The sequence below is a fragment of the Oncorhynchus masou genome, chromosome 5 (assembly GCF_036934945.1).
Source record: "Oncorhynchus masou masou isolate Uvic2021 chromosome 5, UVic_Omas_1.1, whole genome shotgun sequence".
In the NCBI taxonomy this organism is placed as follows: Eukaryota; Metazoa; Chordata; class Actinopteri; order Salmoniformes; family Salmonidae; genus Oncorhynchus; species Oncorhynchus masou.
In genome coordinates this window covers 48021448-48291496 of record NC_088216.1, presented here as the reverse complement: position 1 = coordinate 48291496, position 270049 = coordinate 48021448, and the positions used below count along the sequence as shown (strand labels likewise).

Genomic DNA, 270049 nt, shown 5'->3' with positions numbered 1-270049 from the left:
GTTACTGTGGAGGAGGAATTGGAGTTGTGTTTTTAATTGATGTGTAACTGTGGTTTTGTATAAGTATTTATTGTGTGGTGGGCCCCCAGACCCAATAAAGATTAATTAAAACTCAAAAACTCTCTCTCTCTTTCTCGCTCTCTCTTTCTCTCTCTCTCTCTCTGGGTATCTCTCTCTCTCTCTCTCTCTCTCTCTCTCTCTGTGGGTATCTCTCTCTATCTCTCTTTCTCTCTCTCTCTGTGGGTATCTCTCTCTTTCTCTCTGTGGGTATCTCTCTCTCTCCCTCTGTCTCTGTGGGTATCTCTGTCTCTGTCTGTGTCTGCCTGTCTGTGGGTGTGGCTGTGTGTGTTATCCTTTACTGTACTTATCTGTCAGCGCCCCTCGACTCTAATGTCATTAGTGGGTGTGTGTTTGTTTGTGTGAGAGATATATGGTATATGTAATGTAATTAAGGATAGTGAACAAGGCTTCATTCATAGACATACTACCTATAGACAGTCTTTCTAGATCTGTACGTCTCTACGTGTGTGTGTGTGTGTTACATGTGAATGTAATTTGTCTGATGGATACCGGGCAGTGAGGATTAAAAGGTTAAGCCGCTCATCCTTCACCTTTCCCTGAAACCCCCAGCTGTTACCATAGCAACCCCTCAAGTAAGTGAAGCCAGGCAACCCCTCCATTCTGGGAGAGGAAGGGAGGACAAAGGAGAGAGTGAAGAGAGAGAGGGGGAAAGTGTCCTGACAGAGGGAATGGGGGAGGGTGCGAGGGGAGGGTGCGAGGGGAGGGTGCGAGGGGAGGGTGCGAGGGGCAAAAATACAAATGAGAAAGGAAGATATCCCAAGTAGGGGGAAGATGGATAAAGAGTTAGATGAAGGACGGTTTCCATACAGGGGGAGATAAAGCAAGAGAGAGAGAGGGAGAGAGGTATTGATAATGCTCTGTGCAATGTTCACCCTTTCCTCTGTCCTTGACTTGCACCTTGTTTAAGCTCCCCTCCCCCATACATTCTACTGATAGAAATGGGACCCTCTCAATGCACTGTGTGTGTGTGTGTGTGTCTTTGTTAGTACTGTATGTGTATCCATGTCTTTGTCTGCTCTGCTCCTCCTCCCATGTGGCGTGTGTTTGTGTGTCTGTGTTATTCATTCTGGGACTCTGTGTGTGTGTGTGTGTGTGTATGTGTGTGTGTGTGTGTGTGTGTGTGTGTGTGTGTGTGTGTGTGTGAGAGAGAGAGAGAGAGAGAGAGAGAGGCTGTGCCGGGACGGGACAGCAACATGCCCTCACAGTCTGACTTCAGAATCCGACGTTGGTACGTAACTTTTCAAAGAATAATTAATTAGAGTAAGGGTAAGGTTTGGGATAGAGATAAAACAAAAACAACTCCACTGTTAAGTTTTGGCATTAATTCCAAATGGTTAAGGTAAGAGTTAAGGTTTGGGATAGGGTTAAAACAACAACATTTAAATGAATGCGGAGCTTGTAGGAACAATTTGTTACATTCCCTATAAACAAACCTAGAAGTCGTCGCTCTACAGAAAAGGGAACTAACAAAGGATTCACTTTGACAACCAAACCAAAACACAAGACGGTTTCAAATGTGTTCTGAAAGACACCCATGGGGTAGCCCACTGAAAGTTGGGTCCTAAAAGATACCTATCATGGATAGCCACTAGATTTGCCTCAGAAAAGGGAAACTAAAGGAAAAAACCTACACAAACGTAGGATAGGGAGTTACAAAGAATATTGACCAAACTCCACGCACTCAGAGCTGGAGCTCACGGTATACGCCCATCCCCCATCCCCGCCCACAACCGCTGAGCAAATCCCAAGCCTACATCATGGTAATAGTGCTCACCATTGCCCCTAGTGGCCAGTTTTTTAATCATCTCCCGACGTCCTGGGTAAATGGATGGACGTCGAATTTCCACTTGGATCTTGAGCCACCTGGCTGGGGACAGAGGAGCAGGTGGTGTATCAGGTCGTGTATTAGGTGGGGAATCAGGTGGTGAGTCAGGTGGCGTGTCAGGTGGTGTATCAGGTGGTGAACCAGGTGGTGTATCAGTTGGTGTATCAGTTGGTGTTTCAGGTGGTGAATCCGTTGGTGTAGCAGGTGGTGTATCAGGTGGTGTTTCAGGTGGTGTTTCAGGTGGTGTATCAGGTGGTGTATCAGGTGGTGTAGCAGGTGGTGTATCAGGTGGTGAATCAGGTGGTGTAGCAGGTAGTGTATCCTGCCAAGAGCCAGGCAGGCTGCATACAGAGTGTGTGTGTGTGTGTGTGTTTGTTTGCGTATGTGCCTCTCGCTCCTTCCTGTCTCGCTCACAGGCAGCAGTTGAAGGATATCCACCTCTAAAATAGGATTACAGTAAAATACCACCTAGGATACATTTCAATAGTCTAAAGTGTCACCTTGTCTTCCTTCCTTCATCTGCACTGGTATGGGAGAACTGAAAGCACATTAACAATACACAACCACTGTTTCGGCGAACACCTCTTCTATATAGATGAAGGAGAGCAGATGAAGGGAGGAGTTAGTGTGTGTGCACGCACTTGCCTATATGCTGGTGTGCATGCGTGTGTGAGGGATGTGAGATGACAGTTGAGAAATGATTTCTGATTGCAGACTCGTTACAGGAGACAATCTGTTGGGAAACAGCGGGAGGTCACACACGCACATGCGCACACGCACACACAGTCTCTCTCTCTCTCTCTCACACTCACTCACTCACTCACTCACTCTCTCTCTGTTTGCTCTGCCCCCCCCCCCCCCCCGACGACTGTAGCAGTTTAATGACTGTAGCAGTAATGCTGTGTCATTTCTGGGGAGGGTTTAAAAGCCACATCAGCGGGTGCTGAGGTTCTGAGCCCAGTATAATCCTCCCAGAGGCCCTGACTCTAGCAGATATGCTCATCATGGGGGTCGGATATGCTGCTTTCTGCTGCAGTGGAAAATACCCATCCCTTTGATGTGGAAGCCATATTATACTCAGATCAGCATTCTGAGCTCAATCTGGCCCAACACACACACACACACACACACACACACACACACACACACACACACACACACACACACTATTATTCTTGCCGTTAGTTTGTCCGATCCGTCACATGGCTCGACCCAGAAAGCCCCATAGAGTCACAGTCAGTAGACTCCCCAGAGGTCAGACTCCCTAGTCTCTCCTGTGTTCTCCTGAGGCTTCAGGGTTAATCTAATCAGAGCTAGTCCAGGACAGACTTGAGGTAAGACATGGTCAGATGTAGCATAGGCACCATGCCAGGAGACTGTCCCTGCCCCTGTCCCTCTCTCCTCTCTCACCACTTCTCTACCTCTTTTCCCTGTTTCTCTCTCCCTCTCCGCCTGACTCTTTTTCATCCTACCCCTCTGTCCCCTGCTATCTTCCTTTCCCCCTCAATGGCTACCCCCCCCCCCCCCTTACCATCAATCTCCCCCCTCCCTCTCTCCTGTCCAAGGCCTCATTAATAGTCCTTTCTCCCTCTGCTCCTCCCCTGCATGTAGATGACAGTCAGTTCACCCTGGACCAGGTCGAAGCCCAGTCAGAAAGAACCCAATGTCTGGCCTCATCTCAATGTGCTGTTCTGTACCATAGATGGATTCTTTAAGTCTCACACTGTATATACACTGTTATGTTAAGTATATCAATTCACACTTTATTCATTGCTGTATAAGAGGAGTTGGTGCCACCAGAGGGCGTCGTGTTTCTAAATACTCACAAGTCTTTCATTTGATGACGGGACATAACAAGACACTTCTACCGTACCATTAGTGGCCATTTTGAGTCAGCAAAGACTCGCCACTGGGGACCTGGGGTTGAGGAAGGCTTGATTGGTTAGTTAAACATTGAGTTAGGCTAGATTGGACATTCATGCATACCCCACAAGACATGCCACCAGAGGTCTCTTCACAGTCCCCAAGTCCAGAACATTCTATGGGAGGCTCAGAGTACTACATAGATCCATGACTACATCGGGTAACTGATGCAAGCAGTAAAATTAGATTTTTTTTAAGTGATAAAAGTACACCTTATGGAACAGCGGGGAGAGAAAGGGATGGGGACTGTGAAGCAACACAAACATGAGCACAGACACATGTATGCACACACATGATAACATACTCACTACACACACACACGTACACATGGATTTTGTGTTGTAGATATGTGGTAATGGAGTAGGGTCCTGAGGGCACACACTTAGAGTGTAGTGAAATCTGTTGTGAATGTATTGCCATTTTCTTTGAATTGTATAACTGCCTTAATTTTGCTGGGCCCGAGGAAGAGTAGAATAGTAGAATCCATAATAAATATATATACAAATATAAATTAATTAGTGAAACATTGAGTTAGGCTTGATTGGTTAGTTAAACATTGAGGTAGGCTTGATCGGTTAATTAAACATTGAGTTCGGCTTGATTGGTTAGTTAAACGTTGAGTTATGCTTGATTGGTTAGTTAAATGTTGAGTAAGGCTTAATTGGTTAGTTAAATGTGTGTAATGCCACTAATTGAACAGGCAAATATAAATACGAACATGCACGCCTAGGAACACACACACAGCTGGGTGTGTGAGGGACTGGGACAGATTTGGAGAAAAGAAAGCTCAGAAATCGGTTATGTCCATGTGAGATGCCCCTTGACCTTAAGGAGGTTTCCTAAAACCGAGATATAATTCAGACTAAAACGATCCATTAACACCACACTGCCTTGCCTTGCCCTGCACCATCTGCCCTGCCCTGCCCTGCACCACCTGCCCTGCCCTGCACCACCTGCCCTGCCCTGCACCACCTGCCCTGCCCTGCACCACCTGCCCTGCCCTGCCCTGCACCACCTGCCCTGCACCACCTGCCCTGCCCTGCCCTGCCCTGCACCACCTGCCCTGCCCTGCCCTGCACCACCTGCCCTGCCCTGCCCTGCACCACCTGCCCTGCCCTGCCCTGCCCTGCACCACCTGCCCTGCCCTGCACTACCTGCACCACCTGCCCTGCCCTGCCCTGCACCACCTGCCCTGCACCACCTGCCCTGCCCTGCACTACCTGCACCACCTGCCCTGCCCTGCACCTCCTGCCCTGCACCACCTGCCCTGCCCTGCACCACCTGCTGCCATACTGTCCATAATCTCCAGCGGCATAAAATAATCCCTGTGTTGTTATTCTCTCCATCTCAGGAGTTATGACCCACATCACAGACATAATACACAGACCTAATATTATTCTCCTCCACCATTAACCTGAGCAGAGAGCACACAGGAAATATAAACTCCTGCTTTATAATGTCAACCCTGCATTTTGCCCCTACTTTCATCATTGTTGTGAGGGGACAGCAGGGGCGGACTGGTGGATGGATGGCTTCCTTTCCTCTCAAAACCACATCCAACTGTTCTCCACTGTTTCTACATGCCTATATTACGTCAATATCTGCTTTTTACTTTCCACTGACTGTGTGTGTGTGTGTGTGTGTGTGTGTGTGTGTGTGTGTGTGCTACTCCATAGAATCCCAATCTGTTTTGTGAATGTAGCTGTCGCACTCTGTTTTTGTATCCTTGGGCCGCCGTCTACATGCCCCAGCTCTGTCCCTGAATAACATGTTTTGAAGGAGAAAATAAGAGAGGGAGAGAAAAGGAGTGCAGGAAGAGAATATATAACAGCCTGGTGTGTGCGGCTGACTCATAGCGGATGTGCCAGTTCGCACATCATGTCCTAACACATTGATAACACATCCACAACACCCTCACAACGCACTCAGACCACACATACAGTAGCCTACACAATTATTAATTCAGGCAAATGCCAGATGGGCTGGTGGATTTTTAGCTCAGAGGGCCTGTCTAACTTAAGTATTTAGTTTTAAATGATCATTATCTGGCTAATAATGGGGCCTCAAGGGGGAAAAAAACATACCTGTTTGGGGGCCTCAAGGAAAGAATATGGTTGTGTTAGAAATGCCAGGGCTGCTTTCTGGTCCCTGTCCTATCCTGGGGGACAATTGTAGGTGCAATGGCGACCCTTCATTCAGGGCATTGAGCATCACACTGTTAGGTAAAATAATGTTTTGGGCATTAATATCAGTTTGCAAAACAATGTCATTGAGTTAATAAAGCCACATACAAACATGGTCTCTTTTTTGCTTTCTTGAGTAAGGCAGCTCCAACATGCAGGTGTTTCAGCCCAGCTCAGTGCTTTCAGTGGTGGTGGGGCTAGCCAGCAGAAATTTGCTTTGCGCCTGATTGGCTCAGTTTTCTGTCACTCATGGGACAGTAAGTCATCACCAATTCTACGGTTAGAGCTCGAAAATGTATGCCCCTTGTGTTCTGCCATAGAGTTATATTAGAATTGCCCATCCAAGAAGGCTCAAGGTCATTGGCCACAGATATAATTACATCAAATCACGTTATATCTACAGTAGCTTTGTGTAACGGTATTCCTCATCTGAAGAAGAGGAAGAGGAATCATTGGACCAAAGCGCAGTGTGGTAAGTGTTCATGCCTTTTATTGGAACTGAACACTATAACAAAAATAACAGAGAATAACCAAAACAGTCATGTAAGGTGCAAAACACTAAACAGAAATGAACTACCCACAAAAACCTTGTGGGAAAAAGCTACTTAAGTATGGTCCCCAATCAGAGACATCGATAGACAGCTGTCCCTGATTGAGAACCATACCCGGCCAAAAACAAAGAAATACAAAACATAGAAAAAATAACAGAATGCCCACCCAAATCACACCCTGACCAAACCACAATAGAAACATAAAAAGCTCTAAGGTCAGTGCATGACACTTTGGACTCAACATCTTACTTTCGAAGTCTTAGCTAGCAGTCATTTTGAGTTGTCATCAAGTCGACAATCTACTGGCAAATCCTTTTTAATCCTTGTCATATGAAGAGAAAAAATGAAGAGGAATTATAGATAAAACATATCGGTGCTCATCGGCCATTGTACATAAAGATTACACAACAAGTTGGAAATGGCAAATTCAACAATGAGTTGTTTGAAAGGAATCACTGGATAACTGCAAGCGTTCGCCTGCTATTCAATGGCTGTGTGTTTTTTCCCCCCGAGTTCCCACCATAAATCCACAGAATGCCAGACTTTGATGACAAAGTTTGATGAGAAAATTGGTCCAAAAATGTCCTGTATGCTTCTACATAAATTATGTATTATGCAAGGGAGAAATGTACACTGTACAGTAGCTAAGAAAGTAATACTAAGTGTATGTTGTGTAAGCTTTTAGTAGCCCATGTGCCTCACCCTAATAATTTGGTTTATTTTCACCAACGCGGTATTGTAAACACATTGTTCGTGGCCCGGTGTGTGCATGTTTGGCTCCTTTTTTTGTACAGCTTTGACAGTGCTACTGATAGTAGTGGTGGTGCTTGGCTTGACGTGAAAATTTATAATCATTCTATATTGGAATTGTGTTATTTGACGTGTCAAATTAAAGGCTTATTTAATGCGTCAAATAGTGTTATATATATATGACACGCAAAGACCCAAATGGCGTTCAGTGTGCCTCACCCTAATAATTTGGTCTATTTTCACCTCTTAATTTCACCTACTGCTCCGATTTGGTGTTGCACAAATAGCCTATAACCTGTTTTAAATAAATGTAATAATTGAATATTGTAAGAGCTTTCATTGTCTGCTTATATGCTCCCTTTCTGTATCCTACAGTTCTGACTTGGTGTACAGGGAGAGCACTGTAAGAACGACCCATATTCTGAATTCTGTCGCTGTACATTTCAAAAGTGCTGAACAAATAGTTATATTGACTACGTCCTTCGTCGCTTCCTCATTAATGTCTTCATTGAAATTACGGATGGCCTCTTATCCACTTGTCATCGTCCCCTAATGCCATAGTTTGTACATCTTAATTGTCAGTAGAAACCACATTTGTTTAAGCAAGTCAGCCATATCAGCTGTGATTTTATGTGTAGTGGCTTTGCTGGCAGGCATCCCACTTTGTTTTGCTCCACTGAGATTTACATGCTAATATCGCCACTGTGTAGTTGGCAGGCGTAGTAGATTCCTTTTGAAGAATGGATTGAGAGACAGAGGAAGAGAGAGACAGAATATTTCCGAGTATTAGAGGGAAGCAAAATAGATTAGTAAATATGAGAGGGAGAAAGAGAGAGAAAGAGAGACAGACGAGTGCTCCATCTGCAAAGTTAGTCTAAATCTCTCTGTGATGACCTCATCTATTCATCCAGCGAGAAACACTTCTAAAGACCTCCCCTAACACACAGCCTTTGACTGATAAAATACAATACCCCCCCCCCCCCTTCATATGGACTAATCCGAATACCCAAGATCTACATGGACACAACTCAAACCACAAGACCCAAAGAGGGGTGGGAGGATTACCGCGACAAGAAAGATATGAGAATAGGGCAGAACTCCTGTTCTGTCCCTTTCTGTCTCTCTCTCTCATTATCTCCAACTCTCGCTCTTTCTAACAACCTTTCTTTACCTCTTTTCTCCATCTCCCTTTCTCTACTCTCCCTGTATTCTCTCTTTCTTCCAACCCCTCTTTGTTCTTCTTCCTATCTCTCTCTTTGCCTGAGATCATTCATTTTAATCCAAGATGCCATGGTTGGCCATGTGGAAAATAAGGTACAGTATGTACGATATGGTCAACGGGACAGTGAACCCAAATCTGCTCCTTGAAGACCACTATTTTAGGTCTGTGTATGTTCAGATGTGAAACGGGCCACTAATGGCCCACCGGCAGTAGTAGCCTACCCTACATACCTTCCCTGTGGTGGAAGTTTATATCCTTATGGGTCGTGTGTTAGTGCTCTCTCTCTCTCTCAAACTCTGACGCCCTCTGGTGGCATTTTCTAAACAAAGCATAATATTGTATACTACCCTCATAAAGTACATTTCAGTGTCATAACTATAGCTCCATATAGCTTCAGTTGCATAACTACAGACACATGCTTTTTTTTTGTGATTTTTTTTACCCCTTTTTCCTCCCCAATTTCGTGGTATCCAATTTGTTGTAGTAGCTACTATCTTGTCTCATCGCTACAACTCCCGTACGGGCTCGGGAGAGACGAAGGTTGAAAGTCATGCGTCCTCCGATACACAACCCAACCAGCCGCACTGCTTCTTAACACAGCGCACATCCAACCCGGAAGTCAGCCGCACCAATGTGCCAGAGGAAACACTGTGTACCTGGCAACCTTGGTTAGCGTGCACTGCGCCCGTCCCGCCACAGGAGTCGCTGGTGCGCGATGAGACAAGGACATCCCTACCGACCAAGCCCTCCCTAACCCGGACGACGCTAGGCCAATTGTGCGTCGCCCCACAGACCTCTCGGTCGCGGCCGGTTACGACAGAGCCTGGGCGCGAACCCAGAGTCTCTGATGGCACAGCTGGCGCTGCAGTACAGCGCCCTTAACCACTGCGCCAGCCGGGAGGCCGCAGACACATGCTGAGTACTTTTATGAATGATAAGAACTGTGGAATGCTGATAAAGGTGTAAGAAGCAATATGACTACCACAGAGCCCATGTTCTAAGAGATTTAAAAGTCTAGGTTTGATATCAAACACGTCACCAATTACGGTTCCAAAATTATACTTTTTTTTTAAGAAAGAAAATGGTCAGATCCCTCACCTAATTCTGGCTTTCTTAACATGTGCAAATTCCTATAGGGACACAGCCATAAAAGCGCAGGGCTTGTGCAACGTGCCATGTGTTAATTTCTCGAGCACTAGTAGCCTCCAAAGTCTGTGGCCCCTGCACTGGGTCCACAACAACAACTCTGAGTTTAACAGACTAGTTTAACAGATTAGCCTTCTGTGTTTTATGAAGTTGTTGCTGTTCATTGCTGTAGAGGAAGTGTTGTGAATGTGTTGCATAATTGTTTCAACTAATTATTATTAAGTTACTGGTTCCACAGGTTATTTTTAGTTTACTCAACTTTTCGGCCGGTACCGGAATTTAAAATGTTTAGTTCTCCCAAACTTAGCCCCAAGTTGAGAAAAGTTCAGACAACATAAAATAGAGTGTTTGCTCGTCTTCTCATATTCAACTCGAAATTATTATTTTTGACATGGTGGCGAAACAGAAAGATCGGTATGCTGTGAACCAAGAGATTGTGAGTTCAAGTCCCAGTTGAGGACATGTTGAATAATAATTACAATTAGTAATCATGCATGTAAATGTGTGTCAATTATGTAAGTTGGAAACATTGAATGTTAAAAGCACTGTTTGTGTGTGTGCAATGACTTCCTTTTGTAGATGCCCAACATTGTGTCATGAACGTGTCAGGGATGGCCGCCCCGTGTTCGTTGTTAGTGCCGGGGACATGATGTATGAACTCACACATTCCCACTATGAGTCAGCCTCACACACCAGGGTATTATATCTTCTCTTCTCTTCCTGCACTCATTTTCTCTCCCTCGCTTTTCTTCTCCTTGAAAACATGTTTTTCAGGGACAGAGCTGGGACATGTAGACGGAGGCCCTTGCATAACAAGCGGTGTGACACGCACGCACACGCACACTACACGCACACACGCACACACAGACGCACACGCACACGCACACTACACGCACGCACGCACACACACACACACACACACACACACACACACACACACACACACACACACACACACACACACACACACACGCACACTACACGCACGCACACGCACACTACACGCACGCACGCACGCGCACACACACACAGACACACGCAGTCAGTGGAAAGTTGAAAGCAGATATTGATTTTATATAGGCATGTAGAAACAGTGGAGATCCGTAGATGTGGGTTCTGAGAGGAATGGAAGGCATCCATCGGGCCTGGAGAGAAGGTGTGGCAACTAAGGTATGGCTAGAAGTGTTAGCTAAGGTGTGGTTGTCTACCTCTGTGGTAAACATAGATGCACATTGCTGTAATAACTAATATTAAGGGCGGGATGAACCGGTGTGGCGACACCCACCCACGCTTCATTCCTGAAGCAAGCAGGTGCGAGCTCTGAGTGTCTTCAAGTTGGGACACGCTATGGCTTATGCCTCGCAGAAGTCAAAGCCAAATGCTAACAGTGTACTGCTAACAGACAGGTACATTTAACGTTAATGCAAACGGCCACTAATGCTAGAAGCTAACGCTAATAGCTCCTGTTAGCAATGTGGGTACTATCGCTAGTCTGGACTGGTTGCAGCTGATTCATTACATCTGAAGCCAGGAAGAGATCCATCTTTATTGAACAGGGACTCTTCACTTCCTGTGTGAAACATGACAGGACAGGACAGATCACTCCTAAAGGTATGAGAAGAGAGGAGGGGAGAGGCTTGATGGGAGGTGGGAGTTAGTTTTGCTGACTTGGTCAGAGGTTTCAACAAATACTGTAGAGCTTCCAATGATTCTCGGAGAGCCTGTCAAATATGGATGTTGCACTCACATCAGCCTATCTGCTTTATAAGTCATCTGAAGTAAAGATGGAGGAGATGGAGAGTGAGAAAGGTGGAAACGAGAGCGTCACCTAAGAGAGAGTAGTGAGATAAGTTGAGATAGAACCACTGAGATACCAGACAACAGGAGACGAGTTGGCTGTTTTATGGTGTTCCCCTCACTAAATCCAGATGCGTCTGCCATAGATTGAACTGACAAGGCGTGTGCGCGCGCGCATGTGTGTGTGTTAGTCAATGTTTGTGTGTGTTATGATGGGATGAGAGACGGGCTGAATTAGCGAGGCGGTTAAGTCTACAGTACAGTATGTGTCTTTGTTCTCCCTCTCTGTTTGCCTCTGTCTACTACCTCTCAATATCCCCATTCCATCTTTCTCTTCCCCTTTCTCCTCCCTCTCTTCTAAGTCTCCATCGCTCAGTCTCTCTATGAGTGTTTGTGTGTGGTATACTATATAGTGATATCTAGTATAGTGTGTGTCTGTGAGTGTACAGCGTGTGATTCCATGTGTGTGTGAGAGAGTGACGGTTCAGATCACAGCCCAGTTAGATAGCAATCTTACTGAGGCACCTGCCCTCTCTCCACACACACACACACACACACACCACATCACCTGTCCCGTTTGTCTCAGTCTCTCTCACTGTGCCAACCCCTCTCCACCCATACGCCACATGGCTAACACTTGCATAACAGATCTCTCTCCATCTTCTCCTTTCTCTGATGTCCACCCATTCATTCACTTATCTAGTCTCTCCATTCTCCCTGCTACTCCGCCATGACTGACACACAATGGCTGACACGGACGCACAATGGAGAGGGGGAATGTAGGCTTCTGGAGAGCCTGAATGAGGAAATAGACACGTGCCTGCAGCAGGGAGAAGAGAGCTGAAGGCCGAGGGGACACTCGTTCGCTCCATCTCCTCTATAAGATCCTCTTGGCTCGGTTCTCCCATGCTCCTCTTCTCTTACCGGTTAGGCCAGAAAAGTAGCATTCACTTCTCTGTATTCCTTTCATGTGAAATCAAATCTGGGGTAAGTAACTAAGAAAGCATGTCCATTATATGATGGATTGGAAAGGCATTGCAACTACTCAGCCTTGAATTGGGCTTAGAAGGCATCCAAGTAATTGGCCATGATTGCATGGAACTCCCTTCCATCTCAGACTGCATGGAACTCCCTTCCATCTCAGAATGCATGGAACTCCCTTCCATCTCAGACTGCATGGAACTCCCTTCCATCTCAGACTGCATGGAACTCCCTTCCATCTCAGATTGCATGGAACTCCCTTCCATCTCAGATTGCATGGAACTCCCTTCCCTCTCAGATTGCATGGAACTCCCTTCCATCTCAGATTGCATGGAACTCCCTTCCATCTCAGACTGCATGGAACTCCCTTCCATCTCAGACTGCATGGAACTCCCTTCCATCTCAGATTGCATGGAACTCCCTTCCATCTCAGATTGCATGGAACTCCCTTCCATCTCAGACTGCATGGAACTCCCTTCCATCTCAGATTGCATGGAACTCCCTTCCATCTCAGACTGCATGGAACTCCCTTCCATCTCAGACTGCATGGAACTCCCTTCCATCTCAGACTCCCTTCCATCTCATAGACGTGAACAGAGAACTTGGTTTCAAAAACCAGATGCAAAGCAACACCACACAGCAGAATGCCTGATACATGTATGTAGTCTTTGCCGTTTAAATGTACAGAGTTCTGTCACTTGATGTTCTGGATTATTATTTTATTCAGAATGTTCAGTGGGTGCCACAGCACCCTCAATCAATCAGTCAAATGTATTTATAAAGCCCTTTTTTTCCATCAGCCAATCTCACAAAGTGCTGTACAGAAACCCAGCAAAAGCCCAAACAGCAAACAATGATATATGCACATGAAGTGGCTAAGAAAAACTCCCTAGAAAGGCAAGGCTCTGAGGGGTGGCCAGTCCTCTTCTGGCTGTGCCGGGTGGAGATTATAACAGAACATGGCCAAGATGTTCAAATGTTCATAGATGACCAGCAGGGTCATATAATAATAATCACAGTGGTTGTAAAGGGTGCAACAGGTCAGCACCTCAGGAGTAAATGTGAGTAAATGTGAGTTGGCTTTTCATAGTTGATCATTCAGAGTTAGAGAAGCAGCGGTAGAGAGGAGAGTCCAAAACAGGTCCGGGACAAGGTAGCACGTCCAGTGAACAGGTCAGGGTCCGCAGGCAGAACAGTTGAAACAAGAGCAGCAGCATGGCCAGGTGGACTGGGGACAGCAAGGAGTTATCAGGCCAGGTAGTCCTGAGGCATGGTCCTAGGGCTCAGGTCCTGTAGGTTAGAGCATAGTAAAATTGAAATCAGGACACTAGATAAGACAGGAGAAATACTTCAGATATAACAGACTGACCCTAGCCCACTGACACATAAACTATTGCAGCATAAATACTGGGGTTCTGAGACAGGAGGGATCTGGAGACACTGTGGCCCAGTCCTAACATAACCCCGGACAGTGCCAAACAGGCAGGATATAACCCCACCCACTTTGCCAAAGCACAGCCCCCACATCACAAAGGGATATCTTCAACCACCAACCTACTACCCTGAGACAAGGCCGGTATAAAAGATCTCCCCCACGGCAAAACCCGATATGGCGCCAACCCGGACAGAAAGATCACGTCAGTGTACTGCAGTAAGCCAGTGACTCTGCTCCTGTAATAGGTTTAGAGGCAGAGAATCCCAGTGGAGAGAGGGGAACCGGCCAAGCAGAGACAGCAAGGGTGGTTTCATCGCTCCAGTGCCTTTCTGTTCACCTTCACACCCCTGGGCCAGACTTCACTCAATCATAGGACCTACTGAAGAGATGAGTCTTCAATAAAGACATAGGCAGACCATTCCCTAAAAACTGAGCTGTATAGGAGAAAGCCCTGCCGCTAGCTGTTTGCTTAGATATTATAGGAACAGTAAGGAGGCCTGCGTCTTGTGACCGTAGTGTACGTGTAGGAGCAAGCCCATGTAATGCTTTGTAGGTTAGCAGTAAAACCTTGAAATCAGCCCTAGACTAAACAGGAAGCTAGTGTAGAGTGGCTAGCACTAGAGTAATATGATACAATTTTGGGGTTCTAGTCAAGATTCTAGCAGCCGTGTTTAGCACTAACATAAGTTTATTTTGTGCTTTATCCGGGTAGCCAGAAAATAGAGCATTGCAATAGTCTAATCTACTGACAAAAGCATAGTTTTTGGTCAGAACGTTTCTGATTTTTTGCAATGTTACAAAGACGGAAAAAAGCTGTCCTTGAAATATTCTTGATATGTTTGTTAAAAAAGAGATCAGGGTCCAGAGTAACGCAGAGGTCCTCCATAGTTTCATTTGAGACAACTGTACAACCATCAATATTAATTGTCAGATCCAACAGAAGATCTCTTTATTTCTTGGAACCTAGAACTAGCATCTCTGTTTTGTCCAAGTTTAAAAGTAAAACATTTGCCGCCATCCACTTCCTAATGTCTGAAATACAGGCTTCCAGGGAGGGCAATTTTGGGGCTTCACCATGTTTCATCGAAATGTACAGCTGTGTATCGTCCGCATAGCAGTGAAAATTAACATTATGTTTCCAAATGATATCACCAAGATGTAAAATATATAGTGAAAACAATAGTGGTCCTAAAACGGAACCTCGAGGAACACCGAAATGTACAGTTGATTTGTCAGAAAACAAACCATCCACAGAGACAAACTGATTTCTTTCCGACGGAGAAGATCTAAACCAAGCCAGAACTTGTCCGTGTAGACCAATTTGGGTTTCCAATTTGGGTTTCTTCCCTCGGCTATGATTGCAGGCTTATGCATTGACAGTGGCTGTGATATAGGGTTCAGCCAGGAGTTGATGGACAGATGGAAGAGCGAAAGAAATGGTAGGAGGGACGACCCAGCTTCAAGTGGTTTCATATTTCACATCATACGTCACACAGGCTCAGTGTCGGTGGAAACCAGGGCTATTGCTCAATGCAAGCCACTTCGATTAACGGTGTCCACAGATCGATTTATAAGTGAAAATGTCATTCGGAACTGGTACCAGAACCACGAATGTCCCATAAACAGGGGACTTTACATCTAAGAGGTTTTAACCCTGTATGTCTGTTTGTCACTCTGGTTTTAACCCTGTATGCCTGTATGTCACTCTGGTTTTAACCCTGTATGTCTGTATGTCACTCTGGTTTTAACCCTGTATGCCTGTATGTCACTCTGGTTTTAACCCTGTATGCCTGTATGTCACTCTGGTTTTAACCCTGTATGTCTGTATGTCACTCTGGTTTTAACCCTGTATGCCTGTATGTCACTCTGGTTTTAACCCTGTATGCCTGTATGTCACTCTGGATAAGAGCGTCTGCACATTTATTATTATTATTATTTATGTAATGGGGTTCCTAATAATATACCAAATATCAACTACTGTAATCCTACTGTGGGAAGTGGTCAGATACTGAACATTATGGTTTGCGTGGTCACATCGAATCCGTTTCCACAACAAATTCATTGTAATTAATTGAAATCAAATCAGATATTTCTGGACCCTATCAGTCCCGACTTTCAGTGCTGACTGTGATTGTCTGCTTCCCGATACCGTCTGGATTGTGTAACTTACTTCAGCTGATAGCGATGATGATGGGTTAACGTGACCAATCCTGAGTCTTCCTGTTAGAACACGGTTTAGGAGGACAAGCCCTGATCAGTGGGTTTGTTATTAAGGAGAGTCTCTGAGATATGTATTTGTTGTTTAGCCTCAGGCCTTATAAAGGGTTTAATTGGCATGCAAAGGAATTCAACACACACACACACACACACACACACACACACACACACACACACACACACACACACACACACACACACACACACACACACACACACACACACACACACTGTTTGAATGCAGTGGATTGTGAAATCTGATACTGCCCTTGCGTCTGTTTTCATTCCCTGCGCTCCACATTATGTGACCCAGGCCTCTCCCTCCTTGACCCTGCGTCTCCACTCATCAGGGGTCTTGTGTTTGGGCTCTGTTGTGGTGCGATCCCCTTTCACTGTATCTGTACCCAGTCTGTTGATTTCTTTGCTCCGCTGTGTGAGAGTTTAGGCACGGTGGTCCATTAGGTGTAGTGTAGGTGCAGGGTATCCAATTGCCTTCCCATCATGACTGTTTCATGTGAGACATCTGCCCGTGTGGGAGATCGAATCGTTATCTTTAGTTTGAGATGCATCATTCAGTCTTTCATTTTAAACTGAAATATGTTTGTTTGTTCAACAGGGTCATCTAGGAACTCATCCCACCTTTCCCTCCACACACATACACACCACACACACACACTTGCTTAGGGAGTGAAGCAGTGAGACCCAGCTTACTGACATTTGATTAGTAGTTTCTAGTTTCAAGTTTTAATGCCACATGCACAAGTACAGTGAAATGCCTTTCTTGCAAGTTCCAGACCCTGCAATGCAGTAATCAATGTAAATGTAGTACTAAAAAAAACAACATGAGGCAGAACCCCACCCTACAGTTTTTTTACAATCACTTTGGCATTAATTGTAACAGATTTCCTCTTCCTCTTCTGAGGAGGAGTAGGAGAGATCGGACCAATGTGCAGCGTGGTACGTATCCATAATGTCTTTTAATGAGAATGAATGCAAAATGCAAAAAGAACAAGAGAATCAAAATGAAAACCGAAACAGTCCCGAATGGTGCAAACACTGAAACTGAACATATTCACCCACAAAACACAGGTGGGAAAAGGCTTCCTAAGTATGATTCTCAATCAGAGACAACGAACGACACCTGCCTCTGATTGAGAACCATACCAGGCCAAACACATAAACACAACCTAGAAAAACGAACATAGACTGCCCACCCCAACTCACGCCCTGACCATACTAACACAAAGACAAAGTAAAGGAACTAGGGTCAGAACTTGACACTAATTTCGGGACTCTTGACACAAAACTCACAATCATTGATCAAAATGCACATTTTTCAAAAGTCTAACACTTTTTCCAATTGCTTGGATACAATACACATAAAGATAAGACCATTTGTTCATTGAACTTAAATCACCTATTCAAAATGACACAGTGAAACATCAAAGTATTACCATTTCAAAATGCAATTCACGCATTAAATCTGAGTTGACTGTCTATTCCTTTCATTACAATGATCTAACTATCAATTGATACAACTGCTCAAAATGATAAATGACTTTTGCATTACTCTTAATGCATAGTTTTATGGAAACTGACTAACAATATTCCATGTTTAGATCATGAAAGTTTCGGGATAACGAGATCCATTGACACCAATTACCGTGGAACATGAACCAATTGGACAACATTATCTATGGATGTAATATTTCATCATCATTCTTTATCAGACACTGTTTCTATGGTCACATGTACCACTTTTCCAGACCATGTTTTCAGATTTGACATTACTGTACACTCACCGGCCACTTTATTAGGTACATATATCTAGTACTGGGTAGGACCCCCTTTTGCCTCCACAACAGCCTGAATTATTTACGGTGTTGTACGTTAAGAGATGCCATTCTGTACACCACTGTTTTAAACAGCTGTTATTTGAGCATTTGTGGCCTTTCTGTTAGCTTGAGTGCGTCTGGATATTCTCCTCTATCCTCTCTCTCTCACGGAATGTGTTTTATTTATCGGACCATTCTCTATCAACTCTAGAGACGGTAGTGTGTAAAAATCCCAGGAAGGCAGCTGTTTCTGAGATGCTGGAATCACCATGTGTGGCATCAACAATCATACCACTGTCAAAGTTGCTTAGATTACGCATCTTGCCCATTCTAATGTTTGGTCGAACAACATCTAAAGCTCTCTACTCTATATACTCTACATACTGAGTTGCAGGCAGCCACATGATTCGCTGTTCGAATGTCACCTTCCTTGATGAGCTAAATCAGGTCTGTAGAGCTGATGGCGTGACCTATGTCATTGTGTGGGATAATGTCAGGTTTCACCATGCTCAAACGGTGCAAGCATGGTTTCAGGCCCATCCACAATTTACCACCCTGTACTTACCCCCATACTCTCCTTTCCTAAAAACCTGAGGAATGTTTCTCCACATGGAGGTGGGGTATATGATCCCTCACGAACAAGCCGTCCTTCTCCAGGCCATGGATGACACATGCAATGACATCACAGCAGACCAGTGTCAGGCCTGGATTTGCCCGAAGATTCTTCCCAAGATGTTTGGCTAATGAAAACATCCATTGTGATGTGGATGAGAACTTGTGGCCAAATCCACAAGACAGGGTTGATGGAAATATAGACGTACAGTAATCAATCTTTAGTTTTTTACAGTAAGCCAGGTGAGGAACACTGCAGTGATGTTTTACAGTAAGCCAGGTGAGGAACACTGCAGTTGATGTTTTACTGTAGTTTTTTTTTAAATTTTGTAGTTAATTATTTTGGCTTTGATTCAAAGAAACCTATGTTGTGGTTTTATTGTATTTCATCAATAAATTTCAGCTTTTGTTCAATGATTCCACTATGACTGTAGTATTCTACAGTCTTTAACGATTTTCCGGGCCTGCCTTTCACACCGCCTGATATAGAAGTCCTGGATGGCAGGGAGCTCGGGCCTAGTGATGTACTGGGCTGTTCGCACCACCCTCTGTAGCGCCATGCATTCAAGGACAGTGCTATTGCCATACCCAGCAGTGATGCAGCCAGTCAAGACGCTCTCAGTGTTACAAACATAGCACTTTTTGAGGATTTGAAGGCCCACGGCAAACCTTTTCAACCTCCTGAGGGGGAAGAGGAACTGTCGCGCATCTTCATAACTGTGTGGACCATTTTACGTCCTTAGTGATTTGAAAACCGAGGAACTTGAAGCTCTTGACCTGCTCCATTTCTGCCAAGGAGCTGATTGTTTCCTGTAGTCCACAATCATCCTCATCATCGCAGGTGATCAGGCCTACCACTGTTGCATCTTCAGTAAACTTGATGATGGTGTTGGAGTCGTGCGTGGCCACGCAGTCGTGGGGGAACAGGGAGTACAGGATGGGACTAAGCACACACCCCGGTGGGGCCCCCGTGTTGAGGGTCAGCGTGGCAGAGGTGATGTTGCCTACCATCTCCACCTGGGGTCGAGCAATTAACCGAAATGTTGGTTATTTTTAGTTATTTAACAACTTATTGACCGACGTCGTTAAATTATTTGCATTTCATTTAATTTCTTCTGTGAGCTCAATGCTCATATTGCGCTGTATTTCTCTAGAGATAAATCGATAACACTTTACTTGACACCCAGCGACCATGTCAAAACGTGTTATGATACTGGGTGTCAAGTAAAGTCCTACTGATAAATCAGATCATGCCCGAACTGTGCGATGTAGTAGGGAGTTGTAGTTTCCAACAGGCCAATGTTCTACATAGTTTAGTGCAGAAAACATGATCATTAACCACAATGACCATAATCCATTGGGTGGCTACTTGTCCAGTCTGTGTTTATTTTATGACTGCTACATAAGAGAAAAAAATTATGAGGGATCAAGAGGGGACACATCGAGAGCAGTTGCATCGCAAGGTATTGGTATTCAGGAGTCATAAAAGTATGTCTTATTTACATAACTACTAACATAGTCATTTTGTCAGACAGCACAAGAAGCAGCTCTATAGAGATGAGATGATGACTTATTAAATAGTAAAGCAAATGTAATATACACAGCAACTGAAATATTTGATTAAAGTCAAGTTATGTGAATAACTGAGCAGTACTTGGGCAGTCACTGCCATCATGGGACTTTTAATAATTGTTTTATTCTGTGTTGTTACAGCATTCAACCCACATTATGCGTGGCGCATTTAACGTTAAAACAAATAACAGATAGCCCAAATCAAAAGAACTCGTCCTCAAAGTAACACTAAGCGCTCAGCACTGTCAGTCCTAGGGTCCTAAGCTTGGTGACAAACTTGGAGGGGACTATGGTGTTGAACGCTGAGCTGCAGTCGATGAACAGCATTCTCACATAGGTGTTCCTCTTATCGAAGTGAGTGAGGGCCGTGTGGAGTGTAGTTGAGATTGTGTCGTCTATGGATCTGTTGGGGCCATATGCAAAGTGAGGTGTCTGGGATGATGGAGTTGATGTGGGCCATAACCAGCCTCTCAAAGCACTTCATGATTACATATGTGAGTGCTACAGTCATTAGCTATAAGGCCCGAGGGGCTGTGGTATATATCCAATATATCATGGCAAAGGGCTGTACTTAGGCAAGACACAATGCAGAGTTATTTTGGCCATGTACCAAACCCCCCCCCAAGGTGCCTTATTGCTATTATAAACTGGTTACCCAATGTAATTAGAGCAGTAAAATGTTTTGTCATACCTGTGCTATACGGTCTGATTTACCACGGCTGTCAGCCAATCAACATTCAGGGCTCGAACCCCCCAGGTTATAATGTGGCATGAAGCCTTAGAGTTACTGGGAATAGGAATGATGGTGGTCATCTTAAAATCATGTGGGAATTACAGGCTGGGACAAGGAGAGGTTGAAAATGACTATGAATATGCCTCCCAGCTGTTCTGCGCGTGCTCTTAGAAAGCGCCCTGGAATACCATCGGGGGTGCCTTGCGAGGGTTGACCTGATTAAAGACCTTACTCATGGTCGGTCTTGGAGAGAGAGATCACCTCGTCCTCTTGGTCGGTGGCGGCCCTCACACCAGTCGCGATTTTGTGACTGTCAAAGCGTGCATTAAAATGCATTGAGTTAATCTGGTAACTCATTGGGCAGATCATGGCTGGCGGAGGAGAGAAAGATAGGGAGAGATCGAGATCGAAGGGAGAGTAAAACAGCACTGCCGACTTGGCAATAACATTTAATCATCCCCCTCTCATCCTGCCTAAATCCTCTGCTCTACTTCCACACCTGCTCAGTCCCTTCTATCTTCCTTTTTCACTCTATGCTGTCCTCTCCTCTTCTTGTTACTAGGCAGAAAGGAAGACTGTGTAATGTCTATGTAATAACACGTGTGTAAAGTTTGGGGCCAGTCAGTCAGCAGCCTTAGAGGGGTTTATATCTATGAGGGGTTTATATCTTATATCATGCCCTTAATCCATCTTTCTCTCCCAATCTCTCTCTCCTCTCTCTCTCTCGCTCTCCTTCTCTCTCTCCTCTCTCTCCTTTTCTCTCCCAATCTCTCTCCTCGCTCTCCTTCTCTCTCTCTCCTCTCTCTCTCCTTCTCTCTCCCCCCTTCTCTCTCCCTTGCTGGCCTACTGTGATTGCGTGCCCAGTGCAGTAATCGCTTCAGAGGAGCTGCCATGACGGAGGACTCAGGGTCTGGTTGACTGGGAGGCAGGGATCCTTCTGAATGGATGCTGATCAAGCCTGCAAATGCCAACCCTTTAACTCCAATGAAGTGACAGGATTAAAGTTGAAAGTCATGACTGAAGAATGATAGCCCTGTGGCTGTGTGTGTGTGCGCGTTTTGGAGTCTTATATCCTGCAGTTCTGTGTAGTTCTGGAGGGGGGGAGAGGACTGGGAAGTGTAGTTTCTTGAGGGGATTGCGGGCTTGTAAATAGCATCGCTCATTACCCTACAGCCCCCAGTGAGGCTAAGAGATGGAGAGAGAAAAGATGGAGTAGAGGATAGAGGAAAAGGGGAGATGGTTCCATAGAAACTGAGTAGGGAACAGAGGGATACAAAGAGTAACACATTGGGAGAGAGGCATACAGAGAGACAGGGAAAGACAGATGGAGGAGGAGAGAGCAAGAGAGAGACAGGGAAAGGGAGGTGGATAGAGAGAGAGCCAGAGAGAAAGAGAGAGGAACGTGAGAGAGGGAGAGAGAAGGAAAGAGCGAGTGATAGAGGGCGAGGGAGAGGGTAACGGCACTATTAATAGGATGGGAACTGTTGGCAATGTGTCTCTCAGGACATGACGGTGCTGCCAAACATCTTCCCAGAAGAGCTTTCTCTGCAGGGTTGCTGGGGTCAGCACGGCATAACCGCCAGAGGACCGCCCTGTCCTGTCTCACCCTCTCTCCTGCCATGCTAGATACTCTCTTTCACCTCCCCCACTATCTGTCTCCCTCTTTTCTTTCTCTTACGTTTTTCCCTCCCTCTCTCTCCATCGTTTCTATTTCTTTCCCTATTCTGTTCTCTTCCCCTTTCCATGTATTCATCTCTCTTCCTCTCCCATCTCCTCAGTCCCTCTCATTCTTTCCCTTCTGTCTTTCACTCTCCCTTGTCACCCTCTCTCCGTCACTCTCTTACCCTCACTCTCTTTAAACCTCCTGTTTAATCCAGTTGTATCCAGTCCATCCTGCCTCAGTGTTGTGGGAAAGGCAGGGAGGCAGTTTAGCCTTTCCTTCCCCGTGTTTGAGGCCGTATCTGTCCCCCTATGTAAATGTCAATCCAGAAATACACATCAAACATGGGCTTGCCTCACTTAGGGATGGAGAGATGTAGGGATGGAGAGATGGAGGGATGGAAAGATGCAGGGATGGAGAGATGGAAAGATGGAGGGATGTTGAGATGGAGGGATGTTGAGATGTAGGGATGGTGAGATGGTGAGATGTAGGGATGGTGAGATGGAGGAATGGAGAGATGGAGGGATGGTGAGATGGAGAGATGGAGGGATGGAGAGATGAAGGGATGGAGAGATGTAGGGATGGTAAGATGAGGGATGGAGAGATGTAGGGATGGTGAGATGGAGTGATGGTGAGATGGAGGGATGGTGAGATGTAGGGATGGTGAGATGGAGGGATGGAGAGATGGATGGAAAGATGATGGGATGGTGAGATGTAGGGATGGTGAGATGGAGGGATGGAGAGATGGAGGGATGGAAAGATGGAGGGATGGAGAGATGGAGAGATGGATGGAAAGATGTAGGGATGGTTAGATGGAGGGATGGTGAGATGGAGGGATGGAAAGATGTAGGGATGTTGAGATGGATGGATGTAGAGATGGAGGGATGGTGAGATGGAGGGATGGAAAGATGTAGGGATGGTGAAATGGAGGGATGTAGAGATGGTGAGATGGAGGGATGGAAAGATGGAGGGATGGTGAGATGGAGAGATGTAGGGATGGTGAGATGGGGGGATGGAGAGATGGAGAGATGTAGGGATGGTGAGATGTAGGGATGGTGAGATGGAGGGATGGAGAGATGGAGGGATGTTGAGATGGAGGGATGGTGAGATGGAGGGATGGTGAGATGGAGGGATGGTGAGATGGAGGGATGTTGAGATGTAGGGATGGAAAGATGTAGGGATGGAAAGATGTAGGGATGGAGAGATGGTGAGATAGATGTGTGGAGTCGTTTCAGCTGTCAGCGTTGTGTGATTGGCTCGTGAGACTCCCAGAGGAGCAAGTGAAAATAACCCAATCACACACACACACATGCACATCACACGTCTGTCCCTGACAGCTGGACGCCCATATGGACATAAACATGGATGAGTGAACACACACACACACACACAGACACACACACACACACACACACACCAGGGAGGGCAGTGTCAACACAATACCTATCAACGGGTGTGGTCTCTCCAGGGTGACGTCTGTTGCTTGGTAACTACACCCTGCTCATTAATATGTAGATTTATACACATCCCTCTGTGGCACTTTTGGCAAACACACACGTCAAAGTATTGCGTAACAAAACCTTTTGTGAAGCATGTTTTCAGAATAGCCTGCAGTAGACTTTGAACCAGGAAGATCAGAAACATTTCCATCTGAGTCTGGACCCTTTTTACATCAGCAGTTGTCACAAAGTGCTTTACAGTTACCCGGTGTACAGTCCAAAGAGCAAGCCAAGCAGGAGCTAAAGCACAGCTGCCAGGACTAACTCCCTAGAACAAAGTAACCTAGGATGAAAACCAGAGAGGAACCCGGCTCAGAGAAGTGGCTCTATTACACTACAGCAGAGGTACAGCAGTAGTACAGCAGTAGTGTAGCAGTAGTACAGCAGAGGTACAGCAGTAGTACAGCAGTAGTGTAGCAGTAGGGATGTTGAGATGTAGGGATGGAAACATGTACAGGGATACAGATGTAGGGATGGAGCAGTAGTGAGATAGATGTGTGGAGCAGTTTCAGTACAGCAGTTGTGTAGCAGTAGACTCCCAGAGTAGCAAAGAAAATAACCCAATCAGTACAGCAGTAGTGCACAGTAGTGTCCCTGCAGCTGGACGCCCATATGGACATAAACATGGATGAGTACAACAGTAGTACACACAGACAGTACACACACAGTACACACCAGGGAGGGCAGTGTAACACAATACCTATCAACGGGTGTGGTCTCTCCAGGGTGAGTACAGCAGTAGTAACTACACCCTGCTCATTAATATGTAGATTTATACACATCCCTCTGTGGCACTTTTGGCAAACACACACGTCAAAGTAGTTGCAGTAACAAAACCTTTTGTGAAGCATGTTTTCAGAATAGCCTGCAGTAGACAACCAGGAAGATCAGTACAGCATGTGAGTCTGGACCAGTAGTACAACAGTAGTTGTACAACAGTAGTTTACAGTTACAGCAGTGTACAGCCAAAGAGCAAGCCAAGCAGGAGTACAGCACAGTGCCAGGACTAACTCCCTAGAACAAAGTAACCTAGGATGAAAACCAGAGAGGAACCCGGCTCAGAGAAGTGGCTCTATTACACTACAGCAGAGGTACAGCAGTAGTACAGCAGTAGTGTAGCAGTAGTACAGCAGAGGTACAGCAGTAGTACAGCAGTAGTGTAGCAGTAGTGTCGCAGTAGTACAACAGTAGTACAGCAGTAGTGTAGTACAGCAGTAGTGCAGCAGTAGTGTACAGCAGTAGTGTACAGCAGTAGTACAGCAGTAGTACAGCAGTAGTGTAGCAGTAGTACAGCAGTAGTACAGCAGTAGTGTAGCAGTAGTACAGCAGTAGTGCAGCAGTAGTACAGCAGTAGTGCAGCAGTAGTACAGCAGTAGTGTAGCAGTAGTACAGCAGTAGTACAGCAGTAGTGTAGCAGTAGTACAGCAGTAGTACAACAGTAGTACAGCAGTAGTAGCAGTAGTGTAGCAGTAGTGTAGCAGTAGTACAGCAGTAGTACAGCAGTAGTGTAGCAGTAGTACAGCAGTAGTACAACAGTAGTACAGCAGTAGTACAGCAGTAGTGTAGCAGTAGTACAGCAGTAGTGCAGCAGTAGTACAGCAGTAGTACAGCAGTAGTACAGCAGTAGTGCAGCAGTAGTACAGCAGTAGTGTAGCAGTAGTACAGCAGTAGTGTAGCAGTAGTGTAGCAGTAGTGTAGCAGTAGTACAACAGTAGTACAGCAGTAGTACAGCAGTAGGTTAGCAGTAGTACAGCAGTAGTACAACAGCAAGGTAGCAGTAGTACAGCAGTAGTGTAGCAGTAGTACAGCAGTAGTGTAGCAGTAGTACAGCAGTAGTGTAGCAGTAGTGCAGCAGTAGTGCAGCAGTAGTGTAGCAGTAGTACAACAGTAGTGCAGCAGTAGTACAGCAGTAGTACAGCAGTGGTGCAGCAGAAGTACAGCAGTAGTGCAGCAGTAGTACAGCAGTAGTGTAGCAGTAGTACAGCAGTAGTGTAGCAGTAGTGTAGCAGTAGTACAGCAGTAGTACAACAGTAGTGTAGTAGTAGTACAGCAGTAGTACATCAGTAGGGTAGCATTAGTACAGCAGTAGTGTAGCAGTAGTACAGCAGTAGTACAGCAGTAGTACAACAGTAGTACAGCAGTAGGTTAGCAGTAGTACAGCAGTAGTACAACACTAGGGTAGCAGTAGTACAGCAGTAGTGCAGCAGTAGTACAGCAGTAGTGTAGCAGTAGTACTGCAGTAGTACAGCAGTAGTACAGGAGTAGTGTAGCAGTAGTACAGCAGTAGTACAGCAGTAGTGTACAGCAGTAGTGTAGCAGTAGTACAGCAGTAGTACAACAGTAGTAGCAGTAGTACAGCAGTAGTGCAGCAGTAGTACAACAGTAGGTTAGCAGTAGTACAGCAGTAGTACAACAGTAGTAGTACAGCAGTAGTACAACAGTAGTACAGCAGTAGTGTAGCAGTAGTACAACAGTAGTACAGCAGTAGTGTAGCAGTAGTACAGCAGTAGTGCAGCAGTAGTACAGCAGTAGTACAACAGTAGGGTAGCAGTAGTATATCAGTAGTGTAGCAGTAGTACAGCAGTAGTACAACAGTAGTACAGCAGTAGTACAGCAGTAGTACAACAGTAGTACAGCAGTAGTGTAGCAGTAGTACAACATTGGTGTAGCAGTAGTATACAGTAGTACAGCAGTAGTACAGCAGTAGTACAACAGTAGTAGTACAGCAGTAGTGCAGCAGTAGTACAGCAGTAGTGTAGCAGTAGTACAGCAGTAGTGTAGCAGTAGTGTAGCAGTAGTACAGCAGTAGTACAACAGTAGTACAGCAGTAGTACAGCAGTAGTACAACAGTAGTACAGCAGTAGTGTAGCAGTAGTACAGCAGTAGTGTAGCAGTAGTGCAGCAGTAGTACTGTAGTAGTACAGCAGTAGTACAGCAGTAATCCTCAGCAAAGCATCATCCTGCTCTCCCTCTGGGATCAGTCACTGTCTCAGACCACCTGAGACTGATCTACCCAGTATACTCTAGGGTTAGCTCAGGTTATCACACTGTCTATATCAATTTACATCCTCTCCAATGAAGGTGCTTGAGCTGCAGGGATGGACGGGTATGTAAGGAGACAGGTTTGGACTGTTGTTGGGACTCAGAATCTGCCATAACTTGTCTTGTGGGAAGGGTGCGGTGGTATGGTTGTGAAATATGCTGTCCCCTATCAGAAGCCTGATAGCTAGGCTTATAGCTCCCTTTGCCCTTGAATGCATCCCAAATGGCACCCTATTTTCTATATAGTACACTACATTTGACCAGGGCCTATAGGGCTCTCCTCAAAAGTAGTGCACAGGTCTTTGTCATGAGGTATCAGGATTAAACCACACTAATGACTCTCACACACAGTCGTGCAATCCTTCAACTGTTCAGTGCCCACATCTACCCATCCGTAAAGAAAGAGAACAAGAGTGCTTTGAAAACAGACAAACAAACACATATGAATAAAAGAGGATCAAGATCATTCGTTATTGGTCCTCTTTCACTCGTTCCCTTCCCAGAACGGCACGTGTCTCTCAGCTGTTCTTCTAATCCTAAAACTAGGGTATAATTGTTTTGTGTCTCCTTAAGCTCTACTAACTGTCCCACGCAGCCCTCTCTCCACCCCAATCCATCGAGTCAGAGGTGAAAAAGTTATGTGACTTTTAAAAAAAATTCTGAGTCTCTCTCTTCGGAGGACAACTTGATTTGTGTTTGAATAGACGGCTTAGCCTCCTCCGTAGCTGGGGGATAGAGGCCGAAGCTCTGTCATGGAGCTGAATAACAGATACAGTGTATTTGCTGTGGCTGATGACAGGGTGTGTTTTGTTGTGTGTATGTTACTGCCTGAAACAGCAGTGTGTGTGTGTGTGTGTGTGTGTGTGTGTGTTTTGAAAACCTTCCCCGTATTCAACGTGATGTATGGCTCCTGGCTATGCCCAAGGCCAGAACGCACCATCCTCTGTACAGTGTGGTTAATGACATAATACTGTGTAAATATGTGGCGCAAGTGTGAACTGGGAGTGTGTGTATGTAAACATGTGTGTGTGTGTATATGTCTGCGCGCTGACACACACACATGCACACATACACGCACACACGCACACACACACACACACACACACACACACACACACACACACACACACACACACACACACACACACACACACACACACACACACACACACACACACACACACACACACACACACATCAAACAAGCTGATTTGAAATGTTTGAATAGGTTAATTATAGCACGGGGGCCTATCTTGAGATTTGATACGTCAAGATGGAATCCACCTTACGGGAAACAGCGCCACTGTCTGCCCGTCGGCCATTGTTTTTGCTTTGTTGAAGGAGCAGAGGTGAGGAGCGCACAGCAAGGTGGTAAATCAATGAATCAAGGAATGCAGCACACGTCCTGCCGTTCTATCGCGCGCAATGTTGCCGGAGGGTGAGAAAACTGTGTTCGACTTCTTTGTTGTTGTAATATTGCAAACGGACACGGCCGTTTCACCACTAAAGATTCTAGCTGTAACCTGTTCAGTTCTCTCAGACCAGGAGAGGACACAGTGGGAGTCAACAACCATCAAATATTGAGACACACCCGATGGCAGTGATTATGGTCTAACCACAGCCTGATGTTAGCAGGTTAGCATTTTCCGTCTTGTTCGGGAGGCAGCTCTTAACCCTAATCTTAACCACACTGCTATCCCTAACCCTAAACTTAAATTAAGACCAAAAAGCAAAAAAAATATGTTTTCATTTTTGACTTTGCAGCTGGCCCATCTAGCGGAAATGTCTCAGTGCTGCCTCCAGGACAAGACTCATCCCAATAAACTTCAACCTGCGAAGAATGGAGTCTTTATAGCCTCACTAGAGTCAACCACAGTCAGGTAGGACAGGCAGAGGAAGAGGAGAGGGGGAGGAGGGGGAGGGGGAGACAGAGGCAGCAATTCTGCTGACAAGCCTTTGACAGACAGTGGAGAGAGAGAGAGAGAGGGAGAGAGGGGGAAGGAAGAGAGAGAGAGAGAGAGAAGAGAGAGAGAGAGAGAGAAGAGAGAGAGGGAGTGAGGGAGTGGGTGAGTGGGGATCAATAGACCTGTTCAACCAGATCAAAGGACATGTTGAGTTTGTTAACTTCAGGTCTGCTGCATGTGCAGTTTGCGTGTATGTGCGTGAATGCGTGTGCGTACGAAACCACTGGTGGGAGACTTAGTGTTCTACACCGTGCACCTCCAGCTGTGCATTGATAGTATTCGAGCTGGAGCTCCAAGCTGCTCACCAACATCATCATCTAGTAATAAAACACTCTCATGTCTACGACACTGACAAACATTTATATACAGCTCACATATTTCATTTACACGTGAACTCTCTGACTGAACTATTTCAACAGGAAATGTATTTTCTGCGTGACGGACAAAGTGTGCGAGTGTATGTGAGACGAGCGCGCGCGCGCGTGTATGTGCGGTTTATGTGCGCACGTGCATGTGATGTGAGGGCACTAGGTCCTGTTTTTCGGCTGCAGTGTGTTTTCATTAAAGGGTCTGTCATCACTTAACCCCTGAACCGTAAGCCTCTCAGGGTCACTGGCCTGCAGGCTAGAGAAAGGAGCAGGTCATAGTCACACTGTTTCTCTCTGTGTGGTTATGATGTTGTATAGGTGTGCAATGTGGGTGATGTGGTTGTGTTGCGTCTATTCAGCTTGGCGTGTTTCTCAGAGTAAACAGCAACGTGGGAACACAAGCCTATGCGGCTACAGACAGACGTTTGTCGTGCCTCACCACACACACGTGTGACTACATAGCTGTGTGAAGTGGACTTGTTACGTAGACATTTGTGGAGTCATCAGTTTGACTGTTGGCCGTCAGTGATGAGAGAGAGTAGATATACACGGAGGCTATTTCTGAGAACACACACACACAAACACACACGCACGCACGCGCACACACTTGCCCCAGAACATGATGATTTACTGCAGAAATAGTAGGCCGACAACAGTAGAGCTTTCATGTAGTGAAAAACAACTGTGATGTGAGAACATGTTCTGTTCCATCTTTAATGACTGTTATACATTGTTCTCTTTTATGACATTGCATGGCATGCACGTGTGTGTGTGTGTGTGTGTGCGTGGGTGTGTTTTGCTAACAAAAGACATCTTGGGAAACTGTCCCATCTCCCTGCGAGTGAAACTGGATGAAGATTGGATTTTATTGAAAACAATTCTCATCACTTCAGAAGAGCAGCCCAGTCCAACACAAACACAACTCAAGCCATTTGTTCCAACACAAACACAACTCAAGCCATTTGTAATATCTCTCTCTCCCTCTCTCTCTCTCTCTCTCTCTCTCTCTCCACACCAACACGCCTTGATTGAGTTTGTATTGCATAACGAGACACCTATGCTGAGTGTATGTGTGTGTGACTTTGTGTTAAAGTTCACACTGTACCCTTTTCTGTATTCTGTTTGTGGGTGTGTGTGTGTGGGTGTGTGTGAGCCTGTCTGTATGGGAATGTGTCAGAGATTGAGAGAGATGAGTAATCTCACTCAGTGATAACCCCTCAAGGATGTGCTATCCTCACCTCACCTCATCTCTCCTGTCCTGTCCTGTCCTGTCCACTCTCTCTCTCTCTCTCTCTCTCTCTCTCTCTCTCTCTCTTTCTCTTTCTCCTCAGCACACCTGTGTCTGGAACCAGCCTCCTCTAATTAACACCGACTCACCTTACAGTTTTTTACATTCACTTTGGCACTAATTTCGAAACCTTGATGTAATTTTTCCCAAACTCTAGACACAAAACTCACAACCAATGATCAAAATGCACATTTTTCAAAACTCTTTGCTTGGATACAATACACATAAGGCTAAGATCATATGTTCATTGAACTAAAATCACCTGTTCAAAATGACACAACTTAACATCAAAGTATTACCATTTCAAAATGAAATTCACACATTACATCTGTCTATTCATTTTGTTACAATGATCTAACTATCAATTGATACAACTGCTCATCATCAAATTGCATCATCATTCTTTATCAGACACTATTTCTATGGTCCTATGTACCACTTTTCCAGACCATGTTTTCAGATTTGACATTACTGTACACTCACCGGCCACTTTATTAGGTACACCTATCTAGTACTGGGTAGGACATCCTTTTGCCTCCACAACAGCCTGAATTATTTACGGTGTTGTACATTAAGAGATGCTATTCTGTACCATTGAACCTGTGGCCAAATCCACAAAACAGAGTTGATTGAAATATAGGACAGTAATCAATCTTTTGTTTTGTTTTTTACAGTAAGCCAGGCGAGGAACACTGCAGTGATGTTTTACAGTAAGCCAGGTGAGGAACACTGCAGTGATGTTTTACAGTAAGCCAGGTGAGGAACACTGCAGTGATGTTTTACAGTAAGCCAGGTGAGGAACACTGCAGTGATGTTTTACAGTAAGCCAGGTGAGGAACACTGCAGTGATGTTTTACAGTAAGCCAGGTGAGGAACACTACAGTGATGTTTTACTGTAGTTTTTTTCTTTTTTTTTAGCTAATTATTTTTGCATTGATTCAAAGAAACCTATGTTGTGATTTTATTGTATTTCATCAATACATTTCATATTTTGTTCAATAATTCCACTGTGTCTGTAGTATTCTCTCTACTAGTCCTTTTACAGTGATGTATTTACGTGTAGTTGCATAATGAAACATGCATCACATATTTTGTACTACAATTATTTAATGATTGTACGAACAACTACACAGTGAAACTATCGGTATCTTGTGTGTGGGTGATCGAAATGAATGTTCCTATGGTATTTCATGATAAATGAGTTATTTGAACCAATGATTCTGCAAGTGCAAGGTTTCTTTAAAGATATGAATGCACAATGCAATGTTTTGATCATTGGACAGCCTGTGTTACAAGTGATGACCGTTTTGACTTTTGTGTCTAGAGTTTTGAAAAATGACCACAAGGTTCTGAAATTAGTGCCAAAGTGATTGTTAAAAACTGTAACACCTCAGGTTTTACAGTTCCGACTACAACACACACACACACACACACACACGCACACTCGCACGCACACACGCACACTCGCACGCACGCACACACACACGCACACACGCACGCACGCACACACACACACACACACACACACACACACACACACACACACACACACACACACACACACACACACACACTGACTCCCTGGTCGTGAAATATGGAGTTTGGTTTTAACTCACCAGGAACCTACATTGGTGCTGATGTTTTGACAGGCTCCAGGGAGGGTGCGGAGCTCTATTAAAGTCTATGAATTGTTCTTGGTAAAACTGTGGGAAGAAGAACCTTTTCTCTTTCCACGCCCTCAGACCAAGGGTGGGGTTTGCTTTCAAAAGAGGGAAGACAGGGAAAGAGCCAGATGGAGAGAAGGAGGGGGGGGGGGAGAGAAAGGTGATCGGTTGGCGTAATGAAGATGAAAGGAAAAGACAAGAATAAAGAGAGACAGGTAGGAGAGATGGGGATGTGAAGGATAGGAAAGGAGAATGAGGGGAGAGAAGAGTGTGAGAGAAGAAGAGAGAGAAGAGGGGGAGAGAATAAAGAGAAGAGAGGGAGAAAAGAAGAGCGAGAAAATAGGGAGAAAAGAAGAGAGGGAGAGAAGAAGAGAGATGAAGAGAAGAGAGAGAAGAGAGGGAGAGAAGAAGAGAGAAGAGAGAGAAGAGAGGGAGAGAAGAAGGGCAGAGAGAATGGTAAGTGAGAGGCAAACATGAGTTACAATGAATGATCGGATAAAGAGTTGGAGGGAAGAGAAAGGGGGAAAAGGAAGTGTAGAACGTGGGGGAAAGCGGGAGAGTGGAGAGAGTGAGCGAGCGGGAGGGGTAAAAGGGAGGGAACGGGAAAAGAGAGGGAGGGAGAGATGATTGTTTCAGGACCACTGGTGGTTTCATGTTTCTCCTCTGCCCTGCAGCTTTCCATTCTCCTGCTTTTGTGCCGACTGACTGACTCCCTCTCCCTCCCTCCCTCCCTCCCTCCCTCCCTCCCTCTCTCTCTCTCTCTCTCTCTCTCTCTCTCTCTCTCTCTCTCTCTCTCTCTCTCTCCCGCCCACTTGCAGCCAAGCCTCTCCACGCTGTAGGAGATTACTAAGAGGAAGACTTCAGACTCACTGAGGAGAACACAAAGAGAAGGAGGGATACAGACAGAGAAGAAAGAAAGAAACTCTGCAAGGTATGTAGAGCTCCACACATACATTATTTTTTTCCTCTCAGTCGGATAGAAGGGCAGGAAGAAAAGAGAAGGTTTCTGAGTCCGCTGTTGCTCTGGGATTCTCTGTTCCGTTGTTTCCCTATTGGCTGATGTTGTCGTGCTCTCTGATCTCTATTCTGTGTTTTCTCTCTGTGTGTGTGTGTGTGTGTGTGTGTGTGTGTGTGTGTGTGTGTGTGTGTGTGTGTGTGTGTGTGTGTGTGTGTGTGTGTGTGTGTGTGTGTGTGTGTGTATGTGTGTGTTCTGTGTACCATGTTTAGTCAGAGTGCTGCTGATGTGAAGGGAGGAATTAAACCATGCCGGTAGGGTGTGAATAGTGATGTTATGTGTATGAGTGAATGCGTGTGTGTACACATTCAGATGTTATGCATGTGTGTTGCATGTGTGGGAGTGTAAGTGGGGGTTGATGTGTATATGAATGTGAGTTGGGGGTGTAACAGTAGGTGTGATTGCAGATGTCAGTTGTCTAGACAGTGAGGTAGGCACTAGTCATCTTATTGATGTATGGAGGCAGGTCTGTCTGCCAGGGGATCAACAACCCTGCCTAAACATCCATTGACTAAATAGAGGATACATTATGCTTCATAGGACATACATAGTGGACATACTACGCACATACAAGAATACACAGTTTTAGGTTAAAAAAAAAACTTTTCACCAGTTTCCTGGAGAATTCAAGAACCTCATTATTCATTTCCTGCATGAACAAATATTGTATACATGATATTGCATTCATTCACTAAACCAAACAGAAAGAACTTTGGTTGCAGAAAGCGTATACACCCATATCAATATCCACTAATAAATTGTTAGCCAACGCACTGTGTGCGTATGATTTTAGTCCTATGCCGGAGGCTTGGTTAGTAATTACTATTGAATAGGGCCCAGCCAGTGTGCAGGTGTGGAGTATAGTACCAGGTTTCCCTCTCATTTGTCTGCTGCTGGCTACATCCCAAATGGCACTATGGACTCTGGCCAAAGGTATGCCATTATGTAGGGAATAGGAAGCCATTTGGGACACAGATTTTACTGTGGTGTTCACCCTGACTCGGGACCTATAACCATCAGGCTTTAAACAACCATGGTCTGCTCTCTCCTCTCACATTACCAGGTGGCTGGGTTGCTTGCTAGGCTGTTTTTAGCCTAGCTTTTTTACTGCAATCAAGCCTTGAGTTCAGCATGTGGTTTTGGTTTAGAAGTTCTGTGTCTGTGTGTGTGTTAGAGTGTGTGTGTGTGTATATATATGTGTGTGTGTGTATATGTGTGTGTGTGTATATGTGTGTGTGTATATGTGTGTGTGTGCGTGTATATGTGTGTGTGTGTGTGTGCGTGTGTGTGTACACGTGTGTATGTGTGTGTGTATGTGTGTCTGTGTGTGTGTGTGTGTGTGTGTGTGTGTGTGTGTGTGTGTGTGTGTGTGTGTGTGTGTGTGTGTGTGTGTGTGTGTGTGTGTGTGTGTGTGTGTGTGTGTGTGTGTGTGTGTGTGTGTGTGTGTGTGCTTATGTTCATTCCAATCTGGCTCTCACTGTAGCAGTAGCACAACAACTCCATCGCTCAAGTCCTCCTTGATGATGATGTTCATTTTTATTAGCGTCCGTGGCTAACCCACAGCCCACATGCTGTCCTCTTTCGTTTGGATGCTAGCGAGGCAGCTAATTGCACATCCAAATGCTATCCCCTCAAATTAGCATTTGGTTGCTAGTTTGTAATTACCACGTGCACCAATAAAGGCCCTCAGCCTCCCTGTCAGCAATCATCATTATATAGGGCAAACATGTGCTTGGCTGTTCTCAGAAAACGTTAATGTATTGCTCTCTCTCTTTCTCTCTCCTCCTCCCTCCCTCAAGGACTTCCTCTGCCTCTATCTTGGCGTTAGGTTTAGCATGCTAATTGCTCAGGTATATATAGGCTTAGAGGAAATGCCAAGGTGCTTATTAGGTTTGGGCAGCTAGCCATGAGCCACCATTATCCTTAGCAGTGTGAGCGAGAGAGAGAGAGAGAGAGAGAGAGAGAGAGAGAGAGAGAGAGAGAGAGAGAGAGAGAGAGAGAGAAAGACAGGGACAGAGAGAAAGAGAGAGAGAGAGAGAGAGAGAGAGAGAGAGAGAGAGAGAGAGTTAGAGAGAGAGAGAAAGACAGGGACAGAGAGAAAGAGAGGGGGGAGGTGGGGTGTCACTAATGACAAGCCTCAGATCAGCCCTGGCAGTGCCACTGTCTAATTATACCTCATAGCCTTAACCACCACGCAGAGAACAGAGGACCACAAACTAACCACAGGCAGCAGATCACTGGTCTGGCACTGGCCTGTTGGGAGCGTTATCAGTGTCATAGCTAGAGTGTACTGTAATTGCAGTGGTTGTTCTACTGGTCCAAACTGGTCTTTTTTTATGGCTACATTTAAACTTCTGAAAGTGGAAATGTTGTCTGAACTGTTACGCAATATCCTGAGATTTTTGTTTCCCTTTATGGTTGGGTTAGTGGCTAGTTTGTATGGACTGATGATGATGATTCAAATCCCATTTGTAGGTAGAAAGTGCCATACTGCCATCCGTTCTAGCATGGTCATAGAGTGAGAAGTGATTTGGTGGACGTCTGGCGCAGGCCTGGCAGAGCTCCATGGTTAGGCTGCTATCGGACTCGACCATGCCCACCAAGGTGATCTTAGCGCTGGGTAAAGATTGCCCAGGCATCAGCATAGCCTGGTGGTCTGAGTTTGCCACCACTGTCCAGGTTAGGACAGACAGACAAAGTCCTAGGACCTGGTAGGTGATGGATGACAGAGAGGAGAAGAATACTGCTCTTGTACCCAATGAATAGAGGCCTTCTCTCGGTGTGTCTGTGTACGTGTGTGTGTTTTTATGGGCATGTGTGCATTTCTGTGTGTGTGTCTGTGCTTGTGTGTGTGTGTGTGTGTGTGTGTGTGTGTGTGTGTGTGTGTGTGTGTGTGTGTGTGTGTGTGTGTGTGTGTGTGTGTGTGTGTGTGTGTGTGTGTGTGTGTGTGTGTGTGTGTGTGTGTGTGTGTGTGTGTGTGTGTGTGTGAGAGAGAATGCCCGCCATGAGGGCACCATTTCCTGTTCCACTGCCAGCTCCTGAAAGACCAATTTATACCGTGATTTTCGGGAAGAATCTTCTGCTGCTCAGGCAGATTTCCAGATTATTTGGAGAGGGGAACAGGCAACAACCCCCCACTGTGGCCAGACCCTGTCTTTCTTTAGATAGAACCACTTTACTTATTGCTGTGTTTATCCAACCAGCTCTCACAGTCTCACATCATGTTTCTCAAAGTTGTTGCAAACGTCAAATTTAGAAGCATTTAAGGTTAAGTTTAGGCATTAACTCTGAATTTGAAGGTTAGTCATTAACTTCAAATGGTTAAGGTAATGGGAAATGCTTGCCATAACTGAACTAAAACAACTTTCTATCGCTGGATTAGAATTTGCAACCTTTGGAATCAGAGGCAGATGCTGACTCCTGTCCAAAGTCCCCGTCCACAACGCCAAAAAGAAACCTACTTGAAGGTAACACTGTTGCCCCTAGTGGCCGGTTCCCACCTCAACGGGAACGTCCTCAGACATGCATGGACGTTGAATGCTGACGTGTATCACGGGTGACCTGGCTGGTTTATCACCATAAAAAGAGCTCTTGGCATCATGTGCTGCCCGTGTTTTCATCCAAAGCCCTGGTGGTTCAGCCCATAGTGATTGAGTGGTCGAACCAAACAAAGAAAGCAGTGCGGTAGAGAGAATGGGCCCTGGTAGAGCGAATCGGGTACCTTTTACATTTACATTTAGTCATTTAGCAGACGCTCTCATCCAGAATGACTTACATTCATCTTAAGATAGCGAGGTGGGACAAACACATATCACAGGCGTATAAAGTACATGGAAAGAAAGTAAAGTGTTTTATATTTGAGATTCTTCAAAGTAGCCACCCTTTGACTTGATGACAGCTTTGCACACTCTTGGCATTCTCTCAACCAGCTTCATGAGGTCGTCATCTGGAATGTACTTTAATTAACAGGTGTGCTTTGTTAAAAGTGAATCTGTGGAATTTCTTTCTTTCTTAATGCGTTGGAGCCAATCATTTGTGTTGTGATAAGGTAGGGGTGGTATACAGAAGATAGCCCTATTTGGTAAAATACCAAGTCCATCTTATGCCAAAAACAGCTCATATAAGCAAAGAGAAACAACAGTCCATCATTACATTAAGACATGAAGGTCAGTCAATCTGTAAAATGTCACAAACTTTGACGTGCAGTCGCAAAGACCCTCAAGCGTTATGATGAAACTGGCTCTCATAAGAACCATCACAGGAAAGGAAGACCCAGAGTTACCTCTGCTGCAGAGGATAAGTTCATGGGAGTTACCAGCCTCATAAATTGCAGTCCAAATAAATGCTTCACAGAGTTCAAGTAACAGACACATCTCAGCATCAACTGTTCAGAGGAGACTGTGTGAATCAGGCCTTCATGGTCAAATTGCTGCAAAGAACCACTACTAAAGGACATCAATAATAATAATTGATATTAGACTGGTGGAAATCTGTCCTTTGGTCTGATGAGTCCAAATTTGAGATTTTTGGTTCCAACCGCCGTGTCTTTGTGAGATGCAGAGTAGGTGAACGGATGATCTCCGCATGTGTGGTTCCCACCGTGAAGCATGGAGGAGGATGTATAATGGTGTGGGGGTGCTTTGCTGTTGACACTCTCAGTGATTTATTTAGAATTCAAGGCGCACTTAACCAGCATGGCTTCCACAGCATTCTGCAGCGATATGCTACCCCATCTGGTTTGAGCTTAGTGGGACTATCATTTGTTTTTCAACAGTACAATGACCCAATACACCTCCCGGCTGCAAAGAATGTTCAAAGCTGTCATCAAGACAAAGGGAGCCTACTTTAAAGAATCTCAAATATAAAATATTTTTGTGATTTGTTGAACACTTTTTTGGTGACTACGTGATTCCATATGTGTTTTTTCATAGTTTTGGTGTCTTCACTATTATTATACAATGTAGAAAATAGTAAAAAATAAAGAAAAACCCTTGAATGAGCAGGTGTGTCCAAACTTTTGACTGGTACTGTATTTACATTTTTTTTGGGGGGGTGCGGGGTTCGATGTGAAGAGGAGGAGTATTATTTAAGATACTGTTTGAAGAGGTAGGGTTTCAGATGCTTTCGGAAGATGGGCAGGGACTCTGCTGTCCTAGCTTCAGGGGGAAGCTGGTTCCACCACTGGGGTGCCAGGACAGAGAAGAACATGGACTGGGCTGAGCGGGAGCTGCCCTCCCGTAGTGGTGGGAGGGCTAAGACACCTGAGGTGGTAGAACAGAGTGTTCTTGCTGTTCCGTATGTAAGCATCACGGTCTTGTAGTGGATGCGCACTTCAACTGGAAGCCAGTGGAGTGTGCGGAGGAGCGGGGTGACATGACAGAACTTGGGAAGGTGAAGAACCAGGTGGGCTGCAGTGTTCTGGATACGTTGCAGGGGTTTGATGGTACATGCGAGGAGTCCTGCCAACAGCGAGTTGCAGTAGTCCAGACGGGAGAGGACAAGTGCCTGGATTAGGACATCCACCACTTCCTGTGTTTGGTAGGGTCGTACTCTACGGATGTTGTAGAGCATCAAACTGCAAGAGAGAATGACAGGGTGTTGTCCAGGGTCATGCCAAGGTTCTTTGCACTCTGGGAGGATGACACTGTGGAGTTGTCAACCGTGATGGAGAGGTCTTTGAATTCCGTCTTGTCGAGGTTGTGCTTGAGGTGGTGGGCTGACAGCCGCATTGAGATATCTACCAGGCACGCAGGGATGCATGTAGCCACCTGGGTGTCAGAAGGGGGGAAGGAGAAAAGTAGTTGACTGTCATCCGCATAGCAATGATAGGAGAGACCATGGATATGATTGAGAGGAGTGACTTGTATAGAGAGAAGAGGAGAGGGCCTAGAACCGAGCCCTGGGGGACACCAGCAGTCAGAGCATGTGGTGCAGACACAGATTCTCTCCACGTCACATGGTAGGAGCGGCCTGCCAGGTAGGATGCAATCCAAGAGTGTTCAGAACCTGAGATGCCCAGCTCTGAGAAGGTGGAGAGCTGGATCTGATGGTTCACGGTGTCAAAGGCAGCGGATAGATCTAGGAGGATGAAAACAGAGGAGAGAGTCAGCCTCCGGGACACAGAGAAGAGCAGAGTTGGACGAGTGACCGTCTTGAAGCCTGACTGGTTTGGGTCAAGAAGATTGTTCCTAGAGGGATAACGAGAAAGTTGATCAGTGTTTTAGAAAGAAAAGAAAGAAGGGATACAGGTCTATAGTTTTTGCCATCAGTTGAGTCCAATGTTAGTTTCTTGAGGAGGAGAGCAATTTGGGCCTTTTTGAAGTCAGAGGCGACGCAGCCAGTGGTCAGGGATGAGTTGAGGGAAGTGAGGAATGGGAGAAGGTCTCCGTTGATGTTCTGGAGAAGGGAGGAGCGGATGGGGTCGAGCAGGCAGGTTGTCAGGCGGCCAGACCTCACTAGTCACAGGATGTCATCTGGAGAGAGAGGGGAGAAAGAGGTCAAGGTCATATGGTAGTTCCATGTGAGTGAGACCAATAGGACTCAATAGGCGGAGTGAATGAGTAGCGGATGTCGTCAACCTTTTTTTCCAAAAGTGGTTGACAAAGTCGTCGGCAGAGAGGGGAGGAGGGAGAGGGAGGGGGTGGAAGATTAAGGAGGGAGGAGAAGGTGGAAAATAGTTTCCTAGAGAAATTTAGAGTAGTAGAAAGGACGGAGTCTGTTGCCATTTGGGATGCATCCCAGGTCAGATCTAACCTTCCCACACCTCCCCCATAGAACATTTTAAAACAGAGCTTCCCAAACTGAATTCAGGACCCACTAGTGGTCCCTGCTGGCCACATGTGGGTTGTTACTAAAGACCTGTTTTGTTTATTTGTTGGGTCACATGAAAATGAAACAGGCTTTAGGAGGTTAAGAGTGGGTAGGCGGAAGTGGCTACGGTTAAGTGGTTATGGTGTGGGAAAGAACTAAACCAAAGAGCTGCAGACTGTGGGAGGATTTCATTTCAATTACAGTACTAAAAACATCAGCTAGGCTATATAAGAGCACTGCTGGTTGTCTTCACTGCCCTCTGAGAACCACACACTAAGAACGTCCTCAGACCTAAACCGAGTTATGATTACCGATTACCACGCAGAACCCTGCCCCACCCTGCACTAATTAGAGCCTAGAGTACATTGTGTGTGTTTGTGTGTGTGTGTGTGTGTGTGTGTGTGTGTGTGTATCATCGGACCCCCCCTCTATCTCACACCAATTAGTGTAATTATGAGTCTAACGCTAAATTGTCAACACCTGCAGGTCCACAAAGAGAAAAAGAAAGAGAGGAAAAGAGGGATGATTGAATAGACAGACAGAGCTCACCGCTCATTGCTGTGTGGTGAGTCACACATTAGGCCAGCAGCAACCTGTTATGGCCAGTCCCAGTCTGTCTGTCTCTAGGGAGACAGGGATGGAGAGGAGGATGAGAGGGGGAGAAGAATAGAGGAAAGAGGAGGAGGATAAAGGGAAGGTGGAGTGAAGGATAATAGGGAGTGTGTGTGTGTGTGTGTGTGTGTGTGTGTGTGTGTGTGTGTTTTAGATGTTGAACACCAGGAGGATGAGCCACAGGACTGGAGAGGACAGGTCTTTTGTTACAACATGATGACCTGTGGCTGTGGAATAAGTGGGTGATGACAACCAAATTCAACGTCAGCTTCTGACTGGGTTACGATGTCTCAGCGACATGGTCAGTGTTGTGGCGACTGGGTGTACATGTCGACCTCTCAGAGGAGAGAAAATAACTCACACACACACGCAGGAGGAGTCACATGGTGTTACAGCATTATGCACACCTTACCCAAACTGCTCTCTTACAGCAGTGATATGCATCTGTGTGCGTGTGTGTGTTTCCGTGTGTGTGTTTCTGTCTGTGTGTGTGTGTTCAGAGGGACCGCCGTCTCCAGCTGTATGAAGTTGAGATGACCACACATTCCTGTAGTTCCAGAAACCTGTCTCTACCTGTTCCACACTCAGCAGGAGGGGATAACCCCCCTCCCTCCTCCCTCCCTCCCTCCCTCCCTCCCTCCCTCCCTCCCTCCCTCCCTCCCTCCCTCCCTCCCTCCCTCCCTCCCTCCCTCCCTCCCTCGCCTTCTCCTCCCTCCACCTCCACCCGTACTCCCCCTTCTTCCTTTAAACATAATGTAGGCCTTCAGCATGTCCTGCAGTCAGGTAGATATCACAAGCCAAGGTGAGATAGACCGTACTTAATATATTACACCTGTATCAGAGCCTTCATTTTACACTGTGAAAAGCCTTGAGCCCCCTCAAGGCTTAATGAGAGAACGCAGCGGTTGTATGTGTGTGTGCATTTGTGTGTGTGTGCGTAATTACGGACACCCCGTGACTGTCTAAAACCCACACAGTGAGGGGACACACGTTTGCCTTGCGGGTTGTGTTGCTCTACAGATTAGCACTAAATTAACACCTAATGGTCAGCAGAGAAAACAAAGGATGGGGCCCTGGAATGTTATAATTGGCCAGGGAGAAGGGGAGAAGGGGGGAGAGGACGGGAAAAGGAAAGAAAGAGAAAAGGAGGAGATTTGTGGCTCTCTGGGTGCCGTTGAATCCCAAAGGAGAGGGAGGGAGGAAGGAAGAATAGAAAGAGAGAGAGACCTCAGGCTGTGGTGTGGTCAGACTGTCATAAATCCAGGTTTAGGTGTGTGTGTTTGTGCATGTATGTGTGCGTGTGTTTGTTTGTGTGTGTAAGTGTGTGTGTTTTCGTGTGTGTATGTGTGCGTGTGTTTGTTTGTGTGTGTATGTGTGCGAGTTTTCGTGTGTGTATGTGTGCGTGTGTATCAAAACAGCTCGCGAAACATTCTTACTTAAGTTGATTTGAAGTCGGGTCACTGACCGGTGAAGGTTCACGAGGCCAAGCATCCGTATGGAGATTCGGTTCTTTTGTGGTCAAAGGCTGACAAATAAGGCCTGTTGTGTAATTGTGAATCCAAATAAAGTAATATGTTTAGAATGACAGTGAAGTGTTCCAAGTCTACAGTCTGGCTATTGATGGAGTCACTGTTGCAACATCGGTGTGTACGTGTGGGTGTGTGTGTGTGTGTGTGTCCGTGCACGTGTGTGTGCATGCTGTACATATGTCTATGGGGACAATGAACAGTAGGGTCATTTTTAATCAGGTCAGCGGAGACTGTCCATCTGCACTGTTGGCATAGTTCACCCAGGTTCAGATTGCGCTGATACTCTTTTTCAACGTTCCTACCACTCCTCGTGGATCAAGTGTGTTTTCGCTCCATGGTATTTGAGATGGATTCGCAGAAGTTGTGTTCCATTGTGATACACAGTCGCTTTCGGACTAGTCCATTACTGTACAGTATAGTTGACCAAGCAAATGCTAGGAGGCCTGTCTAATAGTGAACGTTGAATAAAAGTGGCTTGCTTGACATAGTGTTTGCTAGCTCTGGTCCAGAGAATGTGCACTGGCGTCCTGGACCGGAGATAAACAACAGCTAACGCTCCCAGCAAGCAAGACAACAAATGGATTCGACAACTTGCAGCCCTGGTTGAGAAATTCATGTTGCGTTAATGATCTGCTGATGGACTGTTGATATGGGTCTCACTGTTGAATATGATTTAAGAGTGTTTCTTAAGGGATGTTTTAAGAAGAGAGAGGGGGGGGGGGGGTCTGCCAAAGATATGTGCGGTTATATTTGCAGCCAATTGGCAAAGATGCTGTACTACCAACGGAATGCGTTGCCTACCGTCGCTTTTGCTCATATATGGCAGAATTATAGACACTCACAGTAAACCTGGTGTTATTTTGGCTTTCTGCCATGCCTCACATAAACAAACCTTGTAAATCTCTCCTCCCCTACCTCGTGTTGAAGATAACATCGTAGCCTGCTCTCATTTGGCAGCATCCCTCCCTGGCTTATGAATGAAGCAGAACACAACAGAGGCTATACACTATACATTCTGCTGGAGAGATAGCGAAGGTTGGAAAATGGGCAGTATCAATGAGAAACCGTCTCCACTAGTACAGCTGAGTCTTTGTGTGTGAGGAGCTCTTAGAAAACAGTGTAAAGAAAAAAACAGAACCATACTAAGCCAACTTCAATCCTACTAGTGTGGCCCTGGACTATCAGAGAGACCACAGTGAGTTATGTGGACAGGGCTGAGGAAGAGTTTGTATAGCGGGAATGACAAGCGGAGACCCTATCTCCAGGCTGTTGAGATAGAAGGTCATGCGCTAGACTGGAGCGCTACATTGTTGTGTGCTGCGAGTGACCACATTAATGTTTCTTGCCACAGCTTAGTATTACTGGGCCGGAACCAATTAGAACCAACCGGAATCAATGACTAAGCTGTGGCAAGAAACATTAAACTGGTCACTCACAGCGCAAAGCAATGTAGAGCTCCAGTCGAGTGCATTACCTTCCAACCAGTTATGTTGCACAAACCGTTATAGTTTGAACGCCATGTAGCATCAGACTCAGAAGTCTTGCTGAGACAGGTGTGGTTAAGCTGTTGATTCTCCAAGGCCTCCCTAATGCAAAGACGAAGGGAAGGTGGGAAGGAGGGTTGAGACTGACATAGCACAGCTGGAAAGGAAGACAGAGCTGGAACAGAAGGAGTGGAACGATAGATGAAAAGAAGGAAGGAGGTGGAACAGGAATAGAAAGATAGATGGGAAGTGTGAAACAGTAGAGAGTAATGCATCTGTAATGCATTAAGGGTGTGTCTGTCTGTCTGTCTGTCTGTCTGTCTGTCTGTCTGTCTGTCTGTCTGTCTGTCTGTCTGTCTGTGTGTCTGGGGCCTTCCAAGGACTGTTGGAATACACAAACCTCAATGTGTGGGTCATATGATTTCATCACTTCTACTTTTTGCTTTTGACCAAGCATTTGAGATTCAACAAAGTCTTCAGAGTCCTTCAGAGTTGAGTATTTTCCCATTATGTAACATTCAGTAGCTCATCAGCGCAGTCCCACATGGATAATATGCATGTGTGTGTCTGTGTCTGTGTGTGTGTACCTTGCCTTGGCTGTGAAGGTTACTTGATTAGGGGTGGCCTTGGGGTCAGGTTGAGTGTTTGGCGCAACAGATAGAGTGAGGGGGGGGGGGTTTAAGCTGGCCGCCGTCACTGCCTCTGACAAGAGTTAATGATTGGAAAGGAGAAGACAGGCAGAGGAGAGGCAGGGGAGTGAGGGAGCAGACAGAGCCGAACGGATGGAGGGAGCAGATGGAGAGAAAGATGGGAATGAGCGTTGTGCTTAAATACAGCTGTCTGCTCCTCTGGGAATGTAATCCATGTTTATGTGTGTGTTTCTGTGTCTGTGGGTGTGTGCACCTTGCCTTAGCTGTGTAGGGAATATAACCCATGTGTGTGCACGAGTTCAGCTCAGGGAGAAAGAAAAAATATATTTGCCGCAAAGGAACGATTGTTTCTGCTCTCTGCCCTGTTTAAATTCCACTCATACCGGCCTCTGGACCCTGGCTCTGAGTCAACTGTCTGCAGAGAGAGAGAGAGAGAGAGAGAGAGAGAGAGAGAGAAAGAGAGCGAGAGGGAGGGAGGGAGGGAGGGAGGGAGGGAGGGGGAGGGAGGGAGGGAGGGAGGGAGGGAGGGAGGGAGGGAGAGAGCGAGAGAGCGAGAGAGAGAGATGCGAAAAGAGAGGGAGAGAAAGTGGGAAGGTGGAGGACATTGAGAGTTAAATAGCGAGAGGGGAGTAAGCGAGTGATAGAGTGAGAGGGGAGGGTAGAGTAAGTGAGAGGGGAGGGTAGAGTAAGTGAGAGGGGAGGGTAGATTAAGTGAGAGGGTAATAAGAGAAAGAGAGGAGAGAGGGAGAAGAGAAAATAGTGGAAAGAGAGAGGGCAGAGCAGACTGCATTTCCAGACTGCGAGATAGGGGCATTAGACGGATAATCTACTGAGAGAGTTCAAGAGAGAAAGGAGGGCGATCATGGAGGAGTCAGCAGTGAGGTAGGTCAGTCTTCATTCTGCTCTTGCACTATATATACAAAAGTATGTGGACAAAAATCCACCCTTCAAATTGGTGGATTTGGCTATTTCAGCCACACCAGTTGCTGACAGGTGTATTAAATCGAGCACACATCCATGCAATCTCTATAGACAAATGTTGGCGGTAGACTGGCCTTACTGAAGAGCTCAGTGACTTTCAACGGGGCACCGTCATAGAGGAGGCTGGAGAGCGTAGGTTTAGGAGGACAGGCTCATCGTAACGGTGGGACTGGAATGGATGGAAAGATACTCAAGACAATTATTACACCATTTAATTTATTCCATCCCAGTCATTACAATGAGCCTGTTCTCCTTTATCGCCGACCTGCCAGCCACCACTGACATAAACACATGTAAACCCCTAATCACCCGGCCATGTACAGTCATGAAGATTATTACATTGCATACCTGCGCACACTCACATGTCACGGATGCACACACAGACAAAACAAACTGTATCTGTTTGTGATTCAACCGTAGCCACGATAGAGGAGACCACGTGGACTCAATGAGAGAGAGGTGTGTGGGTATGCATCTATGATAAACCAGGTAGTGAGTGGTAGACCATGTTAATAGTTGACCAGGTGATTGTGAACTTGCCTCCTATCTAGCTGTTCTGTTCAAGGTTTCCTTTAATATACCTGCCCTGGCCTTCATATCAGCAGATATCATGGTAGAATCTGTGTCCCCAATGTAACGTGATATAGGGTACTACTTTTGAACACCACCCATAGAGAATAGGGGGGTAAGTTTGAATGGCCGTTCAAAGGGCTGATAACATTGTTTATTTTGTAGACACTTATCCAGAGCAACTTACAGTACAGTTCATACATTTTCATACCGGTCCCTTTCATACTGAACCCATAACCCAGGCATTGCAATTGCGATAAACTACCAACTGTTTTTGGTCGGGACGCGGTTCTGGTTCTGGATCCAGACCGCCAGTCTGCCTGTTGAGTACGGCTGGACTAAGTCATCTGTATGGAGATCTTACAGTAATAAAGTGACCAATCAATGGCTAGTGGCCAGTCAATGGCATTTATTGAGTTCCAATGGGCTTCAGTACCAAGAATCATTGATCCATTGGTCTTTCCTGGAGATCCGTTGTGACCACCCCCTGTGAGACTGACTCGTGATGTTACTGAGGGTTCTAAGATAGTTATTCTCACTGACCACTTGTTTTTGTGGCTGGGTTCAAAGGTCAAGGGAAGGACTGCTGCCTGACTGAAGCTGCTGTGAACCTATGCACAACACGGAGGCACAGACGAGCACAGACACACTCACACCAGTCGCGGTCTGTGCCGTTTAAGATGAGGGAGGGTGATTAGTTGTGTTTCTATTACAGCGTGTTGAATGACTGCCATTCATATTCCATTCACCCAGTTCAATGTAACATTGATAGGTTTAGGCTACTACATGATACTAGAATTGTCCCTGTACCCATCATGAAGTTGTTGCAACCTAGGTGCACAGGTTGAGAACATTTTGAGTAATCAAGGTGACAGACTGTGACACGCTCAATACCACCTTGCACACTCTTGCCTGCATATAGCTGATATAGGGGGTAATCATTAGTCCAACAGTTGTAAACAAGCATTTCAATTGGACAAATTCAGGTATGTTTATTCCATTTAAGAAATGTTTTCAACAGAATCGGCGCAATGAATACAGCCCTGATCACATGCAAACACAGTTCACTTTCATAGCAGCCACATGTCAACAGCTCATTGTATATATAATTCCTTCTTGCATCTATTGACACGCTCTCCTCCTCTCACCCTTTCCTTTCGCTCGTGGACTTCAGTGCACAACACATCAGTTGTCTGTGACCAGGATTTTCTTTTTTCAAGCCAAACCTTCATATCATGAACGCTAACCACTACACACAGCCTACATTGTTGGCACGTCATTGTCAACATAGCTACTAGAACTAACGCATTAGTAAACCCACTACATTCATATAGTAGTATAGTATGCTTACTTTATTGTGTACTTCATATTTCCTATTCTATTTCTAGTGAGTTTTTTTCTAGTAATACATTGTTATTGATTATTGTTATTGATTACATTGTTGGGTTTTGAGTTTGCAAGAAAGGCATTTCACTGTACTTGTGCATGTGACTAAAACTTAAATCATGCAGTACAGTGTATAGTCAGCAGCAAGCAGTTGAGCAGTTACACTAAATTACTAAAAGCAAAAGCTTACCTTGACATGGAGGAGTTACAGTGTTGGATAGCCATAGCCAGCTAGATAACAGATCTTTGAGCCAGGTATTTGAGTAGGCTATTAAGTGAAGAAATATATACTACGAAATATAGCTTGCTCTCTCTCTCTCTTTCTCTCTCTCTCTCTCTCTCTCTCTCTCTTGCTCTCTCTCTCTCTCGCTTTCATTTTGGAAGAAATGCATTTGTTCAAAACTGTTCACCTATTTTCTAAGTACTAGATTAATTCTCTGATCCTTTGATTGGGTGGACAACATGTCAGTTCATGCTGCAAAAGTGCTCAGATAGGTTGGAGGACATCCTTCGGAAGTTGTCATAATTACTGTGTAAGTCTATGGAAGGGGGTGAGAACCATGAGCCTTCTAGGTTTTTTATTGAAGTCAATGTACCCAGAGGAGGACAGAAGCTATCTGTCCTCCGGCTACACCATGGTGCTAACCCACAGAGTGCTCCTGAGGCTACTGTACATTGCAATACAGTGAATATACACTATGAAGGGTGAGAGTATTTTAGAGGAGTGGGTGAGAGGAGAGGATGAGGGCTCTAGGGAAGGGTTGATGATGGGAAAGTGATGGGAAGCTGAGTTGTCAGAGATGAGAGAGGGAGTCTCTTTTCCACCAGGACGTTTTCTTGGCAAACAGAGAGAGGAGACTGGCCTGTTCTTCCTGGAGGAATTCCTCTAGTTCAAACAGAGAGAGAGATAAAGAGCAGGAGAGAGGGAGGGAGAGTGAGGGGGAGAGAGAGAGAAGTAAGGGAAGCGTGTGATAAAGATAAAGCTTAGAGGAAAGGGTGACAGACTTTTCACTTCCCCAAGTGAAATCAGGAATTAATTTGAATTCAGCTCTATTTGCACTGTGCCTCAAGTCATGTATCACTCTATGACTAACAAAGGGCCCATGCCTGTTTCCTTCAAAGTGAGGCCAAACACAACAATGGTATAGTACAAAACATATAGGCTGAGAACTGTGAGAAACATAGAAAAGGACCAGATTCGATAGGTGGATCCCATCCTTCTCTCAACCAGTTCAGGGCAAGTATGACGTTTGATTCTCTGAGCCAAATACAATATACAGTGGAGGGAAACAGGAGCAGATAGTAGCACATCTGGTGCTACTGAAAGTCAGGCAACTACCGTCCTTCTCCTCTATGGGTCAGTGCTCTGCCTGGGACTGTCTGAAGGATTTGTTGACAGGTGAACAGGTGAGCAGGAAGCTGTCACATGATCAGGTCTCACTTCCTGTTCAAATCTTACCTGAGGGTTCAGAGAGGACATTCACCTGAGCAAGTGGAAGAACGCTCACACACACGCGCACACACACACACACACCTTTGTCTCTCTACAGTAGTATGTCGTCTGTGTACGTGCCGTGTGGGGCTTTCTCTCTGGCGTTGTGCCTCGGTATTCTCGTCTGTGGAGTTAACGAGAGTCTGAGTGTGCCGGTGGAGAGAGAGAGTGAAGACAGAGTCAAGGGATAGAGAGACGGATGGGGGATTTTATGGCCTGGAATGTTCCGGCATGGTCCCTCTGCAGCTGGAATGTACCGGCAACGCCCCTTCGTAGCTGGAATGTGTGTTTAACGGGAATCTTCCCTCTGTAAAACCGGGAATGGGATCAAAATAATCCAGCTCTTTGAGAGTTTTGGGACTATAGGGTTCTACCTGCAAAATGAGGATTATGAAATAATTGGTTTTAAAGTACCAAACCCTCATCGGTTTGAATGGTGCCAGCAATTGTTAAATTGTATTCTTTTGAACTTAACAACATGAATCGGGGTATCTAGAGTACTATGTCAATAACGCAATAATTTTGATAGAAATGCAGCATAACCTTATAGTGCCAGGCCCTCTCGACTTCTGGCAGGATTTATTTGCTTCCGAGAGTGCATTCTAGAAACTTGATTTTGATCGTAGTAAGAACTTCAGTGAGACTGTATGTTGTTCTGATGTCGTAGATAGCATTGGCCTCAGTCAATGCTGGTATGCTGTTGTGAAACGGTATGCTGTTGAATCCCTCCTGGAGACCTGGGACTGGGGTTGGGAGAGGACGTGTTATGCACTGAGCTCACTGTGGGACTGGGGTTGGGAGAGGACGTGTTATGCACTGAGCTCACTGTGGGACTGGGGTTGGGAGAGGACGTGTTATGCACTGAGCTCACTGTGGGACTGGGTTGGGAGAGGACGTCTTATGCACTGAGCTCACTGTGGGACTGGGGTTGGGAGAGGACGTGTTATGCACTGAGCTCACTGTGGGACACTGTTATGCACTGAGCTCACTGTGGGACTGGGGTTGGGAGAGGACGTGTTATGCACTGAGCTCACTGTGGGACTGGGGTTGGGAGAGGACGTGTTATGCACTGAGCTCACTGTGGGACTGGGGTTGGGAGAGGACGTGTTATGCACTGAGCTCACTGTGGGACTGGGGTTGGGAGACTGTGGGACGTGTTATGCACTGAGCTCACTGTGGGACTGGGGTTGGGAGAGGACTGGGGTTGGGAGAGGGACGTGTTATGCACTGAGCTCACTGTGGGACTGGGGTTGGGAGAGGACGTGTTATGCACTGAGCTCACTGTGGGACTGGGGTTGGGAGAGGACGTGTTATGCACTGAGCTCACTGTGGGACTGGGGTTGGGAGAGAGTTATGCACTGAGCTCACTGTTATGTTATGCACTGAGCTCACTGTGGGACTGGGGTTGGGAGAGGACGTGTTATGCACTGAGCTCACTGTGGGACTGGGGTTGCACTGGAGAGGACGTGTTATGCACTGAGCTCACTGTGGGACTGGGGTTGGGAGAGGACGTGTTATGCACTGAGCTCACTGTGGGACTGGGGTTGGGAGAGGACGTGTTATGCACTGAGCTCACTGTGGGACTGGGGTTGGGAGCTTATCCACTGTGGGACTGGGGTTGGGAGAGGACGTGTTATGCACTGAGCTCACTGTGGGACTGGGGTTGGGAGAGGACGTGTTATGCACTGAGCTCACTGTGGGACTGGGGGGTTGGTTATCCACTGAGCTCACTGTGGGACTGGGGTTGGGAGAGGACGTGTTATGCATGCACTGAGCTCACTGTGGGACTGGGGTTGGGAGAGGAGGACGTGTTATGCACTGAGCTCACTGTGGGACTGGGGTTGGGAGAGGACGTGTTATCCACTGAGCTCACTGTGGGACTGGGGTTGGGAGAGGACGTGTTATGCACTGAGCTCACTGTGGGACTGGGGTTGGGAGTTATGCACTGAGCTCACTGTGGGACTGGGGTTGGGAGAGGACGTGTTATGCACTGAGCTCACTGTGGGACTGGAGTTATCCACTGAGCTCACTGTGGGACTGGGGTTGGGAGAGGACGTGTTATGCACTGAGCTCACTGTGGGACTGGGGGACGTGTTATGGAGCTCACTGTGGGAGGACGTGTGTGAGCTCACTGTGGGACACTGAGCTCACTGTGGGACTGGGGTTGGGAGAGGACGTGTTATGCACTGAGCTCACTGTGGGACTGGGGTTGGGAGAGGACGTGTTATGCACTGAGCTCACTGTGGGACTGGGGTTGGGAGAGGACGTGTTATGCACTGAGCTCACTGTGGGACTGGGGTTGGGAGAGTACGTGTTATGCACTGAGCTCACTGTGGGACTGGGGTTGGGAGAGGACGTCTTATCCACTGAGCTCACTGTGGGACTGGGGTTGGGAGAGGACGTGTTATGCACTGAGCTCACTGTGGGACTGGGGTTGGGACTATGGGTGTGGGACTGGGGTTGGGAGAGGACGTGTGCACTGAGCTCACTGTGGGACTGAGAGGACGTCTTATCCACTGAGCTCACTGTGGGACTGGGGTTGGGAGAGGACGTGTTATGCACTGAGCTCACTGTGGGACTGGGGTTGGGAGAGGACGTGTTATGCACTGAGCTCACTGTGGGACTGGGGTTGGGAGAGGACGTGTTATGCACTGAGCTCACTGTGGGACTGGGGTTGGGAGAGGACGTGTTATGCACTGAGCTCACTGTGAGACTGGGGTTGGGAGGACGTGTTATGCACTGAGCTCACTGTGGGACTGGGGTTGGGAGAGGACGTGTTATGCACTGAGCTCACTGTGGGACTGGGGTTGGGAGAGGACGTGTTATGCACTGAGCTCACTGTGAGACTGCGGGTGGTCAAACAAGGAGCCAGAAAACTTGACGGCTAAAGAGTAGGCTTTCGCTTTGAGTGTATTGCTGATATCCCAATATGTACATTACTATATGATTAGAAAGGTAATCTCTCCATGTACATTATCTATGTCCTAAATACATAGATTTGTGAAGTCCGTGTGGAGCATTAGAAGCTTGCTATGAGCATTCATTTACTTAAGCCACCGGGGTTCCCCTTCAATGAGGTTTCCACTGTGAGTTGCCACTCATTCAGACTCCAGTGCCAGAGGAAAGTCGCAAATGCTCACACGCACGTACGCACGGGCGCACACACCATAACGCACCCACACACAATCTTGCATGCATGTACACACACACACGTCCACACACAAGTGGGACACGTTTGTTTAAGAGCCTCGCCACTGTGACCAAGCTGATTAGCTAGTGTGGTTGTGTCGGCGCTAGTAGCTAAGCTGTGCTGGATAAGCTTCTAATTGTAAAATTAACAGCGGGGGAATTCCTAAGAGACCCGCAAAATCACTCCTTTGTTTTAGCGCTCACTGAAACGCATTGGGTCAGGAGGTTTACAAATTTAGATGATGGAGGGGCCAATTTCCTCCAGTTCTATGTGAATGTAATCAGGGAAAGATGCTTCACGCTAGTTAGCCAGTCATTCAGCTCTGGAACATTGGCCAAAAAAAAGAAACCTCTGACTGAGGTTATTTGCCACAACCTGAGTTCAACTCTGACTCAAAGCAGCTCTATTATAGACTCCCATGCAACATCTAAATATCAAAGCCATTAATGTCTCCGGGAATAGTCTTTGTACCAGAGTGGTTTGTGTAATGAGCACAATGAGCACAGTTCTCATTCCTGGGTTGTTAGCAATGAGTTGAGTGTTCCACGTGTTATCAGTGTGTTTGTTCTCTGTGTATCAGTGGCAGTGCAGCAGGCGTATGGTTTATGTTAGTGGTTAGCTTCTATTGCTAACAGGGACGTTATACACTAATTAGCCTGACTGAATGAATATCTGCCTGTCCATAACTAAAGGCCAGGGCCAGGGGCCAGCCTCTCCTCCGGGTCCCCCTATCCTCTCCTCCGCTTCTCCTCCGCTTCCCCCTAGCTTCTCCTGCGTTTCCCCCTCTTTTATCTGAGATGGAAGATGCCTACCTCCTCACTCTAGCTGTGTGTTTAACCAGATCTGTTTCTTTCTCTCTTTCTCGCTCTCATCTCCATGTTGACACAGGGCTATAATTGGAAATGGGAGAGATGGAAGGGAGTCGGATATCCTCGTCAGCGAGAGGAAGAGGGCGGGGAGCTAAAGAGGAGGCAGATTATATGCAATGTTCCTTTGCAGCCTTTAATGTCATGTGGTGTTGAGAGGATGGAGGGATCATATGGTTGAGGTTTGACAGACAACCAACAGAACAGATGACTTCTTGTTGTACATTCTATTCAGATACAGTATCACAGAGCCAGATACATTTTACAGATTAAAAGCATGTTTAAAACCTCTTAAACGTTAAGTCCCTTATTTTGGGGGCTTTGTGCGGTTCTGGACCAATTCCAACCGACATTTTTGTGTACGGAGCGCTCCGTTAATGGTGCGACGTCAATTGCTGTGCACTCCGTGAACGCGCTGGTTGTCCCGCTTCGCTCGTGGTTCTCTGCTCTTATCTGAGGTGCAGAACGTGAAACCTGACACCTCATTTGCATAGCGACTACTACCACATCACATTTCCTGGCCTATCCAGACAAAGGATGGATTTCCACTGCCTGTGAACCTCGCTGCTGCCCTTACAATACGGCCTATGAAACGGGAGACCCTAGAGATTGCAGCAAAAGCAGTCTTGCTATGATTTTCTCAGAACCTGAAAAAAGACCAAATAATTATGTTGAATTTAAACAAGACCACGTTCTGCTTAAAGCTGAAGTTGTAATGAGCCAGCAGACAGTGGGCAGAAAATAGTTATATTAAATGGTGACAATTTTGTACTGTCACTAAGTATGATCATATTTATTTTAGTTATAACAAAAGTGAAATATTACAGTAAATCATTTTATTATTTGATTGTTACTATATTTTTCGAAAGAATTTCAATCACTTTATAGGAAAATAAATAAAGAATGTGATACAAAATGTTTGTATCATATTTGTACTCTGTTCTTGAGCTTGTGTCTTCAAACATGGCTACACCTCAGCAATGTATAATCATTTTTGACCAAAAAGGTGAGATCGTAATCTTTATGATAGCGTAAGCATGACTAGGTATTGTTTATGGCTCTCTAATTACTTTGGGGTATGTTTTATTTCGGTGGAAGTCTACATTTGTAAAACAACTGCCCTTTGAGTTCATAGTTCATCTGTGAATCTATATAGACCTTAGCCTTTCACACTGAAAAAGTAGGCAGGCAAATAATCCTTCCCCTATCACTGCTTTGGATTACGTCTCGTTGGTAGCCGACACGGTCCCAGCGTTATACGAGCCCTTTCTCTTTTTCTCTGGCAGTGTGAGTTAGCGGGATGAATAGGATGTGTTAAAACAGTAAATGTTCATTCCTTCATGGTTCTGTTTTGTCATGATGCTTCCCTCCTCCTCAGCCTCCCTGTCATCTTATCTTGGACTGTCTTGTTAGCTCTGTGAGGAGGTTGACAAACTCCAGCTGCGTTGGTCCAAGGAGTGATTTGTCGAAAACATTCCCAGGCCTGACCCTTCTCCCTCTCTTAATCCATCTCTGCTTGTCAGAGATTAGCTAGTCTCTTTGTCTCGGTGGTATGCTGCCTTCCCGCCCCACTGACTAACAGGCCTCTAGATTTAGAGGAGGATGAACTTGACCATTGTTAGCACATTTCTGTGCCCAAATCAAATGGCCAAGTTGTGTTTGAGGATACTGAATCACCGGGCCTCAATGCTAAACAAGGCAGAACGCCATATGTTAGCCGAAACAAGAATGGGTTTCAGCAATGGATGTCTGGCTGGTGTGTGTATGTGTGTGTGTCTGCGTGCGTGCGTGTGTGACTGGCATGACCCTGTCAGGGTAGGACAGCTTAACTGTGGCCTGACTGTCAGGGTGTTAGAGGAGGATTCCACTAGATGCTAAGCGAGGTCATCGGACAGACATGATCTGGAGGAGGTGACATACTGTATATAATAGACTGTACATTTGGACTGCGAAACTGATGAATGTCCTTGAATTATGGTGTATTGACAGAACGTGTTGTTTAGTATACTTTAACAGACTGACGTCACAAACAGAGTTATCTTCTAATCTAATCTTCTCCGTTCTATTTGGCGTCAAGAAAAATAGTCTTCAAAAGGTCTGTTGCTCATTTAAGGTTGCTTCCCCTCTCTATTACAAAAAGAATCACTATGCGTGGTTCTTTTTGCTCCTATCGCTCATTATCTGACATAATTCAGTCAATACTACACATCCGGCATTAATACACTTCATCAAGGATATTATCTGGTAAACCTGACTGCGTTTTTGGATACATCTTTAGAGACTGTTGTTTGAAGTCCGCCTAAACCATGATAGATTGCTGACTCCTGTACTGTACTGAAATCCAGCCAGTCCACCCCTGTGTTGACGCAGCTCTGCATGCTGCTGGGCCTGCAGTTTAGGAACTCTACCCTCAATTACACACACACACACACACACACACACACGATTTAGTTACTCCTTGTAATTAGAAAAGTGTGTGTGTGCGTGTGTGTTTGTACGTCTCTCCCTCTGTAGAGAACAGCTTTCACTGAGTTTGTGAATGCACTGAGTGACACATTCGTCTATGAACTTCATCTAGCTGCCTCCAGAAACACATTAACTGCTGGGAGGATTTGCATTGATGTTAACATCGCTGATCAATAAAGTTAATTTAGATTAAGTTTTGGTGCGCCAGAGGTTCATCTACTTAGGGCATCAGTAAATGACAACGTTGACGGCATGTTTGCGGTAGTTTGTTGCTTGTAGGCTACATTTTGCAGTGTTGGTTAAACCCTTTTGAAGGCAGTGTGTGCTCCAAAAAATTGCTTTAGTACAGGGCTGTTCACTTCCGGTCTTGGAGGGCCGAAACACATCTGTTTTTTGTTTCTACCTGGCAGTTCATTCCACTCGCCCCGTGGAGCAGGTCTGAATCAGTCCCTGATTAAAAGGAGGGGATGAAAACCAGAGGCTTGAGCTGTGAATGACAGTCAACCACACACTCCAGGATCCTATTCATTTATAATCCCCACTCACTGTTATCGGACCTACATGGCTTTCAGCTTTCACAGTAGTGGCATTGGATCACTTTCCTCACAGCTTCCTGTTAAAAACACTCTGTCCGACTCACAAAAATGAGATGACACGGATACGTCGCTTGTTATGCTCTGCTCTGGACATCTACAGCTGATACTCTCTCTGAGACAATGGGACAGGGGCCACTCTCTCTCTCTCTCTCTCTCTCTCTCTCTCTCTCTCTCTCTCTCTCTCTCTCTCTGCATGGTCTTTAAGTAGAGCTGGGGTCTGTTTCAGTAGTGCTGCAGTGGGTGTGGGGGGGACAAGAGAGGGACAGCGAAGTGGGGCTGATTCAACACTAGAGGGGGCTAGTCTGCTCTAGACTGAGACTGTTCCGCTCACTTGTTTTAATGTGCCAGTGTTAATATCAAAGCCATTGGGAGTTGTGAGTAATTCCAAAATATGTAACAGTTGACACATAGAACATATTCTACAACATCTCATGAGCAAGACAATACTGAGTTCGACTTGAACATAGTAGTGTAGTTGCAAATGCCATCTCCTCTAGCTAGAACAGTATGTTCACTACTCTTCTCTCCTGTCCTAGTATGTAAGTGGCATAGTAACGAGTCTGCGGTGCATACTCACTCACTCACCAGTGATGTTTCCTTAAAAAAAGGATTTCAAACACTACATAGGGAATAGGGTGCCATTTGGGACTCTGTTGTCACCGTTAGATCTTCATATCCTCCTGCTATCAGATACAATATTGTGTTGTCTCAGACTTGGCACTCGGCAGTCAGCTGCTGCCTTTATAACTGTTGGCAAGCAGGCTGTGGTCATGTGAATCTTTTTTAAATCTCAATGATCTTATCAGCCTGCGTGTGTGTGTGTGTGTGTGTGTGTGTGTGTGTGTGTGTGTGTGTGTGTGTGTGTGTGTGTGTGTGTGTGTGTGTGTGTGTGTGTGTGTGTGTGTGTGTGTGTGTGTGTGTGTGTGTGTGTGTGTGTGTGTGTGTGTGTGTGTGTGTGTGTGTGTGTGTGTGTGGACTTGTTGCTGTTTGTGAATATATGTGTAGCCTACAACAAGGTGTGTGCATACGTGCCTGTTTGTGAGATACTCTTGATGTTAATGTGGGACAAACCCAGAAACAAACCTAGCCTAGTTCCCCTCCAGCCATAATGAAGTCCCATATTATGAAGTGTTTTGGAATAGATTACATGTTAGAGTAATTCATATGGCCATATTTCTGTCAGCAGTACAGCAATCCCATTAAAGAATCATGCAATTTCCATTACTGTATTACAGGCTTGTGTTTGACCTTGTCTACCGAGGGCGGTAATGTCCGACCCAGCTTACTACAGTAGTAGAATACATTTGGTACACAGCTCTAATACCTTTGTAGGCCAAGTGTCATTTAGAATAACGATGCAGTATATGCTATGAAAGCAAACACATCATCATGTCAGAGCTGGGAATCTGTTGGTGCTGATTGAAATCATGTTTTATTATTCTGTTGTGCGGCTAATGGTCAGGCAAAATGAAACCTCCAATAGGGGATTGTTTGTGCACTGGCTTTTCATACATTCATCTGTCATTGAGGGTGACACTGAAGGTCAAATCCTCAACCTCCACAGAGAAAGCCTTCTGTAGAGTGACAAGGAAATAGTAGGATCTCAGAAAGTGATACTGACAGGCAGAAATGTGGTGGCAGATAGTCACTCTTCCTCTCTCTTCCTCTCCATCACTCTGTCTCCCTCCATATCTCCCTTCCTCTCTCTTCCTCTCCATCACTCTGTCTCCCTCCATATCTCCCTTCCTCTCTCTTCCTCTCCATCACTCTGTCTCCCTCCATATCTCCCTTCCTCTCTCTTCCTCTCCATGCTCTGTCTCCCTCCATATCTCCCTTCCTCTCTCTTCCTCTCCATTGCTCTGTCTCCCTCCATATCTCCCTTCCTCTCTCTTCCTCTCCATCGCTCTGTCTCCCTGCATATCTCCCTTTCTCTCTCTTTCTCTCCATCGCTCTGTCTCCCTCCATATCTCCCTTCCTCTCTCTTTCTCTCCATCGCTCTGTCTCCCTCCATATCTCCCTTCCTCTCTCTTCCTCTCCATCGCTCTGTCTCCCTCCTCTCCATCTCCCTCCATATCTCCCTTCCTCTCTCTTTCTCTTCTCTGTCTCCCTCCATCTCCCTTCCTCTCACTTTCTCTCCTGTCTCCCTCCATATCTCCCTTCTCTCTCTTTCTCTCTCTTCCTCTCCATCGCTCTGTCTCCCTCCATATCTCCCTTCTCTTCCTCTCCTTTCTCTCCATCGCTCTGTCTCCTCCATATCTCTTTCTCTCCATCGCTCTATCTCCCTCCATATCTCCCTTCCTCTCTCTTTCTCTCTCTTCCTCTCCATCGCTCTGTCTCCCTGCATATCTCCCTTCCTCTCTCTTTCTCTCCATCACTCTGTCTCCCTCCATATCTCCCTTCCTCTCTCTTTCTCTCTCTTCATCTCCATCGCTCTGTCTCCCTCCATATCTCCCTTCCTCTCTCTTTCTCTCCATCGCTCTGTCTCCCTCCATATCTCCCTTCCTCTCTCTTTCTCTCTCTTCCTCTCCATCGCTCTGTCAACTTCCATATCTCCCTTTCTCTCTGAGGAGGAGGGATACACATGTTTGCTATTAGACATTTCATTTCTCTGACAGTAGAACTCCCTTTAGACCTCGGAGGCTATCTGTCATCAGCGTGATTAAGACTCCAACCATGTTATAATAACACACAAACCTGGCCTATACGGACAGGTCTCATTCCCTCTCGTCCTCCTCGTCTAAAGAATGAAAGGTAGAAAAATCAAATAAAGAGAGAGAGAGAGAGAGAGAGAGAGAGAGAGAGAGAGAGAGCGAGAGAGAGAGAGAGAGAGAGAGAGATCTATAGACCTGGCATTGAGCCCACATCCATCTCCCTGGGGACATGATGTCATCAGGGTGCGTCTGATAGATTTACTACAGCCTTCTGGGAACACGATAATGACCTGTACAGAAAATGCTACATCCATAACCGATACATTACATCCAGACCTGCCGGATCGTGTTTCATGACGCAGTTACGCAACCCTGCAACCTGTTTACCCGAGATTAGGGACTGGTTAAGCCTGTGATTGGTTGACTTTCTGTGGATTTCTGTTTATTCTTTCACATGATGGCTGGGGCAAGGGGCTGTAAAAACTCGGAGACCATTAAATACCTTGTCACAATGTTTCTCAAGGGATTTTTCAAGGGGATCAGTTTTCTAGGGCAAGTCAGCATGGTATCACCTACGGAAGTAGCATTATCTTGTGCTTGTTACCTGGTAGTGTGTTAGTGCTGTAAGTGGTGCTTAGCTGTATACTGTTAGTGTATCTTGGTGAGGTGCAGTGTGTACCTTTATATGTGTCCTTTGAGGCATTTGTTGTCCTGTGATCTGTGCCATGTCGTGATGCTATTGTATATCACGTTACTGTGCTGCCCTGCACTGTGTTGTGTTAATGGTAATTGTGGGGGTTGTTCCGTGGAAGGTCCAGTAAGGCCCAGTCAGCAGTCTCTGCCCAGGCTTCATTGATCTGTTTGCGGGGAGACTGAGGCCAGAGAGAGCCTCACTCTCCAGAGACACAGAGACCCAGAGATCAATACCCTCAACAGCCTGTTGTCATACATTAGACATGGATACACTCAATACACAATACAACTAAACCCAACACTCCTCCCATCTTTTTTTTCTCTTGCCCTCTCTCGCTCTTTCGCTCTCTCTCTCTCTCTCTCGCTCTCTCTCTCTCTCTCTCTCTCTCTCTGTCTCTCTCTCTCTCTCTCTGTCTCTCTCTCTCTCTCTCTCTGTCTCTGTCTCTCTCTGTCTCTCTATCTCTCCCCTCTCTCCCTCCCTCTCCCTCCCTCTCCCTCCCTCCCACAGTTGAATGGTGGCTTAGTGTGGGACTGCCCAATTCTGGTTCTGGTTTTCATCCTCTCCTTCTAATCAGGGACTGATTCAGACCTGGTACACAAGGTGAGTGCTATGCATCTTTTTTTCTTCTTCAATTGAACCTTTATTTAACTAGGCAAGTCAGTTAAGAACAAATTCTTATTTATAACGACGGCCTACCCCGGGCCAAATCCGGGTGACGCTGGGCCGATTGTGCGCCACCCTATGCGGAATTAACTACCGAGTAGTAACAAAAACCTGAAGTGTTTGTGGTTCAGTCAGCTCCGTGTATCTAATGAAGTAATTGGAGGCCTTGAAGACTATGAGAGGGAATCAGGAAGCCTTTTCATGCTGGACTCTCTTCTTTCGTTCACAACCAACCTAATAGGGTATTTTTCATATGTGTGTGCGCGTGCTGGTGGACTTTTATGGTTTGTGGAATATTTCCAGAGAGGACCCCTGTAGTGTCCCTCTAGTTTGCCTACATCCCTTCAGGTTCACCACAGCAGTGACGTGATCACACCCTGCAGAAAGTGATGATAACTAACACCTCCAGGCAGGCCTACATCCCTTCAGGTTCACCACAGCAGTGACGTGATCACACCCTGCAGAAAGTGATGATAACTAACACCTCCAGGCAGGCCTACATCCCTTCAGGTTCACCACAGCAGTGACGTGATCACACCCTGCAGAAAGTGATGATAACTAACACTTCCAGGCAGGCCTACATCCCCTCAGGTTCACCACAGCAGGTTCACCACAGCAGTGACGTGATCACACCCTGCAGAAAGTGATGATAACTAACACCTCCAGGCAGGCCTACATCCCCTCAGGTTCACCACAGCGGTGACGTGATCACACCCTGCAGAAAGTGATGATAACTAACACCTCCAGGCAGGCCTTCATCCCCTCAGGTTCACCACAGCAGTGACGTGATCACACCCTGCAGAAAGTGATGATAACTAACACTTCCAGGCAGGCCTACATCCCCTCAGGTTCACCACAGCAGTGACGTGATCACACCCTGCAGAAAGTGATGATAACTAACACCTCCAGGCAGGCCTACATCCCCTCAGGTTCACCACAGCGGTGACGTGATCACACCCTGCAGAAAGTGATGATAACTAACACCTCCAGGCAGGCCTACATCACATTACTATTCATTTATGTCCGTATTTACATATCTACACAAAGCCTGCAGCGACTCCTTATGGGTTACATTCAGATAAAATTACCATAACAGTCAGATAACATTACAATACAAAACGGTCTGTTCGGGTCACTGTTGCCTCATTCCTGCAAAAAGGAAATGCTGTCGTTATTCCTTCATGTAATGCCCAGCATATTATCCGGTTTCAGCAGGGAAGGGAAAGGCAGAGTTTTTTTGTATGGAGCTGAGATTTGTACACAGAGATTGCGGTCGTGTCCATGTGGTAATGGATTTAGTCTTATCTCTGTGTAATGTACTGTATGTTGTTCGAGAACGGAAGGACAAATTGATTTTTGCTGCTTCCCTCAAAATTGTATTTGTTTGAATCTTATGCTAGTTACAATGCTTCAATATTGGTCTTTGCCAGGTTCTGGGTAATAACATCCATTGGGCACTCATTACTAAACTTCCTCCTCCTCCGGTCCTCTTCTCTGCTTGTCCCTGGGCCTTCCTGTGTGATGTGGTTAGGGCCGTGGCCATATTAGGAAGGCAGAGTAGCTGTTACATTACTCTGCGACATAGTTTTTACTGGAAATCTTTGTTTACTGAAATGTTTATATGATTCATCATTTGCCTACCGTATCATTAGCACCAGAGCAAACAACTCGTCGTTATGTTGTAGGAGTGAGAAGGGAGTTATGCAGTTTCAGGGCTTACATGTTTGATAGTCAGAAGGCTGGCTCTGCTCAGTTGTTATCAGAGGCTCACTGGCAGATAGAGAGTCTAATGAAGGAGTTTGAGGTTTGGGAACCCGACTGGGTCGCTGCGCCCCTGTGCTGAACGTTTGCCAGCTAACTACCTGCCAACAAGTGGGAGCGATCACAAGACTGTGAACTCAAACGCATGTCCAAACTCTCCCCTCTAGTTCCCTATCAGAGAGCTAGTCTGCCAAGTGACCCGACGCTGTATTAAAACAGACAGCTATGCTTGACTTAAAATAGGTCTTTATAAAAGAGTATTGCAGTAGTAGTGAAATAACCCTATGTTAGTTATTGGAACGGGCTTGTAGGTACATGCGTTGATCCTGCACTTAGGCCTACTTCTTTTGTTGTACACGTTTTAGTGTTAACTTGGATTAAAGTAATTAGCATCGGTAAGGACTATGAAACGACCTGTACTTACAAACAGGTACCTGGTACAATATGATTAAACCGGTTGTTGCCTACAGTACGTGAGGTGAAAGCGTTTCCATTAAGGCTTACACAGTAACGTGTTTTTTAATTGATTGCACATGAGTACGGTGAAAAACAGAGGCTGATACTCATCAGAAAATCCAAATGAGCAATTTGACATTTCTGATGAGGAATTCTAAATTCTTAATGAGCAATTAGACATTTCTGATGAGGAATTCTAAATTCTTAATGAGCAATTCCAAATTCTAAATGAGGAATTCCAAATTATAAGACCCGTTCCGTGTTCCTCTAGCTACGCTTTGTATCCAGAGGCACCCACCCAGCTCTGACTTTCTAATCTGAGGTGCAGTGTATCTGTAGTTTCTCTACTTCTGTCTACATCTCCGTAGGTTTCGACAAGGATTACAATACCCAAAGACTATTCTCCTGCTATATATAAAATGGAGTGATCAAAAATGCATGGAGAAAATCTCTTATAGGCTATTAACTATTCATGAGACTGAATATTCATCAATTCACACTGAGCGAGGAGACATTATTCAAGAAGCCATTTGACAAAATAAAGCATTAATGCTCATATGAACAATTCAATAAGGACATTGAAGATTAATAGAAAATAAGGGGGAAGCCTTCGTCTCTTTCTTTCTCACACACAAAGAAAATGTGAGATATTTCTGGGTACAACTCAGCATCGACTTGCTTGTAAACATTGCGAGGTTGACAACAGTATAACTGAAACACAATTATCTATATGAAGAACTGGATAGCAGTAAGAGGAATTATTGCATTTTGAGTTAGAAAGCCAATCCGCCCACACACACACACACAAATGCTGACTCAAAATGTACTCTAGGCCTACTGTATACACTCTCTCTCCTCACCCACTCGCTCCTTGTGTTTGTCTCTGAGTGATAATAGAACTCTTCCTCCCCCTAAGGCTGCTGTTAACACACTGACCCTCTGGCTGGCCCTGATACTGCTCCCTGAGAACTCGTGTGTGTGTGTGTGTGTGTGTGTGTGCGTGCGTGCGTGCGTGTGTGTGTGTGATTGAGAGAGATTGGAGATACTCAAACATAGTAGAGAAAATACATCCATACAGTGTCCACGCAGTGATTTTTGTGGCACTCTTGTTTTTTTCACAGAAATAATTGACGCTATTTAACTGGCTCTTAAGGTACGGGATTATCCTCTACATTCGACCACTGTACATGATAGAAGAACAACTGACACAGGTACCCTGCTCCACCCACCCAGCATTGCTACTATATCCTTTGGGTGTTCGCCAGACATATCGTTTTGCGTTCAGGCCAAAAAGTTCAATTATGGTCTCATCTGTCCGCAGTACCGTTTGCCACTTGGCCTCGGAATCTACAATGTGCTTTTTGGCAAAGCTCAAACGAGACTTGATGTGGCTTTTTTTGAGGAATGTTTTTTTTCTCTCGCCACCCTCCCATAGAAGCCAGATTTGTGGAGCGTTTGTGATATTGTGGTCACATCCACACATTGACCAGTCTTTGCCATAAAGGCCTGAAGCTCCTTCAAAGTCGCCATTGGCTTCTTGGTAGCCTCTCTGATCAGTCTCCTCCTTGCCCGGTCATCCAGTTTGGAGGGACAGTCTGATCTATGCAGGGTCTGGGTGGTGCTATACTCCCTTCTACTTCTTAATAATGGTATTAACTGTGCTCCGAGGGACAAAGCCTTTGATATCTTTGTATATCCATCCTCTTCTGACTTGTGCCTTTCCACAACTTTATCCCGTACATCTGTTGAAAGTACTTTTCCGCCCATAGTGGATTCTTTGCTTTGAATTGCACTACTCAGCAGTCGAGTCCTCTATCAACAACTGCTTTTATTCTGAACTAATCAAAGTCAATACAATTCATCACAGATGGAAGCCAATTAGCTTGATTTGTGATCTGGAAGGTGGTCGGTTATACCGCAGCAAGGGGTGGGTGTTCACTTCTCCAAATAGGGTATTTTACTGTTTCAATTTTCACTTTTTACTTGGATATTGTGGGTTACTGTGTGTGTACTCAAAGCCAGAAAATGTCACATTTGATCTTACATCTCAAGCTGTAAGGCAACAAAGGGTGAACATTTTGAAAGGGGTGGTGTCTTTCTATACCCACTGTATATGGACAAATGTATGTCATTGAAATAAGAGTAAAACATATATCTCAGCCTGGCTTTCTGCATCAATCCCCAATACATCTCGTGTTTCATCTGTGTCGTCACACACACGCCCACACGCACACGCACACATTAAGTACAACCTAAGCAAAGCAGACCGATACATCAGCAACCCAGTCACTTCACTATCTCAGTTTGAGTGTGTGTAATACATACTATCAGACTTCCTGGTAGTAGAACACCTTCATTCCATCAGATTACACATGTACAAGCCTCTGCTGCCATAGGGAAAAACTGCCATTAGGAACAGATGATGGACATGAAAAAGGAAATGTCTCACGCGGCAAATGGTGACATTCACTGCATGAAAAGGCACATTTATGGGTCGAACACTCCAGTGCACAAGTCCGAAAATGTACCGTATCTGGAAATTTGCGAGCACGTGTCCAGCAGTGTTTGGCCCTGCACACGTCCCGTAAATCTCTAGCGAAGAACCACTTTTGTGCACAGGCGTGTATATGCCCCGAAATGGTTCAGTAGACCACCAGAAACGACCACACAAGTCTACCCACTTACTAGGATACATCTTGAAATTCCAGTGCACCCCTTTGACACTTACATTTCAGACGTTTAGTAGTTGCTCTTATGCAATACACCTCTGTCCATGTCTGCCCACATCTCTCCCATAAATGGCATGTCTGTGCACTTGCTCAAGGTTGTGCAAGCTTCGCCCCCACTGAATGCTAATGCTAGTCATTGCTAGCTTGCCTTAGTGGCTGGTATGTTAAAAACATAAATATGAAAATTAATGAATGAAGAACATTGAGTTAGGAATTCATGAATTAATAAATTACTTTTCTTTTTTGGTTTTATTATCAATATCACACGAGTTCCTTCACTTTCTCAGAAATAACATTCAAGCACCACTATCACAGTTTTTCCAGCACCCCACAACACACATATACTAAAATAATTCTTAGTTCCTTGAAAAACCCCACACAAATACACTTCTTGAAGGATGACAATTCATTTCGTTAGAGCAGGAGAAACCAGGTAATTGCATCTGCATTTAGGCTAAGCAGGGCCTGAAACTAAACTAAATCCCATGGAGCCCTAGGCCAAGCTGGATGACTACTGCCTGTAAGGACCGACGCCCGGGATGAGAAGCAGGTACGGGGAGTCAAACATTTAATCAGGAACAGACATAAAACATGACAGGAACAGCGTCAGCACAAAGGTAAACAAGGACATATGACAATCGATGCAGAAGCACGGAACAGAGCGTGGAACCAGACAGATATAGGGAAGGTAATGACAGATGTGATTGAATCCCAGTGAGTCCAATAATCGTTGATGCGTGTGACGGTGGGAAGGCAGGTGTGCGTAATGATGATGGCAGGAGTGCGCAGTGCTGGGGAGCCTGGCGCCCTTGAGCGTCAGGGGGGGGGGGAGAGCGGGAGCAGGTGTGACACTGTCAGTAATCTGCTCAAATCTTTTCATATGGAGGAATATGAACGAGCCTGTCAAAGATCAACAAAAGTGTTGTACTAACAGGAGTCATCCAGCTTGGTCCAGGGTGAGCCTCCATTGTGTTCAGAGTTGAGAGGTCTGTGGAGTATAGGTCGCCTTGATGAAAACTCCCCAGAAATGATCTGTGTGGTATGGCTTGCCAAGTTGCTCTGGTCCCTCTCCAAGCAGCTCTGTTGTTCTTGACTAAGGGAAGTGAGCACTTCATTCCAGAATTTGGGGGACTTGACGAACCTCACTGGTTTGTTGTTTTGCAGGCCATCCTCCTAATCACTCATCAGGTCCATATTAACTCCTCTCCAAATGTCTCTCTCGTCCTCTGCAAGCACTGTTGACCGTGCAACTAGAACCAATAGAATACAGTAAACCAATGCATCAGTCTCAAGTCCCACCAAACCCAGATTGATAGCAAAGCAGAATTCCAACCTTTGACCTTTATCACTTGCCTTGATTGTAGTCCCCCCGAACAGTGTTTTATATCTTGTGAAATTACTGGGATTATTGGTATTATTTTGAGAGAATTTAAAAAAAATTCTCTCCACCTGGTTTAAAGGGGCTCTGCATGCATTTGGCTACATGCACTCGCTGTATCACCCACAAACACCTACCCAAAGGTCATTCTAATCAAACAAGCTACAAGTTTTGTATTTAATACTGTCAGTTCACAGAGCTACAGGCAAGTGGACTATTGTAGGAAGCATAATTTTTGCCAAAAAGTGTACCAAGCTCATGACTACTGTTATTTTGAGTTAAACAGTCAATTCAGTTCTGAAACAGAGGCAATTAGTGTTCCAAAAAAGTACCATAATTCTGATTTAAGGAACTATGGGGGATAAAGCAGCAACTCTTGATCAGGTGGGGGGAATTCAACGTTTGTTTCCATTGTACTCTTCTAGACTCATGTACGAACTTTGTATTCCCAAGGGCCAGGAGTAATACAGGAGTAAACCCAATTAAATAAAAACATCTCTAGAAGAATCTACATTACTAGCTAATTGCCTTTGCAAAACATGTATGTTGTACTAGGTGAGTATGTATGAGGCATCAGGATTTGAACAGGGTTAGTTACCTAGCTACTGTTAGCTAGTTTATCACTGACGATGGTGGTGTGCAAAAAAAGCCCTAAATATACACCCATGCATTACATGGGCAACAGTACAAACAAATTATAGAAGAGGTCTGTGTATGAAATGTAACAAAAACCCATGAACAGCAAGCCAACTGCAACATACATTGAAAATGGCTAGCTAGTAGGGAGAAATGGTAGGCTAGCTAGCGCCTAGCGCCGAGCTAGCTAACATTAGCGGTTAGCAATTAGCATGCAACTGTTAGATACAAATGTCATAAAAAGTACACCTAAAAAGTACATATAAAATACATCAATCAAATTCAATCGAATGTATTTATAAAGCCCTTCTTACATCAGCTGATGTCACAAAGTGCTGTACAGAAACCCAGCCTAAAACCCCAAACGGCAAGCAGGTGTAGAAGCACAGTGGCTAGAAAAAACTCCCTAGATAGGCTGGAACCTAGGCCATTCCTCTTCTGGCTGTGCCGAGTGGAGATTATAACAGAACATGGCCAAGATGTTCAAATGTTCATAGATGACCAGCAAGGTCAAATAATAATAATCACAGTGGTTGTAGAGGGTGCAACAGGTCAGCACCTCAGGTCAGCACCGCAGGCAGAACAGTTGAAACTGGAGCAGCAGCACAACCAGGTGGACTCGGGACAGCAAGGAGTCACCAGGCCAGGTAGTCCTGAGGCATGGTCCTATGGCTCAGGTCATCCAAGAGAGAGAGAAAAAAAAGAGAGAGAGAGAAATTCACACAGGACACCGGATAAGACTGGAGAAATACTCCAGATATAACAGACTGACCCTAGCCCCCCTAGCCCCCCGACACTAATATCCGCAAAATGATGGATATTAAAATTTAGGAACATACAAGTGTCTTATATCAGCTAAAAGCTTAAATTCTTGTTAATCTAACTGCACTGTCCAATTTATCATCTTCGTCACGCTCGCAGACTGATTTCCAAGTCTGTATCCCAGTACTAAAACTCCTAATGCTTCCTCATTTAGGAAATAACAAGCCATAAAAACTTGAACAAAGACAAATGAAATCCAGTGGAAGCCATAGGAATTGCATACTGGGAGCTGGATTGTAAGTTTTTTCTATACCTTCTAATGGGCTCTCAAAAAGCAACAGGCAGTTTACTTTGGGCACGTCAGTCAGACAGGAAGTGGAGAAAATATGAGCCTTACTATTGCAGCATAAATATTGGAGGCTGAGGCACTGTGGCCACCTCCGACAATACCCCCGGACAGGGCCAAACAGGCAGGATATAACCCCACCCACTTAGCCAAAGCACAGCCCCCACACCACTAGAGGGATATCTTCAACCACCAACTTACTATACTGAGACAAGGCCGAGTATAGCCCACGAAGATCTCCCCCACGGCACGAACCCAAGGGGGGGCGCCAACCCGAATAGGAAAATCGCTTCAGTGACTCAACCTACTTAAGTGGCGCACACCTCCTAGCGACGGCATGGAAGAGCACCAGTAAGTCAGTGACTCAGCCCCTGTAATAGGGTTTGAGGCAGAGAATCCAAGTGGAGATTTATTAGTGTTGTTTATATGTACAAACGTTTATAACAGAAATAAAATCATCTGAGACGCCATCTTGTTCTCATTAACTTACATACAAAGTGTGTGAGCGAGCTTAGCTTGGCTACACTCATATGAATGAGAAAATCTCACTCGTTTTTCACTAAGTCAAAACACTTAAAATTAAACATCAAAATGAGTTTAGATAAACATGTCATCTCTAGACTTTGAAAAGAAACCAAACGTATAAATGCCACAATCCTGAAAACAGGATAAATAACGAGACACAGAGAGTTAGCTTCTTTTCACTGGGCTTCTCTTCCAACAGTTGAGGTAGAGAGGCACGTGCCTGTGAGATTTGAAAATGTACGTGATGTGCACAGTCCGGATTATTTGAGGTAGATATGTGCATATGACTAGAACGAAATAAACATTAGCAGCAGTTTATGTGATGAGTCCAAAATGTTAGTGCAAAAAGGGTCATTGCAGATAGTCTATGTAGCTATTTGGTTAACTATTTATTTAACTATTTAGCAGTCTTATAGTTTGGGGCAGAAGCTGTTCAGGGTCCTGTTGGTTCCAGACTTGGTGCATCGGTACCGCTTGCCGTGCAGTAGCAGAGAGAACAATCTATGACTTGAGTGGCTGAAGTCTAACAGTTTTTAGGGCTTTCCTCTGACACCGCCTGGTATAGAGTGCCGACATGGCAGGGGGCTTGGCCCCAGTTATGTAATGGACTACCCTCTGCCGCGCCTTGCAATCGGATGCCATGCAGTGTCCATACCAAGCGGTGATGCAGCCATTCAAAATGCTCTCAATGGTGCCGCTGTAGAACTTTGAAGCTTGAAGCTCTCGACCTGCTCCGCTATAGCCCCATCGATGTGAATGAAGTACACAGAGAAAGTGCAACTATACAAACACTACACAAAACCAATGCTGCAGACTGAGGAAAATATCATTTTTTCTCACCATATACCCAAATCAGTCAACATGGAGAATCACAACAAAACATGTCCCAGTTGTCATGCTACTACAGTAGTGTGCATAACACTGTTAGCTCAGCAAACAGACACACGTAAAATACTGTATCCAGTACAGGTTACAATTACAGTCAATAACAACAACAAACATAAAAATAATCTGAAAAAAACTGACAACATTGTACAGAAAATACTACAGTAAACATACTATACATTATCTCTTCGCCTAGCTGGATCTGGCCAGAGAATTTCATCAACATCACAAGCAATATCGTCATTAGCAAGACAACGCGGGAAGAACCATCTTGAATGTCGAATCCATCCTTGCACAGCTGCGGCGTCGACTTGGTCACAGGCGTCCTCCATGGCCTGAATGAGGGGTACCTGAGCCTGGGGCTGGAGATCATAAACCTTCCTGGCCTGAATGAGGCGTACCTGAGCCTGGGGCTGGAGATCATAAACCTTCCTGGCCTGAATGAGGCGTACCTGAGCCTGGGGCTGGAGATCGTAAACCTTCCTGGCCTGAATGAGGGGTACCTGAGCCTGGGGCTGGAGATCATAAACCTTCCTGGCCTGAATGAGGCGTACCTGAGCCTGGGGCTGGAGATCGTAAACCTTCCTGGCCTGAATGAGGCGTACCTGAGCCTGGGGCTGGAGATCGTAAACCTTCCTGGCCTGAATGAGGGGTACCTGAGCCCGGGGCTGGAGATCATCAACCTCCATGGCCTGAATGAGGGGTACCTGAGCCTGGGGCTGGAGATTGTAAACCTCCATGGCCTGAATGAGGCGTACCTGGGCCTGGGGCTGGAGATCATCAACCTCCATTGCCTGAATGACAGGTACCTGAGCCTGGGACTGGAGATTGTAAACCTCCATGGCCTGAATGAGGCGTACCTGGGCCTGGGGCTGGAGATCATCAACCTCCATGGCCTGAATGAGAGGTACCTGAGCCTGGGGCTGGAGATCATCAACCTCCATGGCCTGAATGAGGGGTACCTGAGCCTGGGGCTGGAGATTGTAAACCTCCATGGCCTGAATGAGGCGTACCTGGGCCTGGGGCTGGAGATCATCAACCTCCATGGCCTGAATGAGGGGTACCTGAGCCTGGGGCTGGAGATCAGAAACCTTCCTGGCCTGAATAAGGCGTACCTGGGCCTGGGGCTGGAGATCGTAAACCTTCCTGGCCTGAATGAGGCGTACCTGAGCCTGGGGCTGGAGATCGTAAACCTTCCTGGCCTGAATGAGGCGTACCTGAGCCTGGGGCTGGAGATCGTAAACCTTCCTGGCCTGAATGAGGCGTACCTGAGCCTGGGGCTGGAGATCGTAAACCTTCCTGGCCTGAATGAGGGGTACCTGAGCCTGGGGCTGGAGATCATCAACCTCCATGGTCTGAATGAGAGGTACCTGAGCCTGGGGCTGGAGATCATAAACCTCCATGGTCTGAATGAGAGGTACCTGAGCCTGGGGCTGGAGATCATAAACCTCCATGGTCTGAATGAGAGGTACCTGAGCCTGGGGCTGGAGATCATAAACCTTCCACCGCCATGCAGAGAACAACTCTTCAATAGGGTTTAGAAACAGAGAGTATGGTGGAAGGTATAGTACTGTCAACTGTGGATGGTGTTGAAACCAGTTCTGGACCAAAGCAGAGCGGTGGAATGACACATTGTCCCAGATGACCGTGTATTGCATCTGGTGCATTTCATTAACTGCTGTGACGATGTGGTGCAATCGGTCCAAAAATGCGAGAATGTGAGGTGTGTTGTTAGGGCCCATTTTGGCATGACGGAGGACAACCCCATGCTGTGAAATGGCAGTGCAAAGGGTGATGTTACCCCCACGTTGCCCTGGGACATTGATTATAGCCCTGTGGCCAATGATATTTCTGCCTCTCCTTCTTGCTTTTGCGAGGTTGAACCCTGCCTCATCAATATATATGAATTCGTGCAGGATTTCCTCAGCATCTATCTGCAAAACTCCCTGATATACAGTGAAAGACCAGATTGTGTAGTTCAGGACAGGTCTAGTATACAGTCAATGTAAAGAAGTCATGTGTGCAGTATGCAACATCACAGTGCTAAAGTCAACAATACAAACCTCCACATACTCATGCCGCAGCCGTTTGACCCTCTCTGAATGCCGCTCAAAAGGCACTCGATAAAGTTGTTTCATTTGAACCTGATGTCTTTTCTGGATGCGTGCCGTGTTGACTGAGACCTGATGGACATTATTGAAAATGGCTTGTTGTTCTGAGCCGGATAGCATTATTGGCCTCTCGTGTTCTTACGTGAATATGGGCCCCCTTCCTCCTTGTCATTCCCGACCCTCAATCCTATGTAGAGAATAATACATGTAACTTACTGTAACTGTAGACAGATCTACCTGTTTTCTTGTCGAAAAGTCCTTATGACAGATGCCACTGTATATCTGCTAAGATTTGGCTGAACTCTCAGTCCAGCCTCCCTCAGCATCAATCCGTGGTTCACAACATGGTCCACTAGTGCTGCATGAATGTCATTTGATAAGTTTGGTCCTCTTCTTCTTTGTGCACGTCCTCCTCCTGCTTCAGGTCTTCCTTGACCTCTGGCTCGGCCTCTGCCTCTTCCTCCTTCTCCTCCTCCTCTTCTGTGTACTCCTCCTCTCACCCTCACTCTTCTTCTGACTCCTTCCATTTTGGTTGAAGGCAGGTGAACCTACCTGCTGCATTTTTATAGTCAAACCTGATTGGTGTGTCTACAATTTAGCAATCATGTGTTTGTGCACCTGATGGCTGTGTTTAACAGATTGGCTCATAGGTGTGATAATTTGACAGTCAGTGCTTTGGAATTGCAAGGAAGTGTCACGAATATTACCGAAGGTGGCTCCCCTTCTTGTTCGGGTGGCGCTCGGCGGTCGTCGTCGCCGGTCTACTAGCTGCCACCGATCCTTTGTTCTGTGTTCGTTTGGTTTTGTCTAATTGGTTTCACCTGTTCATTGTTTGGTTGTTCGGGTGGGGTTATTTGAGTTTGTTTAGCCCGCTTCTGTTTGTGCGGGCTTGTTCTTCTGTATTTGTGAGAAGTGTTAGTGTTTTTGTTGGGTTTTATCGCTGTCCTAGTATTTCACAATAGGGTACTGTTTTGTTTTATAGTTACATCTGTGTTGGGTATACTATTTTGTTCCTGTGATTTTTTTTGGACATTAAAGCGTGTTTTTTCCCGCATCCTTTGCTCTCTGCGCCCGACTCCACACCCATTCACTCTTTGAGCGTTACAGGAAGTGACATCATGATATACTTCTGTGTCTGATGTATACAAGTGTGTTTAGTGTTTTGCAAATCACTGTGTGTACTGTTTTGCAAATAGTGTGAAGCTGACAATGTGCTTTACAGTTGTGCAAATCTAGTCTTGTGTTTTGCTCCTTGAGTGTAAGGTTTTGCTAATTGTGGGAAAAGTTCAGTTTTAGTGTGTAAGCAATCATAAAAAACTGTAATGCATAATTGGGAAGTTACTATCCCAGAAATTCCCTTATCACGCAAGTGTTCCGGGATGCACAAAAGCCTACAGGAGTCTGCACACTCACATTGGGGAATTCCCACCCATGGCTGTGCATCTTCATTTCACAGGAATAGGCCAGATCTGATTTCACACAGAAACGCTGCTTTTCATGAAGTGATTGTGAACTTTTAATATGGCCGCCCCTCCCAGGGCCCTTGGCTCTGTTCTTTAATGCTGAGCTTGTCTCTTTGTGAAATATGGATCTAATTATGACACTATGAGTGACAGAGAAGCTACGTCTCTCTATTAGGGGGAGGGAAGGAAAGAAGTGGCGGAGAGGGGGAGAAGGGAGAAGGGGAGAGGGTGGGGAAGGGAGGGAGTGGCACTGATGTGCTGGCTGTTATACCTGAATGGCCATACGTCCTTTGTTTATCCTCCACTCACTACCCCTCCAGCCACCGCGTCCCCCTCCGCTGTTCCCTGTGGAACAATGCTTACGACTCTCCCTGCCAGACCTACACCAACGCTGGGGATCATTCACACCTCAATCTGGGGCCCCGGCAGGACGCCACATGGGTCTCTGTCATATCGTCTCCCCACTGGGACAAAACAATAGCGAGGGAGAAGGATGGAAAGATAAAGAGAGAGTGAGGGAGAGATAAAGAGAGGGAGAGAGAGAATGAGAGCGAGATAGACAGCCAGATCCTGGGACTGAATAAGCTGAGCCTTGCAGTTCTGTTAGACAAGGGGAGCATGAGAGAGAGAGAGCAAGAGAGAGAGGAGGGGAGATGCAATGGCCAGTGATAGAGAGTGGGTGAGTGTGTGAGAGAGAGAGGAGAGAGAGAGGCTCGTTACAGCATGCGTTCTCAAGGAGAGAAAGGAGGACAGCAATTACTATATCCAACACCCCTACAGCGACAGCAATAAAGCGGCTTTCTCCTGGCAGTGTGTTAGCTAGCCAGCTGCTCCCCTCTCTTTCACTCTCTCTTTCTACCTCTCCCCATCACTCTTTCTATCCCTCTCTCCCTCTCTGTCTGTCTCATCTGTTATATGATTGATCCGGTGAAGGATGCTGAAGTTCCGCGCGGACCGGAGGGTGAGGTAGGTAGGGGGACAGCGGAGTAGCCGAGTCTGGGGGAGGTGGACTGTGCTGGGGCTGGCTGGCAGTGTGTTGGGGGGATAGAGAACCAGAAGCTGGAGGTCAGAGAGGACTGCAATGCAGTGCTGCTGGAGAGAAAGAACAGGGAATCTATTTTATGGCTTTTATTTGGCAGTTGTGTGAGTTAGCGACTGATACAGTGATAGCATATGTGTATAGGATTGTGTGTGTGTGTGTATGTGTGTGTGTGTGTGTGTGTGTGTGTGTGTGTGTGTGTGTGTGTGTGTGTGTGTGTGTGTGTTGCGGCTACGGCTTGACTTTCATGCTAGTGTGAGTAGCCTAGCAGTCATGGCTAAACGTTGCTACCATATGTTTACACTATATAACGTGAGGGCAGTGATTGGAACTGGTCCATTGTTTATCAAGTAATTTTGTCGTCCAGTTTGTGGTCATATTAAGGACACTGATGTTACCATATGCTGTTTAGCTACTTGTTTTTCCCTAAGCAGAAGCAGGCAGCGATGTGGTCTCTCTCTATATAGGTTTGTAGGTTACGCATGAACAGGCATGCTCAGTCGCCGGACCCTCTGAGACCAAGTCACTCACTCACACACACACACACACACACACACACACACACACACACACACACACACACACACACACACACACACACACACACACACACACACACACACACACACACACACACACACACACACACACACAGGTCAGCAGCAGCTGTCCCGGTGCCCAGGCAGGCTGTAGGTGGTTTGTCAGTGGTTTGTCGGAGGTTTGTTATGGTTAGCTGCACACAGGCAGAGGGGTGTGTGTTTTGTCCCTTTGGTGTCAGGAGGTGCATGCCTTCTGCCTGACTGTGCTCTTGGCTGGCCACCATCATCCTCTCTACCTATCACTGCATGTGTGAGTTTGTTTGTGTATGTGTGTGTGTCAAGTGTGTGTGTGCACACGTGTGAGTGCCCAGTGTGTGTGTGTGTCTGTGTGTGCAAATGAGTATGGTTGTGTGTGTGTGTGAGAAGGAGGATACACAGACTCTCTGCATGGCAGAGTCTGGGCCAGATGCCACACACATATTATCATCCAGTAGTGCGTAGAGCCAGAGCCAGAGAGAGAGACAGGCTGTGGGGGTGGAGGTGTTCGGCCCTGCCTTACATAGAGCGTTGTTCTTCAACCCTGGTTCTGGAGACCCCCGGGGTGGTCAGGCTTTAGTTCCAACCCAGCACCAAAACATCTGATTCAACTAATAAACTAATCATCAAGTCGTTGACTAGCTGAATCAGATGCTTTCAGTGCTGGAACAAAAGCTTGCACAAGCTCTGGCTCTAGGAACAGTGCCTTAGTGTAGTGTACGGCAAAAGACTACCATACAGTATGCTGTCTGTCCTCGTTAAAGGGTCAAGGCCCTATCTAGTGATTTCTAAAACCTGAAACTTGGACCTGCTATCTACAACCTAAAATGGTTCTTTGGCAGTCCCCATAGGAGGACACTTTGAAGAATCCTTTGTGGTTCCAAGTAGAACCCATTTGGGGTCCATGTAATACCCTTTCCACAGAAGATCCTACATGGAACCCAACATAGTTCTACTTGGAACCAAAAAGGGTTCTCCTACTGGGACAGCCAAAGAACCCTTTTGGAACCCTTTTTTAAGAGTCTAGGTGGATCCCTGGGGCTATGCCATGGACCATCATTGATCCTCACAGTCTTCCTATGTCCTTACTCTGTGTCTTTGGCCTACAATATGTGTCCTCTTAGGCTGTAAAACTACTAGGCTGGCTTGGATGAGTAAAGAGAGAAGCTTTCAGATCATGGACTAGTACAACACTCTTTGAAAAAATGGTGCAATCTAGAACCAAATAGGGTTCTTCAGCTGTCCTCATAGGAGAACTCTTTGAAGGACCCTTTTTGGCTAAAGGTAGAACCCTTTTGGTTGCAGGTGTAACCCTTTTGGGTACCATGTAGGACCCTTTCCACAGAGGGTTCTACATGGAACCCAAAAGAGTTATATCTGGAACCAAAAGGGGTTATCCTATGAGGACAGCCGCAGAACCCCTTTGGAACCTTTTCTCACAAGAGTTTAGGATATCTATAGTTAAGACGGGTGTTTTCCTATAAACGTTTTTCTGACTTCAGGCCTTTCCTCCTGTCCTAACAATCTTACCATCCCCTCCTTTGATAAGACCCTCATGTCTGCAGTCTGTCTTTCAGACTAGCAGCAGGGGAATCCCACAGTCAGCTTTGAGCACACTCCTGTGTGTTTTGCAAATCCGCTTAAGAAACCATCCCCGAGATCAAAGGTTATTCACTGTTATCTTTCACTATACAAAGCCTCGTCAGTTTAACTCCCGTAATTGTACATCTGTGTACAAGATGTGTGTGTGAGCAGGTATGTTTTGTCTGTGTATGCATGTATGATGTGAGTGTGCACAGGTATGCAATGTAAGTATCTTCATGACTGTACACGACCGGGTGATTAGGGGTTTTCATGTGTTTGTGTCAGTGGTGGCTGGTGGGCAGAGATACAATGAGAACAGGCTCATTGTAATGGCTGGGATAGAATAAATTAAATTGTGCAATAATTGTCTTGAGTATCTTTCCATCCATTCCAGTCCCACCGTTACGATGAGCCTGTCCTCCTAAACCTACGCCCTCTAGCTTCCTCTGGTTTGTGTTAATGCCAGTGAACCAGGTTGTGTTTGCAATGAATCCAGTCTACAGTGGGATTGATGAGATGGAATATCGAATAGAGTCTAGTATAGCTCTGGTGAGGAGAAGGGGAGGCAGGGTACCACACTGCACCACTCCACCTATAAAACCACAGCTATTTACGACTGGTTAGATTACACTGTGCAGCAGAAACAGGAAAGACATGCACACACCAGCCCTTGCCTCGGCCCCCAGCGGGTGTAAAATCAATAGCAGGGAAGGGACACCGACACACAGATCACAGGAACACTTGTACATCCAGACAAACAGAGAAAGCCACACCACTCCAGACATGTACCTATTCCCTACATAGACTGTCTAACTGAGTGCAGACATAATGTTTTAGCCTGCTGTCTGATGGACAGAGGAGCTGAGGGAGAACTCATGTTGTGATGTTGTTTCTTGATCATCTCGATCGTCTTGACCATCGTGTTGAGGGAGGTGGCTGAATAGGACCCTGATTGACCACCATGTCATGTTGACCCCTCACCACACACTGATTCTGGATCAGTAACTAATCACTTCTGTTGATAATGAAACTGTTCTGGTTGCTGAGGTGCTGTGTTGCTGCTGTGATGTCAGCGATCAACAGATCAGCCATCGATCAGCTGCGCTCATCATGTCTGACAGCTACACAGCATGGATCTCCACCAAAAATGGCCTTCTTTCTTTCTTTTTCTTCTCCTCTCCTCCTCTCCAGCCAAAATGACCCGAGCGGACCAGCTGGACATCCAGTGATCCAGATCCAGCTGAAAGAGACCGGACCGATTCACACCTACATAACGTGAGTGCAACATTAATCTTACTTTAATACAACCGTACCCTAAGTATACTTAGACCACTACATGATTGCCTGACAAGCCAATTCAAATCTTATTATAAACTAATCTTAACCTTAAAGGGATAGTTTGAGATTTTGGCAAATCTGCTTACCCAGAGTCAGATGAACTCATAGATACCATTTTTATGTCTCTGCGTGTAGTTTGAAGGACATTGAAGGTCGTTTCTGGAGTGATTGCTAACTAGGTTAGCGCAATGAATGGAAGTCTATGGGATCAGCTAGCATTAGGGAAATAAGAGTAGAAAAAGTCAAAAAAAGGGCTTACTGTCCAAATCTCAAACTATTCCGTTAAACCAACATAACCCTAATCAGACAATTACACAAATACTTGACAAGAGTACAATCCAAACTCAACGTTAATCCAACTTTACCCTAACCTAAATCGAACCGATACACGCATACCGGAGTCCTGACGTGACTACCCCCCAAACGTAACCTTAATGCAACCTTATTTAGTGTTGCTGTATTCAGAAGAATGAACAAAACATCCCTTTCACTCAGCTTTACAGCCGACCTGACACTATAGCCTGACACCAGACAAGAGAACACATCATTGTGTCATGCACACAGACAAAGGGGCTGTGATATAGGAGAGGAGGAGACAGTGTGTGTGTGACAGAGGGAACACTCTTAGAAGAAATGGTTCCAAAAGGGTTCTCCGGCTTTCCCCATAGAAGAACCTTTTTTGTTTCCAGGTAGAATCCTTTTTGGTTTAAGCTGGAAACAAAAGGGTTCTTCAAAGGGTTCCCCTATTGGGATTTTCAAAGAACCCTTTTAGGTTCTAGATAGCACCTTTTGTAGAGAGATGGAATATAGTAGCAAGTTTCCACTGAGTCCCTTTGATCACACCTGTCACTATGAGGTTTGTCACACGGTCTCTACAAGGGTATGCACAGTGATAGAAAAAGTGCCCAAATGTCATACTTGAGTAAAAGTAAAGATATCTCATTAAAAATTAAAAATTACTCAAGTAAAAGTGAAAGTCACCCAGTAAAATACTACTTCACTAAATGTCTAAATGTACTTGGTTTTAAATATACTTAAGTATCTCAAGTAAATGTAATTGCTAATGAACTCAGAAAAAAAGAAGAAATGTTCTCTCACTGTCAAGTGCGTTAATTTTCAGCAAACTTAACATGTGTAAATATTTGTATGAACATAACAAGATTCAACAACTGAGACATAAACTGAACAAGTTCCACAGACGTGTGACAAACAGAAATTGAATAATGTGTCCCTGAACAAAGGGGGGGTCAAAATCAAAAGTAACAGTCAGTATCTGGTGTGGCCACCAGCTGCATTAAGAACTTCAGTGAATCTCTTTCTCATGGACTGCACCAGATATGCTAGTTCTTGCTTTGAGATGTTACCCCACTCTTTCACCAAAGCACCTGCAAGTTTTTGGACATTTCTGGAGGGAATGGTCCTAGCCCTCACCCTCTGATCCAACAGGTCCCAGATGTGAGATCCGGGCTCTTCGCTGGCCAACACTGACATTCCTGTCTTGCAGGGAATCATGCACAGAATGAGAAGGATGGCTGGTGGCATTGTCATGCTGGAGGGTCATGTCAGGATGAGCCTGCAGGAAGGGTACCACATGAGGGAGGGGAATGTCTTCCCTGTAATGCACAGTGTTGAGATTGCCTGCAATGACAACAAACTCAGTCCGATGACGCTGTGACACACTGCCCCAGACCATGACAGACCCTCCACCTCCGAATCGATCCCGCTCCAGAGTACAGGCCTCGATGTAACGTTTATTTCCTTCGACGATAAACGAGAATCCGACCATCACCCTTGGTGAGACACAACCGCGACCTTTCACTGAAGAGCACTGTTTGCCAGTCCTGTCTGGTCCAGCGACGGTGGGTTTGTGCTCATAGGCGACGCTGTTGCTGGTGATGTCTGGTGAGGACCTGCCTTACAACAGGCCTACAAGTCCTCAGTCCAGCCTCTCTCAGCCTATTGCGAACAGTCTGAGCACTGATGGAGGGATTGTGCATTCCTTGTGTAACTCAGGCAGTTGTTATTGCCATCATGTACCTGTCCCGCAGGTGTGATGTTCGGATGCACCAATCCTGTGCAGGTGTTGTTACACGTGGTCTGCCACTGTGAGGACGATCAGCTGTCTGTCCTGTCTCCCTGTAGCTCTGTCTTAGGCGTCTCACAGTCTCACATTGCAATTTATTGCCCTGGCCACATCTGCAGTCCTCATGCCTCCTTGCAGCATGCCTAAGGCACATTCACGCAGATGAGCAAGGACCATGGGCATCTTTCTGTAGAAAGGCCCCTTAGTGTCCTACGTTTTCATAACTGTGACCTTAATTGCCTACCGTATGTAAGCTGTTAGTGTCTTAATGACCGTTCCACGGGTGCATGTTCATTAATTGTTTATGGTTCATTGAACAACCATGGGCTGCTTTTTTTGCTGATTTTTTTTGTTGCTGAGTTTATATAATTAAGTATAGGGATGACCGGGATGTTCTCTTGATAAGTGCATGAATTTGACAATTTTCCTGTCCTGCTAGCCATTCAAAATAGAATTTTGTGTGTCAGGGAAAATGTATGGAGTAAAAAGTACATTATTTTCTTTTGGAATGTAGTGAAGTAAAAGTTAAAGTTGTCAAAAATATAAATAGTAAAGTACAGATATCCCCAAAAATTACTTAAGTAGTACTTTAAACTATTTTTACTTAAGTACTTTACACCACTGGGAATACACAGTGCAATTGTTACAGGAAAGCACTTGAGCTGATGTGGCCCAGCAATCTGCTCATAGGCAGAGAACTGGGGTCTGCTTACTGTCAAACTGTGTGTGTGCGTTCGGGTTACTCGAGCTTATCCAAAAAGCTGGCACAAGAAAAGACATTAAGGACCATGACATTGAGACCTACACCACCCATCCCCCTGCTCATTCCCCCCCACACACACTCACAGAACACATAACGCACTTCATACACTCACACATTGCAACACTGTTTTGCTGCTAGCATATGGGATCCAGGCTCCTATTGGATTTTTAAGCTGGTATTATAACATTTATACCAATAATTACACATTCCTGTCAGGAAGATAAATGCCCTGGTGGTGTTAAGACAATACTCCCACCCCCTTCATATTCTGTTTCTCCACCACAATCAATTCTGTATCGAGCTGATGATGCATTGGACATTAATAAGATATGATGGTGCCAGTAAAGAGGCAGGGTTTTACAGCAAGTTATTGTTCAAAGCTACAATATAAAATACTGTAGCTAAACGGTACAATGGGGATATTTACAATATACAGTATTTACCGTCAGTTTGATAGGGGAGTTGATGGCACTCTTTTACAGCAAAAACCTGAGGAAGAGCTGAATAGGAAGGGAAATGGTTAAATGATTGAACTGGAAGTAGTTTAACGGGTTAGTTTGGAAACATAGTCAGGACACTGCAGTGTGAACACCTCTACTCTCATGTTAATTGTCTTGGAATCTGGGTGAGGAGGGGTGCTGTGGGATTATTTAAAACACTCACTTGGCAAAAAGGGTCAATATATATATCTGGATATGTGACATTTTATTAGATAAAAGGAGTAGACATGCTCTAGATACACATGTTGTCACGTTTCAGGTAAGACCCAAATGCAGACTGTGTTGAAGTAACAATGTTTATTACAGCAACAGGGGCAGGCAAATGACAGGTCAAGGCAGGCAGGTGTTGATAATCCAGAGTAGTGGGGCAAAGGTACAGGACGGCAGGCAGGCTCAGGGTCAGGTCAGCCAGAGGTCGGTAATCTAGCTGAGAGACAACACCAGTTGACTTGACAAACAAGACGAACTGGCCACAGACAAACAGAGAACACAGGTATAAGTACCCAAGGGATAATGGAGGAGATGGGTGACACCTAGAGGGGGTGGAGACAAGCACAAGGACAGGTAAAACAGATCAGGGCATGACAGTACCCCCCCCCCCCCTCTAGGAACGCCACCTGCCGTCCTACTTGGACGCATACCTGCTTGAGCGGGGTGTCAGCGTTGGAATTCAGAGATGAGGCCTGGGTCCAGGATGTCCCTCGCTGAGACCCAGCACCTCTCCTCCAGGCCATAACCCTCCCAGTCAACCAGGTACTGGAATCCCCTTTCCCGAGGTCGAACCTTCTGGAGCCTTCTCACCTTGTACTCCAGTTGATCATTGATGAGACAAGAGAGAGGGGTGGGCCTGGAAACAGGAGACAAGTGGCTGTGAGAGATGGGTTTAAATCTAGACACATGAAAAGTAGGAAGTATACGGAGGGTACGGGGCAACAGAGGATGAACAGCAGAGGGGCTAATTATTTTGGAGCAGGGGGGAAAGGTCTCGGCTTCCGGGAGTGTAGCCGCAGGGCTATAGTGGCTTGCCAGCGCATTCCGCTTAATATCCTTGGGTACAGGTTGGTGTTGTGGAAGCGAAGTGGCCCGTGCCTTACTGAACCCCTCCCTGGGGTCTTGGTACTCTGCTGGAATGGCAGAGAGGTTCGGGGCAATTTCCAAGCCTCCAGGCCTCCAGGCAGAGCTGATTTCAGGCAATGAGCGTGGCAGAACGGGATCCAGCCCACGATGGCATCAGTAGACCAGTCAATCGAGGGATTGTGTCGCTAAAGCCAAGAGAATCCCAATACCACAGGAACACTTAATGACCGGCAGCACCACAATACAGACAACTCTGGGTGTGAAGTCTGCGTACACATTCGGCTGGAGACAGCCTAGCCCTGCCGAGCTGCATCGGCTCGGGAAGATGTAAATCGGCAGACTCCGGAGGCTCTTGGAGGAACTCTGGTAAACTCGGATCCTCTCAGAGGCGTAGACACTGGCGACTTCCAGAGTTCATCAGAAGTAAGGTGGGATCCTTGAGGGAGCAATTGGGACCGCATTCAGACCTCTTCTCCCTCCTACGCTCCCGTGGCCGTCCATCGATCCGGATGGTCAAAGCATTGAGTGCGTTGAGCTCCGTCGGTAGTTCCAGGGCTGCAAGACCGTACTTCCTCCGATAATCCGTGCAGGAACATGTCGAACATCGCTTCCGGGTTTCAGGCACCCTCCGCTGCTAGTGTGCGGAAATCCACTGCTTAGTCTGCCACACTGAGGGAGTCCTGCCGAAGCTGGAATAACTTCCGGGCAGCCTCTCTTCCGGACACCTGAGCCTCATAAACCTTTCTCACCTCCGCCATGAATACCTCCAGACTGAGGCAGACAGTGGATTGTTGCTCCCACACCGCTGTGGCCCAGGCGAGTGCCCTCCCGGACATCAGCATAATAATGTACGCTATCCTCGAGCAGTCCGAGTGGAACGAAGAAGGCTGCAGCTCAAAAATGAGGGAGCACTGGGAGAGAAAGGCCTGGCAGGTTCTGGAATATCCATCGTAGTGCTCCGGGTGAGGTATGCGAGGTTACCGGAGAACCGGGGTGACGGCACTGCTACCAGCCGGGTTACTGAGGGGCTGGGAGGTTGCCATCGTGGTAGGGTGCCTCGTAGGCAACCCACAGAATTGCTTCCGCAATGCGTCCAATGCTAGGTTGTGAAGTTCGGCCACGTCCTGGAACCCTTCCATCAGACCGTGAAGCAATTCCTCGTGCTTATCAATGGTGGCTCCTTAGGAGGAGGTGGCATTGCGGAGCTGGTCCAAGTCTGCTGGGTCAGTCATGGCCAGTTCGTACTATCATGTTTCAGGTAAGACCCAGATGCAGACTGTGTTGAAGTAACAATGTTTATTACAGCAACAGGGGCAGGCAAACGACAGGTCAAGGCAGGCAGGGGTCGATAACCCAGAGTAGTGGGTCAAAGGTACAGGACTGCAGGCAGAGTGGTCAGGCAGGCGACTCATCATCAGGACAGGCAAGGGACAAAACCAGGAGGGCGAGAAAAGGAGAGACTGGGGAAAAGCAGGAGCTGAGACAAAATGTTGGCCACAGACAAACACAGATATAAGTACTCAATGGGTAATGGGCGACACCTGGAGTGGGGTGGAGACAAGCACAAGGGAAACAGATCAGGGCATGACACATGTCCTTAATTTTTATTTTTTTACCTTTGTTTAACTAGGCAAGTCAGTTAGGAACAAATTCTTATTTTCAATGACGGTCTAGGAAAAGTGAGTTAACTGCCTTCTTCAGGGGCAGAATGACATATTTTTACCTTGTCAGCTCAGTGATTTGACCTTGCAAACTTTCGGTTACAAGTCCAACGCTCTAACCATAGGCTACCCTGCCGCCCCAATTGTATATTTCTACATACGTACATCTAATCCGGACCTCAGAAATCTCCCTGCTGCCGTATGAGTCCAGGGAGATATCTGCGGTGATATCCCTTCAAGACATGCCCCTGATGCGAGTGCACCCGCTTATATATATTTTTTGACTATTTTTAACTCCGGAAAACGTATGTATCAACATGCTGACATATCTAAGCCTTTATACTTAGGCATGAACATATCCATGTATTTTAAGAAATGTATAATTTATGTTGTCATTAACTGATCTTTTATGGATCCATATAAAAAAGAATAATCATAATCTCAGTAGATATACTTACATGATATGTAATATTCATCCTCCGTATGTCTGATCGAAAATTGGCTAAATCCAATGACTGATCAATGTCCAGCTGCCAAAGTATTTGACCTGTTCAGGAGCCGAACATCATTGTGCTTCTTCACAGGAATGTGACATAACTGAGCATACATTTGCACCATATTCAGTACATCGTCATATTTAATCCAAAGCACATCTCTGCTATGTCTTTAAAAAAAAAGCAGCATAGCAAATCCAGAGCTCCAATCAGAACACGTTTTCTGTAAAGACGCAAACGTAGGCCAATCTTTGCTAAAAAATGCATTATATTTTATTTTTAAATAAAAGTTGCACACTCTCAATACCCCTGCCTTCCCTGTTTGTTATGGATGATGGATGTGATCGAAATCTAATCTAATCCAATAAAAATTGTATTGGTCGCATACACATGGTTAGCAGATGTTATTGCGAGTGTAGCGAAATGCTGGGGCTTCTAGTTGCGACAGTGCAGCAATATCAAAAGCAATCTAACAATTTCACAAAAACTACCTAATACATGCAAATCTAACTAAAGGGATGGAATACGAACATGTACATATACATATATGGATGAGAGATGGCCGTGCGGCATAGGCTAGATGCAATAGATGGTATAAAATACAGTATATACATATTGGATGAGTAATGCAAGTAATGCAAGATATGTAAACATCATTATTAAAGTGTTAAAGTGGCATTAATAAAGTCACTAGAGATCCATTTGTTAGAGTGACCAATGATTTCAAGTCTGTATGTAGGCAGCAGCCTCTCTGTGTTAGTGATGGCTGTTCAACAGTCTGATGGCCTTGAGATAGAAGCTATTTTTCAGTCTCTCGGTCCCAGTTTTATTTTCAGTTTTATGTTGCAAAATTTGAAATTGTGTTTTTTACGTTGGATGAAAGTACAGACTCAGAGCTACAAAATGAAAAATCATACACGGCAGTTGAAAAGTAATTCTGGTTTGAGAAAATGGCCTTTGTATGTTTTGCTACACCTACTGGAGAACTCTTTTATGTCTTTACCCATTCAGCATTCTTCCTACCCTCTTAAGCTGACAAAATTAGAAATGTATAATATCTGAAAATATAGCTAGAGTCTTACCCGTATAAATGGATGAACGCTTCATGGTAGACTGGAATCTCTTTAACTAAGTAAGACGTCCTGTGCCATTTTAGTTTTGTTCGAACAGCTTTCTTGGCCCATTGTGTAACGTCACTCCGATTTACATTGACAATGTGCAATGCCATAAGAATCATCATCTTTCTTCCTCTCTGTCAGATATGCAATCAAACACCAGAATGTTCTCCTTCTGTAACACCCGGGTGTGGTGGAGGAAGAAGTCAGGCGCAGGAAGCAGAGAGTTCAGGGTAGCGCTACTTTTAATACACCACAACGGTGAAACGACACCAACCCAAACCAACGCCCCAAGCACGGGGAATTTAAACAGTCCGGCAAAATATACACACACACGGACAACTGTGATGTACAGCCGTGTACACACGTACACTGAAAATAATCCCGCACAACCAGCAGGCAGGCCGGCTGGTAATAAAGCCCAACCAATGAAGAGACTAATTCGCTTCCTATGATTCCCCTGCGTCACCATGTCCAATGGAACCGTGGCCTCCCTGACCAACACTGACCCTAATGGCCGGCTATCTAGGGAGTGCACGGGGAAGGGAGAATCTAACAGCCTGGCTTGCAGTCAGGGTTCCAATTCATCCCAAAGGTGGGATGGGCTCTGCGCAGGCTTGTCAAGTTCTTCCACACCGATCTTGACAAACCATTTCTGTATGGACCCCGATTTGTGCACGGGGACATTGTCATGCTGAAACAGGAAAGGGCCTTCCTCAAACTGTTGCCATAAAGTTGGAAGTACAGAATCATCTAGAATGTCATTGTATGCTGTAGCGTTAAGATTTCCCTTCACTGGAACTAAGGGGCCTAGCCTGAACCATGAAAAACAGCCCCAGAACATTATTCCTCCTCCACCAAACTTGACAGTTGGCACTATGCATTGGGGCAGGTAGCGATCTTCTGGCATCCACCAAACCCAGATTCATCTTCGGACTGCCAGATGGTGAAGATTGATTCATCACTCCAGAGAACATGTTTCCACTGCTCCAGAGTCCAATGGCAACGAGCTTTACACCACACCACTTCCGCCGATGCTCGGCATTGCGCATGGTCGGGAGGTTGAAGTCGCCAAGTACAAAAAGTGATGAGCCATCATCAGCAAATTAGCTGATCAAGGTATCAAGCTCATTGAGAAACTCTCTAAGAGAGAGTTTGGTGGGCGGTGGGCGATAGATGACAACAATGTGACCGCATGGAATTCAAATGGGGAGATGTAACAGGTGATTGAGGGAGAAACAAGGAAATCTCCACTTAGGATAAATGAGCAGCCCTGTGCCATCACCAAGATGACCAGATGCTCTCCAACTATAAGGGAACACTTAGTCGTATTAAGAGAGAGCAGCTGGAGTATATGATTTCTGTATATGTTGTTGTTTTTGTAACTTTTTCTGTGCATCAGAGCTTCCAGTTTGTTTGTGTCTGCATCATGTGCATGGGCATATTTATGTACAGATGCTATTAAAAATGAATCACACATTAGCTTTGCTTACCTTGCTTATGCAAATAATCATGCTCTGCTCCCAATTTCTGCACTTCCAAAGCCTACTGGACCAGAGAAAATGAGGGGAGAGGGAGAAAGTGAGATATAGGAAAAGAGAAAGATGGAGGGGGTAAGAGAATTTGATTTAGGAAGAAAGAGGTCAAGATCATGCGCAATAGAGATATAAAGAGAGATGGGGCTATAGAGAGAGAGAGAGAGAGAGAGAGAGAGAGAGAGGGAGGGAAGCTGGAGGAAGGAAAATAAAAAGAGTGGAACAGAGGGGAGGATCGGAGGTGAGTTAAATAGATAGATAGAAAGAGAGAGAGAGAGAAAAAGGGAGGAGATAGTACAATTCATCCCTCCTGCTTGTCAGCGGATCAATATCTAGCAGGGTGGGCATTGCAGAGCAGGATTTGGCGATGCAGGGAGAGGCAGAGCATGCCTTTATATAGACATCAATAACTGGATCACTGAACACACAACACAGGGCTCGGCAAGAGCAGAAGAGGAGCAGAGGAAAGGAGAGAAGTCATTCTCCCTCTTTTCCACCTCTCCTCTCTCTCTTCATTCCCTCTCGTCTTCACTCTAAAAGCATTTGAGTATCAAGGGTCATTTTTGACACGCCAACCTTATCCAGGCGGTCTCGAAGATAATGTGTTTACCTGTGTTATTAACGTTGAGTGTATAAGTCACTGAATCTATCTCTCTGTCTCTGTCTCTCTGTGTAGGAGCTGTGATTTGGAGATGAATGGGAATGTAGGAGGTAGAGGACCTGTGAGTTCACCCAGCGACATTAACTGCAACTCCAACAGCACCACCATGGTATCAGACCTATCCTCCCCAGAGTCTCAGACCCAGCCCCAGCCCTTCACACCACGGGTCAGTACACACACACACACACACACACACACACACACACACACACACACACACACACACACACACACACACACACACACACACACACACACACACACACACACACACACACACACACACACACACACACACACACACACACGCAGGCAAGCACACATACACACATCTCACGACACCGTTACACCTCACTACACCACACACCACATCATGGTTTTATGACAGATTCAGCGATGCAAAGAGGTCCCTTTTGTTGTCTCATCTTCCCTCTCCCCTTCTCTCCTTCCCTCGTTTCTTCTCCAGGCATCTCGTACTCCAAAGAAAGCTGCTACATTTGGGAAGCGTTCTAACTCCATGAGGAGGAACCCTAAAGCTGTAGTAGCTAAGCAGGGCTGGCTATACAAACAGGTAATTCAGCTCTATACACTATTCTCCATCAGCATGATGCACTTTCCTTTATGCTTAGTGGTTTTAAGGGTTTTAGGCTCGGTTTCTGTAGAAGAACTTTGTGGTCATCTGCTGATGTAAAAAGGGCTCTATAAATAAATGTGAGTCAAATGCCCCATAATACCCCATAAATATCTCATAACTAGGACCAGATATGCTCTTCTTCCAGTATTGCCATTCTTCTCTACATTTTTCAGTTCAATATTTCCTTGTCTCTCCCATTTGTTTTGATCCAGTATGTCTCAGACCGTTACTTTGTTTTGGTCCAGTGTTGCTTTCCCTCTCGCGTTGTTTAGGTCTCATTGAATTTGTCTTCCTGTCTTTTACATAGTGCGGTACTTCTCACACTGTTTAAGTCCAGTTTTTGTGTGTGTCCCCCTGAAGTTATTTGGTCCAGTCTAAACTGTTGTGTCGACTCTCTGGAGTCCCATCCATTTCACTGTGTGTTTTTCATCCCCTTGTCAGTGTCTCCCTTTAGGCCAGTCAAACCCGTCTCAATATGCGTTTTTCTCTCTGTCTCCCTGTAGGCCAGCAGTGGAGTGAAACAGTGGAACAAGAGATGGTTTGTCCTGACTGACCGATGCCTGTTCTACTACAAAGGTAGGTTACTGTCATAGTATTGCCTTCTTTCTTTAAATTCTCTTTTCTTTTTTAAATATCCCATCATTGGAGGACATCTTTATAATTCTGCTTTATTCTACTGCATTTCATTGTATGTTTTAGTCAGAAAGGGTTTTCCTTCATTCTTGGCGCACTGTTTCTCTTCTCTTGTCTTCTCTTGTGTTTGTGTGGTCGTGTGCTATGTTGTTTTGTCAGCAGGTAGAATTCACAGTAACTGACAGATCCGGTTGTTCAACCATGTTTTGGCTAAGTCCCAATATACTCTATCTTGTTTTCAGACAGATTGGTCAACCTTGTCCAACAATATCTGCAATGCACATATACGGTTGAAGTCAGAAGTTTACATACACCTTAGTCAAATACATTTAAACGTTTTTCACAATTCCTGACATTTATTCCTAGTAAAAATGACCTGTCTTATGTCAGTTAAGATCACCACTTGATTTTAAGAATGTGAAATGTCAAAATAATAGAAGAGAGAATGATTTTCACCTTTATTTCTTTTATCATCACATTCCAAGTTGGTCAGAAGTTGACATACACTCAATTACTTTTTTGTAGTATTGCCTTTAAATTGTTTAACTTCTTGCGTCGAGCAATCCCGGAACCTATTTATAGCCTCAAGCTCATTAGCTCATTATTCATGAAAATCGCAAATGAAATTAAATAAATATATTTGCTCTCAAGCTTAGACTTTTGTTAACAACACTGTCATCTCAGATTTTCAAAATATGCTTTTCAACCATAGCTAAACAAGCATTTGTGTAAGAGTATTGATAGCTAGCATAGCTATAAGCCTAGTATTCAGCCAGCAACATTTTCACAAAAACAAGAAAATCATTCAAATAAAATAATTTACCTTTGAAGAACTTCAGATGTTTTCAATGAGGAGACTCTCAGTTAGATAGTAAATGTTCAGTTTTTCAAAAAATATTATTTGTGTAGGACAAATCGCTCCGTTTTGTTCACGTTTGGCTATGAAAAAACCTTTATCCAGTTATAGCCTCAAGCTCATTAGCATAACGTAACGTTACCTATTTATGAAAATCGCAAATGAAATGAAATGAATGTGCTAGCTCTCAAGCTTAGCCTTTTCTTAACAACACTGTCATCTCAGATTTTCAAAATATGCTTTTGAACCATAGCAAAACAAGCATTTGTGTAAGAGTATTGATAGCTAGCGTAGCATTTAGCGTATCATTTAGCGGGCAACATTTGCACAAAAACCAGAAAAGGATTCAAATAAAATAATTTACCTTTGAAGAACTTCGGATGTTTTCAATGAGGAGACTCTCAGTTACATAGCAAATGTTCAGTTTTTCCTGAAAGATTCTTTATGTAGGAGAAATCGCTCCGTTTTGTACATCACGTTTTGGTACCAAAAAAAAAAAGAAAATTCAGTCATCAAAACGGCAAACTGTTTTCCAAATTAACTCTATAATATTGACTGAAACACGGCAAATGCTGTTTAGAATCAATCCTCAAGGTGTTTTTTACATATCTCTTCATTGATATATCGTTCGTGGAAGCCTGCTTTCTCCTCTGAATCGCTTGGAAAAAGACGTGCAGTTGAAGATGACGCACCAATTTCGACGCAGGACCCCGGGCGGACACCTGGCAAATGTAGTCTCTTATGGTCAATCTTCCAATGATATGCCTACAAATACGTCACAATGCTGCAGACACCTTGGGGAAACGATAGATCGGGCAGGCTCATTCCTTGCGCATTCACAGCCATATAAGGAGACAATGAAAAACAGAGCCTCAAAAATCCTGCTCATTTCCTGTTTGAAGTTTCATCTTGGTTTCGCCTGAAGCATCAGTTCTGGGGCACTCACAGACAATATCTTTGCAGTTTTGGAAACATCAGAGTGTTCTCTTTCCAAAGCTGTCAATTATATGCATCGTCGAGCATCTTTTTGTGACAAAATATTGCGCTTAAAACGGGCACGTGTTTTTATCCAATAATGAAATAGCGCCCCCATAGATGTAAGAGGTTAACTTTGGTCAAATGTTTTGGTTAGCCTTCCACAAGCTTCCCACAATAAGTTTTGTCCCATTCCTCCTGACAGAGCTGGTGTAACTGAGACAGGTTTGTAGGCCTCCTTGCGCGCACACTCTTTTTCAGTTCTGCCCACACATTTTCTATAGGATTGAGTTCAGGGCTCTGGGATGGCCACTACAGTACCTTGACTTTTTGAAAGTATGCTTGGTGTCATTGTTCATTTGGAAGACCCATTTGCAACGAAGCTTTAACTTCCTGACTGATGTCTTGAGATGTTTTCTTCAATATATTCACATAATTTTCCACCCTCATGTTGCTATTATTTTGTAAAGTGCACCAGTCCCTCCTGCAGCAATGCACCCCCACAACGTGATGCTGCCACCCCCGTGCTTCACGGTTGGGATGGTGTTGTTCGGCTTGCAAGCCACCCCAATTTTCCTCCAAACATAACGATGGTCATTATGGCAAAACAGTTGTATTTTTGTTTCATGAGCCCAGAGGCCATTCCTCCAGAAAGTATGATCTTTGTCCCCATGTGCAGTTGCAAACCGTAGTCTGGATTTTTTATGGCAGTTTTGGAGCAGTGGCTTCTTCCTTGCTGAGCGGCCTTTCAGGATATGTCGATATAGGACTCGTTTTACTGTGGATATAGATCCATCCAGCATCTTCACAGGGTCCTTTGCTGTTGTTCTGGGATTGATTTGCACTTTTTGCACCAAAGTACGTTCATCTCTAGGAGACAGAACGCTTCTCCTTCCTGAGCGGTATGACGGCTGCGTGGTCCCATGGTGTTTATACTTGCGTACTACTGATTGTAAGATGAACGTGGTACCTTCAGTCGTTTGGAAATTGCTCCCAAGGATGAACCAGACTTGTAGAGGTCTACAATTTTTTTCTGAGGTCTTGGCTGATTTCTTTTGATTTTCCCGTGATGTCAAGCAAAGAGGCACTGAGTTTGAAGGTAGGCCTTGCAATACATCCACAGGTACACCGCCAATTTACCCAGATGATGTCAATTAGCCTATCAGAAGCTTCTAAAGCCATGGCATCATTGTCTGGAATTGCCCAAGCTGTTTAAAGGCACAGTCAACTTAGTGTATGTAAACTTCTGACCCACTGTAATTGTGATAGAGTGAATTATAAGTGAACTAATCTATCTGTAAACAATTGTTCGAAAAATTAATTGTGTCATGCACAAAGTAGATGTACTAACTTATTTGCCAAACGATAACAAGACATTTGTGGAGTGGTTGAAGTTTTAATGACTAAGTGTATTTAAACTTCCGACTTCCACAGTACATACATGGGGTTGACTTAACAAAATATTTACAATATTTACAGCATGTATACATTGTCTATGTAACCTTTATTTGAACCAGGCAGTACCACAGAGCGGCAGGGTAGCCTAGTGGTTAGAGTGTTTGACTAGTAACTGGAAGGTTGCAAGTTCAAACCCCCGAGTTTCTTTCGTTCTACCCCTGAACAGGCTGTCATTGAAAATAAGAATTTGTTCTTAACTGACTTGCCTAGTTAACGACATCACGGTGCACGTTCCCCAAGGGCACCCCCCCCCCCAAGCTCAACTCAAAAGATGGTGCACAGAATGCAAAAATATTCCTAGAAATTTTTAACCTCCACACATTGACAAGTCCAATAGCTCAAATGAAAGACAAACACCTTGTTCATCTACCCAGCGAGTCAGATTTCTAAAATGTTTTACGGCGAAAACATAGCACATATGTATATCAAACCACCACTAGGACACATACAATATGTAGCCATATTGTCAAGCAAAAGACACAATCACAAATGCAGGATTAAAAGATAAATAATTCACTAACCTTTTGAAAATCTTCATCAGATGACAGTAATAGGACATGTTACACAGTACATTTATGTTTTTTTCAATAATACGCAATTTATATCCATAAATCTCCGTTTACATTGACGCTATGTTCAAAAAATGCTAAAAAATGTCCGGAGAAATTATAAATAGCTCCGCCAGATAACGCCAGATAACAGCAATACACATCATAAACTTTGACTAAATATACATGTTCTTAGTTAGAAAGATACACTGCTTCTTAATGCAACCGCTGTGTTACATTTCTTTTTAACGTTACAGAATTCGTTCACGAGGCAATATTCTGAGGCGGCGCTCAGACATAAGCAATATTTCTCTGCTATGTTGGAGTCAACAGAAATACAAAATTACAACATAAATATTCCCTTACCATTGATGGTCTTCGATCAGAATGTAGTGGAAGGAGTCAAACTTACTCAATACATCGTTTGGTTTCAGGTTGTGTCTTTGTATTAGCATATGCTAACAGCTTCAGCTGAAATGCACCCAAAATGACTTCTGATCCCGCACAGTTGCACATCAAAACTTCAAAATTACATATTATATGTCGACTAAACTGGTCAAACTAAGTGCAGAATCAAGCTTTAGGATGTTAATAACGTACAAAACAATTGGCGATTCGACCGAAAGAATGCAACTCTTCTCAGATAACCTGGAACAATGAGTGCCCTGTCTACAATTGCGCCAGGACGCGCAGCTAAATTCTCGTGACACTTCAGTATTTTGCCCGCCAACCGGCCAAAGCTCACAGGATTTTCTCCATTACTCACCCCATTGAAAGAACACAGCACGCTGAACACACAGAAACTGTTCCCAGATCCGTAGCTGGTTGGGAAGGGTGGGGGCGATGACGTCAAATTTGGGGTAACTTTCCTGATGAGAGAGAGAGTTTGGGAGAATGGCTGCCCTGTGAGTTCTGCTTTACATACAGCCATAATTTGAACGGTTTTAGAAGCTTTAGAGTGTTTTCTATTCAATAATAATTATTATATGCATATATTAGCAATTTTGGACAGATTCTTTTTTCTGTTTACTATGGGCACGCAATTCCTCCAAAGGGGGCAGTATTGTGCATAGCCTTAACAGGTTTTAAATAAAGGAAAAAAATTAAAAAGAGCCATGGTTTGTGTCTCAGCTGGCATTATTTTAAGCAGAGCCCTTCGTGGCTAGAATTTGTTTTTCAATGGAAACCTGGCCAAGACAGCTCACTACACCTGCTACCTCTGTCTGTCTCTCAGAGTCCTACTCTGGGGATTTGTTTGGTTGTATCTGCTTTGGCAACTGGAAAGCTTTGTTCCCTCCTTGGCTTGGTTGTACTGTCATAGGCTGGTGTCACATGTAAAATGGTGGCATTGTTTTTTTTTTTGTAGCTACAGTACATGACGTCATGTCAGTGTGTTCTGTTGGCAGAGTGGAGGGCTGTGGGTCTGGTGCATGTCACCACTATGTCAAGAGGACTGTTGACTGGTTCAAGGTGCTTTAATATCACACAGTGTCTCTACTCTCCTCCATGCCAAGTCCCCAAATCTTTGTGGTCTTCATCTGTCATCTTCTGAGCCACAGCCAGGAGTGGAGAATAAACAATGTGGCATTTGAATATGTCACACGGCTTGACGTATCTTCTTAGAGTTTGATGTACAAGCTACAGTAAGTGTGTGTGGGTTTATGGGTGGCTCTGTGTACATATAGAAGTGTGAGAGGGTCATTGTGGTATGTGGTGAGAAATGCTTTACAAAAGACTTGAGTACATTCGGCTATGTCAGCAATCTATAGAGATTGATATTTAACACACACACGCACACACACACACACACACACACACACACACACACACACACACACACACACACACACACACACACACACACACACACACACACACACACACACACACACACACACACACACACACACACACACACACACACACACACCTTATACAGCACAGTCTCTCCACCAGGGCAGCATTGAAGGTGACTCACATCGACTGCACACTTCTCCGGAAGACGGAATTCTGAGAGTGTCGAGGTTGTCTCTGTCTCTTAACGTGACAGATGTTCAGTCTGTCATTCCCACTGGTCCACCTGCAGCCCTCTGCTACCCATACAACCCACGGCCTGGTAGAATGACCTCTCTATACTCTCTAAGTCCCTGACCTTCAGGTCCTGTCTGCCATATTTGAAGGGAAAGGGGATACCCAGTCAGTTTCACAACCGAATGCATGGAATTGAAATGTGTCTTCAGCATTTAACCCAACCCCTCTGATAGCAGAATAGACAACAGTCCTTCTCCAGCACCAAAAAGCGTCATGACATTCAGTGACATTCACTCTTGAAGAATAGAAGAAAAGTTGGGACACCTGAAAGGGGGCTGAAATATGGAATGCAAATACAGCGGTGTCTGTCCTGCGCTCATCGAGCTGTTTCAAGTTCGGTAGCGGGCTGGACCCAGTTGATAATGTTGCATGTTCACTAGCGGGCTGGACCCAGTTGATAATGTTGCACGTTCACTAGCGGGCTGGAACCAGTCGATACAATGTTGCAAATTTGCTTGCGAAAGACAGACAGATAGAAAGGCAGACTGGCAGAGTAGAGAGATTAACGCGATTCAAAGACCATGAACTAACTTTCACTGGTTTATACCTTGAGAGGCGGGGGTGCTTGTTTAATTTGGAATAAGCTTTTAATATTTCATATGTACCACTGTAGAAGTACAAAGTAGCATTTTAAACAAAATGATGGATAATTAGAGACCCCCCCAAAGTTTGACATTTGTTGCACTTGTCTCATTCGGAGGGGGGGGGGCTAATGTAAAATCAGCTGTGTGTGTGTGTGTGTGTGTGTGTGTGTGTGTGTGTGTGTGTGTGTGTGTGTGTGTGTGTGTGTGTGTGTGTGTGTGTGTGTGTGTGTGTGTGTGTGTGTGTGTGTGTGTGTGTGTGTGTGTGTGTGTGTGTGTGTGAGATACCCTTGTTTCTAGGAAATCATGCACACAATCTAAAATTTGACCAAATATTTAGGAACAGGTCATCATTTCATGGAGTATATGAAGGAAGAAACCACATAGAAAAAGTGATAAGCAAGTTAGGTAAAACAAAAACAAAAAGATTTTCACCAAGTCAAATGAATTTACTGAGATAGAGGTTTCATGATGCTTGTATCTAAACCGAAGTTGAACATTTTAAGATTGTTTTGTACTTGTACACCAGTTGTGGTCTCTATAAGCTTCAATATGAGGCCCTAAATCTAGCATGAGAGTGCATCCTTGTAGTCAAAATGTGTTTAACTTGGGATAAGTTGAGCCCATCGTTGAGCCAATAGCAAGTTGAGCAAATGGAAGTGTTTTGTTCCCATTTGTAATGCAAGGCATTATCGCTAGCATATGAGGTAGCAACAGGGTCTGGCCTATTTTAAAAGTGTTAAGAAAAGTACAAATTGTTTGTTAGGTGTTAAGCCTCTGTTAAAAGATGCTTAAAAGACAAAAAGCGATTGTGATTGTGTTGAAATGTGTTTTAAAAAGGAAGTGGTATTATTTAATTCAGTACAAGCGTTTGTGAGCAGCTTAACTTACCCTGTCCCGCAGCTCAACTTACCCCAGGGTAAACTGTACCAAGAGACCACTGTTTTTGATCAAGCTATGTTTTCAAAACTGTAATGTTTACATGAATTCTGATTATTTCCAGGGATACACAACATCCTGAAATATACACTAAGTGTACAAAACATTAGGAACAGATTCCTAATATTGAATTGTTTTCCCCTTTTGCCCTCAGAACAGCCTCAATATGCCAGGGTATGGACTACAAGGTATCTAAAGCATTCCACAGGGATGCTGGCCCATGTTGACTCCAATGCTTCCCACAGTTGTGTCAAGTTGGCTGGATGTCCTTTGGGTGATGGACCATTCTTGATACACACGTGTGTCAAGATCTGCAGAGTTGCAGTTCTTGACACACTCAAATTGGTGCGTCTGGCACCTAGTACCACACCCCGTTCAAAGGCACTTAAATATTTTGTCTTGAATTGCCCAAGTACACAATCCATGACTCAATTTACTCAATGCTTTAAAAAATCTTGTCTTTAATCTGTCTCCTCCACTTCGTCTGATTGAAGGTAACATCAATAATGGGTCATAGCTTTATGCTGGATTCACCGGGTCAGTCTGTCATGGAAAGAACAGGTGTTCCTAATGTTTTGTATACTCAGTGTATGTACGTATCTTTGTTAGAAATAATATTAGATTTCCCTTAATGGAGTGATGCTGAATGTAAAAAAGGGCTCAACTTACCCTACTCTACCCTATTGAAACCACTCAAACACACATCTTCCTAGTCCCGAGAGAGAGTGAACTCCAGGTTCTTTGGGTTAAAAGTGATTTTGTTGGTGAATCTACCAGTATTCTGTGAACTACAGGATGCAACTGGGTGTTTAATTCCCAGTTTCCCCAGTAGTTAACCTGGAGTTGCTCCTTTTATAAAACACTCCACTCCATTTCCTATCCCGTACACACAGACGCAAATCCAACGTGAATAAGGACGTATTCAAAGAAAAGAAGAGAAATGAAATGATAAGAATAGAACCGGGAATCAGAAAACGCCCCCACATGAATTGGAGCTTAGCAGCTTCTAAGAATCTTTCATATTGAAATGTTCCGGTTGTTCTGTGATTCAATAGCTCAGTGTGAAGCGACGGCCAAATTCACGTTGAGCAATATTCACAAACTGGCCCCAGAGCCCCGCTTGCTTTTCTATAATTTCTCCATTTCCTTTTCTTTCCTTTTCTTCCCCCTTTCTCTCCTTCTGGTCACAGTGATTCCTCTCTCGGGATTTCACACACGTCTGTTGGGATGTTTTCATCTCCCTCCCTTTTCTCCCAGCTGTGTTGTGGAAAAAAAGAGAGGGAGGAAGGGAGCATGTCTGACTGTGCGATTTACTGCCACGATCACCATGCCAGCAAGGAGAGAGGGGCAAAAAGATGCTAAGGCCTTTTGTTGTTGGGACTTGAGGGTGACATTGTCAAAGCATGTCAGCTGTCCTGGCCAGAGGAGGTGGAGTAGTTGCTCTATACAAGGAGATTAGGAGTGTGTATAGAAGTCCCCGGTTCTCTTAAGTGCTCAGGCAGGGATTCCAACGAGCAACTTTGCAGCTACATTTCTGCAACTCTAACAACTCTAGCACTACACACCACCCCCATCTCCAAAGGATCATAAAACATCCCAAATATCCAATTCCCAACAGGGCAAAATACCTGACTGCCTAATGCTGTAAGTACAGTCGGGGACTAGATGTCACAAGTTACCAATGTCCTAGCTGACCCTGAGTGTACAGTAAATATAGAGGAATTCTTTGCTAAATAGAGTGTTTTTGCATTACTTAACTAATTGGCATCTTCAGAAGCGTTGATATGCTGTTGTTTTGGGATGCTAATATATAGCTGTTAGGGAGTAGATTTACCCTGATCCTGTGTCTTAACTCTCTCACACATACACACATACACCCACACACACACACACACACACACACACACACACACACACACACACACACACACACACACACACACACACACACACACACACACACACACACACACACACACACACACACACACACACACACACACACACACACACACACACACACACACACACACACACAAAGGGGAGGGAGTCTGTGTGGTGTCAAACAAGAGTCAGACTTGAGTCAGAATGAGGTGACATTTTAGGCAACTTTCTTCTTCATAAGTGTTTGTGCTAGCAGGAGTGTCTTCAGAAGTGTGTGCTTTCAGAGGTGTGTTTGCTGTGTGTTTTGCCTCTCCTGGCATCTCTGTGTCTCTGGATGGGCACGGCGTTTGTTGGTGAACACTGAGAAGCTCTGCCACAGGTTTCACAATCACAACTCTGTTTCTTCTCACCAGTCTTCTCCTTGGGATTATCTTGAGGCGACTTTGAAAGGCTGTTTAGCAATAAATCACATAGTTTCTTATTACATCCATTATTAATGTGCGACTATGTTTATGTGATACAGTATATTTAATACAACTTGATAGCCTTTATAAGATAGTTCAGTTGTAGGGTAGAACTGTTTGAGAATGAACAGATTTTTGCAATGAAATACAGAACTTGTGAGCTCAAGTTTGAATTTGTTTGAGGAAAGAGGAGTGGCTATTTACCTTTTCTGTGTGTTGCAGAAAACCCTGCTCTTTGATTGGTAGAGAGAGGGCAGGTACAGTTAGCTTAAGGCCAGTATTCAGGATTCCAGCAACACTGAGTCACAAAGGCTGATCGCTATCACACAAACACACGCACGCACACACACACACACACACACACACGCACGCACGCACGCACGCACACGCACGCACGCACGCACGCACGCACGCACGCACGCACGCACACGCACACACACACACAGCAAATAGTACTGTATGATTGCACAAACACAGCTCCCCCTCCCCCATCCCTCCTCTCAGTCTCTCCCTCCCTCTCTTTCTCTATTCTGCTCTCTCTCAAACACACGTGTGCTCTGCAACCGAGGAAGGCACTTACATATACGCAGTACAGCTCTGCTTAGAGAGATAGAGCGAGAGAGCGATCAGCCGAGAGAGAGAGAGAGAGAGAACAAGAGAGGGATCAGCCGAGAGAGAGAGCAAAAAAGCCAGGCAGAGCGAGAGAGAAAGAGAAAGAGGGAACGAGGGAGAGAGAGATAAGGAGGGCAGCAGCTACTACTGTGGACTCCCTGTCAGCCTCATCGCCAGCCCTCGAAATTGTCATCATCTGCTCCATTATTTAATCAGCACAAGTGCCGCTCTCGCACTCCTCTTTCTTCCCCAGCTCTCCGCTCATTTAAAAAAAATATAGCTGACCGTCGTCGGATTTTACGCGAGTTTCTGTGTGTGTGTGTGTGTGTGTGTGTGTGTGAGAGAGAGAGAGTGTGTGTGTGTGTGTGTGAGTGTGTCACTTATCACTGGACTTCTGGACCAAAATTGATATTTCCCCTACAGTGGGACGTGGGTGTTGTTCCAGGGATGTTCAATGGTAGTGCTCACTAAGCCAGCTACAGCTGCAGCTGCCACTAGAGGAGTTTGCAAACTGCGACACCAGACTGTGCGTTTACTATTCACCCCTCTTTATTTACTGTAGGTGTGGACCCTTTCTATTTTATAATAGATCTTTGTCGCGTTTTCTAAAAGATGTGATTTTTTTGTTGATTTTGATCCCAATCTTTATTCTTTCTCTCTCTTTTTCCCCCTCTTCCTCCTACCCAGACGAGAAGGAGGAAGGAGTGTTGGGAAGTCTTCCTCTGCTCAGCTTTCGGATCGGAGAAGTGCAGGTGCTGGATAACATCAGCCGCAAGCACGCCTTTAAGGTCAGTACCCTCTAGGGCTAAGTATGATGATGATGATGATGAGGATGATGATGACAATGATGGTGATTATGATGACGATGAAGCAGTGTTATGATGATGAAGCAATATTTTTGGGGGACTTCTCGAGTTTCCAATAGGTGGGGGATAACATTTGGGGCAGGTGGTCAGTGAGGCGAGAGGAAGAATGACCTTTAGGAAAGTGAATATTGGGAGGTTTGAGAGGATACAGTAGCTAAACAAGTGCATTGAGTACTGAGTGTACAAAACATTAGGAACATGACATCCCTTATTAATGTCACCTGTTAAATCCACTCCAGTCATTTTAGATAAAAGTGAAGAAACATGTTGAAGAAGGATTTTTTTTAGCCTTGAGACAGTTGAGACATTGATCGTGTACGTATGCCATTCTGAGGGTGAATGGGTGGCAAGACAACATATTTAAGTGCCTTTGAACTGGGTATGGTAGTAGGTGCCAGGTGCACCGGTTTGAGTGTGTCAAGAACTGCAATGTTGCTGGGGTTTTTACGCTCAACATTTTCCCGTGTTTATCAAGAATGGTCCACTACCCACAGGACATCCAGCCAACTTGACACAACTGTGGGAAGCATTGGAGTCAACATTGGCCAGCATCCCTGTGGAACGCTTTTGACACCTTGTAGAGTCCATACCCCCACCAATTGAGGCTGTTCTGAGGGAAAAAAGGGATGCTACTCAATGTTAGGAAGATGTTCCTAACGTTTTGTACACTATATGATGGTCACCCTGGACAGAGAGAGCAGAAGTGATATTGGGGCCATTGAAATACACTATCCAGGATTTGGGGTGATGTTTTTCCGGGGGGGTAGACGCTGGGGGACATGTGATCGCCACTCACACGACCCAGTGACAAGCAGTGACATTAGGGGACAGTGGAGGATATTGGTGAATAAGCAGAGATGTCTGGCAGCATGTCAAAACCAAACTCATATATTGACTGTGTGTTTGTGTGTGTGCACGCCCGTGTGTACACGCACATGCATGTATGTGTGATGAGAGTGTGTGTGTTTGCTCACACTGTACTTTGCACCAAAGTGCTCATGAATAAATAGAATGGTGAAAGAGAGGGAGACAAACACAAACAGCATGAGAGAGGGAGAGAGAGAGAGAGCGAGAGGGAGGGAGACAGAGTGAAAGAGAGGAGGAGAGAAAGAGAAATGGAAGGAGAGCGAGTGTCCTGCAACAGTGTATTCCTCTCTGGTCTTCCAGGCAGTAGCTGAGGGATGGTCAGGAGAGAACAAACAGTCTTACATAAACACCTACCTAGCAGCACGTCACAATATCAGCATGATATATTATATCAAGTTCATTCATATGATTTATTTAACACAGCCAATGCATATTAATCCCCATCTCAGAATTTGGCGCTGCAGTACCAGCTCAAGCTATTTCCCAACACAGTCCCTGTCAGTAGACATATGTCACAAATCAACAAATCCTCTCTAGTACCATAAACGAAAAGGATTCCAGATTTATCGCCATAAAAGCGCAATCACTGTCAAGCTAGAACGCATCTTTGGATTTACGAACAAACTGTCTGTTTCAGAAAAGGTGATGCAATACCATTTTGCAATATTCCACAATTAGTCAAATCTCTTCTTGAAATATTTGGATTACCTGGTCTCATTTATGTTTGGTGGTTAAGACAATGTACAGTACGTGTATTGCAGTGTTTCTTTGTTGATAGCGTTGCTGTGTGCCATTGGTTGTTGCCACAGCGTCTCTGTGTGTCGGTGTTGATACGAGACCTGTTGTGACAGCCGCGGTGACATGGCATTTGCCTGACAGTTCTACGAAACAGTAGACTATGTACTGTATACCAGCAGCTAGAGGGTTCAGCCCGTTACACTGGCTCCCCTGTAGACTTTCATATGTCTATGTGCATGGTTTTAAAGGCAAATAGCAGTAGAAGAAAAAACAGGCAAAAAAATAAAAAATGGACCTTTTCACAAGTGATTTCCAAATACCTTTAACGGTCGCCCCAGCATGAGTTGCTTTATGCACGTGATGTCAGAATGCTCCCACTCTTCCTAAATGGGATTGTTACGCAACAGAAAAAGTTAAACGCCAGTAAATGTTTCAATGACTTGTATCCCAAAAGCCTTTCAGAGACAGTACAGGGGAAACATAATGTTCGTACTGACTGACACAATATTCGAGGTAGCCTATTCAGCTGTATTGTTATGGTGCTGGTGGTGCTGGTGGTGCTGGTGGTGGTGGTGCTGGTGGTGCTGGTGGTGCTGGTGGTGGTGCTGGTGGTGCTGGTGGTGCTGGTGGTGGTGGTGCTGGTGCTGGTGGTGCTGGTGGTGGTGGTGGTGCTGGTGCTGGTGGTGCTGGTAGTGCTAGTGGTGGTGCTGGTGGTGGTGCTGGTGGTGCTGGTGCTGGTGGTGCTGGTGGTGGTGCTGGCCACTAAAAGGTTATTAGTCTCCTCCCCTCCATGCTGTTATCCTGCTGCCCAGTGTTGATTGTACAGGGAGGAGGTGTGAGCATGAGACAGTATGAGTCATGAGGATGAAGCAGAGCAGCCAGAGGTTTCCAGAGACCTTTAGTCTTCCAGGTATTTACAGTGTGGACTGGAACTGGAAGTGATGCGTAGGTCTACAAAATGCTGTTCGCGGTTATGGTGTTATAACACTGAAGGTTCAGGATCTGGCGATCCCTGTTGAAACAATGTCAACCAAGTACATGCTTTTTTTTATGTTGAAGACCTTTTTGTGCTTTTTTGTTTCGTTGTGGTTCGTATTGTAATGTTTCAGGGAAGTGACTGTCATTATTAGCTAGGTATTCGGAGTTAGATAGTGGGGTTATTAATATACTGTATGACACAATGTTTAAGTATAGGAGAGTGTGAGGCCAGGTATGCAGGTCTAAGTGCTGTGTAGGAGACAGACAGACAGTACAGGTATGTCATGGTGTTTGCGTGTTCTCAGTACTAATACAGGGTGGTGATCTGGTCTGATTTTGTTCTGGCTGTTGTTAGCAGAGGGAGGCGAGATGTTGTTTCTGGGCTGGCCCCTTTCGTCTTGTCTGGTGGGGCCCCTCTGGGCTGAGGAGGGGAGGAGACGGGACAGGATGGAAGTCGAGTTTGAGCACGCACCTGGAGCCTCGGGCTGGGATTCCTGTAGAACTCCTTCTTTATGACACCTGTCATTTCAAAAAGAGACCAATGAGAGAGAGAGGGTGCGGGGGAGAGGGGAGAGGGGAGTGGAGACTCTAAACTACATGTTCACCTTTGATTATAAGATTACAGAGGTGGACTACTTTGACTTTACTTTTCACTACCGCCACACTTTCTTTTTCATGAAGGCACAAATGCTTCATTAAATGCTTAATGCTCTAACACTTTGGATATGAGCCAGGACTGCAAGGACTGTTGTTTTGCTGTGAGCTCCAAACCGTAGGGGCAGTCTGGGTCTGTTGTTCCAACTTGACCGTACCTGCAGGTTCACTAAGTACAGGCTGAGGTAACAGACACAGAGGTGTAGTTGGAACCTGGAATAGACCTTATTTATGATCGGGGTCACCCAACCATTACAACACTATCTACAGTATCTATGCTCATCCCTATCTGACCACACTTGGTTCAACCCTGCATGGTTTAGACTTGTAAAAGGCTATAATGTCTAACAGACATCTCTCAGCTCACAGCATTTTTCCAAGCAGCCTTTTCCCTCCCATGAATTGAAGTAAATTATTAAACGAGAACACTTGGCCGGGGTGTGGTGTGGTGTGTGTGTGTACGGTGTGTATGACTGGTTAACTAGTGTCTTAAGACTGAGTTACAGATCGATGTGTATTTGTATGTGTGTGTGTGATTTTTCTTGAGCTTCTTATGTGAAGGTTGTATAATATACAGTACTTGCTCTATCTTGTTGCCACCAGTGAGGCTGCATTTCGTTCTCGTGTGTGTGTGTGTGTGTGTGTGTGTGTGTGTGTGTGTGTGTGTGTGTGTGTGTGTGTGTGTGTGTGTGTGTGTGTGTGTGTGTGTGTGTGTGTGTGTGTGTGTGTGTGTGTGTGTGTGTGTGTGTGTGTGTGTGTGTGTGAGAGAGAACCATACATGCATACCCTCAGGGAGTGCACTAGTTATTCAACCCCATGGTGAGAGTAAATCTCATGGTCCATACCACCTTCACTCAGAGGGGTGTCACCTGAGTGTGAGATATTCCCATGTCAAATATTCTCACAGATGATGCATTCTGCCGTGTCTATGTGTTATGTGTTATGGGAGCGAGTTATGTGTTATGGGAGCGAGAGAGAGACACACACAATCTCTCAGTCAATCTCTTATAATATTTACAGACATTTTCAAAATGTATTCACACCTTTTTAATAGTTTCACATTTTGTTGTTTTACAGCCTGAATTTAGCATTTATTGTTTTGTGTCACTGATCTACACAGAATATCCCATAATGTCAAAGTGGAATTTTGTTGGTTTACAAATTAATACAAAATGTCAAGCTGAAATGTCTTGATGTCAATAAGTATTCAACCCCTTTGTTAAGGCAGGCCTAAATAAGTTTGGAAGTAAAAATGTGCTGATCAATTCACATAGTAAGTTGCATGGACCCATTAAGTATTCAATAGTAGTGGTTGGCATGATTTTTGACTGACTACCCCATCTCTGTGCCCCACACATGTTTGGGGTAAATCCAATACAACACATCACTGAATACCACTCTTCATATTTTCAAGGATGGATGTGGCTGCATCATATTATGGGTATGCTTGTCACCGGCAAGAACTAGGGAGTTTCTTAGGATGAAAAGAAACGGAATACAGCTATACGCAAAGGCACAATTCTAGAGGAAAACCTGGTTCAGTCTGCTTTCCAAATGATAATGGCAAACAAATTCACCTTTCAGCAGGACGATAGCCTAAAACACAAGGTAAACTCTACACTGGAGTTCCTTACCAAGATGACATTAAATGCTCCTTAGTGGCCAAGTCACCATTTTGACTTAAATCTGCTTGAGAATCAATGGCAAGACTTGAAAATGGCTGTCTAGCCATGAACAACAATCAAATTGACAGAGCTTGAAGAATTTTGAAAAGAATAATGGAGAAAAAATGTACAATCCAGGTTTGCAAAGCATTTAGACTTACCCAGAAATACTCACGGCTGTAATCACTGCCAAAGGTGCTTCTACAAACTATTGACTCAGGGGTGTGAATACTTATGTAAATGAGATATTTCTGTATTTCATTTTTAATAAATTATATGTATATTCCCCTTTCTCTAATCACCATTACTATTATTTATTTGTGACTTTTATTGTTGATTGAGAGAGAGAGAGAGAGAGAGAGAGAGAGAGAGAGAGAGAGAGAGAGAGAGAGAGAGAGAGAGAGAGAGAGAGACCTGTGTCGAAGTGAGGCCTTGTCAAAGTGATCAGTGATACAGTGGAGGCTATCTGGTGTAGCTGTATCAGCTGCTGTCATGTGCAACATCCCTATTGTATTAGCTGCTGTTTCATTGGGTTCAGTCAGCCATAGCCATGCAATGAGAACACTGATAGAATATTGATGAAGGGGTCTTACATAAGTTTAGTGCAGCAGCACTGTATCAGTCTGACGGTTCTCTCTCTGCTACTCTGTTAGAACTACCCCGCCTCTGAGATACCCACCATCATCAAACCAGGGAGAACAACGTGTTTGTTTGTGTGTGTGTGTCTGTAGTGTGCCCAGACCCAGATTCATATGCGTACACAAACAACCAGGGTTGCAAAAAGCCCTCAAATAATCACTATGTAATCAGTATACAGTCCTCAACCAGGCAGATTGCTCAAGATTGACTTCTTAATTAGACGTCTGCCCTTGTCTTGAGGACATCGGGAAATGCCTACAAATCCGGCCACTGGGGGCAACAGTGAGCGCTATTACCATCAAGTAGGCTTGGGTTTTTCTATGGCGTTGTGCACGGGGGTGACGGATGTGCGTAATCCCATCACTCCGGATCAGAAGGTCGCCTGTTAAATCCCAGTGTTCGTAATCCCAGTGTTCGTAATCCCAGTGTGTGTAATCCCATCACTCCGGATAAGAAGGTTGCGTGTCCAATCCAGTGGTAGACACTTGTTTATTTTTGTTTCATTTTAACCCTATCCCAAACCTTTACCTTTACCTTAACCATTCAGAATGAATGCCTAAATTCAACGTTTTAACCCCATCCAAAACCTTAGCATGCTAGCACATACCGATAGAATCCAGTCCAGCCACTAATGCTAGTTAGCATTGGCTTTCAAAACTACCTCTAACTTCCTTCACACTGGACACAGAGGCGTACAAATGGTATCCACGAGTTGATGTGACGCTGAGGAAGTAGATTTTGCCAAAATCCTGAAATATCCCTTTAACTTCAAAATGTGATGTTCAGAGCAACTTCTAAATGTGTCATTTGTAGAAAAGGAACGATGTTGAGCAGGAGGAGCAACCCAGGGTGTGGAAAACACACAGACACACAGACACACACACACAGACACACACACACACACACACACACACACACACACACACACACACACACACACACACACACACACACACATTCTCCAACCAGCCCAGAACAGATATTGTGCTTTCACAGTGTTAAGGTATCCAGTGGGATGGTGCTGTGCTGTTGTTATCAGCAGGTTTAGATAGGTTCATGTAGTCTTTTTATGAGGAAAACATTCCGTGTTCTCTGGGGTGAGAGGGGTCATTCCCAGCCCAGGACATACTCTAGATACGCCAGACGTACACTACCCGTTCAAATGTTTGGGGTCACTTAGAAATGTCCTTGTTTTTGAAATAAAAGCACATTGTCACGCCCTGACCTTAGAACTTTTTATGTCTCTAATCTGGTTTGGTCAGGGTGTGACTTGGGTGGGCATTCTAGGTTCCTTTTTCTATGTTTTTGTTTCTTTGTTTTGGCCGGGTATGGTTCTCAATCAGGGACAGCTGTCTATCGTTGTCTCTGATTGGGAACCATACTTAGGTAGCTTTTTCCCACAGGGTTTTTCTGGGCAGTTAATTTCTGTTTAGTGTTTTGCATCTTACAGGACTGTTTCGGTTATTCTCTTTGTTATTTTTGTTATAGTGTTCAGTTTTAAATAAAGTAACATGAACACTTACCACGCTGCGCTTTGGTCGGATGATTCTTCTTCAGATGACGAATACCGTTACAGAACTACCCACCACAAACTGACCAAGCAGCGTGGTAACGAGGAGCAGAGGGTTCAGGACTCCTGGACTTGCGAGGAGATATTGGACGGACAGGGACCCTGGAGACAGGCTGGGGAATATTGCCGCCCGAAGGAAGAACTAGAGGCAGCTAAAGCTGAGAGGCGGCAAATTGAGACAAGGCAGAGCAGCAGGCATGAGAGGCAGCCCAATTTTTTGGGGGGGGTGGGCACACGGGGAGATTGGCGGGGTCAGGCGATAGACCTAAGCCAACTCCCCGTGCTTACCGGAAGCAGCATGGTACTGGTCAGGCACCGTGTTATGCGGTGAAGCGCACGGTGTCTCCAGTGCGTGCTCATAGCCCAGAGCGCTATATGCTAGCCCCCCGCAAGTGCCATGCGAGAGTGGGCATCCATTCAGCTCAGCGCGTTTGGTCTCCGGTGCGACGTTTCGGCCCAGAGTATCCTGCGCCGGCTCTGCTTACTGTGTCCCCGGGGCGCTGGGAGGGTTCAGTTTGTCCTATGCCCGCGCTCCGCCCGTGCCGGGCGAAAGTGGGCATTGCGCCTAATGGAGAGGTGCGAGTGCCTGCACTCTGGAGGGGCCGGGCTAAAGTGGGCATTCAGCCTGGAGGAGTGGTGCCAAGGCTGTGCACCAGAGCTCCAGTGCTCCCCCACAGCCCAGGACACTTACCACGCTGCGCTTTGGTCCGATGATTCTTCTTCAGACGACGAATACAGTTACACACATTTTTTGTCCATTAAAATAACATCAAATTGATCATAAATACACTGTAGACATTATTAATGTTGTAAAGGACTACTGTAGCTGGAAACGGCAGATTTTTTATGGAATGTCTATGTAGGCGTACAGAGGCCCATTATCAGCAACCATCACTCCTGTGTTCCAATGGCACGTTGTGTTAGCTAATCCAAGTTTATCATTTTAAAAGGCCAATTGACCATTAGAAAACACTTTTGCAATTATGGTAGCACAGCTGAAAACTGTTGTTCTGATTAAACAAGAAATGAAACTGGCCATCTTTTGACTAGTTGAGTATCTGGGGCATCAGCTTTGTGGGTTCGATTACAGGCTCAGAATGTCCAGAAACAAAGTACTTTCTTCTGAAACTTGTCAGTCTATTCTTGTTCTGAGAAATGAAGGCTATTCCATGTGATAAATTGCCAAGAAACTGAAGATCTCGTACAAAGCTGTGTACTACTCCCTTCACTGAACAGCGCAAACTGTCTCTAACCAGAATAGAAAGAGGAGTGGGAGGCCCCGGTGCACAATTGAGCAAGAGGACAAGTACATTAGAGTGTCTAGTTTGAGAAACAGACACCTCACAAGTCCTCAACTGGCAGCTTCATTAAATAGTAACCGCAAAACACCAGTTTCAACGTTAACAGTGAAGAGGTGACTCTGGGATGCTGGCTTTTTAGTCCGAGTTGCAAAGAAAAGCCATACAGTATCTCAGACTGGCTAATAAATAGAACATATTAAGATGTGCAAAAGAACACAGACACTGGACTAAGGAACTCTGCCTAGAAGGCCAGCATCCCGGAGCCGCCTCTTCACTGTTGACGTTGAGACTGCTCAGTTGTGCACCGCAGCCTCCCACTCCTTTTTCTATTCTGTTTAGAGACACAAAAATTTGCCGTTTCCAGCTACAATAGCAATTTACAACATTACTAATGTATTTCTGATCAATGTTATGCTATTTTAATGGACAAGAAAATGTGCTTTTCTTTCAAAAACAGGGATATTTCTAGACCCCAAACTTTTGAACGGTAGTGTAGGTATGCAGGGAATGAATATGGTGAACATTCATTCATATAGAGATATGCAGGGCATTCATATGGAGCATCCAGTGTTGCAGCAGGCAGAGGTGTAGACATCAGGTGTAGACATCTGGAGTGTTTTGTTTTACAACGGAACATAGACTTCAGGAATATATGTTGTAGAGAGAGCCCATGTTGTATAAATCTAGAGAGCTGTGCATTGTAGCGGGACTTCCATATAATATGTAGGATCATGTGTTGTAGTCCCTTACGTAAAAAACACGTGAATTTCACGTGATCACGTGATCTCATGTGAAGTTAATGTGATAACGTGACAACATGTAAAGCAACATGTGATAACATGAAACTACACACGTGAAAACATGACATTTCTACTAATTTGAAATATTGTGATTTTCCACATGAAATCCTGTGTTTTTTCTGTAAGGGATATGCTTGACCTGGCTCTCTCTTTTTCTACCTCCCTTGTTGTAGTCCCATACTCCCTTTCCCCCAGCCTGCCCAACCTCTGATTGTATCTGTTTGTAAAGTAAATTTGAGTGGTTGTATTTTTTTGTGTGTCTTTCCTCCCTTCGAGTCCCACACTCCCCTTATCACCATTCTTCCTCTCTCTCTCCCTCTCCCCATGCCACCCTCTCACTCTCTCTCTCTATTTCTCTCTCTCCATCTCCACCTCCCTTCATCATCTGCCCTCTTCCCAGCTTGGTGTGGTTTCCCAGGGTCAGGGTTGTAGGGTTGTTTATTGCGTCACCTTGTACTCAGCCTGGGAACAACACGTGTGTTCTATCTGTGTCTATATGTCTGTCTTTAGGTCTGCTTGTTTGTCTACCATGGATGCTCTCCAAGACACACACACACACACACACACACACACACACACACACACACACACACACACACACACACACACACACACACACACACACACACACACACACACACACACACACACACACACACACACACACACACACACACACACACACACACACACACTTTGGTACAGTGCAGGGAAGTTACAAGTTACACTATTACAAATCATCCCAGCTCATGTCTTGGTAATGACAGCCATTAGCTGTACTGTCTGAGTGGTGGGATGACTGTCTGTAACTCGTTTACTGCTTGCCCTAGCCACGGCAAGTAGGGGTGCTGAGGGTGAGGCACTACTGTCTGAAAAAAATGTTACAATAATAAAAATACAAAAATCACAAAAGTAATGCACTTGGCATTTACTACTATTAGCGGGAAGAATGAATGAAAGTTTTTGCCCTGTCCCTTTCTTTGTGATTGTCATTGTAATGGAATCTAGAAAGAACAAAACCTTGTCCTCAAGCATTTAACATCCACATAAAATAAAATATTTTTTGTAATAAAATAACATGGAATGCAACCACTGTTTGTCTAGTATTAATTTACGATCCTTACAAACCACTTAATATAAATGTACATTACTGTATTGTACATAGGCTGGTCATCTAGGTTTGTACCTGAATACTTTCCATCACCATGAAGAAGAACAATGGACAATACAGTAATTGAGTACATGGAGGCATCAAGGGGTTTGTGATGATGTGATATGATGCCGTGGCTCAGTTGGTAGAGCATGGTACTTGCAATGATAGGGTTGTGGGTTTGTTTCTCACTTGGCACCAGTAGAAAAACATATGAAAATGATTGCTCTGGGTAAGAGCATTTACAAAAATGGAAAAATAATGAATACACCATTTCAGCTTTAAGTTGCATTTGCAAAGTATTTCAAGAAACTAGAAAACATATATCAAGCAATTATCAGACTCAAGTTACAAATGCTGGCAAACATATTTAGTTTTAAAAAATGCACAAAAGTAGTGCACTGGACCTTTGCTAGTCCTGTATTAGCGGACGAATATAGAAGTCTACAGTGCGTCACAGCACCTCCATCCCCAAATGACTTCCCATGGCTATGCTGCTTGCTCTGTGATAGCCAAACAGACAGACACACAGGAGGGAGAGAGAGAGACTATCAGCAACAGCAGACTCCAACACTCAGTGAAAACAATGTCTTGAGCAAACCTTAAAAATGTGCTTTCTACCAAAATACCTTACGACAGACCACGTATACACCCTTATTGGCAACCAAACCAACCAAAACAAAATAAAGTATTCTCATCAAATCAAATCAAACTTTATTTGTCACACGCACCGAATACAATAAGTGTAGACTTTACCGTCAAATGCTTACTGCACAACAGTGCAGTTCAAGAAGAGTTAAGAAAGTATTTACCAAGTAGACTAAAATAAAAAGTAATAATAAAAAATAACACAATAAGAATAACAATAATGAGGCTATATACAGGGGCCACCAGTACCAAGTCAGTGTGCTGGGGCACAAGTTAGTTTGTACATGTAGGTGGGGGTGAAGTGACTATGCATAGATAATAAACAGCGAGGAGCAGCAGTGTACAAAAGAGAGGGGGGTGTCAATGTAAATAGTGCGGTGGCAAGTTTATTCATTGTTCAGCAGTCTTATGGCTTATGGTAGAAGCTGTTGAGGAGCCTTTTGGTCCTAGACTTGACTCTCCGGTATCGCTTTCCGTGCTGTAGCAGAGAAAACAGTCTATAACTTGGGTGACTGGAGTCTCTGACAGTTTTGTGGGCTTTCCTATTGTATAGTTCCTGGATGACAGGGAGCTTGGCCCCAGTGATGTACTGGGCAGTTCGCACTACCCTCTGTAGCACCTTATGGTCAGATGCCGAGCAGTTGCCGTACCAGGCGGTGGTGCAACCGGTCAGGGCGCTATCGATGGTGCAGCTGTAGAAACTTTTGAGGATCTGAGGACCCATGCCAAATCTCTTCAGTCTCCGTATGGGGAAAACGTTTTGTAATGCCCTCTTCATGAATGTCTTGGAATGTTTGGACCATGATAGTTCGTTGGTGATGTGGACACCAAGGAACTTGAAACTCTGGACCCGCTCCACTACAGTCCGGTCGATGCCAATGGGTGCCTGTTCGGCCCGCCTTTTCCTGTAGTCCACAATCAGCTCCTTTGTCTTGCTCACATTGAGAGAGAGGTTGCTGTCCTGGCACCACACTGCCAGTTCTCTGACCTCCTCCCTATAGGCCGTTTCATCGTTGTCAGTGATCAGGTCTACCACTATTGTGTTGTCAACAAACTTAATGATGGTGTTGGAGTTGTGTTTGGCCACGCAGTCGTGGGTGAACAGGAAATACAGTAGGGGACTAAGTACACACCCCTAAGGGGCCCCAGTGTTAAGGATCAGCGTGGCAGACGTGTTATTGTCTACTCTTACCACCTGGGGGCAGACATCAGGAAGTTCAGGATCCAGTTGCAGAGAGAGATGTTTAGTCCCAGAGTCCTTAGCTTAGTGATGAGCATCTTGGGCACTATGGTGTTGAATGCTGAGCTGTAGTCAATGAACAGCATTCTCACATAGGTGTTCCTTTTGTCTAAGTGGGAAATTGTGGAGTGCAATTGAGATTGAGTCATCTGTGGATCTGTTTGGGCGGTATGCGAATTGGAGTGGTTCTAGGGTGTCCGGGAGGATGCGGTTGATTTGAGCCATGGCCAACCATTCAAAGCACTTCATGGCTACTGACATGAGTGCCATGGTACGGTAATCATTTAGGCAGGTTACCTTCTGCTTGAAACATGTTGGTATTACAGACTCTGTCAGGGAGATGTTGAAAATGTTAGTGAAGACACTTGACAGTTGGTCCACGCATGCTTTGAGTACACGTCCTGCTAATCCGAGTACATGTCCTGGCCCAGCGGCTTTGTGAATGTTGACCTGTTTAAAGGTTTTGTTCACATCGGCTACCGAGAGCGTTATCACACAGTCACCCAGAACAGCCGGTGCTCTTGTGCATGCTTCAGTGTTGCTTGCCTCGAAGCGAGCATAAAATGCATTTAGCTCATCTGGTAGGCTTGCATCACTGTGCAGCTCGCGTCTTGGTTTCCCTTTGTAGTCCTTAACAGTTTTCAAGCCCTGCCACATCCGACGAGCGTTGTAGTATGATTCAATCTTAATCCTGTATTGACACTTTGCTTGTTTGATGGTTCGTCCAAGGGCATAGCGGGATTTCTTAGAAGTGTCCGGATTAGTCTCTCGCTCTTTGAAAGTGGCATTTCTAGCCTTTAGCTCAATGTGGATGTGGATCCATGGCTTCTGGTTGGGATATGTACGTACAGTCACTGTGGGGACGTCATCGATGCACTTATTGATGAAGCTAATGACTGAGGTGGTGTACTCCTCAATTGCATTGGATGAATCACTGAATATTTTCCAGTCTGTGCTAGCAAAACAGTCCTGTAGTGTAGCATCCACATCATTTGACCACTTCCGTATTGAGCAAGTCATTGGTACTTCCTGCTTTTGTTTTTGCTTGTAAGCAGGAATCAGGAGGATAGAATTCTGGTCAGATTTTCCAAAAGGAGGGTGGGGGATAGCTTTGTATGCATCTCTGTGTGTTGACTAAAGGTGGTTTATGATGTTTTTGTTCTCTGGTTGCACTTGTGACATGCTGGTAACAATTTGCTAAAACTGATTTAAGTTTGCCTGCATTAAAGTCCCCGGCCACTAGGAGCGCCACTTCTGGGTGAGCATTTTCTTCTTTGCTTATGGCCTTGGTTGAGAGCGGTCTTAGTGCCAGCTTCATTCTGTGGTGGTAAATAGATGGCTACGAATAATATAGATGAGAACTCGCTTGGTAGATAGTGTGGTCTACAGCTAATCATAAGGTACTCTACCTCAGGCAAGCAATACCTCAAGACTTCTTTAACTTCTTGCGTCGCGCATTTTTCTTCACGCAAAGGCGTGGATCTGGGCCTGTTCCAGTGAAAGGAGTGGATCTGGGCCTGTTCCAGTGAAAGGCGTGGATCTGGGCCTGTTCCGGTGAAAGGCGTGGATCTGGGCCTGTTCCGGTGAAAGAGGATATCCTTCTCGTCGGACTCGTTGAAGGAAAAAGTTTATTCCAGTCCGCGGTGAATAATCGCTGTTCTGATGTCCAGAAGTTATTTTCGGTTATAAGAGATGGTAGCAGCAACATTATGTACACAATAAGTTAGAAAATAAGTTACACAAAACACCCCAAAAAATTACCAAAAAGCAACAATTGTTTGGGAGAATGTAAATGTTAGCCATGTCGTCAGCGCCAAAATGTTCATGCTTTGTTGAATAAACAATATATAAATGACTTCCACAAGGCTGTGAATGATTTGGGAGACAAGTCAAGAAGGGCCTTCTACTCTTTCAAAAGGAACATAAAACTCGACATCCCAATTAGAATCTTGCTAAAAATACTTCAATCAGTTATAGAACCCATTGCCCTCTGTGGTTGTGAGGTCTGGGGTCCACTAATCACTAATCACATATCAATAATTTACAGAATGGGACAAACCCAATTGAGACTGTGCATGCAGAATTCTGTAAAAATATACTTTATACTATACTTGCTAGTTATCAAAATCCAGAAAATAGCTGTTAACTTCCTTTTAGGTGGTTGTAGTATTTATGCTTACACATTCCATCACAAAGCCTTCGTCTACAGAGAGATTAACCTAGAGAAGACTCCCCTCAGCCAGCTGGTTCTGAGGCACACTGCCCACAAAATGAGGTGGAAACTGAGCTGCACTTCTTAACCATCTGCCAAATGTATGAACACCTTAGAGATGCATATTTCCCACAGATCACACAAACCTACAAAGAATTTGAAAACAAATCAAACATTGATAAACTCCCATATCTGTTTGACAAAATACCACAGTGTGCAAGCACAGCAGCAAGATATGTGGTCCTTTGCCATGAGAAAAGGGCAACCAGAACAAACAACAAAATGTAAATACCACCAATATTTATCTGTTAATTTATTTTCTCTTACTATTCGAGAGAGAGAGAGAGAGAGAGAGAGAGAGAGAGAAGGGGCTCCTGTCCCATTTTCTCAGAGAGAGTATCAGCTGTAGATGCCCAGAGCAGAGCATAACAGGAAGCGTATCTGTAAGATGGTAGGTCGTCTACCTCTTCCTGACATGGAAGAGACTCAGTGACATAGAGAGAGAGAAGTGTCGCCAATGTACCCCAGGGCATGTTTGACTAGTCGAGCACACTGTGTACTGTATCCCTACATTCGTGGCCTTGGTGTTTACACACACACACACACACACACACACACACACACACACACACACACACACACACACACACACACACACACACACACACACACACACACACACACACACACACACACACACACACACACACACACACACAAATTAGATCAGAAAGCATCAGGATCACAGGGAGGTGGGGGAGGGGGGGGGATGAAGGGGAGGAGGGGGAGGAAGGGGAGACAGGATAGTAGAAGAGAAAGGTTCAAGGAAATGGGATGGAAATAATGAGGGGATGGAGGAAAGGAGAGAGGGGACATGTTTGCCGTTTTAACGGTTGAGAACATCTGCACTCGTCTGCACTCGTCTGGCACATCTGTCCGTTCCCTGTTCATCATTCCCGTTGCCTTCTGCACCGTGTTCAATGGAGCGAAGGAGAGAGGAGTATTCCATGAACACCGGTTACACCCCCCCATCAGTGTCTATAACACTGTCATCCTTATACACCCCTCTCTCTCTCTCTCTCTCTCTCTCTCTCTCGCTCTCTATTCATCGCTCATCTCTCCTCACTGCCGATCCCCCTCCAGGCGGAGCCCGGGGACAGCAGGTAATCATACATCTTCAATCCAGACTCATGTTGCCAATGACCTGCATCCCTTATAACAGCTAGAAGAATCGGGTGAGAGAGGACAAGGAGAAAGCGAGAGATCTCTTAAGTAGAAGCCCAATTGGATTTATACCAAACTATAGTAAGGCCGATCATATTTGCACCCTACACACCCTGATTGATAAACATTTATGCTTGCTTTATCAACTTCCAAAAAGCATCTGATTGTATTTGGCATACAGGACTGTTCTAAAAAGCTTTTGAAAGTGGTGTAGGGGGTAAAACACATGACATAATTAAATGAATGTATACTGGCAAAACGTGCAGCATCAAAATAGGGAAGAAAATAATATAATTCTTTAACCGGGGGGGGGACTTTCGCTAGGTTTACATTATGAGCCTAGCACTCTTCAATATTTACATCAACGACATGGCCACTATTCTAGTAAAATCCTCAGCCCCTGGTGTTAGCCTCCACAATTCAGTGTTTAAATGCCTGCTTTTCGCAGATGACCTGTGCCTTCCTGTCACCCACAGCGTGTGGCCTACATCAGAGCCTGGACCTGCTGGAGCAGAAGAGAACAGAACAGAAACCCACCCAAAATTATGATTTTCCTGAGAAGATCCAGATCTCAGGGAATTAGACCAAAGTTCTCAACACGCTACAAATACTTTTAAAAATTGTCTTAACTGGACACAGTGAATGAACTGAGAGAGAAAGCACATAGTATACTATGCCATTGAAAACAAACTCAAATTGAAATACCTATTAAAATTTGGCTAAAACGAATTGAATGTGTCATTGAACCAATTGCGCTTTACGGCAGCGAGGTGTGAGGTCCACTTGCAAAATAAGATTTCACCCCATTGAAACCCTGGATGCAGAGTTCTGTAAGATTCTCCTACATGTCCAAAGGAAAACTACAGCATGCAGGGCAAAGTTAGTCCAATATCCACAAATAATAAAAACTCCAAAAAGAGCAATTAAGTTTGGGAAAGATCTAAAATACAGTGACCCGCTCTCATATCATTACTAAGCTCTGCAATGCCAAGAGCTGAGCAAAGAAGAGTCCCCTCATCCAGCTGGTCATGGCTGAGTTCACAAACCTGTTACACTGACACACTGAAGCCTCAGGACCAGAACATCAAATCAATGAAAATAAATCAAATGATTATACAGTTAAAACAAAACTACATTGCTTATTGGGAAACACAAGCACAAGAACTTAGCAAAATGCAGTGCTATCTGGCCCTAAATCGACAGTGCCCCATGGCAAACTATTTGACCATGGTTACTGATCAAAACCTTTGGAGACCTTGACAAAATGTAGGCTCGGTGAGCACAGCCTTGCCATTGAGAAGGGTAGACATAGGAAAACCTGGCTCCATGTAGAGGAAAGGCTGTGAAACCACTGCACCACAGCAGAACCCAAGACAGAGCTGCATTTCCTGACAAAATGTCAAAAATATAAACATTTGAGAGATAGGGGGAAGAGAAAGACGAGGCTATTAAGAAGGGTAAGAGGGCATGGTTTTGCATACATTTCCAGCATTATCTTAATATTTAACCCATAAAACTGTAATAATTGATGTCCCTTTGCCCTCAGAACAGCCTCAATTAGTCTGGGCATGGCCGATGTTGACTCCAATGCTTTCCACAGTTGTGTCAAATTGGCTGGGTGGTGGACCATTCTTGATACACATGGGAAACAGTTGAGCGTCAAAAACCCAGCAGCGGTGCAATTCTGGACACAAACCTGTGCATCTGGCACCTACTACCATAACCCGTTCAAAGGCATTTAAATATTTTGTCCTTCCCATTCACCCAGAATAACACACAATCCATGTCTCAATTGTCTAATGGCATAAAAATCCTTGTTTAACCAGTCTCCTCCCCTTTCACCTACACTGATTGAAGTGGATTTAACAAGTGACATCAATAAGGGATCATAGCGTTCACCTGTATTCACCTGGTCAGCCTGTCATTGAATGAGCAGGTGTTATTAATATTTTGTATACTCAATGTGCATACAGTGTACCCTACTGGTACTGCCGCTACTGTTGCTATGGTATTGCCATGGCTTGCATCAGCATCCTCTCTTCAGGTGGAGGTCCCCGAGCACTCGCCAAAGTGCACTCTCCACCCTGGCAAGCAAAGACGTCGATGGCATCAAGTTTGCTACCTAGAAACGATAAGGACACACATAAACACATGCACGCGCACAAGCACACACACGTACACACACACCAAACGATGTCTGGATTGCCTATCTCTTCTCACCAGGCACTGATGCCTGTTGTCTAGGTCCAGGTTATAATTAACCACCCTAGGATAAATATAGATCTTCAGAAACAACAACCTGACAGAAACACTCACATCACAGGCACACACACAAGCATACATGCACACAGAGAAGAGAGGATGAGAAGAAGGAGAAAAGAAAGATAGGGGAGGATGGCTTGGATACAGACATTGGTCATCATTGCAATGTAATTGGCCTCAGTGAATCACTAGGCCTGGGAGAGACACTGGTCTTGCGGTTGTCTTTGATAAGCGTGACTCACAGCTGGGCATTGATTTTTTTCAGTAGACTAGGGATGGCAACTTTGATGGGGATGGGGGCCACAACAAAATCTGAACACGAGGGGCCGCAGTGGCTTGCAGGTCTGTGTACCCACATCCATAACCGCAAATGCTGTAAGAGCCGGCCCTAGCCTTTTAGGGGCCCCAAGTAACATTTTGTTAGTGGGCCCTCTAGCCCACCAACAATAGAAGGCCAGCATCCCGGAGTCGCCTCTTCACTGTTAACGTTGAGACTGGTGTTTTGCGGGTACTATTTAATGAAGCTGCCATTTGAGGACTTGTGAGGCATCTGTTTCTCAAACTAGACACTCATTTACTTGTCCTCTTGCTCAGTTGTGCACCGGGTCCTCCCACTCCTCTTTCTATTCTGGTTAGAGACAGTTTGCGCTGTTCTGTGAATGGAGTAGTACACAGCATTGTACGAGATCTTCCGTTTCTTGGCAATTTCTCGCATGAAATAACCTTAATTTCTCAGAACAAGAACAGACTAACGAGTTTCAGAAGAAAGGTCTTTGTGTCAAAACTCCCTAAGGAGATGTGGGTGTGGAGTCAGGCGCAGGAGACACAAGTTCAGAATGAAAAGGGCGTTTAAGAAACCAGCTCAAAAATCACAGGACACCTGACTACAGCAGGAGCCATGAAACACACTCAGACACAGTCCAGGGAAAAAACACCTGTAAAACATGAACTAGCGAAAAACGCAACCCAAACTGACAGTAAACGGAAAAAATCCCGCACAAATACCCAAAAGAAATGTCGAGAAAAATACCCCCCCTAATTAACCAAAATGAAACCAGGTGAAAACACAAAACAGATAAAACCAAAAGAAAAGGAAAAAGGATCGGTGGCAGCTAGTAGACCAGCGACGACGACCGCCGAGCGCCGCCCGAACAGGGAGAGGAGCCACCTTCGGTGGAAGTCGTGACACTTTGTTTCTGGCCATTTTGAGCCTCTAATCGAACCCACAATTGCTGATGCTCCAGAAGGCCAGTTGTATTGCTTCTTTAATTAGCACAACAGTTTTCATCTATGCTAACGTAATTGCCAAAGGGTTTTCTATTGATCAATTAGCCTTTTAAAATGGTAAACCTGGGTTAGCTAACACAACAAGCCATTAGAACACAGATGTGATGGTTGTTAATAATGGGTCTCTGTAGGCCTATGTAGATATTCCATAAAAACTCTGCCGTTTCCAGCTACAATATTAATTTCCAACATTAACAATGTCTACACTGTATTCTTGATCAATTTGACGTTATTTTAACGGACAACAAAATGTGCTTTTCTTTCCAAAACAAGGACATTTCTAAGTGATCCCAAACTTTTGACTGGTATTGTGTGTATATTTGTATATACATTGGGGCAAAAAAGCATTTAGTCAGCCACCAATTGTGCAAGTTCTCCCACTTAAAAAGATGAGAGATGCCTGTAATATTCATCATAGGTATGCTTCAACTATGACAGACAAAATTAGATTTTTTTCTCCAGAAAATCACATTGTAGCATTTTTAATGAATTTATTAGCAAATTATGGTGGAAAATAAGTCAATAACAAAAGTGTATCTCAATACTTTGTTATATACCCTTTGTTGGCAATGACAGAGGTCAAATGTTTTCTGTAAGTCCTCACAAGGTTTTCACACACTGTTGCTGGTACTTTGGCCAATTCCTCCATGCAGATCTCCTCTAGAGCAGTGATGTTTTGGGGCTGTTGCTGGGCAGCATGGACTTTCAACTCCCTCCAAAGATTTTCTATGGAGTTGAGATCTGGAGACTGGCTCGGCTACTCCAGGACCTTGAAATGCTTCTTACGAAGCCACTCCTTCATTGCCCGGGCGGTGTGTTTGGGATCATTGTCATGCTGAAAGACCCAGCCACATTTCATCTTCAATACCCTTGCTGATGGAAGGAGGTTTTCACTCAAAATCTCACGATACATGGCCCCATTCATTCTTTCCTTTACACGGATCAGTCGTCCTTGTCCCTTTGCAGAAAAACAGCCCCAACGCATGATGTTTCCACCCCCATGCTTCACAGTAGGTATGGTGTTCTTTGGATGCAACTCAGCATTCTTTGTCCTCCAAACACGACGAGTTGAGTTTTTACCAAAAAGTTCTATTTTGGTTTCATCTGACCATATGACATTCTCCCAATCTTCTTCTGGATCATCCAAATGCTCTCTAGCAAACTTCAGATGGGCCTGGACATGTACTGCCTTAAGCAGGGGGACACGTCTGGCACTGCAGGATTTGAGTCCCTGGCGGCGTAGTGTGTTACTGATGGTAGGCTTTGTTACTTTGGTCCCAGCTCTCTGCAGGTCATTCACTAGGTCCCCCCGTGTGGTTCTGGGATTTTTGCTCACCGTTCTTGTGATCATTTTGACCCCACGGGGTGAGATCTTGCGTGGAGCCCCAGATCAAGGGAGATTATCAGTGGTCTTGTATGTCTTCCATTTCCTAATAATTGCTCCCACAGTTGATTTTTTCAAACCAAGCTGCTTACCTATTGCAGATTCAGTCTTCACAGCCTGGTGCAGGTCTACAATTTTGTATCTGGTGTCCTTTGACAGCTCTTTGGTCTTGGCCATAGTGGAGTTGGGAGTGTGACTCTTTGAGGTTGTGGACAGGTGTCTTTTATACTGATAACAAGTTCAAACAGGTGCCATTAATACAGGTAACGAGTGGAGGACAGAGGAGCCTCTTAAATAAGAAGTTACAGGTCTGTGAGAGACAGTTTGTAGGTGACCAAATACTTATTTCCACCATAATTTGCAAATAAATTAATAAAAAATCCTACAATGTGATTTTCTGGATTTTTTTTCTCCACATTTTGTCTGTCATAGTTGAAGTGTACCTATGATGAAAATTACAGGCCTCTCTCATCTTTTTAAGTGGGAGAACTTGCACAATTGGTGGCTGACTAAATACTTTTTTGCCCCACTGTATATTAATATGAATGTTTTATTATTATTTTCTTAAAAATGTATCCTCTGGCCTACAAAAGGGGGACCTCTGAAGCATGAGGCCCCCGGGCTACAAGTCGCCCGTCTCTGCATTAGATTGTTTTTTGACTAGTATTACTGTTGTCATTTTTTTTTGACCTCTTTGATATTTAACCTTTTTTGACCTCTTTGGTATTTTGCTGCAGTTCCTAGTCCAATCTGTATAATATATATATATCGTGCAAACCAACAACTGCCAATTGGCGCCCTGTCGACTTCAATCTAAGTAATGGCTGTTGCTAGCTAGTATGAGCTGTCGTGCCATGGCCCTTATAGTGAATGAGTCACAACACAACACAACACAGGAGGGAGTGTTATTCTCCTCAACACTGACTCTGGGGTGAGATCTGCCCCAGGTGTGTAGTGGATCCTGGTGAACACACACACACACGCACGCACACACGTGCGCCCGCGCGCACACAGCTCATTGTCTCACCTGTGTGAGTGTGTGCAGGACCGGTTTTGCCACTGCACCTGGGGGGGGAGTTGAGCAACTGTTTGAGATCACATACACCTGAACTTATTGTTTTGTCCTGGTGAGGCAGTTGACGTGATGAATTAAAGGACTAGAGAGCTGACTTTATCTAGCCAGGTCGTCCATTTGAGATTAAAATGTATTTTGTTTTCTTCCTGTTGTTGTTTTGACCTTGATGATGGACAATAACAATTCAGACAAGATTTTATAGATAAAATAGCAGAGAAACCAGCTCTGAAACAATCAGTCAGGCTGTCAAGCTGTAACAGCCAGTGGTGTTCTATGTATTTGGACTAGAATTGCGTTGTCGTCTTTTGGTCTGTGTTTTTATTAATAGCTCTTTTAAAGATTGTGTTGGGTGTGTGTGTGTGTGTGTGTGTGTGTGTGTGTGTGTGTGTGTGTGTGTGTGTGTGTGTGTGTGTGTGTTGTGTGTGCGTGCGTTTGCGTGTGCATGTGTGTGTGTTTGTGTGTGCGTGCGTTTGCGTGTGCGTGTGTGTGTGCGTGTGCGTGTGCGTGTGCGTGTGCGTGTGCGTGTGTGTGTGTGTGTGTGTGTGTGTGCCTCAGCACTCCCCATTCCCAGTCCTTCCTTCCGGCTGGTGTGGAGTTGCTCTGATCACAGGCAGACTGCTAATGTGCTGACAGAAGGACAGAGAGCTGAAAAGGTTGTTAAAGTTCAGACACAAACTGGCCTCAGACAACTTGGCAAACTTGATTTTAGAATTAGAATATTAATGTACGACATGTTGGCTCTCTGTTCCAAGACAGTTAGGCTACACTCTAGTTAGAATACAAATGAGAATGTTGTTGTCTTGATTGGTGTTTGGTGCAAACATGGAAGCTAGTTTGGCAGCCACTCTACTGTATACTGTCTCTATAGGCCTACTGTGCTCTGTCGAACACTAGTTTGCTGCTACCACTGCTCAATACTTCTGTCTCATACTGTATCTCCATTTGTTCAGAGAGTAGTTCTCTGTGTTGACCACTGTTGACTGTGTTCTCCCCACCGACTAACCTTCCACAGAGGCACAAGGTGTCCGGAGGTCTTTCACGAGGAAGACTATGTACCTTTAAGTCAATGCTTTAGGTTATACTTTACCTTCTACTGTTAAGGACGTATGCTGTGTACCACTGTGTGTGTTCTCACACTACTCCCTACTTACGGTGCCTCGTTAGGCACTCCCTGTCTCCCTATGTTGGCCTGCTGCCAGCCAATACCATGCACTAAGACGCGGTATTACTCACATGCGTGCCGAATACTTTCTTGGGATTTCTAAGTTGAGGAGTTTGTCAGGTGTTACTTGGGGAAAGATAGAGCAGGGGAGAGGACAGGTTTCTCTCATGACTCTTCCTGATTAGGGTTATTCCTTGTTGTCTTGGATTGCTGTCTTTGGGGGCTTTGGTTAGCATGGTTTAAACCTCCACAGTAGACAGGGACAATGGACCTTTGACACAGCGCTTTATCTATGAATATGTTTCCTGTGTTCTATTGTCTAATCTGTACTGTGTCGAAGATGACTGGGGTCATGTTGGATCAGTGAACAACTGTCCAGTGTCTATATGTGTATTACTAGTCGCCACGTTTTGGACAAAGTGCATCGAAATAGAACGTTTGATGGCTCAACTTACTTGCACCCATTTTAGTGCACATCACACTTGTTTCCGCACACCTGTGCCCTCTTGGCTCAGTAACAGATCATCGTTGTCTCATTCTTCTCCATTGATTCGTGACGCAACATGATTGTGCACAATGAAGTTTTTACACACTTCTCTGAAGCTGATATGCCTCTACTGCCCTCATGTGGCAGATGAGAGAAATTACAGTGTTAACCCCGTAATTTTCACATGTTGCTGTGTAAGACTAGAATGACCTGTGAGCTAGCTGACCAAGCACAGTGGCACCAGGGAAGAGAAAGGACGTGAATGTATCATCTCGTTATTAACCAGTATTTCTTTCAGGACACCAGTGCTTGCCGGATATTTGTGGGTCCTTGAGTTTCACAGAAAATATAAGACATACACTGTAGGTCTCACTGCACCCTTACCTCTCTCTAGGATGCTCGCCCACCCCCTTGCCTACCTTTACCCTCTGGGTACCCCACCAATCAATGTGCTCTGACCTCTGACCTTTATAACCTTCTGACCCTTACCGATCTCTCCTCTCCTCCCTCTCACCCAAACCTGTGAGGACCCCTGAGCATAGCTGTCCTCCATTGTGCCTGTGTAGAGTTCCCCGGCTGACCTTATTTCATGTAGGTAGTATTCACCCTTCATTCACCCTTTCTCTTCACCTTCTCCCAACTGCATGGTTCCTCTGCTCATTGCATGGTTCCTCTGCTCACTGCATGGCGTCGGTGACTAACTGCTACAGAGTGACAAACTGGATTCACCCTGTTGGTTTTACTGCCAAGCGTCTGCAGACGGAGTGACTGTTTTTAAACTGCGTGTTAACGGGTGTGTTCGACATTACAGCCAGCCAGCATTGTAGGCAAGGCGCGATTGACCGATCTACAAATCGCCTCGCATCTTAAACAACAACTCATTGTTACTCGTAGATCAGTCAGTCAGTCACAATTGAACCACAATGCATTACAGATTTGATCATTCGAACACAGTCATTGACTGAGTTCTAAATGGCCTCGTTGATATGCCCATCCTTCACTGCTGCGGTGCCATTCTAAAGGCTGGATATTCACCACTAACCTGAGCTGTTTTCTGACTGCCCTAACCTGGCCGTGGTTTGCATGCTCTAACTACTCACCAATATATCAGTCAATGCTGATAATTGAAACTAAATACAGCTGTTGAATCATTCTTCAATATGCTAGTAGTACTGTGTATGAAAGGTTTGTTGGCCATTGACAATTATTCATTGCAACATTAAAATGCATGCATTTTATATGCATGCGTTTGAGACCTGTGTGTGTGATTTTGCTTAAAATGCATGAAAGTGTGTGACGATGCTGCTGCTGAAGGTGATGTTTCACGTGAGGAAGGCTCTGTCCAACGCCGTATCTTCTCTCTGTCTGTTCCAGGTTTGGTACGAGGAAGAGGAGGAAGGTGAGATTAAGGGCACCGTTGTGTTCTGCCTGCAGGCTGAACACGCAGGAACACGCACATACTACTTCGGCGCTGAGACTGCCGAGGAACAGGAGGAGTGGATCGACGCTATGAACGAGGCTGCACACGTCCAGATACCGCCTGCACAGAGGTCCACACAAGCACACACATGCATGTACGCACACACACACACACACACACACATGCGCACTCACGCAAGCACGCATGTACACACACTTTCTAACTCTGTCCCTTCCCCACAGGACCACCAACTCCGAGGCCACCACGCCCACAGCAGAACTCCATGGTAACACCTTGGTAACCAAAGGACCTGAACCACACACCCAGACATACACACACATTGAGGACAACGGCCAGACGACTGAACTCCGAGACCCAGAGCGCGGATCACGAGAACCCGCACATCACAAGGTCAACGGGGTCGACGCCATGGAAACGCCCCCTCCTTCTACCAGCCATTCAGAAAAGGATGGGAGGATGGGGGGAGAGAGAGGGGAGAGGGGGGAGAGAGGAGTGCTTGGACCTGGGGGTGCACCCCATCACCAGCCCAATGGGTGGGGCACCTACGGCCCACCAAACCATGGAAACGGACCACCCCAGGGTAACGGGCGGCCACCCCAGGCACCTCCAGATGGAGGGATGAGAGAGGGGAGGGAGGTGAGGGAGCAGCCTGAGAACGTGGTGCTGAGACGGGGTTTCGTGCCACGGACAAACCCTGAGAGACAGGCCCAGAGGAAGAGCTCCATGACTCAGCTACAGCAGTGGGTCAACCAGCGCAGAGTCATAGCTGTACAGGAGGACTTGAACAGGTGAGAGAGACAGAGGTAGAGAGGTAAGAGAGAGGATGAGGATGAGGATGAGGATGAGGATAAGGAAGAGAGATTAAGGGAGTGGTAGAGCGAAGACTAGTTTGTATTTTTGTGTCTACAACTACATGTCTTCCCTTCAACCATCTCTCTCTCGCTCTCTTCCCCTAGTCCATCTCATTATTACACAGTGAACCGTGGCGTACCAGCTGACTACTACAGCGTCTACAGTAGCGTGGGGGGCGGTCCGGGCTACGTGGAGGAGTACCCCCTCTACCCTCCAGGCGTACGCCCTGACAGCATCTGCTCCGTGTCAGCCGTGGGCTACGACCGCATGGGCCCCCCTCGCTGGACCAACGATGAGAAGAGACGCTCACTGCGGGACGGGCCCCTCTACAGACCCCCGCCCCCCCGAGACCCATACGGCCCCCCACCCAGCCCTGCCTATTACAGCCAGATGGATGCAGCCCAGACCGCCATGAGGCGTCTGTCCATCCAACCTAGGTCTAGGTCCGTTCCCAGGTCCCCCTCCTCGTCCACGGGTGGTCCCTACTCTCCCAGCCCCCATAGCTTTGCCTCGCCTATCTGCTCACCCTCGGCCCGGTTTGACAGAGGACCAGGCAGGCTACGGGAGGATGTGATCTACGCTGACCCCTCTGTGTATGGACTGAGGAGATCACTGAGCTCTCCCAAGGTGAGAGAGGGGAGAGGGTGTGTGTGTATTTGCGTGTGTGGTGGGGGAGAGGGTGTTGGTGTACAGTATGTGTGTATGTGGTGGGGGAGAAGGTGTGTGTGTGTGTGTGTGTGTGTGTGTGTGTGGTGTGTGTGTGTGTGTTATTGTCAGGAGTCAGCTGTTAATGGGTGAAGATTTGATTGTGTTTTTAGGCCAAAATTGTAAAATCATAGTGATCCCAGAACATCCTGGTTATTTTTCTTATTTCAGTATGATTACCCTGGAGACAGGAGGTCGCTAAGCCAAGGAATGTACCACTACAACTACCCTGCCTCCCCCTCTCTCCAAGGCAAAATGGTACGTCCTCCCAAAGAATGTTACACTGTCAAGAGATACAGACCAATGAGTCCAATGTCAAGTTTGGGAGACACTTGGCTAGAGTACTCACACACACTTTCACACACCTACACACTCACTTGGCGGGGATAAGGTCCTTGGCAGCTACCTCTGCTTAAAATGTAACCAGCAACTAAAGGTATGCTATAGCTGTGCTTTCCTGTTGTTCCTGGTTTGAGTTCTTATGTCTGTCCTCCCTGTCTCCACTATCTCGCTGTCTCTTTTTCTTTCATTCTTGGTCACTCTCTTTCTCCCTCTTTTTTTGTCTCTCTCTTTATTTACTTCTGTCTCTCTTTCTCTCTCTCTCTCTTTCTCTCTTTCTCTCTCTCTCTTTCTCTCTCTCTCTCCCCCTCTTACACTCTCCCTGTCTGTCTCTCTCTCTCTCTCTCTCTCTCTCCCTCTCTCTCTCTCCCTGTCTCTCTCTCTCTCTCCCCCTCTTGCACTCTCCTTGTCTGTTTCTGCGTCTGCTGGTGCCACTGATGCTGCTGCTACTGGTTTGACTGGCGTCTCTGGTACTGGGTCTTTGCACTGTCCTTGTCCTTTTCACTGTTGCTGCTTATGCTGCTCTATTAGGAGGACATGTTAGACCTGCAGCTCCAGAGAAACCTGGAGTACCTCGATCAACAGGTACGTACCATGGGCATCTCTGGACACACCTCTACCCCTGCCGTGGAACACAGCGCCAAACAAAATCGGATTGTTTAATACATTTTATGTCTTCACACAGTTCGTTGAGTCAGTCAATTTGTGAAAGCTTTGTAACTTACTGAGTACAGAGCAGAAGTCGTGAGAAATTTGCGAAGAGTGACATTCTGATCATCCGCACACTGTTGCTTATATTAAACCCCGTCACACAGTGCTGTTGACAGCATTTGTATTGACAACGTTTGCCACATTGTTTAGATGTATTGTCACGTGGAAGATTGTCCATGTTGTCACCTGCGAAACACCTGTTTCTCAAGGAAAACAGTCCACATTCACTCCCACTGTCTTACCTTCTTTCCCCTGTCTCACTGTCACGGACTGCTTACACCTTATCATAATGACCAGGTCATAGTGCTACAGTATACACATGATTTCAGATCACTGTACCACAGTCCTGGAACTCTTTGTTGGACATTGTACACACACTTTGTATCCATTGTATCCAATTTCATTCTCAAATGTAAGTAAGAAAAGACAACAACAAAAAACACTGGTCAGGGATTATTACTGCTAGACGTCAGGCTCCTGGTCATTACTGTGGCAACCAGGAGAATGATGGGCAGTGTGTTTTGCCCCAGGTGACCGGGAGAGATCACGTTGTCGGCATGGTAACCAGAATGGTGGAGCGATCCTCCCCTAGAGCAAAGCTCTTCGCACAAGTAAGAGAGGAGAGAGTGTCCCAGAGAGACAGGCTTCAGCTAGACCAACAGCCCCCCACAAAAACAATGGTTTTCCAAATGATTTTCCACCTAAAGCCTTTGAACTTTTCAAATAAGTAACCAAGTAAAAAATCATGTTTCTAACCATGACCCAGTCATATGCCATAACCCAAAGGAAAGCAGTTCCAACCCACTATTTGTAAAACACTGCTCCACAAGGACTCCCATACCCTCACACTACCCCCCTCCTCAAAAGACCAATAATAAGACACATGTATCTATGCAATAAGACCAGTAAATGCCTACTCTACACTTACTAACAGCTGACTAATGCTTTTCCAAGAAGCCTGGACCGTTACAGCACAGATTGTTTTGTACGTGCCTTATAGCCACAGGCTTTCTGCTTTCAGAGTGTAACTAAGCTTGTGCTTGTGCTCTTTCCATAGAGGTCAGCTACTGCCCTCTTCAGGGCTTTTCTAGTCACTAGTGATTTAGGCTAGGAGGCTCAGCTGTAGTCTAGACAGAATCTAGGTGAAGGATTTCCCCCTGACTTCACAGTCTCCTCCAAGGTCTATACAGCCAAGCCCAAGCCTGCCTCTCCCTCCTCTCTCCAGTACCCTACTCTAGCATGTGGATGTTAGACGCTAGGCTCTCTTATAGCTTTCGGTTTCTTTGTCCAACCAATTCGATGGCGATTTTAGTTATCCATTTGGCTTCACCGTGCAGTGTTGTATGTGTCTTTGTTAAGTTCCTTTGTTTTCCCATCTGTGTTCTATGTCATATACTGTCTTGTGCTGTAGCCTAATTGTGTCTTGTTGCTTCACAACAACCGCCCCTCTTCTGCGTGCCCCTCTGTCGTCACTGCGATGTCATATCCTCCTTCACATACTATCCAATCACAGTGCTCCATAAGGACATGGACAACCTGGATATGACCTTTGACCTTTTGACAGAGGGGTTTATCATTCCAGCTCACCCTGTCGGCTCTTACTGCTCGATGCTGTAAACATCACAGTTTTATTTATGCTTTTTTTTAAAGTTATTGATTGGCTATTGTTATGCTCTTATTTGTCTAGTATATCAGTATTAATATTGATTCAACATAAATTGTCCTGTGTAGTAGTGATGTCGTATGCACAGTATGTACTATGCACATGGTATAGTACGGTGTTTTACACTTATTCTGTTTGGTTCTACGCTATTGATAAAGTGTTGTTTACAGCCACATGGATCTGGGCCATTCCAATTGCTCACTCTGGCTGCGAGTTGTTTATCAAACCCTTGATCTATGGAGAATTTGTTTGAATTGGGTTCTGGTTGATATAATGTTAGTTTTAAGAATGAGTCCTGCCTCTGTTTTCCCAGGTGCCTCCGTTCCATGACCCATACAGGGAGCTTCACCCCACACTGAAACTCAACGAGATTGAGACCAGCGTAAGGCCACATCCCTCCATTTAACCATCCTCTCTCCTCCTCTCTTAAACAATCAACCTTCAGAAACCATCCTCTCCCCTGCAAACACACTTCCTCCAATGTCTCTCTCTCTCTCCCTCTCTCTCGTTCTCTTTCTCTCTCTCTCTCCTCTGTTAGAAACTCTTGGGTCGTCTGTGTGAGCAAAACAGGTTTCTAAAGGACCAGGAGGCAGTTGTTCACAGGCTGAGAATGGACAAGGTACTGTACGAAATACAAAAGCTCCTAAAGAAAGTAAACATAAAAGACCACCCCCAGGTAAAAACCTAGCGTTCCTCTTCCCCTGTCCTAACCTTAACCATTATCACGTGAGAATGCAAAACTGACCCAAGGTCAGCATCTAAGGGCAACGTCACCCTACTCCCCAACCATTGCCTGACATGTCCCCTGTTACCTGCTGTTCCCAGGACAGCCTAGAGGGAGCACTGGTGGCCACACATCAGGAGATGGAGCTGTACCGGGGTCAGCCGCTGGTTGCAGACAAACTGCAGCTGAAGAAGGAGACACTGCAGAACCAGCTCATCAACATCAGAGGAGAACTCTCCCAGGCATCCAGCGTAAGACACATACAGGAGATTATAGCAAACTATGATAATCCATATTGATCCATTATATATACTGTAACCTAAATGTGATGAGTAAATCAAGGAGATCCTTTCAAGGTATCCTGTGAAAAAGATGGAGCGTAACCCATTTCTCGAAATCTAAACTATGATCTTCTATTTGTAATCTATAACATCTGATCACCATCAGTTGACAACTCTCCTACTCCAATGTGATATATACTGTGTAGCCAATGGATTCGACATACAGTCAGGGTTTTTCACGCATAGGAAAAAAACGCATGTGCCCACCACCTGAGCCCCTTTTTGATCTAGGAAAAACCTTCATAGTTCCAGGTCCTGAGTGTTTCCTCTATCCCCTGCTGTCCCCAGGCTCTGACCACCACACGGATGGAGTTTGAAGCTCTGGAGGACGAGGTCAACGCTATCCATGGGGACCTGTGGGAGCAGCTCAACGCAGGCGGGCAGGTACACGGACAGGACCCCACACTGGTCATCTACTCTGTGATCCACCTAAATCTTCAACATTTGTCTTGTGGCGTTTTTTTAGCCAGTCACCAATTGAACACTGAATTTGAAGCCTATAAATAAAATGACTAGAATGAAGCTGATCCTATAATCGCACCTGCTCATAACCCACCTGTATGGTTCCATTCAAGCTTCTAGGACTTTTCTTTGGCTGTTTTCCAGGTACCACAGTGTTATCCTAGGTTGCTAATAGCTGAGCGGAAACCTTCCTTCTCATCAATAATTTAAAAAGCATATGAATCGCTCATCAATAAGAAATGAACACAATTAAAATGTTCATCTTGTCCTATTTATCATTGTGTAGTCAACCTGCCCCATTAAACACCTGACTGTCACTCCTTTGCATGGGATGTAACCTGGCTCATGGTGGTGAACTGTGAGAGACTGTCTATAAGAGTGCAGTGTCTGTGACCCACTCACTAACACAGTCGTATTCACTAGGAATGAAATGGACGCAAACGGGCCGAAACTGGGAGAGAGTACCTGAACTCGTCCAATAAAAATGCATGTTTTCATTTTCTGTTGCGAAATGTTTTGCTACATTTTGCTACATTGTGCACTAATCAATGCAACCCTGTTGTTTTCTAAGACAATAAGGCTACCTGGTGTCACTCTCTCGCACTACTCTGGTCTTATAACTGAGCCACCGACTCTAACTCCTGCATCACTCACTGACTTGTTTTCTAACAGAATACTTGATAATAACAAAAATATGTTATTAACAAGCTATTATTCAGTAGTATACCTGAAATGTTATTTTCTAACAATTTCCTCTCCTCTATCCTTCTCGTATCACCTTTCCTTCCCTCGTCTTCTTACCACCCCTCACTTTCCTTGGTCAGAGTGAGATGGTCCATAGACACATTCAGAAGGAGTTCTGGAGAGTTCAGGAAGTGTGGGAGGGGCTCCACAAGAGCAACCTTTCCAGAGGCACAGACACAGCCAAACACAGGGGTACGCATCACCTCACAACAACATAACATACACTATAGTCTCACACAAATAGAGTAATTGGCACTCTAACACAAGATGATAATCAAATAAATGAATAAATATGAGTATTTGGGTGAACAGTATGCTACATGCATATCTAACTCCCTTCTCTCTTTTTTTTAATCAATATCTCCTATCTTCTTTTGTTTACGCAATTCACTTTCTTGTCCTTTCCTCTCCTCTTCTCTCATGTCCCCCACCTCCCTTTCCCCTCTCTGTCACAGTGGCCAGTGGGGCATCAGGTTCCTTTAGCACCAATAGTCCTGCCAGTCCCCTGAGTTCAGTAAGCCTCACCAGTCCACTCAGCCCCTTCTCCCCAGTGCCCGGCTCCCAGGCTTCCCCCACCAAACAGCTGGGTCCGGAGGTAAGCACCAGCCCTTCCTACCACCCACGCAACCACCCAAACACCAACCTGGATCTCCACCTGTGTCCTCAACCTAACACCCACCTGAGTCCTCAACCTAACACCCAACCAGATCAAAGTGTTCAACTAGGTCCTGAATCCAACACCCAACTAGGTGCTGATCCAAATAGACCAGTGTCTGAGCTAAAAACCCACCCGGGTCCTCAACCTAACATCCACCTTGGTCCTGACCCAAACACAAAATACCCCCATATACACTCTTTACCTCACACCCGGTCCAGGTCTCTCAATCCTGAAACACAGTACCAAATCCTGTACTTAGCCACCCAGTCCCGTCCTAAACTTAAATCCATACTTAACACCCAAACAAGTTCTGAGCCAAATAGGCACCCTGGTCTTGAACCAAATGTACACCCTGGTCCTGAGCCAAGCTCCCAGCCTTGCACTTGCCAAGCCAACCAGCTTGCCCCTGTAGAGAGTATAGACACCCAGCAACATGCACAACCATACACCTCCCAAGCCAACCAGCATGACCTTAGAGACACCAAAGACACCCAACCAAACACCCTCCCCAACCCCAACCCCACCCACAGCACCAGACAAGTCAATCAGCCTGCCAATATGGACAGTACACATCTAGAGCCATACAGCCACCGAGCCAGCTCTGGAGTTCCACTCCTCCAAGGAGACAGCCATAGCTTTACCCACTCACCCACCCACCCTGCCAAACTAACCAATCAGCAAGCACCTACTGGCAGTAACCCCAGCCACCAACACACCCAGCTAGCCAATGAGCTTTCCCCTCAGCCGAAACAGCAAGCCATTGGCTTCAGGAAAGATGTTCTCCCAGACCCACCTTCCTACCGAGCTAGCTACCCTGCCTTCCTCAGATACCCACCTCAGCACACCCACCTGACTGTCCCTGAGACCAAGTACTCATCTTCCCGCCAAAACCCCTGTCTGGTTAGCCAACTAGCCTGTAGCCATACTCCAGATCCACATAAACACTCCCTACCACCTCACCTCAGGACCAGAGTTCTCAGTGCTGAAACACAGTACCGGGTCCTCTGCTTAGCCACTCAGTCCCGAGAACAATCCCAAGGACGATCCCGCTCACATACCCGCACTCGCCCACTCACCTTCCCCAACAACCAGCTAGATGTTATCGACGGTGCTTACCCTACACCCCACACCCCGATACCACCACACACCCATCCAAACAACAGGCCTTAGGTCAGAGTGTACAGGAAGACCCATCTATAGAACCTGGTGGACAGTACAGTGCCACAACTGCAGCAATTGTAGCCCACACCAGACAGACTTGACACAACAGCAGTTAGAATGTGATGTTGTATTATGTTATGATGATGCAGCTTATATTACAGTGTATTGCCAATAGTAAAAAGCATAGCTGGAAGTTTGAAACAGAATGTGTTATGCTTTCTGGGGAAAAGTTGAGGCTGAAGGTGACTAATGGTCCTAGTCAGTGGTTAATAAAGTTAAAGTTCCGTGTCCAGGAGGCTCAGGGAATCCTCACTGAAGGACATTCCCAGGAAAAGGGGAAGTCAGGAGTTTTCAACCTGCATAACACATAGTTAAAAAATTATATAAAGTGCCATTTCAACATCAATGACTCCTTTCACTGCCAGAAAAAAAACTAACTCTGAAGTTCCTGTAGTGCTGTTATTGACCAGGGCTCAAACACACATGTTCCTTTCATCTCAAATCTAAAGAGCATGACCTGGTGTGTCCACCAGGCAACAGAGAGCCTTCACATATTTCCTGATCCACTTAGCTAAGATTCAGTTAGAGGCAGTTAGGATGACAGGTTATTTCAAGTGTTCTGCGTAATCCCTGGCCAACTACACAGACACACATTTATTTATAGAAACATAATTGGGAGGTGGAGCAGAAATGTGGTGATGTGGAAATGTTCTCCTGTTTCTTCACGGCATCACTCACTATGCAGAACATGGCACTCAGTGGTGTAGGTCTGTGAGATACGCAAAGTGCCAGGCAGACCGTCCGTTCAGATCCGCACCTCTGACCAATTAGGAAGTTGTGTTTTCATCCATCTTATCTGTGGTTGGATGTCCGTGTGATATAGTCCTCCAGTCCTTCAGGGTCAAAGTGCGTTCTTCTTTCCTCTATATAATAATAATAATATATCCCATTTAGCAGACGCTTTTGTCCAAAGCGACTTACAAGTCGGCTGGGGCCACTACTTTTACATATGGGTGGTCCCAGTGGGAATCGAACCCACGACGCTTGGCGTTGCAAGCGCCATGCTCTACCGACTGAGCCACACAGGACTCTATGGTGCTTAATCAATCAATAGATTCATGCATTGGTATCAAGGAATATGATAGGCCAAGAAATCTCCTCAGCGGTTTTCCCAGGTCCATATCAGCTGATTGATTAAAAGTGAGGGTTGTAGTTCAGACGATACGGAGGCGCTCTGGCACTGGGGACGGATCCTCCTGTTTTAGTATGAAACCCTGAAGCCTGTAGTGCTCTGCCTTCCTCTGGCTCTCAGCTAACTCTCTCTTTCTCTCTGTTGGGAATGGAGTTCATAATGCCGCTGAAATTTGAATTATAGTGCAGAAAGAGCAGAAAATCACAGTTGATTTTGTGAATCGTATAAGCCTACGTATCATCTGTGTTGCGTAATAACTGTAACTGTTTACAGTGTCTGTCGAAAACTGTGGTGCTACTTTCTATCTTGTTTTTCAAATTCAGCAGCAATCAGTTGTCTGTATCAGTGCTACTAATATGATTAGAATGCATCAGTGTGTGCATTCATGCTAGCTCTCAGTACAGGCATATAATTGGACACCTGTGACCCATTACCCCTGAAGTTCTTGGGGTCGGGGCTCCATTCCTCAAATCGTCCCATGATCCTCTCTGCTCTGCACTCCGCCTGGCTTTTGTCACTCCTCCTGATGCACAGCGCTCTCTCTTCCTCCTCCTCCCTTCCTCCTCCATCCTTCCTTCCTTCCCTCTCTTCCTCTCCGTCTCCTTCCCTCCTTTTCGTGGCTGTAGGACATTGGCCCGCCACGGCCACCACTTCCCAAATCCTACTGCCCCCTGGAATCGCCCCCTCCATCCCCCCTCTGCCGTTCGACAGCTCTGCCTGGCCACGCAGCCTGGGCCTGGAGGACGGTTACATTGACGATGAAGAGTCCCACAGCAGAAAGGTATTTGGTGACGGGAGGGTGGGAGGGAGTTACCGTCCCTGCCATGCCCCCGGCCATGCCCCCAAGCAGGTATATGTCCATAACCACTGATTCAGGGACAGATTTATTTTCATACCCCTACTGTGTAAAGTAAGGATAAGCGGTATAATGAACTGATCCTAGATCTGTGGTTAAGGCAACTTCTACCACAAGCGCAGTTGTTACCTGTCCTTGAAGCCATCACTGTCTTCCCCAAAACGTTCCCGAACTCCTAAAGCTTTTTCATTCCTCATCACCCAATCCCTCCACCATACACACTCTCACACCTCTCCGTCTGTTCTAGTGCTTCACTACTCAAGGCTCCTATTCCACCATCTCTTCCTTCTTTCTCTCGCTCTCCATCTCGGCCTGTTTCAGCTCTCCAAAAGCACCAGCACTCGAAATGATTATTCTCCTCAGTGACACTGGTCTCACCTTAGTATTCTCTTAAACATTGAACACCAGCTGTCAATCAATCACTTTCTATGGTTGATACTGCAAACTCTTCATACATTTAACAGCACATTTGGTTATTGTGTGGCCAACAATATATTCATCAGTTGACCAGTAATTAATCAAACAAGTTCTAAAGCAACAATATCAAAAAAAAACAACTAAAACACAATGCAGTATTTTAAATATAATCTAACAATTCATTCCAGTGTACTGGGTGCTTCTGAATGCTACAGCCAAGCTAAGGGCGAGTTGCAGGTTCCCATAGGAACGCTAAGGTTGTGGTTTCTTTACCATGTTGTCTGTGTGTCAGTTGGTGTAGTGATATGTGGTAGTAATGTGACTGTGCTCGTCCCTGTGCTAGTGCTGTGTCTGTGCTGTAGTGTGTAGACCGTGCGCTTCCGCTTATGCCGGATCTCTTTCCAACCATTGAGCTCTGGAGTCTGCCACTATATCTGTCAATAACCCCATCATTGCTGTCCACACTAATGCATATTATGTAATGCATTCTGTGTTTGGGTAACCATATGGCGAATATCTACCTGCGTAGCTGGGTATGATGCTGTTGCCTGAATAGTGCCAACACTCTCCTGGTGTGTAAAGCTCTTACTTTTGATTGGGTGATGATTCATTATCTCCTCCTCGTGTTCTGTGTTGCAGCAAAAGTATGGTTACCGACAGGATGTGTCACCGGGAGAACGGACCAATAGCAACGAAGCTCAGGAGCTGGATCAGGATCGACAGGCCAACATGAATAAAGGTACAGGAAGCAATGGAGCCTGAGTAATGTAGTTCTGGTTCGTCAGTCTGCATAGGCAGCAATGACTCATACCTTGTAGTCTACTGTTTGAGGACTTTGTGCGTAAACGTGTAATGCTGCCTTGCATTTAAACTAGCAGAGTAATACGATCTCTATGGCGCCAAAAAGAGGAGTTATATTTCAGTTCTCTAAACCTGTACTGGAGCTACTGTGAACTTCTTTATTAATATTACATATTACTTCTTTCGCAAATGCATTTCTGATCTAGTCCCCAACTGTTAGACAATGCTAAACCTTTCAAAACAAAAGAAGGCTCCCCTCAGACTCGGAATGAAATCCACTTCAAATGTCAAACCAAATCTAATAATAGATTTAATGACGTCATAATCAAGTATATACTATTGCTAGCACAAAAATAAAATTAGATTACTAATAAGGTCCTCATGACTAGCTGTACCTTATAAAAGTCAATTGTTTACAGAATAATAGATTGGATTATAGCCCCCGTGACTCATCCTCTGTGTGGGTGCGTCCCAAATGTCATCCTATTCCCTACATAGCGCACTACTCTTGACCAGAGACTATATAGGAAATAGGGTGCCATTTGGGACGCATCATGTCATCCTCTGACACGCTGTTTGTCTGTCCCCTGACCAGTGGGGATTGTTCCTCCCAGAACGAAGTCTCCCATGGAGGACCAGGGCCACTCCTACGACCATGGAATCACCCGACGCAACGGCAAAGTGCCCAATGGAATCTCCAGGGTAGGCAGCATGCCAGAGAGGGCATTATGGAACTCAGGAAGCTTATCATCATGTGGATGATGTGATGTGATCAATAGACATGATGTATTGTAACTATATTATGATATTTTACCGATTTGATGTTGCCTTTATGTTGTGGGCCTATGTCTGGTGTATTGAAGGGTGCAATCAAATTGATCCTTTAAAAGATCATGACATTTGACGTTTTATCATGTTCCATTGTCATTCCCTCCATCATAATTTCCATGTCATTCCTGTGTCACAGGAGCGCCCGAAGAGTGCAGTGTTCCCTGCTGAGGTGAAGTCCAAGATGAGCATTGAGGAGCAGAACGAGCGTATCCGTAGGAACCAGAGCAGCTCTGTCAGGGACAAGAGACGCAGCCTGAACCTGGGTAGCCAGGCAGGCACAAACTACAGAGTGGTAGGCTCTCATAACTATTTGCATATACATAAACATTGATAGCCAGCCACCAAGAATATGTACTGCACTTTGAAATGTAACTTGAGTAGGGTCTAAAATGTTGGACCCGGACCCAGACAGACGTGAGGACAATTCAGACCCGGATCTGAACGGAACCGGTATTTTTTAAGGGGGATCTGGACCCGAACGGACCCGAGAACCATCAAACCTGAACCCGAATGGACCCGACGACAACCAGACCTAGACCTGAGTGACAAAAAAATATATGTTTTTCAGCCAATTTGCTCTTCTGATTTATGAATACGTTTTTATATGTTGGCTAGGCCTGTCAATAAATTCACCTTATTAGTGGAAAATAAATATGCAATAGGCCATGCGGAGCTGTGATCAGGTACATTCAGTTCCACACAGGTCTATCAGCTGTAGTTACATAGATCCGAAACCCGATGAAAATCAAACAGGATCCGATCCGGACCAGAGGAAAAGTTTTTATTTTGGGCCCCAATCTGCTTGTGTCCCAGGTCAGATCTGGGGTATTCGGATTTGGGTGGATCCATGAATACCTCTAGTTCTGGCCCCTTGGCTGTCTCTCCTGGCCATGTTGATTGGCTGAGCCTTTGGTACAGCCTCCCAGTCTCTTTCTTAATTGTTTATCTCTGTGCGTGTCCAGGTGAAGCGGAGGCTAACAGCCCATGAGGTGGACATCAAGGACCTGGAGGCTGCAGTACGGGGCGAGGGGGTGCTGGAATCACCGCGGGAGGAGATTGCTCGCCTCAGACGGTTACAGATGGAACCTGACCACTACGACCTGGACATCGGCAAAGAGGTGAGACACACTCTGGAAACCAAAACAGTGTAATAAAATCCCTATGCGACTATGATCCAGTCGTGAAATGATATCCCAGCAAATATGACCCCATTTGCCCCATGTGTATGTTTGGTGGGGAAGGTGGGCAGGGGTTAGCCCACACAAAGTACTCACCAAGCCCACACCAGCCCAACACGGACTATCCCAGAATTGGCTAGCCCACACCAAACCTAGCACAGGCTAGCCCACACCAGCCAAACACGGTCTAGCCCACACCAAGCCCAGCACAGGCTAGCCCACTACTTAATAATGTAGAGGTGGGGGATAATTTGAATATTCAGGGTCATGGTTTGCAAATACCCCAATTCATGTTGTTTAGTTTAAACAATTATACAAGATAAAAATTACTGACACCATTCAAACCAATCAGGGTTCGTAATTTTCAAGCCAATTGTTTCGGAATCACATTTTTTCAGCTAGAACCTTATAGTTCCAAGGTGACTGTAACGTTGTGTGAAGGATCGGGAAACAGGCGCAGGAATTGGTAATAGGATTTTTTATTGCCCCAATTACATTGTGCCATGTAAAGGCATGGGGACAAAGACCAAACAAATGTATACAAAACACAGGGTTGAAACCCAAACAAAAGTGCGAGGAGTACCTTGAATACATACACGGGACGAGAACCGAAAACACCAGAGCACAATGATACACCACAGGACGAGACCCGTAATCATATATGTACAGTACCGGAGGGATCCGTGAGAGTGAAACATTATTTTTGTGCAACCATTACTGAGTGCCATTCCAGTTTGTGTTCTGTTGTATAATGTAAAACTTCTTTTTTTTTTAAATCCCCATTTTCGTGATATCCAATTACAATCTTGTCTCATCGATGCAACTCCTCAATGGGCTTTGGAGAGAAAAAGGTTGAGTCATATGTCCTCCGAAACATCACCCGCCTAACCGCGCTTCTTAATATCTTCCCACTTAACCCCGAAGCCACCCGCACCAATGTGTGAGAGGAAATTTACATTTACATTTAAGTCATTTAGCAGACGCTCTTATCCAGAGCGACTTACAAATTGGTGAATTCACCTTCTGAAATCAATCAAGCCTTGAATCAAACCCAGGTTTGTAGTGATGCCTCAAGCCTTAGACCGCTGCTCCACTCGGTAGGCTATGTAATATTTTTTTGTCTTGTATATTACCAATGATGAAGTCTGTACAGTTGATATATTAGGAATTTTCTCTTGTAAAAATAATAACACACAGTGCTAGTCAAAAGTTTGGACACACCTACTCATCCCAGGGTTTTTCTTTATTTTTACAATTTTCAAAATCCAAATATATTTTTTATTTGAGATTCTTCAAAGTGGCCGCTCTTTTCCTTGATAACAGCTTAGCACACTATTGGTTTCCTCTCAACCAGTTTCATGAGGTAGACACCTGGAATGCATTTCAATTCACCTTTTCACACGTACCAACAAATGGGTGAGATCATTCAACAGTGGTCCCTGGAGGGTATGCTAAAACCGGTTTGATAAGAATGCTTATTTAGAACATCCAGTTTTGATTGACTCAACAGTCAGGATTTGAGCTAGCCACACTGTATTTTCCCAGAAACATTTTGCACAAACACAGTCCTTACAAAGTTATGTCCTGAATGTGACGAGTTGATTTTTGGATGCAATGTTCAGACATTCACAGAAGTAGCAACATCATACACAATCATCCAAACCGGAAAATGTAAGCTACATTAGTCCTAATGCTAACTGAGGAAATATTGACGTTACAAAAGCGGTCATATTTAGATAACTCTCGGCTGACAGAAACAACAATATGAATGAGCTAACATCAATTACATTTCACAATGAATCACATCACAGGTGAGCTCAACATTGATTGATTGAATAATTGAGTAAAATGCTTTGTAGAAATCGAAAAGTAATCCGATGATGGGTAGTTTGTGTGCACCGCCATATTTGTTTTTCGTGTCAACCAAAGATAATAAGAGAAGACAAGATGAGTTTGGTCTGTTTGTAGTATGCTTGTTGAAGGGGGGTGTGTCATCTATGATCATTCACTTCCCTTTCTTCACTTCTGTAAGTTTACCCAAAAGATGAGTGAACCATTCCTTCCCCTCATTATAACATCTTTGGTCTGACAGACATTTACGTGACACCCAGAAGGCATTGTTTAATGTCAACAAACATGGTGCCACACATAGCTGCCAAATAGCTTAGCTCATTACAATCAGTACCACCTTCATAACAGTATTTTACATACATTATAGGTGTCCATTACAATCTATGCAATAATCGGAATGCATTATCATGTGAATAAAATTGTAAATACATTATGCTCCATACACACATACTGTATGCTACAGTAGATGCGGCAACATATATGATATATGGAAAATACGGCACTTTTTTTTGTGTGTGTGTGTGTGTGTGTGTGTGTGTGTGTGTGTGTGTGTGTGTGTGTGTGTGTGTGTGTGTGTGTGTGTGTGTGTGTGTGTGTGTGTATGTATGTATGTATGTATATATATATATATTTTACATTTATTTATTTTTTTATTTAAAAAATAAATAATGGGGGGAACGTTTAATTTAGCAAATCCTTGTTCCGATCTCCTGACCCACAGTATGTAAAGGTACGGCTGACTATGTCGGTTGTGGATGGTTTATTTTTTCACCGGCAGTGCTTAGCAATATAATCTTGAGGCTATATCTTGCTTATCTCTGGGATTGACCCAGGATGCCCAATATATCCCCAATCAGAGACAATGATAAACAGCTGTCTCTGATTGAGAACCATATCAGGCCAACATAGAAATACAAAAACCCCTAGACCTACAACAAACCTTTACATACAAGAACCCTAGACAATACAAAAACTGGCGTACCCACCCTAGTCACACCCTGACCTAACCAAAATATAAAAAAACAGAGATATCTAAGGTCAGGGCGTGACATTGACAAGTTGAAACATACCCTATAGATAATTAATAGGCAGCTCGTGTTAACTGTTCTGTTGCGTAACAATCACATTTTGGAACAGTGAGTGCATTCTGACATCACATGCATAAAACAACTCACTCTGGGGCGACTGTTGAAGAAATGTGGAACTCACGTTTGAAAATTGTAAGAGGTGTGCCTTATTAAAAGTTAATTTGTGGAATTGATTTCCTTCTTTCCTTCCTTCTTAATGCATTTGAGCCAATCAGTTCTGTTGTGACAAGGTAGGGGTGGTATACAGACCAAGTCCATATTATGGCAAGAACAGCTCAAATAAGTAAAGAGAAATGACAATCCATCATTACTTTATGACACGAAGGTCAGTCAAACCGGAACATTTCAAGAACTTTTAAAATTTCTTCAAGTTCAGTCACAAAAACCATCAAGCGTTATAATGAAACTGGCTCTCATGAGGACTGCCACAGGAAAGGAAGACCCAGAGTTACCTATTCTGCAGAGGATAAGTTCATTGGAGTTACCAGACTCAGAAATTGCAGCCCAATAAATGCTTCACAGAATTCAAGTAACAGACACATCTGAACATCAACTGTTGAGTGGACACTGCGTGAATCAGGTTTTCATAGTCGAATTGCTGCAAAGAAACCACGACTAAAAGACACCAATAATAAGAGACTTGCTTGGGCAAAGAAACACGAACAATGGACATAAGACCGGTGGAAATCTGTCCTTTGATCTGATGAGTCCAAGCTAGTGATTTTTGGTTCCAACTGCTGTGTCTTTGTGAGATGCAGAGTAGGTGAACAGATGATCTCTGCATGTGTAGTCCCCACCCTGAAGCATGGAGGAAGAGGTGTGATGGTGTGGGGGTGCTTTGCTGGTGACACTGTCTGTAATTTTTTTGAATTCAAGGCACATGGCTTGAATTCATGGCATTCTGCAGTGACACGCCATCCCATCTGGTTTGCGCTTGTGGGACTATCATTTGTTTTTCAACAGGACAATGACCCAACACACCTCCCGGCTGTGTACGGGCTATTAGAAGGAGAGTGATGGAGTGCTGCATCAGATTAACTGGCCTCCACAAGCACCCAACCTCAACCCAATTGAGATGGTTTGGGATGAGTTTAAATGTTTTATTTCATTTACAAAAGTGACCTGGCCAAGATAAAGTAAAGCAGTACGACAAAAACAAGAACAAAAAGTTAGTTACACATGGGATAAACAAACGTACAGTCAATAACACAATAGAAAATCTGTATACAGTGTGTGCAAATGAAGTAAAGAGGTAAGGCAATAAATAGGCCATAGTGTTGAAGTAATTACAATTTATCACTTACCACTGGAGTGATAGATGTGGAGATGAGGATGCGCAAGTAGAAAAACTATATATATGGGGATAGTTGGTTGGATGGGCTATTTACAGATGGGCTGTGTACAGCGGCAGCAATCGGTAAACTGCTCTGACAGCCGATGCTTGAAGTTAGTGAGGGAGATATACGTCTCCAGCTTCAGGGATTTTTGCAATTTGTTCCAGTCATTGGCAGCAGAGAACTGTAAGGAAAGGCAGCCAAAGCAGGTGTTGGCTTTGGGGATGACCAGTGAAATATACCTGCTGGAGCGCGTGCTACGGGTGTGTGTTGCTATTTTGACCAGTGAGCTGAGATAAGGCACATCTTTACCTAGCAAAGACTTATAGATGACCTGGAGCCAGTGGGTTTGTCGACAAATATGAAGCGAGGACCAGCCAACGAGAGCATACAGGTCACAATGGTGGGTAGTATATGGGGCTTTGGTGACAAAACGGATGGCACTGTGATAGACTGCGTCCAGTTTTTTGAGTAGAATGTTGGAGGTTATTTTGTGAAGGACATTGCCGAAGTCAAGGATCGGCAGGATAGTCAGTTTTGCAAAATAGGAAGCCAATTGTAGATTTATTTTGGGATTGGAGATTCTTAATATGAGTCTGGAAGAATAGTTTAAGAGGAATTGGAGGCCACGGAAGGAGTGTTATGTAGCATTGAAGCTTGTTTTGAGGTTTGTTAACACAGTGTCCAAAGAAGGGCCAGATGTATAGAGAATGGTGTCGTCTGTGTAGAGGTGGATCAAATAATTAACAAGAGCGACATCATTGATACAGTTGAATTCGAAAGTTTACATACACTTAGGTTGGAGTCATTAAAAGTAGTTTTTCAACCACTCCACAAATTTCTTGTTATCGTTTTGGCAAGTCAGTTAGGATATCTACTTTGTGCATGACACAAGTAATTTTTCCAACAATTGTTTACAGGCAGATTTTTTCACTTATATCACAATTCCAGTGGGTCAGAAGTTTACATACACTAAGTTGACTGTGCCTTTAAACAGCTTGGAAAATTACAGATTTTTTAAAATGTCTTTAGAAGCTTCTGACAGGCTAATTTACATAATTTGAGTCAATTGGAGGTGTTCCTGTGGATGTATTTCAAGGCATACCTTCAAACTCAGTGCCTCTTTGCCTGACATCATGGGAAAATCAAAAGAAATCAGCCCCAAAAATTGTAGACCTCCACAAGTCTGGTTCATCCTTGGGAGAAATTTCCAAACGCCTGAAGGTACCATGTTCATCTGTACAAACAATAGTATGCAAGTATAAACACCATGGGACCAAGCAGTTGTCATCCTGCTCAGGAAGGTGATTATGATATAATTTAGGACCTTGAGTGTGGCTGAGGTGCACCCGTGACCAGCTTTGAAACCGGATTGCATTGCGGAGAAGGTACAGTGGGATTTGAGATGGTCGGTGATCTGTTTGTTCACTTGGCTTTTGAAGACTTTAGAAAGGCAGGGCAGGATGGATATAGGTCTGTAACAGTTTGGGTCTAGAGTGTCCCCCCTTTGAAGAGGGGGATGACAGCGGCCGCTTTCCAATCTTTAGGAATCTCAGACGATACGAAGGAGAGGTTGAACAGACTAGTAATAGTGGTTGCGACAATGGCGGCAGATGATTTTCGGAAGAGAGGGTCCAGATTGTCTAACCCAGCTGATTTGTAGGGATCCAGTTTCTGCAGCTCTTTCAGGACATCAGCTGTCTGGATTTGGGTGAAGGAAAAGCAGGTGGGAAGCATGGCCCGCAGTAGAGAAATGCTTATTGAAATTCTCAATTATCGTGGATTGATCAGTGGTGACAATGTTTCCTAGCCTCAGTGTAGTGGGCAGCTGAGAGGAGGTGCTCTTATTCTCCATGGTGTACCAACACTTTTTGGAATTAGTGCTGTAGGATGCAAATTTCTGTTAGAAAAAGCTAGCCCTTGCTTTCCTAACTGACTTTGTATAGTGGTTCCTGACTTCCCTGAAAAGTTGCATATCGCGGGGACTATTCAAATTTGTAAGTCGCTCTGGATAAGAGCGTCTGCTAAATGACTTAAATGTAAATGTAAATGTAATGTAAAGCTAGTGCAGTGTGCCGCAGGATGTTTTTGTGCTGGTCAAGGGCAGTCAAGTCTGGAGTGAACCAAGCGCTATATCTGGTCTTAGTTCTAACAGTTCTTGAAAGGGGCATGCTTTTTTAAGATGGTGAGGAAGGCACTTTTGAAGAACAACCAGGCATCCTCTACTGACAGGATGAGGTCAATACCCTTCCAGGATACCCGGGCCAGGTTGATTAGAAAGGCCTGCTCGCATAAGTGTTTTAGGGAGCGTTTGACAGTGATGGGGGGTAGTCAGTTGACCGCGGACCCATAGCGGACGCAGGCAATGAGGCAGTGATCGCTGAGATCCTGGATGAAAACAGCAGAGGTGTATTTAAAGGGCAAGTTGGTCAGGATGATGTCTACGAGGGTGCCCATGTTTACAGATTTGGGGTTGTACCTGGTAGGTTCCTTGATAATTTGTGTGAGATTGAGGGCATCTAGTTTAGATTGTAGGACGGCCAGGGTGTTAAGTGAAGAGTGAAGGAAAAGCAGCCAACAAGTGCTCAGCATATGTGGGAACTCCTTCAAGACTTTTGGAAAAGCATTCCAGGTGAAGCTGGTTGAGAGAATGCCAACAGTGTGCAAAGCTGTCATCAAGGCAAATGATGGCTACTTTGAAGAATCTAAAACACCTTTTTGGTTACTACATGATTCCATGTGTGTTTTTCATAGTTTTGATGTCTTCACTATTATTCTACAATGTAGAAAATAGTAAAAAATTAAGAAAAACCTTTGAATGAGTAGGTGTGTATCCAAACTTTTGACTGGTACTGTATATACAGTGCATTCGGAAAGTTTTCAGACCCCTTGATTTTTTCCACATTATGTTACATTACAGCCTTTTTTTTCTTGTTTTTTCTCTCATCAATCTACATACAACACCCCATAATGACAAAACAAAGCAAGGTTTTTAGACTGAACTATCACATTTACATAAGTATTCAGTCATTTTACTCATTACTTTGTCAAAGCAATTTTGGTAGTGATTACAGCCTCAAGTGTTCTTGGGTATGGCTTTCTGCACCCTTATTTCAGGCAGTGAGGGCTGCCCTTGGAGCAAACTACCGTGGGGCCAATATGGAGCCGATGAGAATAGGTGCATTGGCACAATGTGTGCAGTCTACATGGGTCCAATGTTTTAACCCTCATTTGTTTGCTGGGAAAAGAGGAGCTTATTTCAAGCAAAGTGAAGGCTGCCCTTACAGGATATGGGCTGCCCACACTGGGACACACGGGGAAATGCCTTGGGGTCCAATGTGGATTCGATGAGGAAAGGCACATGGGCCCAATGTGGGCAGCCTACTTGAGGCCAATATTTTAGCCTGCATTGTGTTAATCTGGAGATGTTTGAAGGGTTAGTGCTTAATGCAAAGTTAATGAAACACTTTGATAACAGCCTGAAGTGATTTCAGTAACACTTCATTCTGTAGTGCTGTCTCAGATGGTAATTGTTTTATATTTTTAAATTACATGGTAATTGCTTTGTTTTATATTAACATTAAACTCTCTAGCAACAGCTCTAGTGGACATTCTTGCAGTCAGCATGAATTGAGGAAGTCAGCTTCCTCAAAACTTGAGACATTTGTGGCATTGTGTTGTGTGACAAAACAGCTACTTTTAGTGTCCTTTTATTGACCCCAGCGCAAGGTACATCTGTGTAATGATCATGCTGTTTAATAAGCTTCTTGATATGCCACACTTGTCAGGTGGATGGATTATCTTGGCAAAGGAGAAATTCTCACGAACAGGGATGTAAACAAATGTGTGCACAACATTTTAGAAAAGTATGCTTTTTGTGCGTATGGAACATTTCTGGGATCTTTTATTTCAACTCATGAAAAATGAGACCAACACTTTACATGTTGCATTTATATTTAGTTCAGTATAAATGGCCCATAAAGTAAAAGGTTACAAAACCTCTTCTGACATGTGTTGTGTCCTCAGCTTTGTGCTCCAGACAAGGTTCTGATCCCGGAGCGCTACCTGGATGTGGAGCCCAACACTCCTCTCAGCCCAGAGGAGCAGAAGGAGAAACAGAAGAAAGTAGAGAGGATCAAGACACTCATTGCCAAATCAAAGTAAGTACAGACACCACAAACTACTGTACAACACACCTCTCACTCACACATATGTACAGAAGTGTATTTACTCAAATTTTGACTAAACTTTCTCTCCGCTCCATCTTCTGTTTCATATAAGTTTTATGAAATGGCACATGCTCTGTATTAAAAGTTATAATTTAATCTCCTTTCTCTTGCTCTCTTTGTCACACTTTCTCCCTCCCTTCTCTCCCCTGCCACCTCCCCCTCTCCCTCCAGTCTCCAGAATGTGGTTCCCCTATTGGACGGTCCTACTGAGGGGGGCGGTCCTCATCACCAGGGCAACCCAGAGCAGAAGATCCAGGAGCAGGAGAAGAGGATCGAGATCTCCTGTGCTCTGGCCGCCGAGGCCTCGCGACGCTCCCGCCTGCTCTCCGGTGAGGACGCCTCAGCCGCCTGCCGCTCCACTGCCACCACCCCGACCACCCTGTCACCACGGTTACTGCCTTCACAGTTACCGTTGTCCACCCCGACCGTGGCTCTGTTGCCCCCCTGCCACTGAGGGGACCCCCTAGCGATGACAGGCGATGTGTTGCTGAAACACCTCCCCCTTCCTCCAAAACCCCTTCCCTCATCCACTCTATGACACACATTTCCTCTACCCATCACTGAAATGATCAATCCCTCTCCTGTTTGCAACACACTCAACTTTCAACATCAATGACAGCTTTTTAGGGGTTAAATTGGAGGTGAACATAGTGGAACTGCCTTGTTCGAAAGAAAAATATTTTGATAAAAATATATACAGTAATTTTGGGGGGAAAAGTTTCTAAGGCCCAGTTTCATGAAGAATAAAATCCCAATATAACCCCTAGTTACATCTCACTGTCAAATGTCTGCAAAATATCCGCTGCTTAAACCCAGCAAACCACACTCCTTCACTCCCTCATTGTCTGCTGTACTGCAATATACTCCACTGTCCACTGTCCACTACTCAACCACTACCTAACCCAAACCAACCACACCCTCAGTTCCTCACCGTGTGCTGTAGTGTACACCTGGGGTGTTTTCACTAGAAACCAAAGGGAGCAATTGGGATGAAATGGGGAGAAACCTACCTGAATTTGTCTAATATGAAACTCTCGTTGTCTTTGCGGGTACATTGTCCATTACAAAACATTTTGCTAGAGCTTGCGACACAGTGCATTAATGAAGAAAAAAACTGGTCACAGTTACAATCATTGCTATTCAAAGATCTGTATCCTTTCCTACAAAAAGGGTTCATAAACCTTGTCATTTCACAGGGCATCCAAAGACAATGTCACATGTTACCTGTCCCTGTCCCCAGAGCAATAGATTAACAGAGATATAATCAACTCAGATGAACCAAGATTTAGAATCTGTAATGTCGCCATGTTACCACCAAGCGTTCTAAAATGATCATCTTCCATTGAGAAATTCAAATAAGAATGCATTGTTGTGGAAAGTATGGTGCCAGCAGGGAAGATTTACCAAACTGTTATCTCTAGCTCCTGCTGTCTCGCTGTCTGTTTCACTAGTCCACTTCTGTCCATGCGATGCACAATTAACCACAATATTGTTTTGGACATTCGTTTTAGGACTCAACGCCCAACTGAGTATTCTTCTCAATGCATTCTCAATTGACGCTGATGAAGATTTTATCTAAAGTGCATTACAGGGGCTTGGAAAAACGATGACGTGTCAAAAGTTGGCAAATAATGAGTATGACAACCTTTTGTCATCATTGTGATGTAGCCAGATTGCCTTTAGATGCAGTAGCACTTTATCTCGCGAGCTAAGACTGAGGAGACAGCATCGGATTGTCGCTAACTAACATTAGCGTTGCTGCATTTGATGAACTTAATTAGCTAATGGTAACATTTCCATTCCTTTAAAGTACATTTGACGACATCATAATGATGAAAAAGTGGTTTCCTACTAATTATTTGCCCACTTTAGCAATGACATCATATTTCCAGGCCACTATAGTGTACTTTAGATTCCTTAGCCCCTCTTCAGTGACTGGACACCAGGAGTGGTTTACACCAGTTGTGCATAAAAAAGTTGGTCCTAAATACTAGTTTGGCGTAGATATGTCCGACTTTGGTAACAGGATTTACACTTGTTGCCCCCCCCCAAAAAAATTACTTGTCGTAGCCAAATCCGGCATAAGCAATGCGAGTTCATTAGATGTGATGCTTCAAAGTGATGGTTGCTAGGCAGCGCCTGTTACTAGGCTGTTACCATCTTTGTGGCAGTTCTAAACTTTGCGAGGCATGTCCCATCACTTCACAAAGCCTATCACTATGCATGAATGTTTTCTTAACCCACAACTGGCTGGATGAATTAATAATTGCTGTGAGAATGAAATTGCTGTGAGAATGAATATCACTGAATTACAAAAATATTGGGGTAAAGTATGCTAACGCCATTAAAGGCATTTATCATATTGTAATGAAACAGGCAGGGAGCAGGCATCGAACCCTCGACCTTCAAGCCCGAAATCCAGCGCGCAATCGACTTTGCCCCAAAAGCATGTTCATACGGCTGAGTCGATATCCGCACTTATAAACCCAGGGTCGTTACACTGTTATTGCTTACTGAAATTAAGTCATCCAACTGTTTTCGATACTTTAAAGCAATAGCCGTGTGTGGTCAACTATAATTTCAGCAACGTTATGATTGGGACAGTGTTATCACGCTGCATTGAGAGAAGACTCGTATTGATAAATCACTAAATATAATATTTCTGTTTTCACGGGAAATCTCCATTTCGATATTTGGTTACAATTAGGCTGGGAGAATGTTTGCGAAATTGAGGTGAGTGTTTTCATGATGACGATCTTTAGTCTCGTTTGCTCGTCAAACAGTGTTATCAGGAAATGTTTCTAGCATGTTATGTAGCCTACGGTAGACCCAGTATAACAGGTGGATTAATTTGCCAAGGTTATATCCCGACTAAAAGCCCTTGACTTGTCTGATAATCAATCAATGTGATTTTGTTTCAAACAATCTCCGTCTATATAGTTGGTTGTTTGAGCTCTCGCTGGGCAAATTAGTGTAGGTGGCAGCTTATCTATTACACTGAACAAAAATATAAACACGACATACAACAATTTCAAAGATTTTACTGAGTTACAGAGCCTGGCCCAGCCAATCAGGATTCATTTTCCCCACAAAGGGCTTTATTACAGACAGAAATAATGTAAAAAAAAAAAATGTAAACACATTTGTGCACAAAATGTATGCAAAATAAGCTTTTTGTGGATGTAAAATGTCTGGTATCCTTTATATCAGCTCATGAAACATGGGACCAACTATAATTGACATCCATGTCTTTGGTGCCCAGGAAACAGTGGGCTAACTGCCTTGCTCATGGGGCAGAACGACTGATTTTTACATGGTCAGCTCGGGGTTTCGATCCAGCAACCTTCGGTTACTGGCCCAACGCTCTAACCACTAGGCTACCTGCCACCCCACTGGAGCAACACCCCCAGTAGCCCTTTTGGCACCAATATGCTGGAGGAATCTTAAGAACGTTCATAACAATGGCATGACATGAATGAGTGGTGGAGGTGCAACCCATGAATAGTGAGATTGACATTTTTTTCTGACATTTTTTCTGAAAACTACAGCACAATTTCTCACCGCTTACTACATTACTACATATCTCTGTCTCTACCCTACCACAACCAACCACATATCACTTATGCATAGTCATAACAGATTATGATAATGGGAAATTGAACATAAATTTGTCAATGTAAAGTGATGACATGAGGAAAACAAATCTTCTTTTTTTTATCAAGTCTCATAGGACTGTTAAAGTAGTCAATCATACTGTGTGCTGCCTGCTGTCCGTCGTAAAACCATACCTTTGAGCATGGTCCACCCTTGACTGGACAGATACTGTTATTGTCCAGCTGCACAGAGTTCAGTACAAACCATGTATCTGTTACGCTGCTGGTGCCAGATCGCAGACTTTGTTTTATCTTGCGTCCACAAAAGCACTTTGCAAAATGTTCAACCATATTATCTTTATAGTCATAATATCCTATCCACATATATTCTGCAAGTTTACCTACAATTTGTTACTTGCGCTCATGCTTTCTGTCGTTACAAGCATTTACTTTGTAAATGTAATCTAGGTAACAGCTGTTCAAACTGCTTCATTTTCTAAAGTCTTCTGAATGTGTGTAGCCAAACTCCAGATCCAGGTGTAACAATTTCTTCCTTGCAACATTCTATTGCTTACGCAGTACAAAGCCATACAGGCTTAGCACCATATCCCTGCAGATGTATCCCCACAAACATAACCATATCCTGTTATGCTTGTGGGGTGGAGTGAGTGCACAGTCCTCCCTGTTGTAGCTGCCTTTATTATTGCTTTACACCTTCATGTTTTGCTATTTGTTTTGCTCGTTCTCACCTCACACCCCCATTCCATTCCAGCCCAGTGCGCCCCCAGCCTCCCCGCCTCCCCGACCAACCTGGCCCCTCCCCGTCCTCCACCGACTTCTCCGACTCCGTTCACATCATGAAGGTGTGAGTCTGTGAAGGTGAGTCCCCGCCCACCAACCACACCTGCCACCCCCTCCCCCCTCCCTCTTCACCCCCTCTCTGGTCCCCACCTCCTACCTCACACCTCCTCCTTCACCTCTCCTGGTTTGGGCAGGAATCTTAGTTTTTCACTCATGTGATGTCTTGACATATGGCAGCAAGTGGAAATTGGATTGCTATCTGCTTTACTCAATTGTTTTATTAACTGAAAACTGGTTTGGAATGCTCTCAATGAACAGTGCTAACACAATATTTGTGTTTACTATACCAAAATAACCGTATGACAATCGTATATTACTACCAGTAAAATATCCCTTGAAGATTTGTGGAGGCCTCCCCCTGAAGTCGGGATTATCTGTCTCTCAGCTTGTGCTGATGTAGGACACGGAGAGGAAGTGAGACTGAAATTACGCTGTTAGAGAGAGTGCAGACAGCTGACTCAGATGTGAAGTTATCTACCCTGTACTTGTACACAGGGTTAAATTAGTAGTGCTAAGCAGGGGCAATTCAAGATGGGGCCTCTGCCATGGACCAGTCAATTTCGAGCTATTTTCTTTGAATGAAGCCTGGCTGCCACGTCCAACACATGCTCAGCAATAAATGCCAATAATGATAAACTGCTGTTTCAGACTTGAAGCTAACAGCCGTCTCATTAAACTAATCGGAGGATCAAGCTTCCTGTCAGCACCATTTGGACCAGCAGGGATCAAATATCAGATCGTTTCTGTCATTTTTCATTAGCTTATGTGCTTGGTTATGACCATAATCACGGTCCTGTCATTCCTGGACAAAAACATACAGCTCACAAACGATCCTGATTTACTTCCCCGCATTGTGTTTTTCAAAAACAACTTGAGATATTGGCAAAAACATCTTGAGATATCCGCCTTACTTTTAAACATTGGTAGGGTCACACATGGCCCTTCCCAAAACCCAGGTGCACAAATTGAATGCAGACTTGCACACATGGCACAACAATGCAATACCGTAAAAGAGCTTGAAGTCCTTGGGTAGTATCGTTAGTTCCAACCTAATGTCTTTCTGCTTGATTTATGGTGTTCAGGGTCTGTTGTCTGCATACCAAACAGTTTGATTCTAAATGTATTATATAAAGCGGCGGTCTCACTTCAATGACTTTGTATTACCATTGTTGTTGTTTTCAAGCTGATGTTAGTTCATCAAATCAAATGATATTGGTCACATACATATGGTTAGCAGATGTTAATGCGAGTGTAGCGAAATGCTTGTGCTTCTAGTACCGACAGAGCAGTAATTTCTAACAAGTAAAAAGGTGAAAAGCACCATTGTGGACTTGTACCCAAATTGCAACCATGCAGAGTATGTTCAGTGGGAAATGACTCAAGTCGATGTTGCACTGCAGCTTTCTCAGCCTTGTTGTAACATCTATTGAGTCCACTCAATAACCACTCTTAAAGATAAAAGGGGCACATCCTGTACTCAACGACAGAACCCTCAGCAGTGATTTGTACAAACTGGCCTGAAGTGGAGTGGTTTACCAAAAATGAGGCAGCACAGAGAGTTGTCCTGTGGTCAAATAAGCATTTAGAGAGTCACACAAACAAATAGCAGAAAGGGAACTCATCTGAGTCTGGAAACATTTCCTTTCTCTGCTTTCAATTTTCACGTGTTTTGTAAAAGTGAGTTTTACTGGGATTAAAGTATGTTTTCTCTCTCTCATCTCGCTCTCTTTCATCTCTAGCTCAAGCTCTGGCTGCCGTCAAGTTTGACGGAGCGTCCTTCTGAGGATCCACTGGAATATAAAAAAAATGCCCAAAGAAACTGGTTAATCTCCCAGACCACCTGCCCGCCGGTGTATAAACCCAACGACCTCCACAACAACACAACCGGAAACATGAAGCGGTCACAGGAAGTTTGGGAAGTTGACCACCTGAGGACTTTTTCAAGGCAAACAGACTATGATGGAGGCCCACACCTCCCACCACAAGGAGGTCTATAACGGCACCCTCCACTCTCTCTCTATCCTTCACCACACTTACACAATTATTCTTAGTCTAGGCCTGGCAGAAAATAGCTTCTCTATAAAGGCAGGTAAGGCAAACTAAACAAATGCAAATAAAACACAATGCTGTCATGTTTCACTATTTTGGGGATGATGCGTTTGACACAGCATTTGATACTACTAAGCTAGCCAGAGGGGTGTATACAGCACTCAAACATGCTCTTCTCCATGCTACACTGACAGTGAGACTGTTTCAACAGTTTTTCTCCGTTACTCAGCTCAGGAAAGGTGTATGCTATAGAGAGATTAGAAGGTCCACAGAGACTAGAAGCCCAGGACAGTAGAGTTCTGTGACTGAACGGTTCAGGAGGGGACTTAACGTACGTGATGCACGGATCTCTGTTAAGATGAAGAGGGATTAGGACTGCCGGAGCTGGACTTCAGGAAGAGGGACTGGGGAGTGAGAGCTTCTTATTGGTGCAGAGAGCAGTAGAACCAATCAGAGGCTGATGTTACAGTGTAACAGGAAATGGTCACAGAAGAGGAGGCGGACAGATGGTAGTTCAAGAACCATAAAGAGAGATAGGAGTGGGAACAGTAACATAACATAGGGTTTCCCAAACTCGATCCTGGGGCCCCCCTGGATGGACATTTTATTTTTTGCCCTAGTACTAAACAGCTGATTCAGGATCGAGTTTGGGGAAACCCTGACACAACAGGAAATGGCCTCTTCAGAGCAATGTTGTTTTGTCTCTGATTGGCTCCCAGGTAATTGTTTCAAACTCAGTTAAACAGCCCTTGCCCCTCGACTTCCTGGCGTCGTCTTCAGAGGCCATTAGTGGGAGAGCTGTACTGTATGAAAGTACCCCCCCCCCCCACACTCAATACAGTGGTCGCAGGACATTGGTGTACAGCAGTATTTGCATGAGTTTCCCTTCGATTCCTTCCAACACCTCTCATCCCAGGTGAGGAACACACCTATTGAACACCTAACCCACTGTGACGCCTGCCTCCCAACCTTTTCTCCAGGCTAGGCTACACCCCCTCTGTCCCCTTTCCCGTCCTACACCCAGGGCTGGTTGGGACCTATATGTGTACGTATGTAACTGTCTGCAGGAAGACCTATCCTGTCTCACTCTGAAACCACTGTTAGTTCTCTGGTAACTGTGTGTCTTGATGTGAGTACAGCCCACACACCATTGGCATTAAAGCCATTGGACTCCTCTTAGTTCTCTCACTGCTATAAGACCTTACTTCAGTGGTACAGTATGTCAATAGATACATGTGTAGATAAAATCTCTCTATATCTACATTTATACATATATATATATATACAGTACAGTATATAGTATGTGGAAAGACGACAGTAAAAAAAGAAGAAGTGACCTTAGAATAAGTCTGCTAGTTGAAACACTTGTTTGTGTTAAGATGGGCCAGCAACCTGCATCACAGCCAACTTACAGTGTGTACATATCAGAAAGCTCAATGCATCCTACATGTATCATATCCCTAATATTATACAGTGCTATGTTGAAGACTGAAACTTTTTTAGCATATAGAGATCGTTGATTCTGATCAATACGTTTTTACCTCTCAAAATACATCTAATTATTTTTCTATGAACCATCACTTCTAACGTGATCAACCACTTTGGGTGAGAGATAGATAGACAGAAATATATAGACATATTGCTGTCCTGGTCAGGGTTGGAGGAACTCATATATTATACACGTATATGACAAGTCACTCCACATTCTAAGTGGAGGATGTATCACGGTGCCGGTATGTGCAACATCCTCGTCGTCCTCTAATATAAGTTGCCGACCCATCCTTTGCATTTTGGCTGTCTCTTAATAAGGAACATTTTGTTTGTCAGTCGATCACTGTTAGCGTCTCCAGATTTAACCTGTGGCCCTCTGAAAGCGCAGCCCTTTCTATTTCTGTCTACATTCCTCCCTCGCAATCCACCCATCTCTCCTTCTCTGTCTTTTTTCCTCCATCCATTCATTTCTCCCCCTTTGTCATATTGGCTCAGAGGCAATGCTGTGTCTGTATAAGAGGATGTCTTTCTTCAGACTCAAGCCATCATGTTTGGAGGCAAGGGAAACATTTGTGTACACATAGCAGATTATTATAAAAAAATATATAAAAAAAGTCTGAAAAAAATAGTTATATTTTTTTCTTGTTTGAGAAAGGGACAACTAAGGTCAAAAGATGCAGTACATATTTTTTTAGACTCATGGGTATTTGATGACTAAAATAAGGTTTCAGCCGACAGGTTACATTTTTAGCATGTAATCAGGAGTGATTTGCGTTTTTCACAATATTGGGGGAAAATGATTATTGCTAAAATATTTTTTTAATTTGCTTTTAAGATTTGTCTTGAAGGCTCTGGTTTAAAGATGATTTTGAAAATATTGGTATTTTTGGAACAATTGGCCTCATAATGTGTTGAGAAACACAAAACAGCCAAATACGGGGTGTCCAATATTTGATAAAAAAATGTAGCATTTATGGCTAATAATGATGTGGAAAGATTTAGCACATTGGTCTATGTACATATTTCCCATTTCAACTACGTATATCTTAATAATAACATCAACTGTTGCTATTTTGGCGAAAATACACAAAAATGCTTGAACTATGCAAATAAAAAAGTGAAAAATCATATGCTTGCTTTAGGAAAACCTTCTTGCAATAAAGTGAATGTATACAAATATATACAGTATGTGTTTCTCTTTAGATGTTTTCGGAATATTCCGCCGTACTTTCTAAGACAAATTATAATCATAATCATTGATATTATTACCGTTATTGTTTTGATCATGTTATTGATGTTGAGTATCACTGCCAAAATAATTATACTACTGATCATCATACTTTCTGTCTGTTATATTAATAGACCTTTACTGACAATATCATAAGGACTCATTATATCATATGGACTCTTATATTATATCATAAGGACTCTTATATTATATCATAAGGACTCTTATATTATATCATAAGGACTCTTATATTATATCATATGGACTTTGTTATATTCTATTCTATGTGTATGTCTGATAAATAAACCTGATGATATCGTGTAGACTTTGAAGACTGACGATGTGTGGAAGACACAGTATGAAATCCCCTGTCATTTGACTTTCCGTATTCCTTTGGGGACAAAATGTATCCTGTGTCTCGTATTTGACTGAAAGATGATGGAGACCCGGACATGGTGAAATTATGGGGCTCGCAGTGAGAACACTTTCTGGACTGTGCTATATGGTCAACAATACTGGACTTCATAGGTAACTCATTTACACACTCCAATAAAGTATATTTGAATTATTATAAGGCAAAGCTATGATCTGTTTGTTCTTACTGGCATGAGTAGCCTAGTTGTAGTGTTAGGCAAACTCCGACTTTTAAACTTCTATTGAAAGATCACAATTTTATATCTTGCAACAACAACAAAAAAATCCCCCAAAATACTGTTATTGTCAAAGAAATGTGTTGCAAACACAAATTAGTATGCCAAACTCTGTTTAGTGGCAGTCCAAACACCAATACTAGCATCCTAAATTGTCCGCCATTTGAGTATGAGAAAAATAGTATGTGACATTTCAATGTCAATCATTTTGGCTTCTCAGGTAGTATGAATGCATTGTAAACTTTTCTGGAGTTTCACACCAACAGTGCAATCCTGCTTTAGTAGGATTTGAAGTTAACTGAATATCTGATAAGCTTGCTGCTGTTGAGCGGCAACTTCATATTTAACCTAGCTTGCCAGTTATATATCCGAATCCATAGCAAAGTAGTACGCTACGGCAGTGGCATACTGCGTACCTTTTACTAAACATGACGTAATAAATAGTACGTGACAATGAGTACATACTATGCAGTTTAAGTATGTAGTACGCTAGTATGGGAATTTGGATGCAGCTTGTGGCTCTGTGTATTGGGTGGTATTTGGACTACTAGTAATGACCCAAGCCTTCCTCAAGTGTGACCTATATAAAAAACATCACAATCACCTTGATTCAATCAACAGTTCACACAGAGCTCTGTCTCCCTCACTCTGACTGTCTGTCTTCATGCATCTGCATGTCTCTCTCACACACACAGAGAGAGAGAGAGTACTAAGTGAGCTTCCACACTGTGGACAAAGACAGTCCTGCTGCTTTGCCAATATTTGTCCTTTGTAGGGAGACCACCTGCCTTTTGCCTGCGTCATTACTCAAAAACAGGTTGAGATGGGATTAAACTCTCTGGGGTCTGTGTATGCACCAATGTATGCTGGATATCTTGTTTCTTGTAAGACCATGTGGTGCCTGTAGCCTCTTTGAAAATATTATAACCATGCCATAACAATCCCACAGAGTCTGTGAAAACAGTGAATTTATTGATCATGATAGAGAGAAGAGCCTCTCAGACAATCCAATCAGATGACAAAGCCTTCAGAAAAATGAAGGTTACTTGTGTAACCCCTGTTCTCTGATAATGAAAGTGAGACTTCTCACTAGTGGGATTCACCAGAATCTCTAAGCAGCTCAAATAACTGATCATGCACTTCTTTTGGAGACAGACAGGGCAAGTGGAGAATGAGGGAGCCCCTGCCCTCATACTGAACAGCCACTCGCCTGCCCCTCTGATCAGTATCAAGCATAACCAACATCCTCACAGTCTTGCGAATTCGTGAATGTGGTATCTTAGAACTGGGGTTGAGCAAGAAACCTTCAGTTCTCTTTCAATTATTTGTTTTGACACATCACTAGCGGGATATGGCCAACTCACGTATCGCAGATGCTCTCCGATAGTATGTACTCATCGCCGCATACTATTTATGATGTAATGTTCAGTAAAAAAGTATGCAGACCTCGGGCCCTACAGAGGCTGTAATCCTTTGCTATTATAGGCCAATAAATTGTAATCACTTCCACAATCCAATGTGATAACCGTTGATAAGAAAGGGGTCTCCCCTTGCAGGGAGGGACCCAGGACACAAAGAGTTTGTTGCTCTTGCACAAAGGGCTCCCAAATGTTTTATTTGTATTTATTTTATTTAACCTTTATTTAACCAGGCAAGTCAGTTAAGAACAAATTATTTTTTACAATAACGGCCTACCCCGGCCAAACCCGGACGACGCTGGGCCAATTCCAGTTGTGCACCGCCCAATGAGACTCCCAATCATGGCTGGATGTGATACATGTAATTAAAGTACTGTATATGCGCAACGTGAGTACTGGGAACAAATGGTGTAGCCGCTCCCCTTCTATAGAAGGCAAAGGCGGCAGGAGGAAAGCCACATGCCGCAAGTTGAGACAATTGTAATTGTCGCTAAACTTAGGCATAAAGGCATGGCTGGGCAAGAAGGTAACCTTGGAAAATTCCCAGGCAAACTAGTAAAGTGGTCTTAAAGGAAAGATACAGTATTTTATCTCCACGCTTTCCTTTGTTTTATAATGTTTAGGGTACCAGTCAAAAGTTTGAACACACCTTCTCATTTTCTTTATTTTGACTATTTTCTACATTGTAGAATAATAGTGAAGACATCAAAACTATGAAATAACACATATAATAACACAAGTAGTAACCCAAAAAAGTGTTAAACAAATCTAAATATATTTTAGATTCTTCAAAGTAGCTTGATGACAGCTTGCACACACTTGGCATTCTCTCAACCAGTTTCATGAGGAAGTCACCTGGAATGCATTTAAATGAACAGGTGTGCCTTTCTTTCTGTGGAATGTATTTCCTTCTTAATGCATTTGAGCTGATCAACTGTGTTGTGACAAGGTAGGGTTGGTATACAGAATATAACCCTGTTTGGTAAAAGACCAAGCCCATAATATGTCAAGAACAGCTCAAATAAGCAAAGAGAAATGACAGACTATCATTACATTAAGACATAAAGGTCAGCCTTGAATGAGAAGGTGTGTCAGACTTTTGACTGGTACTGTATTCAGTTGAAGTTTACATACACAAAGGTTGGTCATTAAAACAATTTTTTCCATCACTCCACAAATGACTTCTTTGTGCATGACACAAGTAATTGTTCCAACAGTTGTAACAGACAGATTATTTCACTTATAGTTCACTGCGTCACAAGTTTGCATACATTAAGTTGACTGTGCCTAAAACTGTGCCTTTAGAGTCATTTTTTTCTGAATTTCCGCCTGACTGACATGCCCAAAGTAAACTGCCTGTTACTGTGTTACTTGGGGTGGCAGGGTAGCCTAGTGGTTAGAGTGTTGGACTAGTAACCGGAAGTTTGCAAGTTCAAACCACCGAGCTGACAAGGTACAAATCTGTCATTCTGCCCCTGAACAGGCAGTTAATCCACTGTTCCTAGGCCATCATTGAAAATAAGAATTTGTTCTTAACTGACTTGCCTAGTTAAATAAAGGTAAAAAATAAATAATAAAACTCATGCCCAGAAGCCAGTAAATGCATATAATTTGTAGCATTGGATAGAAAACACTTTGACGTTTGTAGAAATGTTAAAATAATGTATGAGACTATATTGATATGGCAGACAGAAATCCAAAGAAAAACCAAACAGAATTTTATTTTGACGCTCTCATGCTTTTATAATGGAAAGCTATGGGTTTTATGTAATTCCAGCTCCCAGATTGCAATTCATATGGCTTCCACTAGATGTCAACAGTCTTTGTTCATTGTTTCAGGCTTGTTTCTTCAAAAACGAAGAGTACAAAGAGTCCCGGCATAATATCAGTCTGTTGTTGAGCGATGAAGAGGATGCGTGCTTACTAATTTTACTTTTCTATTGAACATACTTCTTTCCGTATGAAATATTATAGTTTATTTACATTTTAGGACACCTGCGGATCATATAGAAACGTAGTTTGACTTGTTTGAAACTTACTTTTTGGGATATAAAGATTTTATCAAAACAAAATGACCATTGATGTTGTAGCTGGGACCCCTGGGATTGAAAACAGAGTAAGATTTTCAAAAGAAAGTGATTTATTTAATCACAATTTTAATCACAATTTGGTTGAAAAATATGTTTATGTGGGCCGCCGTCCTCGACCAATTGCATGGTATGCTTTCGTTGTAAAGTTCATCACAAATCAGACAATGCAGTTAGATTAACACATATTTAAGCTTTTAAACGATATAAGATACTTGTATGTTCATAAATGTTTAATATTACACTTATTTATTTGAATTGCGCGTCCTCCAATTTCACCGGATGTTTCAACAGGTGTCCCGCCTAGCCTTAAAATTAAACAGCTTGGAAAATTCCAGAAAATGATGTCATGGCTTTAGAAGCTTCTGATAGGCTAATTGCCATAATTTGAGTCAATTGGAGGTGTACCTGTGGATCAAATTCAAGGCTTACCTTCAAACTCAGTGCCTCTTTGCTTGGCATAATGGGAAAATCAAAAGAAATCAGCCAAGACCTCAGAAACAAAAATTGTAGACCTCCACAAGTCTGGTTCATCCTTGGGAGCAATTTCCAAACACTTGAAGGAACCACGTTCATCTGTACAAACAATAGTATGCAAGTATAAACACCATAGGACCATGCAGCTGTCATAAAGCTCAGGAAGGAGACGCGTTGTGTCTCATAGAAATTAATGTACTTTGGTGCGAAAAGTGAAAATCAATCCCAGAACAACAGCAAAGGACCTTGTGAAGATGCTGGAGGAAACAGGTACAAAAGTATCTATATCCAGAGTAAAACGAGTCCTATATTAACATAACCTGAAAGGCCACTCAGCAAGGAAGAAGCCACTGCTCCAAAACCAGATAAAAAAGCCTGACTACGGTTAGCAACTACACATGGGGACAAAGATCATACTTTCTGGAGAAATGGCCTGTCGATTGATGAAACAAAAAATAGAACTGTTTGACCATAATGACCATCGTTATGTTTGGAGGATAAAGGGGGATGCGTGCAAGCCACAGAAAACCATCCCAACCGTGAAGCACGGGGGTGGCAGCATCATGTTGTGGGGGTGATTTGCTGCAGGAGAGACTGGTGCACTTCAAAAATAGATAGCATCATGTGGATGGAAAATTATGTGGATATATTGAAGCAACATCTCAAGACATCAGTCAGGAAGTTAAAGCTTGGTCGCAAATGGGACTTCCAAATGGACAATGACCCCAAGCAAACTTCCAAAGTTGTGGCAAAATGGCTTAAGGATAACAATGTCAAGTTATTAACAACCGCTGAATAGCATAGCGCTACATTCAATAAATATTACTATGAATATTTATATTCATGAAATCACAAGTGCAATATAGGAAAACACAGTTTAACCTTTTGTTAATCCACCTGTCGTGTCAGATTTTGAAATTATGCTTTACAGCGAAAGCAATCCAAGCGTTTGTGTAAATTTATCGATCACACGACAAAACATTAGGTACACTTAGCATCAGGAAGCTTGGTCACGAAAATCAGAAAAGCAATCAAATTAATAGTTTACCTTTGATGATCTTCGGATGTTTTCACTCCCGAGACTCCCAGTTACACAACAAATGTTCCTTTTGTTCCATAAAGATATATCCAACATACCCCAGTTTGTTTGTCGCGTTATGTTCAGAAATCCACAGGAAAGAGTGGTCACGACAACACAGACGAACATACCTATCCAAACTCTGTTAAGCGAGCAAAACTCATGTGACCACTTGACACGATGTTATCGTTCTGGCTCATTTTTCAAAATAAAAGACTGAAACTATGTCTGCAGACTGTTGACACCTTGAGGAAGCAATAGGAAAAGGAATCTGGTTCATATCCCTTTAAATCCAGCAAAGGGAGGCTATGGAACATGGAGTTTTCAAAATAGAAGCCACTTCCTGTTTTGATTTTCCTCAGTGTTTCACCTGCAATATCAGTTCTGTTAAACTCACAGACAATATTTTGACTGTTTTGGAAACTTTAGAGTATTTTCTATCCAATACTAATAATAATCTGCATATATTAGCAACTGAGACTGAGGAGCTGGCTGTTTACAATGGGCAACTTTTCATCCAAGCTACTCAATACTGCCCCTGCAGCCATATGAAGTTAAGAAGAACTTACACAAAAGACTTACAGAAATCTCTGGAACATGCTGACATCTCTGTTGATGCGTCTACGATACGTAAAAAACACTAAACAAGAATGGTGTTCATAGGAGAAAAAAGGCACAGCACACCAACATCGACTCCTCATCCCGACTGTATATTGTATGGTGTATGGTGAAGGGAGCATCATGGTTTGGAACTACTTTTCTTCCTCAAGGAATGGACAGCTTGCTATCATGGGTAAAATGAATTCCCAAGTTTATCAAGATATTTTGCAGGAGAATGTAAGGCTATCTCTCCTCCAATTGAAGCTCAACAGAAGTTGAGTGATGCAACAGGACAATGACCCGAAACACAGAAATAAATCAACAACAGAATGGCTTCAACAGAAGAAAAGAAGTCCTGACCTCAACCCGATTGAGATGCTGTGGCATGACGTCAAGAGAGCGGTTCATACCAGGCATCCCAAGAATATTACTGAACTGTAACAGTTTTGTAAAGAGGAATGGTCCAAAATTCCTCCTGCCCATTGTGTAGGTCTGATCCGCAACTACAGAAAACATTTGTTTTAGGTTGTTGCTGCCAAAGGAGGGTCAACATGTTATTAAATCCAAGGGTTCACATACTTTCCCCACCCTGCACTGTGAATGTTTACATGGTGTGTTCAATAAAGATATGAACATGTATAATTGTTTGTGTGTCATTAGTTTAAACAGACTGTGTTGTCTATTGTTGTGAATTAGATGAATATCAGAACAAATTTTATGACCAATTTATGCAGAATTCCAGGTAATTCCAAAGGGTTCACATACTTTTTCTTGCCACTATATACAGTACACACATACACACACACACACTCCGGATTCCGACATTGTTCGTCCTAATATTTCTATATTTCTTCATTCCATTATTTTACTTTGTGTGTATTTGTGTGTGTTCTTTTAGATATTACTCCATTGTTGGAGCTAGGAACACAAGCATATCGTTACATCTGCAATAACATCTGCTAAATATGTGTATGCTATAAATACAGGTTAGGATTGAAAATGAGGCTGTACTCCTGTGAATATATGCTCAGTGATGAAAAGACCCTGTATTGTTTAGCCAACGACCGACTAACGCCATTTGAGTAGCACGATATCACGCTGTGCGACTGCTGAACCATCTAATTTAACACACACACACACGGGCCACCACAAGTTGGTAAACATGAGTCACGCTCAAATAAAATTTCATCGGGCACATACACAAATTCAGCAGATGTTATTGCGGGTGTAGAGAAATATTTGTGTTCCTAGCTCCAATAGTGAGCTGCAACAGGATATAAGATGCCTGCATGCGCACTATGTACAAGCATGCATGAAAATGTATATAAACTTGCTTACTACTATCCTAAAATGATGTGCCATCGTACTGCAATTCTCCAGCAGATGCTGTGAAAGGGATAGCTAGTGTTGCCCTCTAAGTCACCACAAACTCACTGTGTGCTCTTGCAATAACAATGATAGCACCCATGCCATAACGACTATGTGTAGGTGATGCAGAACATACTAGCCAATGCATGAATAAGCACAACATTCACCTAGGTGATGTATACAGAGCCTAATCACATGTGCTCCCAGGATGCAATATTGGCAGCCATGCCATTATGCATACTGAGTGTAGAAAATAAAGCTAAGAAATCAGCTAACGTCTGAATGTGCGAGCATTCACCACAGCATTGGGAGTTGCAGCTTACTAATGTTTACATATTTTGCATTACTCATCTCATGTCGATATACTGTATTCTATCCTATTCTACTGTATCTACGTCTATGCCGCTCTGACATTGCTCGCCCGATATTTAATTCCATTTCTTTACTTTAGTTTTCTTTACTTTAGATTTGTGTGTTTTGTTGTGAAAATGTTAGTTATCACTGTTAGATATTACTGCACAGTTAGAGCTAGAAACAAAAGCATTTCGCAACACCCACAATAACATCTGCTAAACACATGTATGGGACAAATACAATTTGATTTGATTTGACTATTGAACACATTTACTCTGATTGCTCAGAGCAGAAACCAGCAAAGTGTCTTTATACAAGCGCATTAATACAAACCAGTCTGCAAGGTAAATTGAATGCGTTCTATCTTAAACTGTGTAAGGGAATAGGTTCTAAGAATAATAACCATAGACATAATGATTTGTACTACATTTGAGGTGTGACTGCTGCTGCACCTCACTCTAACTAATGTGACTGATATGACCCTTAAAATATTGGCTATCACTGATAGCATGCATTTATTCAGCGTTCTCATGAGCTGCGCAGTGCTAACTATCGATATTGGTGCTGCAATAACAATAAACGTCTGCATAGAAAATGAAATACTATCAAATCACCATGACAAACACTTACTGTATATCAATGCATAGCCTGTATAATAGCCTAGCATAGGCTACTTTCTCCTTGTATGACGGGGGATGATTCCCCATGATGGGGTGTGTTCACTGTTGCGCCAAATCTACCCAAAAGCTGTTATTAGGAACAACGAGTAGGCTAAAAGATAGGCTACTCCCGAGGTTAATTCTACTTAGCTAGCTAGTTTGTAGCCGGCTATTGACTGACAACAGTAGAGCAGCAACATTGTTGATCCTCGCAATCAATGGCATCCCCCCCAGCGCCAAAACATTGCAATATCATCATATTCATCGACGCAGGCAAGGTTATAACAAAGCTAGCGAGCAATCACAAAGAAAATATTAGATCAGAACACAGTAGCATAGTGAGAAACATCTAATTACACAGCAGTGTCAATGCAGAAAAAGAAGCCATCGCATAGTAGCAGTAGCAGCATACGGCAGAGGGATGAATGAGCAGACCCGGTCTGCTTAAATAGACTGCCAAAAGATTGGTACTCAAATCAAATATCACATGTGCTGAATACAAAATCTTAGACCTTACTTACAAACCCTTAACCAAAGACAATATGAACATTTTTTTTAAACTAAAATACAAAATAAAACCATAATAACAATTTTTTTTACAAAAAATAACAATAACGAAGCTATATACAGTGGGTACCGGTACCAGTGTGCGGTGGTACAGTTTGTCAAGGTAATTGAGGTAATATGTACATGTAGGTAGGGGTAAAGTGACTATGCATAAATAATAAACAATGAGTAGCAGCAGCGTAAAAAAGGGTGTCAATGCAAATGTATAGGGCCTTCCTCTGACACCGCCTGGTATAGAGGACCCGGATGGCAGGAATCTTGGCCCCAGTGATGTACTGGGCTGTATACACTACCCTCTGTAGTGCCTTGCGGTTGGATGCCGAGCAGTTGCCATACCAAGAGGTGATGCAACCAGTCAGGATTCTCTCGATGGTGCAGCTGTATACATTTTTTGAGGATCTGAGGACACATGCCAAATCTTTTCAGCCTCCCAAGGAGAGATAGGGCGTTGTCGTGCCCTCTTCACGACTGCCTTGGTGTGTTTTTGACCATGTTTGTTTATTAGTGATGTGGATGCCAAGGACCTTTAAGCTTTTCCACCCGCTCCACTACTGTCCCGTCAATGTGAATGGGAGCGTATTCTGCCCCCCTTTTCCTGTAGTCCACGATCAGCTCTTTTTGTCTTGCTCACGTTAAGGGAGAGGTTGTTGTCCTGGCACCACACTGCCAGGACTCTGACCTCCTCCTTGTAGGTTCTCATCATTGTCTGTGATCAGGCCTACCACCATTGTATCGTCTACAAATGTAATGATGGTGTTGGAGTCGTGCGTGGCCACACAGGTGTTCCTTTTGTCCAGGTGGTATAGGGCAGTGTGGAGTGCAGTGGCGATTACGTCATCTGTGGGTCTGTTGGGGCGGTATGCGAATTGTAGTGGCTCTAGGGTTTCTGGGATGATGTGAGTCATGAACTGGTGTTGATGTAAGCCATGAATAGCAATTTCAAAGCACTTCATGGCTACAGACGTGAGTGCTATGGGGCGGTAGTCATTTAGGAAGGTTACCTCGCGTTCTTGGGCACAGGGACTATGGTAGTCTTCTTAAAACATGTAGGTATTACAGACTCAGTCAAGGATAGGTTGAAAATGTGAAGACACTTGCCAGTTGGTGCATGCTCTGAGTACACATCCTGGTAATCCATCTAGCCCTGTGGCCTTGTGAATATCAACCTGTTTAAAGGTCTTACTCAGATCGGCTACGGCGAGTGTGATCACCCAGTAATGTGGAATAGCTGGTACTCTCATGCATGGTTCAGTGTTGCTTGCTTCGAAGTGAGCATAGAAGGTATTTAGCTCATCTGGTATGCTCGCATCACTGGGCAGCTGTCGGCTGGTATTCCCTTTGTAATCCGTAATAGTTTGCAAGCCTTGCCACATCCGATGAGCGTCAGAGCCGTTGTAGTATTATTTAATCTTAGACCTGTATTAATGCATTGCCGTTTTAATGGTTCGTTGAGGGCTTAGTGGGATTTCCTATAAGCGCCTTTAGCTCAGTGCTGATGTTGCCTGTAATCCATGGCTTCTGGTTAGGATATGTACGTACTAACACTGTGGGGACGATATCGTCAATGCACTTATTGATGAAGCCAGGGACTGATGTGTTATATTCCTCAACGCCATCGGATGAATCCCGGAACATATTCCACTCTGTGCTGGCAAAACAGTCCTGTAGCTTAGCATTTTCATCATCAGACCACTTCCGTATTGAGCGAGTTACTGATACTTCCTGCATTAGTTTTTGCTTGTAAGCTGGAATCATGAGGATAGAATCATGGTAAGATTTGCCAAATTAATGGGAGGGAGAGCTTTGTACGCATCTATGTGTTAAGAAAGTAAGTACGATGTTTTTCCTCTGGTTGCACATGTGACATGCTTGTAGAATTTAGGTTAAACTGATTTATGTTTTCCTGTATTAAAGTTCCTGGCCACTAGAATCACCTCGTCTGGGTATTCTTCTGAGCATTTTCTTTTTTGCTTATGGCCTTCTACAGCTCGTTGTGGTCTTAAAACTTGTTCACACTACACGTTCCCCAAGGGCACCACACCTCCCCCGCTCAACTCAAAAGGTGGCTCACAGAATGCAAAAATATTCTTAGAAATATTTAACCTCCACACGTTAACAAGCTCAAATGAAAGATAAACACCTTGTTCATCTACCCAGCGAGTCAGATTTCTAAAATGTTTTACGGCGAAAACATAGCACATATGTATGTCAAACCACCACAAAGACACAGACGATATGTAGCCATTTTGTCGAACAAAAGATGCAATCACAAACGCAGGATTAAAAGATAAATAATTCACTAACCTTTTGAAAATCTTCATCAGATGACAGTAATAGGACATGTTACACAGTACATTTATGTTTTTTTCAATAATATGCAATTTATATCCATAAATCACCGTTTACATTGACACCATTTTCAGAAAATCCTCAAAAATGTCCGGAGAAATTATAGATAGCTCCTCCAGATAACGCCAGATAACAGCAATACACATCATAAACTTTGACTAAATATACATGTTCTACATATAGTTAGAAAGATACACTGCTTCTTAATGCAACCGCTTTGTCACATTTCTTTTTAACGTTACAGAATTCGTTCACTATTCAATAATCTGGGGCGGCGCTCAGACGTAAGCAATATTTCTCCGCTATGTTGGAGTCAACAGAAATACAAAATTACAACATAAATATCCCTTACCTTTGATGGTCTTCAATCAGAATGTAGTGGAAGGAGCCATACTTACCCAATACATCGTTTTGTTTCAGTTCGTGTGTAGTTATAGTAGCATATGCTACCCGTTTCAGCTGAAATGCAACCAAAATGACTTCTGGTCCCAAACAGTTGCGCATCATAACTTCAAAATTACATATTATATGTCGACTAAACTGGTCAAATTAAGTGCCGAATCAAGCTTTAGGATGTTATAAACGTACAAAACAATTGGCGATTCAACCGGACAAAAGCAATTCTTCTCAGGCAATCTGGAACGGAGGGATGACTGTGTACAATTCGCGCTCGAACGCGCATGTATTTTCTCGCGACACCCACTCTTTTGCCTGCCAAAGGGTCAAAGCTCACGGGATTTGCACAATTATGCTCTACTGATAGAGGACATCTCGTGGAAGACATAGAAAGTGTTTCCAGATCCATAGCTAGTTGGGAACGGTGGGGGCGATGACGTCAAAGTTGCCCCAACTTTCTGTCTGCCAAAACTAGTTTGGGAGATTGCCTGCCCTGTGAGTTCTGCTATACTTACAGACATAATTCAAACGGTTTTAGAAGCTTTAGAGTGTTTTCTATCCAATAATTATTATTATATGCATATATTAGCAATTTTGGATAGATTGTTTTTCAGTTTACTATGGGCACGCAATTCATCCAAAGGGGGCAGTATTGTCCCGAGCCTTAATAACAGGTTTTAATGCCTGCCTCGGATTGTGATGGTAAATAGACAGCTATGAAAAATATAGATGAAAACTATCTCTTGTGTGGTCTACAGCTTATCATGAGGTACTCTCCCTCAGGGGAGCAAAACCTAGAGACTTCCTTAATATTAGAGATTGCACACCAGCTGTTGTTGACAAATAGACACAGACCACCACCCCTCATCTTACCGGACCTTGCTGTTCTTTCTTAAAAGAAAAACCCCACCTGAAGAAATCCTCTTTGGACCATGCATACCTTGGTCATCTGAGGGGGTAGAGACAAGAAAAACCTCAGTATAAGCTAAGGTTGTAATGGTTGTTGAATTCCTAACCATACCACGTGGAGCATTGGCTACACGGGTGGAAATGGTTAAACTCTGAGACTATCGATCCCGACAGAATAAGAGCAAATCTTCAATACTAATTACTAGTCTGCAGCTTGAAATTATGTCAACCTGCCATGCGAAGACCGACAACCTCCGAAACATCTATCTATAAGAACATTTCTGAATGGAAGGAAGCTTGGTCACGAAAATCAGAAAAGCAAACAAATTAAATCGTTTACCTTTGATGAGCTTCGGATGTTTTCACTCACGAGACTCCAAGTTAGACAGCAAATGTTCATTTTGTTCCATAAAGATTAGCCGAAATACCTCCTTTTCTTGTTCACGTTTTGTTGAGAAATCCACCGGAAATTACGTTCACGACGCCGAAAAAAATTACAAATTAGATCCATAATATCGACAGAAACATGGCAAACGTTTTTATAATCAATTCTCAAGGTGTTTTTCAAATATCTATTCGATAATATATCAATTGGCTTTTCTCTAGGAGCGAGAGGAACAATGGTCGCCTTTGTCTATTATGCACAAATCAGTCTGAAAGCCCTCACCTGAACACTGACGCAATGTTGTCATTCACGCTCATTTTTCAAAATAAAAGCCTGAAACTATGTCCAGTGACTGTATACACATTAGGGAAGCCATAGAAAAAGGAATCTGGTTGATATCCCTTTCAATGGTCAATAGGGATGCATAGGAACGCAGAGGTTTCAAAATAAGACTAACTTCCTGATTGGATTTATCTCAGGCTTTCGCCTGCAATATCAGTTCTGTTATACTCACAGACAATATTTTTACAGTTTTGGAAACTTCAGAGCGTTTTCTATCCTAAGCTGTCAATTATGTGCATATTCTATTATCTGGTCCTGAGAAATAGCCCGTTTACTTTGGGAATGTTATTTTTCCAAAAATGAAAATAGTGGCCCCTAGCCTTAAGAGGTTTTAACTGATTCCATATGTGTTGGTTCATAGTTGTGATGTATTCACTATTATTCTACAATGTAGAAAATAATACAAATAAAGGAAAATCCTGGGATGAGTAGGTGTGTCCAAACTTTTGACTGGTACTTGCTTAATTCATTTGATTAATATTATGCTGTTTCTATTCCATGAACATGAAAAATCCTCTGGGTGTCTGTGAGGATGGAATGGAAAATATGGCGCTGTACAACGTGACACTCATAAATTCAGATTTTCAGTTTGTAAATTCAGACCGTTTCTTTCTCAGGTTGTAGGGTTGATTTGAGTATTCTGGCCTTACAACGGCAGTCAAGCACCCAAGCTAACGTTGGCTAGCATGCTAGCTACTTCCAGACACAAATGAGGCCACTCTGACCATTTTACTCACTCTAGCTGTGCTGATTAGGCAGTTTCAATGAGTTGGTGACAGTAACTGTGCTGCTGGAAAAGAATTAAGTTAAATTAAGCTTTTTTGCCAATGTTTACTGACACCGGCCATATTCATTGAGTGTTGAGCACTTGTAAATTCATTATTTTGCACTCTGGTACTCAAATGACAGTGCTCTGAAATAGGTGTAGATAGCCAGAGCGAATTTACGAAAGCACCCGGACGTCCATTGAGAACGCACAACGACTATATCATTTAGCTGATCTAAGAATGACGGGAATAATCAAGTCAATAAACGTTGGGTAGTTAGATAGCCTATAGTTAATATACTGTAAAGTTTGATGTATACCTGCTAATGGTAGGCAGACAGCTAACATACCGGTACATACTGCTGTAATGATATGCTATGTGGTTTGTAAGGACAGCGTAGCTAACAAATTGTCAGCCAATATAAAGTGTAAGGTAACTTATTTGAAAAGTCATTACTTTATTACATTGAGTAGCAAGCTACCGCGAGGATGCTCTCTATCGGCTCTGTGACTTGAGCATGCTTTTGGTGCACAGTGGATAGCTCGCTGGACTTCGGGCAAGAAGGTTGAGGACTCGAAAACCTGCTCCCTGCTTGTTTCATTTGAAGTTGTGAGTTTATTATGTGGTTTATATTGCCTATTCATTGTCAGTTAGAGACACAGTAGTGCATTGGGACCCAAAAGCATAATCAGTGCTCTAACTCTCCCTTGATCGTTAGGGCAAATCTGGTTTGTGATAGGATGGGCTTTTTTCACACCGAGCTCGGTTATTAGACTATTCTTTAGTAAAGGTTGAATAGTCTATTGTTCAGCTAATAGCCCGCCTCCCCAATTTGAAACAAATCTATGTCTTTTTGTCGAGAGCAAAACATTTTTTTTAATCCAAAATAATAATAAAAAAGCAAAAACGAGGCTTCAAAATAAAAATAGCTTTCCAATCAAATATTTTGTAACAGAGCGCAAAACCTTATCCATTTTATTCCCCAAAAATATTTAGAGAACAAAAAATGTATTTAAAGTCAGTTTGGTTACAATCAATACTGTTCAGCCTTTCTTTCCGACACAAAGGAAGTCATAGCGGACACCTACAAAGAAGGACATCTCAGGTAAGCAGCACTGGGCGTCCTTCCGTCCAACTTTTACATAGCTAGTAGTTAGCTGATCAATGATGTCGCTCTTGCTGCTGGTGATTCTCTGATCCACCTCTACACAGACGACACCACTCTGTATACTTCTGGCCCTTCTTTGGATACTGTGTTAACTTACAAACCTCCAGATGAGCTTCAACGCCATACAACACTCCTTCCATGGCCTCCAACTGCTCTTAAATGCAAGTAAAACTAAGTGCATGCTCTTCAACCAATCGCTGCCCGCACCCGCCCGCAAATCTAGCATTCCTTCTCTGGACGGTTCTGACTTAGAATATGTGGACATCTGTCTGGTTAAACTGTAAACTCTCCTTCCAGACTTTAATTAAGCATATCCAATCCAAAAATAAATCTAGAATCGGCTTCCTATTTCGCAACAAAGCAACCTTCACTCATGTTGCCAAACATACCCTCTTAAAACTGACTAGCCTACCGGTCCTTGACAGCGGCAATGTCATTTACAAAATAGCCTCCAACACTCTACTCAGCAAATGGGAGGTAGTCTATCACGGTGCCATCTGTTTTGTCACCAAAGCCCCATATTCTACCCACCATTGCAACCTGTATGGCTGGCCCTTGCTTTATATTCGTCTCCAAACCAACTGGCTCCAGGTCATCTATAAGTCTTTGATAGGTAAAGCCCCGCCTTATCTCAGCTCACTGGTCACCATATTAGCACCCACCTGTAGCATGTGCTCCAGCAGGTATATTTCACTGGTCACCCCTAAAGCCAATTCCTCCTTAGACCGCCTTTCCTTACAGTTCTCTGCTGTCAACGACTGGAACAAATTGCAAAAATCCCTGAAGCTGGATACTGATATCCCCCTCACTAACTTTAAGCATCAGCTGTCAGAGCAGCTTACCGATCATTGCACCTGTACACAGCCCATCTGTTAAAACTTCTTAGGGATAGGCCCTTTTTTTCTCCACTTCCTGTCTGAATGACGTGCCCAAAGTAAACTGCCTGTAGCTCTGGCCCTGAAGCCAGGATATGCATATAATTGGCAACATTGGAAAGAAAACACTTAGATGTTTGTAGAAATGTTAAAATAATGTTGGAGAATATGACACGATAGATATGGTAGGAGAAAATCCAAAGCAAAAACAACCAAAAATGTATTTTGATAGACCATCCTCTTAGAAATACAAGAGAAAGGTCATATTGAAAATGAGCTCCCTGGATGTAATTCCTATGGCGGCCACAGGGTTTCAGCAGTCTTTGTTAAAGGCTTGTTTAGTCTTGTAACTTCAAAACCAATAAGAAATATCAGTTTTAGTTTAAGGACACAGTCTTGAAAATTCGTGTTTGCGCGCGCCAAGAAGACATTACGCACCTGTTTCCTATTGAACATACTTCTTTCCGAAATAAATATTATAGATTGATTTATTGTCTTACCTCCCTAATCTTACTTCATTTTCACACACTCTATATAGACTTGTCTATTCTGTTATTGACTGTACATTTGTTTATCCCATGTGTAACTCTGTGTTGTTTCTGTCATTCTGCTTTGTTCTATCTTTGCCAGGTCGCAGTTGTAAATGAAAACTTGTTCTCAACTGGCCTGGTTAAATAAAGGTGAAATGCAAAAATGCAAAAATAAATAGATATATAATCATATTTAATGCCGGTGGAACAGTTAGCCTTTTTACAGAAGGATGAAATAACACAATATTTCTGTCAGATGAAGAGTTAGACCAGAAAGTCAGCGCCATTAAGGCAATGATGCCCCATGCGGTCTTTAGAATGGTCAAAGGAAGTCTCAGAGCAATGGGCCATCGTGTACAATGGCGAAGAGTTAGGGAGTCTTTGCAGCTTGTAGATGGTGCAGGTATCATTGCCAGAATGATCCAGCTTTGTTGCATTGCTCTGCAAAAATAGTCAGTTCCTGCTCCCCTGTCTCTATTCCACATTGATACAAATCATAAATTGATGAGGTACTAAGATGTATAATGTCTCCCTAAAATCTAAGTTCTTTTTTACCTTTTTATTCTTACTTATTCTTACTTATGTGACACATAATTCTTACTTATGTGTCTTATTCTTACTTATTATTTGTAGACAAACTTTCAATGATGTATGAAATTGGAGTTGTTTCTTCATCAAATGGTAATACATAAATAATGAAACAGGTTAGAAGGTTAAACATTTCACTTTTAATTCCAATGCTTTTTTTCCAGACACAACAGGTAAGTATATTATTTTGTACACATATTGCATATTTCCCATCACCTAATGAACAATCACAACACCAGTCTAGTGTTAAGCTTTCTGTGCTGTATTGACGTATCCTGAAACTGACATCTGCTGCTTTAGATTGAATATGTCAATTATTGTTTTCATATCTACAAAAAATAAGCTATTTTCTTTACTTTCAGAGTGCGAGCTGATCAAGGGGTCAAAATATAGATATTGCCGTTCACTGTCTGAGGAACAGGCCGTGGAAGCTTTATTGCCGGCTAAAGTGTCCATAACCAGAGGTAAATCAAACTGTTCTGTGTTTTTTTCTCTTCCTCTCTGCCTGTCTTGTTGTACATGGAACCTGTCTCACATGCACAGTTTGGAGGAAGAAGGATACCTTGACCTGTCGAATTCTATCCACCTCTTCTGTTTGGGATATGTGTTCCTACCTCGTCTGCGGGCAGATCTACAGCATTTCACAGATAGTTGGAATATTCATCCTTTAAGTACAGCGGCGAACCTGACACCTCACCAGCTGTGGCATATAGGAATGCTCCAAACACCTGTGCACATTTTTTTTTGCCTTAGCACTACACAGCTGATTCAAATGATCATGTCATCATCAAGCTTCAAGTGGTATTTATGTCTAGTAATGACATTATCTTCTATTGTCTGTCCTCATGTGTCTGTTTTTCAGCATAAAGTACTCTGTAGCCACTTAGTGTGGACACCATGTGAGACCACACACACACACAATAAGTCTCTCTCCTTCACTTCATCCCTCTCCCCCTTCTCCATAAATCCTCTAGGTTATATCGGCTGTGTTGGTGAACCCCTCCCTCACCTGAACTGGCTGACACAGAAGGAACAGTGTGATCATAGGTGAGAGGTCACTTGGTCGGGTCAACAGGAAGTATTATTAAAGAGATGCTTTACGTTGAAATACAGATAGAGATGTAGTAGCCCCAGAGTTAATGATCCAAGGTCAATTTTGCATTTCTCCTCCTTTTTAAATGTCTTTATTTTTCATTGCACCTTTATTTAACCAGGTAGGCCAGTTGAGAACAAGTTCTCATTTAACTGTGACCTGGCCAAGATAGAGCAAAGCAGTGCGACATAAACAACATCACAGAGTTACACAAGAAAACGTACAGTCAATAACACATTAAAAAAATCTATTTACAGGGTGCAAATGTAGAAGAGTAGGGAGGTAAGGCAATAAATAGGCCATAGAGACAAAATAATTACAATTATTCTGAATACTCCTAATGATTATGATGACTGACAGTGTTAGAATAAAAAAACAACGCTCAATCGTGCTCTCTCTATCCATCTGTCTCTCGTCTGCAGGTATGTTTTGATGTGAGAGAGGAAGCCAGTCCCGTCATCGCCACCTCACCCACTTTTAAGATAACCTTTTGGCCAACTGGGGGCCCAAGGCTGGTTAAGAGACACCACTAGAGATAATGTAATTGTGATGAACTGAGAGAATATTAGGGAAGCACTGTAAGTCATGAATCATATTCTGTCCACCTCTGTTCCTACCTCTTTCCCTTTCTGTCTTCTATACCTCTTTCCCCACCTCGTCTTTCTTCCTCATTTTGTAATGCACAACATGTGTGCATTGAAGTACAGATTAAACTTGTATTCATAATTATCATAATTATAATGCATGTAATTATGTATTTATAACACCTGGAACATGAACTTCTTCAACAAAGCATTTCACATTCTCCACTGGTTGAATTGAAGTATCTCAGTGTTCTCAGATTAATGCAGATGAAGGGAGTTAGATTTCCATAGGTTTTTTTTTCTGTATATATGAATTACAATTCAGCCTTTACATAACTCATGTTTCTAGTCTATTGCACAGTTACAATGTGTAATCATTGATGTCCCAGGAGCAGGAGTGGTAAACACTGTTGAAGTGTATAATAATAATATAATTGTAATACATACATGCAGACACATCATCATTCAAATAATGGAGATTGATACACCTGGTATTGGATAAGACTGAAAAATAATGTCTCACAGAGATTCATACCTGAACCACACATTTATTTGCCAAGGAGGGGTACATGATCAGTGTATATATTCAATGTACAGGCTACAAGGTCTCATGTAGTGGGGCAAAAATGTATTAAGTAAGCCACCAATTGTGCAGAGGAAGAGGCCTGTAATTTTCATCATAGGTACACTTCAACTATGACAGACAAAATGAGAAAAACATCCAGAAAATCACATTGTAGGATTTTTTATGAATTATGGTGGAAAATAAGTATTTGGTCACCTACAAACAAGCAAGATGTCTGGCTCTCACAGACCTATAACTTCTTCTTTAAGAGGCTCCTCTGTCCTCCACTCATTACCTGTATTAATGGCACCTGTTTGAACTTGTTATCAGTATAAAAGACACCTGTACACAACCTCAAACAGTCACACTCCAAACTCCACTATGGCCAAGACCAAAGAGCTGTCAAAGGACACCAGAAACAACATTGTAGATCTGCACCAGACTGGGAAGACTGAATCTGCAATAGGTAAGCAGCTTGGATTGAAGAAATCAACTGTGGGAGCAATTATTAGGAAATGGAAGACATACAAGACGACTGATAATCTCCCTCGATCTGGTGCTCCAGGCATGATCTCACCCCTTGGGTGTGATCACAAGAACGGTGAGCAAAAATCCCAGAACCACACGGGGGGGCATAGTGAATGACCTGCAGAGAGCTGGGACCAAAGGACAAAGCCTACCATCTGTAACACACTACGCCACCAGGGACTCAAATCCTGAGGTGCCAGACGTGTCCCCCTGCTTAAGCCAGTACATGTCCAGGCCCGTCTGAAGTTTGCTAGAGAGCATTTGGATGATCCAGAAGAAGATTGGGAGAATGTCATATGGTCAGATGAAACCAAAATATAACTTTTTGGTAAAAACTCAACTCGTTGTGTTTGGAGGACAAAGAATGCTGAGTTGCATCCAAAGAACACCATATCTACTGTGAAGCATGGGGGTGGAAACATCATGCTTTGGGGCTGTTTTTCTGCGAAGGGACCAGGACGACTGATCCGTGTAAAGGAAAGAATGAATGAGGCCATGTATCGTGAGATTTGGAGTGAAAACCTCCTTCCATCAACCCCTGGCAGAATCCCACGTCACAGCCACTAACAACGTAAATGCAGCAAAAAAATAAACACCCTCTCACTGTCAACTGCGCTTATTTTCAACAAACGTATCATGTGTAAATATCTGTATGAACGTAACAAGATTCAACAACTGAGACATAAACTGAACAAGTTCCAAAGACATGTGACTAACATAAATGGATTAATGTGTACATGAAAAAAGGGGGGTTCAAAATCAAAAGTAACAGTCAGTATCTGGTGTGGCCACCAGCTGCATTAAGTACTGCAGTGCATCTCCTCGTTATGGATTGCACCAGAATTGACAGTTCTTCCTGTGAGATGTACCCCATTCTTCCACCAAGGCACCTGCAAGTTCCACACGTTTCTGGGAGGAATGGCCCTAGCCCTCACCCTCCGATCCAGCAGGTCCCAGACGTGCTCAGTGGGATTGAGATCAGGGCTCTTCGCTGGCCATGGCAGAACACTGGCATTCCTGTCTTGCAGGAAATCACACACATAAAGATCAGTATGGCTGGTGGCATTGTCATGCTTGAGGGTCATGTCAGGGTGAGTCTGCAGGAAGGGTACCACATGAGGAAGGAGGATGTCTTCTCTGTAACACACAGCATTGATATTGCCTGCAATGACAACAAGCTCAGTCCGATGATGCTGTGGCACACTGCCCCAGACCATGACGGACCCTCCACCTCCAAATTGATCCCACTCTGGGGGACAGGCCTCGGGGTAATGCTCATTCCTTCGACGATAAATGTGAATCTGACCATCACCCCCGGTGAGACAAAACCACGACTCGTCATTATAGACCACTTTTTGCCAGTCCTGTCTGGTCCAGCCACGGTGGGTTTGTGCCCATAGGCGACATTGTTGCCAGTGATGTTTGGTGAGGACCTGCCTTACAACAGGCCTACAAGCCCTCAGTCCAGCATCTCAGCCTATTGCGGACAGTCTGAGCACTGATGGAGGGATTGTGCGTTCCTGGTGTACCTCGGGCAGTTGTTGTTGCCATCCTGTACCTGTCCCTGTTCGGATGTGCAGATCCTGTGCAGGTGTTGTTACATGTGGTCTTCCACTGCAAAGACGATCAGCTGTCCCTCATGTCTCCCTGTAGCGCTGTCTTAAGCTTCTCACAGTACGGACATTGCAATTTTTGCCCTGGCAACATCTGCAGTCCTCATGCCTCTTTGCAGCATGCCTAAGGCACGTTCATGCAGATGACAAGGGACCCTGGGTATATTTCTTTTCATGTTTTTTAGAGTCAGTAGAAAGGCCTCTTTAGTGTCCTAAGTTTTCATAACTGTGACCTTAATTGCCTACCGTCTGTAAGCTGTCAGTGTCTTAACGACCGTTCCACAGGTGCATGTTCATTGATTGTTTATATTTCATTGAACAAGCATGGGAAACAGTGTTTAAACCCTTTACAATGACGATCTGTGAAGTTATTTGATTTTTACAAATTATCTTTGAAAGACAGGGTCCTGAAAAAGGGACGTTTCCTTTTTTGCTGAGTTTATATGCCTGGAATCCTTGCATCATATCGCAGCAGGAGAGAGTGCTGCTGTTGACAATAACCTAACTTAATGAATAGATTTTAAACAGAAACCACTCTCTGTTTGTCATAGATGGACAAGGTTAATATGAGATGAAAGGTGAGTTCCTAGGGAGTTCAGGAAGCCAAGCTAGAATTCTATGTGACATTCACAGCGATGGGGGCAGACATTTTGATCAGGAGAGACCTTTGGACAATATGCACATTTTCTCCAACACTAAATATGCAAATATGTATTTTACAGTTATAAGGAAGGTGACATTTTATAGTTAGTCATTTTTTATTTAATTGTATATATTTAGAAAAAATAAGTAATTTCAAACCTTATTCATACAGTTTTGTTGAATAGGAAATACATCATTTAAAATGTATCATATTTGTGCAGTATACTTGTGCTTGTGTCCTCAAAAGTGACTACAACTAACTATTTTTACCAGAATGGTGAGATTTTAACCTTCCTTGGAGTATGCATCATTACTAGTTATTGTTTATGTCCCTGACATGATAAATAATTACTTTTGGAGATTACATGATTACAAATTTCAGAGTTTAAAATACCAAAACCAACTCTGAACCTACTATATTAGTTTGGGAATGGGTCGAAACACACATAAACTATTCATGGACATTTAGCTATATTGTTGTTGCTAGCTAATTTGACCTGGGACATTTGGGTGGTTATTTGACCTGAAATGCATGTTCTTCTTTTGTGTATAATTATGACCCATTTTCAGTCATACAAAATTGTGTGTTCTCTAATCTACGACAATTAATCCATAGATAAAAGGGGGATACTAGTTTGTTTTTAGTTAATTTTCTTTTAATAATCTCTTGTTCATCTATCTCCTACTTCTGTGGATTTTACCAACCAACTTTAAGGTGCATTATCACCACCAACTGGACCTTGTTCATCTTTCAATCACCCACGTCGGTTAGTGTCACGTCTGCTCCTGCTCTTCCCCTCCGGCGTACACTGTCGCCAGAGTACTAACCACCAGTCATGGGAATCATCATTACGCACACCTGGCACTCATCATTATTCGCACCTGTGAATCATTGTGATTCACACCTAGCCTCCATTACCTTCACAATTTCCTCCCCTTTATATGTCAATCTCCCATGTTCACTCACCACTTGGTATTGTTCTTGTGTATCGTCATACTGCCTGATGTTAGTGGTGTGGTCTTGGTTTTTGTTGTTTTATTAACACATACAACTTTAGGTATTTTTAAATGTTAATGGCTCTAATAAGAGAAAATGGAGGTTGGATCAACAACATTGTAGTTCCTCTACAATACTAACCTCATTGACAGACTAAAAAGAAGGAAGCCTGTTTGCAACAAGCCACTGAGGTAATACTACAAAAAATGTGGCAAAGCAATTAACTTTTTGTCCTGAATACAAAGTGTAAGCAAACAGGAAAATGCTCATCCAGAGGCTGCGCTCCTAGTAGCCGGGGACTTTAATGCAGGGAAACCTAAATCAGTTTTACCTCATTTCTATCAACCCAGACGAACAAAAATTGTCATACGCAACCGCTGGATAAAAAATATTACTAGAAAATATTCATATTCATGAAATCACAAGTGAAATATAGCGAAACAAAGCTTAGCCTTTTGTTAATCACCCTGTCGTCTCAGATTTTGAAATGATGCTTTACAGCGAAAGCAATACAAGCATTTGTGTAAGTTTATCGATAGCCTAGCATAGCATTATTTCCACTTAGCATCAGGAAGCTTGGTCACGAAAATCAGAAAAGCAATTAAATTAACCGTTTACCTTTGATCTTCGGATGTTTTCACTCACGGGACTCCCAGCTAGACAGCAAATGTTCCTTTTGTTCCATAAAGATATTTTTTATATCCAAATACCTCCGTTAGTTTGGTGCGTAATGCTCAGGAATCCACCGGAAATAGCGGTCACGACAATGCAGACAAAAATTCCAAATTATATCCATAATGTCGACAGAAACATGGCAAACGTTTTTTATAATCAATCCTTGAGGTGTTTTTCAAATATCTATTCGATAATATATCAACCGGGACAGTTGTCTTTTCACTAGGACCGGGAGAAACAATGGCTGCCTCTCTTACGTAATGTGGTCGTTCACGCTCATTCTTCAAAATAAAGGCCTGAAACTACGTCTAAAGGCTGTAGACACCTTAGGGAAGCCATATAAAAAGGAATCTGTTTGATATTCCTTTAATTGGTCAATAGGGATGCATAGGAACACAGAGGTTTCAAAATAAGAGTCACTTCCTGATTGTATTTTTCTCAGGCTTTCGCCTGCAATATCAGTTCTATTATACTCACAGACAATATTTTTACAGTTTTGGAAACTTTAGAGTGTTTTCTATCCTAAGCTGTCAATTATATGCATATTCTAGCATCTGGTAGAAATAGGCTGTTTACTTTGGGTACGTTATTTTTCCAAAAATAAAAAATAGTGCCCCCTAGCTTCAAGAGGTTAAAGCAACATCTCAAGACACCCTAAACATTTGACCCAAGTTAAACAATTTAAAGGCAATTCTACCAAATACTAATTGAGTGTATGTAAACTTCTGACCCAATGGGCATGTGATGAAAGAAACAAAAGCTGAAATAAATCGCTCTACTATTATTAAAATAAAGGGGTGGTCTTAAAATAAAGTGGCGATCCTAACTGACCTAAGGCAGGGAATTAATACGAGGATTAAATGTCAGGAATTGTGAAAAACTGAGTTTAAGTGTATTTGGCTAAGGTGTATGTAAACTTCAGACCTCAACTGTATATACTGTATACTGTATCCTTCAGTATCTATTGCATCTTAGCCGCTCTGTCCATATATTTTATACTTATGCATTCTCATCCCATTCCTTTACTAGATTGTGTGTGTTAGGTTTTGTTGTGGAATTTGTTATACAGTATATTGAGTTTTGTTGTGGAATTGTTACATATTACCTGTTAGATACTGCTGCACTGTCAGATCTAGAAGCATAAGCATTTCAATACACTCGCAATGACATCTGCCAACCATGTGAGCAATAAAATTGTAATTTATTTTATTTGAGATGGTTGAGTTCAGGCTGTAACACATTAAAATGTGGAATAAGTCAAAGGCAATGAATACTTTCTGAATGCTCTGTACGTGTACATTTATTTTGCAACACTTGTGCAAACAACGCGGCCAGTTTAGTCAGCATGCAACAGAGAAATTGAGCAAAATGTATAAAACTAAATCTTAACAGGCCATGTCAATTTCGACTAGCTCACAAAACAAAAAATTACCCAGCCCATCTGGCATTTTCCAGAATTGCCAGATGGCCAATCCAACCCTGGCTCATTTCTTCTAACTAAGGGATTATTTCAAACTTGGAAATCCCATTATGATAATCTTAATCTGAATCCGAGACACCTTTTCAGGTAAGGCAGCTCCAGTATAAATGAATGTATAAACATACGCTATTGGCAATCCCAGTATTGATTGACAACAATGTTCACACGGTGACAGCTCAGTTCAAAGGTCACCACAGAGAAGGAAGAAGCACAGATCTACACCAAACTCCCAAGGAGAAGGAGCAGGAGAGATACGCAACAGGGGGGAGTGAAGGAGAGTGAATTCAGGGGAGGACGAAAACATCATCATGGTTTCAATCACAGAGACTCAGAGTAAGTGGTTAGGAACGGCTGTCCATACAATCACAGTGTTTATTTGTTTTACCTTCAACTCTGAGACTTGAGTTAAGCAACATGTACTTGGACTTGAGTGATGTCATTGTGAAGACTTTGAACTTTGAAGTGTGTTATGGTGAAAGCCTTTACGGATATGAATACTGTGAGTTTTACTTCTAAAGATGATCTAAATGTCTAAACAGTCTGTAGGCCTATATTTGGTTGAACTACCCGAGCTGACTCTCACAAATGTTTGTGTGTGTGTGTGTGTGTGTTCCAGAGATTGGTGTTGGTCTCACAGGCTTCGGCCTCTTCTTTCTGCTCTTTGGCGTGCTGCTGTACTTTGACTCTGTCTTACTGGCATTTGGGAATGTGAGTAATAATCGCTATCACACACTGACACTGTGCTCCCCTCTCACCATCATGCAACGTTCCTTCACCGCCTGGCTAGGGGAAGCAGGTAACAGGTCAACAGAGGCCACTGATATAGCATTAATAACATGATGTTACACACAGCATGACTTATACTCTTTTCACATGGTACTCTGTAAATCTATAACCAATATTTTGGAATTAATACACACCTGCACTGTACTGTCTAAATATTTTTTTCAAAGGCAATTGGGTTGCTTGATAATAGTCACAGTAACAGGAAGTAATAGTGACAGTGACAATATTAGCTGCACAAACAGGAAGAATGTATGTTCTACGTTTTCAAACAAAGCTTGCCTCGTCCTTCCTTCCTTCAGGTTCTGTTTCTGGCTGGCCTGGCGTTCATCATTGGCCCGAGAAGGACGGCAGGGTTCTTCTTCCAGAGACAGAAGCTCAGAGGCTCCACCTTCTTCCTCGGTGGCGTGGCCTTGGTGCTGTTCCGCTGGCCAATCATCGGCATGGCTGTGGAGAGCTACGGCTTCGTGCTCCTGTTCAGGTGTGTAAAAAAAGAGCACCTCTAGGATAGTGAAAAAGAGGACATTTTACATTTTAGTAATTCAGCAGACACTTTCATCATTGAGGGCCTTAGACATCCAGAGAATCGTAGAAGACATGCGTTAATGGAAGCAAGTTGGAACAACAACTTAAAAAACAGGATAGCTGGGAGAGGATTATGCTAGATGAGAAACATACAGTACCTTGCGACAGCACTGTATTTTTAAATGCCTGCTTCATTTCAACCACAACAAAATAGCGCAAAATGAATTGAAATCGATGGCAGCAATTATTTGGACTGAAGAAAGAGAATATAAACTTCAGAATGGAATGTTGCCCATTCACATATCATATGTGTCACGTCTGCTCCTGCTCCTTCTTACTGGAACTCGAGGACGCCAGAATGCCCATCATTACGCACACCTGTCACCATCATTACACGCATCAGCGCTTGCTGGGCTCACCTGGACTCCATTACCTTGTTGATTGCCACTCCTATATCTGTCTGTTCCTCAGTTAGATCCCTGTGCTCTCTGAGATGTCGTTCTGTACACCACTGTATGCCTGTTTGTGGCCCATCTGTTAGCTTGCACTATTCTTGCGATTCTCCTTCAACCTCTCATCAAAGAGCTGTTTTTGCCCACAAGACTTAAACCTAGACCCTGTCGTGCATGATAAGCACAGGAGCCCAAACTTTTTGAGAAACTGGAACCAGGCACCTGGAAGCCTGGAACCAATGATCATACCATGCTCAAAGTAGCGTTGGTCACTCATTTTGCCCATTCTAACTTTCAGTCGAACAGTAACTGAATGCCTCAATGCCTGTCTGCCTGCTTTATAAACCTTGTCTGTCGAAAATGTTGGATATTAGGTTGTTAAATTATTGCATCTGAGCTCCTAGAGTGTGCGGCTCTCCTTTAATTCTTCTAGTGTTCTTCTTCGCTATCCAGCACCTCGCCTAAATAGGTGTGTGTTTCTTTCGCCTCTAGTTTAATCTGCTTTATAAATCAAACCATAGCCATGTGACTGTTTGTAGGAGTGATCACTTTTCATGAACGGGGGGGTGTTCCTACTAAACTGGCCACAGAGTGTATATCACTTTACTGACCACATCCAGGGACCAGCCTTGAACCACTTTCTAAGACAAACATTTTACCATGGCCAAAACATGTGAGAAAGCTTTTACATTTAAAAAAATCACAAATGTCTGATACCTCCCTGTGGTTCTAAGAGAAAATAAGATTACATTCATATTTCCCAAATGGAAATTTGCCGAGGAAACCTGGGCAACATTAAAGACAGACTCACTCTGTGGTAGTTCTAAGCTGAACTGACAGTATTTGCTGGGTCAGAATGTTCTCACATCATATTTATTTGTCTATCTCCCTCCAGGTCATTCTTCCCTGTGGCGTTTGGATTAATTCTATCGTTGGTTAATATCCCCTATCTCAATGTGGTGAGAGCAATAATCTCGATTTTTTTTTCAACTGACAGTGACTATGCCAGGCTCATAACTTTGTATAAACATAATGAGTTATGATTTAATTATAAGCATGATTTGTATAATTCTCCCATAAAATAATGGAGATATAAAGGTACATTTGGGAACCGTTGTTTGAGCTAAGAAAGCAATGGGGAAAAAACTACAATGCATTAGCCCACTCCAAGACTGCTTGAGGTTTGTGTCGACACTCCCGATCTTTCAACAAAGAGAGGATCACTCCACATAACATTTTCACAATGTGTCTAGTGGAAAGCTGTAGTCTCCCAATAGTCCTGCTTCATGAAGACTGAAATCTCTCCCTCTCTCTTTCTTCTCTTCTTTGTCCTTATCCCAGGGAAACAGCTCCTCTATGGTCTGAGAGAATAGGAAGGTATGGGAAGCTCTCTCTCACTATCTCTACGCTTTCTCTTTCTTATCTCCGTTACGCAACAACTTCCTAGGAAGTGGCCCTTCCATGGTCTGAGGAAAGAGAATGAGAGTGGAAGAGTTGAATAGAGGCTGCAAAGAAGAGAGGAGGAATGAACGTGATGGATTAAACAAGGAAAAGCTTATGGGCTAAGACTGGCTACAACCTTTGACAGAGACTGACAGAGAAGTGGTGGAGACGAGGTAGCTAAGAGCCTTGTCCATCAACAAGTATTAACCAATGGACTTGAACTATTCTTCTTAAAACGTTTGTATAAAAATGATCTAGCAGAGAAACCATGTGTGGCAATGAGTGTTTGCCATATCACTAATGTATTTATAATAAAACCATGTTTTTGATCTACTGTTTATTATATCCTTTACTACATAGTTTATTTGAAGGTAAACATGTAATCTATTACTTTGTAGATGACGGTGTACATTTCAAAAGTTTTGGGTGATGTCTGTATTTCATTTATAAATAGATATGCCTTCTATTATTCAGAATGTCTCATGAATACATTTTTTCACATATTTTTGAGTGAAGGGAAAAGGACTAGTGCTATTTTGTAACACCCTGACCCCCTTTTGTGCAGTTTAAATACAAGAACAAGGACCAATATCGGGGAAAATACTATGGGAATGAGGGTGCATGTTCATCAAACCACTTCTCCATAATGTTCCATTATTTAGTTTATTTTCCGGATAATCTTGACCTTCAACACAAATGCCCTACATTGTGTGTTGGACAGGTTGGAATAAAGTAAAGTAATACTTTTAAAGAAGGCCAGTTTTATTGCTTCTTTAATCAGCTCAATAGTTTTCAGCTGTGCTAACATAATTGCAAAAGGGTTTTCTAATGATCAATTAGCCTTTTAAAATGATCAAGTTGCATTAGCTAACACAAAGTACCATTGGAACACAGGAGTGATGGTTACTGATAATGGGCCTCTGTACGCCTATGTAGATATTCCATAAAAAATCTGCAGTTTCCATTTACAACATTAGCAATGTCTTCACTGTATTTCTGATCAATGTTATGTTTTTTAAAATTACTATATGTATTTTCTGAAAATATTACTATGTGAATTATTAATACTCAATTGACCCATTTTTGTCAGTGTTAATCGGAAAGTATTTATGACAATGTTAATTGCACATACAGACAATTACTCTGTGGCAGAGCAATGAGCCAAAAGGGGGGTTGACACCTCCAATGTTGACTCTGACGAATAACGAGCAAAAAGGGAGGTGACTAAACCAATCAGATTCCTTGTAGAGCCACCTGGTGAGGATTTCTTAACTACTCTTCTTCCATTGTGTGCATGACATGCATCAGGAAGTAGATTAAAATAAGAAATACTTTTTTTATTGTGCTTTGTAAGATGATGCAAGTGAAGCACTCCAGAAAAAGATAAATGAACCCAGACAAGCCCAGCTTCCAGGGCCCCAGCTTCCACCAGTCCATAGTGGTAAGATCCGGCATTATGCAACTAGGTCATTAAATGTATAATCAGCAAGTTGACATTCTGTTTGACACACAATCAAGTATATGGGTGAAGAAAAGTGTACAGTTAATGCAAGTACAAGTCTTAAATTGTAGAGACGGCATGAAATCATAACCTAAGTACAGTTGATATGAGAGGAAATGACCTCACCCATCTGATCTTGACATACACTTTGGTAATGTGACTAATAACCAAGTAACAGTTCTATTTCTTTCTTCTATTAGCAACTTCTAAAGCTAGTGTCTTTGAAAAGACCCTACAAGGCACATAATGTTTTAAATGTTTCAAGTCTGATTTAAATGAGCCTACTTTCTCAAAGTTCTGTTCCCACCAACTGTACGGGATGCACTGTGGTTTGACATCTGTGATATTCTTTGAAGTTGCAGATGACAAGGCCATCTGCCATTTGCCACCTCAAGTCAAAGTGACAGTGTTTGGTGTCTGGTGTCTGGTTGTAATGTGTTAGGGTAAACAAATGAATTGTATGAACTGTTATAGCTTTACAGACATTTCAAAGCCACTCAATATAATACATTACCATCACATGTTTTCATATTAGGTTATTTAAAGTATTATTATTACTTTGTACATAATGTTACAACTTTCCAAATACTTGTGGTGCTGTGTATGGGTGAAACTTGTAGTAAATCAGCATATTTTCTTGAGTAAAACACAAGTGTGATGCCATGTTTGTAAGTATCTGTATGTATTTGCCATAACACTGAAATGATTATTGAAAAACAAAATGATGCTAAGAATATATTTTTGTTGGGATTCATTAACCTTCCCACTGAGCTCCATACTGACATTCCTTCACTTTTTGTGCTGTGTCAGTTTCAAAAGCATGCAAAGTATGTCTTTTCTTCTGTTTTCTCAGTCAGTCCAAGTGGCAGCCAGGAGAAGCTGGCCAAGACAGAGCACCAGAATCAGGTTTCTTGAGCCATCAAGGTATTGATATTGAACTCGTAAATGTAGACAGTTTAAATAACAGCATGGATTTTGACTTATATTTTAGACCAAGAGCTGCAATCCCTGCTTGATGAGCCCGTGGCTTCTGAGATGCCCGCTGGATAAATTGAAGGTATATTATGCTAGCCGATATGTTACAAAATGTTGCTTCTCTTCTAATATCAACATTAATTCCAAAATGAATGGCTGTCAGCAGCTATATGGTTATCAATACTACTAATATATATGAAGGGTGGATATTTTGATCGAGGTATTCCACATGGCCTTCATACATGTCCTGCCTGTTACTCATGGCTTATATTGTCATGCTGTTTGCAGCTAAACTGAGTCTTTATTATTTTGCAGATCTTCAAGCAGTGGAGATGAGTATAATAATGAAGCTGGAGATGATCCATACAGAGTTCAAGACTGCTCTGAACCAAGTGATGGAGGCCATAGAGGCCCAGCAGCCAAACGATTCAGAGTCCTTGGGACAACTTGATATGCTGCAAAACCCTACAGAAACAAATCAGGAACTGAAGGATATCTGTGAAATACTTAAACTCACACTATCGAAAGAAAATGGTAGGGATGGCCATTTAAAATGTATGTTTGTAAAAAAAAAAGTAATTTATATCACGTATTTGAACAGCAATTGACAAAAAAGTTAGCTATTTATCGAGAGCCACTTGAATGCAACCTGCAATATTATTGAATCAAAATATCTTAATGTCAATGAAATGCAGTTGTCATATATGCCATGTACCTATTTAGTGTTTGGATTGATTTCCCATTTAACACTTAACTTGTTACGTGACCATGATTACATGATACACTACAAAAATGACTTACATTACTATCAATCAGAACTGTATGGCCAACTGTTTTAGCCGAGGAACACACAAAGGAGTGGGAATTATTATTTTTTAAATCAGACCTGATACCTGACCCTCTGCTGTGGCCAGGACCGGGGATCGGGAATCAGACAAATGATGAGGAAAAATTGGAACAGAGGAGCTGTAGACAAGCTACTCCTTGAAGGGCAGGAAGGGGAAGGCCAGGTCGTAATTGTAAATGAGAACTTGTTCTCAACTTGCCTACATGGTTAAATAAAGGTGAAATAAATAAAAAAAAAACATGAAAAAGGAGAATTATTATTCATGACTTTGTAACAGCTCCAAAATGTTTTCCACTACAATAAATGCTCCCTGGTACCCTAGTTTATAGAAAGACCCTTATTGTTTTCCAAACTCTGCCCTTCTCTATGGAAGAAGGGCGTCTCCACCGTTTATGTTCAGTATGCAACTTGTGCATCTACTTGGATAGAGCAAGAACATGGCGCAAGAGTGACATACTCTTCCTGTCTGGGGTGCCCCCCCTGCAAAGGGGGAGCTTCTCATTAACAGCTATCCCTTTGGATAATGGAGGCTATTATGTTGGTTTACAAATAGCAAGGGGGTTTACATCCACCGGAGGGCTTGAGGGCTCATTATAACAATGGTTTGACTACCTCTTGAACACTGTGCAAAGGCGTCTTTACAAGAGATCTGCATGGTGGCATGTTGGGCCGCCCCTCATAATTTTATGAGGCTTTTTTACCGACTAGACGTCGCCTCTGAGGGGTCATGCTGTTGGAACTGACCCTGGCTTCGGAGAGCATGTCTGCGTTGGCCATATCCCATAGTGAGACATCAAAACGAGTATTTTAAATATCATTTAGGGTCCCTTGCCTAAACCCGGTACTATGAGAATACGAGTGAGATGTCTCAGCTTTTCCCTGCTGTCAAGAGTGCAAGGAAGAGAGGTATGCTTGAGAATGACCAGTTAGCGGGCGAGTGGCTCCCTTTATGAAGGAGAGGGGTTCACCCTATTCACCACTCAACCTGTCAGTCTCCAACATACGCTGTGTGATTGGTTACTTCAAACTTGTGGACAAGGCCAGGCATATCCCATAATAAGACATCTCACTCATATTCTCATGGAACCAGGATTACGTTTTATTTATTTCACCTTTATTTAACCAGGTAGGCTAGTTGAGATGTTGAAAAAAATATAAATACACTGTGTGCAAAAGGCACGAGGAGGTAGGCAATAAATAGGCCATAGGAGTGAACAATTACAATTAAGCAGATTAACACTGGAGTGATAAATGATCAGATGAACATGTGCAGGTAGAGATACTGGTGTGCAAAAGAGCAGAAAAGTAAATAAAATGAAAACAGTATGGGGATGAGGTAGGTAAATTGGGTGGGCTATATACCGATGGACTATGTACAGCTGCAGCGATCGGTTAGCTGCTCAGATAGCATATGTTTAATGTTGGTGAGGGATATAAAAGTCTCCAACTTCAGAGATTTTTGCAATTCGTTCCAGTCGCAGGCAGCAGAGAACTGGTAGGAAAGGCGGCCAAGGTTTTGGCTTTAGGGATGATCAGTGAGATACACATTTACATTTACATTTAAGATACACCTACTGGAGCATGTGATACGGGTGCGTGGTGCCATCGTGACCAGTGAACTGAGATAAGGCGGAGTTTTACCTAGCATAGACTTGTAGATGATCTGGAGCCAGTGGGTCTGGCGACGAACATGTAGCGAGGGCCAGCCGACTAGGGCATACAGGTCGCAGTGGTGGGTGGTATAAGGTGCTTTAGTAAAAGAACGGATGGCACTGTGATAAACTGCATCCAGTTTGCTGAGTAGAGTATTGGAAGCTATTTTGTAGATGACATCGTCGAAGTCGAGGATCGGTAGGATAGTCGGTTCTACTAGGATAAGTTTTGCGGCGTGAGTGAAGGAGGCTTTGGGTGGTGATGCTAGTCGGGCGTGCAGGTGCAGGCAGCGAACGGTTGAAAAGCATGCATTTGGTTTTTTACTAGCGTTTAAGAGCAGTTGGAGGCCACGGAAGGAGTGTTGTATGGCATTGAAGCTCGTTTGGCGGTTATGATATCGTGTAGTACCTTGAGCGTGGCTCAGGTGCACCCGTGACCGGCTCCGAAACCGAATTGCACAGCGGAGATGGTACGATGGGATTCGAGATGGTCAGTGATCTGTTTGTTGACTTCGCTTTCGAAGACCTTAGATAGGCAGGGCAGGATGGATATAGGTCTGTAACAGTTTTGGTCCAAGGTGTCTCCCCCTTTGAAGAGGGGGATGACCGTGGCAGCTTTCAATCCTTGAGGATCTCAGACGATACGAAGGAGAGGTTGAACAGGCTGGTAATAGGGGTTGCGACAATGCGGGCGGACAGTTTCAGAAATAGAGGGTCCAGATTGTCAAGCCCAGCTGATCTGTATGGGTCCAGGTTTTGCAGCTCTTTCAGAACATCTGCTATCTGGATTTGGGTAAAGGAGAAGCTGGGGAGACGTGGGCGTGTAGCTGCGGGGGTGGGGGGGGGCTGTTGGACGAGGTTGGAGTAGCCAGGAGGAAGGCATGGTAGCTGTTGAGAAATGTTTGTTGAAGTTTTCGATTATCACGGATTTATGGGTGGTGACCATGTTACCTAGCCTCAGTGCAGTGGGCAGCTGGGAGGAGGTGCTCTTGTTCTCCATGGACTTTACAGTGTCCCAGAACTTTTTGGAGTTAGAGCTACAGGATGCAAAATTCTGCTTGAAAAAGCTGGCCTTTGCTTTCCTGACTGACTGTGTGTATTGGTTCCTGACTTCCCTGAACAGTTGCATATCACGGGGACTATTCGATGCTATTGCAGTCCGCCACAGGATGTTTTTGTGCTGGTCGAGGGCAGTCAGGTCTGGAGTGAACCAAGGGCTATATCTGTTCTTAGTTCTGCATTTTTTGAACTGAGCATGCTTGTCTAAGATGGTGAGGAAGTTACTTTTAAAGAATGACCAGGCATCCTCAACTGATGGGATGAGGTCAATATCCTTCCAGGATACCCGGGCCAGGTCGATTAGAAAGGCCTGCTCGAAGAAGTGTTTTAGGGAGCGTTTGACAGTGATGATGGGTAGTCGTTTGACCACGGACCCGTAGCGGATACAGGCAATGAGGCAGTGATCGCTGAGATCCTGATTGAAGACAGCAGAGGTGTATTTGGAGGGCCAGTTGGTCAGGATCATGTCAATTAGGGTGCCCATGTTTACGGATTTAGGGTTGTACCTAATGGGTTCCTTGATGATTTGTGTGAGATTGAGGACATCTAGCTTAGATTGTAGGACTGCCGGGGTGTTAAGCATATCCCAGTTTAGGTCACCTAACAGAACAAACTCTGAAGCTAAATGGGGGCGATCAATTCACAGATGGTGTCCAGGGCACAGCTGGGAGCTGTAGCAGGCGGCAACAGTGAGAGACTTATTTCTGGAGAGATTAATTTTTAAAATTAGAAGTTCGAACTGTTTTGGCATAGACCTTGAAAGTATGACAGAACTTTGCAGGCTATCTTTGCAGTAGATTGCAACTCCCCCCCCTTTGGCAGTTCTATCTTGATGAAAAGTGTTATAGTTGGGTATGGAAATCTCAGAATTTTTGGTGGCCTTCCTAAGCGAGGATTCAGACACGGCAAGGGCATCAGGGTTGGCAGAGTGTGCTAAAGCAGTGAGTAAAACAAACTTAGGGAGGAGGCTTCTGATGTTGACATGCATGAAACCAAGGCTTTTTCGATCACAGAAGTCAACAAATGAGGGTGTCTGGGGACATGCAGGGCCTGGGTTTACCTCCACATCACCAGAGGAACAGAGGAGGAGAAGGATGAGGGTGCGGCTAAAGGCTATCAAAACTGCTCGCCTAGAGCGTTGGAGACAAGGAATAAAAGGAGCAGAACAGCTGAGTAGGCCGGGAGGTGGTCCTCAGGGATAGCTTCGGTACTGGGTGCAAGCTAGCTGTGAATATCAGAAGTAATGGTCCAGGGATTACGGCAGGAATCCGACGTTGTTGTGGAGAGACAGTTCGATACTGGTAGACTGGCTAGTATTATCCAGGCTAAAAACAGGGCTGGCTGTGTAGAAGGTAAAAGCTGCTAGCAGTGGCTAACAATGACCAAACAGCTTGTAGCTAATTAGATGGTTAGCTTCTGGAGGTCCTTAAATGTATTCTAAAATAAAAAATAATATCGATTCCGTATCACATTGGGTGAGGCAGGTTATCGGAAGGTATAATCAAAATAAAAATCGAAAAGAGATTGAAAATAAATATGGGTCCAGTGAGTGGTTGGGCTGGCTGGTGACACGGCGATTCAGACAGTTAGCAGGCCGGGGCTAAACAAGCTAACAGTTAGCAGACCGGGGCTAAACAAGCTAGCAGTTAGTAGACCGGGGCCGGCAAGCAGTTAGCAGGCCGGGTTAGCAAGCAAGCAGGTAGCAGGGGCTAGAAATTTAGCCTTTGGGGGAAGTCGCGATGAGGTTAATTAAGTCTGTTTTTGCCTCTTCATGCGGTGACGTCGATAGACCGGTCGTGGAATTAGTAGGGTTCCAAGTAGCTCTTGGTAGCTAGCAGGCTTAGCTGGTTAGCATAATGGGCCTTCAGCAGGCATCGCGCCTGAGGGGCCTGTTGGAGTCCTCGGGCAGATTATGTCGGTATTCCAGTCGTAGGGGATCTGCGGGGTTCCATGCCCCGTACCGGCTGTAGAAGGGATCAGGATATTGTAGCCCAGGAGTATGCTTCGGTGGTAGCACAGGAGCTCTGACCGGGCTAGCTTCAACCTAAGTGGATGGAAACGCTAGCCAGGAGTAGTCATCCGGGGTTGTGGTTAGTTAGTTGGGAAGATCCAGATGAAAATGTTCAGTTTGCGATGGGAATGTCAGAAGTGGGAGAAGGGCATTGGTCAGGGAATTGACCTATGTGGAGATGAAAGAACCTTCCAGAAGGACAACCATCTCTGCAGCACTCCACCAGGCGGAAGCTTGGGGTTTGCTAAAAGCCACCTAAAGGACTCTCAGATTATGAGAAACATAATGAAACCAAGATTGAACTCTTTGGCCTGAATGACAAGCAGCACGTCTAGAGGAAACCTGGCACCATCCCTACAGAGAAGCATGGTGATGGCAGCATGGGTCTGAATACTTGTGCAAATGTGATATTTCAGTTTTTTTTATTTGATACATTTGCAAAAATGACTAAAAATCTGTTTAAGCTTAATCATTATGGGGTAGTGTGTGTGAAAGAACAACAACAATTTAATCAACTTTAGAATAAGTCTGTAACGTAAGAAAATGCGGAGAAAAGCCAAATATACACAAATATACAAATACACTCCTTTCTTGAAACATTAACTTACCCATCTTTATATCTATTATAGACATGTTTGCGCATTGGGAAACCAATGCTTTCGTTGTGTGACAGGGTCGTGATTCTGAAAGGACAGCAACCGTAATACCAGCACACTCATGTAGAAGTGTAAGGAGTTTGTAAAACACAAAGGCAAGTGCGGTAATGGAGGGTATACGCAGGTATACACCGTATACCCATAAACTCTGTCATAAAAAGCCAGTAGTTCCCAATAATAATAATACAAAAACACAATCTTTAAGCATTTCCAAATCAAAATGTACAACTATTGCTTCCCATTGGAAATAACTTTTCAGGTTTAGTAGGAAAATCAAATCAAATCAAATTTTATTTGTCACATACACATGGTTAGCAGATGTCAATGCGAGTGTGGCGAAATGCTTGTGCTTCTAGTTCCGACAATGCAGTAATAACCAACGAGTAATCTAGCTAACAATTCCAAAACTACTACCTTATACACACAAACTTAAAGGGATAAAGAATATGTACATAAATATATATGAATGAGTGATGGTACAGAGCGGCATAGGCAAGATACAGTAGATGGTGTCGAGTACAGTATATACATATGAGATGAGTATGTAAACAAAGTGGCAAAGTTTAAAGTGGCTAGTGATACATGTATTACATAAAGATGCAGTAGATGATATAGAGTACAGTATATACGTATACATATGAGATAAATAATGTAGGGTATGTAGACATTATATTAAGTAGCATTGTTTAAAGTGGCAAGATGATATATTTTACGTCAATTCCCATTATTAAAGTGGCTGGAGTTGAGTCAGTGTGTTGGCAGCAGCCACTCAATGTTAGTGGTGGCTGTTTAACAGTCTGATGGCCTTGAGATAGAAGCTGTTTTTCAGTCTCTCGGTCCCAGCTTTGATGCACCTGTACTGACCTCGCCTTCTGGACGAAAGCGGGGTGAACATGCAGTGGCTCGGGTGGTTGTTGTCCTTGATGATCTTTATGGCCTTCCTGTGACATCGGGTGGTGTAGGTGTCCTGGAGGGTAGGTAGTTTGCCCCCGGTGATGCGTTGTGCAGACCTCACTACCCTCTGGAGAGCCTTACGGTTGTGGGCGGAGCAGTTGCCGTACCAGGCGGTGATACAGCCCGACAGGATGCTCTCGATTGTGCATCTGTAGAAGTTTGTGAGTGCTTTTGGTGGTGACAAGCCGAATTTCTTCAGCCTCCTAAGGTTGAAGAGGCGCTGCTGCGCCTTCTTCACGATGCTGTCTGTGTGGGTGGACCAATTCAGTTTGTCTGTGATGTGTACACCGAGGAACTTAAAACTTACTACCCTCTCCAATACTGTTCCATTGATGTGGATAGGGGGGTGTTCCCTCTGCTGTTTCCTGAAGTCCACAATCATCTCCTTCGTTTTGTTGATGTTGAGTGTGAGGTTATTTTCCTGACACCACACTCCGAGGGCCCTCACCTCCTCCCTGTAGGCCGTCTCGTCGTTGTTGGTAATCAAGCCTACCACTGTCGTGTTGTCCGCAAACTTGATGATTGAGTTGGAGGCGTGCGTGGCCACGCAGTCGTGGGTGAACAGGGAGTACAGGAGAGGGCTCAGAACGCACCCTTGTGGGGCCCCAGTGTTGAGGATCAGCGGGGTGGAGATATTGTTACCTACCCTCACCACCTGGGGGCGGCCCGTCAGGAAGTCCAGTACCCAGTTGCACAGGGCGGGATCGATACCCAGGGTCTCGAGCTTGATGACAAGTTTGGAGGGTACTATGGTGTTAAATGCTGAGCTGTAGTCGATGAACAGCATTCTCACATAGGTATTCCTCTTGTCCAGATGGGTTAGGGCAGTATGCAGTGTGGTTGAGATTGCATCGTCTGTGGACCTATTTGGGCGGTAAGCAAATTGGAGTGGGTCTAGGGTGTCAGGTAGGGTGGAGGTGATATGGTCCTTGACTTGTCTCTCAAAGCACTTCATGATGACGGAAGTGAGTGCTATGGGGCGGTAGTCGTTTAGCTCAGTTACCTTAGCTTTCTTGGGAACAGGAACAATGGTGGCCTTCTTGAAGCATGTGGGAACAGCAGACTGGGATAGGGATTGATTGAATATGTCCGTAAACACAGGATCTGCTCCGGGAAAGTCATATTCATGGTCGTACTGATGGTGAGTTGACGCTGCTCTTATATTCAGTAGTTCTTCCCGACTGTATGTAATGAAACCTAAGATGACCTGGGGTACCAATGTAAGAAATAACACGTAAAAAAACAAAAAACTGCAGAGTTTCCTAGGAACGCGAAGCGAGGCGGCCATCTCTGTCGGCGCCGGAAGTCGGAAAGTACGCAAAGTAACCAGTGAACTAAAGTTTAAAGTGGAAGTGACAGTGTTTTTAACTACTTTGCAGATATGAAACAAACTTACAAATATCAGTAAAAAATATATAAATTCCCAGTTTATGAACTCCAACTTCATAAGAGGTTTAAAAATAGGTTATGTTTGACTCAACGTTCAAAGTCATTGTAGATTGATAGAATATATTAATATTAATATAATTCCCCAATACATTTCTTGGTAGTCAAAAACATATTGCTATCAGGTTGTAAATCGCAGCTGGCCTGGTACATTGTTTGCTGCCTCCATCCATTCGTGATGCACTGTTTCAGTTCCAATGACTCAATATTCTGGACAAAAATGGACGAATGCAACTAAGGTTGGGAATGTCAATGCAATCAGTCATAAAATGGCTAATAGGCTAGCGTAACTATTTATGTAGCAACCTAAAAACACAGAGCTTAAAGTTAGCTAGATAGAGAGCTGCTATGAGGATGTCACGTCATGCCATTGGAGGAGTGGGTGGGTGACTGACTTTTTCCCCTCATATTGTTTTTCGGTGGCTATACACAGACAGATATACAGGTGTCATTTAGTTAGCTAGTTAGCATATATCTTGCGTTGGCAAGTTCACTATGGCTATCTACTCAGATTTCAGAGCACCTCGTCTGAGTGTGCCAGAGTGTTGTTGGCTGCTTTTCCTTCACTCTGCAGTCCAACTCATCCCAAACCATCTCAATTGGGTGGAGGTCTGGTGATCGTGGAGGCCAGGTTATCTGATGCAGCACTCCATCACTCTTCGTCTTGGTCAAATAGCCCTTACACAGCCTGGAGGTGTGTTGGTTCATTGTCCTGTTGAAAAACAAATTATAGTCCAACTAAGCACAAACCAGATTGGATGGAGTATCGCTGCAGAATGCTGTGGTAGCCATGCTGGTTCTAAATAGATCACATACAGTGTCGCCAGCAATGCACCCCCACAACATCACACCTCATCCTTCATGCTTCACGGTGGGAACCACACATGTGGAGATCCTCCGTTTGCCTACTCTGCGTCTCACAAAGACTTGGCGTTTGGATCCAAAAATCTCAAATTTGGACTTATCAGACCAAAGGACAGATTTCCTCCTGTCTAATGTCCATTGCTCATGTTTGTTGGCACAAGCAAGTCTCTTCTTCTTATTGGTGTCCTTTTTTAGTGGTCCTTTTTTAGCCAGATTCTCCTCTGAACAGTTGATGTTGATATGTGTCTGTTACTTGAACTCTAATGCGTTTATTTGAGCTGCTGCAATTTCTGAGGCTGGTAAATCTAATGAACTTATCCTCCGCAGCAAAGGTAACTCTCGGTCTTCCTTTCCTGTGGTGGTCCTCATGAGAGCCAGTTTCGTCATAGCCCTTGATGGTTTTTGCGACTGCAGTTGAAGAAACTTTCAAAGTTCTTGACATTTTCCAGATTTACTGACCTTTACTGACCTTGTCTTTTGGACTGGCATTTCTCTTTGCTTATTTGAGCTGTTCTTACCATTATATGGACTTAGTATTTTACTAAATAGCGCTATCCTCTGTGTACCACCCCTACCTTGTCACAACACAACTGATTGGCTCAAACGCATTAAGAAATTCCACAAATTACCTTTAAACAACGCTCACCTGTTAATTGAAATGCATTCCAGGTAACTACCTTATGAAGCTGGGTGAGAGAATACAGAGAGCGTGCAAAGTTGTCATCAAGGCAAAGGGTGGCTACTTTGAAGAATCTCAAATATAGAATATATTTTGATATGTTTCTTTTTTTGTTACTACATGATTCCATATGCATTATTTCATAGTTTTGATGTCTTCACTATTATTCTACAATGTAGAAAATAGTACATTTAAAGAAAAACCCTTGAATGAGTAGGTGTGTCCTAACTTTTGGCTGGTACTGTACGTAATTCTCAAGCATTTTAAAGAATTTATGACAACGTGAAAATTGCCATATCTAAGTGGTCGCTTTTCAGAAGAGAAACAAAAGTGTCACATTCTTCCTGTGTAATGTTGCTGAAATGCTGGCAGTTCCACTTTAAATGCAACAATGTATTACACACAAGTTTTATTCAAAGAGATGGCTAGCAATAGCAAGTGCTCTGCAATAAAAAACACAGTTCCACTCACAAGACGATGATCATTTGAAACATAACTTTTTGTTGAAAGTTATTCCGGAAAAGGGAGAAGTTAAAAATGATCAACAACATCCTCTTTGATAACAGTTGCTGCAGCTGCTGCAAACTAGTTGGCAACAAAAGCTAGCTAGCTAGACCGTGGGAAAACTATTGCTTCCTATTGCGCAGTTATTTGTTGGCCTTCAAGAAGGCAGAAGTTTTTTTTATGGTCCCATCCATTAAGTCAAAATGTGATTGGTTGATTCCATTGTCACTCCAAACTTTTTCCCTAATACAGTTGAATGGCGGATGCCTTCATCTAGCTTCTGATGGCCTAGCCAATGGCTGACCTAGCTTGCTAAATTTATCTCCCCAGACCATTAAAAAAATATAGCATGTATCTCTTCAGTGTTAACCCTTTCCTTTCCAACAAAAACTGAAGAGAATAAATCAGAACATCATTGTAAATAATATTATTGTTATTATATTAGGCTGATTGTTCCCCTCTCTGTTTCAATAAGTAATAATTTGTAGAGTGGCTCTATTTTCCCTCAGCGTGCATTTTTTTCACAATTCTGAATGTCTAAAGAACCCATATGTTGTTCTGAAATATGAAGACAGATAAACTGGACATTTTGAATTCTTAATATGGTGGTGATTTGACAGAATCCTGGCTTGGTCTCGGTTTTGACTCGGTCTCGGACCCCTTGTCCCCTTCCCGGTCTTAGACTTAAATCTGTCTTGTCCCCCCCCTCCCCCGGTCTTGGTCTTGACTCAGACTCATTTTAGGTTATCTTGAACACAACACTGGTATAGAGCATGACCAAGTGCCCCCTGTTGGAGAAGTATAGTTGGAACGATGATATTGTCAGATAAGAGAAAGAATCTAGCTTGACGCCTGGGTATTCTCTTCTCTGTTCGGGAATCAAACAGCTGTTGAACCCTAACTCGAAGAGATTGGGTCTTTTACAAAATGCTGTTGAGGACATGGAGTACCGGAATGGGCTGCATCCCCTACTCCCTTTTTTGGGAATCAGTAAACACAAGGCATGTGACTGAATATGGCCCCCTATTGCTGCTGTTGCTATTAGAGCCCACTTGCCTAACAGGGAGGAGCTATCCTACTCCAGAATGCAAGTCGAGTCATCAGTCACTATTGAAATTAGCTAGTTTTGGGACAATGCTTGCCAAAGTGGTTGTGAGGCTGGTTGGACGTACTGCCAAATTCTCTAAAATGACATTGGAGGCGGCTTATGGTAGAGAAATTAACATTAAATTATCTGGCAACAGATCTGGTGGACATTCCTGCAATCAGCATGACAATTGCACGCTCCCTCAACTTGATACATCTGTGGCATTGTGTCGTATGACAAAACTGCACATTTTAGAGTGGCCTTTTATTGTCCCATGCAAAGGTTGCTCCAGTGTAAGGATCTGTTTCATCAGTTTCTTGATATGCCACACCTGTCAGTTGGACAGATTATCTTGGCAAAGAAGAAATGTTCACTAACAGGAATGTAAACAAATGTGTGCACAACATTTTAGAGAAATAAGCTTTTTGTGTATGGAAAAATTTGGGGATATTTTATTTCAGCTCATGAAACATGGGACCAACACTTTACATGGTGCAAGAGGAGTAAGGGAGGCGCTACTAAGGTACACAATAGTACATTTTGATAGATAGAAGGTGCTCTTTGGTAAAAGGTGTAAATTGGTCATCAAAAAGAAAGGAGGACCAAGGCACTCTTCATATAATTGATTAAAGTGCCCTTTATTAGTATGGCATGTTCAATAGAAACAAAGCTTTTTAAAAACCGACGCGTTTTGGCTGCATGGAGTACTCACAGACGAAGCCCGAAACGCGTTGTTTAGAAAAAAACGTTGTTTCTATTGAACATGCCATACTAAAAAGGACATTTTAATCAATTATATGAAGAGTGCCTTGGTCCTCCTTTCTTTTTGATGACTTTACATGTTGCGTTTATATTTTTGTTCTTTATATTTGTTACCTTTTGTCTTTTATGACTGGTTTGTGGCGCTGTACTGAAGGCAAACTCAAAGGCCCCACTTTCCATTCATTCAAAACCACAAAATGAGCCAGACTCTATTTATATAAGTCCAGTTCCTCTGTGTTTTAGCTGGTTTGGTTGGTAAGGGGTTAGGCAGGGGTGTTCGGGGGTGTTCGGGGGTGTTGGAGAATATTACAGGCTGATCTCTCTGCGGTGGAGAGGAGGACTGTTGTGTAGGTCATCCCCTGTCAGATTTGGAGAGATTTTCTGGCTCTTAATGTCATACATCTAAATTGAATGATTCCGGGAAAGTGATGGCCCTTAACCCTGCTTTCCTTCTTTTCTCCTCAGTCGCTTAGACGTGGGAGCTATCAGATGGGCTAGCTGGGTATTTTACAGTTCAACCACAGCCTTTTCATTGTCAAAAAGCAACTTCTGCACACTGGTCTTGTGTTTGTGCCAAATGTTGCTGTGTGATAACCTCACTTGTAAACAAGAACTGGTTATCAACTACACCTATCATGTCAGCAGCAAAAATGAACACCTATTAAAATAGCCTGATTAGACGGTAATATAATAACTAGGCAGTAAACTAATAACGTAATTTAGGCTTTCAGACAAGAATACGTATATAATTGCTACTGACTTCTAATCTCCCGGAATTGTCTTTATTTCCAGAGAAACTGATTGATCAAATTGAGTCCAATACAACTGACTGTCTCTCGTTACGTTTGTTTGGAGTCTGGCCATGTATTTACGTACAGTATTTAACATAACTACCCAGTTCAAAAGCTTGCTCAAAGTAGTTGTATAACCCACCCCCACCCAAGAAACATACCAGTTTAGTTTATACAAAGTGAGTGTACAAAACATTAAGAACACACTTTCCATGACAGACTTACCAGGTGAAAGCTATGATCCCTTATTGATGCCACTTGTTAAATCCACTTAATCAGTGTAGATAAAGGGGAGGTGAAAGGTTAAAGAAGGATTTTAAAGCCTTGAGAAGATTCAGACACAGATATGTGTGCCATTCAGAAGGTGAATGGGCAAGATAAAATATTTAAGTCCCTTTGAACGGGGTATGGTAATAGGTGCCAGGCGCACCAGTTTGTGTCAAGAACTGCAATGCTGCTGGGTTTTTCATGCTCAACTGTTTCCCGTGTGTATCAAGAATAGTCCACCATCCAAAGGACATCCAGGCAACTTGACACAACTGTGGGAACCATTGGAGTCAGCATCCCTGTGGAATGCTTTTAACACCTTGTAGAGTCCATGCCCTGACGAATTAAGGCTGTTGTGAGGGAGAAATTGGGGGGTGCAACCCAATATTAGGAAGGTGTTCTTAATGTTTAGTATACTCAGTGTATACTTCCATAATTATTTTCAAACTGTACCGATGGACCCTCAGACGAGTCTTGTAAGGCCTGTGGGAGTCAAAGAGCAAAACAACCAACATGTACATGTTTGTGAGATTCTCACCTATTAGTGTGTAGCCCAAACTGTTCGGATGGAACAGAAGTTGACTTCTGACTAGTCAAAAGATGCTCTACTGTCACTCTGCACCAAACACCTCAAACTGATACAACCTGACAACCCCATGAATTCGCCTGGGGAGATCCCACATACAAAACTACTTTCAAATAACACATGTGAACCATACCTTAGGACAATAATCTGGTCAATGTGATGTGGAGTCGAATAATGTAATTTTTAAAACATATTTTAATATATAACAGAGGGAACAAGTCACAATGAACACAATACTTCTAAAGTAAGTTGTAGTATTGGCTTGTTCATTTGAAAATACTCAAAAAGTGTATTTTCAAATACAAATACCTAAATAGACATGTATTTCAGGCAGGGCCTGGAATCACAAAACCTTCTTAAGAAGAAATGTAAAGAAAAATCCACCCATAAACACTTTCTTTTAATTTACAGTGTTAAATAACAATAATATGTGAACGAACGTTACATTTTTCCATTATAAAGTTGGTAGCAACATGTCGACTACAAAAGTCAACTACAAAATCCACGATGCAATGCACTCTATGGGCTAGCTGGCTATCTAACTAGGGAGGTAGCTAGCAAGCAAACTTAGCTAAACACAATCAAATCAACCACTTTCAGGGCGATTCGGGAACAAGGAGCACTCTCCTTCAAGTAGTGAATGAGTCCATTGGGCGCTAGCTCAAAAACCCAACATTAGCACGAATTTCGTCAAAAAGAAGTACAACATTACAAATCTTTTCCTAGATGTGAGGATAAAGATTAAATCCTATTACTCTGACTCTTGTCGGATGTGGCAGGACTATAAACTATTATGGACTATGAAGGGAAACCCAGGAGTGAGCTGCCCAGTGATGCGAGCCTACCAGATGAGCTAAATGCCTTTATGCTCACTTCGAGGCAAGCAACACTGAAGCATGCATGAGAGCACCAGCTGGTCTGGGACGACTGTGTGATAACACTCTCGGTAGCTGATGTGAGCAAGACCTTTAAACAGGTCAACATTCACAAAGCTGTGGGGCCAGACGGATTACCAGGATGTGCACTCAAAGCATGTGCAGGCCACCTGCAAGTGTCTTCACTGACATTTTAACCTCTCCCTGACCAAGTCTGTAATACCTACATGTTTTAAGCAGACCACCATAGTCCCTGTGCCCAAGGAAGTGAAGGTAACCTGCCTTAATGATTACTGCCCCATGGCCCTCACGTCGGAAGCCATGAAGTACTTTGAAAGGCTGGTCATGGCTCACATCAACAGCATTATAGTCCTGTACCCCTTCAAACATTCAACCTCCAGCTGCGTATCCGCTCTAGCACTAGGGTCAGTGCACTCTCAAATGTTGTTTGCCATCATTGTAAGCCTGCCACACAGACACTATACGATACATTGAAACATAAGAATGAGTGTGAGTTTTTGTCACAACCCGGCTTGCGGGAGGTGACAAAGAGCTCTTATAGGACCAGTGCACAGATAATAATATACTAATAATCAATAATTTGACTCTTTATTTAGCCATCTCACATATACAACCTTATTTGTTCATCAAAAATGGTGAATAACTCACCACAAGTTAATGAGAAGGGTGTGCTTGAAAAAATGCACATAACTCCGCAATGTTGGGTTGTATTGGAGAGAATCTCAGTCTTAAGTCATTTTCCATCACAGTCTGTGCCTGTATTTAGTTTTCATGCTAGTGAGGGCCGAGAATCCACTCTCACATAGGTACATGGTTGCAAAAGGCATCAGCGTCTTAACAGAACAATTTTCCAAAACAAGAAACTATGAGCGCAGCCCAATCCAGAAATCTGGCAGTGGCTTCTGATTAAATTAAATTTTCACAGAACCGCTTGTTGCAATTTCGATAAGGCTCTCTTCGGTAAGTGGACTGGAGGCAGGGCATGAAAGGGATAACGAATCCAGTTTTTTGTGTCATCCATTTTGGGAAAGTACTTGCGTAATTGCGCACCCAACTCCCTCGGGTGCTTGTGTGTTGTCCTTCTTGCAAATCAGTGGGAAGCTAGCGTAATTCGAAATATTAAACATTCATGAAAATACAAGTGTCTTACATCGTTTAAAAGCTTACCTTAATGTTAATCCAGCCACTTTGTCAGATTTCAAATTGGCTTTACGGCGAAAGCATACCATACGATTATCTGAGGACAGAGCCCCACTTACAAAAGCATTACAAACATTTTCCAAACAAGCAGAGGTGTCACGAAAGTCAGAAATAGTGATAAAATAAATCACTTACCTTTGAAGATCGTCCTCTGTTTGCATTCCCAAGGGTCCAAGCTACATAACAAATGGTTGTTTTGTTCATTAAAGTCCTTCTTTACATCCCCCAAAATTAAGTTTAGTTGGCGCGCTTGATTCAGTCATCCACCGGTTTCCCTCGTTCAAAATGCATACAAATGAATCCCAAAAGATACCAATAGACTTCGTCCAAACAAGTCAAACAATGTTTCTAATCAATCATCAGGTACCCTAATATGTAAATAAACTATACAAATTTAAGACAGAGAATAGTATGTTCATTACCGGAGATAAATAACGAAGTGCGCACCGTCATCTACGAGCATCACAATACTACTGCCAAAATGGGAGCCACCTCGAAAAAATACAAATTCTAGCTTTTCAAAAAACAAGCCGTAAACGCTTTCTAAGGACTATTGATACCTACTGGAAGCCCTATGAACTGAAATCTGGGAGGTATTCCATTGATTTTCCCATAGACTGCCATTTTAATGAGTGGTGAGCTCAATTTTTTTCCCAGATTGATTCTCCTCGTGTTTTTGCCTGCCATATCAGTTGTGTTATACTCACATACATTATTCTAACAGTTCTGAAAACTTTAGAGTGGTCCAATTCTACCAATTTATATGCGTATCCTAGCTTCTGGGCCTGAGTAACAGGCAGTTTACTTTGGGGACCTCAGTCATCCAAACTTCCGAATACTGCATCCTATCCCTAAGAAGCAGACAGAGAAGAACTCCAACTTCTTAATCATAGCCTCAATTTTGTCCCGCACATTGAATATAGTTGCAGAGAGTCGCTGTAAACCTAGAATAACATCATACAGATGAGAAAAAACTTCACCCAGATAGGCCAGTCTTGTGAGAAACTCGTCATCATGAAAGCGGTCAAACAAGTGAAAATTATGGTCAGTAAACAAAACTTTAACCTCTTGGAACTCTAGGGGCGCAATTTCATTTTTGGATGAAAAACGTTCCCGTTTTAAACAAGATATTTTGTCACAAAAAGATGCTCGACTATGCATATAATTGCTACTGTTCGAAAGAAAACACTCTGACGTGTCCAGAAATACAAAGATCTTCTCTGTGCGTGCCCTTTAACGTGAGCTTCAGGCAAAACCAAGATGAGATGGCATCTAGGAAATGACAAGGATTTTTGAGGCTCTGTTTGTCATGATCTCCTTATATGGCTGTGAACGCAAGAGGAATGAGTCTGCCCTTTCTGTCGTTTCCCCAAGGTGTCTGCAGCATTGTGACGTATTTGTAGGCAGATCATTGGAAGATTGACCATAAGAGACCACATTTACCACGTGTCCGCCCGGTGTCCTGCGCCGAAATTGGTGCGCAAAAGTCACCTGCCAGTATTTTTTCAAACAATACAGAGAGTAAAGCAAGCTTCCACGAACTGCATGTCAATGAAGAGATATGTGAAAAAACACCTTGAGGACTGATTCCAAACAACGTTTGCCATGTTTCGGTCAATATTATGTAGTTAATCCGGAAAAAGTTTTACGTTGTAGATGACTGCATTTTCGGTTCGTTTCAGTAGCCAGGCGCAATGTAGAAAACGGAACGATTTCTCCTACACACAGACGCTTTCAGGAAACACTGCGCATTTGGCATGTGACTGAGAGTCTCCTCATTGAAAACATCAGAAGCTCTTCAAAGGTAAATGATTTTATTTATTTGGTTATCTGGCTTTTGTGAAAATGTTGCGTGCTACATGCTACACAAAATGCTATGCTAGCTTTGCATACTCTTACACAAATTAGTCAATTTCTATGGTTCAAAAGCATATTTTGAAAATCTGAGATGACAGTTTTGTTAAGAAAAGGCTACGCTTGAGAGCAAACGCATTATTTTAATTTTATTTGCGATTTTCAGAAATCGTTAACGTTGCGTTATGCTAATGAGCCTGAGGCTTTAGTCACGATCCCGGATCCGGGATGGGGAGTTTCAAGAGGTTTTAAGCTCGTCTCTCATTTCAAAGAAATGTGTTAATACAATGCCCCTTGGTAGTCAGCGCACTTCTGTATGTTGTAAAAGTGTTACATGGTCGCTGCCCATGTCATTGCATAGAGCAGATATAAACGTACTGTTTGAAGATATGAAGAGAATTATAAAAAATATATATATTTGTAAGGTTTTTTTATTTAAAATGTGAATCACATTTATATTTTGGCTTACCCCGACAGCATTGCGTGGCCCACATCAACACCATTACCCTATAAACACTAGATCCACTCCAATTCGTATACCACCCCAACAGATCCATAGATGATGCAATCTCTATCGCACTCCACACTGCCCTTTCCCACCTGGACAAAAGGTACACCTATGTGAGAATGCTGTTCTTTGACTACAGCTCAGCGTTCAGGGCCACCCCCAGGTGGTAAGGGTAGGCAACAGGGAGACATAGTGTAGTGTCTGCCATGCTGATCCTCAACACTGGGGCCCCTCAGGGGTGCTTGCTCTGTCTCCTCCTGTACTCCCTCATCACCCACAACTGCGTAGCCAAACACAACTCCAACACCATCATTAAGTTTGCTGATGACACAACAATGGTAGGCCTGATTACTGTAAACGATGAGACAGCGTCAGAGACCTGGCTGTGTGGTGCCAGGACAACAACCTCTCCCTCAATGTGAGCAATCAAAGGAGCTGATTGTGGAAAAGGAAAAGGCAGGCCAAACAGGCCCCCATTAACATCGACAGGGCTGTAGTGGAGCGGGTCGAAAGTTCCTTGGTGTCCACATCACAACAAATTATCATGGTCCGAACACACCAAGACAGTCGTGAAGAGGGCCCGACAACACCTTTTCCCCCTCAGGAGATTGTGAAAATGCTGCCCCCTATCCTGAAGAAGTTTTTAACCACTCCACACATTTCTTCTTAACAACCTATAGTTTTGGTATGTCGATAGGACATCTACCTTGTGCATGACATTGGTCTAACAATTTTTTCCAGGTCATATTATTTCACTTATAAGTCACTGTTTCACTATTCCAGTGTGTCAGATGTTTACATACACTAATTTGACTTTGCCTTTAAACAGCTTGGAATTCCAGAAAATGATGTCATGGCTTTAGAAGCTTCTGATAGGCTAATTGACATCATTTGAGTCAATTTGAGGTGTACCAGTGGATGTATTTCAAGTCCTACCTTCAAACTCAGTGCTTCTTTGCTTGACATCATGGGAAAATCTAAAGAAATCAGCCAAAACCTCAGAAAATGTTTGTAGACCTCCACAAGTCTGGTTCACACTTGGGAGCAATTTCCAAACGCCTGAAGGTATCACGTTCATCTGTACAGACAATTGTACGCAAGTATAAACACCATTGGTCAAGCAGCCGTCATACCGCTCAGGAAGGAGATGCATTCTGTCTATTAGAGATGAACGTATTTTGGTGCAAAAAGTGCAAATCAATCACAGAACAACAGCAAGGACCTTGTGAAGATGCTGGATGAAACACGTACAAAAGTATCTATATCCACAGTAAAACAAGTCCAATATCGACATAACCTCAAAGGCCGCTCAGCAAGGAAGAAGCCACTGCTCGAAAACTTCCATAAAAAAGCCAGACTACGGTGTGCAACTGCACATGGGGACAAAGATCATACTTTTTGGAGAAATATCCTCTGGTCTGAGGAAACAAAAATAGAACTGTTTGGCCATAATGACCATCGTTATGTTTGGAGGAAAAAGGGGGAGGCTTGCAAGCTGAAGATCACCATCCCAACCGTGAAGCACAGGTGTGGCAACATCATGTTGTGGGGGTGCTTTGCTGCAGGAGGAACTGCTGCACTTCACAAAATAGATGGCAACATGAGGAGGTAAATGTATGTGGATATATTGAAGGAACACCTCAAGACATCAGTCAGGAAGTTAAAGCTTGGTTGCAAATGGGTCTTCCAAATGGACAATGACCCCAAGCATACTTCCAAAGTTGTGGAAAATGGCTTAAGGACAACAAAGTCAAGGTTTTGGAGTGACCATCACAAAGCCCTGACCTCAATCCTATAGGCAATTTGTGGGCAAAACTGAAAAAGCGTGTGTGAGCAAGGAGGCCTACAATCCTGACTCTGTTGCAACAGCTCGTTCAGGACGATTGGGCCAAAATGCCCTGAACTTATTGTGGGAATCTTGTGGAAAGCTACCTGAAACGTTTGACCCAAGTTAACAATATAAGGCAATGCTAAATCAAATCAAATCAAATTTATTTATATAGCCCTTCGTACATCAGCTGATATCTCAAAGTGCTGTACAGAAACCCAGCCTAAAACCCCAAACAGCAAGCAATGCAGGTGTAGAAGCACGGTGGCTAGGAAAAACTCCCTAGAAAGGCCAAAACCTAGGAAGAAACCTAGAGAGGAACCAGGCCATGTGGGGTGGCCAGTCCTCCTCTGGCTGTGCCGGGTGGAGATTATAACAGAATATGGCCAAGATGTTCAAATGTTCATAAATGACCAGCATGGTCCAATAATAATAAGGCAGAAGGAGGCTGAGACAGGAGCGGTCAGGAGACACTGTGGCCCCATCCGAGGACACCCCCGGACAGGGCCAAACAGGAAGAATATAACCCCACCCACTTTGCTAAAGCACAGGGGGGTGGGGGGCGCCAACCCAGACAGGATGATCACAGCAGTGACTCAACCTACTCAGGTGACGCACCCCTCCCAGGGATGGAATGAGAGAGCCCCAGTAAGCCAGTGACTCAGCCCCTGTAATAGGGTTAGAGGCAGAGAATCCCAGTGGAAAGAGGGGAACCGGCCAGGCAGAGACAGCAAGGGCGGTTCGTTGCTCCAGAGCCTTTCCATTCACCTTCCCACTCCTCGACCAGACTACCCTCAATCATATGACCCACTGAAGAGATGAGTCTTCTTTAAGACTTAAAGATTGAGACCGAGTTTGCGTCTCTGACATGGGTAGGCAGACCGTTCCATAAAAATGGAGCTCTATAGGAGAAAGCCCTGCCTCCAGCTGTTTGTTTAGAAATTCTAGGGACAATTAGGAGGCCTGCGTCTTGTGACCGTAGCGTACGTGTAGCTATGTACGGCAGGACCAAATCAGAGAGATAGGTAGGAGCAAGCCCATGTAATGCTTTGTAGGTTAGCAGTAAAACCTTGAAATCAGCCCTTGGTTTGACAGGAAGCCAGTGTAGGGGGGCTAGCACTGGAGTAATATGATCAAATATTTTGGGTCTAGTCAGGATTCTAGCAGATGTATATAGCACTAACTAAAGTTTATTTAGTGCTTTATCCGGGTAGCTGGAAAGTAGAGCATTGCAGTAGTCATGGATTAATTTTTCTGCATCATTTTTGGACAGAAAGTTTCAGATTTTTGCAATGTTACGTAGATTGAAAAAAGCTGTCCTTGAAATGGTCTTGATATGTTCTTCAAAAGAGAGATCAGGGTCCAGAGTAACGCCGAGGTCCTTCACAGTTTTATTTGAGACGACTGTACAACCATTAAGATTAATTGTCAGATTCAACAGAAGATCTCTTTGTTTCTTGGGACCTAGAACAAGCCTCTCTGTTTGTCCGAGTTTAAAAGTAGAAAGTTTGCAGCCATCCACTTCCTTATGTCTGAAACACATGCTTCTAGCGAGGGCAATTTTGGGGCTTCACCATGTTTCATTGAAATGTACAGTTGTGTGTCATCCGCATAGCAGTGAAAGTTAACATTATGTTTTCGAATGACATCCCCAAGAGGTAAAATATATAGTGAAAACAATAGTGGTCCTAAAACGGAACCTTGAGGAACACCAAAATGTACAGTTGATTTGTCAGACGACAAACCATTCACAGAGACAAACTGATATCCTTCCAACAGATAAGATCTAAACCAGGCCAGAACTTGTCCGTGTAGACCAATTTGGGTTTCCAATCTCTCCAAAAGAATGTGGTGATCGATGGTATCAAAAGCAGTATAAGGTCTAGGAGCACGAGGACAGATGCAGAGCCTCGGTCTGATGCCATTAACCTCTTACATCTATGGGGGCACTATTTCATTTTTGGATGAAAAACGTTCCCGTTTTAAACAAGATATTTTGTCACAAAAAGATGCTTGACTATGCATATAATTGATAGCATTCGAAAGAAAACACTCTGACGTGTCCAGAAATACCAAGATATTCTCTGTGCGTGCCCTAGAACGTGAGCTTCAGGCAAAACCAAGATGAGATGGCATCCAGGAAATGACAAGGATTTTTGAGGCTCTGTTTTCCATTGTCTCCTTATATGGCTGTGAATGCGAGAGGAATGAGCCTGCCCTTTCTGTCGTTTCCCCAAGGTGTCTGCAGCATTGTGACGTATTTGTAGGCAGATCATTGGAAGATTGACCACAAGAGACCACATTTACCAGGTGTCTGCTCGGTGTCCTGCGCCGAAATTGGTGCGCAAAAGTCACCTGCCAGTATTTTTCCATGCGATACAGAGAGGAAAGCAAGCTTCCACGAACTGCATATCAATGAAGAGATATGTGAAAAAACACCTTGAGGATTGATTCCAAACAACGTTTGCCATGTTTCTGTCGATATTATGTAGTTAATCCGGAAAAAGTTTTACGTTGTAGGTGACTGAATTTTCGGTTCGTTTCGGTAGCCAGACGCAATGTAGAAAACGGAACGATTTCTCCTACACACAGACGCTTTCAGGAAAAACTGCGCATTTGGTATGTAACTGAGAGTCTCCTCATTGAAAACATCAGAAGCTCTTCAAAGGTAAATGATTTTATTTATTTGGTTATCTGGTTTTGTGAAAATGTTGCGTGCTAAATGCTACTCAAAATGCTATGCTAGCTTTGCATACTCTTACACAAATTAGTCAATTTCTATGGTTCAAAAGCATATTTTGAAAATCTGAGATGACAGTGTTGTTAAGAAAAGGCTAAGCTTGAGAGCAGACGCATTATTTTCATTTTATTTGCGATTTTCAGAAATCGTTAACGTTGCGTTATGCTAATGAGCCTGAGGCTTTAGTCACAAACCCGGATCCGGGATGGGGAGTTTCAAGAAGTTAAAAGGTAATTTACCACCTTCACAAGTGCAGTCTCAGTGCTAGGATGGGGTCTACAACCAGACTGAAGCATTTCGTATACATTGTTTGTCTTCAGGAAGGCAGTGGCCTTTTCTAAAATTTTTGAGAGGAATGGAAGATTTGATATAGGCCGATAGTTTTTATATTTTCTGGGTCAAGGTTGGGCTTTTTCAAGAGAGGCTTTATTACTGCCACTTTTAGTGAGTTTGGTACACATCTGGTGGATAGAGAGCCGTGATTTACAAAATAAAAGCTGAAATAAACTATTCTCTCTACTATTATTCTGACATTTCACATTCTTAAAATAAAGGGGTGATCCTAACTGACCTAAGACAGGGAATTTGTACTAGGATTAAATGTCAGGAATTGTGAAAACTGAGTTTAAATTTATTTTGCTAAGGTGTATGGTAACTTCTGACTTTAACTGTAAATAAAGGTTCTATTTGAAAAAACGTCCAATGTAGTGAGAGCAACTTGATCACATCCTGCCGGTTTTCTGTGTGCTTTACTGCCAATTATTCAAATACACGAGAAAACATTCATATTGAGTTAACCTTTCCTATAAGAAGCTTCTTAAGTTTTTGCATAATACATGTTTTGTGAAGTCTGCTCCAAAAAGGGTACTTGCTATATTTCCATTATTTTGTATTATTGAAGTCATCTTACACCTTGATGACATTTGCATAGGATACAAGACATCAAAGCAATAACGATCTGAGCAGAATCATCACAATAAATGGCAAAACCATTAACTTCTTGGTGACAGGGGGCAGTATTTTCGCGTCCGGATGAAATGCATGCCCAAATTCAACTGCCTGATACTCATCCCCAGATGATAAGATATGCATATTATTAGTAGATTTGGATAGACAACACTTTGAAGTTTCTAAAACTGTTTGAATCATGTCTGTGAGTATCACATAACTTATCCTCTTGGAACTCCCCATCCCGGATCCGGGATCGTGACTAAAGCCTCAGGCTCATTAGCATAACGCAACGTTAACGATTTCTGAAAATCGCAAATAAAATGAAAATAATGCGTCTGCTCTCAAGCTTAGCCTTTTCTTAACAACACTGTCATCTCAGATTTTCAAAATATGCTTTTGAACCATAGAAATTGACTAATTTGTGTAAGAGTATGCAAAGCTAGCATAGCATTTTGAGTAGCATTTAGCACGCAACATTTTCACAAAAACCAGATAACCAAATAAATAAAATCATTTACCTTTGAAGAGCTTCTGATGTTTTCAATGAGGAGACTCTCAGTTACATACCAAATGCGCAGTTTTTCCTGAAAGCGTCTGTGTGTAGGAGAAATCGTTCCGTTTTCTACATTGCATCTGGCTACCGAAACGAACCGAAAATTCAGTCACCTACAACGTAAAACTTTTTCCGGATTAACTACATAATATCGACCGAAACATGGCAAACGTTGTTTGTAATCAATCCTCAAGGTGTTTTTTCACATATCTCTTCATTGATATATCGTTCGTGGAAGCTTGCTTTCCTCTCTGAATCGCATGGAAAAATACTGGCAGGTGACTTTTGCGCACCAATTTCGGCGCAGGACACCGGGCGGACACCTGGTAAATGTGGTCTCTTATGGTCAATCTTCCAATGATCTGCCTACAAATACGTCACAATGCTGCAGACACCTTGGGGAAACGACAGAAAGGGTTGACTCACTCCTCTTGCATTCACAGCCATATAAGGAGACAATGGAAAACAGAGCCTCAAAAATCCTGCTCATTTCCTGGATGCCGTCTCATCTTGGTTTTGCCTGAAGCTCACGTTCTAGGGCACGCACAGAAAATATCTTGGTAGTTCTGGACACGTCAGAGTGTTTTCTTTCGAAAGCTACCAATTATATGCATAGTCGAGCATCTTTTTGTGACAAAATATTGCACTTAAAACGGGCACGTTTTTTTATCCAATAATGAAATAGCGCCCCCATAGATGTAAGAGGTTATTTAGCAGGCAAAACCCCGAGGACAAACCATTCAGATTTTCTTTTTTGAGGTCACTCTCTTTTCAATGGGATTTCATTGGGATTCCAGATTTCTAAGGGACCTTCTTGCAGTTCCTATCGCTTCCACTGGATGTCAACAGTATTTCGAAATTGGTTGAGGTTATTCCTTTGTGTAATAAAGAAGTACGGCCATCTTGAAGGAGGGTCACTTGAAGTGTACTGTCAGATCGAGGCGAGTGACCATAAAGCATGCTTCAGTTTGTTTTCTTCCTGTATTGAACGCAGATCATCCCGTCTTCAATTTTATCGACTATTTACGTTTAAAAATACCAAAAGTTGCATTACAAAAGTAGTTTGAAATGACTTTGCAAAGTTTACAGGCAACCTTTGAGATATTTTGTAGTCATGTTGAGCAAGTTGTAACCAGTGTTTTTCTGGATCAAACGTGCCAAATAAATGGACATTTTGGATATATATGGCCGGAATTAATCGAACAAAATGACCAATTGTGATGTTTATGGGACATATTGGAGTGCCAACAAACGAAGCTCATCAAAGGTAAGGCATGAATTATATTGTTATTTCTGCGTTTTGTGTCGCGCCTGCAGTGTCGAAATATGGTTTCTCTCTTTGTTTACGGAGGTGCTATCCTCAGATAATAGCATTGTTTGCTTTCACTGAAAAACCTTTTTGAAATCTGACATGTTGGCTGAATTCACAACAAGTGTAGCTTTAATTTGCTATCTTGCATGTGTGATTTAATGAAAGTTAGATTTTTATAGTAATTTATTTGAATTTAGAGCTCTGCCTTTTCCCTGGCTTTTGGCCAGGTGGGACGCTAGCATCCCACATATCCCAGAGAGTTTAATCAGTCCAATTGTATTGAGGATTCTTTTAATTTAATGTTCTTTCTGCATTAAGACACTAAGACTGGGATTCAATCTGATTGCTCATGTAGATAATGCCACTTTTAAAGACAATGTTCCCACTTTTGCAGAGATTGCATTCACTATAAAATGCTGCAGATGCCGGATCAATCGGATATGACCTATAAATGTCGACTCAAGCGAGCTATAATGCAGATCTAAAGCGTATCAGATTGAATTTCGGCCTAAAACAATAAAGCAAGGAAAAATGGACCAATATAAATGGACCATCCCTCAACTTCAATTTACTGCAATTGTACATAAGAGTCAAAATATTTAACAGGTCCATGTCAATCTTAACAATCATTTTTTATTATTATTACTATGGTTTTATACAGAATTAAAGTAGTACATATATGATCCTGGGGCTTACCATTATATAATACTAATACATACATGATCTTGGGATTTACCATTATCTAATACATACATGATAGTGTGGATTACCATTATCTAATACATTGTGTAATGATCACATTTTTCAGAAATAAAGCATAATCCGATGGTGAAACACATGGGTTATTACTGCAATGGTGTTCAATTGCACTTATTACAGGGCACAGGTTATATTGAAACATTTCAGAATTTAGGTAACATGCTGAAAATCGAAATGCAGTTTCTATTTAAGTGTGTAAGCCTAATGCTAGTAAAAGTTTCTCAACACAGTCATCAATTATCAGAACTTAAAATGTATTCCCTTACTACAAACTGACAGAGAAGGTTATTTAAGCAATAATGCATGAGAACCAGTGGATTATTGTGAATAAACTATGGCTAAGGTTGGCTTGCTACCCAAACTCCTTGCTCTGGCCGAACGCTATGCCACAACCACGGACAATATGTTTCTTCTCTGCAATGAGGCTAGATCTGCGTACCTCCCTGACAATTTCTAGAACACAAACACATTCTAACCGTTCTGATTGGTCCCAGAAACTGATGGGTTGGGCCAGAGCCAGAACACTTGGGTAAAGCAGCATTTGATACTCTGATTGGTTAGAGATGATCCAATCAGTGATGGTATTGTTTGTACAACACTCCTCATTTTGACGGCTCTACAAACAACTTCAACTATGGCAATAAACGTTGATTTGATTTCTATTGCAACGTTGTTGCACGGATTGGAGAGGCAGACAGCAAGGCTTATACTTTGAAAATCAAAAGAATATTTATATTTTGAAAATCAAATGAAAGGCTAGAAGTAATAGGAAATGTTTATTAGTGGAGATAAAGTTTATGAATTGCCTAACTGGGCTGTGAGACAGTGGATGCACAGTGATAATTAAAATGCTTAATAATTAAAATGGATAATCCGTGAATAACGCATATCAACCAATCAGGATCCAATATCCAAACTACCCATTTTATAGCATATACTTTCATTGGCATCAGCGCTAGGGTTAAACATTTGACAAATGTTCCATCCAGAGAATACGTTTATTTTCTTCCCGACAACACGGTATTTCCCACCAAAACCCGAAGGGTCATTCAAAAAGAATTATAACGCGTATAAATAGGCCTGTGTCTGGATTTGATTAGAGCTTTGATCAAAAAGCCAGATGCTACCTGAGGCTGATGAGCCATACATGAAATACATTTTATGAGCCCAAGCCCAAAAGATTGTGGCGTTATCTAATACATGATCTATATATGATCTAGGCTACTGCACATTACACACAACAGAACAATTTGAAAGCCCACAGGTGTAGCTAGCTACATGCTCACTTGGGTAAATACAAGAAACTAACTCCAGTAGGCTAATGTTTTTGAGTGTGAACTGTATTAATGTACTGCAGTGGTGGTAAAAGTACCCAATTGTCATACTAGAGAAAGTCACCCAGTAAAATACAACTTGATTAAAAGAGTCTAAGAGTATATGGTTTTAAATATACTTAAGTATCAAAAGTAAATGACCTTAATCCTTGTGTGGTGTTTGGGTCTGAGGGACCCATTTTCCTGTTTACTAACAGATAAATTATGCAATTAATTATTTTTTCAACTTGAGACTCATTGGCCTTGACTCATTTTCTGTGAAGAACATGTAATATAACACATTTTAATTGAGTGCACACTGTGCACCTCCCTACACCTTTTTATGTGGTGTTCATGTCCACTGGACCCAAGGGAAATAAAGGTGTGGAAAAGTGTGTGTATAGCGGAAAACAAGTAAAAATGCCTTCACTCTGTCTTCCTCCTGTCTTCCTCCTCCCTGGGCCTTCTGTTTCAACATGCACCAATAACCTGCCTGTCTCATGCTTTTCTCACACTCTTTACCCTTTGTAGTGTGTGAAACTACAGAATGTCTTGCGCGAACCAGCACAATGTTACTTCAATACATTGTTAAAAAAAACACATAAAACAATAGCTTTGCACAATCCATCAATTTGGCAAAAATAATCTCTGCGCAGAGGGCCTTAGAAAGAGAGAGAAGCTAGTGTGGAAGGAGCATCTTCCATTTTGGAGGATGAAGAATTTTCCCAAATATGGGGATCAGGAGGACAAGACTGACCCTTAGCCAGCCCCAGGACCAGTCCATCAGCAACCAGCTCATCAGCAGCCTGCAGGAGGAGAAATATGGATGTCCAAAAATTGTGATATTGAATAGTCTTCTTGGCCATGGAATGAGCCACCCCGCATGGCTGCCAATGTGATGAGAATGATACTAGGGCCAACGCTGATGGCGGTTACTCATGTACAGGACATAAAGTCTAATTTTGAACTGTTCATCCCAGACACCATCCAGAAAATCATTCTGGACTGCACTAATTTGGAGGGAAGGCGTGTTTTTGGAGAGAGATGGAAGGAGATTGACCAAACTCAATTAAATGCATACTTTGGGGATCTTATCCTTGCTGGTGTGTTCAGATCCAATGGGGAATCCACAGAATCCCCCTGGGATGCAGAAACTGTCAGAGAACTTTTCTGTGCATCAATGTCTCTGGAAAACTTCCACATTATTTCCAGGATTATCCTCTTCAATAACCCAGACACCAGACCAGCTCGGCAGCAGAGAGACAAGCTAGCTGCAATCAGGTCAGTGTGGGACAAGTAGGTGGACCAGCCTCCCCTGTTTTACCACCCTGGGCTCAATGTTGGCCCTTCAGGCAGTACATACCGTCTAAACCCACAAATATGGAATCAAGATCTGGGTTGCCTGTGATGCTGCTTCATCAGCTCGGATCTTTCATGTGTATACGGGGAAGCCAGAAGGAGGAGCCCCTGGGAAGAACCAAGGGATGCAGGTTGTCCTCGACATGAGACAGGGACTCCATGGTCACAACATCACATGAAATAACTTTTACTTCACACAACCGGGGCAGGAGCTCCTCAAGAGGAAGCTGATGATGGTAGGAACAGTATAAAAGAAACCATTCAGAGTTCCCACTTCAGCTGCTGAATACACGGAACAGGCCAATCAATTCTTCTCAGTTTGTGTTCACGTGCCAAAGAAAGGCAAAAATGTGGTCCTCATGAGTACGCTGCATAGGGATGGGAGAATCTGTTGACCAGGAACATTAAAAAACAGAAATCATAATTGATTTCAATGCTACAAATGGAGGGGAGGACAACTTATACAAGCTGGTGACTGGCTACAGCTGCAAAAGAAGAACCCTACGCTGGCCACTTGTCATATTCTTCAACATCTTGGACATCTCGCACTACAACGCGTTTGTCAACGCGTTGAGCCCAGATTTTAACAGAGGGAAGCTCCGGTGGAGACGGCTCTTTCTCGAGGATCTGGGCAAGGCATTGGTAAGACCAGAAATCCGGAGGAGGCAACATATCCCAAGGACCCCAGCTTCTGCAGCCATCGTGAGGAGGATTCAGGAGGAGGATGCTGGTGCCCAATCCGCCCAACCCACAGAACCAACAACTCCAATACCGGAAGTATGTGTGAGTGATGTTGCATTTGTGTGTGTCTGACTCTCCTACCTTGGCCTTCTGTAACTATATATGTGAGTGAGATGTTAGTAAAATTCCTGAACTAAGTGTTTACATCATTCTAGATTGCAGCCGGAAGCAACAAGAAGAAGCGCTGCGATGTGTGTGGACCCAAGAAGGACAGGAAGACACAGTACACATGCATCACGTGTAAGAAATACATTTGCAACACACACACAGTAAAACTCTGTCCCTCGTGTGGTGTGTAGACCGTCCATAATTTGTGTTCAATGGGGATAATTTATAATTTCCATAAAATACTGTTTGTTAAATTACTCCTTTCAATTTGTTCAGATCGAAGCAATACACATCAATAGTGATGAAAACCTTGTTTCATTTATATTTGTTCAAGATAAACATGATTCATTCCACCAATGTCTTGATTATAACTGACTGTTGTTTACAAAAATCACATTTTATAAAAAATACAAAAATATCAGATGTAAATGGAAAATATTAACCATTGATATTAGTCAACATCAAAGTATTAGGTATTTTTACATAAATTGTTATGGCTGTATTGTTTTAAAAACCCAATAATGTCATGGTTCCATCAGACCTGCGAACATTGGGTGAATAACAAAAACATGAACTCCACACAAGGGTTAAGTGAAGAGATGTACTGAAACTGAAAAGCTATAGCTAGGTAATGACTTCCTTTTCAATGTGGAAAAAATGGTGGACCAAGACCTGCTAGCTACAGTATCTAGCAAGCTTGGATTTTCTACAAGGAATCTGCCTCCTGAAAAAATATTTTTACAGGTGGGTGTGACACCTACTCCCATTGTCTGCTGCACCGCTGCTTGGATTCCACCTGGTGATCTATTCACCGTCTGCCCTGGCCTGTCTCCCCCTGTCTGGTACAGGAACCCTCCCCCCTCTCCCCCCTCTCGTCCAAGCTTTCGCTCACCTCCAACACACTGACTATTTTTTTTATTGTGCTATATGTTGTGTGCCTCATGACACCTGTATGCTTTGTTGGCTATGAACTTGCTTGGTTACCCGACCGTGGGACAGAATATATTTGTTCCCACACTCAGGACACTTACACAGACTCTTGGCCACCTATCCTGTTTTCTAACCACCTCTCGCCAGCTTTGTATTCATCTTACCTGATGAAATTGCTGTATGGTCTTGTTACCATCTAATGCACATTCAAATGTCATAAATCAACACCCTGAACTCTCCCTATCCTCTGCCATGCCCTTATTGTATTACTGCTGATGATATCTGGAAATGTGCATGTACACCCTGGCCCATCTACTGTTATTGGCCCCTATTCTCACTCGTGCTCTGATATCTGATTTACTGATTTCTGCTCTCGTAAAAGCCTGTTTTTTCTGCACGTTAACACTAGAAGCTTATTACCTAAAATGGATCAATTGAAAGTGTGGGTTCACAGCTCCAATTCAGATGTGTTGGTCATTACTGAGACATGGTTAAAAAATAGTGTTTTGAACACTGACGTTAATCGTTCTGGTTATAACCTTTTTCGGCAAGACAGATCTTCCAACGGTGGTAGAGTGTTAATCATTACCAAGGAACACCTTCAGTGCTCGGTCGTCTCCAGCAAGTCTGTCCCACCAAAATTGAATTAGCTGGTTTTAAGCATTAACCTTTCAAGTAGCTCTTTGTTGACTTTTGCTGGAAGTTATTGTTCACCATCAGCACTGGCCTGTATCCTAAATGCCCTAACCTCTCTCATGGCCCCTTACATGAACACTGAATTTGTTCTGCTAGGTGACCTAAACTGGGACATGCTTAAACCACCTGAACAAGTCCTAAAGCAATGGGACTCCCTAAATCTTTCTCAGATTATTACCAATCCCACAAGGTATGACTCCAAACACCAAGAAAAGGTTACTCTACTTGATGTTATCCTCACAAATAATCGTATCAGTCTTGACATATCAGTCTTGTTTTTCTGTAATAACTTTAGTGAAAATGAGACAAGTTCAGCCCCTAGTTTGACAGTGATCTGGCAGAGTTACTCCACCTCAATAATTCCATTTGGCGAAAGGCTCGGAAACACACACACACTCAGGATGACTGGCTCTCGTTTAGGCAAATGAGAAATAAGTGCACTCAGGGTATCCGGCAGGTTAGTTACTTTAAGGAACAATTCTCTCTCTGTGGGTCTATCTCCAAGAAGTTCTGGAAAACGGTTAAAGACCTGGAGAATAAACCCTCCTCAGAGCTGCCCATGTCCCTTAATGTTGATTTTGTGGTTGTTACTGACAAGGAGCACATGGCTGAGCTGTTTAATCACCACTTCATTAGTCAGGATTCCAATTTGACTTAGCCATGCATCCTTGCCCGTAGAACATTTCTCATCTCCCACCCCTTCTAATGTGACTAGCCCCGATGCTCCTCCCTATTTCTTCCCCTGCCCTGCTACAAATGTTCTGCCTGCAGGCAGTCACTGAGTCCGAGGTGATAAAGGAGCTCCTTAAACTTGACCCCTAGAAACTATCTGGGTCAGATGGTTTAGACCCTTTCTTATTTAACATTGCTACCCCTTTCATCGCCAAGCCTATCTCTGACCTTTTTAACCTGTTTCTCCTCTCTAGGGAGGTTCATATTGCTTCGAAGGCAGCCACGGTGTGTCCTTTATTTAAAAGGAGATATCAAGCTGATCCTAACTGTGTTGTAAAAACTTGTCAATAATCAACTGACTGGCTTTCTTGACGTCTATAATATTTTCTCAGTGACAGAATATCCTCTATTTCATGGAAGATCAAAGTTATGTGGTGTGCATGACACCATCCAAACAGTCTTTGAGAGTCAAGTTAACACTGTGTGTAACAGTGGTCACCAACCGGGCGATTGCAATCGACTGGTTGATTTCTAAAGCTTTTCTAATCGGTCACCAAACGTTTATGTAGGCGGTGTTCCGATTTATATGTGGAACCATTTCATGTGTCTGAAGGTACAAATCCGCCCTCCTGGCGGGCCGGAGAGCAAATCAAGTGCACTATAGGCCTACCGCTGGCCAATCGGATTGCTCCGATTTCTCTGCAGTAATGTAGCAGGCATTAAAAAAAGCTACAGCGAAGTTGATACTGTGAGATTTCCAAACTTTTAAAACCATGACTAGAGAGAGACTGTCAACGAATACTGTAAGGAGCTGCTGTTTTTATGAGCAAAGTTTATGTTAAAGTTCTTGAGAGAGACGGAGGCTCAACACCTTTCGTTGGCGCTCCCTATTCTGATTTCTAGAAAAACAAGCCTTGATCTGATCGTCCCCGTTTTAGTTTTGCTCCGCTTTTTGGGTTAGTTCCTCTTTACGTTTTCATGTGGATTGTATTTGGTTTTTGCTTCTTCTTGGGCTTATTTTAGGTCACAGTAGTCAACTTTCTGTGGACAAACTCATAGGTCACAGTTGTCAACTTTCTGTGGACAAACTCATGAGTGTCTTTCCGAACCCTTCCTAAAACCTCACTTGTTTTGTTTGGTTGTTGTCAATGACTTTTTGTAAGTTCCCCTTTCTGTTTGAGCGACCATTTTTGATTTTCTTGCTGGGGAATTTAACACTTGCACTACAAATACTGGAGCTCTAATGAATGAGTAGGGAAGTGTATTGATAAGCTTGTGTTGTTATTATTAGCGGCTTTGGTCTTTTTTTAATATCAAGGAACATTTCACTTTCTCTGTTCATAGGAGTAACAACATACATTTTTGCATGACGCAGGAATAATGCAGTGTGACTCGAGTTTTGCCATCAGCTGGAAGACAGTGTTCCATTTTAATATATTCCAATGTATTGGCCCTATAGCCTATTACACAAACCTTACTGACACAGTACTGTTTTTAATAGGTTAATGTTGCATAGGCTTACATTTTTTAAGCTATGTTGAAAATAATCCAAGCAGTAGATCTGTGCTTGCATTTTGACTCAAAGTGATCTTGACTCAAAAGGTTGGTGACCACTGGTATACAATAATTACTGACAAATTCCCTCAAACCTTTTTCACAATAAAAAGGGAAGTAGGCCGATATTGTCTAACTTTGATAGCGTAAGAATAGGTATCCTATAGTCTAAAACATTTCAGGCAACAATAAACAAGCATGTTTAAATCTCCGCTGTTGAAAATCAAATGATTGGCTAGAAGTAAAGGGAAATAATGTGTAGATGCTTTTTTTTTACTGTGATATAAAGTTTATGAATTGCCTGGCTCAGCTGTGGGACAGCGGATGCACAATGATAATCAAAATGGAACTGGCATTTGTCTTGGATTATTGTGAATAACTAACTCTTATCAACCAATCATCATCCAGTATCCAAATTACCCATTTTATAACACAATTGCATTGGCATCATGGCATGAAAGACAGATTGAAATCCTTTTCTTAATTTGGTAGGGATAAAACAAGAGAATATCAGAAGTCAAAATGAATATAGTATGCTGCATGGCATGTAGGGAGTACACTCAAAACAAATAACTATGGGTGTTCTGTTTGTATTTAATCTGTTTGTATTTAATCTATTGATCTCCAAAAATACATCCTCTGTCCACTTGGGGTGATGACACCTTGTATTGCTTTGGCTCATGGGCCCACCTCCATTGAACAATGTCATGAGACTCTTTCAGTCACATGGAAAGACTTCCTTTAGTTTAATGTTGACTGTTGTGCTGATGGATACTAGGTCAAAACTTGGTGGATTGTTTGGTCCATTCTATTTCATGGAAGATCGAAGATGTGTGTGTGGTGTGCATGAAACTGTCCAAACAGTCTTTGAGAGTCAAGTTAACGCTGTGTGTAACAGATAAATTCACTCAAACCTTTTTGACAGCAAAAGGGAAGCATGCAGATATTGTGTAATTTGGAGAGCATATGATTCTCTGTTAAATCTTTCAAGCAATATAAACTTAATTTGTATAAAAATAGGTACCTTTAGACATTTTTTTTTATATTTATATACAAAAATGGAAAACTTTCACAAGAGGTAAATAGTTGCCAAATTTCCATGTCTTCTCTTGTTTGATGAATTACGTGGTTGTTGATCTCTTACTGGCAGGTTAAACCAATCCTACAGAGAGAGAGAGAGAGAGAGATGTTACTCAGAGTAAAAGTAAATTAGTTTAAATACAAACACTCAAGTAGAAATACAATTACTGAAAAAAACTCAAAAGTACAAGTTCTCGGAAAAGCTACTCAATTACAGCAACGAGAGAAGTTGTAATTAGTTACTTTACACCTCCGGTTATGGGCTATCATGTGACATGACCTAGATTTTAACCTTTTACTATAAACATTGTGTAGGAAAGAGAATTACACCAAAAATGAAATTAATTGTCTGAGGTTGATGCTTGACCAATTGATGCAAAGAAAAGGGACAGTTGGCTGACAAAGCTTTAAATAAAAGTTAGAATCCAGGTCATGTGACATCATTGTCCTAAACACAGGTCCCTAGGAATAGTATTTCACTGTTTCTCTCCGATCTCAATAGGGGTCCAGTCAATCCCAAATATGGGGCCGCAATCCCAGATATCCTTCTTGAGTAATTGAGACACATAAATATCATTTGAAATGAAAGACCCAAAACAAAACCAGACCCTGGCCATTTTAAGAGCTTGAAGCGGAATACGGGTTCAAGATGTTATTTCCACATATTTTCACATTTGTGCATTTTCGTCAGAAATAATTGCCTATGTGTACTTACCCTCATGTGTGTGTAAAATATAACTGTTCTCAATTTTTTTATTCATAGATTTTGTATCCTGTATATTTGACGGTGATAGTGGTGGTCTCACCTATCTATCTTAAGATCATGGCACTTACTGTAGTCACTCTGGATAACAGCATCTGCTAACTTTCTGCATTTTTATCCAAATGTACTTATTGACATTCCCTTCAATGTTCTCTATGTATATTGTACTCTAAATACAACATAAACATTTATAGCACCATTCAAACCAATTCAAACCAATATGGGTTAAGAACTTATCGTCCCAAACTCTCAAAATGTAAAATGTAAATGTTTTACATACAGATCTCATATTTCTGTATTGAATATTTTTTTCCATCCTTTTTAAGTATCATTTGTGGATGTATCAAAAAATATATATATTTTGTTAATTTTGATGGATAGCATTTAACAAAAAACATTTTGTCTCTCTGAAATGAAACCATCAAACAATAAAACCTAATTTACCGATGTTTATGAAAATTGATATATAGAGTTTTGGAGTGAAACTCTTCAAATCTTCTCTGAAGACATCCAAAAATCATTTTGCATTTCACTCTCACTGAAGAAGTGGGAAGGAAGGGTAGTGTCACACTCTGACCATAGTTTGCTTTGTATGTTTCTATGTTTTGTTTGGTCAGGGTGTGATCTGAGTGGGCATTCTATGTTGTGTGTCTAGTTTGTCAGTTTCTGTGTTTGGCCTGATATGGTTCTCAATCAGAGGCAGGTGTTAGTCATTGTCTCTGATTGGGAACCATATTTAGGTAGCCTGTTTGGTGTTGGGTGTTGTGGGTGATTGTCCTTTTGTCCTTAGGTCTGTCGTGTGTTAGTTTGCACCAGTATTAGGCTGTTTCGGTTTTCATTACGTTTATTGTTTTTTGTATTGATTTGTGTTTCTTCAGCGTTATTAAACATGAATCGCAATAGACATGCCGCATTTTGGTCCGACTCTCTTTCACCTACAGAAAACCGTGACAGAATCACCCACCACAACAGGACCAAGCGGCGTGACAACAGGCATACAGAGATAACAGAGATACGAAGTCTGGATTATACGATTTGGGAGGAAATAGACAGGTGGGCGGTCGACCCAGGGAGAGTGCCGGAGCCCGACTGGGATTCGCTGGAGCAGTGCGAAGAGGGTTACAGGATAATGGAGTTGGAGAAACAAGCACGGCGACGTGGAAGGAAGCCCGAGAGTCAGGCCCAAAAATGTATTGTGGGGGTGGCACAGGGAGAGTGTGGCAGAGTCAGGAGTCAGACCTGAGCCAACTCCCCCTGTTTATTGTGAGGAGCCAAGGAGGAGACCAGAACCAGAGCCGGTGTTGGAGGTGAGCGAAGCAGAGTCTGTGACGGAGTTGCTGTGTTGGTGCTTTAAGCATGGAATTCGCCCGACGGAGCGTGTCGGGGATTTGATGGCACCTGGGTTAGCTCTCCATACTCGTCCTGAGGTGCATGTTAGTCGGCTGGTGAAGATTGTGCCAGCCTCACGCACCAGGCCTCCTGTGCACCTGCCTTGCACGTCCTGTGCCAGCCCTGCTTTCAAGATCTCCAGTACGCCTTCATGGTCCAGCCCATCCTGTGCCACCTCCACACACCAGCCCTCCGGGTCAGCTCCCCGCACCAGGCTTCCTGTGCGTGTCCTCGGCCCAGTACCACCAGTGCCAGCACCACGCATCAGGCCTTCACTGCGCTTCGCCTGTCCAGCGCTGCCAGAGCTTTTCTCCTCTCCAGCGCTGCCGGAGTCTCCCGCCTGTTCAGCGCTGCCAGAGCCTTCCTCCTCTCCAGCGCTGCCGGAGTCTCCCGCTTGTTTAGCGCTGCCAGAGCCTTCCTCCTCTACAGCGCTGCTGGAGTCTCCTGCCTGTTCAGCGCAGCCAGAGCTGCCAGTCTGCATGGAGCTGCCAGAGCTGCCAGTCTGCATGGAGCTGCCAGAGCTGCCAGTCTGCATGGAGCTGCCAGAGCTGCCAGTCTGCATGGAGCAGCCAGAGCTGCCAGTCTGCATGGAGCTGCCAGAGCTGCCAGTCTGCATGGAGCTGCCAGAGCTGCCAGTCTGCATGGAGCTGCCAGAGCTGCCAGTCTGCATGGAGCTGCCAGAGCTGCCAGTCTGCATGGAGCTGCCAGAGCTGCCAGTCTGCATGGAGCTGCCAGAGCTGCCAGTCTGCATGGAGCAGCCAGAGCTGCCAGTCTGCATGGAGCTGCCAGAGCTGCCAGTCTGCATGGAGCTGCCAGAGCTGCCAGTCTGCATGGAGCTGCCAGAGCTGCCAGTCTGCAAGGAGCAGCCAGAGCTGCCAGTCTGCAAGGAGCTGCCAGTCTGCAAGGAGCTGCCAGTCTGCAAGGAGCTGCCAGAGCTGCCAGTCTGCATGGGCCGCCAGAGCTGCCAGTCTGCAAGAAGCCGCCAGAGCTGCCAGTCTGCAAGAAGCCGCCAGAGCTGCCAGTCAGCATGGAGCAGCCAGAGCCGTCAGTCTGTCAGGATCCGCCAGTCAGCCAGACTCTTCCAGATCCGCCAGTCAACCAGACTCTTCCAGATCCGCCAGTCAGCCAGGATCTTCCAGATCCGCCAGTCAGCCAGACTCTTCCAGATCCGCTAGGATCCGCCAGACTCTTCCAGATCCGCTAGTCAGCCAGACTCTTCCTGATCCGCCAGTCAGCCCAGAGGCGCCAGAGCCCCTCTGTCACGAGCTGCCCGTCTGTCCCGAGCTGCCCCTCTGTCCGGAGCTGCCCCTCTGTCCAGTGGGGTTATGTAGTAGGGTCGCCGTAGTTAGGAGGCCAAGGAAGAGGACAAGGTGGTGGACTAAGACTATGGTGAAGTGGGGGCCACATCCAGCACCAGAGCAGCCACCGCAGACAGATGACCACCCAGACCCTCCCCAATAGGTTCAGGTTTTGCGGCCGGAGTCTGCACCTTGTGGGGGGGGGTACCGTCACACCCTGACCATAGTTTGCTTTGTATGTTTATATGTTTTGTTTGGTCAGGGTGTGATCTGAGTGGGCATTCTATGTTGTGTGTCTAGTTTGTCGGTTTCTGTGTTTGGCAGCCTGTTTGGGGTTGGGTGTTGTGGGTGATTGTCCTTTTGACCTTAGGTCTGTCGTGTGTTAGTTTGCACCAGTATTAGGCTGTTTCGGTTTTCATTACGTTTATTGTTTTTTGTATTGATTCGTGTTTCTTCAGTGTTCTTAATTAAACATGGATCGCAATTGACACGCCGCATTTTGGTCCGACTCTCTTTCACCTACAGAAAACCGTGACAGGTAGTGGCTCTTACCAACTCTCTCAATCCTTGGCTTTACAATATTGTAGCTCAATGTCCTCAATGCTGCTGCATGCCCTGTGGAACATGTTACATGGGTTAGGTTTCAGTGCAGACTAGACAATGGAATTGTGAGGGTGAGGTATCATATTCATTATGTAAAAATAAGTTGCAACAGAACAGACCATTTCTGCAGTTTTATCCTAATCAATTATCTGAAACAATACATTCATTGATCTGGACATAGGGATGGACACCAGGATCACTAGGATAACACTGAACATACCAATAAATGCTGCTGTCTAACATTTATATATCCTATAATGTAGGTTTCCAGATATCTTTACAGGAAAAATCGATATGAGTTGGAGTTCATTATAAGTTGCAAATGATCGAGCCAAAACAATGAGTCCATCACCTGACAATTTCTGTAGCTGTAGCACACCAATGCCATAATGTCTGTGCTGTGGTTGTCGTTGCTTAGCAATAGTGCCACGCTGATTAGTGTAAATAGCCTTCAAAGGACTCCACTGTTCATTATGTTTTCTATTTTTAGCACTATGACATTTAAGGATATAATTAAATAAATGTACCTCTGGTTTTCAATTATGCTGGTACTGTGGATAAGGGCTTGGAGTCTCTGGAAAAAAAATGTAATTCGATTTTCATTTAGGAATCAGAGAGGGAAGAGTTAGCATGGTTTTCCCCACTGTTAGAGGTAGATGTAAACTACCACTGAACAAAAATATAAACGCAACATGTAAATTGTTGGTCCCATGTTTCATGAGCTGAAATAAAAGATCCCAGAAATGTTCCACATGCACAAAAAGCTCACATTTTGTTGCAATTATTTTTTTAGATCCCTGTTATTGAGCATTTCTCCTTTGCGAAGATAATCCATCCACCTGATAGGTGTGGCATATCAAGAATATGACTCTGCACCTTGTGCTGGAGACAAAAAAAGGCCACTCTGAATGGTGCAGTTTTGTCACACAACACAATGCAACAGATGTCTCAAGTTTTGAGGGAGCGTGCAATTGGAAAGCTGACTGCTAGAATGTCCGCTAGAGCTGTTGCCAGATAATTGAATGTTAATTTCTCTACCATAAGCTGCCTCCAACGCCATTTTAGAGAATTTGGCAGTACATACAACCAGCCTCACAATTGCCGACCAGGTGTATGGTGAAGTGTGGGCGATTGGTTTGCTGATGTCAACATGGTAAACAGAGAGCCCCATGGTGGCAGTGGGGTTATGGTATGAGCAGGCATAGGGTACGGACAACAAACACAATTGTATGTTATCAATGGCAGGGAATTCTGAAGACAGTACAAAACGTGTCAATTACCACATCATTTTGAAATACCAAAAAAATACTGTCTGACACAGCTACTACTGAAATCACTTCAGGCTGTTTTCAGTGTTTCATTAACTTTGCATTAAGCACTAACCCAGCAAAGATTTCCAGATTAACACAATGTGGTCTAAAATATTGGCCTCAAACAGACTGCCCACATTGGGCCCATGTGCCTTTCCGCATCAAGTCATTGCCCCAGTGTGTCCCAGTGTGGGTAGCCCATATCTCGTGAGGGCAGTCCTCACTTTGCTTGAAATAATCAACTCTTTTCCCAGCACACAATGCCCACATTGGCACAAGGTTGGCATAATGTTGGCCCAATGAGGGTTAAAACATTAGACCCATGTAAACTGCCCATATTGTGCCAATGCACCTTTGCTCATCGGTTCCACATTGGCACCAAGGTAGTTGGCTCCAAGGGCAGCCCTCACTTTGCCTGAAATAAGCCCACCCTTAAGAAGCAGGATGTACAGGTCCTGGGCTGGCATGGTTACACATGGTCTGCGGTTGTGAGGTCGATTGGATGTACTGCCAACGACGTTGGGGTAATGGTATGGATAGGCATAAACTATGGACAATGAACACAATTACATTTTATCAATGCCAAATTTGTATGCACAAAGATAACGTGATGAGATCCTGAGGCCCATTGTCTTGCCATTCATCTGCCGACAACACCTCATGTTTCTGCATGATAATGCATGGCCCCCATGTTGCAAAGGTCTGAACACAATTCCTGGAAGCTGAAAATTCCTCAGTCCATGACCTGCATACTCACCAGACACGTCACCCATTGAGCATGTTTGGGATGCTCTGGATTGACGTGTACAACAGTGTTCCAGTTCCCGCCAATATCCAGCAATTTCGCATAGCTATTGAAGAGGAGTGGGACAACATTCCACAGGCCACAATCAACTTTATGCGAAGGATATGTGTCGCGTTGCATGATGCCAATGGTGGTCACACCAGATACTGACTGGTTTTCTTATCTACGCCCCTACTTTTTTTTAAAGTATCTGTGACCAACAAATGCATATCTTGTTCAGTGTGTGATCCATCTTACCTTCTTCTCACTGAGACAGAATAGGGTAATGATCAGGATTGGTCCGCTGCACACTGCTGCAATGATAAAGGCTGTCTGGTAGGAGATGCTTAAATCGGAGTGACCAGTTTTCCCATGCCGGAATTCCTTCACTGAGCCTTCACTGGACCTTTCTGAAATAGGAGCATCGTCTACCGCTGTCCTCTCTGACAGGATATCTGAGGGAGAATGAGGAAGAGTATGAGCCATTGTTTGGAGACTGAATCTTTATTCAAAGCTCAAGGGCATTTATTTGATGGTACAAAGTGCAGTGGGGAACCATGAGTGCCATCTAGGCATTTATTCAATTCAAATTTAAAATGTTGTCATTTATATATCATCTTCACGATGCTTTTGATGATCTTCTGATTTCATCTCTTCAGTTTGTGTTGGAAAGAGAAGGGTTAATACTGAAGAGAAAAAATATCCAATCGCGATTTTCTTTGGTGGTCTCTGCGTAGAAATATCTAGCTAGCTCAGCTAGCCATTGGCTAGGCCTTCAGAAGCTGGACAGAAGGCCTTTGTGAGTTTGGGCTTTGAGAAGTCAATGATGGATGTGAAAAATGATTCCTTAGCTTTACATTTGATCAATCTAAAGGCACAACCTAGATTCGAGCCAATGTCTTATGTAGTTAAACATGTTATTACTCCAACCTCATGAAAGCGACAAACTGACACGTTTTAATTTTCATGCAAAACAACTTGATATCGAAGGATTGCCTTTGCAAATGGCAAAGTGTTTCTAGTACGTATGAGCTTTGCTAGCCAACATCGCCATAACATTGTCTACAAGTGTGATCGGAGATTCTATTGTAGAAGCAGTTTTAGCTTCATACTGTACTCTCTTTGATTCAACTGTATTAGAGGTGAATCTTGGGGTGACAGTGGAGTGACCAATCACATGTTGACTTGCAATGGGTGGGACAGTTTAAAAAAAGAGACGTGTCTAGGCCTTCTTAAAGGCTTAGACAGGTCACCACTGAGAGCGCAAGAAAAAACAATCAGTGGCGCAAGCAGTAGTTTTCTCATGCTAATACTAGTAACATTAGTTAGCTTGTGTTGTAGTAGAGTGACAATGGCGACAGCAGCAGCAGCAGCTGTTATCAACTTCAAGGTGGATGTTACTCATTTGCTAGCAACACCCTCTTCAAGATTAACTTTCGCACTCTTTCAAACTTAATCTGCAAATAATCTTCATCTGGTGAGTGGCACAGTTTTTTTTACATTTTTCAACTCAGTTGTTATTAGTTATCTCTTTGAAAGCAATGAAAAATTGCTGAACATGAACTTCCGATCACTGGTTAGGGAGTGAACGATACATGGAGAAAATCGTACGTGAAATGGAAATGGATGGCCCTCCCTGAATGCTTGAAAAAAAACTAGTGACCTCTATACCCAAAATAATAATGAAAACAAAGTGGATAGCAGAGAACATATCTACCGTTTACCCTCACTTACTGGACAGACCAGAGCCTTAGATATGCAGTTTTAGAAACTGTTCTTCATCCTCTAAGCATTTTATGGCAACACAGGAATGTTGACGTGCACAGGGCTACAGGCCAGAAGATTGTGTATTCACAGACCACCGTGAACAAGAATAGGGGTGGAAAGATCTCCTTTATAGTAAAAGCATTGCATGACTCTATCATCATATTTGCAGGTCATGCAATTCTATGTCATTTTACATATTAGCTGACACACAAATTACAAAAATGACAGGCTAAGTATGGACAGAGCTAGGCCTGTGTGTTCCTCTTATCATATTTATCCAATGCCAAATCAATGTGTCTTGTTTACAACAAAACTGCCCCCATTTACAAATAATTATATCTGAGACGTTATTAGGAATACAAGCATGGTACTTTCAAAAGTTGGGCCTGCTTTCCACCCCAGACAGAGTAGGTTCAAGTTTCAGCACCATAATGTAAGAATCTGGCTTATTGTGAGGTCAATAAATCTGAATGACACATAATGGGCAATAAATGCTGTATTTTGTTTTCCATCACATCAATCACAGTAGTAGCAAGCTATCAAAGTTGACCTCTAGTCTTCCTTATCTTCGTGCTCTCCGTCTCAAACTGAACAGAACATGGGCTATAGGCTAGTCCGCCCGCAAGATGGTGCGTTTTTGGATAAGGCCTATTTTCTGAAGAAACCTTTGACTTTCCTCCTGAACTGTCACTGTAGCCTTAAACAGCACAGCGATTGGTTAAGCAACACACACAAACGTTGTTGATCAGCAAGAGCAGAGCAGGCCGGGGCTCAGGTTTGGAATATCCATTGCAGTGTGTAATGCAGACTAATTATATTAACACCATTCCAGCAGCTATTTCAGAAATATAAACGTGTTCTGTGTTCATCCAAGCATGCACTTCACAGCCTATAGGCTACGGATCATTTGATTGAGACCACAATATTGAAATTGATATTGCGCTCCCAGTGGAGAATCAGAGATGAGGGGGCGGTATCATACACATACCGTTATGTATATCCTAAATTAGCAACTAGTTCTATTTCTGAGAAATATTGAACTTTCATCAATTACAAATTACATGACCCTCCCCTGGACGAGATTGAAAAAATACGAACTCCTCTCCTCCCCTCTGAAAAGCATGACCCTCTCCCATTTTCCTCCGGGTAGTCATTCTGTAAATTTCGATCTGTCCCTTAGTGTGATGAACATGATCAAATATATTTGCAATGGGAAGTAACAGCTAATATTCATTTTGGAGAATAAATGATTGTGTTTTTGTGTTGTTATGATTTCACGAGGCCTAACATTATTTGATGCCGTGTGTGACTGCTGTCGCCTGTCTATCAGCCTTGTCTATGTGTTTGACCAAAATTGTCTCACCTTCAGCGCCATGGAGTGCTGGAGGTGTTGTTGCTGTCGGTCTTTCTGATAGTGTGATAGTGGTTTTAGGCTACCATAAGTTGTGTAAACAGTGTGTTTTTTATTTTGCTGGTTGCATCAGTTTATGCTGTGTCACGTGTGACTATGCCGTTTCTGTCTCTGTTCGTGCCCTGCTGCCCAAAGCGTGGCCAGGCATGTTTGATTCATTCATAATGGCATCAAAAAGCATTGCTCCTCATTGGTCTGACTACAGAAGATATAATGACAGGTGAATTAAGTGATGCTATGTTTTCAGTAAGTTTTTTTATTTTTGAGTTTGATACAACATATTGGAAGATTATTGGTCCCGCTGAAGGCCTAGGTCCTATAGTCACTGCACATATATTACATGGTGAAATGGTAATAGCACAGCATTTGGTATTATCAGGTAAGTATCAGGTTAACCCTTGATCTACAAGTTCCTCGCCCCATGGAAACCCCCATCAACATTAGTCTGTTTAAGCTAGATATCAGTTTTTTGCATGGGCTGCATCTCAATCCACCACATCAGCCGACATTGCCCTTCAGCATCTGCTGTGAAAGGTAGCTCGAGCTAGAGCTGTTTGTCAGACCATGAGAAATCCCCTTCTCACAAAAACGTCTGTAGCGTTCGAACGGATTGTCCTGCACACTAGCCTGTCTGTGGAAAGCTGAAACTCCCACGAACACGATGGTATTCTCCAGAAGGTTCTCTCATCTGAAGATCCCCGGTACAATATTTAAAAAATGAATGTAAGTACAATATTCATGGAACAGTTTAGTTCCTAAAATAAGGGGATAAAAAAAATAGTGGCAAGAAGAAGAGAGGGACGACCCATCGCCTGTGTGGCCCGGAGTTGACCAACTTGTATCTATGGGTCCGGAGTCGGAGGGGGCGCCAGAACCCGCCCCCCTCACCGGGGAACCACAGGAGGAGGAGCGCAGCCTCCTCTCCTCGATTTCGAGGGGCCAGTCAAGACACCCGCTTGGGGGCCAACTGATGGGACAATTCGGGACGGCCCAGTGGGAGGATCCGAACGTGAAAGGCGCCGCAGCCCAAGTGATAGGGGTGGATGGACAGCTACATTGTTGCTCCCCCAACGGTACGTGGGAACCGTTCTTCAGCTGGCCCACACCCACTTGTTGGGGGTGCACCTGGGAATGGAGAAGACCCGGGAACGGATCGCCTCCCAGTTTCACTGGCCCAGGATGAGGAGGGTCCACCTACCGATCATCAGGGTACCCTTTGAACGCATGGACATAGTGGGACCCCTGGTAAAAACAGCACGAGGACAGCGGTACATCCTGGTGGTGGTAGATTATGCCACCCGGTATCCCGAGGCCATTCCCCTACGGCCAGTGGTATCCAAGGGAATCACCCGGGAGCTGTTCCACCTCTTTAGCCAGGTGGGCATCCCGAACGAGATCCTGACAGACCAAGGTACTGAGCAAGACCCGGAGCCCGAAGACGGTATCCCAGAGAAGGTCTCATGGGGGAGACCTAACCTTTTCTTTTCATTTATTGTTTAATTACACACCCTTGAAACCGAGCTAATCCTACTCTGTCCGTGTCTGATCTGTGTAAACGTCTTGACCAAACCCCCTGGTTTATCACCATTATATATATATAGTTTCCTGCTCTTTTTATATCTTAGACCGAGCTTAGACTATAGAGGGTTAATACCAGTGCAGTCAAATAAATTGCTAATCTCTATGAAATTGATTGTGTGTAGTTTGAATCCGTTGAAATCACAAACTAGTTTAAACAGGGTGCTTTGCTTTACCTGTGCTGAATACTTCTTTATAGGATGTCCTAGGATGGTTTGGCTCAGTCTTCGTGACTTGGTCGTGTGCCTCTGTAGTGGTGTGTAGTTTGTCTGGCTCCTCCACTGTCATCTTCAAACGTAGAGTTGCTTCGGTCGTAGTGCTTTCAATCGGAGAGTTCCAGTCATGTAAATATCTCTCTGTGCCTGGGTATTTTTCTCTAGTGTCCTCTAGTTGAGGGGTCTCTGTTGAAACCCAATCCTGAAGTATTCCATAATTCCTGGCATCCAGCGACCTCTTGGCCAACACATAGGCAGTGCTCTCATCACTACTGGGGGTGATGCCAATCAACTTGTAAAGGAAAGGGACTGGTGTGACCAGCTTAGCCCCAGCAACAGCGAAGTGACTGTGGGGTGAGCCTTCTGCTCCTCTCCCTGCTGGTCGGGCTGTGGAAGTCTCCCTTATCCTCTCAGTCTGGGGGTAGTAAAATGTCTCGTCATGGGAGCCAACGGTCCCCAGGAGAACCAGACTAGGAGGGGAAGACGGGGAAGGTTCATTCGTGGCAGAGGGGGTGTCAGCAACTGCCTGGTAGAGTCCCGAATCTGACTCAGTTCCATTGGGTGAAGGTGGATGAAAGTCCCAGTGTATATCCCCCTCTCTGCCCCCTCCAAGTGAACGTCCATCGGGGCCAGTCCGCTGCAGCTCCCTGGGGAAGGGGGATGTTACGGTACCAGAACTCACCAGGAACACCCGGGGCTCAGCGCCATTGGTACCCAGGGATGGATGAGTCGGCCTGGGAGGCACAATCGAGGTGAGTTGGGAGAGGGTGGGCTGTGGGGGACTGCTCCATACGCTGTGGGACACCAGGGAGACATCAGGGGTTACCGGACCCACTGTGGGACATGTACACTGGCGTTCAGGTTCAGGTTCAGCTAGGGCAGAGGACAGGGACATGGGAATGGTTAGGGTAAATAGCTCTAAGAGAACAGTCTGAAAACAGCTTTGAGTAATCATAGGTGGCAAAATGTTTTCTTCTGAAACAGCAAAGTAAACATATACACAGAATCTCTTAATAATTTCTGGGAGCATTGCTGGCTTTTTAACATGAGGCATTGTTGAGGTGTGTGTTTTCGAGATTTTCTGGTGTTAATTTAGGTATTTTCCTCATAACATGCAAGTTGACAGATCCAAATAAAAGATGATCTTTCCAGCCTATGCTCATAAAATATACCACTACGGGGGACAAATGGCAATAACAATCAATAAAGTATGTGGTAGTTATGGGAGACTGAAACCACCAGTAAAACTACACAAAATGACTACCTATCTCTTAGAATGGATATTAATAGATATTATCATAATTATTAGTTTATATCTCCTGCTACCTGTGGTGTGGGTGGGGAGGGCAGTGGTGGATTCTTGGTAATCCTCTGCATACTCTTCCTCACAGTTCCAGTCGACGGGCCCGTTGCTCTTGGTCATCAGGGTCATGTACATCTCAATGACCCCCCGGGCTTTCGTCAGAGCCTCTCTGGGCGAGGTGCTGTGCATTCTGACAAACTTCAATGGGGTGTCCTGTGACACGGACGGCAGGAGAGAGGAGATGGAACGGGTCACATTCATTCTAACAATTCAAAACCTCCCGAAACACTTTCAAGTGGTTTTTAATGGCACTTATTGAATAATACATCATGCTTAATGAATGTTTCTAATGATGAAAACTCAGATCTCAGTGAAGGGAGTTGCCAGAGGAGCAGGCTATTGTAGATCATTATATACAGTTTTCTCACAAAATGAAAGTGTCTGTTTTCAAAGCCACTGCATTGGCTATCGGCAATCTTGGCTTATGTCTTAGAGTATTTAAAAGTTTGAAAGGGTTTTGTAAAGATCTATAAAACAAATTACTTTGCAAAAAGTAAAACTATTTCAAAATATTTTGTTTGATTGCAGGAAATCAACTAAGAATTTTTTTCAATCAATCACTCTGATTGGATCAATTCATTTGTTTTGTATTGGGGTTAATTTAATATTTGATCATGGATACGACTAGCCATTTAGCTTGTTCAAACTTCACAGTGAGGATGTTGGTTCTCATAAAATAAAGGAAAAATCAACCCCAAAAATATATTTTGGTAGTTTTTCCTTTGGTGTACTGTTGATACAGTACCAAATGTTTTGCATGTGAGCAGCAAAGATTATACATTATATTGACAAGATAGTCATGTGACCACTCTAATGGAATACATTGACGGCAGGCTGGGGGAGGCGAGATTAGGTGGGACCATTCTATCCAATGAGAGGGCAGATAAGCGTGTAAAAAACAGGCCCAACTCCTATATAAAGTAGTATTTTTTTAAGTTGCCGAAATGACACTTACGTCCACTTATATCAGTGCATGCATTACAACCTAACCATTACATTTTGTTGTTAACCAAATTTAAAACTCATTGACCTCCATACAAAAATGCCTCAATTTGTGGTTTATTTTCTTGGCCAGATTTTAGGTGGAGTAAAAACCTCTCACTTCGCCTGTCAGCAGACAAATTTTCAAGACATAGGATTGTCAAGTTGCAAAGTGTCACTTGCCACCTCATAATGATGATGCATTTTGCATGATGCACCGTGGCACAATCCAAAACACCTTTGGAAGAGACTGTTTCTGGACTAGAGTAGGAAAGCTCATAAGTAAGTAGCACTTACCTCAATCTCCTCATTAATTTCAGGTATGCAGTTTTGGGAGTAGAGGTCATATATGACCTTTTTCAAGAGTTTGACATAGCGCCCATTGTCCGATTTCCTGACATACTTGAAGTGTGTGTTCAGAAGCTCCAGGATTTGTGGAAATGCTGCTTTGATGTAACAGACTTCACTCTGTGTTTCAAAGGAAAAAGAAACCTATCGTCACTGCATTTTTTAACACTGGTTTGTATTGAGCCTTGAATCTCCTTTCCAAAAGCAGACCAGGGTTAGGGCTTTTAAATGTATATATATTTAATATATTTGTTATATCCATATATACGAACGTGCTGTGAATTCAGATAAAAAATAAAATAAAACCTATTAAAAAACCGTAGTAGGTTTTAGTCGTATCAGTGCGTCATCAGAGGAGGGAGATTCTGGTTGGGTGGAGTGGAATATATAAATAGGTGACAAAATGGGCTTTTGGATGTCACATCCAGGCCTGTACTTGTAGTCTTGGACCGAGAATATACAGTGTGTTTGGAAAGTATTCAGACCCCTTGACTTTATACACATTTTGTTATGTTACAGCCTTATTCTAAAACTGATTAAATCTTTATTTTCTCTCATCAAACTACACACAATACCCTATAATGACAAAGCAAAAACAGATTTTTTGACATTTTTGTAAATGTATTACATTTTTTAAAGTGTTCAGACCCTTTACTCTGCACTTTGCTGAAGCATCTTTGGCAGCGATTACAGCCTTGAGTCTTCTTGGGCATGACACTATAAGATTGGTACACCTGTACTTGGGGAGTTTCTCCCATTCTTCTCTGCAGATCCTTTCAAGCTCTGTCAGGTTGAATGGGAAGCGTCACTGCAGGTCTCTCCAGAGATGTTCGATTGGGTTCAAGTTCGGGCTCTGGCTGGGCTACTCAAGGACATTCAGAGACTTGTCCCAAAGCCACGCCTGCGTTGTCTTGGCTGTGTAGTTAGTGTCGATGTCCTGTTGGAAAGTGAACCTTCACCCCCAGTCTGAGGTCCTGAGCGCTCTAGAGCAGGTTTTCATCAAGGATCTCTATGTACTTTGCTTCATTCATCTTTCCCTTGATCCTGATTAGTCTCCCAGTCCCTGCCACTGAAAAAAAATCACCACATCATGAAGCTGCCACCACCATGCTTCAACATAGGGATGGCACTTGGCAATCAAGCCAAAGAGTTCAATCTTGGTTTCATCAGTCTGGATAATCTTGTTTCTCATGGTCAGAGTCATTTAGGTGCATTTTGGTAAACTCTTAGCGAGCAGTCATGTACCTTTTTCTAAGGAGTGGCTTCCATCTGGCCACTCTACCATTCTACCATAAAGGCCTGATTTAGTGGAGTGCTTCAGATATGGTTGTCCTTCTGGAAGGGTCTCCAATCTCCACAGAGGAACTCTGGATCTCTGACAGAGTGACCATCGGGTTCTTGGTCACATCCCTGACCAATGCCCTTCTCCTCCGATTGCTCAGGTGGGTGGCCAAACAATTTATTTAATCCATTTTAGAATGAGGCAGTAACGTAACAAAATGTGGAAAAAGTCAAGGCGTCTGAATACTTTCTGAATGCACTGCAGTTGTCCATTTTCAAATTGGATATCCTGTTTTTACCTTAAGTATGATGATGGGGTGTCCACGCCTATCTTGTTTATAGACTTGATAAGGTCCTAAGGTCCTAAGGCCAGTATATTGTAATATATTGATGCTGCGATTGGCCCAACATCAAGTTTGATGTTGGCAGTGCCACGCCCAGCCACCCACTGAAGTTACAAGTGTCCAGGGGCAAGCCTTATTATATCCATGGTCTGATTGGCGTGAGACTCGCATATGCATCTACACAGACACGTTTGAGTGAAAATCCCCCAGAAAAATCCCCCCAGTGGCTTGAAGGGTTTATCGACTACACATGGATACATACCCTTACCTAGATTGAGTTTGGAAGTCTTCCCAAAAAGGGCTAAAGAAAAGGCTCAGAAACAACTGCTTTCAACATACTGTATGTGCCTCTTTTCATCCCTGCAGACAAGAATCTGAACAAAAGTGTGAAGTTCCCCCCTTGAAATGTCTTGCCACCCTACTCAATGGGTGCTAGGTGTATACACTGCAAGACCTTTGTCACAACTGAAAAACAGGCAAGAGATGAGCATATTGCAATGTTTGAAAAAATATATTCTAGTGTGAAAGACAAGTCCCTGTTGGCCCCGCTGGTATAAAATCAACTCTGTTTGCCCCCCATCCCTCTCAGTAGTCAATTAACCCATTGCGAGATGCAATCCTACTGACAGTCATAATCATCTTGACTCGAGAACTTCAGAGACAGCTGATCTTCACATACAGTACCAGTGTTTGGAGACACCTACTCATTCAAGAGTTTTTCTTCATTTCTACATTGTAAAATAATAGTGAAGACATCAAAACTATGAAATAACACATGGAATCATGTAATAAGCAAAAAAGTGTTAAACAATTCAAAATATATTTTAGATTTGAGATTCTTCAAAGTAGCCACCCTTTTCCTTGATGACAGCTTTGCACACCCTTAGCATTCTCTCAACCAGCTTCACCTGGAATGCTTTTCCAACAGTCTTGAAGGAGTTCCCACTTACGCTGAGCGCTTGTTGGCTGCTTTTCCTTCACTCTGCGGTCCATCTCAAACCAAACCATCTCAATTGGGTTGAGTTCAGGTGATTGTGGCAGCCAGGTAATCTGATGTGGCACTCCATCACTCTCCTTCTTGGTCAAATAGCCCTTACACAGCCTGGAGGTCTGTTGTGTCATTGCCCTGTTGAAAAACAAATTATAATCCCTAAGCACAAACCAGATGGGATGACGTATCGCTGCAGAATGCTGTGGTAGCCATGCTGGTTAAGTGTGCCTTGAATTCTAAGTAAATCCCAGACAGTGTCTCCAGCAAAGCACCCCTACAACATCACACCTTCTTCTTCGTGCTTCACGGTGGAAACCACACATGTTGATATCATCCGTTCACCTACTCTGCGTCTTGCAAAGACAAGGCGGTTGGAACCAAATATCTCAAATTTGGACTCATCAGACCAAAGGACATTTTCTACCGATCTAATGTCCATTGCTTGTGTTTCTTGGCCCGTGCAAGTCTCTTTTTATTATTGGTGTCCTTTAGTAGTGGTTTCTCTGCCTCAATTTGACCATGAAGGCCTAATTCACACAGTCTTCTCTGAACAGTTGATGTTGAGATGTGTCGGTTACTTGAACTCTGTGATACATTTATTTGGGATCAAATGTCTGAGGCTGGTAACTAATGAACTTATCCTCTGTAGCAGAGGAAACTCTGGTCTTCCTTTCTTGTGGCGGTCCTCATGAGAGCCAGTTCCATCATAGCCCTTGATGGTTTTGTGACTGCACTTGAAGGAGTTTTCAAAGTTCTTGAAATGTTCCAGATTGACTGACCTTCATGTCTTAAAGTAATGATGGACCGTCAATTCTCTTTGCTTATTTGAACTGTTCTTTTACCAAATAGTGGTGGCATACAGAAAATAGCCCTTTCTTGTCACAACACAACTGATTGGCTAAAACACATTAAAAAGGAAAGAAATTCAGCAAATTAATTTTTAACAAGGCACACCTGTTAATTGAAATGCTTGACTACCTCATGAAGCTGGTTGAGAGAATGCCAAGAGTGGGCAAAGTTGTCATCAAGGCAAAGGGTGAAGAATCTCACTTTTTTGGTAACTACATGATTCCATATATGTTTTTTCATAGTTGAGATGTCTTCACTATTATTCTACAATTTTGAAAATAGTAAAAATAAAGAAAAACCCATGAATGAGTAGGTGTGTCCAAACTTTTGACTGGTACTGTATATTGCCCCATAGATGCCGCCCAACAATACTTTTGGGAGAAGTTCAATTCATACAACCCTAAAAGCTTGAAGAGTTTCATAGACTACATAAGGATAAATACCCTTACCTAGATTGAATTTGGAAGTCTTCCAAAAAGTGGAAAAGAACATCTCAGAAACACCGGCTTTTGACATATGTAACATTAATGAGGGTCGCCAAACCATACATATGACATTTTGGAAAGATTCGACCTTTTTAACCCTTTCAAAAAGCCCCTATAATACCAATTGAATGCACTTCCTGCTCTTCTGGATCCCCTGCAGTTTGTGTATCGCACAAAGAGAGGTGTGGACGACATCAAGCTGTTTTTAATGGATACCATCGACAGACATCTGGAGAGCAGGAGGGACTTTGTTTCTGGACTTTTCATCTGCATTTTACACCATGCAGCCTTCCATCCTAGCCAGAAAACTTGACTCACAGTTCAATCACAACCATAGCCTTATCTAATGGATTATGGATTTTTTAACTGACTGGCCACGTGGACAATTGCACAGGTTCACCACAAGGGTGTGTATTGTCACCCCTTTTTTACATTTTCTACACCAATGACTGTCAGATGACACATTCCTTCTCTAACTCCTCTCAGGGTCTGAGCAGGACCACAGCCCAGCCCTTCAGGACTTCATTATTATGTGACAGTGCACTGTTGGAGTTGAATGTGTCCAAGACGAAGGAAATGGTTGTTGACTTCAGGAAAGGACGCCCCCCTGGATGGAGATCATCAATGGTGAGGAGGTGGACATTGTGCACCAGTATAGATATCTTGGTACCATCTTTGATAATAACCTGAAGTTTGAACAAAACACAGACGCCATCATCAAAAACGGCCATCAGAGCAATACTTCATCTAAAAATGAACTCATTCAGTGTCCACAAATCTATATTGTAAACCTTTTACAGTTCTTTCATTAAGAGCGTGTTTTGTGTTTCTCTTTAAAATGCTGGTTCACATCCCTCTCTGTCAAGAAAAGGACTGCCTCCAAGCCATTGTGAATACCTGCTCTAAGATCACTGTGGTGCCTCTCGGAAGTCTGGCCTCCTTCTTTGAGCAGCAGACCAGGAGGAAGATGTATGACATGCTGGGGGAGAGCACCCATGTCCTCAACTCGCAGATCCAACTGCTCCCCCTTGGACGCCACCTGCACTGTCTGAAGTGCTGCACCAATAGGCATATGGCCTCATTTGTGCCAGAGGCAATTCACCTGTTTAACAGGACCAACAAGGAAGATCTAGCGACTATTCTAGAGATAGTTTAGCCCTGAAATGGATTAAGGAATGTGGCTACCATAACTTTGTAGTTTCTTAAAATGCACCATTAACTTTTAATTGATGCATTAGTGTACATACTTAGATAGAATTTTACAGTCTTCCAAAAAGGGTTGAAAAAGGTTCAAACACCTGGTTTCAACATATGTACCTCGTTTCATCCCTGTAGACAAGTATCTGAAAAAAAGTGGGAAATTCCCCCCTTTGAAATTGCTTGCCACCTCACTCAATTGGTGTTAGGGTTATACACTGCAAGGCCTTTTTAATAACTGAAAAAGAGGCAAGAGTTGAGCATATTCCAATGTTTAAATATATATATATATATATTCTGGTGTGAAAGACAAGACCCTGTTGACCCCCCTGGTGTAAATATCTACTTTCAGTTTGCCCCCATCCCTCTTAGTGGTCGATCAACCCATCGCAAGACGTTGTCCTTCTGACAGTCAATCTTTCCCAATAACTTCAGAGACAACTGATCTTCACATATACTGCCCCTTAGATGCCCCCCAACAATGCAACAACAAAAATAGTTTCACATTTGTGCCGGTTCATGAGGGTCACTGAACCACATACAGTGCATTCAGAAAGTATTCAGACCCCTTCCCCTTTTCCACATATTGTTACGTTACAACCTGAATCTAAAATCTAAAATCTAAAATTAGCGTTCAAAAATTTGGGGCCACTTAGAAATGTCCTTATTTTTGAAAGAAAATCACATTTTCTGTCCATTAAAACAACATCAAATTCATCAGAAATACAGTGAAGACGTTTAGTGGGACTCTCACAGGACAATGACCCAAAACCTTCACGATTTGTAAGGTTTGGGATGAGTTGAACCACAGAGTGAAGGAAAAGCGGTCAACAAGTGCTCAGCATATGTGGGAACTCCTTCAACCCTGTTGGAAAAGCATTCCTCCGGTTGAGAGAATGCCAAAAGTGTGCAAAGCTGTCAAAGCAAAGTGTGGCTACATTGATTTGTTTAACACTTGTTGGATTACTACATGATTCCATATGTGTTATTTCATAGTTGAGTTTTGATGTCTTCACAATTATTCTGCAATGTAGAAAATAGTAAAAATTAACAAAAACTCTTGAATGAGTAGGTATGTCTAAATTTTTGACTGATACTGTATATACACTGCTCAAAAAAAATAAAGGGAACACTTAAACAACACAATGTAACTCCAAGTCAATCATACTTCTGTGAAATCAAACTGTCCACTTAGGAAGCAACACTGATTGACAATACATTTCACATGCTGTTGTGCAAATGGAATAGACAACAGGTGGAAATTATAGGCAATTTGCAAGACACCCCCAATAAAGGAGTTGTTCTGCAGGTGGTGACCAAAGACAACTTCTCAGTTCCTACGCCTCCTGGCTGATGTTTTGGGCACATTTGAATGCTGGCGGTGCTTTCACTCAAGTGGCTCAGGTAGTGCAGCTCATACAGGATGGCACATAAATGCGAGCTGTGGCAAGAAGGTTTGCTGTGTCTGTCAGCGTAGTGTCCAGAGCATGGAGGCGCTACCAGGAGACAGGCCAGTACATCAGGAGATGTGGAGGAGGCCGTAGGAGGGCAACAACCAAGCAGCAGGACCGCTACCTCCGCCTTTGTGCAAGGAGGAGCAGGAGGAGCACTGCCAGAGCCCTGCAAAATGACCTCCACCAGGCCACAAATGTGCATGTGTCTGCTCAAACGGTCAGAAACAGACTCCATGAGGGTGGTATGAGGGCCTGATGTCCACAGGTGGGGGTTGTGCTTACAGCCCAACACCGTGCAGGATGTTTGGCATTTGCCAGAGAACACCAAGATTGGCAAATTCACCACTGGCGCCCTGTGCTCTTCACAGATGAAAGCAGGTTCACACTGAGCACGTGACAGGCGTAATAGAGTCTGGAGACGCTGTGGAGAACTTTCTGCTGCCTGCAACATCCTCCAGCATGACCGGTTTGGCGGTGGGTCAGTCATGGTGTGGGGTGGCATTTCTTTGGGGGGCCGCACAGCCCTCCATGTGCTTGCCAGAGGTATCCTGACTGCCATTAGGTACCGAGATGAGATCCTCAGACCCCTTGTGAGACCATATGCTGGTGCGGTTGGAGTATGTCAGCAATGGACTGTCCCGCCTGTTCCCCTCTGGGAGGAGATCCCTCAGGAGAACATTGGCCACCTCATCAGGAGCATGCCCAGGCATTGTAGGGAGGCCATACAGGCACGTGGAGGCCACACACACTACTGAACCTCATTTTGACTTGTTTTAAGGACATTACATCAAAGTTGGATCAGCCTGTAGTGTGGTTTTCCACTTGAATTTTGAGTGTGACTCCAAATCCAGACCTCCATGGGTTGATACATTTGATTTCTATTGATAATTTTTGTGTTATTTTGTTGTCAGCACATTCAACTATGTAAAGAAAAAAGTATTGAATAAGAATATTTCGTTCATTCAGATCTAGGATGTGTTATTTTAGTGTTCCCGTTATTTTTTGAGCCGTGTATTCTTTTGCAACATTTGCAAAGACATTGGCAACTTTGTAATTGTAGTCAACTTTGTTTTGAAGTACTGTATATGGAGGTTACATAGAGACAGATAAAGATCTTGATTCAAGGTTTTGCAGAGATCTGTATATCAAGTGACGCGATAGGGAAACAACGTGTCTAAAGACATACACAACTGTTCTTCAAGTGGTCTGAGGCAGTTGGTAAATAATGAGCGTTTTCAAGAACAACTTTAGCAGTTTACTGCAGTGGGCTAAATCTGGCTCACACAGTGTTTCTTGGTAGTCTTAAACAAATCTAATTTGAATCAAAAGTATGCACCTCATACACATGCTTATGGGTTAATAAAATATTATATTTATACCATGTCCGATTAAGGGCTCAATCTTCGGCTGGCTTTGAGGTGCCGATAGTGTCAAACGGATGTTAGTTCTTCATGTTTTCTTCATGTAAAACGGGTGCACTGGCATTTCCAGTCTTAACGCCAGTTTCGGTAAATTATCTGTTTTATATCAGCCCGTATGCGCTCTGATTGGTAGGTTGGAAATATATGAGGTGTGTCCTAAAAAACATAATCCCGAAGTGCTAATTTTAGGCAGCGAAAATAGGGATGTTTAAAACCAACCAAAAGCGGGAACGCAGTTGGCTATGGCATCGATTTTAACAGCAGAAGCGCAGCCTATCCAGCCATGTTATCCGCATGGAAAAAGAGTAGTGTAATGTGCTTTTGAAACATAAAAAAATTGCTGTTTTTCCCCATTTTGGGGGGGATTCAAAAACCAAGCATAGCCTCCCCTCCTCTCAAGGAAGGCTCCTTTTTTAACCTTTCCAGTTCAATCACGATGTAGTCAAGACTGTCGATAAAGGTTTTGACTCCTGAAACCGCTTGGAAATAAATCTTAATCACCAAAGCTTTATTGAAATATCAAGTTTGAGAGTGGTCAAACAGTGAGCTGATGTTCCCTTTATATCTAAGCATTGTATGCTGGCCCACATTATTTTAGCCATGCAGGTCCCGTTTTGGATGCTGGCGGTGAAAGCTCCATAGACTGGAATGTTTTAATATTATATTCCCACGGGAAAATTATGGGGCCTTTAATTATGAGGTAGCCTATTTAAAACAAGTTATTGTTTGGTTTTGTTTAGAATTTATTAGAATTATTTATTCTCATTCCCATTCTTAGTGCTTATCAGTAATGCACTTAATCTTGATTATTGACAATGCTTGGCATGTTCATGCTCAGCCATAATGCAATACATTAGGCCTATTACTTAGAACAATGTAGTCTGAAAATGGGTTCAAGTTCACGTCTTTAGCAAAGCTAGGTCTACATTTCGTTATTTTGTTTCTGTAAGGCATTTAACAAACTATAATGGACTAACATTGAAATTGGAGTTTATTCCAAGGCAATGCATAAAAGTCCGAATCAACCACATATTTTGCCATGGAGCACATTCTGATTGGCCACGCCTCGACACTTCCACGACTTCATCATCAAAGCCATTCCGCAGCAACGCCAGCAAGTGCTGTGATAGTTGAGATAGTGAAAATAGCTTAAATATTTCTCACACACCCCAGAACCTATATCGCTACCACCTGTGCTTAGATTTACCATTGCATTAGGCTCATTAAAATAGAGCCCATAGAGTTGAAATGTATTACATTTAGAGTTTGCATCCAATTGTTACACTTCATATGCATCACAGAAGACTGAAATACAATGAAACCGTTTGATATAGAAACACCGGTTTTCTGTGTTAAAAATAAAATAATGATGAAGTTATGAAAAATATTAACATTCCACCCATGAGGCTACTAGAGGACAATTTGGTGATTTGACTGCAGGCAAGGGATACTAACGATGGTTTTGGGAAATAGCTTGGAGATTTAACAATGCTCCTACAAAGGTTCTAACATGAAACTTAGACTTAAGGTGCTTGGGGAAACCAGCCCCGGACACTCATGTCTCAACAGATAGTCCTTTCCTCTTAGCCATATCAACTTTGCTTCCTGTAACACTAGACTCAAGGAGTAGTAAAAGTTATCAACAATCAAGCTAGTCATCTTGACTACTTTCTTATGTCATTCTAGTTGGCACCAAAAGTGAAAAAAGTGTTGATTGGGGACAGAATGCAGTCGGACCATCAGATAATTGGCATATACATGACTTTTGCTGAATTTCCACATGGCCGAGGATATTGGAAATGTAATCAAAGCCTATTGGATAATAACTTGTTTTTAACTAGGACAGAGGAATTTATAACTGACTTTTTCAGACATAACATACTGTAGGTACAGCAAATCCCCTTATTGTATGGGACACTTAAATGTATGGGACACTTTTAAATGTGTCTTTAAAGGCCATGTAATTCAGTACTCAGTATTAACAAAAGCAATTTAGTTCAAAAGAGTCCATACTAACAAAGGAAATAGAAGATCTAACAGAACAGATAAATAGCAATAAAAACTGTACCATAGTGTCTCAGAATAAGTTATAGGAAAAACTAAAATAAATGGAGGAACTTAATTCAAGAAAGATCAAGTGCAATATATATATTTTTTAAAATAAAGCAAACTGGATGGAATATGGGGAAAAAAAATCACCAAATAATTTTTAAATCTTCAAACATAAAAATGCTACCAAAAATAATTTTCTGAAACTTGTTGCGAATGACGGAATCACCCATGATACACCAAATTATATTTGAAAGAGGAAGCAAAGTACTTTAATAAGCATATGTTTTGGTTTCAGTCTCCTCCATCTCCTCTAACCGAAGCAAATTGTATGGATTGTTTTATATTATTTCTGTAAAATGAACAGCCGTACAGAAAGACTCATGTGAAGGCGAAATTACGGAGGAGGATCTTCTTGATGCATTTAAAGCCTTTAAGTCCGAGAAAACTCCAGGGCTGGATGGTATATAAGTTGAGGTATACCAAACTCTTTTTTGATATACTCAGAGTACCGTTACTAGCATGTTTTCACCACTCAAACTGTTTGCAAATGGTAGATAATCAGACACTCAAAAAGAAGGTCTGATGTCATTATTAGTGAAACAGGATATAAGTGGGAAATATAAAGATCCAGTCCTCTAAACAAAATGGAGAACCCTTGCACTGATGCAAAAATTATCATAGAATTAAAAAGGTATTGTCGGACATTATTAATTCTACTCAGACAGGTTTTTTACATGGACGATACAATGGAGATAATATAAGGCAAGTGCTGGAAACAATAGAACACTATGACACATCTGGGAAACTAGGCCTGCTACTCATAGCTGACTTTGAAAAGGCTTTTGATAAAGTACGACTGGAGTTTGTATATAAATGCCTGGAACATTTACATTTTTGACAATCTCTTATAAAAGGGGTTAAAATCATGTATAGTAACTCTAGGTGTAAAATAGTAAATAACGGCTACTTCTCAGAAAGTTTTAAACTGTCAAGAGGAGTAAAACAATGTTGTCATCTATCGGCATATCTATTTAATATTGTCATCGAAATGTTAGCTATTAAAATAACCGCTGTTACTATGATGTTGGTAATGGCGCCGGAGGGGAAGGCTGCCGTCTTATCGACTTTTAACCAACCATGCAGTTTTGTTAGTTTTTCTGCGTTGTTCGTAACTTGTTTTGTACATAAAGTTGCTGCTACCGTCTCTTATGACCAAAAAGAGCTTCTGGACATCAGAACTGTGATTGATCACCTCAAACTGGAAAAAGAGTTCTTCTTCAATGAGTCAGATGGGAGGGATATAATAGAGACACCCGACCAGGCCTAGATCCCCGTTATTCGCTGGAGAAGGATACACAGATTTAGCAAAAAGAGATCAGGGTGCCTTGTGAGGATCAGGCGATGAGTGGCTAATCTGCCCATGCCTTCCGTCCTGCTAGCTAATGTTCAATCGCTAGAAAATAAATGGGACGAACTGAAAGCACATTTATCCTAACAACGAGACATTACAAACTGTAATATCTTATGTTTCACTCGTTGCTGAACGACAACATTAACAACTGATGGTAGGCTTTGTTACTTTGGTCCCAGCTCTCTGCAGGTCATTCACTAGGTCCCCCCCGTGTGGTTCTGGGATTTTTGCTCACCGTTCTTGTGATCATTTTGACCCCATGGGGTGAGATCTTGCGTGGAGATTATCAGTGGTCTTGTATGTCTTCTATTTCCTAATAATTGCTCCAACAGTTGATTTCTTCAAACCAAGCTGCTTACCTATTGCAGATTCAGTCTTCCCAGCCTGGTGCAGGTCTACAATTTTGTTTCTGGTGTCCTTTGACAGCTCTTTGGTCTTGGCCATAGTGGAGTTTGGAGTGTGACTGTTTGAGGTTGTGGACAGGTGTCTTTTATACTGATAACAAGTTCAAACAGGTGCCATTAATACAGGTAACGAGTGGAGGACAGAGGAGCCTCTTAAAGAAGAAGTTACAGGTCTAAGAGACAGAAATCTTACTTGTTTGTAGGTGACCAAAAACTTATTTTCCACCATCATTTGCAAATAAATTCATTAAAAATCCTACAATGTGATTTTCTGGATTTTTTGTTCTCAATTTGTCTGTCATAGTTGAAGTGTACATATGATGAAAATTACAGGCCTCTCTCATCTTTTTAAGTGGGAGAACTTGCACAATTGGTGGCTGACTAAATACTTGTTTTCCCCACTGTATATGGTAGTATATGGTCTGTCTGTAAGGTACATCACTTGCCCACACTGAAGTGATTGTTCCTCTCCCCAGGTGAGAAAACCTTTAAATCAGACCTCCATTTGTCAGAGACCTTGTTAACCCATAAACCATATACTGGGGCAAGTTAAACTGTTAAACTTTAAAACTGTTAACCAGCAAGTTAAAATGAGGGAAGGCATCCCGACTCCGTGCTGCCACACAGCTCTCTCGCTCTCTGTTTACCTCCTGTAACTTCACACAGTTTATAAGTATTTTCAAACCATTTCCCTTCCAGGTTATTAACAACCAAGGGCTCTTTCATGGGATTACAGTTTCTCTTCTAAATGCAATTAGACTATTGCGTAAAGGCCGAAAGGAGCAAGAGATGTAATGGACTTGAATCTCCTTGACAGATGTGAGAGCATTAGTTTCAATCAGTTTGCCAGCTTGGCACATCTTGAAAGTGTGGGTACTGTCTTGACACTGACTGATTGTGATGTTGTTTATCTTTGGTATACCATTCTTTATCTGCACAAATCAAAGTCATTTTGTTGTGAAAGATGTAAATTGCAGTGAAGTGGGAAATACTCACCAAACTCTGGCGCTCAGTGAATACGTAGGTTATTGACCAGCCATTCTCCAACTGATTATCAATCTACGTGGCAAACAAAGATACAAACATTGACATTGAAAACAGAAGCGTAGAATTGGGCAGTTATGATTCCCCAGGAGGAAAGTAGGAGTAGGCATGCAGCCGTACAGAATTCCCATCCGCCACATATAGTTCTCATTAGTTATGTGTGTGGGTCACATAAGGTAAAGAAATGACCTTAGAACAATGAAATAAGTCTAACTTGGGAGGAAACCTTAACATCAATACATTCCAGGCATGATTTATGACTGTTTGAGTGATTTTAATGATCTGTATCTCAACTTGATATTTCGTTTGCAGAGTCTGTTGATATTACTGCATGATTTGGTGTGGTATGAGGTGTCCTCACCAGGCAGTTGAGGTTGAGGAGGTGACCCTTGGTCACAGAGTGCCGACATGGACCAGGGACGCCACCCCACGCCAAAGGGAAGCACATGAGGAAGAGGAAGCACAGATGCCTAGCCTACAATGGACATAACATTATCATTACATTGTGACCCTTATTAATGCTGCTACTACTACTACTTCTGCTAATACTACTACTACTACCACTGCTTTTACAAACTACTACAGTACTACTACTATTACTCGATAGCACCACAACAACAACTGATATTTCTACAGTACTACTGCTCAGGGATCTACATCTCAAAGTGGTGTTGCTCACCGTGAAATGAGAGCAAAATAAAGGAATATTGATCAATAATGTTCAATAGTGAGTTCCAAAATTATAGGCACAATGGTGCCTTTCGTCCACACTTGCTAACTTAATATCATATTACGGGAATACAATTCTAAGTCACATGTGGATTGACACATTTAAAAAAATATGTTTTCAAATTTGATATTCAATAGAATCATGCTATTTTTCTTACATAGCACCTTATGGCCTGTTTATTTGAGAACATTTTTGAGTTTTTGATGAAAAACTTTTGAAGGCCATGTTGAGAGCTGGGAAAGAGCTAGTCAATCTGCTCCCAATTCCATAGTGTTGCAGAACACTGGTTATAAACATCTGGAAAAACTAACTGTTAACAATAGATACTAGATCAAAATGTCATAATGCTTACTGCCCAAAATTGCTGATAGTACTGTTTTTTCACTTTATTACAAAACTGAGGCTCTACAGAGGGCCAGACAGAGAAACAAATTATTTGATGTGGCAAATATAACTTTACAATATTACAGTTTACCTTGGTGTAAACAGAGGTGACCCAACACAAATAACATATACACACGTGCACAGGCATGTGCGCACACACATCACTCTTACCAAGGAGATCCTCAAGGAACCTTTGCTAGTCAATGGATTCTTATTTGCACCTTTGGTTAGTTGAGGGGTTCTTGGAGGAACCTTGTTGCTGGCACGTGCAGAGAATTTCAAATGTATTTTTTACTAGTTGATTTGCCTGACAGACACAGCAACCAAGTCAAGGAAAGGGGAGTACCTAGTCAGTTGTCCAACTCAATGTATTCAACTGAAATGTGTCTTCCCATTTAACCCAACCACTCTGAATCAGAGACGTGTGTTTTTTTGCCTTAATCAACATTAACAGGGAGCAGTGGCCTTGCTCAGAACAACAGATTTTTACCTTGTCAGCTCAGGGATTCAATCCAGCAACTTTCTGGTTACTGGCCCAAAGCTCTAACCACTATGCTACCTGCCGCCCCACTGAAGTAAAGAAATGTAGCTAGTCTAAGGCTCAATCTCAATACTTCCACTTAGCCCTCCCTATCCATTTTGCGTTATCCCGCAAGCCGTATGGATTGGGAATTGTGCCTCAATTAAACTTTGAGTGAGGCGTAGTGCCTTTTTAGTCCTCTATCTGGCCTTCGAAATGAAGCAAATTGAGTTTGTAATGACAGGTTTTTCTATCACTGAATAAAAATGTTTTCCTAGTTTATTATCAGTAGATAAATTGTATTTATATTAAACTATATGTATTCTAGTGGTGGCATTCTGTCAGAAGATTGGAGACGTAGCTTTCATAATATTCTTTTTGGCCACCTGTGAGAGGAGTTATCATTCCTGTGTTCTGTTTTAAAGTCATTAAAGGTTAAGATTGAACACGACCAGTTCTGCAGCCTTGTTAAAAGCTGAAATACAAGTGTAGGATCTTAATTTGATCACACTTTTGTAACTGAGAAAAATGCAATTCTCCGCTGAAAATACAGACTAGCTTTGTGATTTATATAAATTCAATGAAAACCTGTATTAATATGGTTATATAAATAGTATTTCACTTTTCATGTAGCCTATTTATGTACAGCTAATAGCCTAACCACCAATCAAGCAACATTATGGACTAAACATTAAAAACCAGTGGCTACAGGATTATTTTGCTACGACAATGCTGGTCAAATTAAAATCCTATATCTGTAAGTGTATGTGATTTTAAAGAGCCAAGTAGCCTTCCATTGCTACAAGTCAGCATTTTGTTACAATACAATATTAATAATATTTAAATATTGATTAATAATATTGATTATATAAAAATATGAATGTATAATACATTAATATTAACAATAACAATGATAACCATGTAAATACAGTAACAATATATTATTTAAAAGGTTCAAAATGGAACCCTAACCCTAACTTGAAATAACAAAATACTATTGAAATGAAAATGAAAAGGTTCCCCACAGTGGCAATCGTTTTAACCCCCAAAAGGTTCCTGGGGGCTCCTTTTCTGGCTGGAGTGTACTTCAAGGTAATAGCAGTAATAGTCCTCCCCAGCAGGGATCCGGCACTGTTTCAGGGAAAACTTTGGCACATTCACATACTTTATGGAGATGGTTCTCCACATAATTATGTCCAGATGGAATATATGGGCTTATTTATTTTCCTTTCTTTCAAGGCAAAAAACTGCATATTGTATCTAATTGATTAAGTATGTTTTGCAATGGTATAAGGTGGTATTTGGATTCCAAATAGTTTATCATAAGAGTTTGTTACTTATGGTTCCGGTGGCATTGAAGTGTGTGGGTTTCTCGTAGATTTCCTTTGCAAAATAACTATGAATTACCAGACTTAAAAAAAATGTCAACATGTAACATCTTAATATGGTGTGGGACGTTCACTGTATTGTTAGAATCAATAGCAGGTCTATTTCGCTCCAGCATCAGGCATATTCTGTCTGTTCACAATTCACCTCTGGGAACATGGCAGCACTCAACACCCGACAACAGAAAGAGTTGGCCACTACTATCTGAGAGATTGTTTGTGAGGAAATTACCTCTGCCCTCGACTTGCAATTAAGACCGGTAAATTATTATCTTGCACTGCTCACTTATAAAGTGGATACCTACCAAACTGAAGTGGAAAATTTGGAAATATCGGCCAATGTGAGAGAGGGGCGACAGTCGCACTTTATTTGGATAGTCCAAATTATTCATCTGTAAATGCTCTAAAGATGGTCATACCATCAACAAACTATCTATTGATAAGCAACTGCTTGCTAAGGTTAGGTTTATAATAAGGGTTAGGATAAAGGTTAAGGTTAGGGTTAGAGCTACGGTTAGTAGATAGTTAGTTGAAATGTTACTCAGTCTGTATAGTTTGTGCCTTCAGAAAGTACTCACGACCCTTGACTTATTCCATATTTTGAAAAATGGTTTAAATAGATCGAATGCAACATTGATTGAATACATTTTTTCCTCTCACCCATTCCGCATAATGACAAAGTTAAAATTTTAGCAAATGTATTAAAATACAGAAATATGTCTTTTGCATAAATATTCACACCCCTGAGTCAATACGCGTTAGAATCACATTTGCCAGCGATGACAGCTGTGAGTCTTTCTGGGTAAGTATCTAAGATCTTTGCACATCTGGATTGTACAATATTTACACACATTTTATTGACTTTGATGATCATTGCTAGACAGCCATTTTCATTTCTTGCAATATAATTTTAAGCCTATCTAAGTCAAAACTGTAACTAGGCCACTCAGGAACATTCAATGTCGTCTTGGTAAGTAACTCCAGTGTATTTTTGGCCTTGTGTTTTAGGCTATTGTCCTGCTGAAAGGTGAATTTATCTTCCAGTGTCTGTTGGAAAGCAGACTGAACAAGGTTTTCTACTAGGATTTTGTCAGTGCTTAGCTCTCTTCCATTTTTTTTAAACAACTCCCTAGTCATTGCTGATGACAAGCATACCCACAACATGATGTAGCCAACACCATGCTTGAAAACATGAAGAGTGGTACTCAGTGATGTGTTGTGTTGGATTTGCCCCAAACATAATGCTTTGTATTCAAGACATGTAGTAAATATCATTGCAATATTATTTGCAGTTTTACTTTAGTGCCTTATTGAAAACAAGATGCATATTTTGGAATATTTTTATTCCGTATAGTCTTCCTTCTTTCCACTCTGTAATTTAGGTTAGTATTGTGGAGTAACTATAATGTTGCTGATCCATCCTCAGTTATCTCCTATCACAGCCATTAATCTTCTGTAACCATTTTAAAATCACCATTGGCCTCATGGTGAAATCCCTGAGCGGTTTCCTTCCTCTCCAGCAACTGAGTTAGGAAGGGCGCCTTTATCTTTGTAGTGAATGGGTGTATTGACCCAAAGATATACTCAATGTCAGTTTTTTTTACCCATCTACCAATAGGTGCCCTTCTTTGCAAACCATTGGAAAAACTCCCTGGTCTTTGTGTTTGAATCTGTGCTTGAAATTCACTGCTCGACTGAAGGACCTTACAGATAATTGTATATCTGGGGTATAGAAATGGGGTAGTCATTTAAAAATCACGTTAAACATTAATTGCACACAGCGAGAGACCATACAACTTATTATGTGACTTGAGAGGCATAATAATAATACAAGGTTTGAATTCTTACTGACTCAAGACATTTCAGCTTTTCATGTTTATTTAATTTGTAAAAATTTTGAAAATAATAATTCTACTTTGACAATATGGGGTATTGTGTGTAGATCAGTGACACAAATCTCAATTTTATTTAATATATATATATACACCGTGAACTCCAAATGTTTTGGGACAGTGAGGTTAAAGTGCAGGCTGTCAGCTTTAATTTGAAGGTATTGTCATCCATATTGGGTGAACTAAATTACACCCCTTATTTACACAGTCCCCCCATTTTAAGGGACCAAAAGTATTCGGACAAATTCACTGTATGTTAGGTACTAAAAAATATTCTGTCCCATAGTCATAGCACACAAATTACTACATCACGTTTGTGACTACAACCCCACCCCCCACCCCCCGAACAATAACACATTTAAATGATTAAACATTTGATCCTAAATAAAAGGGTTTTATCTGAAATAAAATTTAAAATGTTTTGCATGAATGTGACGTGGCCCATCCCATACACTTATTTCAAAGACCCACTCAGACATCAGGCACTGGTCACATTCATCCCATCTTCAACATAGAAAATATAATATATAATCTACATAAACTTCATGTCATAATGTACACATTGGCTATTATGGTGGAGGCCAAAGAACAAGTGCAGCATCCAAATGTCCCTCTACATCAGCAAATTAGCACCCTCTCGCCACTTCTTGTATAATGTTCTTGATATGGTACATGGTGGCTGTTGTTCTAATGAAACACTCCAACAGCACTGAAGAAATCGAGTCTGAAGATAAGTATATTTAAAGAGTTGCTTATTCAAGTAACTCAACTCATGTAAACACCCTGCTTCCAATATCCCTACAATATGAGAACAGCATTTACTTGTTTAATATTTTTGATGGGGTGTGCAAAAGAGCAGAAAATTAAATAAAAATATAAAGACCATTTGTGAGCTACTTTATCAAACAGGACTTTTGTTGAAAAAAGTCCAACTAAATTCCAAGGTTTTTTTAAACTTTAAAATGAATATATTATGCATTTTCATGAAAACATGTATAGTAATATAATCTACTTATTAAATGTTAAAGCTATTTCCTGAAAGAGGAATTCCTAGACTTGAAATTGCCTTTCTGAGAAAAATGCCTCATATCAAAAATGTTGAATAATTTTATTAGTAGCTTCCATTATTATGGAAGGAATTCTAAACTTGACAAAAATACAAAGATAATTATTTCGACCAGATTCAGAAAAGTATGGATAACATTTTCAACACAGCATCATTCAAAATCTTCTCTTCATCCTGATTGCAAAAAATTAAGGTTCAATCTGTCATTCAAACCTTACATTTTTGTCACGCCTGCTCCCTCTCTTCCCCCCTCGCCATCAAGGGCGCCAGGCTCCCCAGCATCACGCACTCCTGCCATCATCATTCCGCACACCTGTCTTCCCCCCCATCACGCGCATAAGTGATTATTGGATTCACCAGGACTCAATCACCTCTGTATACTTCTGGCCCTTCTTTGTACACTGTGTTAACAAACCTCCAGACAAGCTTCAATGCCATACAACTCTCCTTTCGTTGCCTCCAATTGCTCTTAAATGCAAGTAAAACTAAATGCATGCTCTTCAACCGATCGCTGCCCGCACTTGCCCGCCCGTCCAGCATCACTGCTCTGGACGGTTCTGACTTAGCTATTTGTAGTTGTCCACATATTCTAGATGTCTGGTTAGACTATAAACTCTCCTTCAAGACTCACATTAAGCATCTCCAATCCAAAATTAACTCTAGAATCAGCTTTCTATTTCACAACAAAGCATCCTTCACTCATGCTGCCAAACATACCCTGTAAAACTGACTATCCTAACAATCCTCGACTTTGGCGATGTCATTTACAAAATAGCCTCCAACACTCTACTCAACCAATTGGATGCCATCTATCACAGTGCCATCACAGTGCCATCATGATGTTTAGCTGAGTGGAAAATGTAGGCTTTGATGATAATTGCTTTATTAATTAGTGTTTGGTATGTTCTGATGGGAGGGGCTTCCCCTACAAAAGAGCGTCTCTTTCAGTTTAAGGGGGGACCATTTTGGATTGAGTTGTTGATGGGTCAGCATTGATTATAGCTGTCCCATACTGTATTATTTTGGTGGCAGTACTGTTGTTTCTCTTCCGGATTCAGTACTTTTGTGGCTCCGCTATCTTTTTAATTGATAGAGGTTACTTTAGGTTTTTCAGTGTAGCCTTCTGGACTACTCTACTCGACAACCTCAATACTATAAATTAACACATGAAATCATGTAGTAACCAAAAAAGTGGTAAGCCAATAAAGTATATTTGAGAATTGAGATTCTTCAAAGTAGCCATCCTTTGCCTTGATGACAGGTTTTCACAATCTTGGCATTTTCTCAACCAGCTTCATGAGGTAGTCACCTGGATTGCATTTCAATTAACAGGTGTGCCTTATTACAAGTTAATTTGTGGAATTTCTTTCCTTCTTAATTGCATTTGATACAATCAAGGTAAGGGTGGTATAAAGAAGATAGCCCTATTTGGTATAATAAGTCCATGTTATAGGCAAGAACAGTTCAAATAAGCAAAGGGAAATGACAGTCCATCATTACTTAAAGACATGAAGGTCAGTCAATTTGGAAAATTTCAAGAACTTTGAAAGTTTCTTCAAGTGCAGTCGCCAAACCCATCAAGCACTATAATGAAACTGGCTCTCATGAGGACTGCCACAGGAAAGGAAGACCCAGAGTTACCTCTGCTGCAGAGGATAAGTTCATTAGAGTTACCATCCTCAGAAATCAGAAATTGAATCCCAAATAAATGCATCAGAGTTCAAGTAACAGACACATATCAACATCAACTGTTTAGAGGAGACTGCATGATACAGGCATTCATGGTTGAATTGCTGCAAAGAAATCGCTACTAAAGGTCACCAGTAAGATGAAGAGACTTGCTTGGGATAAAGAAACAGGAGCAATGGACATTTGACAGGTGTAAATCTGTCCTTAGGTCTGATGAGTCCAAATTTGAAATTTTTGGTTCCAACCGCAGTGTCTATAAGAGACGCAGAATAGGTGAACGAATGATCTCTGCGTGTGTGGTTCCCACCGTGAAGCATGGAGGAGGAGGTGTAATTGTGTGGGAGTGCTTGATGGGACACTGTGATTAATTTAGAATTCAAGGCACACTTTACCAGCAAGGCTACCACAGCATTCTGCAACATTACACAATCCCATCTGGTTTGTGCTTATTGGGACTATCATTTTTATCAACAGGACAATGACCCAACACACCTCCAGGCTGTATAATTTATTTATTTTTTATTTGACCTTTATTTAACTAGGCAAGTCAGTTAAGAACAAATTCTTATTTTCAATGACAGCCTAGGAACAGAGGGTTTAACTAAGAAGGAGAGTGATGGAGTGTTGCATCAGATGACCTGGCCTCCACAATCACCCGACCTCAACCCAATTCAGATGTTTTGGGATGAGTTGGACCGCAGAGTGAAGGAAAAGCAGCCAACAAGTGCTCAGCATATGTTTGAACTCCTTCAAGACTGTTAGAAAAGCGTTCCAGGTGAAGCTGGTTGAGATAATGCCAAGGGTGTGCAAAGCTGTCATCAAGGCAATGGTTGGCTTGTTGGTTATACATGATTCCATGTGTTACTTCATAGTTTTGATGTCTTCACTATTATTCTACAATGTAGATCATCGTAAAATAAAGAAAAACCCTTGAATGAGTATGTGTGTACTAACTTCTGACTGGTGTATATATAGTAAGTGGACCCTAACATAACAATCCATTCGACTGTTTTGCATTGACAAGGCACTTAGCCCAGGACATTACTTTTGAACTTCTTCAATGTATTTCAACATGATTTTTTTAAATACTTAATGTTCACAGTGCATAAGCACTAAATCTATTGTATTCCACAAAATACAGTTGTCCCAAATTTGTCCCACAGTATTGCATCATTGCCACCACGCTGTGCTTTTTCAAAATTGTACATATCGAGTCACACAAGAACTGGGAAGAGACGGTGAAGAACAAGGATATGACGTATAATATATTATATATCCACCTCCAAGTAAAGTAACTTGGAATGTGTCAAACGGTCATAAGTCATCAATACGGTCCTCTATTTGGAAGGATACATCTCATTCTATTGTGGTTGGAGTTTATCAAATGGAAACTGATCATATTAACAAAGTAAACCTGGTGGTGTAATCACAAATATGAGCAAATTGTCATTAAAACATTGTCATTACCACCACAAATAATGTCGGTATTAACATTTTCCAGGTTATTGCCATCAGAAAATAATGACTTTTTGTATAACTTTTGTATAAAATGGGTAAACCCCTGCTCAATATTGCTTATCAGATAATCTTTTACTGTTTTTATAACAATCGATCATATTGTAAATACCCATTTCCACAGTCCTTTTTAACAACATTATCCTGTCGTTATTGCCACACAGTCTTTACCACCATAATCAACAAATATTTCTGAATAAAAAAATATGTACACATTAAATATCCCACTCCTCTCTTCTTCAAGTGTAAAGCACTTGTTCTCAATAGATCAACTTAAAAATGAGTGAGTACATAACCATTTCGACATGTAATTGTATTGTTTATGGTACTGTACAAACACAGGCAGCAAACAGCCACAGGCAGCAAACAGACATATAAACAGCCAATAAGGAATTCAAATAATTATTTCTAAATGTGCAAGTGCCAAATCCTATTGACAGATAAACCAAATAATCCCAAACCACATGTTGTTTGTGATTTAGTTGTAAACTAAAATTGAAGGTTTTATGATGTGATGGTAATAACATTTGCAGAGGTAAATTCCATCTATTGTTGAATAAAATGGTCACAGCCAATACCAGGTTATGGCTCCTGATAAAATGAGGAAAGTATTTATTGTGATAAAAGTATTTTTTAAGAAACATTTTATTTTAAATATGACATGCCAAAAGTGCCCGTAGTTGCAAAATCACCTATATACAAATGACATCTTGAGTTCTGGATAGTGGAGCAGTGTTCAGGGACACCACAACTTGTTATCTACTATGTCCTAAACCGGGCTCCCCAACTGTGATTTTACTTGCCCCCCCCCCCCCCCGTACGGCCCCACATGTACAACTATAAAACAACTAAAGGTGTGACTTTCTGGCGTCAAAATACACTAACTAGCAGCTCAAAGAACCAACAAGAAGAGCTGAATTATTAAGTCAAGAATTTACATTTTAAAAGATACTGATGTCTTCTTAGATGTTTTGAGTGTGGTACTGTGTGTTCTAGCTGCGCCACAGAAGTTGTTTCATAAACCTGTGACGTGTCCCGGGCTCATTACATGAACAAAAAAAATGCTATTTATTGTCACTCCCCTAAAATCTACTGGCTAGACATCTGGGTATCACATTACAGACTAAATACTTCACAGTAACAGTAACCACTCTGTGCATTGCCTGGGCTACTGCAGTAAATTACTCAGATGAATACAATTCAATAACTGTCTTGTCAAATTCACACATGCGTCAATGGCTTAATAAAATACAATTGTTATAGTAGGTACTTACTATTAGCAGCCCATCAGTTGTTACCGCTAACAAAAAATCTTGGAATGATACCAGTAACCCAAAATGCCCAGGTTCCAGAGTAGGGGACATACCTTGGCTTTGTGGGCTGGTTTGTGTGTGTTCATCTGGCTGACCTAGGCAAGTAGAACAGAGTAGAGTCCACTTTTAGAGTCATTGGAGCAGAGTTCCTGTCTTTGGTGAAGATGAGATTATTTCCCACTTGATGTGCATAATGATGAAGAGCAAAGAGAAGGAAAGGACAGACAATCCGAATGAGGGAATGATCAACGTCCGGATGTTGACTTACAAGAAGTCTAGGGTCCAATGGTCAACTTTGCTTAGCCATCTCTGTCTTCAATGACTGACTGAGCGAGTGTGGGTGGTGGTGTGTGTGAGTGACTGCCTATCCTCACTGGTACCTCATTGAGAGGCAGAGTCTTAAAACCCCTCCTCTTTCTCTCTTTCTTTCTCCCTCCCCCACCCCTCTCTCTCTCTCTCTCTCTCTCTCTCTCTCTCTCTCTCTCTTGTTCCTCTGACTTGCTCTTTTATTTTCTGACTCACTCTTTTCCCCTCTCATTATCATCCTCACTCTCCATCTCTCACTCGAACTACTTTAAATGTCTATCAATCTCTTTCTCAATCTCTCTCAAGTCCTCATACATTCCTCGCAACATGGCGCAATACCCCTGTTGACCACTCATGAAACCCAATGCAGTCCTATTAGATGTTTATGTTAGTCTAGCTCCTTAACACAGTATGACCTCTTGTTATTTGTCTTGTAACTTGCCCATAATCTTTTCAAGACACTGTATGTGAAGCAACTTCGAGCAGCTCCGGAAACACGAAGGGTCTTTTATCATTCAACTTTTGCAGAGACAAAAAAAAAATTCTCATGAAGTCTCACATGATCAGGGTGAATCTTCATAGCAACAGTTGACCATGGTGAACATGATGGTGGTATACAGGGGTGGAAATGGAAGTAAATCACTCTAGGAACCCTAGAATGTAAAATCTTTGAAATCTGTGTATTTTTACATGTCAAAATTATTTCACTCAATGAATTCAATTTCAAATACTGAGGATCTGAAAAAGATTGGTTCATATTTAATTGCCCTTGCCCTCAGTTCAGTAGTAACAATAGTTGCATGTGCTTTATTAATAAGGAGAATTCTGCAGTGCTGGTCATATGTTTCCACCATAGCTCCGGGAAGATGTTTTGAATAAGCGCAGGGGGTGAGCACCCCTTAACCTAACCCTTCCCAGAGCTATGGTGAAAACTCAGGACCAGAAATTATGAATACTAGCCCTAGGCTTTGGGTCAGCCAATGAATCTATACACATGTCCTAGACAAGACAAATGGTTCCATGCCTTTTTCATTACATATTGACTTTCAACATGCCAATACATGGCCACGAAATCATGAGACGAGGGTGCTGGGGCAGAGTTTTCCCTAATCTTGTAGTTGGCCAACCTAACCAATTCCGGACCCAAGTTGTAGCATATGGCATAATAAATCAGATGTAAAAAATGGCTTTATATAGGCTATGATGGGACTTGATCATTTGTCTAAAAAAGGTGCTCCTACAGTATGGCATCACTATTGTGTTGATTGACAAGCAGAAACAGGGTTTTAGAATTTTTGCAAATTTATAAAGATAAAAACAGAAATACATTATTACATAAGTAATCAGACCTTTTTCTATGAGACTTGGAATTGAGCTCAGGTGCATCCTGTTTCCATTGATCATCCTTGAGATGTTTCAACAAATTGATTGGAGTCCACCAGCGGTAAATTCAATTATTGGACATGCGGAAAAGCACATACCTGTCTATATAATGTCCCACAGTTGACAGTGCATGTCAGATCAAAAACCAGGCCATGAAGTCGAAGGAATTGTCCATAGAGCTCCGGGAAAGGATTGTGTCGAGGCACAGATCTACGGAAGTGTGCCAAAAAATGTCTGCAGCATTGAATTTCCCCAAGAACACAGTGGCCTCCATCATTCTTAGATGGAAGAAGTTTGCAACCACCACGGATCTTCCTAGAGCTGGCTGCCCGGCCAAACTGATCAATCGGGAGAGAAAGGCATTTGTCAGGGAGGCGACCAAGAATCCAATGGTCACTCTGATAGAGCTCCAGAGTTCTTCTGTGGAGATGGGAGAATCTTCCAGAAGGACAAACATCTCAACAGCACTCCACCAATCAGGCCTTTATGGTAGAGTGGACAGACGGAAGACACTCCTCAATAAAAGGCATATGACAGCCCTCTTGGAGTTTGCCAAACGGCACCTAAAGACTCTCAGAACATAAGAAACAAGATTCCCTGGTCTGATGAAGCAAAGATTGAACATGACGTCTGCAGGAAACCTGACACCATCCCTAAGGTGAAGCATGGTGGTGGCAGCATCATGCTGTTGGGATGTTTTTCTCAGGGCAGGGACTGGGAGACTAGTGAGGATCGAGGGAAAGATGAGCAGAGCAAAGTACAAAGAGATGCTTGATGAAAACCTGCTCCAGAGTTCTCGGGACCTCATACTGGGATGAAGGTTCACCTTCCAACAGGACAACAGCCCTAAGCCCACAGCTAAGATAATTTAGGATTGGCTTCGGGACAAGTCTCTGAATGTCCTTGAGTGGTCCAGCCAGAGCTCGGACTTGAAACCGATCGAACATCTCTGGAGAGACCTGAAAATAGCTGTGCAGCGACGCTCCCCATCCAGCCTAACAGAGCTTGAGATGATCTACAGAGAAGAATGGGAGAAACTCTCCCAATATAGGTGAACCAAGCTTGTAGCGTCATACCCAAGAAGACTTGAGGCTGTAATCGCTGCCAAAGGTGCTTCAACAAAGTGCTGAGTAAAGGGTCTGAATACTTATGTAAATGTTATATTTCAAATCAGTTTTTGCTTTGTCATTATGAGGTATCGTGTGTAGATTGATTAGGAGGAAATAAACAATTTAATCAATTTTAGAATAAGTCTGTAATGTAACAGAATGTGAAAAAAGTCAAGGGGTCTGAATACTTCCGAATGCACTGTATATATAATAGATTAACCTCAGTTTATGCACTAGGGGGGAGAGAGAGAGACACACAGTTGCATGTGAGCCTCCGCATTTTTCTGCATGTTTTAAAGATAGATTTACAGTTCGATAAAATTTCATGTTTTGGCAAGAACATATACAGGATACGGTCCTCCACAACATAACATTCACTTCAAATCAAAACTCCAAACCTACAACCTGCTTTTGGACAAATTTACCAGGAAGAATTCCTACTACCAAAGATTCCTATTCACAAGCTATACTGCTACTGCTCTGGCAAACAAATGACAGAAACCTGAAAACACCATCCGACCTGGAACTGATTGAGTAATGTTTAGTCTGAAGCTATTTTGAAACCCCAAAAGAAAAATGCATTCCAGTGATATATTTTACTTTATAAGAATTGAACGCTAAGTTAAGGCTACCAAGCTTGCTAGGACAGAACAGATACAACTTCAATTAGCACTGAGGTGTGAAGTGAGAGGTGTCAAAGCTTTCGAGCCCAACAATGGCAGGAGAGTCTCACAGACTACAGCCTACCCCACCCAAATTGAAGCTCCCTTCTGCTTTTCAGACCATCCCCTGGCATTTTCTACAAGGAATCTGCCCCCAGAAAAATATTCTCCCAAGTGGATGTGACACCTACACCCGTTGCCTGCTGCACTTCTGCTTGGATTCCACCTGGCGATCTGTTCACCGTCTGCCCTGGCCTGTCTCCCCCTGTGTTCGTAATGGCTGCTCAGTGAAACGACCTGTCCTGATTTGTCATAGACGCTTCCTAAAAAAACTGTATGGTTTGGCCTCTGTAAATTGCTATGGAATCTGCTTGATCCCCTCTGTCGAAGAGGATTGGTACTTATTTTTTAATATTTTCAGTGGTATTGTTAACAAACATGGTCCCATAAAGAAAATAAGAATTAACAACAGGTTCAGGCCCTGGTTCGACCGTGATCCTGCGGAGTTACTCCACCTCAAGAATTTAATTTAAGGCTCGGCACACGCATACTCAGGCTGACTGGATCTCATTCAGGCAAATTAGAAATAAGTGCACTCAGGCTATACGGAAGGCCAAAGTTAGTTACATACCTTAAGGGAACATTTTGACATTCGCCACATTCGCCAAATGTACGGTCCCTTACTTTTTTAAGGAGAACTTCTCTCTCTTTGGGTCTAACACCAATACGTTAATGTTGATGATGTGGTTTTTACTGACAAAGAGCACATGACTGAGCTCTTTAATCACCACTTCATTAAATCAGGATTCCTTTATGACTCAGCCATGCCTCCTTCACCGTCCAACATTTCCTCATCTCCCAACCCTTCAAATGTGACTAACCCTGATGCTCCTCCCTCTTCTTCCCCTGCCCCGCAACAAAGTTTCTTGCTGCAGGCGGTAACTGAGTTTGAGGTGCTAAAGGAGCTCCTTAAAAACCTGACCCCAAACAACCATCTGGGTCAGATGGTTTAGAACCTTTCTTCTTTAAAGTTGCTGCCCCCATCATCGCCAAGCATATCTCTGACCTTTTTAACCCCTCTCTTCTCTGGAGAGTTTCCCATTGCTTGGAAGGCAGCCACAGTGTATCCTTTATTTAAAGAGGGAGATTGAGCTGATCTTAACTGTTATTGGCCACTTCCTATTTTGCCCTATTTATCAAAAGTGTTAGGAAAACTTGACAATAATCAACTGACTGGCTTTCTTGATGTCTATAGTATTATTTCTGGTATGCAATCTGGTTTCCGCTCAGGTTATGGAGGTGTCACTGCAACCTTAAAGGTCCTCAATGATTTCACCTTTGCCGTTGATTCTAAGCAATGTTGTGCTGCTATTTTGATTGACTTTGCCAAAGCTTTTGATAGGGTAGACCATTCCGTTCTTGTGGGCTGGCTAAGGAGTATTGGTGTCTCCGAGTGGTCTTTGGCCCGGTTTACTAACTACCTCTCTCAAAGAGTGCAGTGTATAAAGTCAGAAAATCTGCTGTCTCAGCCACTGCATGTCACCAAGGCCCCATGTTCTTCTGAATTTACATCATCAACATAGCTCAGGCAATAGGAAGCTCTCTCATCCATTTATATGCAGATGATACAGTATTATACTCAGCTGGCCCCTCCCCAGAATTTATGTTAAATGCTCTACAACAAAGCTCTCTTTGTGTTCAACAAGCTTTCTCTGTCCTTAACCTTGTTCTGAACACCTCCAAAACAAAGGTAATGTGGTTTGGTAAGAAGAAGCCCCTCTCCCCACAGGTGGAATTACTACCTCTGAGGGTTTAGAGCTTGAGGTATTCACCTCATGCAAGTACTTGGGAGTATGGCTAGTCGATACACTGTTCTTCTCTCAGCACATATTCGACCATCAGATTTGCCACCAATGCTCCTTAAAGGACACATCACTGTACTCTATACTCCTCTGTAAACTGGTAATCTCTGTATACCTATCGCAAGACCCACTGGTTGATGCTTATTTATAAAACCCTCTTAGGCCTCACTCCCCCCTATCTGAGTTACTGTACCTACGGCAGCCCTCATCCTCCACATACAGTGGCTTGCGAAAGTATTCACCCCATTGGCATATTTCCTATTTTGTTGCCTTGCAACCTGGAATTAAAATATTTTTTTTGAGGTTCGTATCATTTGAATTACACAAGATGCCTACCCCTTTGAAGATGCAACATTTTTTTTATTGTGAAACAAACAAGAAATAAGACAAACAAAACAGAAAACTTGAGCATGCATAAGTATTCACACCCCCCCAAAAGTCAATATTTTGTAGATCCACCTTTTACAGCAATTACATCTGTAAGTCTCTTGGGTTATGTCTCTATAAGCTTGGCATATCTAGCCACTGGGATTATTGCCCATTCTTCAAGGCAAATCTGCTCCAGCTCCTTCAAGTAGGATGGGTTCCGCTGATGTACAGAAATCTTTAAATCATACCACAGATGCTGAATTGGATTGAGGTCTGGGCTTTGACTAGGCCATTCCAAGACATTTGAATGTTTCCCCTTAAACCACTTGAGTGTTGCTTTAGCAGCATGCTTAGGGTTATTATCCTACTGGAAGGTGAACCTCTGTCCCAGTCTCAAATCTCTGGAAGACTGAAACAGGTTTCCCTCAAGAATGTCCCTGTATTTAGAGCCATCCATCATTCCTTCAATTCTGACCAGTTTCCAAGTCCCTGCAGATGAAAAACATCCCCACAGCATGATGCTGCCACCAACATGCTTTACTGTGGGGATGGTGTTCTCTGGGTGATGAGAGGTGTTGGGTTTGTGCCAGACATAGCATTTTCCTTGATGGCCAAAAAGCTACATTTGAATCTCATCTGACCAGAGTACCTATTCCATATGTTTGGGGAGTCTCCCACATGCCTTTTGGCAAACACCAAACAGGCTTGCTTATTTTTTTCTTTAAACAATGGCTTTTTTTCTGCCCACTCTTCTGTAAAGCCCAGCTCTGTGGAGTGTAATGCTTAAAGTGGTCCTATGGACGGAAACTGCAATCTCCGCTGTAGAGCTTTGCAGCTCCTTCAGGGTTATCTTTGGTCTCTTTAATGCCTCTCTGGTTAATGCCCTCATTGTCTGATCTGTGAGATTTGGTGGGCGGCCTTCTCTTAGCAGGTTTGTTATGTTGCCATATTCTTCCATTTCTTTAATAAAGGATTTAATGGTGCTCCGTGGGATGTTCAAAGTTTCTGATATGTTTTTATAACTCAACCCTGATCTGCACTTCTCCGCAACTTTGTCCCTGACCTGTTTGGAGAGCTCTTTGGTCTTTATGGTATTGATTGCTTGGTGGTGCCCCTTGCTTAGTGGTGTTGCAGAATCTGGGGACTTTCAGAACAAGTGTATATATACTGAGATAATGTGACACTTAGATTGCACACAGGTGGACTTTATTTAACTAATTTGTTGCAATGCAACAAAATAGGAAAAACACCATTATTTCGCAAGGCAAGGTACAACACCCATTCTGCCAGTCACATTCTGTAAATGTCCCCAAAGCACACATATCCTTAAGTTGCTCCTCTTTTCAGTTCACTGCAGCAAGCGACTGGAACGAGCTGCAACAAACACTCAAACTGGAATGTATTATCTCCATCCCTTCGTTCAAAGACTCAATCATAGACACTCTTACTGACAATGTATTGTTCTTAACCCTTTGTCCTCTTGTCGGTGCCCAATAATGTTTCTACCATGTTTCGCGCTGCTGCCATGGTGTGCTGCTGCCATGTTGTGTTGCTACTATGTTGTTGTCATGTTGTGTTGTGTTGTTAACATGCTGTGTTGTCATGTGTCGCTGCCATTGTATGCTGTTGTCTTATGTCTCTCTTTATTTTGTGTTGAGGTGTCTCTCTTGTCGTGATGTGTGTTTTGTCCTATATTTACATATTTTTTATCCCCTGTCCCCTCAGCAGGCCTTTTGCCTTTTGGTAGGCCATCATTGTAAATAATAATTTGTTCTTAAATGACTTGCCTCGTTAAATAAAGGTTACATATATTATTTTTTAAATATACAGGTGAATGATTAGGGCAATTACATGAACATGTAATTAGAAAACTATCTCCCGGTGAGCTCACTTCAATTACCACCAAAATGGTTAGAACCCTCCAGAAAGAAAATTGAGTGTTATCTTAAACGAACAATACTTCTAGTTTTGTACGCGATCCAAACAAATTAATATAGAAAAGTAGTTATAGATCTTTAATTCTCATTGAAAGCAAGTCTGATAAGGGGTAGAGCCGTTCCATGTACACTATTTCTATGTTTCCCGTCCTAAAGTTTCAGTTTTTGAGTCATTTTACATCAGCATCAAACATCTAAAAAGTATATAATTTTTTATTATTCAAAATCTATTTACCAGCAGTTTAGATGGTACAATGATGTGTTTTGTCACATAAACTGAAATGAGGCAGACATTGTAGAGTTTCATCAACCATGCAATGGCAGTGCTATATCTGCATATTGTGCCTTTAATTTACATTTCAGTCTTGTCATATTGTAGATCTGTATTCATTCAGAAAATCCCTGAAAACAACTAAATGTTTAAGGGACCGTATCTTTAATTACTTTTGATATTGGAGATGTTGGTTCTGTGTGTCGGGCGGTTGGGGCACCAACTTCCTCCTCCTGAATCCTCCTCACGATGGCTGCAGAAGCTGGGGTCCTTGGTATATGTTGCCTCATAGACTACCCACCCCAACTCACGCCCTGACCAAACTAAAACAAAGACATAACAAAGGAACTAAGGTCAGAACGTGACAATACCCTAATAAAATATGATGTAAGAAGATTGACAACTTCATATAATTACATTACAGTACATCTGTTCTTATAGTTGTTAGTAGTAATATCTCCATCAACATGAGCAGAATATTCTTTTGCTGAAGTATATTCAGGGAACGTTATTGAAACCATCATGTCACAATGTCACACTATAACTTTGTGACCATTGTAGGAATATTCCCTGCTTGTTGTTATGGGTGTTTTAAACCACATATCCTTCAACATCAGTAGAACGTTCATGTCATGTTTCATCAGAACCACTTTCATTGGTCCCACATTTTGTTGCGGCAGTATGTTCTAAGAACATTAACGGAACATTGTGTTATTACATTACCTGGCAACCTAATGAGAACCTTAGGAGAATGTTCTGTGGTAGTTTTTACAAATGCTGTGAACAATATTTTTGTGAACTTTATTTAATTTCTTAGAAAGAAAATGTGGTCATCAAAAAACCAACATTTGTGGGACGTTATCATCCTATTGTGAGCTCAAACCCTAACTATAATTCAATGGGAATGTTAGATTATGTTCTGGGAATGTTCCCGGTGTGCTGGGCTGTTTGTTTTTATCAATACACATCATTGGTTGTTAGGCCTATACAGGATCTTAATTTGACAACGCTGTTGCAGGAGAAATGTTCCTGCATCGCAGGAAATGAAAATGTGTATTCTATTCAGGGTTTTAAAATGCTTCTTAAGTTCAGAATTTCCACTTTAACATTTCTGACTTGATTTGCCCTAATAAAAATGTATCAACACATATAATATGGCCATGAATTATAACCCACATAGTAATTCACATTTCATGTTGCTGTAGGATTGTTTTCCTGCTGTGAGAAATTGGTCAAATTAAGATCCTGTACCTCGGATGACATATCCATTCATGTAAGTGGTACGTTCCAGTAATGTTTTCTCTGAACCAATTTAATTGAATCCAGACATGATCTCTGAAGAATGTATAGGGAACTTTAATGGAATAATCATGTCATAACATCACAATATAACTTCAGGAGAGCTTTGTGGGAATATTCCCTGTGTTGTTATGGGTGTTTTTAATTACATCTCCATCAGCACTAGTAGAACATTCCCATAATGATTTCTGAGAACCATTTTTATTGCTATTCAATTTTGTTGCGGCTGTATGCTCTAAAAACATGACTGATACATTGCGGCAGGGTAGTCTAGTGGTTAGAGTGTTGGACTAGTAACCAAGAGGTTGCAAGTTCAAATCCCCGAGCTGACAAGGTACAAATCTGTTCTTCTGCCACTGAACAGGCAGTTAACCCACTTTTCCTAGGCTGTCATTGAAAATAAGAATTTGTTCTTAACTGACTTGCCGAGTTAAATAAAGGTAAAATTAAATTACCAGGAAACCTAATGAGAAATTGAGTGGTTGAAAAATTCTGAACAAATGTTATTTTATTTTAATATTTTTGGGCTGTTGTCATCCTAATGTTAGAATACACCCTAACTAGAACTTAATGGGAATATTGGTAATGTTCTGGGAATATTCCCATTTTGCTGTGTTAGTACTCCAAGGAAAAAAATGTAGGAATGATGGGCAATTTTTATTTTACCTTTATTTAACTCGGCAAGTCAGTTAAGAACAAATTCTTATTTTCAATGACAGCCTAGGAACTGCCTTGTTCAGGGGCAGAATGACAGATTTGAACTTGCAACCTAGCCCAATGCTCTAACCACTAGGCTACCCTGCCACCCA

At 43.3% G+C, this 270049-nt stretch overlaps 3 protein-coding genes and 1 long non-coding RNA gene across 4 annotated transcripts; 2 read left to right on the top strand and 2 right to left on the bottom strand.

Annotated features, from left to right (window-relative positions):
• The first annotated feature begins 73974 nt into the window (after window positions 1–73974).
• On the top strand, window positions 73975–156484 carry LOC135539734 (pleckstrin homology domain-containing family A member 6-like). Its single transcript, XM_064965809.1, is given in 27 exon segments — window positions 73975–74021; window positions 77445–77528; window positions 87496–87646; window positions 87947–88051; window positions 88618–88690; window positions 99843–99943; window positions 124738–124937; window positions 125026–125592; window positions 125761–126283; window positions 126533–126619; window positions 127232–127285; window positions 129388–129456; window positions 129613–129693; window positions 129900–130049; window positions 130428–130523; window positions 131426–131537; window positions 131801–131940; window positions 134983–135040; window positions 135043–135137; window positions 136269–136368; window positions 137026–137132; window positions 137398–137553; window positions 138224–138379; window positions 146739–146872; window positions 147113–147270; window positions 151307–151413; window positions 153135–156484. Coding segments are annotated over 26 exon segments (3678 nt in total). The 5' UTR covers window positions 73975–73989; the 3' UTR covers window positions 151396–151413; window positions 153135–156484.
• LOC135539735 (uncharacterized) lies at window positions 81191–88622 on the bottom strand. Its single transcript, XR_010455663.1, has 3 exons — window positions 88345–88622; window positions 81579–81784; window positions 81191–81403 (listed from the first exon to the last, which is right to left on the bottom strand). It is a non-coding gene; the product is annotated as an uncharacterized LOC135539735 (long non-coding RNA).
• Window positions 156485–182104: 25620 nt separating the features above from the next.
• On the top strand, window positions 182105–185443 carry LOC135539733 (vesicle transport protein GOT1A-like). Its single transcript, XM_064965808.1, has 5 exons — window positions 182105–182240; window positions 182524–182615; window positions 182993–183171; window positions 184563–184626; window positions 185009–185443. The coding sequence occupies exons 1-5, from the start codon at window positions 182216–182218 to the stop codon at window positions 185030–185032; spliced, it is 384 nt and encodes a 127-aa protein (XP_064821880.1). The 5' UTR covers window positions 182105–182215; the 3' UTR covers window positions 185033–185443.
• A 28763-nt stretch (window positions 185444–214206) lies between these two features.
• On the bottom strand, window positions 214207–260417 carry LOC135539732 (uncharacterized). Its single transcript, XM_064965807.1, has 11 exons — window positions 260311–260417; window positions 260096–260137; window positions 249910–250023; window positions 249501–249563; window positions 236565–236735; window positions 235250–235439; window positions 233885–234796; window positions 229211–229407; window positions 227386–227432; window positions 226808–226870; window positions 214207–222887 (listed from the first exon to the last, which is right to left on the bottom strand). The coding sequence occupies exons 2-10, from the start codon at window positions 260126–260128 to the stop codon at window positions 226816–226818; spliced, it is 1782 nt and encodes a 593-aa protein (XP_064821879.1). The 5' UTR covers window positions 260129–260137; window positions 260311–260417; the 3' UTR covers window positions 214207–222887; window positions 226808–226815.
• Window positions 260418–270049: the final 9632 nt, after the last annotated feature.

What these genes read in the sequence shown, in the direction of transcription:
- LOC135539732 (XM_064965807.1), bottom strand. Translation starts at nt 260,128, where the DNA reads ATGAACACACACAAACCAGCCCACAAAGCCAAG. An exon ending in AACCAGCCCACAAAGCCAAG is followed by an intron (nt 250,024 to 260,095) that starts GTATGTCCCCTA and finishes TGTCCATTGTAG; the next exon opens with GCTAGGCATCTGTGCTTCCT. An exon ending in TCACTGAGCGCCAGAGTTTG is followed by an intron (nt 236,736 to 249,500) that starts GTGAGTATTTCC and finishes TTTGAAACACAG; the next exon opens with AGTGAAGTCTGTTACATCAA.
- LOC135539733 (XM_064965808.1), top strand. Translation starts at nt 182,216, where the DNA reads ATGGTTTCAATCACAGAGACTCAGA. An exon ending in TCTTACTGGCATTTGGGAAT is followed by an intron (nt 182,616 to 182,992) that starts GTGAGTAATAAT and finishes TCCTTCCTTCAG; the next exon opens with GTTCTGTTTCTGGCTGGCCT. An exon ending in GGCTTCGTGCTCCTGTTCAG is followed by an intron (nt 183,172 to 184,562) that starts GTGTGTAAAAAA and finishes ATCTCCCTCCAG; the next exon opens with GTCATTCTTCCCTGTGGCGT.